This window comes from Thermobia domestica, chromosome 16 (assembly GCF_964235325.1).
Source record: "Thermobia domestica chromosome 16, izTheDome1.hap1.1, whole genome shotgun sequence".
In the NCBI taxonomy this organism is placed as follows: Eukaryota; Metazoa; Arthropoda; class Insecta; order Zygentoma; family Lepismatidae; genus Thermobia; species Thermobia domestica.
The window spans coordinates 34,783,089-35,029,468 of record NC_137469.1 but is presented as its reverse complement, the minus strand read 5'-3'; the positions used below and the strand labels follow the sequence as shown (position 1 = coordinate 35,029,468).

General features: G+C 35.2%; 1 protein-coding gene across 2 annotated transcripts; it reads right to left on the bottom strand.

Annotated features, from left to right (window-relative positions):
• Positions 1 to 29,778: 29,778 nt before the first annotated feature.
• Positions 29,779 to 219,492, bottom strand: ptc (protein patched). 2 transcript variants are annotated; one of them, XM_081742289.1, is made up of 23 exons: positions 219,339 to 219,492; positions 126,488 to 126,680; positions 94,576 to 94,765; positions 90,125 to 90,194; positions 88,370 to 88,467; positions 86,634 to 86,748; positions 84,827 to 84,919; positions 81,216 to 81,337; positions 79,933 to 80,080; positions 77,580 to 77,720; positions 75,495 to 75,653; positions 74,723 to 74,818; positions 70,671 to 70,796; positions 69,411 to 69,686; positions 68,093 to 68,302; positions 66,158 to 66,470; positions 62,579 to 63,315; positions 48,954 to 49,096; positions 41,919 to 42,018; positions 37,588 to 37,830; positions 35,651 to 35,777; positions 33,444 to 33,540; positions 29,779 to 31,718 (listed from the first exon to the last, which is right to left on the bottom strand). In XM_081742289.1, exons 1-22 carry the CDS (start codon positions 219,402 to 219,404, stop codon positions 33,446 to 33,448), a joined length of 3,861 nt encoding a protein of 1,286 aa, XP_081598415.1. In that variant the 5' UTR covers positions 219,405 to 219,492; the 3' UTR covers positions 29,779 to 31,718; positions 33,444 to 33,445. The 2 variants fall into 2 exon arrangements, with proteins under 2 accessions (XP_081598415.1, XP_081598414.1); XM_081742288.1 differs by lacking the exon at positions 219,339 to 219,492 and adding an exon at positions 135,673 to 136,034.
• Positions 219,493 to 246,380: the final 26,888 nt, after the last annotated feature.

The window sequence follows — 246,380 nt, the reverse complement described above, 5'->3', positions numbered from 1 at the left end:
TAACTCTGTTGTGGAGAGATGTTTTGGTAGAAGTTTCACTTGTGGCTACGACTCACTTAGCGTTTGTAAACCTATAGCTATATCACTGTGTGGGGGGCACTAGGGGGCCAAGATTTTGAGCAAGGGGGCCTGGCCTCCCTGACCTTCCCTTGGCTCCGCCACTGGAGCTGTGGAACATTAAAATTCATTTTTTTTTCATGTTTTTGGCAGCGTGTAACTCAGAAAGGAAGCATTTTGTCTTATCTTGGTGTCAGGAATCACCTCCCAATCGTCGGTGTTGTTTTATATATATATATACCCAGGCGTCAATTGTAATATTGGGTGCAACACCCTTATTTCATGTGGCTACGTACGTCAGTAAGTGAGAGCATCAATTATTCCTGTGAGAACAGTAAGCATTACTCTCACTTACTGACTATGTCGCCATAGAAATGAGGGTGTTTCACCCAGTATTAAGACTGACACCACTGTCTTGTCATAGTGTTCCCAACAAAAAGCATATTATCCTCGTTTTATCCCAAAATCTGGACTTGGGTTTTTTCTTCAGTGTATATGCAATTATTCAAAGACTTACAGTTAGTAATATGCATTGTGTTGATTTTTGGGTTAACTTGTTTTAGTTTAACGTCCCACGGTTATGCTAGGGCGGCTAAAGGAGACGTGGAGCTACTGATTATAGTTGAACCACTTTGGTCGTTCAACTGTACCCACACCGGGAATCGAACTTGGAACCACGCGAATTGTAGTTAAGCGTGCTGCTTACGGCTCTGCTGTAGTCTGCTTACGTCTCTGCGTGACATCATTGAAATGAGAGCAAAACATAAATTAAATTAAATAAAAATAAATAAATATACTTCACATAAACTACTGCGAAGAGTAGTACGAAGAGTAAAACAAGATATTTGAAAAAGGAAACAAATTATTGCTTTGTCCTACTTAGATGAGTAACAATAACTCTATGGACCCCCAAAGCTGATTTCGTCGCCACCGAGGGTCGACATTTTCCCTAGCGTACAAAGAGATAGATCTGCAGTATTCATGACAATTTATTTAAATTATAGCACTAAATTCTTCAATTTCTTACGTATTATTCTTTCCATAATTCTCAGAGTAGAAATTTTGTAAGCCTGACTGGGTTTTTCGACGCTCTTATAGGTGAGGACCCCGGGACACTGTCTCAGTTGCTCCTGCCTAGTTACGGCTATGCATAGTAATGCATTACGACCTTACGATCTCGTATAAGAAACAGAATGTACTTAAATTGAGACGCGAACTATGTGAAATATCGGACTTTGAATCTAACTTGTTTGTTGATTTCAACCCAAGACCACACATAACAAAGGTGGATGTCTTAGCTCCCACCACAAGGTTCAGGAAGTCCGTGTTACAAAGTGTAAATTAAATACGTATATATGAAACGCTAATAAAGCATTTGATCAATTAGAAACAAAATATATTGTAGTAATAATTTACCCTATTTGTTAAGATCATGAAAGTTATATTCTGTTTTTAAAATGACAGTCAAAGCAGAATGTATTGGACAATAAATGAGGTATTGTAAAATTTCAATTTCGGTCCGATTTAATACTTTCGAGCTGCTATGTGTTGTGTTATCCGTTAGGAGGTACTGATCAATTCTGATTCAAAGGAAGAAAATAAACTACTGTATAGTACTGGAGTTAATTTAATAGAGTTTAATTGTATAGGCAGTAGTGAGGCTATTTGAGACTAAGTCTATTGCTAGAAAGTGATATATGGGTTACTATTGGGTTTTATCCCAGATATGATATACCAACAGACATGGGCGGCGATTAGGGGGCAAAGGGGGGCAGTTGCCCCCCCCCCCACTTTTTTGAAATTACCCATTAATGTATATAGTTTCATTTGGAAATATAAAGTTTTGTATGTATTATTGGTTCATAGAATAAAAATGGTGCCATAAAATATTTGTCGTTCCATGAGTACGTATTGGTTGTCTTCCCGTGGAATTAAGAAAGCTACAGGAATTGCGTTTGAACTGCTACTAAAAATGGACCAAAAATTAACCTATTGGAGCGCCACAATTAGAGCGTACAGTAGAGCGTCGATTATCCGAAGTAATTGGGGGACATGGGTGTTCGGAAAACTGGTTTGTTCGGATAATCGAACTGTACTGTGCTGTACTGTACTGCACTGTACTGGACTGGACTTCTACAGCCAGTGCCAAACCGACAGAAGTGTGCTGATTGTTGAAACACAGCGACTGGCGGCTTGGCCGGTCAGCAGCGCCTTATGAAGGCCCCATTAGAAGCAATGTTCCGCCAGCGGTGGCTCAGTGCGGCGACTACTGTGGGAAACTTGGTTTGAAAGTGAGGGGGATGATGGACGGTAGGGTGTGAGAGTAACAGGTGCGAGCGAGTACACAGTTCGGTTAAGCGGTCGTTCGGTTGACCGACGTTCGGATAATCGACGCTCTACTGTACTTTAATTTCTTCTTGCAAGTGCTCGACATGTTAGTCAGCTGCTCTGGAACTAATTGAGATAACATTTCGCAAGAAAAGAAGTCCTTCACAAGTTATTCTTTAATTGCACAAAAATCGACAGTTCCTAAAATGTATTTTGTTCTTTCTAATAATAAGGAATATTTTGATTTGATTTTTTTTTTTTAGTTTAACATCCTGTTCAGCAGCGAAGTTATGTGAGACGTGGACTTAATTATCAACGTGGAGTCCGAACCACGTGAGCTCCCCGGGGAATCGAGCCCCGGTCTCCCACGTCAAAGACGTTTACGCTAACCGCTTAGCCACGAAGGAGCTCAGTAAGGAATTTTGCAGTATAATATAGGAGTTTAGGGGTGTACATATACAGTTTTGTATATACAATTCAATTTATTAAATTTAGCATAATTCTAGATTTTAGGATTATTTTGTATAACTGAAATGTAGAGTCACTAAGTATTGCTGAGTTTTGATATATTCCAAGAAAGTGAAAACTGTACTTAATGGCAACGAACATGTTTCGGGAAGGTGCAAAAGTATTTCTTTAAATGTCGTAGCATATGCTTGTAGTATTCACTGTCATTCTAAGAGTAATAACATATATAATAGCATGCGTGGAATTAAAAATAAGTTGTTCATTAATTTCCAGTTTCAATATAACTTTTGCAAAACAAGCCCCATTATTCATTACTATGATTATTTGATTAATATTATCCTTTCTGTTTATTTGTTTTGCAAATTTATTAACCCTTTTAAGTTTTTTCGGTCGTTTTCGACCGATATTGTAGTGTCTTAAAAATTCGATTAAAAGAGTACCAAGAATGCTATTTAGTTCCGTTTTTTTTTTTTTTTAATTTTTCAAGAGAGGAGGCATTCAAGAAAGCCTTGGAAGGGTCTATATGCTTCCGAGCGTCACAACATAGGGGGGTATGACGTCATCAATTTACAAATTCCCTTTTTTTAGGGAGGTATAACTTCAACATTTTTTGGTGAGCTTCTCTTTAATCCTAGAATCCTAATATTTTCCATAAACAATCAGTGGACCCATTAGTTTTTATGAGAATTTTTTCGGATCTCTTCGTCAACATAGAAGGGGGATTCAGAGGAACAAAATGGTAAAAAAGGGTTATTTTTGACCAAAAATCCCACTTTCGCGATTCTTGCTCCACTCGTCTACATGATAGGGACATTTGAGTGGTACTTTCTGAAAGCCTACTCGATTCTGAAGAGAACGACGTATGTATCATCATCCTACGATAATTAGGGACGTGTCAGGAAATTTTTGAAGTTTGTATAGTATCCTTGGGAAATTTCGGAAATATTCGCAGAAGAGGAAAATATTTTTCCCGCCCTTAGTATTGAAGATAGGAGATTGGTATTTGGCACACGTAATTAGTACCATAAGTAACATTTTTGAAGTGATTTCCAGATCTCTATGTTTACCCAGGGCCGCACCAGAGGGCCCCAAAACGGGAAAAAGGGATTTTTAAGCAACAATCCCTATTTTACTCAATTTTTTCCTCCGTAGGGACGTCCGAGGGACATGAGGGTAATTTAATCTGGAAGCCTACTCTATTCTGAAGAGAATGGCGTATGAACCGTGATCCTACGATAATTAGGGACGTGTCAAGAAATTTTTGAAATTTATATAGGGTATTCTGGGACATTCTGGGAATATTCGCAGAAGAGGAAAATATTTTTCCCGTCCTTAGTGTTGAAGATCGGAGATTAGTATTTGGCATAAGCAATTAGTACACTACGTAGTATTTTTGAAAGTGATTTTTGGATCTCTATATTTACCCAGGGCCGCGCCAAAGGGCTCCAAACCGGGGAAAAAGGAATTTTTTCAACAAAAATCCCTATTTTCCTCAATTTTTCCCTCCTTAGGGATGTCCGAGGGACATCGGGTAATACCATCTGAAAGGATACTCTATTCTGAGAAAAACAAGGTATGAACCATGATCCTAGGGTAAATAGGGATAACACTGTCGCTGCTTATCTGAGATTCACGAAAAATACCGAAAAAGGCAAGAATTTAAAAGGGTTAAATATGCCTCTAATCTGATCACACAATTTTCCACACAGATATTCATGAGCAAGGAATCAAATCGCTTCTTACACCTTCGTTGTTTAAGAGTACAAAGGGCTAGTGTCTACTTGCGTTTCTCTTGTCAATTTACTTAATAAAATATGAAATACGATATACGGTATTTTAACTGAAAAAGAGAGTATCCTATTAGTTATACAACCTTTCGTCAAACAAAGCTTTACAAGTAACCAGGAAAACTAACATTGATATCAAATATGCAGATCATGTCTCTCCCCCCACACACACTTTTAACGTCCAACCTCCGCCACTGCCCACAGATGATTGAACCTGGAACACACGCATGGAAAGCATTAGCGCTAGCAAATTAGCTATGAAGAGGTACAGCATACCATAATAGTCAAGAATGAAAGCAAAAAATAAGAAGCGGAAACGACAGACTGTACGATAATAATACTTTCACAATTTTAATTTCACACTATTTATTTCGAGACTTTCGAGACTTTCGAGACGAGACCGAGATTTGGTCCTCGAGACCGAGACCGAGATCGAGACAAGCATCTATTGACCGAGACGAGACCGAGACCGAGACGGCGATTTTTGACTCGAGACGAGACCGAGACCGAGACCGGTATTTATCAACCGAGACGAGACCGAGACTGTACAAAGTCTCGTCTCGTCTCGTCTCGATACCATCCCTACTAACTTACGATATAAAGACTCTGTACACAAAAATCCAGTTTGGTAGGGAGCTGGGATCGAATTTGGTACTTCATGATTTTAGAGTTGAACTAGTCCTTGCATGAAAAAAAGAATTTCAAGGATATAGCACTTCGTTTTCACGACAGAAAGGATCGAATTAACTTAATGCCTTAAAATATTTAATGCTTTCTCACCGAGAATCGAACCCAGACCCCAAGGGTTGCGGTTCTTCGGAAGTGTATGGGACATGTATAAACATTTTCGACTGACTTGCACATCGTCGGAACCGATATCCCCAGAGGAACGAATTAACTTAATGTCTTAAAGTATTGAATGCTTTCTCATCGAGTAATCCAACTTGAGGTGAGCACTCTATCATTGAGCCTCAGTGCCTCGCATATAGATTAGATTTTTATTTAAAAAAAAAAACCTTTTCGTCTTCTTTTTTTCTAGTCGTCTTGTATTTTGGATAGCTAGATTTCCCCCTCAGCCCCCAGACACATCTTGTAATGCTAAGAATAGAAGCCCGTAGATCTCCTGCGAAAGAGTGTGAGGATTTAGCTCTTGTCTTATTCTCACGAAACGCCTGTAGCTTACGACACTTGTGTGAAAATTTTCGTCTGGAATCTTCTCAGGAAACTGAGTTGATAAGACGATTATTGCAGTTCATGGTTGTTTTAAAACGTATTGGTAGCGGAAGCTTCTCCGGACCCCAAAGGATCGTGGTCTTTCGTAAGTGTATGGTACATGTATAAACAAGATGAAACATGATTTCCTCTTCGTCATCCCTTCCTCCATCATGCATGTGTGCACAGATATCTGTATGCATAGTGTCATTAGTCTCTGTTGATCAGCTGCTGAAATAACATGGCTGTGTAAATCATAAGTTACTTTATAATATTGACTTTCATAGATTTCGAACATAATTGAACATAGAAACGTAAGCAAGATTTAATTTAAGCAGACGATTAGAAAAATACGAATAGTGGAAGATTAAGAATGGAACTGCGACCAAATTCTGTATCTGAAAGGATACCATTCCAATAAATGCCAGAATTACCATATAGTAGTGCATACAAATGTTTTGCCCCTCAATATAATCAGTATTGTACAAAGGAATTACGTTTAAGAACATTTGAACATCGGCCTATTTCATCAAAACAATGTCCGGATCAATTAAGTGATGCTGGATTTTTTTACACGAACAAAAGAGACCAAACTATATGCTTCTATTGTGCTGGTGGATTAAAAGATTGGACTGATAACAATGTTCCATGGATAGAACATGCGAAATGGTTTCCTAATTGTCCATTTCTTTACCTTAAGAAGGGATATATGTTTATTAAACGAATACAGGAAAAGTGCTCTGATATGCAAGTATTTCGTAGTGCTCCGAATGATGATATACATAAAAATGGCAGTAAAAGTTGCACTAAGAAACTTACCTTTCAATATGGTACAATTTGAAGTGAAATTTGAATAAAGTTCCATTACATACTTTTTCGTGAACGTCTCTTCATAAAGAAGAAGAAAATTGATTTGTTTTGCTGGTGGATTAAAAGATTGGACTGATAACGATGTTCCATGGATAGAACATGCGAAATGGTTTTCTAATTGTCCATTTCTTCACCTTAAGAAGGGATGTATATGTTTATTAAACGAATACAGGAAAAGTGCTCAGATATGCAAGTATTTCGTAGTGCTCCGAATGATGGTATACATAAAAATGGCAGTAAAAGTTGCAATAAGGAACTTAACTTTCAATATGGTACAATTTGAAGTGAAATTTGAATAAAGTTCCATTACATACTTTTTCTTTGTATATAACTGTAAAATAGTACATGTAGATGTACATATTCTAAAGTTATCAAAACAATATGTATTTATACAAATAATTTACGTATGTGCTATTATGTATAACCTCCAGGGATTTTATTGATAATGATGCATTAGCATCGTATTTGTAAAATGGAAATATATGTTTAATATATAAAGGAATGAAGATTAATTTATCTGGACGTAACATGCACGATCTTGAATTTACTGAACTGATATCATAATCGTAAGTGTATAGGGCATATATAAACAAGACGAAACATGGTTGTTCCTCCTCCTTGTCATATTAAATGTTGCATATGGTCTTAATTCAATGAAAACCAAATTAATTTGTATTGTACTGAAAAGTGGCACATTTGAACAAGTGAATCGTGTTGCTAAAGGCCTTGTATTTGGATTTAAGTGAAATTTTAACAGAATGGGAAAACTTGTACATTTGATTCCACTTGTTTTCAGACTACAAACAAAACAACTCATAGATTCAATTATGACTGATTTATTTGATAGTGTACAAACACAGTCAAGTTTGACGGAAAACAAACTCTACCGTTGATGGGTGTCAATGAAGTTGACTTCTGTTCATAAAGAAGCAGAATATATTTTTCATTTATACTGAGCAGTGTAGTACTAATTCTAGTGCATTTAATAATAATAATAATAATAATAATAATAATAATAATAATAATAATAATAATAATAATAATAATAATAATAATATAGTGAAATTGAAATCTTTTATTATTTTCACATAAAACTTGTATTTTGTGATCGATCAATACGGTAGGATTTTAAAATTAGTATACTAATGTTGTTGTTATTCCGATACTTCTCTTTTAGGAAATAAGAAACTTCATTTAGAATGGTTAATCTGAAAAGAAACCGTACGGACATCTTTTTTTTTTACTAAGGAAACGATGTACACTTATCTTTATTACGACAGTCTTTAGTTCGATCACAGTACAACGTATGTTTACGGTGAACAACATTGTGTTTGTAGATTTTTTGAATTTATCAGAAAGTCCACACGGTGTGAGCTGTGATCGAATCAGGGACCCCAAAAGTACTGGATGTAAATCCTCTATCACTGAGCCACCATACTCGTCAAACCCTAAAATGTAATAGTTTTGTACATCATGTAAAGACCCCACGGAAAATAAAGATCGTATCGGATTTATGATAATCAGTGTTAAAAACAGAAATATTTTCTATCATTTCAATTTGAAAAGAATTAAATAGATGACAGAATTTATTTTGGAACGGTGAATTGTTTTCAAAGAAACCAGTTTCCGATTGAATCAACACTTAACATTTTGAGTGTTGATTCTCGAAGTATTCTCAAAAATGTGAATCAGACGGACAGACATAACCCTTTCGTGTGGCTTTCCGTTGCATTACGTATAGACCTTAGTTGCTAAGGTGAATATCGCATTGCATGATTCGTGAATATCGCATTTTCAAACGTATACAGCATTTGAGATTACATGTATGTTTGTTGTCGTCTTCACATACGAACATACTCACCTGCGACTGAAGATAGTGTAATCTGAATGCGAAAATGCTGAGTTATGTGTAATGTAAAATAAGTTTGTTAATAGATAAGATTTACTAAAGATGCTATTTTAACACACCCATGGGCGGCGATTAGGGGGGGCAAAGGGGGGCAGTTGCCCCCCCACTTTTTTGAAGTAACCCATTAATGTATATAATTTCATTTGGAAGTTAAAGTTTTCGTATGTATTACTGTTTCATAGAAAAAAATGGTGTCATATAATATTTGCCGTTGCGTGAGTACGTATTGGTTTTCTTGCTGTGAAGTTAAGAAAGCTACAAGAATTGTGTTTTAATTGCCACGGAAAATAACCCCAAAATTGACCTATTGGAGCACAATTCCAGCATTCAGGGATATAGAAGCCAGTAGCGGTTCGTGGTCTGTAGAAGTACCGGTTGCAATGTTGCAATATCAAAGGTATGTAGTTACGCGCAAGTGTTTCCCTTCCCCCAGCATTCTTCAGTCTTATCCAAAAAATATTCAGGAAATATGAAGAGGAAAGTCCTTATAAGCTCCATTTGTATATTTATTGATTAAAGTGTATTCTCTAATATTGATTTAATATATGTTATTTTTTTTTTCAAACAACCACTATCAATGTACACGTTTATACACTATTTATATACAAAAACTTCTACGTTCATGTTATTGAACAAGAGATAAATCGAATATATAGCATGTGCTGTAAGCCACGAATGATATCGTTAACCCAAAAAGAAGAAAAAAAGCAAGAAAATTGCATATATTCATGCACACAGTTAAACAAAATTATTTAATTAAGTAAACTATGCATTATTTTAGAATGGAAGGTCTTTCTTCGTTCTTTTCGAGCTTCAAATTCTTCTATGACTTCATTGAAATCTGAAATGCTGCTCGCCAAGCTTTTCTGAATAGAAAGCATCGCTACTGCAAATATTTTCTGCTTTATTTTCTTTAAAGTACAGAAACACCTCTCTCCTCCGACAATATGCATTTTGTTATCATTTCTTTGTATGAATATAAGGGACAAAGAGTTCATTTTCAGTAACTACGTATTTTTGTCTGCTGTTCTATTATAAAGAAGCATGAAATATAAGATTTTTCCTTCAAAAATGAAAAAAAAATAATAATAGTTTAACATTCCAGCAATTTAGGCTAAAGAAGACAGATGAGTATTGAAAGTGAATAATTTGAGATTAATTTTTTATGGTCTCCGCCGGAAATTGAACACGGGATCATGTGCACGAGCGACACACTGCTAGGAATTAGACCAGTGGTAAGACATTCTCTTCTTCGAATCTTGATCGCCCCCTTCCCCCCCCCCCAGAATAGGATATTTTTTATTTTAAAAATAAAATCTATCCCAAGAATATTTACCTTTGTATTATAAATGTAAAATAAAATCTATTGACTTCGAACGACTGCCCTTCCCCAAATATTCAGCTTGGATCCGCCCCTGCTACCACCAGACACGTATTTGCTCTTTGCGAGTTTCTGTTTGGTGACTAACTTCTTTCTTCCAAGCGTCTATATCTCACTCAACCTATCAATTGAGTCAAGCGCTGCCAAACGGAGGAATTCGTAACTACTACAGAAGCTGACTATATAGCCTACCAGTTGCAACGAAATAGCAACTGGAAACGTGTGATACGGGAGGATAGCAGCGATGCAAGAATAAATCCACTTCCTCATGTTAAGAGATAGGAGCTCGCTGCCATATGCTCAATGTTACTGCTTCCAGTGGCAACGCTTGCTGCCACTGGATTTGTATATCACTCTCTTTCTTACAGTTTTTTTAAATTATTTTTTTCAGAAATGCATCAATACTGTTTTGCGCTCAAGAGCAAAGGTTTATTTTTTACTGATACACTACTTTAATACTTAAAAATATCTTTAGTATTAAAGAAATATCCGGTTGCACAACCATGCAACATATAGTACCAGCCGCCACTGATAGAAGCAAAACTTGTTAAATCCATTTTTCAATTTGCTCAGGAAACGAAGTGACGCCCTTTTATTTCAGAATTGTTGAACAGTTTTTTTTATTGGTCACTATTAATACAAATGAGTGAAATCAACCACAAAACAAAACAAAAAACAAGTTGTTCAATAATTCTGAAAACATGAGAGCGTCACTTTTTCTTCGTTCCCAGATAAAATTCGAAAATGGATTTAGCAGGGTTTGCTTCTATACCCCTTTCTTACAAGGGCTCGATATGTTAGTCAGCCGCTTTGAAACTGAGAGAACGTTTCGCAAAGAAAGTATTTCACAAGACATTCTTTAACTGCACATAAAATGACAGTTCCTAAAATGTGTTCTCTCCTTTGTAAAGTAAGGAATATTGATTAAAAAGAGCGTAATAAGAAACAACTTCTACCTTTTTCATTGTTTTGTAGTGTAATATACGAGTGAGTGGTGTTTAGGGGTGCACATGAAATTTAGTGAATTCAACACAATTCTAGGTTTTAGGATTATTTTCTATAACTGAAGTGTGGAGTGATTCTAAGTATTAAAGTGTTTAAATGTGTTCCAAGAAAGTGAAAACTGCACCTAATGGCAACGAACATATTTCGGGAAGCTGCAAAAGCAAATATTGCTTTAAATGTAGCATATGCTTGTAGTATTTACTGTCTTTCATTTTCTAAGAGTGGTGTGGAATTAAAAATTAAGTTGTTCATTAATCCCCAGTTTCAATATAACTTCTACAAAACAAGACTCGTTGTTCATTACTATGTTTAATATTATTCTCTCTATTTATTTGTTTGGTAAATTTGTTATTAAATAATCTGATTACACAAATTTCCAGACAAAATTTTAAGATGTTCATGAGCATGGAATCAAAGTCGCTTATGGCACCTTCGTTGTTTAAGAGTACAAAGGGATAGTACCTACTTGCGTTGCTCTTGTCTATTTACTTAATAAAATATGAAATGCGATATACGGTGTTTTAACCGAAAAAGATAGTATCCTATTAGTTATACAACCTTTCGTCAAACAAAGTGTTAGAAATAACCAGGGAAACTAACAATGATATACAAATATTCAGATCATGTCTTGCCCCCCCACTTTTAACGTCCAATCGCCGCCACTGAACACACCTATCAAATAATGTGTGTGAATAAGGAAATGAAACTTTGTTTTAGATGTGGAACTGAATAAGGATATTAAATGTAGCAGGAGAGAGGTGGGGAGATTTTATTCACTTGGAAAATCTCATATGTTTCTTGAAAACAGTTATCATAATAAGCTTGCTTTATTTTTGACTTCCAATGCTCTCCCATTCGTAAATCGAACTCAGGACCACGTTCATCACATGTCCGTGTTACTTATTAGATCAGCTGGGGTGCTGAAAAGATGAGCAGACGGTACAGCGGCAAAGCGCTTACATTTGGTATATGGGGGTCCCTAGTTCGACTACCGAATATATTAGCTCATGGTGCCTTAGCATAATGGGCATAATCGTAGGACATTAAATAAATTTGTGATGGACAACATCGTGTTCGTTGATTCTCATGTGGTATTTCCGCTTCATCTCATAATATCATTTCATTTACCTTAATCATCCTTTCATCTCAGCCTAAAAGATATATTCGTGGAGCGTTAAACTGAAAGATTTCATCTTTATCGTTGCACACAATTGTTTTCCCGATCAACATTTGTAACATTCTACATTTAGTCGTGTTTCTGTTCTTATGGCTAGCTTTGGAAATTTACATTTTAATAAAAAATAAAAGAAACGAAAAATCGTCTTAGACGTTCCTTAAGTAGAATTACTTTGAACAAGAAATCTTAATTCTGTGGCGAGGGTACGTCCCTCATGATATAGTTCATTCTCGAGACGAGATAGAATACATCGAGAAGCAAGATCAACGATACTTTTACAAAAATTTATGAGGAGATCCAATGTCGGACAGAACTCCTTATAAAAGTCATAGAAAAAGATTCATTCTGTTTTCAATGTAAATTAAGGTTTGAATCGGAAGATATCCGTTAAATCATGTAATATGGCAACTCGACTTGGAAGTACAAGACAAATTTTGCCTTCATGTATTACTAGTCTAGATGCTCAGTATAATAATAATAATAAGGGCGTCAACGCATCTCTCTTTGTTTCAGACCAATCTCAGTTCGTGAAGAAAAATTTATTACTTTTAGATTCATTTAAATATGTTAATTAGTTTAACTAACTTTTCTCGGTATTTCAAATTTTGTTTCCCACATAATCGAGTCGTAGGCCTTTCTCAAGTTAATAAATAATTGATATGCATGTATATAGTATTAGAACTTTTTTAGCTGTAAAATTAGTGTAATAAATCTTTGTACCCATGATAAGCAAATTCTCTCATTACACTATTCGTTAACTTACTTAGTTGCAAATTTCATTATTTATGCAATTCAGCTTATTTCGTTTACGATTTACTTCGTATGTGATCAAAGAAATGATCTTTGTTCGTGGGATTTCTTAAGACATCATGTTCTCACACAATGTTAAGGAAAATCGATGAGCTTGAAAATTTTCAATCCTGTGTGAATGTATTAAGTTTTGTGTCTCACGCTTCTTCATTCTCTTCCTTTCTCCCTTTCACGTGTGCTCAGACAAACATATGTGTGTGTGTGTGTGTGTGTGTGTGTGTGTGTGTGTGTGTGTGTGTGTGTGTGTGTGTGTGTGTGTGTGTGTGTGTGTGTATAGTGACATTATTCTGTACTGTTCAGCTATTGGAGTAACATGTCCATGCGTATTTGTTCAACGACTATGGTGACTAAGAAAGAGTGTTTGCTGTTAAGTGTCCAATATGGACTTAGTTCAATGAAAACAAAATTAATTTGTATTGGTTTGGATAGTGATACATTTGAGCCAGTGATCCGTATTGGTAAAGGAATTATTTTGGGAGTGGAGTTAAATTTGTCGGAGTGGGAAAAACTTGTACATTTGATCCCATTTGTTTCGGATTATTTAAATTCGCAAGTTGAAATTACATCTATAAATTCTCGGACGAAATAATGAACTGCTGATGCGAAACTTGATGGGTGAGAAAATAGTTATAATAGAGAAAAAGGTACACTTCATGCTTCTCGAAACAGTGTATACTTAAATTCAAGCGAATGGTTTCATTTTTTGGAAATATTACCGTGTATGCTGCAAAAAAAGTAAACTTTGCATTGAGGCGGTACGTGAATATTTTCAATTGTGTACAGTGACTATTCGCAATCATGTAGAATCGCAATGTGCATGTACTGGACTTGAGGCAATTCATACGTGTGTAAATGAACAAAATATTATTAGTGAAATGAACAATAGTTTTCCGAATGTATCTCCTGCTTTGAAGAAGGACGGCGATATAAACATTGATGTTGAAAGATTAAAATTGGAAATGAAAGTATTATGTAAACAAAAAATTATAGAAGCAATCAGGGATGAATTATTTGACAGATTTCAAACACAGTCATGGTGGGGGGAAACTAATACTCAACCTTTGGATGATACCGATGAGATGGATATGTATTGATAAAAAAAGAAGAAAAATATTTTTCAGTGTAGTGATTTTAGTGAAAGTGATATATATTTTATGACGTAAATTGAGTGACAAGAGGATATCTAACTGTCTGAAAATAATATGCATTATCAAGTTTACTATACCAATAGTGAAATGAAACACGCAAAGAAAGAAAACATATGTTTGAGTCTAGTGATTTTATTAAAGTGATATATTTTATACATTTCTGAAAAATGTATCATTCATTAGTCAGTAATATTTTACGTTGTATGAAAAAATCGCATTTGAATTCATTAGTATGAAAAGAAAAAAATATTTTTCAGTGTAGTGATTTTAGTGAAAGTGATATATTTTATACATTTCTGATTATGTATCATTCATTAGTTCACTAATATTTTACGTTGTATTAAAAATCGTTTTTGAATTCATTCACCAATAAAAAACTAAAAGAAAGAAAGAAAGAGGGAAAGAAAGAGAGAGAGAGAGAGCTATTAGGTTTAGATTTAATCTTGTACATTTGTTTGGAAGTTTTACATTTTAATAAAAGTAAAAGAAACGAAAAATCATCTCAGACGTTCCTTAGGTAGAATCACTTCGAGCAGGAAATCTTAATTTTGTGAAAAGTTATGTACCAAATTCATCGTTTAAATATTATTATTATTATTATTATTATTATTATTATTATTATTATTATTATTATTAATAATAATAATAATAATAATAATAATAATAATAATAATAATAATAATAATAATAATTTGGGGGAGTAGATTCGTTAACTTATGATATAAAGATTCTGTACACAAAAATCTACTTTAGTTAGGGAGCTGAGACCGAATTTGGTACTTCACGATTTAGGGTTGAACTAATCCTTGCATGAAAAAAAAAAGAATTTTACGTATATATTACTGGGATGGCAACTAAGTCCCTGCCGTTTTGATAATAACATGTCTACATGTCTAAAGCACAACTATTTTTAAACTATCACTTACATAAGCGATAAGCTTCATAATTGATAAAAATAATTGTACGAACGCGATGAATAACATTTATCAAGGTGCTGAAACCTCAAAATACTATTACTTGGGTAAACTAGTATTGCCAACGAATCGATAAACTTTCGGTACGAAAAGAGATAAGTCGCAAATCGACAAGTGCATTTTTCAAATTCGAAATGAAACAGAAACATACGAGACTCATAGGCAATACTAGTTCACTCAAGTTTTAGTCTTCAGACACTGTTTTAATGTTATATGTGGCATATATAAAAACTTTAAATTGATATAGTAATTCCACGAACACGATGTATTTTCAAATTCAAGACAATACAGAAACATCCGAGATTTATGAGCAATACTATTTCACACACATCCGAGACTTATGAGCAATACTAGTTCGCCAAAGTTTTCGATGAGGAAGATGTCCACATTAGACAAAATTTACAGAAAAGTCGGAATATTAAGGAAGGGTGGTGATCTGACCTAGAACACACCTTTTCATTACAGTAAACAAAGAACAGGAATGAACATGAATTGTACCTCAAATGATGTGTACGGGTTAGGTTCAATCACAGTTCCCATGAAGTGAACTTTGTGGTGTATAAACATCGTGTGTGCATGGGTAGCGTTTATGTTTCTATTCCATAGAATTTTTTAACTTCTTATTCAAAGATCCACAAGATAGGTTATTTCTTATTTAAATGCTTCTTTCAACATTCCTACTCCATCTTTGTTTTTAAATCACGTTCACATTTTATGTTTTATCTAATAACTACAGAGATATAAAAGTAGAAACAAAATGTACAAATGAAGGGGGATTGAAAGATTTATTATGAAGATCTAAAGCTGAAACCTCAAAATATTATTACTAGGGTAACTAATATTGCCAACAAAACGAGAGAAACTTCTGGATACAAAAAGAGGCAAGTCTCAAATCGATAAGTACATTTTCAAATTCGAGATGATACAAAAACATCCGAGAATAGTAAGTAACACTGGTTCAGTCAAGTTTATATCCCAAACACTGTTTTAATGTTACATGAGGTATATATATAAAGTAGTTATACGAACACGATGCATTTTCAAATTCAAGACGATATAGAAACATCCGAGTCTTATGAGCAATACTAGTTCATCCAAGTTTTAGATCTCAATCACTGTTTAATGTTACATGAGTCATGTATAAATTGATAAAAGTAATTGTACGAACACGACGAATAGCATTTATTAAGGTTCTTTGAATTCTTTGAGTTTTACGTCCCACAGCTATGCCTGCTTCAGAAACCAGAGGAAATCCACGTACACGGTGTTTGTGCATCACAAAGTTCACTTGTCGTGAACAGGATTTTGAACCTAGGAACTTCCACGTACACGGTGTTTGTCCACCACAAAGGTTCTATCCATGGAGCATCGTTATCAGTCCAATCTTTTAATCCACCAGCACAATAGAAGCATATAGTTTGGTCTCTTTTGTTCGTGTAAAAAAATCCAACATCACTTAATTGATCAGGACATTAGTTTTCCGAATGCATCTCTTGCTACTTGCTGAAAGCAATACATATTCGCGTCCAATCACTTAGTGCACGTACTTTCTGTGTAGGAAACTTGAGTTCGACTCTTGACGGATTCCAAGTTAATCTGTAGATTCATGTTTCATATAGCCTCGAGATATTCTGATTCTTATAGAATAGAATGAAGTTTAATTGTAATATTTACCTGAATATAGTGATTAGCATTGTATTATATATTCCGTAGCTACTTATTTAGTTACTATTACTGCTAGTATATGTAGGGCTTTATTTCTTGCTCTTTAACATTACGGAAAAAAATCATTTTATAAGTATAGTATTTATATAGTTTAATAGTGGTGGTTTTGATTATTATTTCAGTGCTTATTTAATTGATATTTTCGTAACGTAGATAGTATTAGTATTGGAATTAATTATTTCATTGTTTTTCGTGGATGTACGTACCTATATTATAGGAAACCTGAGTTCGACTCTCGATGATAGATAATGTAGTTCGAATTCCACGTTAGGCTGTAGATTTACGTCTTATATAATCAAACCTAGTCCTTCTAGACTAAGTTTTTCAAAGAATTGATAATGAATGGGGAATTTAATCACCTCTAATGTGGTACGTAATTGTTATAGATAGTTATTATTTAAATTCTTATACGTATTATCATTTGACTTACGCTTTTCTTGTTTGTCTTAAAATAGAATTTGAAATGAAGTTCCTCTTACATAACTATTCAGTTCATTTTCCTAAACTACAAACGGATGGAATTCCAGCTACTTTGTTTACAAAATCTAAGTATTACCAAGGGAATTATGGAGCCTTATGTTCCTTTAAAGAGTATGCACCATTATATTCAGAAAAAAACGATATCGAAATTAGAAATTTGTACACGCAAGCTCGTTATCAGCGATGGTTTTTGATTTATATTATCCCTGTTAGCATTGACTTTGAGGAATTGCTAGAGTTAGAAGGGCATTGATATTTTTATTCGTAGTGTCATCACTTATCAAAACTTGTTGACCATTATGTGATGCAACTTTTTTTTCGCATTAAAGGTTCATCTTAAAAATTTCAGATTTGTGCAATTTTTCGAAGTGCAAGTGGTCAGTTACAGTTACAGATTTGATTAACCGGATATAAGTCTAGGTACATCTTTAATATTGTAATTCAAATTGGGGACCTGATGTCAACATGTGCAGAGCTATGTAAAAATGCATCATGTATTATATCACAGAATACTACATTGCTAGATCTATCCGTTTTCTCAGATTTGTTCAAAAAACGTAACACAAGACTAATGTAATTCGTCATCTGAATTACCTTTTCTTGTTTGTCTTTAAAAGCAATACATCTTCGCGGATAATCATTTAGCGCATATACAGCCAGGAAAAGTATTCTTCAGTTGAGAAAATTTATTTTCCTATTACAGTACCGACTTGACATGTTATCAAATTATAACTATTCCAAAGATAACGTGAAAAAGAGATTAATTCATTTGTTCACGAGTTAATGCGAAAAAGAAAATTTGTCAACTGTAGAATACTTTCTTTTTCGTGTGTACAGGAAGATTATATGGCTATACGTAATATTGATGCTACTGTATCTCCAACAAATATAGATCAAGATTTATTGGCCATTACGTGATGCAACCTTTTTTCACTAGTGTAATTCAAATTGCGGACCTGATGTCGACATGCGCAGAGTTATATAAAATGCATCATGTATTATATCGTAGAATATTACATTGCTACTCCTTCTGTATATAGGATAGGTCAGTGTATCTTTAGATATATGCTATCTTTTGTTGTTCAGCATTACGTCAGAATATCACGTTTAACACTTCTCATTTTTGTTGATGAATGTCTTGGTTTAATATTTATCTTCACACGTATGTAGTTCATTCATTTTTTTAAAAAAAAGTAAACTTGCGATGTTTAAAGATGTTGATGATGAACGTGTACAATAGATTTCAATCTTTTAATGGAGTCATTCGATTCATTTTTAATATTAGACTTTCGTTTTGAAAGTAATTAATTTTCTAAGAAATGATTACATGTTACTCTTGTGCAGATCACATCTTTGCAAATACTATCTAATGTAACCCACTAACATTTTGAATCAGGTCCAGTTGGGACAAAATTTTCTAAAAGGGAGCATGGACATGCCAATTTTGGTTGCTAATCATGGGCCCATGTTCGCCAAATATTAGTAATTTTAAGCATTACCTCATTAGCCATACTGTCTACTGTCTCCTTGGTATTATCACAATGGAAAGTTCGCTGACAGTATTCGTAACCTTTTTGTAAATGAGTGATGAGTAATCACAATTTAATTTTTTAATGACCATGATGGATCAATGATTAGTCCCAATGGTAGATTGGCAACAGCCAGTCCCAAAATGTAGGGAGAGGTGAAGTAGAATTTAGGAGAGATCCAATTCAATCATATTTTAGTCAGTGGCGGCCGGTGGATTGTGATTTCGGGTGTTGCAGTACGAGCGATAAGAGACAGAAGATATAAAGTTTACTCATTGACTAATCAGCATAATTTTAGACGCAAATGCTATGTGACATGTTAAATTAAATAAAATTCTGTTTTTTAAAAATAAAAAATGCAGAACATTTTATCCGATTAATCACCTTAATTAATTAGTAAGTTCATTCTCCTCTCTTTGATAGGAGCAAATCTGTCTAATACATGCTGGTTAAACTCTGGTATTCTTATTGTCAGGTCTTTTTCGATGGAAAGCATAACCAATGGTGATAACCTTTCTTGGGACACTCAATTCCTTGAAAGTGTCAATTCTTTTTCATATAGAAAAATACTTTTCGTCTTTTGCTGACGCCATAGGTACAGTTAATATTAATTTCAGAAGCTTTGTAGATTCACTAAATATTTTTTCTAGATTATTGCGAACGATTCATTCTAGCAAACTCAGTCCCTGACAGTGATCCGAATTCCTCTTCAGCGTTGACTGAAGAGAGTTCGTAGCAGAGATTAGTGTTATAAAAAATGTACATTATACAGTACACTTTATTTACAGTTTATCCAGGAAAATTTAAAATAAATTGAGGAAATGTATCTGGTGCAAACAACACTACTGCATAAGATATCCTGTAAATTTAAACTGGATTTTTTTTTTTTTTTTTGAATACTCTCCTGAATTGCCCTTTGCTTATTTTGTCTAAGCCTTAATTGCAAATTTTTTCTCAGTTGAAAGCTGGTCAATGTTTTTTGAAAGTTATTTACAGAAGTCATGGTATACAATTCATTCAGAATTTGTTGGTTATTTACAGAAGTCATGGTATACAATTCATTCAGAATTTGTAGGTTATTTACAGAATTAAAGCACACACAATAAAATTAAACCTAATAATTAAAAACCAAAACAGCTGATACAAAATAGGTACTGGTATATGAATTCCGAATGTCACATATTCATACATCAACACACATACATGTGCGTAAAAGAAAAAACTACATTCCAAATCATCCGTCTTGCTTGTTACGCAATGCACGATGAACACAATATACTTCCACATGAGGCGAAACAATGCCTACCAATATGATATGTTCTGGAAAGGAAACCTCGAAACCCGCCAGATGTAGGATCAGCATGTAACAGAAGCCAAAAAAAATCAAAGAACATCAAAACAGACAGCACTGCCAGTTTTACACCCAGAAATGTTAACTGGGAGGGATCCAAAGTATTTGAGGGAGGTCCAATAAGTCTACATAATATGGAACCTGTCTTATACTGCACCCGAAAAGACGATAAGTAATTCTTACTTACTGTCACCTACATTTTTAGAAGAAAAGAAGAGTGCATGATGAGGCGTAAAATAAAATATTTAGCCTACATCAATCGTTTCTGTGTTAGAAAAGTATAGTTTATTAAGAAAGTCTACAAATGTTAGTCAAGTTTCGAAATTTTTGGGAGGTCCGGACCCGGTGGACCCCCTCGTGGCTACGCCCCTGAGCATTGCTAATTAGTCCCAAATTCAATGTAGCGTTCCCCATCATACAGTTTTATGTGGAAATTACCAAAAGTATAAAATATACTTATTTTATAAAAGAAATATGTTTATACTAAAATACTATCCACAGAGGGGGGGGAGCGATTCTACATACTGACTTATTAATATTTCAATCACAAATTACTGTAGAAGAAGCCTTCATTATCAATATAAGCTAAGTATTAACTTGTAAATGTGGGTTTACTTTCATTTGTTTTCTCTTCTACTAGATATTTTCTTTCTTATTTTGTAATTTTGCTATCACTTTTTTTAATTGTCATTATATTGATTTGCTTCAGTATGGTCCCATAATTTAAAAATATGAATACATAAAAACAAATTCCATTTGTTAATTGCTAGTGAAAGAAAATTCAGAAATCTTATTTAGCGTGAAAAACCTTCTCGTTCACTGGAAATCGTGCTGTGTTGCAGAAGCACTGCAACGACCAGTCACTTTAACTTCTGAGATAGGGGAAAGGAGACTTAACATTTGCTCCAATTCCCGCGCTGAAGGAATCTGGTCGTTGCATGCTCGCTGCAACACAATGTAAATTAGAGGCTCTGTGACGGATTATTTTTCGCTTTTTAAAATGGATTAACGGAACGAACAGTTACAGAAGTAAACAATATGTTATTTAAAGTGTATATATGCAAGTATTAAAAAGTATTTTTTCTGTTCTTTACTACTATTGATAATAATATTTTTTTTCTTGAAATACTTTGGTCGTTGCGCAACGTTGCAACACTAACATTAGCCGCCACTGATTTTAGTTCATTTGCAAGCCTACCGTGAAAATTTTAGGGGCGCTCGTCATCCCTATGGATAAGGGCCTGGGTAGAGTGATTACTTCTGGTGCTTGGGGTTCCTGCCGCAATCCGAGTTCATGTTAATAGGGAATTGTGGTAAACAAAAAAAAAACTGTGAGCATTAGTTCTCCTGTTTACTTCTACTTTGTTCATTCTTGTATTTTTTATTTTATGTTTGTTATTTTTGTAAAGCAATTATGTCAGGTTAGAAGAACATGTATCTTTTTTTAGTACGTGTATTGTTCTTCTACTCACAAATTCAATAGATTTCAGGATGCATGATGACTCACTGATATAACGTTTATTCATATTGTCATTCTATCAACTATTATTTTTTCGTCATTCACTTGTCTTAGTCATGTGTCCTTTTACCGAGAAAGAGCATATTTGTGGGACGTATCTTTATTTCTTCAGGGTCTTTACATAATGTACAAACCTATTACATTTTAGGTTTGAGGAGTGTGGTGTCTCACTGGTAAAGGATTTACAACCAGTACTCCATTTTTCAAATGCTGAAGTTTCTTGGTATGCATCCTGTACAAAGCAAGTGCTCGAACTTAATGACGATCCGTGCCTCAGATTTGTCAATCGTCACACCTTCAGTTACTTACTCTAAAAAAAAGAAAGATAACGAGTTCGGAATTTGCTAGATTCATGTTTCTTCAGGACTGATGATGATGATGGTGATGTTAGGTGTTCATATAATAATAATAAGGGCGTAAACACATCTCTCTTTGTTTCAGTGGGGGCGCGGTGGCTCAGTGGTAGAGCGTTCACCTCCGGTGCTTGGGGTCCCTGGTTCAATCCCAGCTCGCGCCGTGTGGACTTTGTGGTGGACAAACACCGTGCTCGTGGGTTTTCTCGGGGTTCTCCCGTTTCCTCCCACTTTCTTCATTCCACCATTTCACTCATCTCTCATCATCACCGTCTCCTTTAGCCTAACCGGCATAACCGTGGGACGTAAAACTTAAAGATTTCATTTCATTTTTTTCTTGTTTCAGACAATTCTCATAGTTCGTGAAGAAAAAATTATTACTTTTAGATTCATTTGCCAACGAATCGAGAAGCTTTTCGGTACGAAAAGAGATAAGTCGCAAATCGAAAAGTACATTTTTTCAAATTTGAAATGAAACACAAACATCCGAGACTCGTAGTATTAACACTAATGTGCTGCAAACATACTATGATAAAAGAAAATGGCAACGTTGATTTGCACTGAAGAGTGGAAATACGAAGAAATTCTGTTAGGTGGGACGTTAAACTAAAATATTTCATCTATCTCTTTCTCTCTCTCGTACGAAGGGCATGATGTCTCAAATGATTTCGAAAACTATCACTTAACACAATATGATGTTCTTATTCCGTAGCAAATACGAAAACTCAATTTAGAGGTACGTTTAAAAAAGATTGTGATACCTTGATCCAAGATCCAATATATTTTGAATCAAAAAGTTTCTTGTATGTCTTATGTCTGGACAACTACATAAAGTGTAGCCAGATTCAGATTATCACTTAACTCACTATGATAACTTTATTCTCTTAAAAATACGAAAAGTCGATTTAGGAGGGGGCCATTCGAAAAATTTTGTGATCCCTGATTCAAGATTCAATAATTATATTTGATTCAAAAATTATCTTGTACGCCTTATGTCCGGAGAACTACATGTAGTGTACGATGTTATATGGAGGTCGAACTAGGGACCGCATGTCCAGGGTTGCGGAACATTGATGTACTACACTAAGTAGCCATCTGAAAGAATAAGTTTCAGTTTAACGTAACATGATTATGCCCATTATGCTGAGGGAGACGGGTGATTAAGACAAATGAATGAATAAATACTTAGTAGAATGAGAATGTATGACTAGACCATGAAAACTCACGGACACGATGTTCGGAGGTCGAACTAGGGACCGCATGCACTGCCACAGTGCACGACAATTAGTAATAAAAGAACTTCTTTTAGTCTTTCCCGCTGGCCTGCATAACATCGTCGTCCTCTGTGAACGAACACAGATTATTATAATCACACTTCTCAGAAACGAGATATCGCAACCATGACATTGCATTCTTCTTCTTCTTCTTTCACACACACTCACACTCACACACACACCCACATACACTTACACTTTTCTCTCTCTCTTTCTTCATGCAATGTGATAAAACAAGGAATTAACCTACAAACCTCTTCGTAATCTTCCATTGTATGCTTGTCTTGTTTTTTCACACAACAACGCAATGTGAAGATTGACTTCCAGACTACGTAATGCAACGGAAAGCCACATGAAAGGGTTATGTCTGTCCGTCTGATTCACATTTTTGAGAATACTTCGAGAATCAACACTCAAAATGTTAAGTGTTGATTCAATCGGAAACTGGTTTCTTTGAAAACAATTCACCGTTCCAAAATAAATTCTGTCATCTATTTAATTCTTTTCAAATTGAAATGATAGAAAATATTTCCGTTTTTAACACTGATTATCATAAAACCGATCCGATCTTTATTTTCCGTGGGGTCTTTACATGATGTACAAACCTATTACATTTTAGATTTGACGAGTATGGTGGCTCAGTGATAGAGGATTTACATCCAGTACTTTTGGGGTCCCTGATTGGATTACGGCTCACACCGTGTGGACTTTCTGATAAATTCAAAAAACTGCAAATACAATGTTGTTCACCGTAAACGTACGTTGTACTGTGATCGAACTAAAGACTGTCGTAATAAAGATAAGTGTACATCGTTTCCTTAGTAAAAAAAAAAAAAAAAAAAAAAAGATGTCCGTACGGTTTCTTTTCAGATTAACCATTCTAAATGAAGTTTCTTATTTCCTAAAAGAGAAGTATCGGAATAACAACAACATTAGTATACTAATTTTAAAATCCTACCGTATTGATCGATCACAAAATACAAGTTTTATGTGAAAATAATAAAAGATTTCAATTTCACTATATTATTATTATTATTATTATTATTATTATTATTATTATTATTATTAAATGCACTAGAATTAGTACTACACTGCTCAGTATAAATGAAAAATATTTTCTGCTTCTTTATGAACAGAAGTCCACTTCATTGACACCCATCAACGGTAGAGTTTGTTTTCCGTCAAACTTGACTGTGTTTGTACACTATCAAATAAATCAGTCATAATTGAATCTATAAGTTGTTTTGTTTGTAGTCATAAAACAAGTGGAATCAAATGTACAAGTTTTCTCATTCTGTTAAAATTTCACTTAAATCCAAATACAAGTCCTTTAGCAACACGATTCACTTGTTCAAATGTGCCACTTTTCAGTACAATACAAATTAATTTGGTTTTCATTGAATTAAGACCATATGCAACATTTAATATGACAAGGAGGAGGAACAACCATGTTTCTTTTGTTTATATATGCCCTATACACTTACGATTATGATATCAGTTCAGTAAATTCAAGATCGTGCATGTTACGTCCAGATAAATTAATCTTCATTCCTTTATATATTAAACATATATTTCCATTTTACAAATACAATGCTAATGCATCATTATCAATAAAATCCCTGGAGGTTATACATAATAGCACATACGTAAATTATTTGTATAAATACATATTGTTTTGATAACTTTAGAATATGTACATGTACTTTTTTTACAGTTATATACAAAGAAAAAGTATGTAATGGAACTTTATTCAAATTTCACTTCAAATTGTACCATATTGAAAGTTAAGTTCCTTATTGCAACTTTTACTACCATTTTTATGTATACCATCATTCGGAGCACTACGAAATACTTGCATATCTGAGCACTTTTCCTGTATTCGTTTAATAAACATATATATCCCTTCTTAAGGTGAAGAAATGGACAATTAGAAAACCATTTCGCATGTTCTATCCATGGAACATCGTTATCAGTCCAATCTTTTAATCCACCAGCAAAACAAATCAATTTTCTTCTTCTTTATGAAGAGACGTTCACGAAAAAGTATGTAATGGAACTTTATTCAAATTTCACTTCAAATTGTACCATATTGAAAGGTAAGTTCCTTATTGCAACTTTTACTGCCATTTTTATGTATATCATCATTCGGAGCACTACGAAATACTTGCATATCAGAGCACTTTTCCTGTATTCGTTTAATAAACATATATCCCTTCTTAAGGTAAAGAAATGGACAATTAGGAAACCATTTCGCATGTTCTATCCATGGAACATTGTTATCAGTCCAATCTTTTAATCCACCAGCACAATAGAAGCATATAGTTTGGTCTCTTTTGTTCGTGTAAAAAAATCCAGCATCACTTAATTGATCCGGACATTGTTTTGATGAAATAGGCCAATGTTCGACTGTTCTTAAACGTAATTCCTTTGTACAATACTGATTATATTGAGGGGCAAAACATTTGTATGCACTACTATATAGTAATTCTGGCATTTGTTGGAATGGTATCCTTTCAGATACAGAATTTGGTTGCAGTTCCATTCTTAATCTTCCACTATTCGTATTTTTTTAATCGTCTGCTTAAATGAAACCTTGCTTACGTTTCTATGTTCAATTATGTTCGAAATCTATGAAAGTCAATATTATAAAGTAACTTATGATTTACACAGCCATGTTATTTCAGCAGCTGATCAACAGAGACTAATGACACTATGCATACAGATATCTGTGCACACATGCATGATGGAGGAAGGGATGACGAAGAGGAAATCATGTTTCATCTTGTTTATACATGTACCATACACTTACGAAAGACCACGATCCTTTGGGGTCCGGAGAAGCTTCCGCTACCAATACGTTTTAAAACAACAATGAACTGCAATAATCGTCTTATCAACTCAGTTTCCTGAGAAGGTTCCAGACGAAAATTTTCACACAAGTGTCGTAAGCTACAGGCGTTTCGTGAGAATAAGACAAGGGCTAAATCCTCACACTCTTTCGCAGGAGATCTGCGGGCTTCTATTCTTAGCATTACAAGATGTGTCTGGGGGCTGAGGGGGAAATCTAGCTATCCAATACAAGACGACTAGAAAAAAAGAAGACGAAAAGGTTTTTTTAAAATAAAAATCTAATCTATATGCGGGGCACTGAGGCTCAATGATAGAGTGCTCACCTCAAGTTGGATTACTCGATGAGAAAGCATTCAATACTTTAAGCCATTAAGTTAATTCGTTCCTCTGGGGAAATCGGTTCCGACGATGTGCAAGTCAGTCGAAAATGTTTATACATGTCCCATACACTTACGAAGAACCGCAAACCTTGGGGGTCTGGGTTCGATTCTTGGTGAGAAAGCATTAAATATTTTAAGGCATTAAGTTAATTCGATCCTTTCTGTCGTGAAAACGAAGTGCTAGATCCTTGAAATTCTTTTTTTTTTCATGCAAGGACTAGTTCAACTCTAAAATCATGAAGTACCAAATTCGATCCCAGCTCCCTACCAAACTGGATTTTTGTGTACAGAACGTGTATATCGTAAGTTAGCGATGCTACAATCAAGGTTAGTTGTCTGTTTCACTTTTCACTCCCAAAATAATAATAATAATAATAATAATAATAGGGTTCAGGTTCGATTCTCGGTGAGAAAGCATTGAATATTTTAAGACATTAAGTTAATTCATTCCTTTCTGTCGTGAAACGAAGTGCTATATACGCGAAATTCTTTTCTTTTTTTCATACAAGGACTAGTTCAACTCTAAAATCATGAAGTACCAAATTCGATCCCAGCTCCCTACCAAACTGGATTTTTGTGTACAGAGTCTTTATATCGTAAGTTAGCGATGCTACAATCAAGGTTAGTTGTCTGTTTCACTTTCACTCCCAAAATAATAATAATAATAATAATAATAATAATAATAATAATAATAATAATAATAATAATAATAATAATAATAATAATAATGTGATGCTGTATTTTTTAAATTTATTTTTGTTTGTTATTTATGTTTTAATAGCACTTTGGTCCGGATTCGATTCTCGCTGATAGAGAGAGAGAAAGGGAGCATTGAACACTTGAAAGCATTATAGTACTTTGAAATGAAGAGCTTCGAACAATGTATATGATATGCTACGCTAAAATCAATACGTGAAATTCTTTTTTTTCATGCAAGGATTAATTCAACTCTAAATCGTGAAGTACTGGCCTTGCGCGGGGAAAGACGAAGACCAATCAAATTGGAGTGCTTCGATCACTGAATAAAATATAAAATATATAAAGTGAATTATAATATAAAAATTCAAAGTTTTACGTTAATTTTTGGAATATATGTATAGGGGCGCCGTTGTATACTCTCGCCCCGCGCGCTGATTTTTCATGGCACGGCACTGTGCGTGGGAGATATATTTGAATTACATTGGCGTTGGAGTATCACTAGTCATATCGACGCCCGAGATGAAGTGGGTCGTGGGTCAACAGGACGGGACCTACTGCGACCCACCGACCCATTCTGCACAGTGCATTGTAGACATCTTCTAAACATTAATGAATTTGTCTACGATTTACTTTCAAGGCCTTCATTTTTCTTTCTTTTTCATTTGTTTCTGTTTACTTACCTGAGATGAGTATATCAAAGTGGGGAAAAAAAAAATCTTCAGGCACTTTTGGATATTAATATTTGTAATTCTAATAATAGCAATACGACTCACCACTTAGCTTTCGAGATATAGCCTGCGAGTTTTTAGAGGAGCTAACTACTGGATTTTTTTAAATCACTGTAATATATGAATTATTATATAAAATATGAATGTAAGTATGTGCCTGATCATCACGGCCAAATTGCAAAGTCAAATGAAATGACTTTTGGTATGTAGTTAGGCCCCAATCCCAACTGAAATATTATCATGTTGCATTAATTATAATACAAATATTAAGGGGGGAGTAGGAGTTCGAATTTTTGCGAAAAATTTAGTATCTCACAAGCTGTTCAATTAGGGAGCTGAAATCAGTAATTAACTCTATTTAAAATAAACAACGTCTCCTTGCAGTTTTTGAAATTCTCTTATATGGGGAGGAGGACTTTCTATATATGGAAAATTTGTAGTGGGTTGATTTGTAAAAATAATCGAGAACGATCGATATTAATTGAGAAACAAAAATTACAGTGCTTCACTTTATATATATTCACTTCTTTCTATTATAATAATTGTTGAAGCTTGTGTTTACTATGTGGAGCGTTCAGAGCACGAGGCAATCAAGCCATAAAGTTGTGAAAATAATACGGCATTAAATTCGTACTGTAAGCTTAATTACATTGAAATTTTAAGTTTGTACGGTATGCTTAATTATACGGAGATTTTTACACATTTACGTTGGTCTACTATAACTTGATTTGAGACTTTCAAATTTCGTCCTATTTTCTACTGAAAAGTATCTGTAATTCAACAAGAAAATAATTATATATGATAATTAAATTAAAATTCATCGTAATTTGACCCATGACAAACACTTTACCATTTTATATCGCAAAGGTCAGATCCACCGGTACTGTAACAGAGCAGTGCTTGAGCGATTGACCGTAGAAATTCAAACTCTGATAAGTGATAATTTCACAGCCTTGTTTTATTATAAGTGTAAACTCTTTATTCAGTGGAGAAGAGAGTGTGGATCATAGGTCAGAGTTGATGACGATGGGTTTTGGTGAGTCGGAGTGGGTCACTGAGTCAGAGTGGTTCATGGTGGGTAGTGGGTCAGTGGGCCGTAGGTCAAGTTTTCATTGACTCACGCCATTTCTAATCGACGACCTGAAAACTATGGATTGGACACTAATGTTTATCGTTCCCGTTTTCGATTATATTTGCATGTCCCTTGCCACCCATCTGTGTCTACTCCAAGCAGATGAGGATTGAACTTGGAGTAGACACGCCTGAAAACTTTAGATTGGACACTAATATCTGCAATTTTCGAATATTTTAAATGTCATCCCCATGCCGATGGAGGCATGAATTTAGACGTTAACAGCATCGACAATATCATTGTGACATTTAGCTTTCCCGTTCTTGTATATTGTCATACTTACTACTTTTTAGATTTTCTTTTCTTTTTCTATTACTTTTTTCTATATTTATCAGTATTTTTTTGTACTGATCAAATCTTTGCATTATGCACATATAATTAGCTTTGTAAATTGCCGACAAGTCTTGTTGAAGACAGTGGTAATGTTTTTTGTGTCCCGTTTGTGGTGCTTCAAATATTTTATGTTTATAACACCACTTGATTTTAAGTTAATAACAACATTCATTTGTTGCTTAAGGTTGCGAATCCTGTGATGCATATAGAACGTACGTAATTTCTTAAATTTGAAGCTAAGAAGAAACATCTTTTACTCAGCGCAGGAAATGTATATAAACAAAAACAGAACACAAAAATTAAATTTAGTTGTCTTTATTTTTTTAAAAACTACAAATAGCAACAGATAGTTGCTACATTTGTAAAAAGACCATTTTTATAACACATGTGATTTGTTTTTTGTCATTCAGTACAACATATATTTCCACTCAAAATATTATTAAGTCTTTTTTTTTAAAAAAAATACACTTACAATACTTACATTTTGCATAGAATTTACAAAAAAGGAAACAATAATCAGCTCACGGAGGAAAAAACTGTACAATTTTATACAATATTTGTTAACTTAGTTCGACATATTCACCATACATTACATAAATATTGAATCTTTCTTCACAATTTACAAAATACACATATTTCGAAAAAAAAAATCCTACAATATAAATACAGATGTAGCGTTGGGGGGAAAATGTAATTTAATCTTTATTTTTTAAAAAAACAAACATAAATACTAACTTAACAGTTACAAAATACGAGGTCCATAAAAAAATTAATTAAATGCAACTCTTGAGTATTTCTTAATGTAGATGAAGTCTAAATTTAATAAATCTGCATTAATAAATCATATAAATCTGATTTTTTTTCGTATTTTTGTATTATATTTAACATTATTTTAATATGAAACAACAGCAAAAGGGATTTTATTTGTTTATCCGATGCACTCTATTATTTTAGTCCCCTAGGTATCGGCGCAAATCTGTCTTCAACATTGGGGGACGACTGAGACCGTCCCCTTTCTTTTTTAAGCGATGTTCAAAATACTCTGAAGTTGAAAAACAATGCTGTGGAGGATCAGGGGTGCAGAGTTGTCTTCACCATTGGGAGGCAGGCAGATTTGAGGTTTATTCTGGGAGAGGGGAGATGAGACTCATATTACGGTAGATGAATCTGATTTCTAAGGTGAACTTGTTGTATATTATACAGCAAGAAACATCAATTTCATCTTACTTTTCTTTGTGGCAGTCGGACACAAATCATCACGTCCCAGTTCCAAAATTGTGGGGGGCTTGTCCTCTGATCCCCCCGAGATTTGCGCCAGTGCCTCTAGGGATTCTCGGATTACGGATGTTTTATTGTTTAATACCATATTTCACTTAAATTTAATAGCACCATCAAGTGTATAAATAGTTTGTGTTAAGATCAAACGCTAAATGTATAAATGATTTGTGTTACGAATTAAATATTAGATCTATGACTTATTCACAGACGTAACTGTAAACATAAAGTTTTTACTTTTTCATCTTACTGGTGAAATGTACAGGGTGGCCCAAAAGTAGATATACACTCTCGTACTGATCGACTTACGGCATTGTATATAATTACTTATTGTTACTCATACACGTTTAACTTAGGCTAATTTCTTTTCACTTATACGCTAAAGTCGGAATAGACTGAAGCATATACCTTCATTATCTTAATGAACTGTCATACTTAATCAATGTAGGGTTGCATATCTACTTTTGGGCCACCCTGTACTGTATAGTGTACGTAAAACAAACGAGGCTGATAAACCCAAGACCCTATACACTTGATGATACCCAAATATGTATTTAAAAATGTGGTACATACAGTGTCAATGAATGATAGGTACATGTAATAATGCCAAACGATCTACATGAAAGGTAATTTACGTAAATAACAAAAATTAACGGAAAAACAAATGAAACCTATTTTGCTTTGTTTCGTACTGGTTATTTTTATAAAGTTAAGTACCAACAGTAAAAGGCGAGATAGAGAGATTGTACTATCGCTGAATACAGAATTGATGTAAGTGAATGAAAATAAAAATACTAGAGAAACAAAATTGTATGAAAAAAATAACAGGTACATTGCTTGCTCTGTCAATACTGACCACTGTGTATACTGAACAGTATCCATTTTATTTTAAAAAGGTTCCCTTTTTCCGGGACTGGTAACAAGAAATTAGCACCAAAATGCTACTCATAGTAATAAAAGGTACCTGCAAAAAAATTGAGAAGAAAAAATCTATTAGTCCACATTTCATCATACATGCAAGAAAGGAAAATATAAAACTTAGATTTAGATATGCATTATACGTAGAATGAACAATCCTCTCCAAAACTGCATGATTTCATTGTTTTCCTTACTAAAAATTTAAAACCGAACCACGTGGTCTCGGGTTCGATTCCCGGCCGGTGCTTCCCAATTTTCGGAGTCGACCCGGTGTCGGGAAGCAAACTGGGGATTAACGTGAATGAAAGACATGAAGGCCACTAGGCCGTGAGGCTCCTGATACGATGGTCAGTGGCAGGACAACACAGCGCACAGACCACGTGCTCGACGCTAGCCTGGACGTAGTTCAGCCGATCGCTGACAGATGGTGTTGGAGCAGCTCAGGCCCTCACGATGAGGTATTACGTCAAGTGGTTTAACTGTAGTTAATCTTGGATTAGTGTACAAAGAATTAACGTTTCTATATGTCAAAAGAAAAGCTCTGATAAATTGCTCTGTTGTCTTCAAAACCATTGACAAGAAATGACATAAGAGTAAAATATTTACTTTTCCTGCCAAGTGTATCAACAATCTAAAACTCGATTATTCAGAATGGGGGACTGGACCTCTTTCTTGAGTGTTATTTTCCTTCTAATGTCTGCTCTCTCTATACAATCTGTCGACCAAAGTTGGAAGCGTGATTCATCATTTTTATTTATTATTTTAAGTGCATATTTTTCTACAAAGTCATGTAAGTATTTTTGGGGGTTTTGCTTCTGATATTTACATTGTAGTAAAGTTGCACTATATTACAATAAATAAATAAAATAAAGTATATTCTCGAACTGCAGTTTCAAATGGGATTTTGGAACGGTTGAATCAAAGCCAAAAGACTATCTCTATCTTTTTCCATACTGAAAGTTCAATTTATTATATTTAATAGTTCTACCTTCATAAAGATTATTGGATTTAGTTACATATTTCTTTTCTTTTAAAAGAAATAGTTAGAACTAAATTAATTACTGGTTGGTAATAAAATAAATAAAAATGCTGAATTTCTAGCAAGAATGGCACAAGATTCTAAACGAATTCACAAGGATGCTCCAAGTATAAAATGTTAAGAATCCCATTTTTGGTTGAATTATGTCGTGTTCCCCCCTTTCCCTCCCACACATATTACACGTTTGAAAGCTTTCTTCCATAAGAAGAAGAAAAAAGAAAATAGTGTATGCTTTGAAAACAACTTGAGAAAAATCAGCCTAACAATTTAAATTGTAAAAGATCTAGCACAGAGTATTTCTAACATTTTGTACAGTTGATCAGCTACAAGTGTATGCTTAGTATTTCAAAATATTCGAATTTACCCTTTAACACAGGGAAAAGTATTCCGTATCAGATAAATTCATTTAGAAATATCAATAAGAGAAAGTATACCAAGAGGTATATAATGATTGATAAACTGAACTGAAAACGTTTTAAGACATAAAATTTTGCTCACCAGTAGTAACAGAACAATCGCTAAATATATAGAAAGGAAATCGTAATATTACAGTAGCAGTGTTGAATAAAATACCGGCTATCATACCTACATTGTTCCATAGACATGCGGCCAAATTAACTAACATGAAACAGATTTTACTGCAATTTTATTCTTCCTATGTTATAAAATTAGTTTATAATATCTACAATTCGATACTTTCAAATTTTACTTAAACAATCAACGAATAATTACCTTTAAGAAAGTTTCCCTGAAGAATCCGATTCTGCCTCGGTCCCTGAACAAGACTCTCTCTGACGATGAGGTCTGTTAGGTTCTCGATCCACTGCACCTGCAGAAACAAGAATACCTCTTTAGCACTATAAGCAACATAGGACCACTTAGGTAAATAAGGTTTTCTTAATGGAAATACAAGTATGCTACATCTTTACAATTTCAAACCATTTTCCAACTGATAAGATATTTAGCGGAAGTATTTATGCTGTCATGCAGTCTAACGGAACGCATACCACTCTTTTGTCCCTTTTCAATCGTTATATGATCACCGTATTTTCAGTGCTGACTGGGCAATAGATTTTGGACATTATGGTGCAAGTGAGCAGATACTAGAAATGACAAGTAACAACTCTGACCTAGAAACCCGGCAACGCCCACAATTAGAGCCTACGTGTTGATTATTATGATACCACTCAATTGAAGGTCAACTGTCTCACAAAAGTCCTTGGTTGCAGCATTATTAAGTTTTTTCGTTAAACAATGGTTTATGTTTAGATGTGAATTGAAATATTTATTTTAACTTTCAGCTCTAAATTTTTCACGTTACTTTCAGATGTAGAACAGAAATAATACAATGTACTTTAGAATACCATCTATAGGTTTGGCATGAATAAAAGAAAGAGTATTGTAAAACCAAAGCTGGTGCCGGTAATCGATCCCAAATTTCACAATCATAAGTTCTCATAAGACTACCTTTTTTTCTTGAAGAGAGAGAGAGAGAGAGGGGGGGGGAGATCTATTTCAGTGAAACTGAATATGTTTGTTACTAAAAATTAATAAGTACTTCAATGTTTATTAGTATCATAGTCTCTCATTAAAGGTCTTCACTACTGCGAAATTATACTACCGCTAATTTTAGTTTTCTGTAATATCTTTAAAACAAATAATAATATTCGAAAAGCAGAAACGTAGTGACCTAGAAAATACGGTTTTGCATGTGATACCTTTGCCACAATTCACCTATCTGCTTTTGGTATGCCGCTATTTACAGAACCCGCAAAAAATGCTAAATCTATCTACAGTTGCAAATCGAAAGCAGATAGATGAAAAAAAAAAAAAAATGAAATCTTTGAGTTTTACGTCCCACGGTTATGCCAGTTAGGCTAAAGGAGACGGTGATGATGAGAGATGAGTGAAATGGTGGAATGAAGAAAGTGGGAGGAAACGGGAGAACCCCGAGAAAACCCACGAGCACGGTGTTTGTCCACCACAAAATTCACTTGGCGGGGGCTGGGATCGAACCCGGGACCCCAAGCACCAGAGGTGAAAGCAGATAGATGAGTTGTGATAACGGTATCACACGCAAAATCGTATTGTCTAGTTCACTAAGTTTCTTTTTTCGAATATTTTTATTTGTTTTGAATATATTACACAAAAACTCTAAAATTAGCAGTAGTTTAATTTCGCTGTAGTGAAGACCCTTAATAATTCAAATTTTCAATTTGTACACATTTTAAAATAGAATATTTTATAAGTTGTTTTAAGAATACGAATGGGAGACTATTGTAAGGAAAGTGTCCAATTTCCATCATTTTTATTTAACCTTCCAAATTGAATCATGGAAAAGGACAAGAAATTCCATTAACTTAATGAATAAGGCCATCTAATTCAATTACGAAGTAATTATTTACATGCAATATATTTACTTTAAAAAAAAGAAGTACCAATTATTTATTTTCAAAAACACTAGATCTCCAAACACTTGTTTTTTCTAGATAATTAAAAAAGCTCTCTATTTCATCCCAAAACAAATTATTTCACGACTTCAAAAAATAATGACGGATAACGTTCTATTCGAATACCATAACTATTAACTTTGCAGAAAAACATCAAGAATATCTAGAGTTTATTTTTTTTTTTTAATTAAAAAAAGACAAAGGTTTATTTATTCAGCATTGGTCTTAAGGGATTCCTCAAACAATTAACGTACTAAGTAAGAACTCATAGCAAATTTAGTTATTAAATAAACATCTTGCTTTTTTAAATTACGAAATCCAATTTAATTACGAAATAACTATCGAAAGCCAATTTAAATTCTAAGAAAAAAGCACCAGTATCCAATCTACTGCCCAAATAAACACCGGTGTCCAAGTTACTAACTCATTATATCAATAGTTCATTCAGTTTATCACAATGACATATTTTCTTAATATCATCATACTAACCAGGCAGTGGAGTGTGAACTTCCACTTTCACTTTGGCAGTGGCTGTGACCTTCGTAGTGACATGAGGCTGAGAAGGCAAAGGAGTTGAGCTGCGAGATGAGGAACTATCACTATGCTGAGATGAAGTCTATGAAAAAAGAAGAAAAAGATACAAAATTATTAACATATAGTCCATGTAAATTTACAAGGACACACTCTAAAATAACTAGCTTTTGATTAAACAAAGAACATGTCAATAAAAACAAGCCAAGTATGGATTTCCACATACCAATGTTCATATATGTTCATAGTTTCCTTAACCCTCGAGCAGACACAATTGCACATAAAATGAGGAAAAAGCGATACTCAGTATATTCTGTGTTGTCCTTTTTAATGTTAGTTGCAATGTTTCTATGCTAATATTCTGAAGAAATATGTAAAGGATTGAGACTTACTAACAAATGTTCTTTTTCTGTTACATAACTAATTTATACGGTCAATATTATCCTATATCGCACAAAATGCTCAACGCGCCCACTAGTGTTACGGCGTAATGTGCTCCCGCTCGAAGGTTAAAAATCACATCCGTTTGAAAACTTTATTTACTTATTTCTGAAGACAAAGCGAAAAATTAGTTCTGCAGAATGATTATTGTACTCTCGTAATGGAAAATGCTCCACACATGGCAGTGAAACAAGAAATACCAAATAAGCTCGATAAAATACCTGAACTCTTTCGCTACTTTTACGGAAATCTCTACAATGACAATTTTTTATGAAGTGAAACCTGTTTAAGATGGCTACCCTTACTTCCATAGACATATGCAAACAATTAAACATATAGTCAAATCAGAGATGTGTTCAACTTTGCAAGTTTTACTGTATAACACTCTTAAGGTTATGTTACAGTAGTCAGTATTAGAATTTCTTTTAAGTCTAACTCATCTGACTTTTTCATTGTAAGGTAAAGTCGCATAATCCTATTGTTTATAGTTTTATTCTGTTCTTGATTACCAATTTCCTAACTTGTGTTCGTGCTCAGGCCTATTTAACCTACATTTGAACCTTTAGCCACACTAATTGTTATAATTAAGTAATACGTTTAAAGCTATAGAAGTGTTATCATCTAAATCATGTTAGGAAAATAGTTAGAAACATGTAAAATAAATTTATTTCGTTTATTTCAGCAAATCTTTATTATTATTATTATTATTATTATTATTATTATTATTGAATTGTTCACAGAAACTCATCGGAATGAATTTTACCTTTAGACTTACTCTCTGGAAGTGTTTGAACTAACTACTGAAGGCCCAGGACAGAAAGGCCAAAGGTCAACTTTTCTTCATTCTGACAAAATTGAATTTTAAACTTTGAAACCGCAGCGTACTTGGTATAGAGCAGGAAAAAAAATGACCATAAATAACGTGTACACTATTTGTCTATAATATTAGGATAGAAGATTCTACTCCTCAGGCATACACACTGATATCCATGACTCAATTTCAGCTAAGAAGTAACATTTTGCCTTTCTTCTCTGTGGTCTACAATCTACAACTGTAAAGCATCATATATAACATAATTTCATCCGAATTCCCGCATCGATCACAAGTGTTAAACCATACTAACCGAGTAAAAAGAAGGTTTTGGTTGTTGGTATATTTCGACTTTGAGAGATATATGATAATTTCCACATAAATATACCAATCATTTCTGACACCTTGTACTTCTGTTAGCACATTTATTCCTGCCTTAAATTCAGTGACGATTATCGGGGGAGGGGAAGTTACATAGATAAAATTTAAAAACTTTTATCGCTTCAAATTAATGGAAGAATGCTTGTATATAAAAATTAGTACATTAGGTAAATTTTGGAGCGATAAAAGTTTAAATTTTACTAATGTGACTTGCCTCAAGAGTCACCACTACTCAAAGCTCTATTTAAGATTTGATACTTACATGTGTGGGCCTGAAAGTTGTGGTTTCAACGACCAATTCCGGCTGAACGACAATCTCGTGTGCTGAGGTCCAAGATGCACCTTCTTCAGTAATTGTTGTCAACGACGGTTCAGCATGAAGACGATTGCTGGTACGTCTGGGCGGAGCTACTCGTGTCACTCGACACGAACCTGTTCTCACTCGAACAGGCGATGGTTGCGGCGATGGCGTAGAAATACGGTCGGGATGTTCACTAGGTACCACCTACGAAAAGAAACAGTTGAATAAGATTTTTTTAACAGTTGATTTTGGTTGTCTTTCGGAAAAGAAAAATAAATTAATACAATATTGATTTTTAAAAATGTTAACGATTTATGACACTATTTTATTGCCTTTATACATGATCAAACAGTGAGAAAATGGCTTCCAAATTGAGCCTGGAGCAAAGACAGAAGGTTGAACATTAATATAAGTGAATCACCATTCTCCATTTTAAATGCCAATTACATCTCAATAGCGATCCACCATAGACTAGATTTATGTGAAATTTGTAGAGTTGGCTCTGTTGCTGGTTGTTGCGAAACGTCACGCCTATATGAACAAAGCTACTACACAAAATGCTTTCTTGTGTAATCTCAAAAAATAAACTACACTATAAAGACCTATGTATAAGACAATTTAAAAACTCCGAATACTGCTGTCTGGATACTTTCAGCTACATGGTACTCTACTGCATTTTGCTACCGTGCCTACATTAACATAACATTTCTTGGCTAAGGGGTGAAGAGGGTCTCTAATCTGAATACGTTCATCAACTTTTCATCGATTTTTGACAGTGAGGTATGGTCAAAAGCGTCTGTATGCTACTAAGCAATGCGATATTCACTCCAAAAGCGCATTACAGCAATACTACCAGAAATAAAGTTTAGGGTTCTGTAAGCAAGGGCGCCGATCCTGGGGGAGTTGGGTGCGAGGGGGCCCGAGCCCCCCCCCCAAAGCTCAGGTGGGCCCCCTATTGTATTTATGAATATACAATATTTGACATAATTTGACTGCAATTTGTCTTAAAATTTTCATATGTATACCTTGTGCATCTGAATGGGCTCCCCCAAATTTACAGAGAAATCGGCGCTCTTGTCTGTAAGGTAGACACATAAATGCGTTAGAACTGAAAGAAGTAGAGACTGTATGAAGAAGTGTAATGTATAAATAGTATCATATACTGTTAACAGTTTCAAATCACATGTACTTTGTTATAAAATATAGTATCTAAAACATAGTTGAATGTGTTTGAAGCATATTCTCAAAAGGGAACTGCACCATAAACCTAATTAGAAGAATTAAGTTCAAATAAATATAAAATTCACAGACAAATATATCGCAAACATCAATTAAGTAAGCCCTTGCTTCATTTGATTACTAATCTTAGGAGCGGTACTATTACTATTGTCTACATCGACAATTTTTTCAAAGCTGAAATTTCTGTTGAATTATGATTGCTTTAGGTTAAGTTTGTATTGATATTTACTTGTAAATATCTTATGTTCAAATTAAATAGCATTTTCCTCAGTGTCTTGTGAGCATTGGCGGATCCACGGGGAGGGCGGAGGGGGCGGTCGCCCCCTCCAAAGGGTTTTTTGAACTTTCAGCATTTATCATTGGGAAATACTAATATGGTCTTTTTCCCGACCGACCAATCTGTGTGACAAGCATAGCAGAGTCTAATAAAATTGTGTGGTACTTAATAGTACTTAATACAGACATATTTAAATTGTGAATATTTCTCTCCCTAGTTCCTTGGGGCGGTCACCATAAGCCCCAAAGTAGCGAGAATATGATTCATTCGTTGGACGAACAACTGTAATAAGGAGGGTAAGACGGCTCACTCTTTGTACTAAAAATGTGTTATTGTGTCCTAGAAAAAGGATATGAAATGGATTTCGGAATTCCAGATTATAACCTCAATTACTTTTACCTTTAATAAAGAGAAATATAGAATCTTCAGCGCTCCTTACCGAAGAGTTCTCTGAATCTAAGAGGAGACTTTTCGGTTGGTTGATTGATTGATATGTATTTACGTTGTTTGTCAAATGCGATGCTTTACAGAATGAGAACTAGAGTTTAAAGTTGGATCTGACCCACTGTAGTGCGTTCGATGCTCACTTACCGGGAATTAAACCATAGAAACTCATGCATCAAAGATCATAGGTACGTTCGCTATCTACTAGATCAACAAAGAGAGCCGTGACTTTTGGGGTTCAACACGGAAACATTAGGAAGGGACCAGGGATTTATTGTGACTTCAAATGGCATTTCATCTTTTCTTGAGAAATAACTCAAGCTTGTTATTGTAATTCACACATAAAAGTGAGTAACTTCGCACAGGCCAAACCAATTAAGCTAGAAATTTGAAATTAGGACAGTATATAAGTTTGTTACGTAGGGTATCACTAAGGAATGATTTTTTTTTTTTTTTAATTCGAAGAAAGGAAGGGAGAATGGGGTGGAAATTACTTTAATAAGATGTTCGTCTCTTCGAATCAGTTAAGACTAGAGACTTGAAATTTGGCATTTGGATTTCTCATTTAAAATAATTTGGCACGTGTTTCAACTTTTTTTTATATTATAGTAAAACGGAGAAATAAGAAATGGAAAGAAAAAGTGGCGCCGTTTACAAATATTATAATAAGATATCAATATCTAAGAATCTTTAAAGGTTAGAAACATGAAATTTCGTATATGTACTGTCCACTTAAAATAAGTCAATACGTATAGCAGCATTTTTTATATTTTACCTAGAAGGGAAGAAAAGGGGTGGAATTACTACTATTATTATTATTATTATTATTATTATTATTATTATTATTATTATTATTATTATTATTATTATTATTATTATTATTATAAGATGCCATATCTCGGGATCCCTTGCGGTTAGGAACATAAAAGTTGGTAGCTTGATTTTTCATTTAAAATAATTCAACATGTATTTGAACGTTTTTTTCACTTATCGTAGAAGAGAAGGAAAAAAGGTGGGGGTGGTTCATTAAAATGTCTTACGAGGTGTTGGAATTTCGTGACACAGTTTTAGCTCAATCCAATTCTATATGAAAGACAGAAGGAAGAACGCGAAATATTGTGCCACAGTACCACGTACGAGCATTTGCTATATTGTGCAAGGCCGTATGTCGAGCAGATTGGGGATCTGGGGGCGAGCCCCACCTAGACGATGGCTACTATAATATACTTAGGTAATTTTATGGTTGTTGTAAGCATAACTATAGTTATATTATGTTTCATGGACCCCACACAAATATAGAGATAGATTAATTTTATATTAATTTTTGTAACTGCTGTCCCTCAATTGTTACTCAAAATATAAATGATTAGAGCAAATTGTACACTCTTTCGTTAAAAAGAAAGATATCGTCAATACAGTATTTTCTTTTGTGCAAGTACTGTGCCAGACAGTGCATCTCATATGTTGCGGTGACTGTGTGTGAAGTGAATCATGACACCGTCACGCCTCCGAAACGGAAGTACGTATTTAATTTAAATCTACAGAAAAAATACTCCCATTACGAAAAAAAAAAAAAGTTCGAGTCCCAAAGTGGAATCTGGGAATCATTTTTACACCCACCCCCTCCAGCCCCGTATTCATATGAGTCCCATTCTTGTAAATTAAAATTCTGGTCACCTTGAAGCTACGCTCATCTTCGAGAAAGTGAACCGCCCCTCCCAAACGATCCTTCTGGATCCGCTATTGCTTGTGAGTTAGTTGCCTCTTATTCAAAGTATGTAATCCATTTCTGAACAAACAGGATCAATATGATTGTATTTTTTTAGAATATTCACTTTATTTTTATGCAAAAATACTGCGAAACAACATGTCTACAATTGGAAAATCATTTCATATGTGTGCAATTAGGATTAGGGTATTCGGAATTAGGAATCAAAAATAGAAAATCTCGAAAAATCTTTAAAATTTTGAATATCGACATTTTGATATTTAAAAATATTGTTGATCAAAATCATAAAGCCCTGTATAAGATTGAGTCTAACAACTCTGCGTTTTCATCTGTTTTCACTTTCAGTTCTATATTTAAAGTCTAAGTACCACAATAGAGAGCATATGATTGAAAGTATCGGAACTTTCCTAAGATAGACAGGCAGCGAAGAGGACATTTTGAATATGACAGTCCTTGTAATGAGATATTTATTGCAAACTCACAGTAATTTTAATAGCGATTTTTTTTTAACAATGCATACAGCATAATTTATTAATAGATGTGACCTATAATTCTCGTTTAAATATTAGGTTTCACAAGTAAGTATTAAAAACTAATACTAACCTCCGCTGTTGGTCCAACTAAAGACAACAATACTGGGAACAAGACAAGACCATTCAGCAAACCAATCACGACCACGGCAAAGAGAACGTAGAAGAAATATCTGCAAAAGAATTACATTTATATTTGAAAAATAAATAATAGAATACATTTACGATTATATTCCCACTATAGAACAATACCACTAAGTATACCTATTAATATTATTAACACGTATTTCTAACTAGCTGTAAGCACCGTCGTTGTCGGGTCTTAATTCAGAACCTGAGTTTATATATATATATATAACCGTCATTGCCGACTCTTAAGAAGCCTAATCACTCTGAAATTAAAATAGCCTACCGGTACCGCTAATTTTACAGTAATTATGTGATATCTTCAAATAGATAAAAGATAATCGAAATGTGGAACAAAAGCGCGCTAGACAATATTATTTTACATGAGATACCGTTATCATAAGCCACCTAGTAGCTTTCCGTTTACAGCCATTTATAGACGCGAAAATAAATGCCGATTTTCTAAATGGCTGAAAATCGAAAGCAGATAAGTAGAGTCGTGATAACGGTATCTCATGTAAAATAATATTGTCTAGCGAGCTCTTGTTCCACTATATTTTACTCGTTTGAAGATATTACATAGTTACTGTAAAAATAGCAGTATTTTAATTTCGCCGTGATGGGGCCTCTTAATTCAGAACATCGATTTAAAAAGAGGAAAAAGTCCTTATTCCATTCCCCGCCATTTATTCTCTGCCGTTATACAAGCCCGCACAACCATGATGTAATGGGGGTTGCATATACCCACGGCGTTATCAGAAACTGCTAGAAACGTGCATACGTTTTCGCATACATTTTCACCCCCAAATCTGATCCCCCGATCCGAAATCCAGAAAAAGGGCTTCGTACACGAATAGATCTGTTAAAAATGTATGACTGTACAAAATTTAGTGGTGCTAGGTCACTCTATGCGAAAAGCTGATGACAGACAGACAGATAAACAAACACAATTATTTTACTATATTAGTATAGATTGACATTCTCCATAGTTTGGTCCCAGCTCACGCCAAGTGGAATTTGTGATGGGTTTTCTTGAGGCTTTCCCGTTTCCTCTCATTTTTTTTGGTATTTTACCATTTTGTCCATTATCACCATCATTATCACTATTTCCTTTAAGCGATAAGCATAATCTTTCGCATAGTTCAAGTATTCTCTTCTAAGGCAACAATTAACAGTGTTGAAATACCTGTGCTAGCTTTATTTTCTAGTCCATTGATTTATACGGATAATTATTTTTCTATTTTCGTTGAAATAAACTGTCTTCTATAAATCCATTTGTCTCTTACTTCGTCAAAATTAAATTTTGTTATTTATAGATAGTAATTTTCCTATTCAACAATCAAATATTGTTTAAGTAATATTAAATTTAAATATAACGCAAATTTATTTTGAAAAAGGAAGGGACATTTAGATAGATTTGAAGAAGATATCAGTGAAAACGCATCATTTCAATTTCAGTTCATTTCAAAGAAAACAGAAAAATAATTTCCCATACAAAACAAAGATGGTGCTCGTATTCAACACCGTTAAGCTCCTGACTCTTCATTATTAAATTAATGAGCTAAAAAGAAAGATGGCGCACGTATTCAACACTCTTGAGCTCTTGACACTTCATTATTAAATCAATGGGCTAAAACAAAGATGGCGCACGTATTCAACACTGTTAAGCTCTTGACATTTCATTATTAAATCAATGGGCTAAAACAAAGATGGCGCACGTATTCAATACCGTTAAACTCTTGACACTTCTTTATAAGTTCATATCGTTTATATATATATATTGGATATATAGTGTCGTTCACTGTTAAATCGAAATCATTTACACTAAACTTTGGGCCTTCAATTGACATTCCCAGTTTTAAAATAAACAAACAAATAATAGTAAATATTTCGCACGTAAGATTGTATTGTGTTAACTTAAAGCCGAGAATACACATCATTAAGTTACATATTTGTCAAGATTAAAAAAAAAAAAAAAAAAAAAAAAAAAAAAAAAACGGCCATATGGCACAAGTATTGAATTACCTGAATAACTTGATTTAAAAATGATATTCTATACCACCTTAGTGTTATAACCGTTTAATCCAATCAACCGCAACACCACATTTAGGTGACAAACAGTAGCGATACGTTAGACGGTGGCTTCCCTCCATAAAGAACACCAACAGGAAAACGTGTCAAAACTAAAGATTATATTTCTCTCAAGTTGTTGATTTTTTTTTACGAAACTTGTTTCTCCGGAAATATGTCATAGGCTGAACAAAAGAACATGTCAAACAAAGCTCCCTTTTGGTATTCCACATAGCTTAACAGCTCAGTTTGTCATAAACTATCGAGTTACACGCATAATTTACCAAAGTGTACTTCCTCTAAGCGGTGGCATGAGGTATTGAAAATAAGACAAAACGGTAAAGCCACATTCGTTAGGTCATGTAATAGGACATGTTTACATGCAGGAAGACCCTCTCTTATTTCAGCTTCAATGGTAATAGTAGTGGTCAGGAAAACATTTCCCTTATCAAATTTCATTTTCCCTTGACACGATTGTCTTACCCTTTAAGGAAACCAATTCTGCTACTGGAACTGCCTCGCCGCTATGCTGCGAAACATTGAACGATTTTGAATACAGCAGAAAGAATCACATATGCTGTTTCTTTATAAATTTTTGCTTAATAGAAAGAAATTGGATCCTTTATTTTGAGGTGATCCTTGGTTTCATAACGAAATCTGTCGAAATCATTTGTATTAAGTAAGGCGCTGCAAGCTACCAGAAAAATTCTACAATACTGAAGCCATTACTGAAGCCAGGTTTTGTCTTTTAAAAGTCAAGTTTGTTATTCCTAATTTTAGATTATTTCCAACTGTCCCGTAGCTGTAGCTTAACATCACTCGTTAGTGTGTGCGCCAAAGATAAAAAAAGTGAAATATTTGTTTTACGTCCCACGATTAGGCCGGATAGGTTAAAGGAGACGGTGAAGATGAAAAATAAATGCAATGGTGGAATGAATGAAATGGGAGGAAAGGGAAAAACCCCGAGAAAACCCACGCACACGGTGTGTCCACTACAAAGCCCACTTGGCGCGAGCGGGGATCGAACCAGGGACCCCAGTGGTGAACGTTCTACCACTGAACCACCGCAACCCCGTTCTAGGTATGACCCTACACGCTAAGTTGGAAGGAATTTTAGGAAGATCATCAGGTCATGTAATTAAAAGTCATTCTGGCCTAGGAGGGGAGTTACGTAGGAAAGTATTAAGATAATGGTCTGCTACACAATTCAACCCTAAGTCTCCAGATTGCCACGAGAGAAATGTTACCTACACACCTCCCCATGATCACTTGGTAAATCTTTTTGAGCTCAACAAATGAGCGCAAGCACAGTTATCGGTCTTCAGCTTAACAAATGAGCACATGCCCAGTCATTAGGCTAAATGCTCTTGAGTTTAATAAATGAAAGCGGGCCCCGTTATCGGGCTAAATCGGTCTTAAGCTCAGCAAATGGGCGGTAGACCAGTTATTAGGCTAACTCGCTCTTGAGTTTAATAAATGAGCGCGTGCCCAGTTATCGGACTAAATCGCACTTGAGTTCAACAAGTGAGTGCGAGCCCAGTCATCGGGCTAAGTCGGTTTTGAGCTCAATAAATGAGCGCGAGCCCATTAAGCCTCAACAAGTAAGTACAGGCCCAGTCATCGGGCTAAATCCGTTTTGAGTTCAGTGAGTGCGAGCTTGTGAGTGCACGACGCCTGTATAAGTGGATAACGAGCCAGAATCCGTGCGAGTAAGCCATAATGAGGCTATTAAGGTCAAGTTCATTACGAACAGTAAACTCGAGCCCTTAGTAAGTGCGGGTCAAATGAGATTAAAGAGCGCAGGACTCATTGGGGATAGCGAGTCCGACTTCTCTACTGTATGAATCTAAGTTAACGTGAGCATCATTGAAATTAGTGGGCATAAGTGAGCCTGACATTGGACGAGCGAGTCCCGATTGTAAAACGGCCTTTTCTAGTGTAAATAGGACGTGGTCATTTGCTCTACCACCAGGAATCGAACCCGGAATCTCCTACACCAAAGACACAACATCGGGAATGAGGGCAAGAAAAAGGAACATACAATAAACCGTCAATTGTTTAATGATTTAAAACAATCACTATAAAAATTCAGTATTCAGTCATTCTATTCATCACACAGACGAAATTACCTTCTCTCAAAGTTCAGGTTATTTGAAATTAAAAAAGAAAAACGTTGTGCACGTCATGTAAGTGAAGACACCCTCTACAAGGGCAAGAGGATCCTTGTGGTCTGACAACCTAACATTGAGTTCCTATTTTACATGTACAGTATATATATATATTAGACAGAGTTCACCTTGCACCGGAACTTTCAAACATCAATCTTTGTCGACACAGAATTCCCCCTTTCTTTGCGTCTGCAAACAGCCGAGTCTTTGCAACAACTTTTCGTTTCAACCGTCGCATCGCAGCACCTTGTGTGGTCTGACTGCCGTCTCACTGGGGTGAGCCTTTCTTCTGAATAGTTAATTAATGATGTATATATTTTAAAAAAAATCATCAGCGTTCATTTTTGTATGTTAGTGATTTTTTTTCTTTTTATATTCATTTGCTCTTAAAACAAATTTTCCTTGTTACGTCCTTGTTCGTTTGTGACGTTGTTGAGAAGAATTTCTTTTTTGAAACGCAGGGTTGCCAGGCCATTTAGTTCGAATGACGGTACAAGAAGATTGATACAGTACTCCTCGCGTAATCAAACGGAACCTTGCTTCCTTTAATGTGGTCACTTTCGGGTAACATTTCTGATGACGGCGGAACTTCTGTGGTAAGCGTTCATCTCTGGTTGAGAAAAAATCCTAGTGTGAGTTGTTGAAATTAAAGAAAACAACATGGCTCTATACTTCGTTTTAACGTTTTCCCATTATCTTCGTTTTGTCTATTATTTTCATCGTCATTAACTTTACGTTTATCATTCGTTTCTTTAGCATGCTTAAAGTGAAATCCAAATCTTTTACTTCAACCACTAATCAAACCCGAGACCAGCGTATAGGAAGAATCCGTAGGGTGGCCCCAAAGTAGGTATACAGTCCAGTACTGATCTGCTCACTGTATTTCGTATCATTTTTTATTGTTATTAAAATTTCTTTATTATTTGTTCTTAATGTCATTTTACTTATACCGTAAGCCCGGAACAGCCGAAGGAAATAAACCCATAAGATAGAATATTATACTTGATCAGTGCAGGAGCGTATACCTACTTATGGGCCACCCTGTATTCGTCACTCGGTCACGAGTCAGTGTTGATAACGATTTGTGAAATTTTTTCCCAAGCGAAATTTTTAAAAATGTTAATTTCTCTTACATTCAATATGACATCAGGAATGATTTCCTTTTTCTTTCTTGTAACTTAAACAAACAGACAAGTTTACAAAAAAAAATATGTTTCTGGCAACGCTGTAGACGTGAGTATTCATTTGCATGCATAGCGCAGAACGAACCCTGCTGATTCAAGAAACCGACGTGGGTGGCCAACTTCTCGCACCATTGTCACTTCCTCTTCAAGTCTCCAGTTTTACCTTCATTTTTTGTTTCTTTCTTTCTTTTCAAAGCTCTTACCGAAACTCCCCTTCCAAACTCTGCGCTACAACACAAAGAAAAACAAAAACAAGGACGCTATTTATTTTAAAATCCTCTAGTCTGCACTAATTATAAAATACTCTTCATATTAAAAGAATGAACTTCGATTTTAGTCTTTCGACTAATAGTGCCAAAATAATGGAACGAGTAATGGTTTTGACATATACAGATACTTATCAATTTAGTGAAAACACGTCAGATGTCTAGGCTGCCAACGGTCAGGCAGCAACCACAACGCCGGGCTGTTGGTGGGCAATGGTTCCATATTTCAGGATGATAATGCGCCCATTCACACAGCTACAGCTGTTACGGCATGGTTTGAGGAACACTGATATAAAGCTGAACACCTCCCGTAGACCACCCTATCTCTTTACCTAAACATAATTGGACATTTGTAGTCGGCTTTGCAGACAGAAATCCGGCGCAATTTCCGCATCTATCCTCTCTCGCAACCAGAGGGGGCTAGGGGACTTGGCCCCCATAAACTTTTCGTGGCCTCTCCAGACCTCAATACAAAATGCTATTATTAATACAAAAAAATGTAGGAGAACTTTTAATGACTTGGTCCCCCTAACTTATTCATACCCCTCCCAAACCTCTGAGGCTGGTTACTGAGTCTGCTCGCAACTGTGGATGAAGTGCACGCGGAATGCTGTAATGTTCCACTTGCTATCATTCACGACCTCCATGACTTCATTTCATGTCACATCCGTGTTCGTAGGTCTCCTTAAGAAAATTTCCCTCGAGTGACACAAGTTTCCCTTTTCTCATAAAATTTTCCCTACTTTGTTAAGTGTCCAATTCCTATGACACAAGATTAATTTAGCTATATTAAATAAATACCGCATTTATTTTATTAATTTGCTTTTTTGCTTCTATTATTTTTACCCTAAGATACAAATACACCTAGCCAACAACGGATTCAAATTGTTACTTGAATACACACACACACACACATATACATACATACATACATACATAAACGATTGCTATTGTATTGGTTTATTTCTGAAGAACAACGAAAATTTTAAGCATTTGTATTGGTCAATCAGTGAGAGCGAGAATTTCTCTAGATTATCACATGTTATGGAAAAATTCCCTTTTTACATTTTTGCTAAATTTACCTACTAAATTTCCCTCGAACCACGAACACTGCATTGCATCAGAGCTGTTCTGAAGGCGAAAGGTAGTGCAACGCCATATTAATCTAGTACGTTGCACTTTCTTTCTTCCTTTATATATATTCCCTAAGTTTCGTTTTAATGTGGCCCTATTATTTTCTTGCTAAAAACTTTACCGAAGCAGAAGACAACTAAATATACAGTATGTAACTTACCTGATAATAAAATCGAATTCCGAGAAGGCAAGCATCATGACGCCCAACAGCGTGGTTACGGCGCCGTGAATCACTGGAGCAAACATATATTCTAAAGCTAATTGTATTCTTCTGTCTCTGCTGCCGATACTCGTGAGGTAACCCTGAAATTAATATAAATAATAATAATAAAAAATAATAATCACGTAATACGTCTTAGTTTTAAGGTATTGGACGTTCTTACACTATTTAGTACATCCATTTCTTATTAATATATTTGAAACATGAAATAGATATCAATCAGAAGCTATTTTGAAATTTATGATTTGAGAATCATCCTACAATTAAGTCGACATATGCATTCAAAGACATGTTTGAAAAATATACATTCTATGCGGAGCTTAATATAATTGGAAAGGTAGTCTTGGAAATTTCTTCAAATGACACTAGGAGAATTATTTTAATTTCATTCTCCGATGTCCTGAGAAAGTTGCAGCTGTGGGGCTATAAACTGTGAATTACTGTGTGGTTAAGGAAAGCTGGTGTCTGATAATTGAACAGAACACGTGCTGCGTTGCAGGGGTTGTCAAAGTCATTGCAACATAGAGACAGTAGCTCTGGCGACAATTTTAGATTATTTTAACAAGTCTAACTTCAACATCGTATTATGACGAAATGATTTGTAACATTTTTTTTTTTTTCAAATAAGAAAAATCATCATACTTCGAATATTTAAGAGAAGATTCATAATTTAATTACCGGCAACAGCACAGTTAGTGACCTTGGTTGCCTAGAAACAATGTCACAGAATACTGCAGTGATTGGTAACCGAACCTTCTTCTTAGTTTTGTTTACAACTCGTGCAGCAATATCTGTCAAACCCTAGCTTTTCTTAGCAGTACTACAGGTTCCAAAGTAGAAGATACACATGTACAACGTTTGCCCAAAGGTTTGTTTCCTCGAATGGTCCAGAGAAAGAACCTGTTCAGGAATGCAATTCGTAAGTAAATTGACCGAATACACATCACGTCATTCACAAATTTTAATATTTTATTGTGAGGAACAGAAACTTCTATTTTCTGTTAAATTTACTTCCTACACATCATAAAATCACTAATTGCTTCAATTTTTGATTGGCCTCTAATTCAAACAAAGGACATGCCATTAGAAGCACATTGCTATCCCTTTAAGGACTTTATATTAATATTCATAATGAACATTATATCAGTAATATTGATATAAACATTATAAGTAAAATCGTACTATATTACTTTTTTGGGACTTATAGGATGTCCCGACCCCCCCCCCCCTTCGAGACCAGAAATGAAAAAATTAAGGAAGGATAAAACAAAATGAAATGACAAAAAGAAGGATCAGCGTTAAAAATTAAAAAGGAAACTACAGGAAGCTTTTGCTTACTCTTTCTTATGAGGAGATTTGTATTACTTGCAATATGGTGGCGAGGTAAGCGGGTATTCTCGAAGAGTCAGGGAATTTGAAATTTCAAGAAAAGTTATGGAATTCTCAGAATTCCTGCTACTAGTCAGGGAGATTTCAAGCTTTCGAAAGCATAAGCTTCTAACAGCGTGGACATTTTTAATCATAACTTTTCGTCATCGCATCCTTGCAGTATCAAATATGTTTTTTCAAGGACAATTTTCTGTTGTTCCTTTAACCTGTCATTTCGAACCGACAGTAGTTGACGGAATAATAAAAACAAAAAAAAAAAAAAAAAAAAAAAAAAACAAATATGTTGAAAGAAAGTTCTGTTAGCATTTGATTCAACAGAGAAAGGAACGTATATATTGTAAAACTAGTTGAATATACACATGCTTCGCACAGGGGCTGTATTTGGAAGTCAACGCCTGTGGGAGTATCACCATTGATCTCAGGGACAGCGAAAACTATGGATTTAATATTAATATCGGTCATTTTGGGCTATTTTTACATGTCTCGGTATCCACCCCCCGCTGACTCCCGGCCCGCATGCTTGCAAGTCATCGGTCACCATTGATTTCAGCGACCGCGAAAATATGGATTCGACACTAATAGCTCAAGTGGTAGAGCGTTGGCTTCGCATTCGGGAGGTCGTGGCTTCGAATCCCGCTGCCTACCATCCTGACTGAGGTTTTCCTGGGTTTCCCTCAGTCCTACCAGGCAAATGCCGGGATGGCATCTACTAAACAGACTCTGGCCGATACCTTCCAAATCCTTTCCATTGTTAATGTTGTTGGATATCCAATGTAAAATGGCCTCTGAGCTGTATCTGGCGATTGTTAAATAAATAAATATCGGTCATTTTCTACTACTTTTACATGTCTCGGTAAACGCCCCCCTTGAGACTCCCCTGGTTCGAATTTCGACAAAAACGTTTCACTCTGGTCTGGAGCCTGGACCAAGGTATTCGTGACTAAAATTTGGTAACTCTCGGTCAATTTGTCTGGTTCCCAAGCTGGTTCCCGTAAACGCCCCCCTGAGACCCCACTGTTTCGAAATTTGAAAAAAAAAACGCTTCGTCTTGATCTGGGGCCTGGGCCAAGGTACCCCTGACCAAAATTTGGTAACTCTCGGTCCACTCGTCTGGTCCCCAGGCCGCACACAGACAGACAAACACACAAACAAACTCTTTATTTTATTTATATTAGAAGATAGTTTACAAGACAGTATTCAGTATGTACTTTTTATAATAATTGAGGTCATAACGAAAGGAAAATTGTTATATTTGAACAAACAGGAGAAGGACGTAAATATTGCAAAATCTTTCTCAATACTTTTTTTTATCATTATTATGCTCGAAATTTCTTCATAGTTTGTTATTAAAATACTTGCCAACATATCCTCATTTTATTGTCCTAACAAACCAATATATGCTGATAGTAAAGTAGTTTAGATTGATCGAGCTCCTGGGCCTTCACAATTTCATGTCACTCCCCCCCCCCCGTTACGAAATCCTGGCTAAACGAACCAATATATGTTACAGTAAAATAGTTTAGAGTGATCGAGCACCTTTTGTGATGACCACAGTATTTCATGTCACGGACCTCCCCCTTCACGAAATCCTGGCTACGTGCCTGACTGAGTATTCGCTTTATCCATTAGGAATTAGGAATGGATGTTCACTAAGTATCCTTTCGGCATCTATTGCCATGTTAGCAGTCAGGTTTGAAGGATGAAGGTATCGGCAATCACGCTATTCAAGGAATGGGAAGAAAGTTAGCAACCTGGGACCTGTATATTAGAAACCGTCCCGGGATTTGCCTGGTGTGAATGAAGAAAACCTCACTCAGGATTGCTGGTCTCAAAAAGCTTTTACACTTTTTCGACCGAGTGTCCCCACCGGGAATCAAACTTTACCCACTTTATCCAATAACGTGTTCAGAAAAAGGAAAGGGGAATATTAAAAGAAGAATAATTATTACATTTAACTTGAAACTAGAATGGAAAAAAGTAGAAACGCTTTCGAAGTCTTGACTGGAAGACCAATCGGAAAACGACCATTAGGAAGACCTAGGCGCAGATAGGAGGACAATATTAAGATGGATCTCGCAGAGATAGGAATACAAAGTAGAAACTGGATGCAGTTAGCTAAGGATAGAAGTCAGTGGAGAGCTTTTGTGAACGCGGCATTGAACCTCCGGGTTCCATAGGCCATAGAGTTAGTTAGTTAGTTAGTTAGTTTTTAACTTGAAACTGACTTAAAATACCAGTATAAACTTGGTAATTTGGGAACAGGAGGTTCTGAGTTGACATAACTTCCCCTGAACACGGCTTTAACTTTATGCATATCAATGAAAGGTAAATTGAATTAAAATTATCTTAGATTGATCATCACAAACTCAGATGGGCTAGGAACGGACCAAGGATTACTATCGTTTACTGTTGATTCATGTGTCATATAGCTTCGGAACTGGAAAGGAAACTAACTATTTTCTTCATCTTGGTTCAGTCAGCTAAATGCTGGGATGATGCCTTCAGTGGCGTACGCACGGGGAATCTCGAGGTTTAAACCCCTCCTTTGAGCAAAATACGTAAAAATATTAAGATATGTACACAAACATCTGAAATTACATGAACTTGAGAGTTTACACCTTTTCCCCTTGAGAGTTTAAACTTCTGCCTTACTCATCCCCTCCGTACCCATTGAGTGTTTTATTTCACTTCCAATGGTCTCCAGTGTAAATATAACCTCACATACTCGTGCATGTGTCTGAAAATCTATTAAATGAAAATGAATCGCAACCCGAAAAGATGCGAAAACCTTCTCTCATCACGCTAACCCAAAAGCAAGTGAGTGAGGTTAACATACTTATCTATGAGTGGCACGGTAGCACAGTGATATGCCGCTCACGTCTGTGCGAAGGGTCCCTGATTTGATTCCAGGCCATGTGAGTTTGTGGTGGACAACACGTGCGTGGATTCTTCCGTTTCCTCTTACATTTTAATTCTTTCATAAAACTACCCTTCAGGGCATAATCTAAATTGAAGATGAAGGCCGCGGTGGCTCAGTGGTAGAGCGTTCACCCATGGTGCATGGGGTCCTTGGTTCAATCCCAGCTCGAGCCAAGTGAGCTTTATGGTGGAGAAACACCGTGTACGTGAGTTTTCTCGGGATTCTCCCGTTTCCTCCCACTTTATTCATTCCACCATTTAATTCATTTCTCATCATCACCGTCTCCTTTAGCCTACTCGGCATAAGCGTGGGATGTGAAATTTACAGATTTCATTTTCTAAATTGAAGATTTCATTTTTTTCCCTTACTTATTTAGTGACTGGAGACACTAAAAATGAGTGATGGGAATTTTTAAAGGGAAGTCAATGGGAACCTTTGTATTAAATGTATAATCCCAACATTCACCTCATATAACATAAAAAACCGGTGAATATTTGCATATTATATATTCAATCTTCAAGGTTAAAAAATGTACAAGGACAATGTAGTGCAACAAATATTGAGACGGACCTTCGATTCCAACGTCTGTTCTTTGCCCGTAAAAGTGATAGATTTTCATTACGCACTTCTGCGAGTATTTGTTTATTGTTTCCGCTGAGTTTTAAAGTCGTGAGTAGGGTTGCCAACTCTGGAAAATAAAAAAAACGGCAACCCCTCAAAATTCCCTATGATATAGGTCTAAGTGTGAAGTATCTCTGTTCGGATCCATCCATGGGAAGGAAATGTAGTATCGTGAACAAAAGTTCATTAGATCATTTTATTATATTTACCAGTATCTGCCACTTCTTTAAAATCATCGATACAGATGAACAAAAGTATATTAATCTTTACGTGACAATTTTGAATTTGGAAAACGAAATTTATTCTTTAAACTTATAGTTCAACTACAGGAATTTGCTTTAAGAATTCCTTTTTCAGTCTCAATAAATGTATAGAATTCCTTACAAGAAAATTTTAAATTTTCACCATTACACTCCCTTTCATCTCTTTAAAATTATTTAAACAGATGAACAAAATATATTAATCGTTGATCGATGGTGAAAGGTGACAGTTTTGGATTTACAGAATGAAAGTTACTTTTTAAATCTATATTTCGAACTAGATGAAACTGCTTCGAACTTGATATAAATTAAAAAAAAAAAAAAAAAAAAAAAAACAGCCATAAAGGGGCTGGTAAGAAGTTTGTGCCGGTCACCGGCTTTCATCAAAATAACAGCAATATTTCCGGCTAGGCCGGTGAAAAGCCGGCCGGTTGACAACCCTGGTCGTGAGCTACATATGGCACTTAACTGGTCATATTTTGCATTGTCTTCTACATATTATACTGGAAGAGAGGATTGAAATTTTTGCTTAAGTTTTGCTAAAGGGAACTTTAAAGGGCAAATAGGCCAAATGTAAGTTAGGGAGGGAAATATATTTACATGAAAATAACGTAAAACATTTTTCCTCGCTCACTATGCTTTCCCATGCAGATGCATTTTTGGAACCGAAAATGTGAGTTTTAGATCCATGCACTTGAGAGGTTGAGAGGACAAAAATACACTATTAGACAGTAGATTCAATAGTGGGGAACGGTAGGCTATCAACTGCCAACGTTGGCTCTACACCTCGTAGCAATCTCTAGCAGCATAGACAGTAGGTCCAACAGTGGGAAATGGTAAGCTAGCCAGCTGCCATCATTGGCCCTACGTCGTAATTGGTTAAACAAATTATCTGCCAACGTGATTCCCTACGTAAGTAAAATTGAAATTGGGAGTACGATGTCCAACTTGTTGGACGAATGACGGCAAATTGTTGGTTGGCCAACACACACTTCAAAATATATTGGGCCAACCGATTTTCAACTTTATTTTTTTCAAATGCCAATTTCCAACTATATGCCGACCATCAGCCTACATAGCATCTACAAAATGTACGCTACTTTGGAAAACATCGTGCTATAAATAGGCAAAAGTACAGCAGAAGGAGGAAAGGGGCGACCAACACGCATATATGCACCTCGACACAGAAAGACAGTAAAAAAGATGAATATGGGTGTGTGGAACGAAAGCGTGGTGATGAGAAGACAAGAAACGTCTTAGTGCCAACGGAACTTCGACTGACTGACGTATGATCACAGATGCCGATTGCGCTTGTCTTCTTGACTCACTCGCATTCAAAACAACTTCCGGTACAACGCTCTCCAAGTGATGGAGGTTTCATTTACTGTAAATGATGCTTTAAGGAAGGTTACAGTTAAACAAATTTATGTTTCTATCTAAATAGGTTCTTTTAAATCTTAATAGCTTTTAATTTTTATCTACATTTTATCCAAAACAATCTTTTCATCAAATTTAATTTTAGTTTCGTCTTTAGAAATGCTGTTTAACTGAAGAATCTGGAAATCAGTTCCATGTTTCATCACATGAAATTATTATTTTTTTCTTTTTTTTAAAGAAACTATTTAAGCCTATTCTCGCATGTCTATACAGTGAAAACGGTTTAAGTTGGCCCTTTTCTGATATGTAGGAAAAATTTACCTTAACCTACACAAGTGTCCAAGGAGGGAGATCTCGTACTTGAGTTGCACTGGATAAAATGTTACTTGATCATACTTTACAACGGTAAATTGACACATAATGGTATATATCCAAGACTGCAAGGTGTCCACTTGCAGAATAACAATGGCGAAGAACATAGGCACACACAATAGGCTTATACAAGATTCGACACGGTGATGGTTCAGTAGTAGAGTGTTCACTTCTTTGTGGGAAGAGTCCCTGGATGAATTCCGAACCATGTAAGTTTGTGATATACAATGTCGTGCGTATGTTTTTTCTCAGAATCCCTTTACCTGTTTCCTTCCACATTTTCATATCAATTATTTCATGATCATTCACTTTCGTTAATGGTTCGTCTCCCTTAACCTAAAGGAAATAATCGTTAACATTAAAGATTTTATTTCATGTCATACCCACAAAGAAAAGGCATGGTCAAATTACAATGGCGGATGGCCAGTTTACAAAGGCTGCCAAAATTACCGTGTTACTGTCTCTATTACTTTATAAATAAGAAAGCTTTTAGTCTGGAACCAAGAGGAGAACTAAAGCACAGCAGTACGAGCTCCACATGTCCGCCTATTTTCAACACAATTTCTCAAAATATTCCACTGTCTGTTTAAATTCCCTTCAATGTTCGTTCCCCTGCCGGGGGAGAAGAGGTTCGTCTTCCTACAAAAAGGGCGTCTTTCATGTGCCATTGGGTCTGGTAATGCATGTGGCTCCTCTGCCAATAACGAGACCTGGCATTTCAGATCCTTTCTAGTTTCCCAAGTGAGCTGGATTCTGCCAGGTTGTGGTCAAGCAGTAGCATACACTCTAGCAATGTCGGGATCTCCTAGCACCGTAGGACGAATGTGAGGTCGCCTTAGCGCTCGAATGCGGGCTGCAATTGCCGGAAGAGACCTACTCGCTAGAGGAGTTCTCTCCACTAGTAAAAACTGATAGATTTGTTTCAGCCAATGGTCAAATGGATGTATCCCATATCCTTCACAAGTGATGTAGCAACTGCCCTACCACCAGAAGTGGATTGGGTAGCCGGACAACTGAGAAAATGCCCAGAGCACCCTCATAAAAAAATCTATGTAATAACAAAAATAAAGCTATTAATTTCTCTGTATTTAATAACAAAATAAAGCTATTAATTTCTCTAATTGCCAGGACGCCGGAGTCTCTTCTGTAATCAAACATCGAACGAAAACAAGAGATTTTTTTTAAGGTTATCTTTATTTCAAAATTAGTTCACCCCTAACTACCGCCGGGTTCGATTCACCGTGCGGACACTCGGTCAGAAAGGTTTTTCGGACCCTCGACACTTTTCAGGCCAGCTATCTTGAATGAGGTTTTTCCTGGGTTTTTCTCTCTCTCACACACAAAAAGTGCCGGAATGGTGTCTAACATGAAGATCTCAGGTCGTTTCCTTTCTTTCCCTTTCCTCTCTCTTCCCTACTTCCCCTGGTGCTGGTAGTGTGGTCGCCAAGGAACATAAACCCTCATATGTGTCAGACTAAAATGTCATAAATGCCTAAAGGAAAGAAATCTAATTCTAATCCTAATTCTAATGGTTTGCCTTAGTCGATCACATTTTAACATCGTGTCCACTTCATTCTTTTCCGTTACACATCCTGGATGAACAATGGGTTCGGCATCCATGACTCCCATTGTGATTAACTTACAAGATTTCCAAATGTAAGAACAAGGGCGCCCATGTTGTGGTTTCCAGGGGGGAAAGTATAAGCGACGTATCAAAAATAGTTTCAAATTTTGCTGTAACTAATGTAAAAATTCTATTGGATTTTCGATATTCTGAAGTACAATTTTCTCTAGGGGGGCAAGCGCCCCACCTTTCCCCCCTGATGGGCGCCCTTGTGTAAGAATAATTATTGTAAGTAAAACAAGCTATATATCCTTTCAGAGAGCAAGCTTTGTAGTTTTCATAAATGCCTTTAAAAAAAATTCCTACAAATTTTTTAATAACAGAGAACTCTCGTCTGCTGGGAAAAATACGCTCATCCGCAAAGAATGAAATCAGCTGAATTCTAAACGCAATCATGGAAAAGACAGTTTTGGGCAGTATTGCCAACGGACCATAAAAATTTCCCACCAGATCAAATATTAAACCCACCAGAACTCCACTAGATAAAAATTAATCGTAATCCCATTATCAAGAAATTAACACCCTTATTTACTAACTCATTCGGTTTTATTTATTAAGTGTAAATAAAAGTGATAATTAATGAATAATTATTAAAATTTTATAATAGTGTAATTAACCTTCTTAACAATTAATAGAAGTAATTTTAAGAAGAAAACAGTAGCTCAATGGTAAAATTCTCGCCTCCGATTGAACTGGGAGAAGTTCTTAGTTCAAGGACTTACGGGAGTTCTGAATAAGACTATCCCCTAGCTATTAGATTAGATAAAATTTTGCTAATAACCAACAATAACCTCCAGATTTGTGGGAATGTCACATATTGAATACGAATTCTACAGGTAGATACTAAGAGTTGATGTCAGTGGTCAAAGTCAGACGGTATGCGGTGGTATGCCATACCGCCTCTGGTTTTTAAGTTATGAAGACATACCACCTCTAGTTTTTAAGTGATGAAGACCTACCGTCACTGGAGAATAGATGCTAAATTCTTTTAATAAATCCATTTTTATACGCAATAATTGACGAATAGCTGTGCATATGAAAATATTTTATTTCTTATGTAGAAATAATTTCTATGTTAACAACACTGGCATTTTTGTTATCTTTTCCTACCTTTTGTTTTCTAATGAGGTGTCTTCAAAGAAGTTCATCTAGTTTATATTTTGATGTGTCATATTGTGTGAATTGTTTCTTTTTTATATGTGCGTGTGTCATCTTGTCTTAATGCATATAAATGTCATATCTTGAGCATGGGCGGATTTTCGGGTTGTCTGATGTGGGGGACGGATCTTCCAGGGGTTTGGAGTACACCTCAGTCGAGTGGGGGTCCTGGAATTTTTCCGCAAAAAGGCGTTAATATAAATACTCGGTTTTTTAGCATTTTCGTGTAAATTCTTTATAATACAACATAAGAGAATATTTTTTATTTTATTTATTTCTTTTATTTATTTATTTTACTTATTTATATATTTTATTTATTTATTTTATTTATTTATTTTATTTATTTCAGAAAGTTCTTGGCGGAGAATCAAAGTCTCTCCAAGTCTTTCCCCCGTAACTAAAGACAAGCTCTCCAATGATTTTTCAGTCTCTATGTAAATAGAAATGCAACTTCTTTGCCAACATACCCACACTGTATTTCAACATTTAGATAGCCGGTATGTCGAGTCAAAATAGTAATAAAACATAACCTCTCTGCTTTTTTTTTTTTTTCATTTCGAACACTGGTCGATGTAATTCAATAACACAAAATATGCTGGGAAATTCTGTATTGGCAGCCCTGTTCTGAATCTGTACTGTGGGAGCATGGTGGCTCAGTGGTAGAGCGTTTACCTCTAGCTCGTGGAGTCCATGGTTCGATGCTAGAGCAAGTAAGTTTAAAGTAGACAACATCGTGTCCGTGGGTTTTCTTGGGGTATTCCTGTTTCCTACTATATTCTTATTACACATATTGTTCCATCATTATTCACTTCCTTAATCTCCCGTTTTCCCTAGCCTAAAGAGCATAATTGTGAGACGATAAACTGAAATATTTCATTTCATTTCATTTCATTTTTATAACTGGACGAAATAAAGTGAGTGGGGAGAAATATGAGAATTAATTGACACAATGTTGTTCACAATAAACTCACACAGCTTGCGATAGGACCCACGAAACCTCTGCTTAGAGGTATACGCTTCACTATTGAACCATCGTCACCTGCTTGGGTTATTGATGCTCTCAACCTCAATTTTTAGGGGCGCGGTGGCTCAGTGATAGAGCGTTCACCTCCGGTGCTTGGGGTCCCTGGTTCGTTCCCACCTCGCGCCGTGTGGACTTTGTGGTGGAGAAACACCGTGCTCGTGAGTTTTCTCAGGGTTCTCCCGTTTCCACCCACTTTCTTCATTCCACTATTTCATTCATTTCTCATCATCACCGTCTCCTTTAGCCTAACCGGTATAACCGTGGGACGTAAATCTTAAAGATTTCATTTCATTTCAATCTCAATTTTGGTTTTAACAAAACTGAAACGTGAAGAGGTATACGTTTTAATAAAATGTAAGACATTGATCTTTTCTGACAGGTAATTTTGAGTGATTCACGGAGATTCGGTAATTAGCGACTAGTATTCGCTAACAATTGCATGTTGATACTACATAAAAACAACTGATTTTACACTAATATGAAAAGAGCAGGAAAATCTAATTATACTTACGAACAGAGTATTAGCTATATTATGAAAAGATCACTAACTTTATTGTATCACATTACAACCTTAACACCAATGACAACTCTCCAATTAAAACAGCTATTTCTTAAAAAGCCTAGAAGTAATTTTATTGATTGAAAGTTTTTACCTCTAGCATATCTCATTTAGTACATTTTCAAATACTGTCTCCCTACAATACTTCAAACTATTTCATGTCTCATGTTCCAAAATATATCAATTTCCTTAGTAAATATATAGTTTTGGAAATAATTTCTTTCATTTACATGAGACCTTTTTTTCTGTACAGCATAGGCGCCGAAACCTAGAGACCCACAAACTTTTAAGCATCCTTCTCCATATTCAACTAGCTGAGGTTCAAGAAACTATGTTACACAGGTTTCTCAGCACATTTTGTATTACATTTCATAAATTTTCCGTTGCATAAATAGGAGGCTCCTATAATGTACTCGTAACTGATAATGTTATATTCCAGTATAAAAGTTGTAGTTGGGATTTTGTTCAATAAATTAATAAATTACAGTCTTGAAGCCATTTATTGATTGATTTTGCTTGATTTCCGTACGTAATACTGGTATCGAGTGAGAACTAACAACTCTTTGCACCCAAGGAGTTGTATCACTAGAAGCTAATTCCTAACTATAAATAAATATTACTTCATATGCGCTAAATTCAAGGCCATTCTTATAAATTTAAATGTAACTGACTGCGGATCTCAAATAGGCACAAGAACTCTTTATACTTTGAAAAGTTTTGAAAAAAGAAACTGTCGAAACTTGTAAGTGTAACTACGTTCAGTATTCTCTTGTTTTTTTTTTCTTCTTGATCTGATCCTATTACATTCATCTTCGTTCAACATTTACCAGCCCACTCGGTCGATGCCAATAGCGTAGTTTCCGAAATATTAAGAGTAACAACAGAATTAGTAACACAGCTAATTTTCAGAATCATTGTAAGATTTAATGTATTGGCTAGGGATACAATGTTAGAATTTTTAGTGAGTATAAGCTCGTTCTTTTGTAAATTTAAGGTATTCGCTGCACTGTAAAAAATATTAAACTGGTATACGCCCCATTATATCCCTGTATCGGCCTTTACTGTTAAATTTTTGATTAAGGTAAGTGTAAAGACTCGACTTTCACCAACAGATGGCAGCACATGCCACATAATTTTTCCAATCTATTTTGAAGGATGTAACAATATTCAAATAATTCCGACAAAGTCAATAGATGAACCTTCAAACTTTATCCAAAGACATATTAAATAAATCACTAGATAACAAGTCGTGCAGTTATCTAGTCATTGTTGAAAGCACTTAATTTTACTCATCAGAAATATGCTCCCAATAATGGCTCTCTCAACAATAAAAGAAACAAAATATCAAAAAATTGCACGAATTATTGTCTGATTGTTTATTCAAAGTTTGAATGGTCATGCCTTGGATTTGATTGAATTATTTTAAATATGGTCTCTCTCTCTACAAAAATACGTTGGAAAGACAGGGGGCACATGCTGCAATCTATTGGTGATAATCGAGTCTTTACGCTTACATTAAACTAATACTTTATCACATAAAATAGATTGTCTAATTAAAATGAAGTAGTAATTTATGAAGTAGATAAACAACAAAAGCCTTGGTTTGTACACGAAAGACTCCGAACTATATTCTGATCATTAGCTATCTTGATTTAATTTTTTTCGTTGATATCTTTCCTTAGTCGCCCTAGTTAAAGACTTTATTTAATACTAAGACAAGAAATATGTAGAAGAATCCGACATCCTTCTGAGTCAACATTACGAGAGTCACAAATACATGAGTGGCTCGGGTGAACATAATGGTAAGCACCACTTCCGGTGAAATTGAGCTATTAGGTGGAATGGGTTGGGATTGAACCACAGAACAGTATGTAGGTGGTTTAACTTCCGAAATGTGCCTGCAGATGGCTGGAGAAGATTATTTGGTATGTGTCATTGCATTGAATTGCATGGGAATGTTGAACCTTCTTTCCCAGTTTACTCGGAAGTTACAAAATGTGACATACCATTGTTTCCCCGAACCACTCAAATATAAAATTCTAGGAAAAAATTAATACTTCAAAATGTTCCTAGATCATAAATTGATGATTACGTTTGTTCAGTTTGATTAAAGTAAAATTGATGAAAAAAGAAAAAAAGAAACTTTCAAAGTGTAATGCCATTGTAACTCTTCTTAGTTGCTTCATTTCTGTACTTAAGTTCGAACATACATTAAGAACAAAACAAAATTAAATACAAGTAAACAAAATCCAAATACTCACCAAACAGATGTGCACGGTGAACTCGACTCCGATGCCAACAGCTACAATTAACAGCACAGCTGGTACAGCACTCAACTTGATCCCTAGCACACCCATCACTCCAAACAGTTCGAGAACCATCATGGCAAGAATAAGGACCACCAACGACGCGGCCCATACATTGAGCAGCACTACGGACACAGCTATAAACACTGCAGCCAACACACAAACCAAGGCTAACGCTAAAGAGTTCCGGAGTCCAATGTACTGTTCCCAAAATAGGAACGGAATTCCGGAAGGAAAATTTGGAAGTCCACGCTCTTCGAACTTTGAACACACTTCACGTACATCACGAATCAGCTTAGTTATTCGCTCCGTATCACCTAATTGATTTAAATAAAAAGGCAGCTGCGCATACACGATCGGCTGTGACTTTGGAATTTTAAGTTCCACTTCTTGCGCTACATGGTACCAAGTTCGAGGCTCGGGTCGTAAATTCGCCTGCGACGCACTGTACGCCAAAGCATCATTGGACGCCCACGCACTTAAATAGTTGTAAAATGCTTTGGGATTAATTATGCCATTGTTGTCCACAAGACGCACTTGAGTCATTAAAGATTTGTCTATAGGGTTATCCACATGACCCGTCTGCACTAACAGTTTGTACGCAAGGATACCCTCGTCGGAAGCATTTGGGAACCACCGTTCCTGAGTGATGCATCCAGCATTCCAGTCACGGTCAAAGGCCTTCTGAAGCCCTATAAAGGAATAAAACAAAGGTAATTAGTCATCTATCTAAAAGTAATAAATAATCGAGAAACTTTACGCTACATTTCACGAACAGTTTTAAGAATAAATTGACTTAATAAAATCATCTAATTCTTGAATATGAATATAAAAACAATATCGCCTTTTACACGATACAAATGAGTTGCATTCTTTGATACACAAAGAGTGAGAAAATGCACGACTGGACCGCAACTCGACCCTCACTCTTGAAGTCGGTATTAATTCGCTCAGTTGTACATTTATTCACTCTTAGTGTATCACTGAGTTCGCACCTACAGAGGGACTAGTGTGTTAAAAATCGGTTGTTTTCTCCATTCAGCAATATAGAGTTATATTCTTATATTATATTCGCAGAAATCTCTTATATATCTATTAAAAATAATAATAATGTTTGAAAAGAACGGGAAAGAGAGGAAAATATTCAAACTGTATATATGGGTAGCAATCTGTTTTAATTTTATAAATTAAGATCGTAAGCTGGTCGATAAACTCGCAGCAATATCATATGCAGATGTGCAAAAACAGTTTTCAGGAAAACTCAGTGTGAAAACTATACAAACAATCGCAGAATGAGGAAGTTTACACGATATGGAACTTCCACAATATGTATGCACAACTGAATATGTTTTGAATAATAAAATTAACGCACACTTGGTCATGGAGCAGCAATTACAGACACGCCGTTTAACAATTAAAAGAATTGAAAATGAAGATATTCGTAACACTAAAAATTACAATAAAAATGCTAGTATTCATTAATTTTTATGTGTTAATCAGTAAAAATCTAATCTAGTTATTGTCTAAAAGTACAGTAAACTTGTTATTTTAACATGCATTAAGAAATCTCAGTTAATTTCTAAATTACTTAGAAACGCTGGTATTACATGGGCGGAGCTATGGGGGGCATGGGGAGACATTGCCCCCTTCCAACTTTTTGACAAAAAAAATAATAAAAATGCCATAGTAAGAAAATGGTCAAGAATTAGTTATTCATATTAGCTCCACACTCGTGCCCCCTCCCCCAGCAGACAATTCCTAACTTCGCCCATGTGGCATTCGTGTTTGAATAATTTTGATTTCTACACAGAAAAGCCAGAAAACCAGGAGCATCAATTTTATCCTTAAATTCGTTTAATGACACGGTACGAGATGAGGAAAATTTTCAAGACTCAATTCCTTGGATCCAGAATTGATGACATCCTTAGTTTGGGAGGAATGTCATACTAGTTCCATTTGTTGGATTCCAGTATCCGTAGTGCAAAATGAGTGAAAAATTAAGATTTCGAAGTGTCCACTTTTTAACCACATTGAAACTGGTAATAAATTCAAATAAGTAAAAATCGGTGACTCAAAGGTATCATAATTTAAATAAAATAGGGGGAAACTAATAATACAAACTAAAGCAAATCCGATTTAAATTATTACCAGAATCTCTACCTATTGTAACATAACTCTACTACTGAAGAGTAATTGATATGGTAAGACATTGGATTCATTACATTTCTATAGGAACCGTCAATTACTTGCTACATTGCTAAAATGTTTAACTGTCCATTTCAATGATATCATAATGCAAGAGCCCCACAGAGTCATCAAACTGCCCATATCACACATTTGGTGTTACAGGATAAGGTAATACTGTACTTGAATTCAGAGGCACACATATGCTTTGGTACTCGTGAAATATGTTTCATTTCACGGTTAGGGCACGGCATATTCTCGGTGTTGATTTTGTTCAAATATGCCTGGATGTGGATGTTCTTTTCAATCTGACTTTGAAACATCCAGTTTACTTTGTTTTCATAATGAGTATAGTAAAGTTTTTCATATTTGATCACTCAGCAACAACCATCCCGCTATTTTTCTGGTTGCAGCTATGCGGTTAGTATGCGGGCCTTTAGCGTGGGAGATCCAAGTTTGATTCCCGGCGGGAGCTCATATTGTTCGAATTCCACGTTAAGCTGTAGGTCCACGTCTCATATGGCCTCGCTGTTAAAAGGGACACTATAAACTAAAATTCAAATCATATCAAATTCTGGTTCCAATTCAAGTCCAGAAGTTGACCAAATATCGTCAGGTAACGGAGCAGTTACCTCACTGAACATCTTTCTAGAAAGATAAAATCAATGGCGCCTAGAAGCCTATACATCATCATTATTGAATATGTACCATTTGATCACCACACTCACTCGAGGGTTGTGGCACCGGGGAGTTTACATTAGTTTCATTTCATTTAAAGGAGTATTTTGCTTCCTTTCCTTCTTACTATTAAAGTTAGTGTAAAGGGACAAGTTTTGCCAATAGATGTCACTACAGTCTTCGTATATCTCCCATGTATTTTTTACCTTTCACGAAAATTTACAATTTCTTTTATAAATTTCAACACAGAGCCTTCAAATTTTTAGAGAAGGAACTTCATAACCTATTAAAGAGAACAATCCGTGCCGATTTTTTATTTAGAATTTTCTTCATTGTTGAAACAGTTCCATTGTCAAAGGTTTGAATATCCATTTCAACAATCAAGCAATTTCAACAATGAAGAAAATTCAAAATAAAAAAAAATCGGCAGGGATTATTGCCTTCGATAGATTATGAAGTTCCTTTTCTAAAAATTTGAAGTTTGTAGGTTGAAATGTATAAGAGGAATCGTGAATTTTCGTGAAAGATAAAAAAATACATGGGAGAGATACGAAGTCAGTAGTGCCATCTATTGAAAAATCCTGTCCCTTTAAACCAACCTTAAATGCGGAAATTAACCTTTAAGAGATTTTTAAAATATCGAATTTTAATAGAAAGTTAACTAATACTTACCTATTAACCAGTCTCTAAACATACTAAGCCAGAACTCCGGCAACCCTCCGTCATCATTTTTTATAATGTTAGGCACTCGCATAAATGCTTCATGATATTCATACAACAGTTTCTGATTCGTTGGATATTCAAAGTTTCCTTGCGTCACTGCGTACATATTGTAAAATCCAAAATATTTGCCCTGAGCGTTTAAAAATGCATATTCATTAGTGTTCTGCGGAACAATGTCCGTAAGGTCCAACCCATCCCTCACTTTTGTCACACCCCACACACTAGCTGCTAACAATACTAGGAACAGCACTATTGTCACCACCTGAAAAAAAAAAAAGAAAAAAAGAATAATAGTTGGGTAAATTCTAGTCATGAACAGAGGATTTTTAGCTGCCAAATAAATATCTTAACATATATATTGAAGTATATGCTTACAGAAAATAATTTTATGATTGATACACCAGTATGGCCTTCTTAAGACACTGTTCACATATTGAAAGACATAAATAGCTAGTTATTTTCCTTTCAATAGCATCACAGAAATATTGAAATAGGTATTTTTTTTCTTTTTCATTAAAAAAAAATGAATTCAACTCAAACTTAGACCATATATAACTCATAGATAGTATTGTTCAGTGAATTAAGTATCCTTTTAGTGGATTAAATTACAAAAAGTATTTTCTTGTCAATATTTTAGAGTATATTTTAAGTTCTAAATTATGCTCCAATTTTTCTTCATAAATATCTTATTTCAAGACAAGACGAGGGAATTAACTGAAGACCATTATTAATAGATATTTTTCACTTTGCTGATAAAAATATTACATTTATTTATTTATTTTAGTGTCCGATCCTAGGTTGCAATAGAGGCTTTCTATGGTGGAGACTAGACGAATGGATTACCCTATTTTTCAAATGTTTATAAATTTCTATTACTACTATGCGCAAAGATGTCGACAAATATCGCCACCCCTCTCTTTCCCTATTTTGATACACATGGTTCTGTGACCATAATTTCGGCTGGTAATATTGACCCGTGTAGCCATGACAAATAGAAGATTTTGAAATAGATGCATCCTTAATACTCTTTAACGGTAAAATTTTCATTCAACTTTTGTTAAATGCAACCGCGTCCGTCCCCGAAAAAAAAAAATGTCTTATGCGTTTACAATGGAAGGCAAAGGTACGTTGTAAGTTTACAACAAGTAGATGGAGTGACACTCAGTAGTTTCATTCCAGATTTTGTCAGCGGGGGGAAGGGGAAGGGGAGGAGGCAGGATGCTAGACTGTCATGAGAATTTCACGTTTTAATTACTGTTTTTATTACTATATTAGTATACAATTGATTAAAAAGTAAGGATCTCCGAAGCTCAGGTGGGGAGGGGGGATTGTTCCACTGCCCTCCCTAAATGACACTTCTGATGACAACATACCTTGGACGAGAATAATGAAGTAGAATTGCATCTATTAGTGTACAATATTATCATGGTTGCAATCTTGACGGTCCATCTTGAATTCAGGTCCAAAATTTTTAATACGAAGGGCTCATGTGAGATGTTTTGGCGTGCTTTTCACTGAACACACGTTTGACGTTACGTTATTTCCAACTAATATCTAATAATTTAATACTTAGTACCTTCATATCTGCTTATTAACTTTCAACTGCCTTTCCAAACTTACAAGGTATCTTTGACTGATGTATATTGTAAGTAAGTTAGAAACTTGAGGCCGCTTGGAGCATCAAACTCGTGCACAGTAATTTCGTGAACACTCCGTATATAAAGTTGTCTAACATTACGCCTAAGAAGTTACGGCCTGCACAAACATTTAGTTGGTGACATGTGGTCACCACATCAGACCTAACCGTCGGTAATGGATCAATACAATAACAGTAATAGAGATCACATAATTGTAGTTACTAACCCTAAAATATTATAAGCTTACCTTGAAAGGCTTCTTAGTAACAAATGGTGCATAATGATACGCAGCAAGCCGAGTCAACGACCACGCACAACACCCTTGTTGACTCTGTACACAAGCTGCACGTAAAGCTGCAATACTTCTTCCTCTCTCCGGATCCTGTAGGAGGTCACGTGTGGAGGCCGCTCCTAAAGACTCCACTGAGCCCGCCACAGCAGCTGGGACCCAACATTCCTACAGGAAAATACATCCAATTAAAAGAAAACATACTCCTACTAGGTATATTTTTCCAAGCCACTTGCACTAAGTACCAACATAGACAATCTGTCCCAATTTAACTATCAGCGATACGACCAATTTTTCTAGCAGAAATAAAGCACCAGGACATTGAAACACTGAAGATCAGGATTACAGTCCCTACCATTCAGTGGCTAGATTTTATTGTGTTCTTCTATCCAAAATAACATTATTATCAACAGAACACATACACAGTTAAGAAGAAGAAGTTTCGAGAGAGAAAATCTCATTGTTGAAATTCAGAAAAGACAGTCAAAGAATAATTTCGAGAAAAAAAAATATATATATATATATAAATATAAAATAAAACACTAGAATGGGAAGATGACCCGCAGTATATATAACAGATAAAAGGGTAGCAAAATCAAATTTGTCAAAATATGATACGTCACAAATGTAATATAAAAGATAACATTTTGGGTTCTGGTTCTTAATATTTGGTGAATGATCAAAAGAACTTTAAAAAATTCAGGAGAGCCAAAGGAAACTTCAAAATGTGTCCACATAAGCTCTTAATACCGACCAAATGTTAGAAAATATAAATTAAGGCACACTGATCATTGCAACTACATATAAGCCCATAACACCAACCGAAAGATTCTAGTGTTGTCAATGAAATATTGCAAACTAAAAACAGCCAAAAAGTTGTATCAAGTCTCTTTGACTATGCACTAATAAAAAAAAAAAAAAAAAAAAAAAAAAAAAAAAAAAAAAACTACTGCGTAATGAATGTTATATCAAAATAGGAAAATTTACAACAGAAAAGTCCTAATAAATTTTACATACAGATCAAATTATATCATGCCAGAAATTTCATACTTCTCAAATAAATTAATAAAAAGTTTTATTTACACACCGGAGGAAATTTATGCATATGTTAACAGCTGTTATTTAGTATTGATAGTGTGTATTAAGGATGAATGATACATACGAACATGATCGGGTTTTAAATTTGTACTGTAGTGCAAAGAAAGAAGATTCGTATTACCATATCAAAAGATATATTCTGAACTTTTGATCTGAGCTTCTAAATAGTTATACACACCTGCGCTGGCGCTAACACTGTAACAGTCTGCTGGCGATCTGGTGGCAAAGCTTTTGTGATGGTCTGTTTCTTGGGAAGTTCAATAGCTGGAACAACTTGACCCAACTTCTTGGCCACCGGATGTGGATGTGATGATTGGTGTTCTGTAACCCGTTTCCCTGGAATGCAGCAGAGGATATCAACTCGACCCGCTGACCGTCTACGTAAATCCAAACTCACGATAGCTGGGAACACTAGAAGCATACTTGCCAGATTGAACAGCACCAAAACGGCAGCCTGGAATTACAGAAACATTCTTACAGTTGACGTGAACACGGAGCCTATTATTTGGATCAATACTATCCAACAAAGAATAATTCAAATTTATTTCAATTAAATTTATAGTACTGTCTGGCTCCTTAGTGTCAGCAGCAAACACAAAAATTTAATTTCACTTGGTATGCGTGTATTTCTTATAAAATAGTCAAGAATTAAGACTCAGTACTTTGAAAAGAGTAAATCTTTGGAAAAACTACTGAAATAGGTATTTTAAAGATACAAATTAGTCTGAATAGCTCTGATAATTAAATCATACTTGTTTTTGAAACATTAGGACTAAAAGAAATGAATATTTAAAGGAAAAAACTCAACTATTAGTACGATATATAAAACTGTACATATATATATGTACAGTATATAATCTTCGCATGCCAATAGGGCATTCCACAGCATGAGCTCTTAAGTTGCTTGACGAGCAGTTATTCAGTTCTCAATTGACCATAGTAGTAGTAGTAACTGATTGACGTAAATACTGTGTTATGGTGTCGTTTATGACCTAATTTAAACGTATTTTTGTAAAGTGAATTGTGGCTCACCCTGTATATCAAAATAAAGGAACTACAGGCACCACTACATTCTGTGATCTTTTTGTACATTGGAACTATTACTCAACAAAAAAAAACATCATAGGGAGGAGTGGTTAGTACTATTTTTCATATAATTTATGGATTATTTTATCTTCTGTATTAAATGTACAGTCCGCAACAAATAACCTGCAACATGAGCATGTAAGTTTATCGTGAAACTACGCCTAATAGCCCAGGGAATCAACATAATGTCTAAGTGGCACGAATCCCGGCAGGAAAAAACTGGACGTCCTCCCCTGCACACTTATTTTGGAGCAAAAGACTTCGTCGTTTCACAACAAACTTACGTGCTCATGTTGCAGGTTTTTTGCTGCGGACTGTAGAAAGAAAGAATAATGAAAGAAGAGTTTCGTACCTGTAGTGAGAACACACGCAGAGCTGGAATCGGGATAATAGCTGCTGCAAAAAATGCACACATATTGCTGATGGAGGTAAGCAGAACGCTGACTCCAGTTCTCTTCAGCACTACACCAGTCTGCTCCTATTAAAAAATAAATACATAAAAAATCATAAATTATCATGTAATAAAACTTAAATGGACTCTATGCTAGAGTTATAAAAGCAAATTTAAAAAATGAGAATGAAGATAATTACAATTTAGGGATATAGAAGAAAAACTTGCTAAATCCATTTTTCAATTTTGCCAGGAGACGAAACGAAAGTGACTTTTTTTTTTCTGTTTTGCTTTGTTTAGTGGTCACTCTTAATGCAGATGAGTGAAATCTACCACTAAAGAAAAACAATTGTTCAAGAATTCTAAAACATAAGGGAGTTACTTTTGTTTCGTCTCCTGACAAAATTGAAAAATGCGTTTAGCAGGTTTTGCTTCTATACTCCTCAATTGAGCACTGAAGATAGTTAACAATTAAACAGTCTGATGACAAAGCAATGTATTTTAACAGAGGGACAATTACATTGCAAAAAAAAATCCATTCATTTAGAAGATATGATCAACTGAAATGGTGACAGAAAGTACCTGAAGTTATAATTGAATACATCACGTGTCTCTACAATATCTTCTACTCTTTGGAATAACCAAGCATTTCGCCTTTTACGTTAGTGTGAAGCAAATCCCATGCAATGCTTTGCAATTCAGGTTTTTCAGGAATCCCCCAAATTCCTTCGTTTCCAGACAGTGGACGTTTGTTGTGTATATTTTCTTACGAAAATTCACCACACAGATAAAGTAAGTATAAAGTACAATTGTGTACGGGTGAACAGAACATTCAAAGGAAGATACCGATGCATTGATGTCAGAGTGCTGAAAGACCTCGATAGACAGATACTTTAGTAGATGTGACTTAACAGACAACGGAAACGCAAACACTGTCCTTTCTAAACGAAGAAGAGCGCTAGGAATTTTTCTTGTGTGGTGGAATGCCTTTTATCTCTTAGTCACACCACAACAGTGGGTGGTGTTAAACTACAATAAATAAGAGCACTGACTTATCTTCGAGGCCAGTCGATGTGTATCAGACTGATTTTTTTTTTCGTTCTTTCCTTCTTTTACTTGGTTTTGTGTACGTTTCGGGCTGAGGACTGAAATACTGTACTTTGTTGTTATTTAGATCTTATCCTAACCTAGGATCCTAAACTAAAAATTCTTTCTCTATAGATTTGTTTCCCACAAAACAGTTCCTCACAAGTATATCATATTTTATATTTTCATTATTTGGCGAAAGTTATATATTTTCCAATCTATGTTTTAGATCGTAACCCTATCAGCATCCGAATCATATACATTCATGTGCTGCACATATTTGCAAAAATAATGTACAATCCAAATGATATATTTTTAAAAAATGATTCTTTTTAATCAGTCAAAAAAGAACTTAGCGCGACATTAATCGAATAAATTTCCTTGCATGAATTAAAGTATACAGTATACGTTGTACCTTAAATTAAGGAGACGCTGGTGCGTTTTTCTTTGTCTTTTTTCTTTTCTTTAACGTCCCACGTTTATGTCCAAGAGTAAGGGAGACGGTGATGTTAATGAATGAAATGGCGAAATGAAAAGAATGGGAGGAAACGAAAGAATTCCAAGCAAACCTACGTATTCGGTAATTGCTCGCCACAAAGCCCATTTGGAGCGAGCTAGGATCCCACGCACCAGAAGTGAGCGCTCTACCACTAAGCCACCACGGTTCTATATCTCGCTAACAGAGTGGTCAGATTAGTTGCTAATAAGGAATAGCTCCGAAGTTTTTAAACAGAAAGCACATACTGTATTGACCTCAAAATAAAGCTTACTTCGATAAAAATAACATTATGTAGACGTGCACATGAGTGCAGTAATGTAATCAGGAATTAACATAAAAGAGCAGAAAGAAACGAGAACTTCGGCTAGAGGAGTAGTAGTAGTAGTAGTAGGAGGAGGAGGAGGAGGAGGAGGAGGAGTATAATAACATTGAAAAGACGGTAACTAAAGTTGCACTTACGAAAAACAATCACTGCTACACAAACTAAACCACTGTTGATTATCCTTTCCAATATATACAAATTTACGCACTTCCAGCAGTACTTGTTTGGCAAAGTAGCTTAATGCTTTTGGAATAATTTTCGTTAGTGTTTAATATGTGTTCTATTAAATCAGTTAACAATATTGAGTAGTCTTTCCCTTATCATTACTTTCCCCCATTTAAATTATAAATGCAATAAAATCTCTTATCACATTATATTTGATCGAGAATAGTATATTAACAAAATAATCAGCCATCTATTGTAAATCAAATTAAAATTACAAATTCTGACAATAGGCTAATTGATAGCTAGAAATTAAATTCTCACATTATATGCTTTGAAAAAAAAAATCCTTTTGCTGTTAATTAGAGGGTGGGCTTCCACATAGTTTGAAGAAATATTAGTTTTCCTACGGAAGTAAAAGGGACTGCTGAAGCTGACGCCACTGGATGACTGTATAACTAGCACAAAACACCAAGAACTCGTTTTATTTTATGTTCTAAAACCTACAACTCCAAAGGTACTCCAAAAACCTACCACTGAAATATGTTATAATTAAGGCGAATGTTGATCAAGATTAAAGGTCTCAACCATTAAGATTACATCAGAGCAGAGGAAATTGCGACTGAAGATTTATCTCGACGCTTGTTCTGGATGATTTGAGTACATCGGAGAAGATACTTTCTTTCAGTGGAGGAGTAAACTAGCGGAAATGAATATAAAAGAATCCTTGTTGTTACGGTAACTTTTCTTAGTCTACTTCTATAATTTAATTGTTGTTTCTTATTTTTACACAACCGCTTCACTTCAGCACACTGTTACCTTGTTCCACCTGCGCATGCTAATTAACTTCTTTGAATAAAAAAAAAAAAGCACAACTCCTCATCTGTCGCTTATCACTTGCGTTCTTTGGCACGAAAGGCGGAATTCAAATCTTGTCCCGTAAGAAAATAAAACTAAGGAAGATCTAGCTATCAACAGTGTACTCATGCCTCCCGCTCGTCTTGTTTCTTAAAAAAAAAAAAAAAAAAAAAAAATCTTGGTTACTTAAAAATTTTGACGACATAAGAAAACAGAAAAGTAAGGAAAATTTACTGTCGTGAAAACAAGTCGCAAAAAACATAGTTAGTGAGATAGTGGGCATATGAAACAACAAGGCCGTTATCTAAAATAAAATATCAAGTTTTCACGTCTTCAAATATAATGTTTTCCATCTAAAGTGAAGGATTTTTTTAAAAAATAGGATGAGCTGTTTGTGCTGCACACTCTTTATGCGCCCTGTGTTAAATGAAAATGCAACGTTGCCATTTACCTGGACCCACAGCATAAATTGAATGGGAGCATGTTTGAAATTGGGGCTGGCCATCGACACATCTGCGTAAAAGACAGTAACTTCATTCACTTATGTTGTGGGTCCATAATCATATATATTAGTGGTTCTGGTTGTGTATAAAGGAATATTTTTCAAGATAAAAGAGTTAGTGTCTTACTATTTGGGTTTCATATACGAGCATTGGGTTATATACAAAGACTTGTTTTCAATTTAGTTTCTCTAACAAGGCTTAAAAATGATTTAAGACGCTAACAATCGTCAAATTTAGGGTTTCCTGTTTCACCAGGACAGGCGGACGCCGGGATGGTACCTTCAAACATAGTCCCGGCCAACTTTCTTCCACTTCCCTTACCATTATTCTTTTTTCACTTGCTGTTAATTGAAAATGAATCCGCTCTCAATATCCAGTGGCGGATTTTGAGGGAAGTCAAATATATATATATATATATATATATATATATATATGATTTCATGTTATATATATGAATTAGTACATTACCTACGTTTTCTTCTCTTAGCCTGTACCGAAAACAATAATTTTTACCGACTGTGACTTCCCTGGCCGCCTCTGTAGCTATCACAAAGAGAAAAATAAAAAAAAATTGCCAACGTACCTCAATAGGAACATCGCTAGATACTTGTTCTCCGTATGTGTGCGTTAGCAGGAACATATCGTCAACTCCAAGTCCCAGCGCCAGGAACGGTACAATCTGCGGAACGAGAAAAGATACATTATATACGCAAAACTACAGTAAAACATAAATTTGCTAGTTGTTTAGACATCAAAACCTCATTATCTTAAATGTTACACTAAAATGAGACTTGCATGTAATACGTATGTACAAGGATGTAATATTTAATTGGTCCAAAAATATACCTATTCATACAATTTCTCTTATTTATTAATACATTTTAAATAAACTGTCCAATTAGTAAACAAAATAATATTATGTTTATATTTCAGAAAATGTACGTCCCTTGATTTATCCATTTATAAATAAAACGACAAACACCACAAAGGGATTTGTACTATTTAAGCAAATCTCACCACTAATAAGTAAAATTTTAGCTAATTCATGAAAATCTTCACTATTAATAGTGGAATCTTAGCAAATTTCAATATTTTTCTAAAATAGTAGCAAAGAAGAACTAACTGAAAGATATATAATAATTGATATTAATAGCACATAAGCCTTTTATTATAGGAGTTTTATATGTAGTTAGGATTACATAGAGAAATAAGTAAATAAATAAATATAATAATAGAAAAGTCATTACAACATTATATGAATATCAAAAATCACGACATTTCCAAGTAACTTAAGAACTGAAATCAAATTTAGCGATTCTTTTTCTCAACAGTAAACTCAATAGCAGTTCTCTTACCTGCGTGGTGGAAGCATTAAATGCAATGCCAAGCACTGCACATAATCCAAGACCAGCTGCTACTGTTACTGCTACTAACAAAACGCCTGCTATACCCACTCCGCTCTGCGACCTTACAGGATCATTCCATCGCCACAATGATACACCCGCATACAATAACTGAAATTAATAATAATAATAATAATAATAATAATAATAATAATAATAATAATAATAATAATAATAATAATAATAATAATAATAATAATAATAATAATATTAATAATAATAATAATAATAATAATAATAATAATAATAATAATAATAATAATAATAATAATAATAATAATAATAATAATAATAATAATAATAATAGAAATTCAGAACTACTTACAGTAGTTTATTAAGATGTACTGTGAGTGGAAGATACAATAAACTATACATTCAATATAAAGTAAATATATCAGAAAACATATCAGCAAACATTTCAGTAAAATCAACCACATTGATCGATTAAACTAAAGGGTCTGTTTAGTATCTGAAATCAGCGACAAATGTGGATAAAATGAAATGAAATCTTAAAAGTTTTATGTTCCACATTTATGCCGGATAAGCTCAAGGAGACGGTGATGACGAGAAATCAAGGAAATGATGGAATGAAGAAAGTGAGAGGAAACGGGAAAACCCACGCACACGGTGTTTGTTCACCACAAAGTTCACTTGGAGCGAGCTGGGATCGAACCAAGGACCCAATGCACCAGAAGTAAACGCTCTACCACTGAGACACCGCGGCCAAGAAACATGGATAAGCTGATATCCAGCAATGTTATGTTTTCTAGATAACTTCCTTACTAAAATATGGGAAGTAAGAAAAAATGAACCGTAGAAAAATTAAGTTTAAAGGAGGGATGTGAACTCTTAGAGGGCATAAAAACAGGACAAGGACAGTACTAGAACATAAAGTATTAGGTTATTCGGTATTGGTGGTAGGTATTCAGAATATAGTACTGCAGACTCAAGACACTGTTTCATTTCTTTGTCTTTTATTTTCGTTCTTTCTTTCAGAATTTCCTTCCAATTTTTTCGTCTGTATGCTCTAATGACGAATGATTCACAATTGAAAGTATAAGAATGCTTTGAAATGAGCTAAGATTTTCAGTTTAATATCTTGCAGTTATGCCTTGCAGGTTAAAGGGAAAGGGTGATACTTACTAATGCAAGTGAATAACAACAGAAAAATTGATAAAATGAAAAGAGTAAGAGACAATAAAAGAAAATCTGGAAAGAAACCACAGATACAATGGATCGCACAATACTTACACAGTCTGCGATCGAATCAACAACCTTCACACCGATGAGCACTACACTACTCAGCTACAGTGTCTCCTTTATGACCTCTTGTCTTATTAAGTGACGTTTTACACATAAGTACACTCGATTTATTATCATTATTACAGCCCGGATTTATATGCAAAATATGTTTATAGTAGCATGCAGAAACGTATGGAAAATATTTTTTTCTTTCCGACGGACGTGTAAGGATTTGAGACGCATATGATGGCGCATATAAGTGGATGTTCACGCATATTTTTTAAACTATGCAGGATACGAATATTTCCGAATTTTATTGCTGCATACTAGCATATTTCCAAGTATATCACAAGAAAGTAGGTTATATTTAAAGTGAATCACTTTGTATACGCAGATGTAGAGTTATAAAGCGTTGAGTTTGTTGCTCACAATCCTAGTTAAATTCACTTTCGATTGCAACAGAGATTATTAAGGTCAGATATCTTTGTAAGAAACTAAAATTTTATTTTCTTAGCGTATATTTCAGTGTATATGTTAAACTTTTATGGATATTTTAAAGCATATTTTTGATATTTTTCGTGCATATTTGCATGCATATCTCGGGGTTGGTTTGTGCGTGGAAATCCGGGCTCATTATGTTTAGCGAAATATAACACAATGTTGTCTACAATCACTGAAGCACATACTAATAATCGGCACTTTGTAAAGTTGACAAGATAAGAGGATAGATCTAAATAAGTACGTGACAAAATAAACAAAAATAAATAAGAGGAAAAAAGAACACTATAATCATACCATAAAAATGTATCCGACGACAACCTTGGGCACGCTTGTTTCGGAGAACTGCGTCAAGATGTCATTCAACGTGGCCGTTGAAAAGGCATATACGTTGTAATTCATTGTGTCGTTGGAGGCCTCCATATGACGCTTTACCTCCTGCCAAAAAACAAAAAACAAAACAAAACGTTCAAGAAAGAGAGAAAAGAAACAAATAAAAAAAAAAACATACAGATAAATATAGCGGGAAACTAACGAGCCAATTTAGCTGAACAATACAAAAGAAAGTTATGCATACAATGCAATGAAGCTTGCCAAACACATGCCTCATTGCCACATCAGCAGAGAAAAATTATCATGACACAAGTGCCTACAACATAGACGAACCAAATGAATGGTACAGGTTACACTGTTGGGGACTTCTTTTTGACTTCACATGCCCTGTTAGTCTCTGAATGTGTCACTTAATGAGACACATTCTTGCTCAATTATATACACAGCACTAGTAATCTGTCTGTCTGCGGTGATATAAGGGATCGTACATAATAGATGATGCGACCTGATAAAGTACAGCCTAGAAATTATTTAGATCACCCGTTAGGCGTATTCTTGATTAAATTCCAAAATGATATACAGTTCAAGAACATTTTAGACTTCTGGCAATAACATATTCCTGTAAGATTCTAAATAGAAAGATATATTCGTAAATAACGCTTGGCACAAAAGACTGTCACTATTACTTGTCGCTGTGTTATTTCAAACATTTTATACGATAAATCATATGGCAATCTGATAAAGATTTAACTTCGATTTGTTACCATGAGAGCAACTGTTTTCAACTTCAAAAATAGTGGGTTCCTTGGATGAATGGAGGAATTTTATTTTTTATGTCATATTCTCTGTCAGTGTGAATTCAATAAAATTCAACGAGTAAAACTAGACTGGGAGTACAATTCTGATCCATTTGATTTTCCGTTGTCAATCATACTGCTGGTCAGCGCTAGAAGAGTACTCAGATCGACAACCGCCTAAAGTGTGATAGATAAACTTCTGCTTGTTTCAATTACAATCAAAAATTAAATTTCGTCGTTTATGTGTGATATTTTGTTGCAAATGAAAATAATATTAAACTCAGTATATGAATTTCATTCTTTTACAGGTATTCACAAAACTGAACAATAGACGATTCAGACAATGATTGGTATTCTGTAAATTGCGAATGTAATTTCTTAAACTTTCATCTGTACATAATTCTGGTAATTTTTATTACTTATTACATAATTATGTGGTGTACAACTGAAAACCGGCTGAAATACAGTATTATTATTATTAACATTATAATTCGAGATTAAACCAGACTTTCAATTTTCCCCGGTGCTACTATCTGATATTAATGCACCACTGATGTATGTGCCATCAATTATTACAACAGAATATTTTTTAGACATATATATTCATTAAGTTATAACATTTAAAATGGCTGACAGTCACACATAACTGAACCCTCTCTCTTTCTTTGTAATATACTTTTCTCTCCACAATTCATCGATACACTGCTTCAGCTTGAAAGCTAAAGATACCCATTTAGTGTGCTTATAAACAATTATGTAAGTTTTGATTTATTTATTTTTGGTTTTCTATGCTGGAGTTCGCTTCCTTTTGAAAGGACCAGTTACATATGATGCTGGCTTCACATTAAAAATTATGTTCCCACCGAAATCAAACTAGGTACCTCGCGAAGTAAAATTCGGTTGCACGGAGGCACATCTATTTTGTTTTATTTATTTATTAACTTTCATTATCTACTTACATTGGCGTAGGGAAGGAGGGGTTAGAGCCCCCCTCCCCCCAAAAAGGTCCGACAATATACTTTGGTACTTTGATGTTTGTAATTTTTTCTATATTTTTATGTTTATATATTTTATGTTTGTAATTTTTCTATATGTACATATAACAACCAGGGGCGGATCCGGGGGGGGGGGGGCGATCGGGGCGATCGCCCCCCAGAAGAGGAAACTTTCTTATTTTATATATATAAATAAAACCCATCCCAAAGTTTGGAGCCCTTAAAAGTAGCAGTATGACAATCCACCGCCCCCCCTAGAAGTCGGTCCTGGATCCGCCCCTGATAACAGCACTTGCCCCCCCCCCAAATGAACATCCTAGCTACGCTACTGTCTACTTACCTAGTGATGAAGTCATTATGACCATGCTCTACAATACTGAACAATACGCCCTTAAAAACTTTTGCTCCATAGCAAACATTTTGTATTGACATTTCTGACAATATGCTAGTTACTTACTAGTTGCTTACCGGTAATAAACAGCAATTCAATACTAGTCTTCAATTGATCAGAAATCATATACTTACCTCTGAGAATTTTCGCTGCCACGCATCTAAAACCATAGCTGCCTTTTCCTGAGTCCAGTCCATATTATGAACCTTATAATCGTCAGCCCAATATTCATACATCTCCCTTTCACCCATCAGCTGCACAACCGTTTGAAGGGCTTTTGCTCTACAAGAATAAAACATTTATTTCAATCAAAATATTAAATACAGCATTTCGCGCAAAGATTTTTTTTTTTTTTTTTTTTTCGAAAACTCGCTAAGCTATAAACTATATTTTCAGTTTAAAATGCTAACAATCATTCTAACATTTTGAAATAGGAAATACAAAGATGAAGTAAGCGAAACAAGTCTAAATCACAGTGTGCACTCTTACTATCGACAAACGAAAAAATTCAGTTTCAGAAATGGAACACATGCCATTTTTCATGTCCTGTGAACGTTTATTGCATTTGTATATGAAATACAGGCTTTCCAATGCTAATGGAAATCACGACGAAAAAATATATGAGGTTTTGTGAAGCTGTGTGAAAGGAACACTTCAATTATCCAATAGGTAGAAATTTAAAAAAAAAAAAAAAAAAAAAAATGTTATATGAACAAATATTCTACTCTAAATGTAACTAAGTGGATAATTATCTCGTCGCAAAATTTTATACGAGTTTCTTAGTGTTTTCGTATGTAGCTCACCAGTGCTAAGCAACGCCCGTAAGGAAAGTGTAAAAAGGACCTGTATCAGAAAATCAGTGTTTGTAAGTATACGTCTTCAAGATCTAAATGAAATGTAAATTAAATCTAAAATGTAAACATTCTGCAGCTGGCGTTTTTAAGGTAATATTTGACTATGTGTAACATATTCTACAATTATTTGCCTATAATTAGTACACAATTATTGATACATCTAAATAAATTATTTATAAGTCTTTAAAATCACTACTCCATAGAACTTTTTAATGAATATGACGAAACTTAGTTTATTTTTTGTTCTATTTTGTAGCTGTATGAATACTTTTTGCGCTAACTGTATATTGTTTGGTATACTTATCTTTAGACAATAAGCAGGAAAGAACGAAACACAGAAGAGTCTCCATTCAACCACCCTACTGTGGAGACAAAAGGCCCTCCAACCACCCACACTTTATTTCCTTCTGTTATTTGCACAAGTGGAAGTAGAATGCCACAAAAATATAGGAGGATTCGTTAAAAATATAGGAAATATAGAAGCATTGGAAAGTCTGGAAATATGTACAGTATAAATTATTTAGCAATAATTCCTTACAACTGAGAAACTCATCGGAACTTACCTTACGATATGACCAGTCTTGTTTTTCTTTGCACCTCCTACCATTAAGTCTTCCGGCCAATGCATGTATTTCGCTGCAAAGCCATAGCACCCACCCGTAAGTTCGGCACCCACATCGGGAGCCTGAAAATACAATAATGCAAATAATATACAAATACTGTCAATACACCATACACATAAAGGATGATATGAAACAATTACATATTATTATTTACACATTACCAAAATATACTGTAGTTAAGTTCTTTAGTAAAAATAATATTAAGATTAGTGGATGCAATGTTAAAAGTATGACAACAATTTCCATTCTTTATGCTAAATTGATATTTAAAAAGATTTGATACCTGAGAATGTATGACTCATGATAGCACACTAACAAATAATTTAGATATTTCGGAAAAATAAAATATTCCAATAAGGATTTCATTTTTCGTATATTTATTTCGACTTTGTTTTCCGTACTGTAAGCAATAGGAAGGAAGTAATACTGGCTGTTGAAGACATAATCATGACATTTGGAGTGACAAGAAGAAAACCAGGAGAAAAACCGGCACTCAAAATTGCACTAACATAGAAAGGTACCGCTTTATAGAAAGTTACCATCGTAATTAAGAATGCCACAGAAATATCGTGATTCACAAAACAACGAAATTTTTAGCTATTAATTCTTCAATAATAATGTCACCACAACAAAACAGAAAACCCAAAATAACCAAGGTATTAATTCCTTTTCTTTCGGTGTGTGTGTTTCCGGGTTCGACATCCGATAGAGGGATTGGGTCTCAATTATTTTTCAGGCTATACCATACAGAAAAAAAAATGTTCTTATTGCTACGCTGAAAAGACAACAAAAGGATACATAAGGTAATATGTCTACTTTTGAATAACGTATTACGGATACAACTTGCATTTTAACGAACTTTTTATACTCTTTAAAGAAATCTGACTTGGTAAACAAATCTGTTAATAAAGACTTGTTTATACAGTGAATAAGAAACATCATTGTGTATATATATGTATAAGGCTGGGTAATTGGGCAATATATTTTTATAGAAGACAATTGTGTGGACAGAAATGACAGCAAGTAGGCAAGCAACAAATTGGCATTAGAACTGACTGAGACGAAAACGAGAAAGTTATCTTCACGTGTAGGAAATACTCTGCAATTCCTTTAAGAGTCTTCATTCCGGCAAAATTAAAATACCGCTTATTTTACAGTAATTATGTGATATCTTCGAATAGATAAAAGATAATCGAAATGTGGAACAAGAGCGCCCTAAACAATATTATTTTATATGAGAAACCGTTATCACGACTCACTTATCTGCTTTCGATTTCGAGCCATTTTGAAAATCGGCATTTATTTTCGCCTTTCTAAATAGCTGAAAACGGAAAGCCACTAGGTGACTTGTGATAACGGTACCTCACGCAAAATAATATTGTCTAGGGCGCTCTTGTTCCATATTTCAATTATCTTTTATCTATTTGAAGATATCACATAATTACTGTAAAATTAGCGGTAAAATTTCGACGGGTTGAAGACTCTTAAGTTTTCAAACAGATCCAAAAAAGAATTTTTATTGGATTGTGCACGTAGACATTCTTTAACCTTTTGTTAATAAACTCATCGAGATACAACATGGTGGTGGTATACGGTGCATTCGAAGAAAGAAAGGAACGTAGAAATATCATGACAGGGTAATGGTTCTTAATAAAGACACCAAACAGGAACAATTGAACAGCGGTAATTTTCCTTCTAACTATCCCTTTCAGTGTATAGTAGTGACACCTGTGTTCAGAGATTTTTTTAAATAAATAAATAAAAGTCAACAGCCGAACCAGTAGGGGATATAGTATTTAGGACTAGTCTGTAAAACGTGGGTCTTTGGGAACAATAAGAAAAAAGAAAAAAAGAAAGAAAAGAAAGTAATTTGACGGCGCATATATTGTTCGACCAAGACCTGTCTCTATCTATACTGTCACACACCACACGAAGAATAAGAGTCGTACAGGGCGAAAGCAGATTAAAGTGTCAAGAAAAAGTCATCCAATAGGAGACATTTATTTTCACTCTGTCTTTTGACTTGGCAAGCTTCACCTTTTGTACTCGCAAGGTTCTTTCAAAAACGACTCAAGAAACGATGCCAAAAAATCTATAAAGGAGCGGCAGAAAGAGGGATGGATGGAGGCCCTTTTGTACCGCGAAAAAAAAAAAAATGTATAAGACCACACTCGAAGTGACCTGAAGCTAAATGACCTATACACTCCACACACACACACACACAAATACAGGACACACGGGGCTATAAACCGGGGTATGCGCCAGGCCTGTCCTGTCACGGAACCAGGTGGGCGCCAAGGCTAACCACAAGAAAACTATTTAATTTAATCTTTTTTTTTTTTTTCACACCGACAAGGTGACAGGCCAAAGTGACAAAAATTGCTCAACTACAACGTTTCTCGCGCCGATTTCAATTTGCACACAAAATGGGAAACGAAATAAACTAAGATAGATGGCAACACAGAAAAACAGCGTAGGCGCGCGAACAGGAAGCACTACAAAAAAAGATTAAAACAGAACAGGGATTTTTTTTTTTCCAAAACACAAGGTTCTTTACCAACATATTACGGTGCTGTGACAGGACTGACAAGTAACCATAAAGGAGCATCACAGATAATTTTCGAGTTCAATTTATACGTTTATATGGTGAAGGGAACAGTCCAGTTGTTCGAACTTCGTCAATTTAGACTTCTTTCCGTTATATTTTGGTATATATTTATTTGAATTATCAACTAGATACGCCTCTTTTTAGTCATTGTGGCAACGTCCACGTTTTGCTTTTAAAATAGTTATTAGCTATAATGTTGAAACAAATTTTAAAAGAAATAAAAATTATGTACAATTTATGTATATTTTATACCCATGAAAATAATGGTGAATTGACCTATAAATCCATTGCAGCTGTAAGAAAATAAATAAAACATGGAAAATGTTTGTGTGTTACAGACTGATTTTAAAAAATCAAAATGGCAGTTACAGTGTTAACAACAAGGCCACGACACTAACACTTTTTTAAACCTACAGAAAAAAAAAATATTTTTCATGACATTATTAATAGGTATCTCTTATCACTTCTAGATTGGATGTCAGTTATTGTAAGCTTCGTTTATATTGTATACGTAAGGAAAACAATGTTCTCATGACACAGATTTTCGCTCACAGAACAATAAGCAACACCAATTGCTTTATTTTATAGTTCAATTGGCAGAAAAAGAACTTCCCTTATATATATATTCTTTAATCAATAATATTAGAAAGAACTGGCCCATTTGACTACAAATTTCTTCGGTGTAAGGAAGAGTATATAGACAGTTGTTATTGACTACAGAATATTAAAAAAAAAAAAAATCTATATTTCTAGCTACGAAAGAAGAAATATAAGGACTTGTCACAGTAAGAAACCCATTTATATATTGTCAAACCCTTAACTAGAACTTCTTAAATTTTACCTTTGAACTTTACACTTTGCGTAGAGGAAAAGATGTTTATATATTATATTAAGAATCATGCATACTGGGAAACTAAGAATGAAAATAAAATAAAACACTTACCTGTTTTGAAAATTTGTTTGGTGCTGTTTCTGGACATTCCTCATCGATGGGGTCCAGACATGGCTTTTCTTGATAGGCAGTGCTTATTCCTGCCTGTAAAAGAAACCAAAGAAACGTACTCTTTAGGAAAATGTATAAATTCCCTCGTTTTTAACATTTCTGATCTTTCTTCCTATACTGCCGTACATATTTTTTTTTAATTTCATATTTAAGCTTTACGTACAAATAAATACGTACGAGAACATGGCATATACCGTAAAACTTGTCTAATTTAGAAAACTTTGTATTTACACTAAATGTAAGCGACCAAATTACGGAAGGTAGGTCGCAATTTAGCAGGTTTTACTGTATAATTAAAAAAAAAAAGGAACTAAAATGCTATAAACCATAATTTACTGCATTAAAACTTCTTTGATTGGTCATTTGGAAAATTTGGTTCCTTTAATTAAGTAAGGAGATACAAACTTCCTTTACAGTTGGCCATTCTTAGTTTTTTTTATTATACACACCCTGCACGTTCATCTTTTAAAATTTAGAAGCAAATTACTGAATTTTAATTAAGTTTTTCTTGATGTAAAAAGCGTAATTATCTGTACAGTACCGTACCAAAAAACTACATTATAAGTAGTCCATTTATTCGCTAGATAGTGGCAAAAGAAATCTATGGAGTGATGTCGATTTAACTCATAACAGTATTATAGGAACTAAGCTAAGAGTATTGTATTTAAATTTAACCAATTTTTATTTATTTATTTATTTATTTATTTTCATTTTTTAAATGTGAGAACGACATGAAATACTTTCAAAAATTCTTGGGAGTAAAAAGGTTAAAAGCAAACCAGTATAACATTGATTGGTATGTAATCTACATACAGGTTCTTGAACAGAAAGTATATGAGAGATGTAAGGAGAGGAGAAGGAAAAGAAGAAAAAGAGAGCACACACAGCATATAAGCCAAGCAACCATCGTGACAGCAACAAAAACATGAAGTTGTTTGTTTGAGGGAGGATGTCTGTGCGGTGAGATGACGGGAACGGGATTGTGCAGCTGCTAGGCGGGCCACTTGGGTGGTCCGTCGCTCGGCCGGCGAAAAAGACTCGATCGTGGTTTTGCTTCTACGAGCCACAGCTGCTGAGCCGACGAAAAACCGGTCCCTCAGCTCGAACACTTCCGCCACAACAATATAACCGTGCGGCTGTGATTAACATTTTATTCCTTTGCATGACAATCTCTGCTTGCTCTAGTAGTTTCTGATATCTTTGTGTGTGTGTGTGTGTGTTAGTGTATATTCTGCAAAGAAAGAACCACGAAACTGTTCCATCACTTTAGATTAAACTGCGCATTCCAGTTCATTTACACAATGGAATTCTTTTAAACGCGAGTTACAATGAATGAATCAGTGACGGATAATCAACTTCAATCTCCAGTAAGAACTGTTTGTTAAGGTTCCCTGGATGAAATTCTTCGCATATAAAGTTTGTTTTGGGTCAGTTAATAAGGTCAAGATATACATCCTGTTTCAGAACTGAATTTTAGGTTAAAGTAAAAGAAATGGTTGGTAAACCGGCCAATTATGAAGTAGGGCCAACATTGGCCGTTGGCCAGCCAACCATTTTCTACTGTTAGGTTTATTATCTATGCTGCTAGGAATGTCGATGTCAATACATGCCACATTGTTTCCGTCGAAAGCTGAACTTACATAGCAAATGATTGCATAATCCTGTAAATCTTTTATAGGCACATGTACACATTAATTATACAAGGTAATGAGAAATATTATTTTTTAAAAAAGTTATTTTAACTTACCCGTTTCATGACATCTTCGAGCGTATGAAACGGAAACAAGAAGTGAAAACTCTTCATCTCCTCCACCAATTTTTGCGGGTTGAGGTTGGTCCACCGAACGGACGAACCCACGCCTCTACAGAAAAAGAAGGAAAAAGTATTAATTTCTTGATCTAAAAAAAAAAAAAAAAAAATGAATAACCTATTTGAAAGTCCTCGTGGCTGAGTGACTGATATTGTGTTTTTGACATGGAAAATCAGGGATTCAATTCCGCTAGAAAATCAAGTCATTTGGATTTCGGGTTAAGTTTGTACGTACAGTCTTGTTTTAAAATCTTAGTCACGCATCTTGCTTTAGAAGGCGATATTTTGGCAACAGTAGTTAGGAAATTCTAATACTTTCGTTCTAAATAAAGATTTTGAATCGCCCAAAGAACAAAATACATTTAAACTAAAGTTTTATTAGAAAAAACACATTTAATTCGAACTGCAGGTAATAGTGCAGGGCTTTTCAAAGAAAGATGGGTAGTTTTTTTTTCCCCGAATAAAACTGTACATGCCTTACTATACAAAGTCCATCAAAAATATGTATCCATAATTTAACAGGCAGTATATCTGTGTTGTTTCCGAAGCTGAATAAATGAGTCAAGTGATTTCGTCACACTCACTCTCAACCAAAGTGCAAGAATCTAAAACTGACATTTTCGGTTCCAAACAATAGTCTGCTAGGTAAAGAAAGCACAAGCCGGTGTACGTTTCACTTTATTTTCATGTAAATAAGTTTCCCTCTCTTACTTATCGTTAATCTATTTGCTCTTTAAAGTTCCTTCTTTCAGAAACTTAATCAAAAATTGCAATTCTCTATTTCATTATAATATTTATAAGTCAGTGCAAAACATAACCGTTGTCAAGTTTCACATGCAGAGCACTCACGACTTTGGAACCTAGCGAAAACAAATTAATAACAAATATTGATGGAAATATGTCATGTTTAACCTGTACATTATTATTACAATATATAGTAAGGTGTTTCTTCGTAACAGATGTCAGTATTCTCATGACTGTAACATGTGAATATGACTAATTATAGCAAAACATTATGACCGGTGCATGTTTGACATTTGATGAAATTAAATCCATTTTTAAAATTGAATTTCAGGTTTGAAAATGTCGTTGAAGTTTACCATTACTGAAGATGCCAATTTAAAACAGAACCTTCTACGCTAATGACAATAACACGGAGCTTTGTGACCAATTTGGAATACGACAGTACCATTTTTAATATGCACAAGGGAGGATCCGTAAGACCTCGTACTGCTACAAGCCCTGCTTCTTAGGCCATGGTTTTAGATAAGTTTGCAACATAGCCACAAAAGTGTAATGTTCTTTATGGTAAGATGTTTTAAATTCAGAGGCGACCCGTGAGGGAAGTCACACTGGTAAAAACTAAAGTTTTTTTCGCTTGTAACTAAAATAAGAAAACCTAACTTAAATTTCATTTCGCTTCATTTATTAATTAGCCTATTGTTAACATACAAACACTCAAATGTCCAAAAGAACATCTTATTTTGTAAATTTTAAGAAACAAAACTAGAGATAACAACTAACACAAACCTTTCTGTGTGGCATATCTAAAATTATATGACAACTCATGAAAATAGCTTATGAAAAAAAAAAAAAAAGATCACGAGAACCTCTCATGATATTACATGCAAACAAAAATACTAGAAAGAAAGAAAAGTAAAACATCAACTTACGGAATGGTGACTGGATAATCGGGGCCCAGCAACTTCGAACCCTCCCAGAAACAATCTAAGGGAGTTATGATGGCACATGGAAATATACTTTCTAATATCTGAAAAAGCCATCAAAAAACGAAAATGTGCAGTGCATAAATCACGCAGTATAATGAAAGTACCAGCATTGCAGAATAATACACACAAAAATAAATAAATAAATAAATAAATAAATAAAAATCAAAATTAATTGAAAACGAAAAAGCCTAATATATTTTTTAATTGTGAAATTAATACTGTAAAAATAGGTGTTTGAAACAGCTATTAAATTAAAATATGCAAATCAAAGCTGTAGATAGTAACCGTAAATTATATATATATATATATATATATATATATATATATATATATATATATACATTAGAACCAGTGGCATAGCGGATGGTAGTAACAAAAACTTACTATTTTAACTATGGTAACTTGACTATGTCTATGTCCCGAAATATCTATTTTCTATATATTTTAAAATTTGAATTCAGAGCTATTGAGTACAATGAGACACCGATTCTTCACATAAGCAGCGTCAATTATTTGTGTTATCAGCATTACTATTTGAAATTCAAATACTGGATAATAAACAGTTAGTCACATTACATATTTCTTCAAAGTAACTAAGTCTTAAAACTAATCAAAACATCAATTAAGTACAGTCCATCAATATGGTATCAAGATTTTCTCCACGTACCGAAAGTGAAAGAATTATAAAGATCAGAATTAAACAACATACTATAAGATATAGTGAGGTACAACTAATGGCAATTATCGAGAAAAAGAATTTGTGAGTGTATGCACATATCATGAAATGTTATTAATTTTTTATAGTAATGCTAAAGGAATTATTAAATTTGCAAATATAAAGCTTTCTAGATATATTTGAATCGAAAAACAAATAAATAGAACTTGAACCAATGATTATAGGTTTCGATCTAGGTATGCTATTGACAAAGGCGCCGATTTCTCTGTAAATTTTGGGGGGGAGGCATTCAGATGCAGAAGCCATATATGAGGATTTAAGACGAATTGAAATTATGTCAAATATTGTATATTCATAAATAAAATGCGGGGGCCCACATGAGCTTTGGGGGACCCCGGGCCCCTTTGTCCTTCCCCAGGATCGGCGCCCTTGGTTATTGATAGTAAAAAAAATACAAGCATTTGAAATTTTGAAATTTGTTCCAAAATTATAAGAGGAAACTCTAACGAGAATTGTAAACATTTGTGTCCCTTACCCAAAGTATCCAACATAGAAAGAGCATGAGCAGTGGCGTATATAAGGGGGGGGATTCCGGGCTTAAGCCCAGCCCCTCGAAATCTTACTTATTATAGTAAAGTATATGAAATATCTTGCAGAATTTTCACATTTTCAGGCAAAGCCCCACCCCCCGAAAGTTAGCGAAGCCCTCCCCGAAACAAAATCGTACATATGCCACTGACCATGAGTATTATTCGGATTCGTATCAAACATTGTCCCAATTACACGAAAAAAATGCTACATTATTAAAGGTTCAGAATAGATACCGGTATATCACTTACATGTCACAACGTAAATAACGTTCTGTGTCTTTAAACCTCACATGAAATATTTCCGCTTACGCCACTGATTAGAAAAAGCATAAATGATTTTGGTGCTATCACACAATGCACATTTAAAAGAAAAATAATAAAATATATTTGTCCGAGTACAATGATAAAACATTTAAATTTATATATACTTACTTTGTCGATATAATGTATGTCGTAAGTAGGAATACTCGGCGAGTAGCATAAGTCTTTTAATCTCCACGTACTGAAAATGAAAGAATTATAAATGTCAGAAATAAAACGCAATACTGTATAAAGAACTGGTTTACAGAACCTAATCGTAGCGATCAGCACATTGTGGATGCATAGACAAATCATGAATTTCATTTAGGGTTTAAGCATATATGTAGGTATGTATTCGTGTTGTATAAAAGATTTACTTTTTTTCAGTTTACGAATTTTCCATTTCTTCATTGTATTGACAAGCAACAATTAATTACCAAAACAGACTATCTAAACTCCAGGAAGATGTACTACTATGTATCATTTGGTTTTCGGAGGTGGCACATCTTGGCTGGTTGATTTTGTCAACCGGCAGAACTGTTGGATATAGGGATCAGGAATTGAAACTGCTTCAAGTCTTCACCCGAAACGTGTGACTGTGCAGTATGCCCTACCCAAGGTTGAGACCAGTGTGCTTTTGAAGGAAAATGTGTTATACCAGGGGTAGAGCCAGTGTTTAGAACGAGTTCACTCATGCCATTCACGGTTTGTCCAGCATATCATGTGAGAGTCATGCAGACACTCACAAATCATTCATTGGTTTACGCAAGATGGCGCATGTCCCCATTGCACAACTGCCATTGTGGGGCTCATACTCCATCTCTTCCGTTCACATTGATGTTTAATATATATTGGTCTGAGGGTTGAGAATATCACTGTTTATTGTAAAAGTACGGTCCTTCTCTCGGATTCTTAGCAAGGTATTAGGCTCCGTACACTGAAAAGATTAGCGTCCTCACATAGATATATATTTTTTTAGAAAAAAAAAAATCACATCAATACTTATAACTATATTAATATGTTTTGTTTTCATAATATTTCACTACGTTAAACTATTCTAACACACAAATGTACATTTATTTCCACATTCTGTTATACTGTTGAACTTGAGATCACGAATTGACTGGCCTACATAAAGTGTGGAATTTATAATAGTTATGTGAATATTAAACAGCCAGCAACACAAATGTAAATAACATAAGCTAATATTAGAAACTAATAATTACTAGCTTTAAGCCAAGTTTTATCATTCACTCAAATGAAAATATAGTAATAGTACGGTCTGACAGAAAAATTGATATGAAGATCAACGTATACAATCAGCATCAATCTTACAACTGTCGGGCATTTTTCAGTTTAATTCCTAATAATTAAACAACAGAAAGATATCACGATACCGGAACAGAAAATGAGATGTTTCGACTATGAATGATCAGTTTTGGAGCACTTCGTTGGTAATTTATTCCAACAAAAATTAATCAATTTCAAGTTTAAAAAGACGGATGAGGCACAGATACAGAATGACAAGAGTAGAAAAACTACTCATTATTCAAGTTCTGTGCTTAATTGATTAATTATTCAATGCAAAACACAACAGTTTAAAAACCCACCATGCGACGAATTCTTAATTTAAGAGAAAAGAAAGGCTTAGGATTGAAGAAAGAGGAAAAAAAAAGTTGCACAAACTTTTATATTGTACACTTGCAACTGGACAGCTAGATAAGAAAAAAAAATAAAAAGAAAAGAAAAGAAAGAAATATAACCAGAAACCAGTTTCTGAACTATTTCATCGCATCAATCACCAGTAATTTTTTATGCAAATATTTCTAATTTTTTTTTCTTCTCCTACGTCCAATCAGGCAAATGAGTCATTAGTCGTAGACCGATAGCAGCCGCCATGTTTAATTCATAAGGCAAGCGCTTGTTCATAGCTAAGGAACACCCCAAAGTTTTGGACCACACAAGGCCTTTTCGTAACTGCAACTTCAGCATTCGACAACACTTTAATAACAGAGTCTGTGTTTTCAGTTACAGAATTGCCAACTCTAGACGATTAAAAAAAAAGTACGATGAATTGTTACATTTTTGTTTTAGTCGTTTTCACACAACGTTTGTTGACAGTGCTACACGATAACAGGAAACTAATTTCTGTCTGTTTCTTGATATTTGTTTTAAGGCATGATACAACGCCCTATCTGTTATATGTTTTTAATAGTCGTAAACATTAGTGAGTTGCTTTTCTCATTTATATTCAAGCTGATCCATTTGGCCTTGATTTGATGTTATCATCATTTTCAGCATCTTTAATCTTGTACGTTAAAAGGTAGTACCTAGCAGGGTATGTTTACTCTTCTGAATCTGTTTAACGGAAGCCGGAAAATTCTTATACAAATGATAATCACCCTTTCGATAGAGAACTCACTACCGGAGTGGTTGTTCTGCGTCCTTGGATGTTAAAGGGAATTAAAAAAAAAAAAATGGAACATCTCAGGAACTGTATTGAGAATGCTGATGCACATATTGTTCATATCTGGTACGAGAAATTCTTGGTTCGATCCCAGGTCATATAAGTGTAGTAGGCAAGGTAGTATCCGTGGAGTTTCTCGAAGTTCTCCTATTCCTTCTCCATTCTAATTCCACCAGTTTCTTCATACTCATTTACTTTTATTAATAACTCACCTCTTTTGGTTTACAAGGCATAATCATTGGATGTAAAAACTAGAGATTTAATTTCATGTTCTTCCATTTTATGTTCTTCCATAGGGGTTTTAGAGCCATCCTATGACTATACTACTCTTCTCTCAACTTTATCTGGAGATATTAAGAAGGAAAAGAGTCTTGGGCACATTATACTAACAGAACCTTTTAAAATTACTTGATATGATATAAAAGCTGAACAGTGGCCCCACGTTATCGTAGTAGCTAACGCTCTCGCCTTAGAAGTCCCGAGTTCGATTCCCGGTAGGGGCATTCAGTCGAAAAAAAGCTTTTTCAGCCCAGCCATCCTGAATGAGATTCTCCTGAGTTTTTCTCATTCACGCCAGGCAAATAGCGGGGTGGTATCTACCATATAGGTCCCAGACCGCTTCTTTCCCTTCCCAATCCTTTCTTCCTCCCCTTTACTAAGATAGTGTGATCGCCGAGGGACGTCATCCCTCATACGTAACGGGCTAACATGGCCTTAAATACCGAAAGCCCAGAAATCTAATTCCTAAAATACTAATAAAAAAAAAAAACACTTCTTCAAATATGTATGTTTGCAAATCAGTGTATACTATTATTAGTGTTTTTAATATAGTGTATTATTTACTATCATACAGGGGCGTAACTGAGGGGCCTGCAGAGTTTGGGGACCCATCACGATGAAAATGTCTAAAACTTTAACCAACAAAAAATTGAGCTGAATACTGAATAATATTATTTAATTTAGCAAAGGAAAAATATGCTCTGGATGAAAAGTTATCCATTCTAGTAATATCAGTTAAAAAAAAAATCATCTTAGCACTCGAGGATTAAGGAAAAATAATTTTGCTACCGACTGTACAATGTGCTGAAAATTTATTTTTTTGGCGCAAAAAAGTAAGCAAAAGGAATACGTATCCCTATTACTACATTCAGTTCAGAACCTTTATAATTTACATTGTTGCGATTTCAATTTGGTATTACACAATGAAATAAAGTTGAAAAGAACAATTCAGGAACTATGTCCTACTAATAGATAACTATGGCTTCTAGCATTTCCGGTGTATGCACAGCTTTTTTGTTATTTCTCCCCTTACCAATGAGTGTTTCTGCAGCGGAGAGATGTTTTTCAAAATTAAAAACTGATAAAGAACTATTTACGCAGTTCCATATCTCAAGAACGGTTAACCAGTCTCAGTATTTTAAGTGTTGAATGTGCGAGAACAAAAGCAATAGACGTAAGTAATGTAATAGAAATATTTGCAGAAAAGAAATGATATAAGACTACACCGCTTCAAATGAACTACGACATTCAGCAGTTTGTTTGCTTTTTTGGATGAGCATTAATTTTAATTGTAATTTAATTATATTCCATAGTCACTGTGTTAATTATGATTTATGAATTATTATCTTCTACAGGAACATAATATAGTGGGAAGTTAATGTGCAAGGGAAGGGGGGGGGCACAAAAATAATCCTGCGGGGAGGCCCGACATTTTTACGTTACGCTATTGCTATCATAAATAGAGTGTTGAAATAATTAATGAAATAAAATGGAATTTAAAGTTTAACGTCCCACGAACACGCACCAAGGCTAAGGGAGACCATAATGATGATAAATAATGAAATTGTGGAATGAAGACAGTGGTAGGAAGCGGAGAATCCCCAGAAACCCCATGTTCACCACAAAGCCCACCGCTTAGCTTGGCACGAGCTGGGATCAAACCAGAGACCTCACATATCAGAGGTGAACGCTCTACCACTGAGCCATCCTAGCCCCCAAATAATTAATACAGAAATTCTAGTTACAACATATCTACATTGATGCAAATTACTATGTGTTTGATCCTATGAGCAAGTCATTTTATATAGTTGCATTAAAAAAAAATAAAAGTACTTACATATCGAACAAATGAACAGTGACGCGAGTAGCAGCTTGAAGAACGTTAAGATGAGCAAGAAGAGCAGATGGAAGAAGAACCGAACCGTGAGAATTTTTTGGAGTTTGGATCACCAGCTGATGGGTGCTGCCTGCAGCTTCCCCCAATGCAGATTCCGTATACCTTAACTCCTGTTCAAGACGGCCTCCCTCTGAAACACACAATACAAAGAAATACCTTTTAGTATAGATACAACAAAACTTTTGAGATTAAAGTCTACTGGTAATATGACAATATAATCTTGTTCTCGGTGTTGAAGATCTAGACCATCCTTACTTCTTATCTCATTGATTTCTATGAGGATTTATTATTATTATTATTATTATTATTATTATTATTATTATTATTATTATTATTATTAGTAGTAGTAGTAGTAGTAGTAGTAGTAGTAGTAGTAGTAGTAGTAGTAGTAGTAGTAGTAGTAGTAGTAGTAGTAGTAGTAGTAGTAGTAGTAGTTGTTGTTGTTGTTGTTGTTTTAAATGAAACGGTCATTTTAATGGTTTCATTGTACTGATTTCAAATCTATTTAAATAACCTTTACTTAGTGAAAATTAAATTTTGTATTATAAATTTCAATATACAGGGTGTTACAAAAAATTGCCAATGTTTTGGGAATAGATTTCTCTCATCAAAATAAGAAAAAAAAAAGTTCATATGAACCTGTGGTTGGAAGTGCATAGTTTCGTAGTTACAGGGTGCCGAAAACGTAGAAAAATGAACTTTAAAAGTCTTCATCCCGGCGAAATTAAAATACCGCTAATTTTACAGTAATTGTGTGATATCTTCCAATAGATTAAAGATAATCGAAAAGTGGAACAAGACCTCCCTAGACAATATTATGTTACGTGAGATACCGTCATCACGGCTCACTTATCTGCTTTCGATTTCCAACCATTTAGAAAATCGGCATTTTATTTTCGCGTTTCTAAATAACTGCAAACGGGAAGCTACTACGTGACTCGTGATAACGGTAACTCATGCAAAATGACATTGTCTACGGAGGTCTTGTTCCACTTTTCAATTATCTTTTATCTGTTTGAAGATATCACGTAATTACTGTAAAATTAGCGGTATTTTAATTTCGCAGTGATACAGCCTCTTAAAGGTTCATAATTCCACTACTATAGGACCGATCGTAGTTGGATGAAGACATCACTGAGAAACTAGTATATGAACTATCGAAATATCCATCTTTCAGAACTTCTAGTACTTGTACAATCATTTTCAGAGAGGCTGTTTGGGAGTACTTGATTACTCTCCACCTACCTCTCTAAAAAATTGATGTGCAAGTGCAGGAGCATTCTTAAATATGAATATTTGGATAGTTCACATACTAGTTTCTCCGTGATGTCTCGACCCGACTACGATAGGTCCCATAGTAATGGAGCTATGAACTTCTAAAGTTCACTTGTTTCACGTTCTCGGCAACCTATAACTCCGAAACTATTCACTTTTGAGCTCAAGTCGATATGAACTTTTTTTTCTTATTTTGGTGTGAGGAATCTGTTGCCAAAACAGTATGACATATTTTTGTAACGCCCTGTATAAATAATTAAATAATTTAAGAAATATTAAATTTATTCAAAATACAAATTAATTTTCAAAAAGCACATGATATTTGATCAGATTTGAAAAAGAATCGATAATGAAAATTGCAGTTTACGAGGCAATAATAATAATAATAATAATAATAATAATAATAATAATAATAATAATAATAATAATAATAATAATAATAATAATAATAATAATGCTTGCCCAGTTATTCAATACCGTGATATAGATAATGGTCTATTCTATATAATGTATAAATTTACAAGTACTTCAAGACTCGTACCTTTTAACGTTTATTTTACATAGCGAAAGCAATGTTTTCACAAAAACATATCCCAGATGTGCAACAGAGAGTTTTCAATTTCATAAAACTTACAAGTTTACAAGCTCCTTTTTTTTTTTTACAACTTCTCAGATATGAAACGGTAATACTAGTATAGCAGTAAAGATCACTTGTAAATATAAGTGCTATTTCTTGTAATTTCTCGTGTGTCATTGTAAGTTGATGGAAAAACCTATCATAATGAAAATTAATAAATAAATCAAAAATGCTCTTTATAAGCTCCACAATAATGTTAACATATTCCGTGAAGTCAAGAGTTCTTCTCATTTCACAGAAAGTGTTGTCACAGAATAAAAATCGTCGTAAAGACTGAACCGTAGATATGACTGAACTATTTGGTTATCTGAATAATGCATATTATTCTATATTTATTATCAGGGATAAATATTTAGAACCAAGGCGAATTCAGAGGCGGATCTACAACTAAAAACTGGGAGTGGCCAGCCAGAACTTAATCTATGATAGGTATATCATGAGTTTACTATAAACTTTCAAAAATATATAAACAATAGCCTATTTTTGTCACTCAAAATCTGGGGGGCCTACGCCCCTAGCCTTTGACTAGATCTGTCACTGGCGCCAATTCGTTCATTAGTTATTGAAAATAGTAATAGTAGAAAGTTTTGTAATGGATTTCAGCTTTCAAATGTGATTGTACGAGAGAGACTATCCAAAGGGAAGCCACAAAGTATGTTTTCGTTGCTCAAGTTAAAACAGGGCATAGATACGGTGTGTACTGTACTTGATGCACTGAAGTAGTTATATTAATGAGCTGTGTACTTGGATAACTTCGTCCAGTGTCTTTCACTGAGAACATAGATACTTCACTCAGCTTGCTACTCGAACACTGCCACGGACCACAACATAGCCATCAAATTCAACGGACAGAAAAACCAGGAAGGTACAGGTAAAAAAAAAGAAAAAAAAAGGAAAAAATGAAACCTTTGGATGAATGCAGAGTGCGTAACAAATTGTACGAATTCCTCCCGAGGCCAAAGAATACCGTCACACAAAACCGTCATTGTGGTTCTTCGATGTCTTATTTTCTTTTTCTTCTTCTTCTTCTTCTTCCTTTCTCATCCATGTCACATGTTTATTTCTTTCTATTTTCTTCTTGTTTCGCTTTTCAGCACACCTGGGTAACGTGGCAACAAAGCCCAATGTTGGATATCCTGCTTTTTTCCCTTTTTCTTCAATATCGCTGATTGTCTCCAAAGGTTGTCCGTTGAGCAGAGACGGATATTGGATCACTTCATTCGCACGATCATCAGCGATTGCATGTATTTTTTTTTTTTTTTTAAAAAAAAGTCCGTAAATCAGTGCAGACTTTTTGATGGTCCGGAAAGTCATTTACAAATTCATATATGTATCGTTTCGTACATTCTCGTTCCTTTCTTTCGTCCGTTGTTCAGTGTATGTAGTTCCGTTATTAGTGACAACAGATTTCAAGATTAGCATTGCCACAGACTGTGGTGTATTGTCAGTTAATCAATCAATAAAACACTCTAAAACGAGTGAACGGGCCTACAGCGATCTCTACTGCTTCCGGACGCGGGAAAGAGAATAAGCTAGGTCTCCATTTCGGGAAAATTTGTTTCGAAAGAGGCTGCCAATTTTGAAATAGGGCGAATCTATTGCTTTGGGATGCGGAAAAGTGATGTCTTCTTAACATTGGGAAATTTCATTTAGGTACGAATTTAAAATAAGTCACCTAGAGAAAGACTAAAGATTCTTATGAAATGGACTGAATCTTACCATTTTCGAACGGTGTTTCGAAAGTAGTATCGCATTGCAGTTTGTTGTACAAAATGCAAATGAAGAATTTACAGCAAAATACTATAAATTTATGACCATAATTTTGATTACCAAAGTTATCCATTTCTGCGACAAAAATCAGTAGCCAGTATCGTTTTTTTTTTTTTCCTTCATTCTCTTTCAGGAACTAATCTCACATATAGTGAAAGTTTAATAGTAAATTTACTTTCGAAAATCTCACGGTTAAGTACTTTTTTTTTTTTTTTAGGTTCTCAAATAACTCAAAGCAATCCGCTACGGAACAAATACCATATTATTGGAGACTTGTCGTAGAATGGTTAAGAAAGAACCCATGTAAACTTTTTAAAATTTTATTGCGCCTGGAAATAAGACGCTTCAATGCTCTTTCGAGATGCAAGAAGACCCTAGCTTCCTTTCGAAAACTAGATCAATAGAAAAACACGGGATTTCACCAATAAGGCTACCTTCTTCTCTGCCCTTCTATCTTATCACAATTCTTTCAAGTTCTAGTAAGATCAGGATTACCAATCTAGTTCGTTTCCAAGCATTGACCCAGAAATATTCATTTTGTTATGATTTCTTGTTTTATATTGAAGTAATGTTCGGTTTGTGAGCTTTAAAAAAATGAAAACAAGTTGGATCCTAGTAGAACTTGGTTGATTGAACATTTGCGTGTTTTAGTCAGAAAACTGCAGTTCATTTCGTGGGCTCCATAATTTCAATTCCCTATTTCTTGATGGCTCTATGCAAGGGCGTCGATCCTGGGGGACCCCTCTCCCCAAAGCTCATGTGGGCCTCCTTATTGTACTTAAGAATATACAATATTTGGCATAATTTGAATGCAATTTGTCGTAAAATCCTCATATATGCCTTCTACATCTGAATGCCTCCCCCCCAAAAAAAAATTTTTTTAGAGAAATCGGCGCCCCTGACTCCACGTGGACACATGCAAATCAGGGACAGCTTTAGGATTTTAATTTTGGGTAGGCTCGCTTCCTCGCTCATGGATACATAAACACATTTGATTGATTAATGACAGTAGTGGTTGATGCTATTTGTTAAATAATTATCTACCATTACTATAAATATAGTGGAAAATATATTTACCTTTCATTGTATCTTTTAGCGTTTATATATTTTTGAAAAGTTTTGGGTAGACCCGTGCCTACCCACTAAGGCCGCCGCAACAAGCTTAGACGATTTGTAAAATGTCAAAGCAAGTACAGGTACTTGTTTTCAAAAATATATAAATGTCAATATTTTTTCCCTACTGATTTCCATTGTTATGGTTATCTGTGATGCATAAAAGTATGTTATTCCTATTATTTCATGTCTATGTAAAACAATAAAATAATTAATGAATTATTATTATTATTATGACTTTCTTGGTTGCTGAAAGATCTATTCAAAACATAAATCGCAATGCAAATTTGAGTTTGACATGATTTTTTAAAAGTATAATTTAAATGTTTTTAATTTGGGACCAAATAAGCAATCATTGGTGTTTCCATGTACAGACGAACTTTGCAGAAAGAATATATAGAGAACTCTATTTCAACCATTAAATTAACAAGAATTTTAGGGATGATCCAAAAAAATGCACCAAAAGATTACGATCTTCACCACTAATTAGTTTTTTGGATCAGGGGCCACAAAATTTTTGAACGGCTCCTAAATCGAGTTTTCGTATTTTCTACGGAATAAGTACATCATACTGAATTAAGCGATAATCTGGATTTGGCTACACTGTATGTAGTTCTCCAGAGTCCAAATATAAGGCGTACAAGAAAATTTTTGATTGAAATATATTGGATCTTTTGGTCTAAAAACACAATCGTAACTTCAACAAAAATTAAGCTAATAAGCAAGTTTTGCTATTCAAAATTGATGAAATTTTAAGTAAATTCGCTGTTTATTAAGCATTTATACAAAACACATGTGTTTATATTTGAGCCGAATTAAATCGTAAGCCGTCTATTTATGGTATTATAGACAAAATTGTGCTCATTAACTTATAAACTATGATTCACTCTAAATTCTGATACGCTCCCCAAAGTCTCCGTCTTTCAATACTTGTAAAAGGCATAAGTTTTCTTGAAATATTTCCGTTTTCTCCAAGTATTATTTCTGATCACTCCGCAAATGAAATTTCATAATTTAATTGAATTTGGCATCCTCTCCCTTAGCCCACGATGAACTAAAATTTTATTTGGTTTCATGTTGATTGGGAAACAAAATGAAAAAAAAAAATCATAAAACATGAGAACTTCTAAATTTTCGCCGCCAGAAATTTATTTTACAGATCCAACAAATACAAAAACAAAAACTTGAGATAAAATGTTGAGATTTTTCTTTGTGTTGTATTTTTTTTTTTTTTTAATTGTACAGCAACAGAGAAAAGAGCATCCATTAGAACGGCGGCAAGCTGTCGTCATTGCATGACCTGCTTCTATCAAAAAGTCATTAACTTTATTACCGTAGACGCCTAAACACAAAAAACTACACAAACTTCTTTTTCAGGAAACCGAAGAGAAAATGGTAAGAGAGACCTGGAGTGCTTAATAGGTACGAGTACAAAGTCTCAATATCAATTATCCATATTTCACGACAAAGGAAAAAAACTCGTAAATGACTCCAAAATATCACATTGCTTCCTCTTAATTTTGAAATATGAAGTTCTGATGGAGCCGAACTGGATGAAATGACAATGTGTACGCTGCACAAGTAGAGTAATTTCCACAACTAATGGTTTCTAGGAACAGACATGCAAGGCTATCCTTTCCGCACCATTAATCTTCTCTAGTAACTGGCCATCTTCGCTAACTTATACATTCCAAGATGAAACAAACGTTGGTTACGCCATACAGTAGTGGTTCTCAAAGTGATGCTCGTGAGCTCAATCCAGTGGGTCCACAATACATTTTTAGTTTGTTAGATACTGGAATCATTTGTGAAATTCGACTTAATACTACGGTATAACGGGGAAAAAGTCCCCAAAGATGAGACATTAATTGATAAATATTGAATTGAACAAAATTATGTAAGTGCAAATCCTCATGTGTAGTTTTTCATAATCTTCATCATAACAATACGAGTATTTTTTTGTAAACCTACGATAACCACGCCACCTATTAAGATGAGTCTGATACTGAAGTATAACCTAAGCACGCCACCTATTAAGATGAATCTGATACTGAAGTATAACCTAAGCACGCCACCTATTAAGATGAATCTGATACTGAAGTATAACCTAAGCACGCCACCTATTAAGATGAATCTGATACTGAAGTATAACCTAAGCACGCCACCTATTAAGATGAATCTGATACTGAAGTATAAACTCACTAAGCTTCTTCATTATGACACTAGCAAATCAAAGTACACATTATGGTTAATGAGATATAGTTAAAAATATTATTAATCACTAAGCTTTAGTTTTGCCTGAAACTATAATATTTTGCAATGAAGAAACAGGATGACTGTGTTTTATCTTGAAATAATATATATATTGCATACCCGGTGGAAGAGTATTACAACTCCAAAAATGAAAATTTTGAGTTATCATCGCTCAAAAGAGAACACACAGAGAGAAGCGAGCTCTACCTGGTGGTGTTTTCGCAGAAACGTAACTAAACAAATTAACCCCTAGATGGCAGAAATACCAGTATTCCAGGGAACGATTTTGATAGAATAACGAACTTTAATGATATATTTGATTTACTTTTACTATGGAATTAAAGTGCAGGACACTTTAAAAAAGAGGAGTGGCCCGTAAAATATTTTTGAATAGCACTGAACATTAGCCAAGTTTGCTTTTACTAGAGAACTTTCCAATTTAGTTTGAAATTAATTACCTTTGTTTCCCTTTTATATCTTCTAGTACTTGTCGTATTTAATAATAATAACAATATGAGTAGGGCCTATACACTTTCAGACACCAGATTATGTATATTGTTGTTTAATTTCTCTTAACAGCGACACTAATTCCTAACAGTGACAGAATAATCTTAAGAGTGAGACGCACATGCTAATTGTTAAAAAAAAAAAAAAAAGCTAAATTTTTACAATACTTTCTGGTATCTGCAATATCCTAAGTTTTAGTATAGCTAGGTCGGTAACTGGCACTATGTAAACAATACTGTTTTTCAGGGTGGCGATTGGATATGAACACTGGGATGCAAAAATTGGCCATTAGTAAGGGAGCATACGAGGCAATAGTGTGGAGGCAAAAATTAGGCAATTGCCCCCATGCCCTCCTTCATCGCCGCCACTGCTGTTCTTTGCTTGTTGAAGTTTAACGTTTCTTTCCAGCACCTAGGCTATTTGTGATGAGACGTTAAGGCGTTCAATGCTCTCTCACCTGAACTCGAAACCGGAACCACGTGTATCAAAGGTGCGCGGGCACAACCACAAGGCCAGCAGACGAGGGGGAGTACTGTTTCTTCAGTGCATACAGTAGTTCCGCTGATATGTTCAATCATCAAGGTGACTACGTTGGAGAGAAGACCAAGTCAACAGGTGTTACTGACAATAAATAAATGTGGTTTGGAGCAGGATTTTGCTCCTGTACATTGCTACTGTCAGTGAGTGAGATGAGTGTACTTTTGAGAACAAAATGACTAGTATGCAATATATGTCAATGTACTCTTCCCCCCGGATAGTTGCCATTCATTACGGAGAGGTATACTCAGTAGTTTCATTTCAGGTTTTGCAAAGGTCAAGATTGATCACAAACATTAGAATTTCACGGTTTTATTAGCATATTAGTATATAATTAATTAAAAAGCAGGTTTGTCAAACTCAGGAGGGCAATTCCCACTCTTGCCCTCCTCAAATGATGCCACTGGGTACGCTATCTTTAGATGGAAATTTTGTCTTCATTCACTGGTAATTTAACCACTGCATCCATGAATATCAGATTAAACACGCATGTATGCGTGAGAAATGAAAGATTTTTTCTCTTCTATAGATGGAGACACTGACTTTTCCATATGCCTTTTCTACACTGTATTCAGAAGACCCGACCCAGCTGCTCTGGCACAGTTGCCACAGTTCCTTTCCTTCGAGGTCCGGCATTGTTCCACATGGGAGACCACACCGGAATGTACCCAGTGCGGCAACATGGTGCTAGCGAGGATGGTACATCGTGTGTGGTCCACAGGAAGCCGAACAAACTACCTCATTGCTTTGCCCACATTTACTAAAAGCATCGCTGTAATTACGTCACAAAATGTTACATCAAGTTCTAGGTACCATTAATATTGTCTTTTGATTGTGTTCCAATAAACATACATCGTTTGGGGTTATCTATTTTACATGTATAAACTTGGCAGTAACGATTTTCTTCTTTTAATTTTAACTCTTGTCAATTTTAACATTATCAAGAACCTAATCTATCAAAAACCTTTTCTGTGGGGTTGTAGTGCGGTTAAATACTTTTTAGCGCAGAGGATCCTGGGTTTTATCCCTGATGGGGCATTGAATTTTCCATTTTGGTCAAGCATAGCGAGTTGAGTTGATTTTGAGTTTAACGTCTCTTGCAGCAGCGAGGTTGAGACGGGACCTACTGATTAACGTGCAATCCACACCACATGAGGTCCCGCCGGGAATCGAACCCAGGTCTTCCACGCCAAAGGCGCGTACGCTCACCGTTTAGCCACAGAGGAGCTCTCAACCATAGCGAAATAATAAAGAAATTATTCGTATTAGGAGGTACGGACTAGAGACTAGACAACATGAAATAGTTGGTTTGTCATAGCTCTTATTCTGTTGTAGCAATCCATAATCATTTATTCATCCATTCATTTATTTTAACTGTTGGTATTCCAACAACCGTATAGTCCTATTCCCACCCACTTTTTTCCCTAATACTTTTTTAAAGAGAAGATATATATTATATCAAGAACACAGTAATTAAATTTTAAAAATGGAGCAGTTACTTCGTTTGATCAGCTCATCTAGAACAGGGGTTTCCAATCTTCTTTACTTGGCATTCCGCTTCGTAAACCCTGCACTTCAGGCCCCTTTTTACCAGTTTTTTTTTCTTAAGAGACCTCATCCCGGCGAAATAAAAATACCGCTAATTTTACAGTAATTATGTGATATTTTCTAATAGATAAAAGATAATCGAAATGTGGAACAAGAGCGCCCTAGACAATGTTATTTTGCGTGAGGTACCGTTATCACAAGTCACCTATTTAGAAACGCGAAAATAAATGCCGATTTTCAAAAATGCTCGAAATCGAAAACAGATAAGTAAGTCGTGATAACGGTATCTCATGTAAAATGATATTGTCTAGGGCGCTCTTGTTCCACATTTCGATTATCTTTTACCTATTTGAAGATATCACATAATTACTGTAAAATTAGCGGTATTTTAATTTCGCCGAGATGAAGCCTCTTAATGAAACCATAGTTTTTGCTCAATAGTTACTATGTGTTTGTACGTATACTATTTAATTTAACGTTTCTTTGTTACATCATTCGTAATGATTGTAATTGCCAATGTAATTTATTGCTGTCAGTAGCCTACGCCCCTTAGGTTGGGAACCAGTGATCTAGAAGTTATTTACAGATGAAAAAATGCCATTTTGAATGAACTTGAAGCTAGTCTAATATTCTGAATGTGTTCGGATATAGAATGTTTGAATTGATTTGTTTATATTGAAATGAACGCTAATTTTCCAAGTTCAAACCTAGCCTATATGACATGCAGAAATAGTATCATGTGTGGGATCCGAATCACATGCTGATACTTTAATCGAACTCGTGGTTCCTTATATCAAATATAAGAGGGGGGCACTCGGTCGAAAAAGTGTAAAAAGCTTTTTCAGGCCAGCCACCCTGAATGAGGTTTTCCTGGGTTTTCCTCATTCACACCAGGTAAATGCCGGAGTGGTACCAAACATATAGGTTCCGAGCCGCTTCCTTCCTTCCCCAATCCTTTCTTCCTTTTCTTTCCCCGGATCGTGTGTTCGCCGAGGGACGTCATCCCTCAAACGTGAAGGGCTAACATGAGCACAGAATCCGAAAAGCCCAGAAATCTAAATCCTAATCTAATGTAAGAATAGTTACACAGGAAGATGTGCGTGTAATTATTAGAATTTCTAATGGTATTGACGATTTCATGTAAAGAAAATTTATGCCGGGGCCGGTTATGTTGTTCTGTTGTTTTACAGCAAGAAGAAAACGTGTATGTACCGAGACGAATTCTTGACAGTGTATAGGTAGTGAAAGTATTTAAAAATTCACCTCACTTCGTTTTTTCTTTCTTTTTTATTTTAAAAATCTAACGGTGTTTACTTTCACTTGCGGCAGGTCAGACAGTTTATGTTCTTCTTCTCCCTTGCTCCTTAGGAAGTAAAATATGAAAGTACAAAGAGCCGTCTGCTTTAGTTACGTTTAGTCTCCTCTGGAATATGAAATACAAAACATCTATGTATTTACGCCGGTCGTTGTTTAACATGTTTGGCTTGAAGAAATACTTTTTTGATTATTGTTTTCTGTATCCAATATCCTAATCCAGTAGTTTTTAAGCATTTTTTGATTGACGACATAGTTTACTGAACACTGACAGCAGTGGCGTATTTACGATTTTGTTTCGGAGGGCTTTGCTAACTTTCGGGGGGGGGTTGCCTGAAAATGTGAAAATTCTGCAAGATATTTCATATACTTTAGTATAGTAAGATTTCGGAGGGGGCTTAAGTCCGGAAGCCCCCCCCCCCAAATACGCCACTGGCTCACAGTATCGCGACACACTTAAATACTTGAGTCTTGATATAATAATAATAATAATAATAATAATAATAATAATAATAATAATAATAATAATAATAATAATAATAATAATAATAATAATAATAAGTTACAGTACTGTAAGACTATAACGTTCTATTAAGTAGTAACTCTATGCAATACTGAAGATTGTTGCCACTGGAGGTGTTAACTGTTAACAGCCTGTCTCAAATTTGATTTCAATTATTAAACGCTTCATGATTTTTAAATTCTAAAATTTCGCGAGACACCGCTTGATAATCACTGTACTAATTCATTATATGCTCAACTCACATTATTCAATATAGTATACGAATATATATACTATTAAATGAGCTTTCAATTCTGTATCTTTAAGTTACGTCCCACAATTATGTCGTTTACGCTGAGGGAGACGGACGATTAAGGCAAGTGAATGATGACGGAATACATTGGTAGAATGAGAATGTAGAAGGCAACGGGAGTACCCCGAGAAACCCTGTTCACCACAAATTCACGATATGTGTGTAGGTTCACGATCGAACACGGAACAAGCAATGCTACTGGTACTGACTGAATTTAGAGATCGCTTTAACAAGGACCCAACCCGCAACGCAATCCTCCTTGACTGGGAGAACCGGGTGTTTGTCTCAGGATATATCAAAGACAGGCTGCGTGGTATGATGAACCATGTACTGTCGTCCTTTGTTCAATTGCAATGTCTCCAATCAAATCGCTTCGCAAAATAGCAGCTGACCTGAATATACCGCGTTCAACAATGAACGACCATATTTAAAAAGATTTGCTTGCATATGAAACCTATAGGTACGGAGTTTTCTCGGACACCCTGTAGAAAGCATAAAGAACTGAAACAATTTGTGATCCAGAAACAATAATGATATAAATATTAGTCATGAGCTAAGGGAAGGAAGGAGTCGCAACGCGTCAAAAGAAATGGGAGACTATACTCGCACGAAACGACAGTTTTCAATTTCAAGTGCTTGTTACAATCCGCTAGTAATCCTCAGAAACACTTTCCCACGTTTCGTAACATCTCATTGTAGCAATGTGAGAAATATATTGTGCATCTTACAAACACAGTGCTAATTTGGCACGCTATCATAAAGGCGTAAAAAGGTTCAGCAAGACGCTTTGCACATCAGAAACTTTTTATGTAACAACACCTTTTCTTTCGCCTTCCGCTGTCTTGATTAACCCTTTCCAGTGCAGTATGTTTCTTTCATCTCTCCCGGTGCATGACCTCCAAACCATTACGTAATGAAGCACGGATTATCAACATATTCTCTTCTCGCTTTACAGTGTTGCCAGGCAAGGCGCTTTATGCATTGCTAACTTTAACATGAGAAGCTTAAATATCATTTTCCAACGTCAATTCATATATAGCATTAAATTTTAATGAAATTTGTTGGATTTTTTAAAGGTAAAACAATGGATTGATACGCATGTTGAATATATCTTTAAATCTTTAAGTTTTACGTCCTACAGTTATGCCGGCTAGGCTAAAGGAGACGGTGATTACGAGAAATGAATGAAATGGTGAAATGGACAGAGTGGGTGGAAACGGAAGAACTCCGAGAAAACTCATGTATACGGTGTTTGTCCACTACAAAGCTCACTTGGTGGGAGCTGGGATCAAACCAAGGATCCCATGCACCATAGGTGAACGCTCTACCACTGAGCCATCGCGGTCCATATTAAACATAGAAGAATTTTTCTCATTATTAGATGAATAAAGGATATCAATACTATAGTATCAATTCATTTACATAAGGATAAGCTATTAGAATTTTATATAATATGTATCTTATTAAATTCTAAATGGGGCCGCGTTGGCTCAAAAGTAGAGCGCTCATCTCTAGTGCATGAGGTGCCCGGTTCGATCCCAGCTCGTGCCAAAGGTACTTTGTGGTGGACAAACACCGTGTCTGTGGTTTTCTAGTTTTCTTGTCCCCTCCCAATTTCTTCATTCTACCATTTCATTCATTCTCATTGTCACTGTCTCCTTTAGTTTAGCCGGCATAATCCTGGGGCGTAAAACTTAAAAATGTCATTTCATTTTTAAATTAGAATAATCTATTCCTGTTTAAGATTGTCACTAGTTTGTGATAGTGATTCAAATTGATTTCAATCTTTTCAACCTCGAGGAACACTTGGGATCCGTAGACCACAGTTTGAGAAGCGCTGAACTAAGAATCTGTGTTTCAGTTTGGACAATATATCATTGACTTCAGCAGACAGATAGCGTGCAAAGTTAAATTACCGAAACTGTAACACAGATTACTAATAATAAGTGTTTGCTCTGATCAGACTTTATTTTTAATTAAATAAAAAGAAACAATGGTGAAAATACAATAACAAAATATTGGAAGTTAACTTAGTACGAGGGTCTTTCAATAAAATTGGAAAGATGCAAGTGCGCCCATCAGGGGGGCAAGGTGGGGCGCTCGCCCCCTATAGGAAATTGTACTTCAAAATATCGAAAACCCAATAGAATTTTTACATTAGTTACAAAAAAATTTGAAACTATATTTGAAACGTTGCTTATACTTGCCTCCCCTTGGAAACCACAACATGGGCGCCCTTGGAAAGATGATATTGGTACAGTATCGAAAAAAGGTTTGCTTTTAGTAAGCGTCATTCCTCACTAGACTGTTGTTAAAGTTTCAACTATATCCGTCAGTTGATTGCATTGTCACAGTTGATTGAAGAAACAAACTTGTGTTTATTAAGAAAAATGAAAAGAAATTAGTTTTGTGCGGTTATTAAACACTTCTATTTCAAAGGTTTAACTCAGAAAGAGATCAAAGCCAAGTTGGAAGAAGTTAATGTCATATCTAATCTTGTGTTTGTGACTGTTTACAATTGGGAAAATGAGTTTAAATGTGGCCGTGCATCCAGGGTCAGATTAAGGGAGGGGCTGTAGCCCTGGGCCTTCACTCTAATTAAAATCTCAACTGGCTGGCTAAAAAGAATCATACAAGATACAATTATCATAATAAGATAACATATGACAAAAAATATGAAACATATTCCCTTAATTTCCTTCCTGAACTTCCACAGAAATGTTTTAGGCAAAGTCAGTAGGGGCTTTTTTTTTTTTTTAAGTCCCGGGCCTCCAGATGAATTAATCCGATCCTGCGTACATCCATAAATGATGAACATTGCTCGGGACCTCCAGTGGAACTGACTTTCTCCGAAATGATTGACAAAATCCACGATATGGTTTTGAGTGATAGACGAATCAAAGTGCGCGAAATATTTGAGGCCATAAGCGTATCACAGGGTACAGTATTTTCAATTTTGCACGAAAACTTGGGTTTGGAAACAACCTAGGCAAGATATGTGCCGCGTTTGTTCTCAGTGGAGAATAAACGCAATCGTGTGATCGATCTGGTGCTATCTGGTAGAGGCCTTTATATATATATATACGCGAAATCATCTACATCTGAAGTCCTCATTTTGCAAAGAAAAGAATTATCTTCCATCAAGACAAGTTTCGATGTCGAAAATTATGGAATTAAAGTTCGAACTATTACAACATCCACAGTATTAACCAAATTTGACCCCCAGTGACTATTTCATTTCCAAACTTGAAGAAAATTGCTCGGCGGAAAACGATTCACGTCGAACGAAGTTATCACCCAAACAAATGCCTATTTTGAGAACCTTCCGAAATCCTACTTTTTGGACGGTTTTAAAAAGTTGGAGAAACTCTGAGGACAACGAGATTATTTTGAAAAACTGAAAAAAAAAATCTACCCAAAATGATTTGTTTTTAAATCTTTTTCTAAGAACTTATTCAACGACCCTCGTACGAAACTATATAACGTTGAGAGTATAATTCTGGAAATTTAATCTAAGTTACGGATTACTTTATAGAAAACACTTTTTAATTCGTGTTTGAATGTTTTAAGCCAACGTTGGAATAACCTTATATGCCCTGGGATCAAACTATGGACCCTTTACACCAGAATGTGCACTCCAGGGCACTGCATATCCGTGGCTCTCAGATAAAGAAATCTGATTCATTGCTTTAGCCTTATTCTCGACGGCATCAACAGCTGATTAATGACTGTGTTTTACTACCGATGAGTGTCGAACCAAGCGAACGGCATGCGCACAAGAGATCGTATTCTTGAGAAACACCAGTTCGGTTCGTCACGGTCGGTACACGCCAGGAGCCGCTGTGTGTGGTCTTCCCGTCATTCAGTCTTCTAGTATCTTCCGTCCCGCTCCGCGCCTTCCCCTCCAAGACTCCTTGGCAGTTACAATGGGAAAGAAAGCTGGGGCGGGGAGAAAAACACTGAGGACAGCCTCGACTTCTTCCAAGAACAAGAAAACCCTTCTGATAAACAATTCTCGTAAATGAGAAAACGGAACTTTTTTTTCTTTCTTTTTGTAAAGATATATGAAGAGCTGTGCTCTGGTTACAATCAAGTGCTTTTCATTCACTCACTACCGTTACAAGGAACAACAGCAATAACCTCGTCTATGTTTGTTATCATGTTTATGATGACAGAATAACTTCCCAGAACAGCCCTACTTGTTTGATTGGAGCTCTACTTTGGACGACTCTATACGATGTGTTGATGTGGGATCCGTACCACATAAGATCTCACCGGGAAACAAACCAGAGACCATGTGCTTTACTCAGAGATCCCGCTTCATTAACCTTTAATAATAATAAAATACTGTGTATCTGTGTGTGTGTTTGTATCTGTCATTAGCTTTTCACATTGAAAAGAATCACCTACTAACTCTCTACTCCCAAATCTCGTACACATATAAAATCTTTGTCAGATTTGATCTCATACGAAGCCATTATTTCGGTCTCGGCTCGAGGAAAATTATAAGGGATCAAAATGTATGCACAAAAGATTGGAATAAAATACTCTAAATCATAACATAGCTCCAGAATTGTGATCTGATTCTATATTTTAAAAAAATAATAACCAGAGTGTAGCTTTACAAAGGCTAAATAGATTTTCAAAAGTTAATTATATATTCTATAAAATACAAAATTATCATGAAATTGTAAATAAGATTACAATTTAATATTTTACTAATATTGGGTTTAGTTCAATGTTCAAGTGTCAATACATACTTTAATAATTCGTAGCGACCATGGTTCAAGTATGATTAATTTCTAAACAATTTGAACTTCTTCGTGGCTATATGGTTGGCGAACATCTACCGAGTGCTTAGGGAGACCTGAGTTCGATTCTCGGCAGGATATTGTGTGGTTCGGATACAAGTTCACATATAATCACGGTACTGAACGGAACGCTAATCTCCAAATCAATCGACCAATATGTTTATTATTATTATTATTATTATTATTATTATTATTATTATTATTATTATTATTATTATTATTATTAGTTTGAAATAAGTGTTAGTCTCGCCGTCCATGAACAATGTTACCTCAGGATATGCACCTTGATGTAGTTTTCGGACTTCGTGCTTTCCTAAAGAGTATCATCCCTCAAATTATTCCTTTTACGTATTTTTGCAAATGCTTCTAAGTCTTATTGAGTTTTAAAATCTGCCCTATTTTATTTGTCCACGCGAGGGACATTGATGGGCTTCCTAGTTGGTGATGTGTAGTTAATCCATCGGCTTATGTCATTGTTTCGGCCAGGATTCGTTTCATCTTTAATTCTAGTAACTTCTCAAATGTTCCCTGATACTGGGCCAATATTTCTGTGCCCAACGGGAATCGAACTCGGAATAAGAAATATCTAAGGAACATTTTCAACATTATCTTTTATTTACCGAACAAATGTGAGAAAAAATATGATTGCGTATCACCAATAATAAACTTTACCGATTTGTGACTTACTGTAGGGTTTCAACTAGGAATCGATTATACTAGCCTCTCATCATAACGGAGATAATGACAAGTACTGTTATCACTCAATGTTACGTTTGGAAAGGAACCTGAAAATATTTATCTAACGCTACAGTCACGATATAGTAACGTCAAACAGCAACATAAAATTATTAAAATTAATCACAGTAATTAACTAAACAGGAATATAATTATATATTTTAACATTTGGAATGCATGACTGATTTTTCTTCCTATAAATATTTCCAATACCAATAATGTTTATTGTTTCTCCCAGTATTTACGGATCTTTTTTTTTTATTTCATTATTTCGTTGTTTAAAAAAGTGTGCAACTAAATGCAATATTAAGAGTATCACAGCATTTTAATGCCGCAGAGATTTTTCAACACACTTAATTTCTTCTTGTCTGGCAACACTGATTTTCTTTTTAAAACTCACTGCCGTGTTCCGCAGGACCAGAAACAAACATTTTAGGCGACCCCCAACCTGATTTTTGAACCTCCACACGATAGGTCTCAATAGCCAGGTTGTTTTGAAGCGAGATTTCAAAACGAGCTGAGAATTCTTTTGTCGCCCGGCAAAGTGCCCTGTTGGGCCGACCATCAATATACTATACTCGCCATTCGTCTTATGAAAAGCCACACCTTTTGACAGCTAATTAGAAAACGTCACACCGCAAAACGAAAAACGGAAATTCCCAGATGTTTTAGCGATTTTCTTTTACTAATCTTAAAAAAAAGTAATAAAAACAAAATTAAACTTTAGATGTTATATTTGGAAGTATAAAGGTTGTTCAAAGTGAGAGATATATCTTCTGAAGTGAAAGAATACAGTGAATTAAAAACAATTTATATTATACACTATGCCGTCATGTGACTAGCAGGTATAAGCATGTGTTTAAGGCGTTATAAACTGGCATTTACATTATGGTATTCGAATCCTGCCTACGAAATACCTATATTCATTGGTAGGTAAACTAGAAAAGACACAGATAAACCTCTAAGACATTAAAAGGGATCACGCTATATTTCTTTATCTATCAACCACAGACAAACAAAATTGACTGACTGGTTTGTTGAATGAAGCGTCAGACCGGATACCAACCGATCTATTTTGTCTTGCCAATACTTTCTAAGGACTAATTTATATCGGGAATCTTTCCCTCGTGGTATTGCAATCCACCTTGATTAGTTCTGTGGGTTAGCTAACACTAAAACTATTTGGTTATTTGATACTTGATATTGAAACTGTTTGATTGTTTGATATTTGACACTGAAAGTGTTTGATTGTTTGATAGTTGATACTGAAAGTGTTTGATTGTTTGAAATATTTGACACCCAAGCTGTTTGATTGATATTTGACAATGAAATTGTTCGATTGTTTGATATTTGACACTGAAACTATTTGATTGTTCGATATTTGACACTGAAACTGTCTGATTGTTTGATATTTGAAGCTGACACTGTTTGATTGTTTGATATTTGGTACTGAAACTGTTTGATTGATATTTGACACTGAAACTGTTTAATTGTTTAATATTTGAAGCTGACACTGTTTGATTGTTTGATATTTGATGCTGAAAATATTTGATTGTTCGATATTTGACATTGAAGCAGCTTGACTGTTTGGTATTTGACTCTAAAACTGTTTGATTGTTTGATATGTGACAACACTGAAATTGTTTGATTGATTGATATTTGACACTGAAACAGTTTGACTTTGTTATTTGACACTGAAATTGTTTGATTGATATTTGACACTGAAATTGTTTGACTGTTTGATATTTAACACTGAGGATATTTGTTTGATATCTGACACTGAAGCTGTTTGATTGTTTTACATTTGATACTGAGGATGTTTGACTGTTTGATATTTGATACTGAGGATTGTTTGATTGTTCGATATTCGACACTGAAGGTGTTTGATTGTTTGATATTTGACACTAAAACAGTTTGTTTGATACTTGGCACTGGAACAGTTTGTTTGATATCTGGCGTTGAAACTGTGAGATTTTTTGATATTTGATACCGAAACTTTTTGATTGACTGATATTTGATACCAAAACTGTTTGATTGTTTGAACATTAAGTTCTACAATACTTCAGATCCAGTTTTATCCTTAACATAAAAACAGCTTCTTAAAAAACGCACATGAAATAAATTTCGAAGAAAGAAATTGAGCGAGAGAGAAAAAGCAAAAATCGTAAACTACTACCACTGTTATTGACCATGAGAAATCAAGTTCCAAAGCATCCATGTCCTAACAGAGTATACACACACACACACAACAAACTACATTACACAACTATAAATTTACCTGGAAGGGGGGAAGACAAAAGATTTACGACTGTTTCACATAACATGAGCGCGAACGTCAATCCTTCAAGATTTCTTTTTATGAAATTACTGTAGTGGTGGTCTCGTTAAGACAAGAGTAATTTCGTTTTTTTTTTTTTTTAAGCGAACTTAAAATGAATGAAAAGACGATGGTAAATGCAAAAAACGCTAGTACGAGGAGAAAGAGAGTATGATAATATTGCGAAAAAAAAATAAATTATTTTCTCTAAAGATAAAATTTAAAACTTGAAGTACACAGACGCATTAATAACGTGTTTCTCTCCTCCTCCTCTCTTTGTATCCCTTTTCTTTTCCAAAAGGGGAATAGCATTACGATATGCGCTAGCCTAGTATTTTTTTTTTTTTTTTTTTAATTTATTAACATTTTTGAGACTTCCTTCCTTGAATGTATACCACAGCGTTGCCAACACCTTTACCAGAAATTATCTTACCGGTTAATGAAAATTTTATTGTTTTTTATTTCACGAAAAACAGTTTGTCTAAAGTAGCATAACTGGAGTATTAATTTAGTTTAACATTTAAGTGTCACATTTAAAAAAGACATTATCATAACACAGTTTCAATATTTAACTTAATTCCAAGCATTCGGCTAGCTGTAGTTGAACACTACAGGCCAAAATCGTGCTTTCTTATATCTTGAAATAATAAATTCAAACAATGCAGTTAAATTGCAATTAAATCTGTAAGGTGTCCGCATGCTAACGCCATCCATTGGTGTCAGGAGTAAGGGAGGCACACCTAGCAAGTAGAGACATCTATTAAGGCGACTGATTTTTTTTTTTTTTTTAATAAAAAGATCCAAAATATTTCAATCAAAAATTTTCTTGTACGCCTTATATCGAGAACTACATGTAGTGTAGCCAAGCCTGAACCATCACTTAACTCAGCATGATGTGCTTATTCCGTAGAAAATACGAAAACTCGATTTAGGGGCCGTTCAAAAATTTTAAGGTCTCTGACCCAAAAACTAATTCTTCGCCAAAATGGCAATCTTTTGATCTTTTTTTTTTTTTTTTGTATTATAATAATACGTGTTGATTGTTTAGGTTTTAAAGTTCCTTTTAATGTATGATATGAAACTTACTGCTCAAAGTGGGGTCCAAAACGTTCAAGAGGCTACTCGAGTTTGTATTCGTGGTAAGTACCCTCACAACAGGAATCGACGCCATGGACCACGCCTTTTGGCCACTTCGCCATGAAGAAACACTATATACTTAAAATATAGGTAAATTATAAAATCCAATGCATTCGTAGAATTTGAATGACGATAATGTTGAATTCAAACTTAATACCTCGGAGGGTAGGGGGTGTTTTTCTGAGTGTTATGCGTGCAGTCAGGTTGTCTAGCACCACAGAAAATAAATCCAACAGTGGGGAACGGTAGACTTGCCAAGGCCTGATCAACTCTCAACATAGTACTCCCTTACGAAACACCCCTCAACGTTGGCGAACAGTAATGCAAAGTCGAAAACGTTGGATAAATGACGGCTAATTGTTAGTTAACCAACATACACTTATAAACTACGTTTGGCCAACGTTCAAACTTTATTTTCTTACAACTACTGATACGTAAACATGCCGGCTATTAGCCTGTGTGAATTCTACTCAGGGGCGGATCCTACCATTCCTAACCTTGACTGTCTGCACATTCAGTGGATCCTTCCTTGACGAAGACAACGAGAGGTCTATATCTGGTTTGATTTTTAGCGTAGTTTTATAGAAAGTATATCCACCATCTCCTGTAGATGTACCTTTTTAGCCTTAATTTTAAAAATCTGACCAAACCAAATCACTTTTAATAAATTATAAAGTTACAGCTTCGACAAAGTCATTGCCTTCATCAGACATAGTCCTATTCCAATTGATCAGATTTTCTTTTTTCAAAAAATTGAATTTTGTAATCCTTTGTTTAAAATATGGGGGTCGTCTTGGTTTCAGATATATACGGTATATGACAATTCTAGAAAATATGCTCGTTCACACATATAAAGTGCTATTAAACAAACTATTTTTTTTTAATGGCATGCAAAAATCAACGAACGAAGTAATGACCTCAACAAACCGCGCTCTCTGGTTTCTAGATTTTTTCTTTCCTCTGTGGTTCGCGGTGGTTCAGTGGTACAGAGTTCGCCTCAAGTACGTGGGATCCATAGTTCGATCCCAGCTCGCGTCAAGCGTGATGAACAAACACCGTGTGCGTGAATTTTCTCAGAGTTCTATTTTCTCTCACTTTCTTCATTCCACCAGTTCATTTATTTCTTATCGTCGTCTTTTTAGCCTACAAAACATAACCGTGGGCCATAAGTCTGACAAATTTATTTTCGTTCTTTCTTTTAACTTAAAAGAATTAGTTTAGCACTTCAACAAGGATTTTACGAATGATAAAAAAAAATGGATCAAAAGATTGCGATCTTGGGCAATAATTAGCTTTTGGATCAGGGGCCATAAAAGTTTTGAACGGTCCCTAAACCGAGTTTTCGTATTTTCTACGGAATAAGCACATCATACTGAGTTAAGTGATAGTTTGGGTTTGGCTACACTATATGTAGTTCTCCAGATATGAAGCCTACAAGAAAATTTTTGATTAAAATATAATGGATCTTTTGATCAAAAAAGACTACACGATTTTTGTCCTAAATTTTAGATTTCTTATAGGCCTATTTCCGTTATTTTATTTATTTTTAAGTGGGAGAGTATGACGTAAAATATGAGTGATATAAAGAGTCTTCCCGCAAATCCAAATACCCTCTGAGACTCAGATGTCACTGATACATAGATTTATTTCCAAATAAATAGAATAGAACCAGGGGACAGAATTATAGCATTCCAATAAATATTGCATGTGCTGGCAACGCTGAAAACCAACGTGAAATGGAAACAACTCTAGCTTTTGTAAGCACAAGCAGAAAGAATTCTTCCAACAAACCAGCACTACCTCTCACCAGTTTGGTTCCTTTCCTCCCCTCCAATTCCTGCACAGACCTACCGCGCTCTATCCTCAGGGGTACCAACTGCCATTCTCCCTTCCTCCTGTATAAAGGATACTACCATTCACCGTTCCCCCCACTCTAGCCTTAATGAAGACGTAGCCCGTTGGGGCCACGGGGAGCCTTGAATGGCGGCCACCAGGGGCGATCGCTGCCTTGACTGAGAATCGGTAAAAGAAGGTATGCCGAGAGTTGACAGCACCAAACAATATCTTCATCCGGCAGAAGGCTTTTCCTCTTACCTTCTCTTTTTACGGCAAAGGTTGAGTTCCAGCTCTTACGCTACGGGTCAGTGTTACCAAAGAAAAAGAAAAAAATCCCTTCTTGTAGGGAAAATTCGGTAACAAAATTCGCAAAATATAATGTGGACAGTAACAACCCGTCCACTTTCCGTTATTACTTAATTCTTATTAATGAAGCTTCTAGTATGTCCTCTTCGAACCATGAATCTGGATTACTATAGGCCAAATGTTATTCGAAAATACATATTTAAAATACAGTGTGTCCCACAAAGGGGTTTACACTGAATGTTAATAGAGAAGTTATTAAAGATAATCTGATGTAACTGTTATTATTTGACGCTCTTATGATTAGTGTGTGTAGCTATTTATTTGTTTTTCATTTTCTTCCCCATTCATTTTCTCTGTGTTCGTTTTTATTTTCAGTTCAGTTGCCAGTAACGGCAAGTAATTGACAAGATGGTTGGGAATCTTTCCTTTAAGAGTCTTCATCCCGGCGAAATTAAAATACCGCTAATTTTACAGTAATTATGTGATATCTTCAAATAGATAAAAGATAATCGAAATGTGGAACAAGAGCGCCCTAGACAATATTATTTTACATGAGATACTGTTACCACGACTCACTTATGAGTTTTCGATTTCGAGCCATTTTGAAAATCGGCATTTATCTTCGCGTTTCTAAACGGCTGAAAACGGAAAGCCACTAGGTGACTTGTGCATCACGCAAAATAATATTGTCTAGGGCGCTCTTGTTCCATATTTCAATTATCTTTTATCTATTTGAAGATATCACATAATTACTGTAAAATTAGCGGTATTTTAATTTCGCCGGGATGAAGACTCTTAAGCAACGAAAATGGATTTTAAAGTGTTTCTCAAAATATGAGAATATGCGGAGATGGTAGCAGGCAGAATTTGATACTGTGCATCACGTGTAGCAATTACAAAATTACGGGACAAGTTTGAGAGAGAAGGAATTGTGTGTGATCTGAAGAAGGGACGGTGTTGCAGGAAAACATCTGTAGCGGACGAAAGAGAGATGGAAGCAGTGGATTTGGGTGTGTATATACCTTGGATGGAAGCAGTGTTACAAACTTGCTCACAAAATCCTCTTAGAAGTCCATATGGAAAGCTTCGCATAAATCATGTATAACGAAATCAAGCGATCACCGCATTTTAAAGCACGAAAAGTAGAAACCCTACATTTCCAGGTTGCTTCACGCAGTCAATGAGGACGATCTGGATAGGCGCCTCCAATTTTATGAATGTATTTGTGATAATGAACAGTTGACTGCTTTCATTGTTTGGTCAGATCAGGCAACTTTTAAACTGAATGGAAGCATCAATCGCCAGAACTGTGTGTACTGGGCAAAAGACAATCTCTATTTTCTGGGAGAACAAGCTGTTAATCTTCCTGGGTTATCAGTGTGTTGTGCTATGTCTAGATGTAGAGTATCTTAAAATGTTGAAGGAAAAATTGTGCCAGCTGTTCTTCAACTGTATCCAGATAAAAAAAAAAATTCAACAAGACGGTGCACCACTACATTACCATCGAGACATGCGGCAATTCTTGGATAAAACATTTGTTGAGAGATGGATAGGCCGACGAGGAAGTGTCGAGTAGGCACTCAGATCTCCCGATTTAACGCCGACTTCTTTTTGTAGAGGAACTCTACACACTGGACGCGATGACAAGAGACGATTCAGACTGCCTGTGAATCCATTCCAATGGAAACTGTCGGTCTGTTCCACAATGTTGCCGGCGACATATTACTCCCAATGGAGGACATTTTAAACACATTCCACATTACATCATCAGTGATGTTCTGAAGAACTATTATTTAAAAAAAAAAAGTCATGTTTTATTTATTTTGGTTCGAGTTATTGCAGTTCAAACAGTGTAAACCCCTTTGCGGGACACCCTGTATTATAGTACCAACTGATTGATGAGTTACGGCACACAATACAGTTAGAAATATTGTATACCTTGTATATGTGCATATCTTCAATGCAGAACAAAGAGCTATCTCCCATGGTGTTTAGCTACTGAAGCGTAACAATCATAATCCAGCAAAACTTTGTAGCTACTAACTTCTTCAGAAAAATATGTTAATTAAATCCTGGCTCTCGCTATTTTAAAGAAACTAACTTGGCTTCAGTAAATTTCGTGAAGAGAATAGTCCATGTGTCCAAGTGTCAAACACTGAGGAAGGAAAATACATGTGTTAACATGGCTACACTTTAACAGTAAAACGATGTGTCAACTCCTTGATGTATACGTACTAGTCTTGTTATGAACATTTGATATGAACGAATATCAAATACAATGTCTCCAACCTGATTGATCACATTGGTTTTAGTTTGTTATTATTTTTCATATATTTTAAATGTATCATCTAAGATATTGGTTGATCCTTGAGTAAGTCACGTCTCGGCCCTACTACAGACATTGGCATATAACTGCTCTAATATATGAAGTGGTTCGCGGTTGTGAGTTCAATTCATTATCTCGGTGTGAGGGGTCCTTAGTTCAATTCTAGGTCATGTGAATTTTATAGTGGATAACATTCTGTCCATCGGTTTCCTTGAGGATCTCAGTGGCGGCTCTTGAAGGTAAACACGGGGGGGACAGCTAGAATCCAGACTATGATAGGTGCATCATGAGCTTACGATAAACTTTCAAAAATACGTATATAAATAATAGCTTCAATTATTTTTGTGACTCAAAAAACCTGGGGGAGCTTAGGCCCCCGGCCCCGGGCTAGATCCGCCACTGGAGATCCTCTCATTTTCCCCTACATTCTCATCCCACCATTTCTTTCATAGTAATTTACTTCCATTAATCATCCATCTACTTTAGCACAAAGAACATAATCGTGGGACGTGAAACTAAACACATTTCATTTTCACTTTGAATTTCAGTTTGAAAAGTTAGGAATAATGGTAGTGGGAATGACGACGTGCTGACCACACAACACTCAAAACCAAAAACTTTGTCTGTGGCTAGTAATAGCTGTTCACATGAGATATAAAGCCAAAGAGTTCAACGAGGGGGGGAAAAAAGGGATTTTTTTTTCGCACTTTGTAAACATAAATTTGAGCTGCAGTTATTGGCAACATTGCTACAGGTAAGACTCCACAAAGAAAATCAGCAGTCATTTATTCTTCAAAGTAGAAGCGGCTAAACTGATATGTACATTTATACACACGGCATGTGAAGAATCACGAAATATAAAGAAGAGGGAGGTCTAGCTGAGTACGTGGCATTTAGGCCGTTCCTTCTGGCAATAAAAAAAAAAATGGAAAAAAAGAGAGAAAGAAAAGAAAAACAAATGCAGCAAAATATGGAGGCCATTATAGAATATAAGGTATATATACATATAACTGCAAAAAAAAAAACTAGGTTGGTTTTGTGTCGGCACTTACGGCAAATTTCATGGGGGAACAGCTGCTTTCTATACATAATATGCCGTCTGAAAAACTGACGGATACAAACTATGTTCATTATTACTTCATAAGGCCAGTTATGCTTACATTTTATTTTTTCTTTCAAGACCCACACATATCATCAGTATTAAAAAAAAAAAAGGAAAAATAAAGGATAATACTTTATCCTATTCAATTAAACAGGAAGCGTGTTTTATGAAGACACAAGGCATTGTTTCGTTGACTCACTTTCAAGGACATACGTAATTGCTGTAATTTACATCATTGATTCCAATGTATCAGCTCTAGTAAAACAGGGAAGCAAAAAAAAAAAAAGAAGAAGAAGAAGAAGAAGAAGTTTCAATAGCACAGTGTGTAAAAATGCATCAAGAAAGAAGTTAACATTTTAATTTTTTTATTGATATCAACATTACTACATTTAAGTTTGTACTTGAATAGCACCGATGCTCTTCTGTTTCTTTGATGTGAAGGATTCTGCTTCGGATCTAAGCATTATGAAAGTTTATTTAAAACAACATTGTGTTAGTGTTTTTTCAAGCGAATTTTCTCACTTCTTTCATTTTACTTAAATTTATAATTAGTTTCCATAAGCTTATTAAGTGTAATTGAGAGAAGTTAAACTACAGATTTCTTTCTAACTCTGCTACGTATAAGTATGATTAGTCTTATAGAAAACTCTTATAGGAAAAGTATGGGAAGTCTTACAGAAAACTTTTATGGGAAGTATGGGAAGTCTTACAGAAAATTATTATGGGAAGTCTTATAGAAAACTCTTATGGGAAGTCTTATAGAAAACACTTATGAGAAGTATGAGAAGTCTTATAGAAAATTCTTATTGGAAGTATGGGAAGTCTTATAGAAAATTCTCATGAGAAGTCAGAAAATTCTTACGGGAGATATGGAAAGTCTTATAGAAAATTTTTATGGGAAGTCTTATAGAACAGATATCAAGAGCAAAAACACTAAGAAATAGTGGGAGACGATTTACTGGAATTGCATCAGCGTCCACGGAATAGGTTCAATCTCTCTACCAAAACCGGAAGTGGAAGAAACCCATTACAGCTTCTGGTTTCAAGACTGATCACTATAGAGCGATTTCTACTGAAGCAGAAACCAGACTTTGGTTCACGATGAAAACAAACCTTCCTCGTTTGTCCAGTGGTTAGCCCGTGCGTCATTTGGACATACGAGTTCCGGTTTCGATTCCTGGTAGGAGAGCAATGCACGTCTCATGTAGTCTCGGTGCTAAAGAAGAAAAGGGGCGATAAACTCAACCAACCAGTGATGGTAGATGTGGTTTGGAATTCATGTTCAATTTTAGATCCAACTCGAGCCTCAGGAGGCACGGTGGCTTAGTGGTAGTGCTTACCTCTGGTGCGCGGAAAACTTGGTTCGATTCCCGGCCAAGTACGTTTCAGGTGGACAACATCGTGTCCGTGGGTTTTGTCGGGATAGCCCCGTTTCCTTCCACATCCTCATTCCACCATCGTTCCATCATCGTTCACTTGCGTTAATCATTTCATTTTTCATTTTCAAGTCTAGTCTCGAATACTGAGAAAGCTCGAGATGATAAAATTGCAAACAAACACAGAGAAATTAAAAAAAGAGAGAGAGAGAGAGAGAGAGAAGTGCAAGGTAAATTTTCTATCATAAATTTGTTTAATGCAACTACCGCTATTTGTTAATGGAAAAACTGTACAATACAAGACACACAGCAACATAACCTAACACAATCCTTTTAAAATGCGTCACAAACGTTGCAGAAACACACAAATATATCGAGTTAAATATACATATACATATGATATGAGCGGAGACTACAAGAGTTTTCCGTGCTGTGCATAAGCTCATGTATGCATGACGAAAAGAGACGATCCTCTTTGATGTTAAAAAAGACAATTGGCATGCTGTGAGAAACGTCTTGAATACGATAATGGTATGATACGTACGTGCGTGGAAAATAACCTCGTGCACGAGATCGTTTGTCGTGAAAACGTTCCAGAGGTTTGACTGCTCTTCCGACTGTAAACGTGCAGACTTTTCTTTTTTTAACTCTTTTTTTTTTCTTTTTAAGAAATGAGATGACATGTTATTAGAAAACAACATTGTTCTTTTAAAAGAAGAATTGCGACCGCCATTTTCTTCCTTATTTGCACGATGTTGTAATAGCACAAATAAGAAACGATGGAATTAACAACAGAACCGAAAATGAAGAAATTTACTTCGTAATTTCTTCTTTTCCTTTTAACAAAAAATCAATCTCCTAAGAACTCTTACGATGTAATAATTCCATTTAGAATAGTTTACAAGCAGATGTCATTAATGGATGTGTGTCACCGTTAGGAAAATACAAATAATAAAGGATTCAATTAGCTACTTAACAGTATTATGATTATTATTTTATACAGGGTGTCTCAAAAGTCCCCTGACATATGATAACTGTTATTATAAGAGTTTTAAAAAGTGTAAGAGGTAAAACGGTCTCCAAATATGACGTTATCAATCTAAAGTGAAGGAATATTTTAAATCGGATGAGCCGTTTGCGCTGTATACTCTTTATGTGCCTAATGTTAAATGAAAATGCAACGTTGGCATTTACTTGGACCCATAACAAAAGTGAATGAAGTTACTGTCTTTTACGCTAATATGTCAATGGCCAGTCCTCATTTGAAACAGTAACTTCATTCACTTATGTTGTGGGTCCAGGTAAATGGCAACGTTAGATTTCCATTTAACATTGGGCGCATAAAGAGTGTACAGCCCAAACGGTCGTCCGATTTAAAAGAAAAAAAAATCCTTCACTTTAGATTGAAAACATTATATTTGGAGACGGTTTTCTCTCTTACATTATGTTGTAACTCTAATAATAACAGTTACCTTATCTCCGGGGACTTTTGAGACACTCTGTATATGCATAACGTAAGTAAATAAACTATCTGTTTCAGCAGAATAAGAAAAACTATTAATTTATCATCGGCAACGAACGACAAATGGACTTGTTAGCGCCATTAAAACTAGTTTTTCTCAATTTCCCCGAAAACCACGCACGAGAATTCATCCTATCGAATTTTGTTCAGTTTGATGTGATCTGTTCAATATATATATATATGTATATATATCAACACTTGAGCCTAAATGATATAAAAGCATTTTTTTTGTTATATTTCAGGCAAGTTTCAAACATTGCTCAGAAATATATATGACAATACAGGTATTATAAGTAATTTGGAATTTTCTTTATAAAAATATTTGGCCTTGTGTAACGCAGTCAAGTTCTTGATCTGGTAATGTGCTGTTCAGGATAGAATACCTTTGTTATTTTTATTGGGGTCATTCTGATATAATTTAGGTTTTATTTCGTCATTTTTAGGGCATAAATGCATGTATATTTTCGAAGTTTTTATATCATAGAAATCTGATCCCTACGCATAGGACAGTAGGAATGCTACCACCTTTGACTCCCAAATACATTGATGGAAAATATTGGAAGCATATTCCTGCTATGTTTTTTGGCATATAAAAATTAATTTCCCATTTAGCACATAAAAAATCAGTACAAGTCGTTAGCATATACTAATTAAGTTCATTGCCCTTTATCAACACTGAACATTCTGTTTCTAATGTCGTCACTGATGGTTTTAGTTCTTCGGCAAATCAGTAAAGAACGTATTTGCTAAACCCAAGGGGATAAAGGGATTCCTCAATACTATTTTCTCACTCTTTTCTTCACAGCTGTCAGAGGACAGGAAATTAATAATATGGAGCTGCTCTCTTCGCGAGGTACAAGCAAAGCATTTGACGGTGATCAATTTAAAGAACGGTTTGAAGTAATGGTTTGTAGGATGTCGGCGTCGGCACTCGCACAACATGCCTCTTGCCAGCCGGAAATAGCGGACCACCAACGGCGTCGGCCCCGCCTAAATAGCCCCCAACCCTGTTCCACGGCCTGACGTCACACAATGCACCCACATAAATCAACCGCGCCCTCATTATCTCTTTCTACACTACAGCAAAGACGCGTCCATTCAAATGGACCAACCCTTGTTGGTAGCTTCTTCGCCTTCTCAATATAATCTCTTTCACTCAGTCATGGAGGTTCTTGGTCGATGTATTGAAATTTCACATTAATCACTTTTTAAGTCTTGTCAATTTACGTACTCTCTTGCTCATACGAATAAGGATTTCACTAATACAGGTAGCCTATATTCGTGTCTTTCACCTAACTGCTCGTGTTAGCGCACGATATGGAGTTAATAGGAAAGGATATAGTGTCAATATAGGGGAACGTAAATATCTTTATGATAGCATATACAAAACACTATCTGGAAATGAACGGAGATAAGACGAAGTCATAATGACAGGTTGAACTGAGAACTTGTGAATGTGATACATCTGCAACTAGAGAATTCTTATAGATTTACGGCAATGATTTCAACTGCCTATCTTTCTCATTTTAGTACTGAGTTGTATTATATTAACATATCCATAAATTTAAACTGAATCCTACGCGATATTTCTATATATAATAAGAAAAGGATATACATATCATTCATACAGTGAATCTTCAAGGATCCAACCGTGAGGAGGGGAGAGTACGGTGGCTCAGTGGTAAAGCGCTTACCTCTGGTGTATGGGTCCCTAGTTCGATCCCCGGCCAAGCAAATTTGTGGTGGACAACATCGTGTCCGTGGATTTTCTCAGGGTACTCCCGTTTCCTTCCACTTCCTCGTTCCACCAATTCTTTCATCATCATTCACTTTCTTTGATAATCGCTTTCCTTAGCCTATCAGGCATAATCGTGAGACGTTAAACAAAAATATTTCATTTCATTTAGAACAATGCTTCCAAAGCATTCTTATGGGGGGGGGGAGTTTGCCACTCAAATGGAAACATATCGAAAGTCACTTAAAGAGTCTTCATCCCGGCGAAATTAAAATACCGCTAATTTTACAGTAATTATGTGATATCTTCGAATAGATAAAAGATAATCGAAATATGGAACAAGAGCGCCCTAGACAATATTATTTTGCGTGAGGTACCGTTATCACAACTCACCTAGTGGCTTTCCGTTTTCAGCTGTTTAGAAACGCGAAAATAAATGCCAATTTTCAAAATGGCTCGAAATCGAAAGCAGATAAGTGAGTCGTGATAACGGTTTCTCATGTAAAATAATATTGTCTAGGGCTCTCTTGTTCCACATTTCGATTATCTTTTATCTATTCGAAGATATCACATAATTACTGTAAAATTAGCGGTATTTTAATTTCGCCGGGATGAAGACACTTAAATTTAAGCAAAATCTGACCAAAGCGAACATAAAAATTACTAAACTTGAACATAAATTAGTAATAAAGAGTGTTTGTTTCGGTCATATTTCATTCTTGTTTAAGTTATAAGCAGTTCCAAAGGAATAAAACCATAATAAAAATTAAACCAGTCTCCCCTAGCTACCAACAAATTCTATGAACCTTGATTTAGTGAACATATTATGTTAGTTAGTTTTTTGTTACTAAAAGGAGAAGTAGTGAAGTTGAGTACTTACCCTCGACCCACAGTTTGTCCACCTTGGTATGTACAGTAGCTGATTTCAGTCCAACACAGAAGCAGAAAAGAATGAGCAGACCAACGAAAAGAACCTTCCCCGCGTGGTGATGTAAAAAGCAGCCTAGCTGGAACAGATGACCCTGAAGCCAGGCTCGCAGCCACAATGATGATCGCCGTCCCGACGCCTTACCCTGAAATTTAACAAAATAACAACAATTCAATACCTCTTCACTTTACTAATACTGTTACTAATTTATAAGGAAGTGTAGCATACATGTGAATTCAGATAATAGGCATTACAGTAAATAAAGAAATAAGTTGGTGAAATTATTCCAAATTGATGTTTTATTTGTTCAGAATGAGGGGCATTTAACTGCTTAATTATAAACTGAAGTCAAAGATTGATAACAGGTGCTCGTTTGTTTAAATTTGAAGAAAAAAACTTTAGCCCAGAAAATGTGTTCTTTGTGGTAGTATCTAATGGTAGTTGCCTATTAATTAGTCAAATATGCATGCGTTAACAAAAATAATATATATTTATCTACTTTGTACTTCATTATATTTTTAAAAAAATCAATAAAAATGACCAATAAAGTTCTAATAATAACTTCAATTATTGAAAAATGAATACGATGTTATGGCACTGATAAAAGCAGATTGTTGTTTGTATCAAGGGGGTGGCTCAGTGGTAGAATTTGTTCACTTTCAGTGCAAAGTTATCACCAAATTTAAGTCTGAGTCTTTGTTCAATGCCTCTATGCAACACCTAGATTATGAAGGACGGAATCTATTATTAACGTAGACTCCAATACCACGACTGCGATTGAATCAGGTGCAATTGGTGGATACACAGGCCATCGTGCAAGAAGAACCCTCAAGAGTACTGGCCTCCCTCTACTGAAATAGCTCGCCAACAAGAGAGCTAGACAAGAGGCTTGTAAAACCACGCCACTGGCCAAGCTAATGCTAGATCTCTCTAAGAAATGTGAATTTGTGATGAACAACATCATCATCGTGTTCATGGGAGTTCTCGGGGTTCTTCTGTTTCCTCCGACATTTTCATTCCACTTATGCTTCCACAATCATTCACTTACATTAATGACCCGACTGCTTTAGACTAAAGGATATAAGCGTGGAATCTTCAATTAAGGATTTCATTCCATCTCACTATTCGAATCACAAATTAAATTAAAATATTTTGTTTCGTAATTGTAATTGTAATTTGTATCTTTAAGAAAATAGTCTGATTAAAATTTCTTACAAGTATAAATAACTTCCCACCGCTAAGAATTTTCAATGCTACACAAGCTAACATTATGCTTGCATGACCTTGCTGTACAATAGTAGGTCTAATAACACGACATAATAATAAAAGTCAACCGTTGTTGTTTTAGTATATCAACCGTATTTCTTCCTTAAGTGTTATTGCGAGAATTTTACTATATACTGACAATATATTTGCCAGTAGCTCGTTGTACTTTCGCTTGCTGAAAAATCACTCAGTGTAACAATAATAAAACAAGACAGAGAGAGAGAGAGAGAGTGAGAGTGAGAGTGAGTTAGAGAGAGAATAAGGGAATATTACATTTGAGAAAAAAAAATTAAAGCAATTTTCTAATCCGTTCTCCGCAATACTCGTGACCAGAACGACGTCAGAATAACTAAAACACTAGCTTAAAGTAAAAATGGTTTAAAATAATTTGAGATTTTGAATTAGAGTATGCATTTCTTCCTAAAACAACTTCTTTCACTTATAAACACATATACCCAACATAGTGTAATGCATTTATTTTCTTTATTTTTAAGGAAATGATCAATAATTTGTGAAAGAAATGTTCAAAATCATTTTGACAAAAACGTTAATTACTTTTGAAAGAAATTTTCAACATTTTTTGAACACATTTGAAATAAATGTTCAATTTCAACTTTGATAGAATTGTTTAATATTTTTTTTTTAAAAATAAATGTTCAACATATATTGTAAGAAACGTTCAATATTAAAAGATAATGTTGAGTATTTTTGAAGAAATTTTCAATATTTTTAAAGAATTTTCAAAATTATTTTGAAAAAAAAACTTCAATGTTTTGAAAATTTTCAATATTTTTTTAAACGTTCAATAATATTTGAAACAAATGTTCAATAATTTTCGATAGAAATTATAAACATTTCTTTAAAAAATGATGTTTAATATATTTTACAAGAAACGTTCAATAATTTTTCGAAGTTATTGTTGAGCATTTTGGAAGAAATGTTTAATATTTTTTGAAAGAATTTTTTAATGAAAATAATTTTTCATTTGTTTTACTGAGTTTACTTACACCTAAGAATTTATTCGAGAGTTTGTCTGCACTCTGTATATTTTCTTTCTTTAAAAATGCGAGACGAGGGGAAGAAAGAGAGAGAAATAAAGTGGTATGAAAACACTTCCACGAGTACCTAATTAAGAAACATATTTTGTCACATTAACAAAATACTTCACTCCGTTAGCCGTTACAGTAAAATACAACAACCATTTAAACAGCTGTGAAAATGGACTATTGTTTTCTTTGGTGGAAGCTGGCGTTGAAAAAAAAAATCTCCATTCATACATCAGTCCCTATTAAAAACACACAAGTTTTCACGGTCGTGATATTAGGTACTCAATTGGTCACGTCGTAAACACTGGTATGAAACACTTGAAAGAGACGTTACTTTTTTTCTTTTCTCATACTAGAGTCTGCAAGGTCATGTCATAAATTTCCTTCGGAGTCTTTATATAACCCGTGACAGTGGCTGTCAAAGCGGTATTAGCAACGTTTCAGGAGAAGGATTGCAAACAGTAATAAAGGAACTAATATTCCTGGTTATAGAAGTGAAGTATATATTTCTAAAATGTAAAATGTAAAATATAGACTATAGATACTTGACTCAATTGCACAACAGCGTATTTGTACGTTTTACTAAAATAAATAAATAAACAGTAGAAAATACAAAAAAAAAAAAAACTTTGAAACTTTTCCAAACATTACAATCCAGTGATTACAACGGTGTTTTCTATCACTACTAAACTGTTACAGATTCATGGATATGTTACTATTTATCATTATTATTATTTTTATTTGAGGATAATGTGAAAAAAAAATGGCAATTTAGCTATACTTTGTGGGCGTACAGAATTTTTTTGGGTTTGAACTGTAAGGCCATTAGTAAGTTTCTTGAATTAAAAGACAGCAAATTTCGGTCTAAAACAACAACAACAACAACAACAACAAAAAAAAAAAAAACGATTATGGGAGTCCATGTGCTGATCACACATCACTCAACTTAAAAAAAAATCGTCTGGTTGTCTGCTATAGGCCTTTCGTCACCTATAGCATCAGGTAATTAAATTTAGCTTTAGCTACCAACCGAAATACATCCCTTTCCACTCCGCCTCCGCTCCATACACATCATATTTTCTTTTACCAATAACTTCGGAATAAATAAACGAATTTTTAGCACGTTTTGAGAGGTATGTTCTCTCTTCCCCAGTGATCAGCAAGCCGTAGTTTCTGTTATTTCTATTAAAAACGAATGAGAGTTGACAAAAAAAAAAGAACATGAGTGTTAGTTACAACACTGTGTTCTAAATTTTATGTTAACAATAGTCACCAGCAAAAGTGTATACCTGACCTACAATAAACCCTATGGCATTACCCTGAAGATTACTATTTATCAATGATCTATTTTGAAATTGTTTGCCTGGTACTTAGGCAACCACAACTACACGAGTGTAATGTGTGTTTCATACGCAAAAGGCAGTTTTAATGTATTTCACGATGCTCCGGACTAAATTTTGAAAGACTTTATGAATACTTGGAAAAACGAAAGAAAATAATTATTAATTTGCTTAATCAAGCCTAAGAATTTGTTTACTGTATCTAATGCAAATACATATAATAGACATTTTTTTCATGTGTGCTTCTATTTCCATGTAGATCGTGCTGTTTGTTATTTGGATATATGTTCATTTCTTATGTCCAACTATGTTCTTTTTATAGATTTTTTTTACTAAAAAAAATATTCATTAGTGCACCAAATAGAGCTTAATTTCCTGCAAAAACACAATTGTATGTATTTCCATCTAACTTTTAAAAGGCACCCACAGCTGGCGTCCAAATTACAATGTAAAATACAAAATCGCCACCTACTGTGCTGCATTGTATATTATTTTTGTGACCACAATACCTTTAATGAACTTCAAAAACAGTTGCAGTGGCAATTTATCCCTACTGTTTATTGTTAATTTTCACATGCAACCATAATTTTTGTAGAAATAATATACCCCCCAGGTATCGAGGACCAATCACGCCACTGCTATCACCTCAAAATCATACCGTTGGGTTCTGGAAGCATCTGCCACCTGTGAAATTCTTGCTCTTTTGTTTCTTACCGCAACAGTTCGGTCAGGAGCTTCACAGAAGACAAAAGGCTTATACCTATCCAGCACCTGCTCGCATACCGAGAGGGCATACCTATGTGGCAGGGTTTCTCAATCATTTGACGGCGACCTACTAACAGGAAATATCTTACCAAAATGATACGCAAAGCAAACATACATTTCTTCATATGTTCATCTTGCTTTATGTTTTTCTACATACAGTGAAACCTTCCTTAACGAACGTCTCCATAATATGGACAAACGTTTTTTTTGTCTCGCAAATATATATATGTATTATTGGAGAGAACTCTCTTTTAAAACACTCTCAAATACGGACTCAGATCATTTTTATATTTACCACCAACGTTTTAGGAACTCCTTCATAACGAACAGGAATTATTCTCAGTTCATATGTATTTAGTACAAAAATGACTTTGTGCAGTTTATAAATAAATCCTCAGTTGAGCTTTTCAACTCATTCGGCAGTCACAACAGTTACAAGGAAATTTCGACAACAATTTAGCCTGTCTGCAGTATTACACGGCAAACTATTACAGACTTTCCCCCAGGAAATGCATAAATCGTCGTCATTGGTTGGTTGCGTCTAGATTTTCACTATATAATAATAATAATAATAATAATAATAATAATAATAATAATAATAATAATAATAATAATAATAATAATAATAATAATAATAATAATAATAATAATAATAATAATAATAATGTTTGAAGTTCTTATTGAGCTACTTTTAATACAGTTAAGTAAACGAATTAAGGGACTTTTTACAGGAATATGACTTATATTTACGTAAGGATTTAAAATTATCACGTAAGGATTATATTCTGCAGTTCAAGCTAATATAAAGATGTCCCAAAGTGATACTTTTGTTTGTTTACAGAGAGAGAGATTTCCTTCTCATTCTCTCCGGTAATTCGAACACTGAGTATGGTATTTTGATATTAGCCTATATTAACTTTTACAGTTAATCTATTTCGTATATACTGCATACAATACCCCATGAGTTGTGAGTAATCTAAATGTGTGTGTAACCTTTCTGTAAGGGGAAACTTTCTTCTCATATAGCCTCGCTGCTGAAAGAGAACATTTCTTTTACGGACAAATGATAATGTCCATCGGTGTCCGTTACTCAAAGGTTTCACTGTATATTATTTTCGCTTCTGATTGCAAGAAACCAGGTAAGTATCTTAAAATCATTTAAAAATCTTTTAATTTTGAACTTTATATCAGTTTTATTATTATTATTATTATTATTATTATTATTATTATTATTATTATTATTATTATTATTATTATTATTATTATTATTATTATTACAAATTCCATCGATCCAAAGAGTCTGCAACACAAGCATTTTGATCGAATAATAATTTTTCTTGCTCAATGGCAACATTTCTCAAACTTTCTTTCAGTGGGGACCATTTCTTTAGTCAAAATGTTCTACGGACCACCCTATGCTTGTTCCATTTGAAAACAAATATAAAATTTATTTATTTATTTATTCCTTGTTTTGAGAATATACCAGTACACTTATGTTTCTTTCTTTCTTTTTTTCTTTTTTTTTTTAGAAAAAAAGTATTAAGTAAAATTCCCTTCATTTTATCTGAGCATTAATAGGAAATACATGGTAGTTTTTTTTAATGAACAATATTTTATAATACATGTATAAAAGCTACTAGAAATAATACAGTATAAATTTTACCTTATTAAATTGGATAATCTGTCATTGTATTCAATTTAATAAGGTTAATTCATTTTACCTATTGAAGATTCTCAAGTATAGTGCTTTTATAAGCAATTCATTCCAATTTTATTTATTTTTTTTTTTTTTAAATTTTCTTTAGACTAATGAATTAAATCTAACGAGACCATAAGGACAGATCTCATGAATTCCTTGTCATCCGTGGGCCACAGTTTGCGAAACGCTATTCTATGGTATTGTGGAATATTATTCAACGAAAATGTATCTGCTTCCATCAGAAATGATGTCTCGTCTCCAATCTTGTGACGGAAATTCTGTCTTGTCCTCGTGAGCATCCATACAATTAATATTTACTATTTTTTTTTTAATAGGCGAGTGCCGATAAGCGAATAGCGTTGTAAATTTTGCAGCTAGTCCTTAACGGGCTTTTTAACAAATATTATAATTTTGCTTAATTTTTTTCCTAGTTTTATCTAGGAAACTTAAATATGGGCCCTGGCCGAATTTCTTCCAAATATTACTTTCTTATTTTGAAGCTGCATTTATTGCTTGAGATCGAACATCGACTTTGTATCTGAAGGAAATACAACCAGGGACTAGGTCAACAGACAAAATACGCATTAGCCACTTGACATCAACAAAATGGGTGCTCTGTTGTTAATATTTTTGAGTGTTAAAATGTATATAACAATACGTAGAAATAGCTTAAATAAATAAGTAATAACGAACAAAGTATTTCGCTCATTCAAGCTCAGATAGTTCTTCAATTTCCTTAGAATTAAGTATAATACTTTGACTGAGTAGGCTTGAGCCTAGGGCTAAACTTTTGGAACCGTCTCCTCTTCCTTATGTATTACACAACAAATTAATTTATTGTAGGCCTACTAGAAATTTGCCCTGTAGACGTTTCTGCATTACAAATTATATAATATACTTTTCTTTTTTCGAAAACATAAAATCGCTCGATCAAAATATAAAATTGAAAAAGAATGGAGAAAAATAAAGACTGCATTTTCAAGTTTCAAAGCATGAATATTCTTTTAGGAGGGAGCAGAACCGGAAGTATGGACTAGGCTGGGACCGGTGGTTCCCAACCGGTAAGTTGTGACACACTGGTGTATCAGATCCATAAGGTATGCAGCGAAAATTTAGAATTTAAAAATCATGAAGCATTTAAATAATTAGTTAAAGATCAATTTTCAGACAGGACTGTACCAGTCAACAGGCCCGTATCCACGGGGAGCAAAGGGGAGCCGGGCCCCCCTAAATTTTCACTGGCCTAAAATTTTTACGGTTGGCTTGCAAATGAACTATAATATAGTGACGAACTATAGTATGGTTGGGTCGGGTCCCCCCTAATTTCTACCAAGCCCCCCTACATTTTTTGGGTTGGCTACGGGCCTGCCAGTCAACGCTTCCAGTGGCAGCAAATGTTTCGTACTAGGTCACGTTGAGTCAATACCTTCTAGGAACTTATAGGCTTACCATTGTGATAATTTATAATAATAATAAAAAAAATAGCTAAAACAAGTTTATCGTGATGTCGTAAGCGTCAGTAAAATGTATTGTCATATAGAAAAGGTTGGGAACCACTGAGGTAGGGCATCAATGTGTTAATCCGGCTGAGATAATACCCTTCGATTGTAAAAAATAACATATAAAAGTAGCATGCAACAAAATTTAAAGCATTTCTTTATTTCTTTCTTTCTTTATTTTTTGTAGTAGTTTCTAAAGAAAATTGTTTCCTCAAAAACATATTTTCCCATTCTTTGGTCGTTAGGGTAAGGTGTAATTCTTCCATTCCCTCCCCTTCCCAAAAAAAACGACAGATTAAAGATTTCATACAGGAATGTTTGTTTTTATTTTCTTACTTGTACTATCCATGATAAACTCAAAAGTGGGAAATAAATTTACGGGGAATGCTAGCCAAATTAGAAAATATTTCTCAAAACTTTGCAGAAAGGTTTCCGAAAAAATTACATTGAAACTTCGACAAATCTTGTCAGTCTGTCAATGTTAAATTACAGTTTTGTGTAAAAAGGTTATATTACTAAACAATATTATTCTAAATACATAATGATTCATAATAATTATTGATCATCTTCTTAAAGATAAATCATTATTTTAACAAAAAACATTTTCCTGATGTTACAACGGTAGTAATTCAAGCAGGATGAAATAGCAACATATTCCCCAGTATTTAGTTGTAATTTACAGGGGGAAAAAACTATTATACTATGTTTATAGAAAAAAGAAAAAGAAAAGAAAGAAAAAAACTACAAATCTAATTCTTTAACTGAAATGACAATTACAATCTCCGCCCGCGCAATCGCAATGCAATGTGCAAGTGTTCTCAATTACGGAGTACTACCGGCAAATGTTTATACGAGGTCAGCAGCTCCTAGAGGGCGGATGGCGATGAACGGCCTTGTGCAGTACGCACACAGACAGAATATCAGCTGGTTAAAAGACTAGGTAACGTCCTAGAAAGTGTGACACTATCAACATCAATATAACAGAAAACAAAGTTTTTAAATCTTCTGATTGCATTTTACATTCATTGTATTTTGACTATCTTAGTATTAATGTAAGAAGAATGTAATTTGTAGAGTGTGAGTGTGACACTTAAACTAACATAGTAAAAAAAAGCACATGTGTAGTTTTGTCTGTTTATTCTAGAGAATTACAATCATTTAGAAAGTTTTTGTTGACAAGAAGAAAACCTTCAAATGTTCTACTTTATTTTAATCTCATTTGTAGAGTACAAAAAGCTTACAAGTCTACGTGTTTTTGATACCACAAAGTGCCTGCAATAAAAGGTACCAAAAAATCTTCAGACAGATGTTCTTCTACCAGTTCAAACAGACACGTTCTTGGTACGTGAAACAGACCTTGTGTATTTTCTCGGCACTCCCATCAAAGGCATGCTTCTTTCTTTACCTCGCCGAGAGAGAGAGAGACAGGAACAGAAAAGTACCGCGCTAGTCAAAATAAATCCTGAAACAACACAGAAAAGATGCCCCAAAATACTAGAAAAAATGGTAACAAAAATCTTACCTTTTCTAGCTGTGCTAGGGCAGTAAAGGCGTCGATCCAGCTAGTCCTTATAAAAAGATCCAAATCGCGACTCCGCGGTCCTACTTGGTTCCACGGAGTATTGTAAACATTGGAAGCCATGTTGCAAGTGAGCTAAGGAGCCCAGCTTTCCCGCACACAGTATCCACATTTAGACAGATTGTGAATTTCCACCGCACACGAACATTCAGCAAAACACTATGAGATAAATTGGCCAATATTGGCCAAAAGACACAATGATACTTATACTCCAGTTGCCACGGCTACCCACCGCTAAGCGCACCGACATCACACTGACCGATCGTTCTACAGGCAGCCATCGCGTCACAGATCCTAGCACACTGCCGGGAACCGAGCCGTAACGAACCTTGCCGAGTTTTCTGATTGATGGGATGCTAGTGCTGCACGCTGATTGGCCGTTGTCTGCACGCCACTGCTGTGGTTGCCTAGCAACGATCTCCAAAGTTGAAGACCACACACGTGGACTCTGAAATGGGGGTACGGCTCATTTTTTCTGTCTTTCTTTTTCAGTTTTTTTCTCCTTCTCCCTCGTGCACCAAAAGGAAGGTTGCGCCGCGCCGTGAGGCGAAGAAAAAAATAATAAAAAAGTGCGGGGTTAAGAGAGTCTATAGGCAAAGAACATTTCGTGATTGCCTGAAATGGTAGAATCATTAGAGAAGTAAATAGGCAAAACCTAACATCCGAAATTTTACATTCAACTATAGCTATTCCGTTTTGAATTTTTTTTTTTTTATATGCCATATTATACTTTTTCTTGACTGGGTTTTAATTAAGCTGGCATTTGACGCGATAATACTGACTTGAGGGGGAAGAATAATGTTAGTTATAAAATAGATTGGTTAAAATACAACAACCTTTAGCAGCTTTTCATCATGATATTCTTTGATAAGAGCTTCCTGCCTTGTACTACCACATATCTTGACATTTATAGTGTAAAATTTATAGGTATTAAAACGAGTAACTACTGCTTATTTTAATGACGCTGATTTTTATAAGCCTATCTCCTCCTCTTCTCTTCAATGAACATAACATAAGAAAAGATCAAGAAGTTTGGTATTTAAATAAGTATCTAGTTAGCAGCGACATTCCCGTACCGCTGAGAATTTACAATAAAATGCTTACGATATTCAAACTGAGGTTCGTTAAAAATACACTTGTAAGCTATAAATCCTGGGAACATACCTATTTGAATATTAGCATACTTTTTTTAATTTTTAAAAAAGTTTTGTTTTTATGGATGTATCTAACCAGTTGAGTAAATATTTCTCCGAAATAAGACAAGAAGTAACTTTTAAATTCGAGCCGAGACAAGTAATTTCACGCAAATCTTAGATCTCATGATTCATAGTATAAAAAAATAAATTGATATAGTGATTGTACGAACACAATGAAGAGAATTTATCAGCGATTAAAGACATGCAAGTCTTTAAACAATATTATCCAATAATAAGTATGGATTAAAGAGGGGTGCATCCAGGGGGGCGATCGCCCCCCCCAGAAGAGGAAACTTTCTTATTTTTTATATATAAATAAAACCCATCCCAAAGTTTGGAGCCCTTAAAAGTAGCAGTATAACAACCCACCGCCCTCCCTGGGATTAAATATGGTTACATCACACCATTCGTGGACCTATCGTGACGCGGAAGAATTCTGATAACATCTAGATGAAATTAAAGGGGGAAAAAATCAGGGCATAGATTTATAAAGCGAAATTCTCGAGGTGAAACCAGAAAGAATTCTTCCAAAAATCGAGATGAGGCTAGATTTTTACGAGACGAAACGAGAAACCTGATTTCTCGTCTCGTTTTTGAAATGAAATCTTTGAGTTGAATGTCTCACGATTATGCCCTTTCGGCTAAGGGAGACGATGATTAAAGCAAGTGAATGATTAATGGAAAAGTTGATGGAATGAGAAAGTGGGAGGAAACGAGAGTACCCCGAGAAAACCCACGGGCACGATGTTGTCCACCACAAACTTATTTGGCCGGGGATCGAACCAGAGACCCCACGCACCAGAGATAAGCGCTCTACCAGTGACGTCTCGTCTTGTTGTCAACACTACTTACAACGAGATTGTATATCTAATCTATAATTTATTTCCATTTTCTTGTGGTTATTTTGGACAACGGCGCTTAAAAGTGCACAATTTGTTGATAAGAAGAAGAACAACAACAAATGTAGAATATATGTTGATTTTATCAAGGATGTTATAAATAGAGGATCTGCCCATATGTATCTTCATCCTATTAAATCGATAAAGCCAAAAAAACAACCGAGCATCGGCACATCTGATTGGCTACTCTCGTTTCCGACATCATCTGATTGGCTACTTTTGTTTCCGCCATGTTTGTTGGCTCAAAACATTGCGATCCTATTGGGCAGAGTGGGCAGAGTAGGAGTGGCGAAACTGTGACGTATGGCTTCAATATTTTATTGTTAGGGCAGATCCTCTATTTTATAAGATCCTTGGATTTCATATAAATCATCATGTAATGTCAGTTGTTGAAAAGAAGATAGGTATTTGTCTGTTGTTGCTATGGCAACAGAATAATTCATTTCATGAAATAAGAAGAATAAAAGTTAGTTGTGTCAAACATTTATAATATGCTTGGTTTTCAAGATATTTAATAAATATTGCAATTACAGGTAACAATTAAGGTGTTTAATCGTGTTTACCCAATTTTGTGATTCGAACTGTGGACATATATGTAACAAGTTAAAAATATAAACATAACGTTACATACTAACCAATTTAACCTAATCATACGCATGAGTATTGTTAGTACGTGTAATTCAATTCAATTATTAGAGTTCAATTCCTCGTAGTATGACAGAAGTTCCGATGTTGACTCAACCATAAAACAGTTAGGGAACTACTGAACAGGCATCAGGCTCTGTAGTACTGATCACGGATTACCTGCGCTGTCCTCGCTGGTCTTAATGGCTAGTGCGCGCACGCTTTCCGTGAACGGATTTCCGGGTTCGATTCCCTGTGGGAGAGCCTTGAAAAACTTAAAAACGCATTACTGTGATTCGAACTTAAACTGTAGGTCCACGGCTTATATATCTTTGGTACTGAAAAAGGAGGCTAAATACCAAGCAACTTATGTATTGTTCCTGCTGATTCATGGGCGCCGACTACGTGGGTGCTCCGGAGCTATAACACGGCGGTGCACCGATAAGATTTCTAGTTCGATAGAAACAAAATAACAAATATTTCTCAGTTGCCATTATGAAAAAAAGCAATTAAAATAGAGATGAGAGTTAAAATTTCTAACTTCTAAAACATAATTGTTTGTTTGAAATGTGTTTGTATAAAGCAACCAAGCAACACCTTCGCCCCTTCCTTGCCTGTCTCTGACCTAGTCAAAAGCAATCCCCACAATAAAAATGGAACTATATTGTGAACAGAATCGAGTATAGCCCTTTATGACAGTGTTCATAAAAGACTTCAACTAAAACGAAATCAATCAAAAATATTGAGACTCCCCTGTAAACGTATAATACGCCCCGCCATTGATATGCACCCACATAAATTTTGGAAAGTCGGTGCCGTTGATCTGATTGACACTGAATATTACTTCACATGCGGTGTGTAGACATGGACATAGGATTCGCTTTCTTGGCTCTAATCTTGCAACGCTTCAGATAGGATCCTGTACTTCGAATTCTAACTTTGACAATTTCGTTATTCCAAAAGTACAGAAAAACAAAATCATAACAGTTTTGCGTGCAATACATCAGTGTATATTTGATTGCATAACATTTAGAGTTCTTGTTTTTAATATGCTATCAGATTGGTGCAATAATAATTGTGGTTTTTGTTGCTGTAAACTTTGATAATTTATTTTGAAAGAGCAAAATCCGTTCTACTGATTATTGCAATTGGTTTTGTTCTGTTTGTTTTAGACTGTTTAATTAATGACGGTAAGAGAGCAAATTCGACCAATTTTATTGTACGAGTTTAAATTTAGAACGTAAAGCTGCAGACACTGATCGTAACACCAATGAAGCATTTGGCCAGGGAACTAACCATCACTAAACGAGCTCAATTTTGGAACAGATTGCACTAAAAACTGCAAAATTTATGGCCAGCATTAAATAATCAAAAAGGCACAAATTCTTCTCCATTTAAATTTCAAGACTCACAAATGACTGCGCAAAAATTGAAATAACTGGAATACGAAACACAACCTCACCAATTTTACTCACCACATTTTTCTTCCACCGATTACCAGAAGACCATCAAGAACCAATTAGTAGTTCAAGACGTCTTCAAAGAGTTCATTGATTTTAGGACTCAAAATTTTTATGCTACCGGAATCAACAGACTTGATTCTTGCTGACAAAAAATGCATAAATTCTAAAGATTCTTATTTTGATGAATAAATTTAGTTCTAAACTGAGATATACTACTTAACACACAAAATGAATTCTGAGCCTCCTTAAGACTAAGAAAGTTCTGTACAATAAATAAATAAATAAATAAATAAATAAATAAATAAATAAATAATAATAATAATAATAATATAAATTAATAATAATAATAATAATAATAATAATTTATTATTATCTGAAGCTATTTAAGGTGAGCATCCAACCACTTACTATAGTATGTAACGGCCGAGCAGCTATGCCTAGATCTCATAGACTAACTACTTTATTTCATAGTAGAATTTAGTATATAAGCACTCTCACCTGTTTTCTATTCGTTATTTTTATTATTTTAAAAATGAAAAACCAAAAGGTACAGATTTCTTGCTCTTAATGTTGGTAATGAAAACTTTGATATGAAGAAACCTCATTGTGATAAGTGCTAACGCATAGTCGTAAAACAAAGAAAAAAAATCTTTTAATTTTAATTTTACGTATCATAATATTTCATAAGCTTGTATAACAGCTTTAGATTTATTACTATCATGGCCAATTTCATACAGGTCGGATGAGCCCAATTAAATGTTTCCTTGTCACTGATTAGGAGAAAAGCCAAATGAAGGAAAATGTGTGTTATATATGTTACACTGCAACACAGATATGTTATTTGGGTTGTATAACACTCAGGGGAGGGACGTTTCACAGTAAACGGAAAGCCATGTCCTCGAAACTCTCGAACTCGATACAAACTTAGGGTTTTGAATAGTCATGTACTTTTCCTATGCATTCTAAGCGCATATATTTTCCTGTTTTTCTTTTCTAATAAACTCTGCTAGGTATATAGGAAATCGAGCTGATTAATTGAATCAATTAACCTAACAGGCCAAATTCATTGTATTTCTTCAAGCATTCGCAGAATATTTTATGATTTTTTTTAATGGATTTTGGTTGGTTGAATGTAAGTTTAATGTTCCTTTGAGCAAGAGACTATATAAGACATAGACCTACAGCTTAACCTAGGAATCGAACCATATGACGACCTGAGCTCCTACCGAGAATCGAACCCTACAAAGTTTCAGGATTCTATGGCTAACAGTGTCGGATATCTATAGTATTCGCGCCGAGTCGTGATGCTTGACCTAGATCTACCGATTTTACCACCCAATAGAACGCGAGGGTGTGTTCCGATCGTCAACCCCCACCCATCACATTTTGTCAGTGTCGTCTCTCGCGCTACACGGAAAACATCTCCCGAGAGTACAGTGTTGTCGGATTGGCGCCAAGTTCCGTTTTGTTGATTGTTTTTTTTATTGTATTCCCATTGTTACTATTCGTGTTTTTGTTACCCTTTTAGAAATATTATTGTGATTATTGCTGTGCAGTGTTATTATTAGTAATTTTTAAAAGTTTTTTTTTAAATACTCTTTTACACTGTCTTTAAATTTGGCAACATTGTTGGCGAATTTAAGCTGATCTTCACCGAGTGTGCGCTCGGGAAGCGGCTCCACGAATTGTACCGAAGTTTCCCGATGTATCAGAGCTCAAGCAATGATTGGTTTAGAGCTCAAGTTTCACGACTCGGCACGAGTACTATAGTGGAATGAAAAAAAAAAGGTTCCAATCCTCCATTAACCACTTTTTCACAAAATCTCGTCTTATGTGGAGTCTACGTCCCAAGGAGAATATGTATACGAAATTTCAAGGTTCTACTTTTAACAGTTTCAGAGATTCCTTGATGAGAACATACTGTTGTATATTTCGGAACCCTTGAACGACTGACGTGAAAATTGTCAGGATTGTTATTCATCGTACACGTAGAGATCGCTAAGCGAGGATTAAACTTCAATCTCGAAAGACTTACACAGTACATAAATAAAAGAATGTATTCCAACAGGATAAAATTATCAATCATTATTAGTAGACATCAGATTTTTATGCAAATGCATATTTTGTTTGCTTATATACATCTCTGTTAAACTGGGTAGTGGTTTTTAATACAGCTCGAATTTGAAGTTTTGTAGCGTATAGAAATGTGCATTTCAAAGGTTAAAGCATATATTAATGTTTAAGAACATAGTCAGCTTCTGGTGAATTCGGGTACTCTATGGAAAACAAATTGAAGGATGTTCATGTCAGAAACTCTGATTATAAAACTATTGAAGCAATAAGATAATCTCTTCAAGGGTCATATTCCAACTTGCCCTAAACTCGCTCTTCTGCATAAATGTTGTTCCGTAACATCTGTTGAACCTGACAGGTTACTTTCTGGCTATAAACGTCACAAACTGACACCAGAAAATGTAGAAAAAGCATCTTGTGATATATTCTAAGGTTAGTTACGGGAAAGAGTAAATCTTTCAAAACGACAACTAATATTTGTATACTGGAAATATGTAACAAAGTGAGGCTTGTCAAAGTAAACACACTCCTATCAATGTGTTCCTGTGTTCTTATATCAATGTGTTCAGTATAATCTCATATATATATATATATAAATTTAGGCTATATAAACTGTAAATATTACAAAAATAAATTCTCAAGAGAAATCTCTCAGACGTAAACTACACTTTCAACTACAAAACTTCTGTCACAACTTTGCTGCATGTTTGAAAGTGTTTTCTTTTACTGCATTGTTAATGGCATATTTTAACACATTTAACTGCATAGCTGCATGCACATATCATGAATTTTAAGTGTATAAAACCCGATGTCTAATTATTAACAATGTTTTACTTTGGTTTTGGGTTATTAATGACACAAGACAATATATAGAAAGTGGACTGTAATTATTTGAAATAATGTTACACTATTCCTTTAACTACACATTAAAAAAAAAAAAAAAACTCAATGCCCATAAGTCCGCATCCATGGGCTTGCACACCACCATAAAAGCCTCATCACACCTCTTTTTTTTTCAATGTTACCAGGTGTTGTGTTCTAATATAACAAACTTAAACAAGAAAAATACTAAAACTACTTAAAACCTAACAATGAACGACATACCTTTAAAAAAAAAGTATTTTTCGAGTTGCCCGAAAACGATACACGAAAATTCACCTCAAATATCTCCTAATTTGTTTTCCATCTCGGTGTAATATATTGACTGATATACCGTACGTCTTATCTTTGCACAATATACAGTTAAACACAAAGTTGCTAACGCTTTCGCTTTTGGTGCCGGATTCCATTCCTGGTGGGGACACTCCGTCGAAAAAAAAATAATAGCTCTTTTCAGAGCAGCCACTCTGAGTGAGGTTTTCCTAGTTTTCCGTACTCACTACCAGACAAATGCCGGGATGGTACCTAACATAATGGACCATGCCGCTTCCTTCCTTCTTCAATCCTTTCTTCCTCCCCAGTTCTCCGTGGGCCGCGGTGGCTCAGTGGTAGAGCGTTCACCTCTGGTGCATGGGGTCCTGGGTTCAAACCCTGCTCCTGCCAAGTGAACTTTGTGGTGGACAAACACCGTGTGCGTGGGTTTTCTCGGGGTTCTCCCGTTTCCTCCCACTTTCTTCATTCCGCCATTTCATTCATTACTCATCATCACCGTCTCCTTTAGCCTAGCTGGCATAACCGTGGGACGTAAAACTCAAAAATTTCATTTCATTTCCCCAGTTCTTCGCGTAGTGTGATAGCCGAGGAACGTCATCCGTCACAAGCGACAGGTTAACATGGCCAGAAATCTAATACCTAATCGTAACTAAGCAGAAGGTATACTGATATCTTCTTAGTGCAGCGTTTCTCAACCGCTGTGTCGCGATTCTAAGATGTTTCGCGAAGAAATTATCTATAGAAGAAAGTTTTTAAAAAAAAAAATATCGCCAATTGACTTGATTTTACATTTATTTTTCAAGTTTAAAGCTGGAAATTTTGCTTTTAACGCTGTTCATTTTTCTTTGGAAAGAAACACTGGAGATGAGAGTGTGTCTGTCAAGAGTTCGTCCACGCATAGGTATGCTTTCCAGAAATCATCAGGGACAAATATCTCACTAGTTTTAAGTTTGATATCTTCTAATATTTCTGATAATATTTCTTTCTCATATTTCTGCTTAAGAGTCATAAGTTTCTTTATATTAATAGGTATATTTCTATTCAAAAGCCGTACGTAATTTGCTTGTGCGGTTTGCATCTCATAGTGGTTCCATAATTTATATATATATATATATTGAATGTATTTTTGTTTGCTTGTTCGCATCTAGGGAAAAAATCACATTTAAGAGTGTCGCGAAAGTTTGAAATGTACTTTAGCGTGCCCCCCCCCCAAAAAAAAATGTTGAGAAACGCTGTCTTAGTATATTAACAAACAAACAAACAAAAAGGTTTAGTGTCAGTTTCATCTTAATAAGAAACATGGTTAATGTAGTTAATGTACATGGTTAATCAATTTTTATGTTTACAAAAAAAAAAAAAAAAACATTTGTTTTCTAGAGTTTCTTCAAAATTATGAATGAGAATTTATACTTAGGCAAATTATGTTGTTCAGCTTAATGAGATATATAAACTAGTTATCCTTTTCCTTCCCTATATGCAAATTCTACATTACTTTCAGCATTTAACGAAAAATCTCCAAAAATGAGACATCTAGCAATTCATAGATCACATTGAGCTGGTCAAAATTATACATGTAAGTGTAAAACCTTATATACAAGTATGAGTTTTCGAAAAAAAAAGGGGGGGTGAAAAAAGTAATTAATTTGTAAACCCCAAAAATTGAAGCTGTATAAGAACAATACCTCCTATTGAAATGAAAATGATTGTGACACTAGAAAGATGACAGTGCATAGTGGTTTAAAAAAAATTACAGCCTAAAATTATGATTGCCTCTTAAACTTTAATTTCTGTAATTATTGAGAAGAACACACACAGGGAAGGGGATAGACAAAAATATGGCAACACCTGGTATAAAAGAGAGAGCCATTTCAAACACGATTTGCGTCTGAATTGTATGTGTCGCTATAGTTACCGGCACACTCTGTGAGGTATTCAACCTGGCCAATCGAACAGATGGACCAGGCACAGTTCAGCGACCAGTCCTTGCAGGTTATCGTGAATCATGTCTCACCTGACGAAGTTTCGAATAGGGTAAATTTTGGTTGCGTATGGTGGGAGCTTCCGTAACGAAAGTAACGGAAATGTTTGTGTATCAAGAGGTATAGTCTCGAAGATTATGACTGTCTGTGAGTGTTCCGAAAAAACTGCATCAGCGCAGCGTGGACACAAGTGTATGTTTCGTGACAGAGACAGACGCACGTTGGATATGATTGTGACCAAGCAGATCATCATGATGCCAATCACAGCTGTGCTGAATATAGTGCTTACAAACCCTGTTATTGTCAAAACAGACAGAAGAGAACTCCACAAGCATGGTATTTGTGGCAGATCTGCAATTTCCAAACCACTCATGATTGTTGATCATCTTACTATTCGGAGACAGTGTTACAATGCCCATAAAAACTGCACAATGGAGCAGTGGAAGACTGTCATCTGGTCGAATGAATGTTCCTTTACATTGTTTCCAACTGCTGGCCGCGTTTACGTATGGAGAACGCCAAGCACAATCGTACGATACAGACTGTCTGTTACCATGAATGAAGCATGCCGGTGGCTCAGTGATGATTTGGGCAGCCATATCCTAGTATTCTGCCGGACCCATCATCACCCTGCATGAACATGTCACTGCCAAGGACTACGTAGCCATTTTGAATGACCAGCTGCAACCCATGGTGCAAACTTTGTTCCCAGATGGTAATGACGTGTTTCAAGATGACAGAGCCCCTGTTCATACAGCTCACATCATCCAGGACTGGTTTGATGAAGTGTCACATCTGCCATGGCCTCCACAATCATCAGACCTCAATATCATTGAGCCCTTGTGGTCAGTTTTGGACACCAAGGTGCGAGCCCGCTACGCACCATCGACGTCTCTACAACAACTTGCAGTTTCTTTGATAGCAGAATGGTACAACACCCCTTGGACAACTATATGCTATCTGTATTTTTCCATTCCCCGTGGACAACAGGCCGTTCTGCATGTTAAAGGTGGTCCTACTCGCTGTTAGTAAGGGTAATGTGTAATTTTTCATGTTTCCATTCTTTTGTCTACCCTTGTACATACATGAGTCGATAGATCACGAGAAAATCGAAGAAAACGAACTTTCGTGGCGCTAAAAGATATATTATTCGTTGCCAATAATAACTGACAGTTTCTATTTTGCTAAAAGAAATTGTTATTAATATTTATGTACTATATACGTACAAAATACACTAGGATATTGTATTTTTGTCTTTTCTTAATGTTGACATAAGTACTCTTTACACATTTACTACTTATAATACGATTTTATAGAGTTTGATTTTATGACTTTTTGGATGAAATTGGACGAAAGCTGTGCTGAAAAGTAAGTTTATTCTCTTGTAACAGACACGGGTTTAGCAACTACCTCCTAGCAAGAGAATGGAATGGCTACCCCTTAATCAGTGATACTGCTCAATATCATTGCATACACTCAGATATCACATTCCATTCGTTCAAAGTGATTTTTAACAAAATACGCAAGAAAGCAAGAAAGAAAGAAAGAAGAGAAAGCAAAATGAAGAATAATTTTGGCTTTTCATTTTCTTCCTCTTTTTTTTTTTTTCATTAGAATATTTGTGCCAAAACATGTATTATGACTCGAGGAGGAAACACTTCCACACTTTCAGCAAATAACCGATATACACGTTTCCATAACATTTTTTTTCCACAAGGTGAAACTGCCACAATGTTACATATTATAATATATTCATGATGCATACACGACACACAGGGTGGCCACGCCAAGATTTTAATTTCCATGATTATATCACTCACGCACGGTTCAGGCTTACACTGACTTTCCTACTTATCATCATTATTCGATGGGTGTTGCTCAAGAAACACACACACAAAAATGTCTTAATACATTGCGCTGGTCAGGATTGCCATTATCTAATCATTCAAAACCTTAAATTAGTGTCCGTACGCAAACCAAGCTTTTCTCAAAAATTAAAAAACAAGAACCAGTTTTATGTCCTATTTTACTTTTTTCCCCTCGGAAGTTTCAAAATAACAAAGCACAATACAAGACGAATGAATATCCTGTAAAAATGTCTTAAGTGTCACAGAGATCAAAATTTGAATCTTATTTATTTATTTGTAAGATCTATACAGGATGGCTATGAAGTCTGAAACGAATGGCACAGTCTTACTCAGTCACTGATTTTAGAGAAAGAGGTCTCTAAAATGGACACCCCAGTCACCTAAACTCAACCCCTGGATTTCGTCACGGAAACAATGTTAAAATCTGAAGTGAAGCTGTTAAAATCAGGAATCTAGTAGCTACTGCAACTACTACTCTGGATTTTCTTATATTGAAAAAGCTTCAAAGGTTTGACTTTACCCCTATTGAGGAGTGAGTTCTCTTCCTCCTTTCTGCAAAGTTAGCACCATGTTTCACAGTATCTTACGTGTATAATAATAATAATAATAATCCGCAGTCTTGACAGTTTAGGGTTAAAACAAATTTTAAAATGAGGGTAAACTAGCCCGAATTAAAAATGTTCCAATAATATTTTGATAAAAACTATTCAACCTTGGAGTAATGTGACGTATAGTTTTCTTTCTGAGACTCCTCAATCAGCCCACTGCTTGCAATAGAATTGGTCAAAACTGAGAATGTGGATGCCCTGTCTAATTAAACAAGAAATATATCTTCCACGGAATTTTTATTAAAAAATTCTCCAATTTTTTATGAAATATAACGTGTTTTGTTTAAAATTGTAAACTTCGTCCTATTATTTGGACAGAACTTAGCAAAAAAAAAAAAAAAAGTGAAATCATACCATACAATAAAAAGATGATAACGATAATTTCCCTTTAAAGATAAAAATTAGCCAATTTTCATAAAACATTTTTGACGCTGAATCTTTCTTCAAAAACCCGCTTTTCGATATCTCTTAATGTTTTTGTTCTATGTAAATAAATATTGAAACCAGACGTACTAATTTCTTGTTCTGACAAGAGTGCTTCGGGAAATGATATTAAGTTCTCTTGAGACAATAAATCGATTGTTAAAAACTGCATGTCGCTATCCGTTACCGCTTTTGTTCTATGATGATCAACGTTAAAACAGGAAACTGTTTATTTCTACCACTTCCGGTTTGAATAGAGCGTTAGCGGAGGAGTTCGAATGTTATTCTCGGGATACTGAGTCTATTACAAAAAGAAACGCTTTTCAGTATCCAGTGGTGGATCCAAGGGGGGGGGCTATAGGGGCTATAGCCTCCCCTTGACGCTCAGGTATACACTGGATAAAATGGGCTTCAATCCTGCTTTACACTGGATAAAGCGGCAAACTATGGTTTAGCCCCTCCCTTGATCATATCCTGGATCCGCCACTGTCAGTATCTATTACAGTTTTTGTTGGATGGTAATAAAAATAAATCGGAAATAATTCATTTCTATTACTTCCAGTTTGGGTAGAGGGAAGAAAATAAGAAGAAATGCTTTGATTTTATTATGTTTAAAGCTATGAGAAAATTTCGTCTTACGCGTATTAAACTGTCAAAATATGATTTTGTGAGATTAGAGGTGAATTTTGAGGGAAGAATACATTGAAAGTTTTGAAACATTTTTGCAGAAATGAAGAATCGTTAAATTCTGACTTCATGAAATTTTTTTCAGACAATATTTATTACAAATAAATTTTACGGCTAAACAACAATGTAGGAATAAGTGGAGTATGTTTTTATGAATTGGAAAATTTTTCAGAAAATTTTCCGTTTCGAAATTTTCCGGAAAATTTACTTCACTGGTGGTACCGACTGTGAAATACGGCAGAGTCAGCGTTATTGAAGTATACGCTCACCGGTGCAAGAGGTCTCTGATTCGATCCCCGCCCATGCGAGTTTGTGGTAGAAAACATTGTGTTCGTGCTTTTTTCTCAGGTTCTTTCGTTTCGTTCCACATTCACATTTCACTATCATTTCATGTCTAAAGTGCATAATCCAGACCCGTAGCCAGCCCAAAAATGTAAGGGGGAGCGGTAGAAGATAGGGGGGCCGATCCAACCATATTATAGTTCATTTGCAAGCCTACCGTGAAAATTCTTTATGGGATCAGTAAATATTTAGGGGAAGCCTGGTAACCTAGCTCCCCGTGGATACGGGCCTGGCATAATTATGGGACGTAAAACTACAAGCTTCCTTTTATTTCATTTAAAACTTCAAATGCGAGAAGGGAAAAAAAATAAAACTGAATAACCCGCGATGCTATTTCAAGTTCAGTTTTAAAGGCAGCACTACAACATTCATCTAATTTTTATTAAAAGCTAAAAAACTACCATGAATATGTTACTGCATCGTGAAACTTGTGACTTTCGTTTTATACGAGATTACCTACTTTCAGTCTTTAATTGAATATAACACTTCTTAAATAAATTAACACGATATCTTCAAAAAATGTCTTATAGCGTAGTAGCATGTACAAAGTAAAAATTCCAAGTTTTAATTAAGAAAATAGCTTCATGGTTAAGAAAAAGGTTTAAAAAAAAGAAAAAAAGAAAGAAACTATCAATTGATTTTGTTAAGTGAATCCTATGGCCCATTTGACGGTTAATGCACGGATCTATTATAGCAAACACGGATTCCTTGTACACAAGAATTACTATAGAAGAGATTGGTAGCATACGAAAAGAATGTTCGCTCCGGACCACCCACAAATCCTTCCAACGTCTCTCAAAAAAGAAAAGAAAAGAAAAACGAAACAGCTTGGAGCCCCCCGAGCTGTAATTGGTCGGAAAACCTGTTCCCCGATTCGATTCAGTGTTGGCGAACTAAACGCTTGGAATGTTTGGGAAAGCATTACCTCCCTATGATATTGCTACTTGCTGTTCATGTAAACTCATTTTACCAACAGTAACGACGAACATTTGTTTATCTCGTACGCTCTTTTATTATTTTCCTCTTTTATTTTTTAAAAAGAAGCAAATAAAAAAACGTGATTTCTATCACGACAACTAATTCTAGTTTTTTAAATATTTGATCAAAACGAAATATTCTTGTGTAAGGTAAACTTTTCTCAACAGATATTATCAAATGATTAAAAAAAAACAAAAAAAAAAACAATTAATCTTACAACCATTTGGATGTTGATTTGTCGGAAATAATTAGTATACACACTTTGTAATAGGGAAGTTTATCATAAAAGAAACTTCAATCGCTGCTTTATATTACCATAGAAGTCCTCGGATAACCTGCATTTCTTTCAGCCTCTTTCTTTTGAAATTTTCTCCGAACTCCTTAACTAGAGAATTTCCCGATAAAGAAATTGAACCAATGGTAGCTACTCGGCCGGAAAAGGTCGTTCTTCAGTTTTCAAGGTCGATTAAAACCTTTGTCGTATGCAACATGTTATGCTGTTCAGTGAAGCGGGATTGTCTAATATATAGGGGTTGACTTCTCTTCGCCGGGCCGAGTAAAATCATTTCTATTCTTCAGTGAAGCGGGATTATCTAATGTACAGGGGTTATTTTTGTATGAAACCAGTTATACTCTTCAGTGAAGCGAGATTATCTAATACATAGGGGTTAATTTGCTTTTGCCGTATGAAAGCATTCCTATTTTTTAGTAAAGCGGAATTATCTAACATACAGGAATTAAGTTTTAGAAGCTCAAGGAAAATTTCAGACTTCAGAAATTTTGCAAAATAATAATACAATAAATTGTTGCTGTAACGAACGTGAGTATAATAAAACGTCCAGAATTGCGAAAGTATTTTTATGTCGTTCCCTTTTTTCCTATATAATGCATGGTAAAACGTTTCATTTTAGCGAATTTTGAATTTCCAGTATAACTGAAATTCATTATGTTTTATTATACAGTATTTATACGTTTTTGATACATTATTTTATCATTCAGATAATATTGGTAACCATTTGTCAAATGTGTACGCGATCGGACGAGCTGCACAGCGAATGAAAAGTAAAATATGAGTATTACTTCATTAGATTAGATTTGCGCATCTTCCAATGCAAGAAACAAGAAACTAGGTGGAAGCCAAGATAGATTCTGTCTTCTTATAAAATAAAAAGCATTAAAAATGAACTTCAATTATTATAGTCATGTCGATGCATGAACTCCAATCACGTAGCACTACTGTCTTAAGGTTGGTGTAAAGGGACAAGTTTTGCCGATAGACGTCACTACAGTCTTCGTATCTCTCTCTCATGTATTTTTTTACCTTTCACGAAAACTTACGATTTCTCTTACAAATTTCAACCTAGAAACTTCAAATTTTTAGAGAAGGGACATCATAACATATCGAAGACAAGAATCCGTGCCGATTTTTTTATTTAGAATTTTCTTCATTGTTGAAATGGCTTGATTGTTGAAATGGATATCCAAACGTTTAACAATATAACTGCTTCAAAAATGAAGAAAATTCTAAGTAATAAAATCGGCACGGATTGTTGCCTTCGATAAGTTACGAAGTTCCTTCTATAAAAATTTGGGGTCTCTAGGTTGAAATCTGTAAGAGAAATCGTGAATTTTCATGAAAGGTAAAAAATACATGTGAAAGATACGAAGACTGTAGTGACATCTATCAGCAAAACTTGTCCCTTTAAACCATCCTTAAGCAGAAGACAGCGCACTTGTAGTCCTTGAACTGCTGATAACTTCATGAAAGCGTTAGACTGTTGCCACGTCACACCAATAAGCAAAAGCCGTACAGCTGTAACTGTTTGGGGAAGCTCAGGGGATGTGCGTTAAATTGCAACATAGCATTAACTCCACGTGCTTATAGGTCAGAGAAGGTAAACAAAGGGTTGGATCAGGCCGAGAATAACAGCGAAGCGGCGAATGTATAGCACACTTTAATACCTTAATTACGATTATACATTTCATATTTTTTGTTCGTTATTAGCATTTAGGTTGGTGTAATGTAGCTGCTGTAGTGTGGATTGACTAATTTTAGTAAAACAAAATTTCACTGAGGCATTGGATGGCAAAATGACGTAACTCAGTTTTGAGATATTGTGAGATGTTGAAACTTTTATTAGAATAAAATACGTATAGAAAAAGCAGACAAAATCGGTTCCTTGTGCTGCCATCTTTAGGGCTATGGCCTGATATTTTAACACTAAGATACGCAACTTTGCCATCCAACAGGTTATGATTTCAAATTAACGGAAATGACTTAATCTCATTTAAAAAAAAAAAAAATGAGTTACGCCAATTTGCCATACAACGCCTCATATCATTTTTTTTTTTTAAAGTTTCTCAAAATTTTTTTTACACAGTGACGCCTTCCTTGCCAGACGCCCCCATAATACAGACATCCATTTTTGTTCCGGTAAAAAATATACAGTATGTTATTATAGGAAAGAACTTTCCCTTTTATGGACACACTCATTGTCAGTGACGGACACAAACATTCTTCTTTTACCTCCAATAATTTAGTAATCTCTTGAACACGGATAGTAATTATTTTCAGCTCGTACGTATTTAACACAGAAAAATATCTTCTACGACATGAAAATAAATCTTCAACTGATGCAGCAGTTATAACGCAAACTTCGATTAGAAACTAGTGTACGGAGGATTACACGGCAGACATTTGCTGCAGACTTTTACCTAAGAATTCATAAACTGTCATGGTTGGTTACTTCATTACATTTGCAGTATTTAATAGTAATGTTGTATGTTTGGAATTAAATGTCGATTAAAAGCAGGGAATTCGTGTTTTTATTCAGTTCAAAGCCTCTTGTCGTCGCGAAATCTGTTGAGGAATTTGATACTTAAAATATATAAAACAATAACCATACTTGTTGTTCTGTATGGTTGCGAAACATGGTCGATTACTCTGAGGGAAGAACGTAGACTGAAAGTATTTGAGAACAAGAACCTTCGGACTCAAGAGGAACGGGAATGGGGAATGGCGGAAACTTCATAACAAGGAACTACATAATTTATACGGTTTACCAAACATTGTTAGGGTCATCAGGTTTAGGAGGCTTAGGTGGGCAGGTCATGTAGCCAGAATGGAAGAAAGTAACTGGAAGGCTAATAGGAAAACGACCATCAGGAAGACCTAGATGCAGATGGCAGAAATAAGAACACAAAGTAGCAACTGGATCCAGTTGGCTAAGGATATAAGTCAGTGGAGAGCTTTTGTGAACGCGGCATTGAACCTTCGGGTTGCATAGGCCATAGAGTGAGTTAGTTAGTTGCATGTTTAGTTTTACTTATAACACAGTTAGTAAGCAAGTTTAGAAACTTTTATACAGACATGACTTGTACTTGAGAAGAAAGTTATCACACAAGCAGGGTCGGATTTAGAGGGGATGCACTGGTGCATCTGCACCTCCTTCGTAGTAAATATATACTATCTAAAATAAGAAGCTAGCACTGAAAATAACAACATTTTACGAAACTTTCTGCCATCATGTTTCTATTTGGGGTTTAAAAGCAAGCAGGGCTTTGGCTGAAGGTTGAAGGAAAAGGATTCACCAAGAAAAATAATATAACATTTGTCAAGTAGAAAAAAAAATAAAAAACAGAAGCCACGAGGAGAGAAGAAATTTTTTTCCTGCATATCACTTGCGATCCTCTTTAAAATACCCCCCTCAAATTCTATGTATCAACGTTGTCAGGGGAAAAAATATTGTCACATATCACTTTGAAGAGTTTCAGTGCGATTGGTTATTTTGATAGTTGGTGCATCCCCATCACAAAATCCTGGATCCGACCCTGCACACAAGTATTATATTTTGGAGTACACGCCCAAACAACCCCTTCCCCCCAGCGATGCTTTTATTTCTTAACAGAGGAGGATTCTTTACTTTTGTTTCTTATAACCATTGCTTCTCTTCACCAATGTGATTTTGCCGTGAGTTTTGTATGTCAACACACTGTCACGCTCTCACCACGTAACCGAGACAACTATTTGCCCTGTTTGGATCAGAGAGAGAGCCCATTTTACACTATCACCGTCTGTTCAGTTCATTACAAACTTCTGTTCTATTGCTCCTTACGTAGTACGGAGTTTGTCCAAATATACCATCACCAATTCTTATGTGTTTGCTGTTTGCATCAAAACAAAAATGAATTATATCTTCCTTTTCTTCCTTTGTGCTCAGTGGATCATGAGTTCAGTTCCATACTCAATCTCACAGTGAATTCTTACAGAAGATGTAATTGAAGTTTGATGACAGGTTTGAACTTACAGACGATTGTAATATTGAAATGCAACCTAATATTTTTTATCTTTTTTTCTTTCTTCGTTTCTGTCTTGTTGATGTCTTATTGGAAAGTTAACAAGCGAGGAACAGGCATAAACAAGAAAGAAGGCGAGATGAAAGGAAGATAGCATACTTGGATTTTGATTCCCTTAATTAGCGTTCAAACAACAGACAGAAGTCCTCATTTTCTCTGACGGTTCTTAGCTCAAAGATTATGGGGTTAGAAGCAGAGCCTATGTCAAGGAACAACTTTATTCCTGGAATTCCATCAGCACAGAGAAGACATACAATACGTTGTCAATGGAATCGTGATTTTCATCACTTTCTAATAAGATATCTAATCATGAAGATTTATAATAGTGACTGATGGTAGATACAGGAAACAAGTGTTATTGCGAAGTAACACGTGAATGTGGAGACCAACTTTCACGCCATTAAAAAATTTGAGGCAGTATAACTAACACCTAGAGGAACTCCAATTTTAATTACAACTAGGGGTCTATTTCTCAAGGGTACTAGTCTTGTAATGTGTTCTTTACAGATTATGTAATGATGCAGAAACAATAGAATAATAGTGAAAGTTATCTCTAAATACCTATGCTAATACCATTAATTTGTCACGATTTTAGTAGCCCCGCGTAGCGTAGTCGCTAACGCTGTCCCCTTTGGTGCGAGCGGTCCCGCATTCGATTCCCAGTGGTCGAAAAGGTGCGTAACAGTTTCTTCAGGCCAATTATCCTGAATTAGGTTTTTCCCTGGATTTTTCTTCATTCACACCAGGCAAATGCCGGGAGGTGCCTAATATAATAGTGCCAGGTCACTTCCTTCCTTCCTCATTCTTTTCTCCCTCTCCAATTTCCTTGGTAGTGTGACCGCCGAGGGAAGTCAGTCTTCATGTGTGTGACGGGCTAACATGGCCATAGATGCTGAAAGCCCAGAAATCTAAAGCTTAATCGTAATGTTATGATTTTATGGTATGGGTGATTGTAAAATGCTCGATTTTGAACAATTTCAAACTAGTATTAGATGAATAGTAGTTTTGAGAAATAATCTCCAAACCTTGACATCAAATTACCTTTAAAAAAAAGTCAACGTGGCTTTGCTGTTTACGTAATACGAACGACTACGGCAGTGGGTAGTTTAGAAGTAGCTATAAAGGAACCAAGGAAGTTCTGTCGCTTTTTGTGGAGGTCTGTGTTCAATTGGCACTCACACCGTGAGTTCAATGCGAATGGAGATAAGGCGGAGGTCAGTTGTTGGTATGAGTACATCCAACATACTACCTGGTTCTGGCAGTTCAGTTACACCGTGAACTTGCGTAAGGACAGAGTGAACATGGAACCTCCACAGAGCGTCATAAGGGCGTGTATGCTGTACGAGTTCAAACTGGGCGTGGAATCAAACGCCGCTGTAGTGGAGCGGAAGATATGCCAGGTCTTTGGTGAGGGTGTCGTGACTACGTAGACAGTACAGCGGTGGCTTAACAAGTTTAAGGACGGTGACGAAACACTCGAAGACACACCACGTGCCGGAAGACCAACACAGGTACAAAATTAAGATCTTCAGGCAGCAATTGAGGCGAACAGTGGCCAGACATGTGAGGAACTGGGACTACAATTCAGTGTGAGTGGAGAAACCATTCGGCAGCACCTCCATCAACTTGGAAAGCACTACAAGTTGGGTCGTTGGGCCCCACATGATTTGACTCCGGGTAACGCGAGCAGACACCTGTGTTTCTTTGCTGTCTCGTCTGAGGAAGGAGCCATTTCTGGACAGGGTGTTGATATGTGATGAGGAATATGTCCTGTATGAAGCTCCACGGTGCCGTCATCATTGTTAGCATCCTATGAACCGGTTCCAAAACAGCCGAAATCAGCACTGCGCCAGAAGAAGGTCCTCCTATGTGTTTGATAGACTGCTCGTGGCATCGTGCATTGGGAACTGCTTAGAGCTGGTCAGAGCATCAATGCAACTGTGTACTGTCAGCAGTTGGGTGGGCCGTGTTCGAGAAAAACTGAGAACTCTGGAGCCAACACTTCTGAATCGCAAAGAGGTCCTCCTGTTACAGGACAACGCTAAGCCCTATGTAGCTAGGATGACCCGGGACACCATTCTACGCCTTGGATGGGAAACACTATTGCATCCGTTATACTCCCCGGGCATTGCACGGTCAGATTATCACCTGTTCTATTCCTTGGACGATCATCTTAGAGGACGCCAGTTCAAATCCCTAGTAGAGGTGCAAAATTCACTTGATACCTTCTTCGTTTCGCGGTCCACCAAGTTCTACCGCTCCATGGCCTTCCAGAACGTTGGCAGAAGGTAGTCGATGCTGATATTTTTGATTTTCCAGGTACGTCTTAGGTAACATATCGATGTCCGAAGGAGGTGGATAAAAAAGCGACAGAACTTTCTTGGTTACGTTTATAAATATTGTTATCGACAGAATATTGAAATTGTGTCGCAGAACTAAAACGTTAATCTAACGGTCACTTCTAATAATAAACGGCTAACATCTCAGTCCGTGTGTCACGGTCATCTTTTTGTAATAGCAACCAGTCCCGATAATAGATGTCGCTACCAGTGCTATCGAGTGTTAAACTGTACAGGTAATTTGCCGATTTAAACTATTGCTACTACAATTACTACTACTACTACTACTACTACTACTACTACTACTACTACTACTACTAATAGTAATGATAATAATAATAATAATAATAATAATAATAATAATAATAATAATAATAATAATAATAATAATAATAATAATAATAATAATAATAATAATGTTGCTGGTTGTATTCGACGTATAACGAAAGAAAACAAAGAAGAACAATGAAATAAAAAAACTAATGAATTATGGCACATCTACACGAAACGAACAGCCAGTAAACAGTAATATTATTTTAGATACCTTCGTATTTAAAGAGAATAACGTATATTATAGCGGCGATACCTTCCAATACATTTAGTTACTCTAATCATTAAACAAGAAACAATCAGTTTCAAATCAATAAGTAAGTTTGGAGAAAGCACATAATCTTACGGTACACCTGTGTAATCTAGACACTCCTAAGCATAGTAACTATATACACCTGGAAAAAGTTAACCGTCTGTCAAACATTATGCGTCACTTATGCGAAAATGTATAATAACATTACACTGTGCTATAAATTATTAAATAGAGAGTTTCTTTCTTTTCTCTTTTCCTTATGTTTAGAACATTAAATATAAATTGTCAAATGCTTTCTAAATATCAACCAAATGGCCACTTAACGTCCAGCACAGTTGATTGCATGCTACTTCTCTATAATCATCCACTTGAACAATTTGCTAGTGCTGTGATATTATACTGGCGCCTACAACTGAGTCAATGCCACATTCGTATTGACAATTGTTCTATATGTAGAGAGAACGCGATGTGTTAATAAAAGGTGTTCAAATCACTTTGTGTGCGGGCAAGCACGTAATAACAGTGCAAATTTAAGGTATCTTCAATTTATTCCTTGGTTTCTAAATAAGGAAATAATGTACCTTTTAAGGCTTGTCTGAAATAGCTCCTACAGTAGCATTAAATGATAAAAAGAAACCAATTTCCTTGTTTAATGCTTATGGATCCTAGTATAGTAGGCTCTTTTACAGCTTTTAAATTTGGAGGTTTATTTTCTGTGATTTCTCAATTTTCTTTCCTAACTATGTACTACGAAAGAGTTAGTACATCATATTTATGGTATAATGCATATTTATGATGAAACCATTGGACACGAATTGCTCTGTTGTATATGATTAATATATTTTTCCCGTCAAAAGCGTGAACAAAATTTCCAGGAATTTAGACTTGTAAGGATAAGTACCTATGACAGATTCTCGGGGAACTCTTACAAAAATGGTAAGGTAAGTGACCAAAATTAAAGAGAACTCCACCATTGGAGTGAAAATTATGCAGTAGAACACCTCAGCTTCAGGAATTAAAGTCTAAGGTGATGTGTAGCAGGAAGGGAGCTAATCAAATGTAACTTTCGCTCAAAAGGATAGCTTAAATTAAGAGTCTTCATCCCGGCGAAGTTAAAATACCGCTAATTTTACAGTAATTATGTGATATCTTCAAATAGATAAAAGATAATTGAAATATGGAACAAGAGCGCCCTAGACAATATTATTTTGCGTGAGGTACCGTTATCACAAGTCACCTACTGGTTTTCCGTTTTCAGCTGTTTAGAAACGCGAAAATAAATGCCGATTTTCAAAATGACTCGAAATCGAAAGCAGATAAGTGAGTCCTGATAACGGTTTCTCATGTAAAATAATATTGTCTAGGGCCCTCTTGTTCCACATTTCGATTATCTTTTATCTATTTGAAGATATCACATAATTACTGTAAAATTAGCGGTATTTTAATTTCGCCGGGATGAAGACTCTTAAGGATTTATCCTATTAAAGCAGTGGTTCCCAATCGATGTGTCGCGCAGTTTCATAGGATCTGTTACGAAATTTTAGAATTTAAAAATCATGGAGTATTATATATATATATATATATATATATATATATATATATAATGTTAAAATTAATTTTGAGACAGGTACCAGTTCACGCCTCCAACAGAAGAAACTATATACAGAGTCACTAATTCATAGAGACTTAAATGCTTACCTTATACCACTTGGCATAACAGCCCTTTGTGGGCCTGAACTGATCCAACGCCATCTGTTAGCAACCGGATGAACTAAGTCCAGCTTTAGCGACTAACACGTGGTCAGCCTTGCCTCTAACAGGGATATCAGGAGCTATCTAAACCTAGTGGCCATTAGTCTTTTATTCACGTGACTTCCAGTTTATCTTACGAAGCAGAGATAGTGGACGCTTAAAATTGGGAAACTCCGGCCGGGAATCAAACCCGGGACCACGCAAACATCAGTTCAACACACTAACAGTGTTCCTCAGACTTACACTATTATAATTAATAAAAAATAAAACAAGTGTGTCTCGATGACGGTAAGAATTCAGTCAAGTGTGTTGTCAGTCAAAAAAAGAAAAAGTTGGAAACCATTGCTGTAATGGATCATACGAATATATTAACAATGTTGAGTGCTTGCGTCATCTTTGATTTTAGCCTCTGGAAAATTATTCTTCTCTTTCCTTTGAAAAATATCATGATTTTTATGGTTCTACATTTTCCGTATCCGAACTAAACTTTTTTTCTACTCCCAAAAGTAAAGAGTGGTGGGGTGAGTTCAAACCGGGAGGGCGCAGTAGCTCAGTGGTAGAGCGCTTACCTCTGGTGTGTGGGGTCCCTGGTTAGATCCCCGGGAAAGGAAGCCCATGGTAGACAACATAGTGCCCATGGGTTTTCTCGGGGTACTTCTGTATCCTCCCATTTCCTCAATAAAATAATTCTTCTTCCATCATCTTTCACTTGCCTTAATTATCGTCTCCCTTAGCCTAAAGGAATAATCGTGGGGACGTTAAACTGAAATATTTAATTTAATTTAATTTAATTATTTATTTCTTTGAGTTCAACCCCAAATTTGATAGCCAATAACTTGAGAATCAAAGGCTTCCATATTGTGATATTTGATATATGTAGCTATTAATAACGTAAAAATGAAATTTTTGTTTTAACGTCCCACGATTATGCCCCTTTAGGCTGAAGAAGACGATGGTTAAATCAAGTGAATGATGATGGAAGAATTGGTAGAATGAGAAAATAGGAGAAAACAGGAGTACCAACCACGAGCATTATGTTGTCTACTATAAACTTACACACAGAGCCCGAAACGACTCAAAACGACACAAAAATGCATGTCTTCAAATTTGGACATACTTTAATGTGTACAAATGAATTGCCTTCTAATGGTAGACATAAGGAAATATATCGATTTTTTTGACATTACGGATATGCCCGCCATGAACATAAAAAATGTGAGCAACTATATAGCATGTCAAAATGATCTACTGCCTTGTTTTCATTAGTGTTGACGGATTATTATGTTATGTTTTTGATCATTGGGGCAATGTTTGAGATGATATACTTGTACGTCAAAAGTGTATACACATACGTGGAAACGTGAGGCGGTTGTCGTTTGTCTCTTGTTATGAGTGTTACCAGTGTTGTAGCACTTTGTCGCTTGATCTAGAAATTTTTAAGGATATTTCTATCAAAAACAATTGGTTCATTTATCATTGTTAGAATAGAAATTTAGCACCTTTTAAATGTTGTCTAGTGACTAAACTAGCATTATTTCCACTAAAAATTAATATTTCTAGCGTCTTCTTGCAGTGTGTTTAGTGACAGTATTATTCATGTTGTTGGCAGTGTGTTTAGTATCATTACCCACGATGTTATAAATAGAGGATCTGCCCATATGTATCTCCATCCTCTTAAATCGATGGAGCCAAAAAACAACCGAGCATCGGCACGTCTGATTGGCTACTCTCGTTTCTGCCATCGCCTGATTGGTTACTTTCGTTTCCGCCATGATTGATGGCTCAAAACATTGAAATCCTATTGGGTGGAGTGGGCAGAGTAGGGGTGGCGAAACTGTGACGTATGGCTTCAAGATTTTGTTGTAAGGGAAGATCCTCTATTTTATAAGATCCTTATCATTACGACATGTGTGTGTCCTATTACGGACAGGTTTGACATATATTTATATGCCATATCAACATACTTCGGGCTCTGTGTGTACTTGGCCTGGGATCGAAGCAACGAACCCACGCACCAAAAGTAAACGCTCTACCACTGTGCCACCGTACTCTCCTATTAAGAATGTTAAGCTTTTGAAATACATCAAATTTAGACAAGTGGAGATCTTTAGTTCCCGAGTTGTTGGCCATCATTTTTCGGGTTTGGACTTAAACACGTCTTTTAATAGAAGTACATGGAGTGTGTATTTATGATAAGGATTACATGGAGTGTGTAATCAAAATCAACGTAGAACTTTTTTTATATCTGTACTGAAAATATATATGTACTTTGAATATATACACAACAAGAACAACAACCAATGCATCATACACCACTTAGTAAGCTACAATTATTTTTCAAATGAAGCTGAGAACTGAGTTCAAGAACAGTAATGTGCTTAAAATTCTGTATAATGTGTATGCACGTCCCCATAGGCGCAGACTTTGAGGGGGCAGGACACTTTTGGCCCCCCCAATATTTAGAGGTGGGGTCCTCACCCCTCCAATATAATCCGGTCGAGGAAGACTTAACAAAGAGGAGCAAAAATTTCTGTCGTAAACTTCGTCATTCCTTTATTCAACGTTAGGAACAGCCTTCTAGGGATGGGCACGAGTCGAGCTAAAACTCGACTCGACTCGAGTTCCGAGTCGAGTCAAACGTAATTTTCTCGAGTCGAGTTCCGAGCCGAGTCACTGTTTTCTTAGGTCGAGTTTCGAGTCGAGTTTGATAAATGGCTCGCTCGTTCAGCTCGTTTTAACTCGTTTTAAAATCATGGCATGATTAGACTGGAAAGCGAAAGCCATGAGAAATGTAAGCGATAAAGTGGAATACTTTTAGTGTTGCTCACGAAATGAGACACTGTTTGCGATAACGAGACGACAGAGGATTTTATAACGAGGCCTTAAATGTCGTTAGCACCAATTTAAGTATATACTTCAGTTCTTACCATCAAGGTTGAGACCTGCACGGTTGAATTTTTGAGCCCAAACAGAAGCTCAACCCGGATAGTGATGTAAACTTGCTCGGCTCGGTCCAACGGAGCGAAATGCTCGAGCCGGCATGTTTGGGATAAGCCATCGATTCGCCCTAACTGAGGCATCAGTTCTGTTCGGCTCGGTTTGGGTGAGCCATCGGCTTAGATCGGCTCACCCAGGCCGACAACCCTAAGCCCGAGCCGAGCAGTTTTGAACATGTTTGGCCAGCGCCCTATAACTTTTAACAATTTTTGACTCGAGCCAAATCCTTGCTTCTCCGGAACTCAAATCCAGAATCTCGTGAACGTTGTCCATGCCTCCTAGACTTCACGACTACCGAGGTCGGCAGTCAATTAGTTTTTAGTATTCAGATAGAAACCACCTATCTTTCATGTTTATACATGATGTTGTTATAATAATAATAATAATAATAATAATAATAATAATAATAATAATAATAATAATAATAATAATAATAATAATAAAGTTGTAGTAGCAGTAGTATCATTGATAATAATTACACTGTCTATGTAGGATAGTTGAAGAGAGTACTTGAAACTACACAAAATGTAGCTCCATTTGGCTCGTTCTGGCTCGGCTCGACTCGAAACTCGACCTGAATTCGAGTCGAGTTGGAGGAAATTTTTCGAGCCGAGTTCTCGAGTCGAGCTTAAATATTTCAGTTTCGAGTCGAGTCGAGTTTCAAAGAAAACTCACTCGAAGTCACTCGTGGCCATCCCTACAGCCTTCTTATTCGATAGAAAAGGCGGTTTTCATAATGGTGTTGAATAGAGCACTGAAGCTTCAACCAATAATCTGGCAACACTGATCTGACAAGTGAAGATCAATGCAATGTGAATTTTGCAGCGGAGTAGCGGATCGAGATTTGGGGGGGCGGGAAGGGGGCCTTCAAGCAGTTAATTGAAAACTGTTCAATACGATGATAATATATTTATTCATTGTTTGGACCTCCCAATATTTTCTTCAAGTCGGCGCCCATGCACGTCCCATAATGGAATACGCGTTGATAATTTGGAACCTTAATGCACAAAAATATATATACCATTTGCAGTCAATTCAATCCAAATTTGTGAGTTATACAGGAATGTATCATAGCTATGAAAAGATATACTCGTATGTTGCACTTCTATCAAATTACTTATTGTGTTCTCATGAAACAAGGAGAGTTCATTTTCTTTTGTATTTTTTAAACAAAATTGTACATAATGAGATAGATTCTAGGGATGGCCGGAACCGGTTCTAGAAGTTCCAAAACTGGGTTTTCAGATCCAGATCTAGAACCAGTTCCCAAGATCCGATTTTCCGGAACCTGGTTTTCGGATCCAGGTCTGGAGCCGGTTCCAAAGATCGGGTTCCGGAACGGGGTTTTGGATCCATGTCTGGAACCGGTTCCTGAGATCCGGTTCCGGAACTGGTTCTGAATTTATGTACGATGTCATCTCGTAAGGAGGGACGTGTGAACGTAATCGAACAGGATTTTTTTTTGTGTCTAAGCTACAAGTGGTTTTATTTTTCGCAAACGAGTTCTGAAACTAATTGTGAGATATAAATTCACTATTGAATATAAATAGCTCGGACTCATTCCAGCTTTCACTACTCAAGTAACTTTTACTTTTCCTGTGTGTATTTCCGATGAAAAATTACCACAATAATGAATCTAGGGACAATTTCAATTCCCTGTAAATTCTAAATGCATTGCAGTGCAAAGGCAAAATTACAGATACAGAAATAAGACTAGAATTTTTTTTTTTTTCACACTGCACTAAGCTTCAGTATGTGTGCATCCAACAAATGTTATTCACCAACATTACTTAAAAGTTTGTACACATGTTCTCCTTGCACCGTGTAACATGTTTGAGCTATTCACTTGCATTTATTACAGAAGGCGAAGAGGAATGGCGCATATAGAAAGCAAGAGATGAAAATATTGCTCGGAGAAAATACGCAAGTTAAATATGAACTGGCTGTTGTTCAAAACAAGGATTTATTTCTCTGTATTTAAATGGCACATATTCTTTTACCAATTACTTATTCATACGATCTCGCACTGATAATACTTGTTGCTGATACGTCCGTCTGTTCGTTACTTCGCACAATAACATTGAACATACACAAAATTTTAATTTGTTAATAGATTAACGGATAACGGCAAGTTTAGCAGTAGCAATAGTCTATATCCCATAGATATAAGCGAATTTTTTAAATTCTGTTTTTTGAAACAGACAGCTAGAGCGACTATTTTCGACCTAGTTCGTTAATGGAGCCAATCCGTTAAAGTATTAACGGATAATGGTGATTTTAACGGTGGCTATCTTTAGCCCATATCCTATACATATAACCGAATTTTTGAATTATTTGCAACAAATAGGTAGAGCAATTCTCTTGGCCAGGTTTGTAAATGGAGATATTTAGTTAATGGATTAACGGGTAACGGCGATTGTAATGGAAGCTATATGTTGTCCATACTTCATATATATATATATATATATATATATATATATATATATATATATATATATATATATATATATATATATATATAGGGGCTATAGCCCCCCCCCCTTCACGCTTAGGTATACACTGGATAAAATGGATTTCAATCCTGCTTTACACTGAATAAAGCTGCAAACTATGGTTCAGCCCCTCCTTGAATTTATCCTGGATCCTGTTTCTGCAACAGATAGCTAGAGCAAGAATCTCGATCAAGTTCGTTAATGGAATCAATCCGTTAACGTATTAACGTATAACGGCGATTTTAACGATCCCAACCTATAGTTCATATCCCAAGCATATAGGTTTAAGTGAATTTTTAATGCTTTTTTTTTTTGCAACAGATAGAGGATTTATCTCGATCAAGTAGTCAATTTGTTAACATATTAACGGATAACGATTTTTTTAAACGGTAAGTATCCCATATCCCATACATGAAAGTTAATTTTTTAAATTTTTTTCTTGCAACAGATAGCTAGAGCAATTACCTCGAACAAGTTCGGTAATAGAGTCAATCCATCAGCACATTAAAGGCCAACATACACTAGCGTATTTTCAGCGCGCATTTTCGGTCCGTAAAATGATGTCGTAAATTTCGGTCCGTAAGTCGGCCCATACACCTAGCGTAAAAATAGGCGCGTAAAAGAAGAAGAAAAAGAAGCGGTCAGTTTTCGCTCTTCCTTTTGCCTGTTATTTCAGCACGCGGTCGTTTTCCAGTTTGCTCAAGTTGTTTGAACAGGACAGATCTATGTTTTAAATGCAAGTCCTATAAACATTATGCTATTAAGGAAACGAATAAAAAGAAAGAACAAAACAATAGAAACATTTGGACTAGCAAGTGATATTCAATGTAGGAGTACTTTTTATTTCTTTTCATAGTATCGGAATGTGAAAATTCCCATAGAATGTTTTAACAAAGTTAAATCAGACAGATTTTTAAAAAAAGAAAGAAAGAAACAAAAACAAAAGCTAAATCCATGATTTTGCGAAAGCGGTAATTCAATTTAATAAATTTTCTCACTAAATTTGTTAGATTTCTCGAATAAATGAATAAATAAATAAATCTACCCTCTGTGGCGTAACATATCTCATGGATCCAGGGCCTACCATCCAGCTTGTGCCACTCATGCCTTTTTAGGACAGGGTGCGAATCCCGGGGCGGAATTTCCTTCTATTTTGTTTTAATCTCTTCCAAAAGCAACAAATTGAAACATTGGTCCCTCACAAAGCAATCAACTATCTCCTGTTAGAAACTATTGTATCCCCCTTCAAATATACACAACCTAATTCGCGCACTGCTATTGCGTAATATATGCTCAGCACATCTGCTGCTCTTGTAGAATCTAGTCCTTAATGAAAGGGTCAACAAAAAGGAGGAAAGTCAACCGTCTCCAAGTACAAACAAACCAAGTTTTAATTTCGAAGTGTGACTTGAAAAGCTATTTAAAAATTACAAAGAATATCTAGAATAATTAAAATTTTATATTTAGAAAACGAATTAACACTTAATCTGGGATATAACATAACCAAATGAAAACAATATCAATTGTACTGTTGTACTTTACTAATATGAAATGCGGCAACTAATTCACTCTCCTGTTTTCTTTCACAATCTTTGAAGCATAGCATTTGTTCTAACAGTGACGATATTAATGCACCATGCTACATTACATTGGATAGTACATTTGCTCATAATGAGAAGTTTTTGGAAGTTAAAATATCTTTTTAAGATAAAAAATACTTTACCTTAAATACAACTAATTTTTAAATATATAAGTGCTTGTGTTATCCCTTATCCATTTAGCAACTGTAGAATAGATTGCTTTATATTTAGAATAGTTCTCATCAGAGTCGTAACTAAGTTGGGGGGCCAGCGGAGCGGTTGCCCCGGGCGCTGATAGCAAGAGGGTGCCGAAGAAGCAAGAAGAAAGGAAAGTATTGGAAATGAAAATAGATTTGTTAAAAATTTTCTTGTTCGCTACGCCCGCAATCCAAATGTTTCAATAAGAGTTAGAACAAGTTTTTACTTATTACTCTAAAAAAAAAAAAAGCTATTATATATGATTTCTTAATGACGATGTGACATACATGCTGCCAAGTAATGACTTACAATGTAAACAAGAACGTTTTCAAAATCAGAAACGGTCACAGTCTTAAATACGTACGTATTCGGCATTTTGATGATGATGAGTTTGGTTAGTTAATCACGTTTTTCTAACCAATCGTTTTAATCATGACGGTGAGAATAAAGGTATGAAGAATGAAAGGAGTGAAGAGACACACAAGTTGTTGTTTGCGCGGGAATATTAAAAATGAAGGTAAACAAGGAGAATAATAACGTTCTTGAATTTGAAACAGTTGTAGAATAGGGGCTTAATGGGTCAGAACTTTACTCCACGAATTTCGTCTTTTTCAAAGACTGATCGCTACCAGTGTTTTTTTTTTTTATTATTATTATTATTTCATTGACATATGAAATACTTCCAATTTAAAGGAATTTATTGGGACCAACCATTTCTCCATTAACTACTTGTATCGCCAAGATTCTTTTTTGTGCTTACGTATCTAGTTGTGTGATATTTTTTTATTTATCTACATACATACAAAATCCACACACACATATACATACAGGGTTTTCATAAAGTATGGACGGATTTAATTCGCTTATAATTTACATAAAAATGCTCATATTGAAATCAAATAAAGTGCAAACGGTAGCGGAAGGATTAAATTTTTACCTGTAATCTGCACCAGCTCAGTTCATTCACCGCCACACCTCCAACTGGGCGCCATTTACGTCCACACATTCGCGTAGGCGGCGCTGGAATCCACTCACAGCGTTCCGCCGTGTTTGATCCGAAATGCCAGCCACAGACGCCCTGATTTTGTCCTTTAAGTTCTCCAAACCACTTGGCTTCTTTGCATAAACTTCCGTTTTCACATGACCCCAAAGCCAGAAGTCGCGGGGGGTAAGGTCGGGTGATCTTGGCGGCCAAGCGGTCGGGCCACCGCGGCCAATCCATCGGTTACGGAATTTCTCGTCAAGGAACTGTCTCACCTTGATTGCATAGTGAGGGGGTGCCCCGTCCTGTTGGAACACGATGTCGTTCTGGATTCCACGTGCCTCCAGTTCCGGAATGAGGTATTTCTGCAACATATCCAGTACGAATCTCCATTCACGGTCTCCTCTTCAAAAAAGAACTGTCCAATCAGATGATCATAGGACACAGCGCACCAAACGTTCACTTTAGGGCTATCTCTCTTATGTGTCCCAAATTCCTTTGGGTTTTCCGTGCCCCAAACGCGACAGTTGTGTCGGTTAACCTTCCCGGAGACATGGAAGGTTGCCTCATCTGAGAACATGATAGCTGAAAGGAGAACGTCGCCATTTTCCAACTGCTTGAGCATGGCGTCACAGAAGTTGAACCGGATGCCCAAATCTTCATCATGCAGATTCTGGACTATCTTGATTTTGTAACCTTTGGCCTTGATCGTCTTCTTGGCTATCTTAAACACGGTTGTCTGTGGAATTCCGAGTTCCATGGACCGTCTAGGAATCGACTTCTGTGGGCTGTTGATGATGCTTTCCCTTACCCTGCTCACTGTTGCAGGCGATGTTGGCGGCCTCCCACTTCGAGGACGGTCCAGGACGCTTCCTGTCTCCAAGAACTTAGCATGCCACTTTCGGATTGCACTCTCAGTCGGTGCCGGCTTTTTGAATTCTTTGGTGAACTTTCGACATACCAGAATTGGTGATCTTAGCTCTGCGTACCACAGAACACATTGCGCTTTCTCTTTCACCGACGCCATCTTTGATACGGTAAAAAAAATAGTCTTCTCAGAGGAGTTTTTCATTTATTTATTTATTTAAAAGACACACACACCAATACAGCTTACAACTTACTTTTAAAAGTCAACATTGAAACAACAATGAAAACAACAATGGATGGAATTTTGTAAGAAACTGACCCTTGCCCTCCCTTTCCCTCTCTCAACGTGTTCAGAATTGCCGCTTATCTAACAGTGTTGCCAACTAAAAATTTAATCCTTTCGCTTCCGTTTGCACTTTATTTGATTTCATTATGAGCATTTTTATGAAAATTATAAGCAAATTAAATCCGTCCAGACTTTATGAAAACCCTGTATATATATATATATATATATATATATATATATATATGTGTGTGTGTGTGTGTGTGTGTGTAACCTTAAATTCAGAATTTTCAGTCATTAAGAAACTAAGTAAGTACTATAATTTTAAACATACACTATGTGATCAAAAGTATCCGGACACCCGGCTGAAAATGACTTACAAGTTCGTGGCGCCCTCCATCGGTACTGCTGGAATTCAATATGGTGTTGGCCCACCCTTAGCCTTGATAGCAGCTTCCACCCTTGCAGGCATACTTTCAATCAGGTGCTGGAAGGTTTCTTGGGGAATGGTAGCCCATTCTTCACGGAATGCTGAACTGAGGGGAGGTATCACTGTAGGTCGGTGAAGCTTGGCACGAAGTCGGCGTTCCAAAACATTCCAAAGGTGTTCTATAGGATTCAAGTCAGGACTCTGAGCAGGCCAGTCCATCACAGGGATGTTGTAGTCATGTAACCACTCCGCCACAGGCCATGCAGTATGAACAGGTGCTCGATCGTGTTGAAAGATGCAATCGCCATCCTCGAATTGCTCTTCATCAGTGGGAAGCAAGAAGGTGCTTAAAACATCAATGTAGGCCTGCGCTGTGAGAGTGCCACGCTAAACAACAAGGGGTGCAAGCCCCCTCCAAGAAAAACACGACCACACAATAACATCACCACCTCCGAATTTTACTGTTGGCACCACACATGCTGACAGATGACGTTTACCGGGCATTCGCCATACCCACACCCTGCCATCGCATGGCCACGCTGTGTATCGTGATTCGTCACTCCACACAACGTTTTTTCACTGTTCAATCGTCCAATGTTTATGCTCCTTACACCAAGCGAGGTATTTATCTGCGTGATGTGTGGCTTATAAACAGCCACTCGACCATGATATCCAAGTTTTCTCACCTCACGCCTAACTGTCATAGTACTTGGAGTGGATCCTGATGCAGTTTGGAATTCCTGTGTGATGGTCTGGATAGATGTCTGTCTATTACATTTTACGACTCTCTTCAACAGTTGACGGTCTCTGTCAGTCAACAGACGAAGTTGGCCTGTACGCTTTTGTGCTGTGCGTGTCCCTTCACGTTTCTACTTCACTATCACATCAAACACAGTGGACCTAGGGATGTTTAGGAGTGTGGAAATCTCGCGTACAGACTTCTGACACAAGTGACACCCAATCACCTGACCACGTTCGAAGTCCGTGAGTTCCGCGGAGCGCTCCATTCTCCTTTCTCACGATGTTTAATGACTACTGAGGTCGCTGATAATGAGTACCTGGCAGTATGTGGCAGCACAATGTACCTAATATGAAAAACGTATGATTTTTGGGTGTCCGGATACTTTTGATCACGTAGTGTATGTAGTAGCCAAACTACATTTTGGATTTCAAGTACGAACATTAAACATATTCTTTACCTCCATCGATCAATATTAAGAAATTCGCAAATACTGTCTCTTCAGAGTTTCCGTTACATTTCACAAAATATTTTTGACCGTAAAACAATCAAAATTAAAATCTTCTTTATGTGGTCACATACAGAATAAAATTACAAAAGTTTACAATTATTACTGGAAATTGATGCTGTTACCCATTTCGAACATTTTCAAGTCACATAGTTTCTAACGTATTAAAATTTCATTTCTTATATATAGTATGAAACGTAAAAAGTTGTAATTTTTTATAACTTTTCTCAAAGTGGAAGGCAATTTTGTAAGTTTAACAAAAAGTCCAAAATAAGCCTCTTGAAAACAGCTTTGTAAAAGAATAGAGAATGATCACTTTCAGTTGTTGCAATAGTCTGTGCAAGCAGCATGATAAAAATTCAACGTAGCATAACAAGAACAGCTGTTTCTCTTATTTGTAAATAAATAAATAAATAAATAAAGGAAGGAAGGAAGCTTGATAAGGTGAGTGTAGGGGCGCCGAAATCTCTAGCTACTGCTCTGTTTTTCATCCACCTTCTAAACATTTGTATTGTTTACTAACACTTATCGACTGTGATATTCCTCATTATTGTAATATATATATATATAATTCTTCGAACTTTTAATATTCTCATTCACCGGACGCAAATTCTTATTAATTAATACACTGAGAAAAGTCCGTTATCCGGACAGCAGTATATTGTACAATTATACGGAATCATTATGTTTACTACAGAAACCTGCACGGAGCATACGTTATCCATATGCTACAGACTTTCCCCGCTTAGATGTTACATCATGCCGTTGCAGGATGTATGGCATCTAACAGTCTTCCATATATCACATACGTATACGTATGTTACATACGCCAGTTGTATGTTACATGCGTTTATCTGTATGTGAGTTCCTGACCACCTATATACAGTTCTTTCGTTCGTACTAATCGTACAGAAAGTACGTTTATTCGAAACATGTATGCGGAAAGTATGTATAAAATGTACTTTTTTCAGTTATACATTTGCTATACGTTAAGTCCTAAAACTACATGATTTACACATGTAACCTACGTTTTAAAGTACGCCACATACATTTTTTCTGAGTATATAATTTCACAATACGCCCTATGTCCGCCTCTCATGTTAGTGTATAAGATATAAGAAATTTACAGCATTCAATGTAAGGTCTACTGAAAAGCTTTTGACACAGTAAGCAGACACTTTTGATCGATGTAAACCAACTTTTAAATTAAAAAATGATTGATTCTAATGACTGGACCAAACCACATGTTTAAATTAAATATAACAAATTTGGTGTTTTTTTTTAAAAATAATTTAGTTAATTGTAAACAAATTAATTTAAGTTGTTGGCCAGACTATTAGTGAATATTCTACGTTTGAACGCATCGTTGGATGATTAACAGTTAATGAAAATATAATGAAACTAATTATAAATCTGAAGTGAAGTGATTCAAATAAAAGCGTATAGATCTAATTAAATACTACTAAAATTATTCCTCAACAAAGTCTTAAAATTCACTTAAATTAGGAATATTATTAACAAATGTGCTGTCCATCGGCGATTAGGGGCGTGAAGGTAATTGCTGCCCCCACTTTTTTGGCTTTACACTATAAACTAATTACATGCCCCTTACTATTAGTAGTGTTTTGTCCCTCTTTTTAGTGTTCATACCCAATTGCTGTCACTGGTACTTTCCATTTCAAGCGAATAGATCTGTGTTTTTGCGCAACTACAATTGATTACGGAAAGTAAGATAATTTTAACGCTTGATTAAAATTATTATAGTTATTTAGTATACTAAATATTAAATTTGTCTTTAAAAAAAAGGTTTGCACGTGTATGTTATATGGGAACATAAGAAACTGCAAATAATAAAATGTGGAGTTGTTACAAATGATTATAGCTGTTTCATGAATTTGGCGTAGCTATGATATTTGGCATATTATCACAAAGCTTTAGCATAATATAGACCTTAATTTATTTAATTTCGAACTTAGTCAAATTCGGTCCAAACATTAGCTATTCACAACACTTTAATCTCCAATTCACCTCAGATTAGGTTATTTTGAAACAAAGTTAAACTATTCTGAACGACTGGTTTGTTTAAATTTCACTACATGTTGGTACAAACATCCAACTGCTTATTAAAATTAACTCAGCTACCCAATCTTAGTTCAGATTTCTTTTTCAAATGAAGTTTAAACTGTTAACTCATTAAAGACACTTTGAACCAAATCCATTCGTTCGTTTAAATTTATTATTATTATTATTATTATTATTATTATTATTATTATTATTATTATTATTATTATTATTATTATTATTATTATTATTATTATTATTATTATTATTATTATTATTACATTTGTTTCCCAACTTATGAACCAATGATTTGAAGCAATCTATGTCGGAAGAGTTTCCATTTACTGGTTCAGAAAATAAACAGATTTGTTTTATTTTAAATTTTCATTTTTCTCAGTGTAAAGATCCGTCGAATTGTATGTTTTTAATACTCATAGTTCTTGTATTCATTGAATAAGACATATTTCACTGTAAGAAAGCGTAGTTATAAGGAATTAAGCCGAAAGTAAAAAGAAAAATGGAAACAAACTTGTATGTTATACGAAACTGAAAACAATTAAATATCAATTAATTTCGAAGCTCTAGTAGTAAAAATGACACAAAAATAACACTATTAAGTAAGAAGTTGTGTCAATTATTATATAAATTCTCCTAACACTGATGGACATGCTACTTATAAACATAATAAAACGATTGAGTTGATTTTGAATTTGACGTCCCTTTCAGCAGCGAGGCTATATGAGACGAGACCTACTGATTAACATGAAATCCGAACCACATGAGCTCCCACCGGGAAGCGAACCTGGATCTCCCATGCCAAAGACACGCACGCTAACCGTTTAGCCACAGAGGAGCTCAGTAAAATGATTGAGTTGTTCGTGAAAGAAATTATTTAAGTGTCAGATATTCATTGTTATTTAATATTTTGTGGTAATAGACCTTAAGTTAACGTTTATCTGGGAAGAATTGATAGTAACCACACCACAAAAGTTGAGAAATGCTTTAATGGTATACTACAAGTTAACATGAACTATTATGAGTGTAATCCTGTTTCCTGCAAATGAGTGTCATTTCAATTTTGGTGTTAGGTATGTTCTGTTTTGAGTCTACTTAAGCTTTTCAAATAAGTGTTGGTACAGTCCCCATCATGACGAGATATAATAAAATGTTGAAAAATATTCAACATAGCTGGTACCCTGGATTGAACTAGAACTTTTAGGCTGAAAAGCAAGCACACTAAAGCGAGCAGTACAATGATTGTGCTATTTAGACTTAGTATGTGAGCATTAATGGTGAAATAGGATTATTAGGTATATTAAATTTAAATATATGTACAATCTGAGGTTTGAAATAATTCACAAAGAAAGAAACATTAGGCCATGTATTGCGGTTTCTCACATTTTCTTTTTCACGAGTAATGTTAAGATCACGGGGAAAAAATAGTGACTTTCTGAACCTATTTTGTTACAAGTTCTTGTAAAATTGAGAAGGTACTTAAAATAACAAGCAGCAGGTGGTCCAAATAGCAAAAAATTTTCACCGAATTTCGATAGTCAAACGCAATATTTTGCTGTTTTATCAGGCAGATATCGAGGTAATATCTTGTTGAAGGTCAGGATTATTACTTTTTATTCTTAAATATACATAGTAGGTTCCTGTAGCATCTATGCTGGTAGTGATTTCTTTCAAAAATATTGTACGGGTAGCGTGGGACAAAACAAAATATCAGAAAGCTGAATTTGAACATTGTTTGGTGAAGGAGTGTTCTTCATAAGAGTGAAATGTAATTTATCTTTGCTACTGGGGACATTTTTATTCATATTCGACCGGAGAGAACCAAGTGAACGAGAAAGTATGTCTGGAAGTAACTTTTTATGTTGGTTACCAGGGACATACGCAGGGGATAGGTCCTGGGGGTCCGGACCCCCCAAATTTCTACTTTTGTGTAAATTTAGCCTAATTTTAGGGACAATTTTAGGAATTTTAATATAAAATACCCTCAAATTGAGTTTGGACCGCTCCCGAAATAAATTCCTGCGTACTCTACTGTTGGTTGCCCTTACCTTCTTTCCCTTCTCTTGCTTTCTCTCTCTTTTCTAAATAGCATGACATTTTTAGTTTGTCGAGAATTGGTCACATGCTATTAAAAGTCATGTTATACTTCTTTTTTTAATATCAGAATATGAGCAACTCTAAAGTGTGACTTCATTTTTCTGTGTGTATGGGGAGGACTAATTGTCAAATATTAATTTAATGTTAAATTCATAGTCGAAAGACATCATGTCCGATTGGATTGGGCTTGAATTTAGCGACCTCTCAGACAGCGAGGCTATATGAGAAGTGAGATCCAAACTGCGTGAGCTGCCGAGAATCGAACAGGATGTCCTGCGCCGGAGAAGCTTACGCTGACCATATAGCCACGGAGGAGCTCTCATCATTTGCGAATTCTAATTAGAAAGTATTGGATTTAAATACCTTTTCCTCTATGTACTGAAAATTAATTATGAATTTTAATTAGGAAGTAATGTCTCGTTTTGTGCAATAGAAAATATTAATTTAGCCGAAATCATGTACTGTATAGAAAGACTGAAACTAAATTGGAATGAAGATTTCTGGTGAGTCTACCAGCAAACCTCAGCAATGATTCGCGAGGACAACTCAAGAACAGGTTTTCTCTTCTGAAACAATAAGACCAGACCAGGGAGAAGGCCGTGGAAAGGGCAAGAGACCACCTGCTGCTCGAAAACCCTTTCATCTGAGCCGTTTTTACGCGCCGTATTTACGCTCGAAGTTAAAAGCAGCCAGACTTTTCAAGCGTATAAAAATTCGGTACGTAAACGTACGCCAGGTCCCATACACTAACGTATTGACAGCTGCTAACAAGACTAGCGCATGAAATTTTATGGCTACGACTGAAAAATACGTCAGTGTATGGCTGGTGTAATACCAGCCATACACTGACGTATTTTTCAGCCGTAGCCATAAAATTTCATGCGCTAGTCTTGTTAGCAGCTGTCAATACGTTAGTGTATGGGACCTGGCGTACGTTTACGTACCGAATTTTTATACGCTTGAAAAGTCTGGCTGCTTTTAACTTCGAGCGTAAATACGGCGCGTAAAAACGGCTCAGATGAAAGGGTTTTCGAGCAGCAGGTGGTCTCTTGCCCTTTCCACGGCCTTCTCCCTGGTCTGGTCTTATTGTTTTCAGAAGAGAAAACCTGTTCTTGTGTTGTCCTCGCGAATCGTTGCTGAGGTTTGCTGGTAGACTCACCAGAAATCATCATTCCAATCTAGTTTCAGCCTTTCCATAAAAGATACGATTTCGGCTAAACTAATATTTTCTATTGCACAAAACGAGACATTATTTCCTAATTAAAATTCATAATTAATTTTGAGTGCACAAAGAAAAAGGTATTTAAATCCAATACTTCCTAATCTGAATTTGCAAATTATGAGAGCTCCTCCGTGGCTATATAGTCAGCGTACTCGTCCTCGGTGCGGGGCGCCCTGTTCGATTCTAGGCGGGAGCTCATGCGCTTCGGGTTCTACTTCTCATATAGGCTCGCTAAACTTATCGAATCTGATGCCTTTCGTCTAGGAATTTAAGATTTAATTTAATATTTGGACATTAGTTTTTTTCCCCACACAGGTAAAGGCGCATATAAAGATGAAGTCACACCTTCAGAGTTACCCATGTTGTGATACTGAAATGAAATCTTTGAGTTTAACTTCCCACGATTATGCCATTTAGACTAAAGGATACAATAATTAAGGCAAGTGAAAGATGATGAGAGAATTGGTGGAATGAAATGTGGGAGGAAACGAGAGTACCCTGAGAAAACCCACGGACATGATGTTGCCCACACAAACTTATTTGCACGGGGATTGAACCAGGGACCCCACGCACCAGAGATAAGTGCTTTAGCACTGAGCCGCTGTGACCCTCTGTTGTGATATTTTTTTTTTTTTTAAGTATGACTGTGAATAGCATTTGACCAATTCTTGCCGAATTGAAAATTATCTATAAATCATATGTTGCTCCCACTATTGAGAATTGTTCTCCTATCTGGTCTATGGTCTGCCCTACTCATTTAAAAAATTAAATTTCGTAATTAATTTCTTTTTAGCCATTGTATCCTACCGAGTACCTCACCTCCGAACACTTCCAAAAAATAACGTTTTAAAATCCCTCAATATAAATCTCCCCTAGTGAGAAACAAAATTTCTGACCTAATATTTTTGCAAAAAATTGTAAATGGCCACATATCATACGAACAGTTGCTAAGTCAGATCAATTTTCGCGTACCCGCTAGAACAACACGGTCTAGTGATCACTAAGTCATTTAAATAATTTATTTCACGAACAACTCAATCGTTTTACTATGTTCGTAAGTAGTATATGCATCATTATTAGGAGAATTGACATAATTGACGCAATCTGCTACTTAATAGTGTATATTTTTCATAGACATTACATATTGAACATAGTAGAAACTCATCTTCAAGACTGCTTCGTGTGGATGTTTCCATATTTCAAGCTATTAATTAAACATTTATTTATGAAATATGAACTATCACCTAAGGCGTTTTTCAGAAATTCGAAAAAAAAAAATATCTCTCAAGAGTAAACTACCCGTTGTGGATCTTTTCAGGAAAAATTAGTTATGTCATATTGTCTGGTTATTAATAAACCATTTATTCATTAATTACAAACAAAATTAACTGACTCGTGTTTGAGAAACTATCTCGAAAAAACTCACACTCAAGAGTAAACTAACCTTTTTGTATTTTTACCACAGAAATAACTTATACCAGATAATAAAAGTGGTAATGAAATATTGATGTACGAGCAGAATCGTTAGAGTCATTTTCGCTAAAATCGCGTTTGTCTTTTTATTTTCATCTATCAGTGAACTTCCTTTATTTTGGGGGATAGGAAGAAAATTCGAAAACCTTTCCTTGGAAATCTGATAAAAGTATTAAGTTTAGAAACTTATCACTCGAATTTAAAGAAAATTATCCGATGTTAAGTTCGCCCTTACTACTACTCAATTGATTTGTATGTATATGTGGAAACCCTCAAGTTCGGGTGGATTTTACCCTCATGTCACACACCCGACAGCAAGAACGAAGAAAAAAGTCAGTAAGTGTTTAAAACATTTTTTAATACAGTAAATTACTAAAGACTACATTTAAAGAAAACATGAAAATAAACAGTGATAAACTGGCAATAAACGAAAACCAGAGTAGAACTGAATTTAACCTGACCCCGCATGCTAACACCGGGGGGCGGTAATTTTGTCACCGGTAATTTTGTCACCAAAATATTACCATATAGGTAATTTCGTCACCGAAAATAATGTCACGATAATTTCATCAGCAGTGTCTTTTAGAACATAATACAAGTACAATGAATGAACACGAAAACGTTTTTGAAATTATTTTCTTTAATCTTCGACTGAAGCAAAATTATGCAGCATAATCAAAATAGATTATTATTATTAAATAAAGAGTTACATATTTTAGATATCGTATTTGAGACAAGAGATAAAAGTTTCCAGTAATTCTATCACAGAGATATTGTCATATAGGAAATTTTGTCACGGTTATTTCATCACCTTTGTTGAATTAAATAGAGACAAAGCAAACGATCAAACAGCTTACGTTATTTTAATAAAATTTAGAAAACTATTCAGTTGGTGTTGAACTCTGCAAAATTGAAGTTTTTGGTGCTCGACGCAAGAACAAGCACCAGTAGAAGAAAATAATGTCTGCTTGAGCAAATGTTAAAAGCACAGGCAACATGGGGCACTAATGGGTTCATTATTCACTATTTAGAAATATTAAATTTCGCTAATATCAAAATTTCAGAACAGAAAAGAGCAAACAAATATGGGAAGATAACCCAATCTGTTAATTTCCCTGCAGAATAGACGAAAATTTTCATCGTTCTAGTGCCGTTCTCTGAGCCCAAACTGTTGGACCTTCCAAGTTAACAGAGTCATTTGAAAAGAGTGTTTTTTTTTTTTTTTTTTTTTTTTAGGAGCTATTAAAAGAATTATATTTCAACTCTGAGTAAACATTGGCAAATTGTTATTGGATATATGTGAAGAGAACAAATTTCTATAAAGGAAGAAAAACGTATAAATATTTCTGGATGTTTCCTATAAATATAGCCTTATGAAGGTATTAAAAAGTGAAACATGGATGGTGAACGCCAACTTTTCAATGGCTCAAAAAAAAAAAAAAAAAAAAAAGTATGTTACTTGAGGTGAGACTTCCTTTACTAGGTATATGCCCTAATGTAGACCAAGACAAAATTCATATGAAGAACTGTTTCGTGCGGTGGTGCATCAGTGCAGTGAATTTAGTGAATATCCGGACCTGTAGCTTGGTAATGGATTTTGATATAGCGTAAATGCTGGCTGTAAATGCAACTTTTGGAGATTCAACTCGTTTATAGCGTTACTTTTTTCACCTGACTCAGTCAACATGAAGGAAGGTCCATGAGCTTGGACTCTTTTAGAATGGTACAAGAGCAATGAAAATTTTCGTCTATTTTGCGAGAAAATAAACAGATTTGCATTTCTTTCAATAGCAGATGTGCATCGATTAATACAAGTGACTTCGGAGGAAGAGCTGGAACTTCTGGACTATGTTGATAGCACTTACGTGTCAAACACGTATCGCCGTGTTAAAGCTCGGTCTGGGAATATTTGTTTGCATAATGTGCCCCGTCTATATGCCCCAGACAATTGGAATGTTCACCAAGCTACCTTTAAGAGTAATTCTAGGATAAATAATATTTGTGAATTGTGGAACTAGAAGTTTCATCTAGTAGGAATGTCCCACGCAACTATTTGGAAGCTTATTCATGAAATTCAACAAGTTGAAGCAACGATTTCAGCTGTGCTTCATCAAGATGCTGTGAGGCAACCACCCAAACAGCAAACTAGAAGAGTGTTTCAAATTTTTCAGAAACGGCTCTAGTCTTTGTGCTTAACGTATAACACTGGAACTAAATATTTGAAAAAATTTTTGCTTTTTGTTTCCTATAATGTTATGAATAGTAGAAAATGAACATGTAAACCATTTATTGCATTAATACAAGTTATATTTTATTTGCTAATTTTCTGTTCTGAAATTTTAATATTACCAAAACTTAATATTTGTAAATAGTGATAAATAAGTCCATTACTGGCCCCTTTTGCCTGTGCTTTATTTACTGAAACTGACATTATGTTATTTTACTGCTGTTTGTTCTTGCTTCGAGTATCCGAAACTTTGATTTTCCAGAGTCAAACACCAACTGAATTGTTTTTCAACTTTGATTAAGATAAGGTCAGTTGTTTCGGTCGTTTACTTTGTCTCTACTTAGTTCAACAAAAATGAAAAAATGACCATGACAAAATTTCCTGCATGCTAATATTTTGGTGACGAAATTACTATGTCGAAATTTCCGGTGACAAAATAACCTACATGCTAATATTTTGGTGACAAAATTATCGGTGATGAAATTACCTAAGTCCGCTAACACCCAACCTTTCAATAAATAAATATTTAAATGATTTTTAACAACTAGATAAAAACTAAATGGCAAGATAAACTTTGAAATAAAAAAGGAAGGTGGAAGCAGCGGGGAGGATCCCTTCAACTTACAAAAGCCGAGGTAACAAGGATCAAACTATTTCTAAAGAATGGGGCTGGAGATAGTTGTATAAATCTTGTTTTTCCTTTCTGGCCTATTTTTGAGCTGAGGATAAAGTAGTAAAAATTGGTATCCCGTGAAGGGATCGTTTATTCTATTTGTTACTACTATATTCTTCGTTAATTTTGTAAGAAAGAAAAAAAAACGAAAGCTGCAACCATTAATAAATCATATTTTCTTTAAATTGAATTTATCATTCAGTAGCCCACTTTTTAACGACCAAAGTCAACAGTCTAAAACATTGTATAACAACAACAAAAAAAAATCAATCAATTATTCAACTATCGGAACACTCCTTTACTCCTTTATTCTTTGTAAACTGCAGTTTCAAACAATAGGCTTATGTCGGAAGGTAAGAGAAAATCACACTGCAAGTTCGTTCAGATTGTATTAAATCATCATTATGTCTGTTTAGAAATTTAAATGTTTGCAATCTACATGGTAAAAAATTGAATATAACTTTTTTCCCTGTCCTGTGTCCTCCTCCTTCGAAGTACGATTTATATAAAATATTTAGTGATCTCAGATCACTAAGTACAATGATCTAAGATTGTACCAAAAATAGGCCAAATAGATTAAGCTGTTTGGACGTAATATAGATAAATGTGAATTTTTAATCCTCTTCGGCGTGGCTCCCAGTCTGTTTCTTCTATGCTTTATTTTTATTCTTTTACTTAACGACACAATGTTTATAGGACCTGCATTTAAAACATAGATCTGCCCTGTTCAAACAACTTGAGCAAACTGGAAAACCACTGCGTACTGAAACAACAGGCAAAAGGAAGAGCGAAAACTGACCGCTTCCTTTTCTTTTTCTTTTACGCGCCTATTTTTACGCTAGGTGTATGGGCCAACTTACGGACCGAAATTTACGACATCATTTTACGGACCGAAAATGCGCGCTGAAAATACGCTAGTGTATGTTGGCCTTAACAGATAACGACGCTTTTAACGATAAGTATCCCATATCCCATAGATGTAACTGGCTTTTTAAATTCTATTTTTTTTTTTGTAATAAATAGCTACAGTGATTATTTCGTCCTAGTTCTTTTATGGAAACAATCCGTTAAGATCTTAACGGGTAACGGTGACTGACGTTGTCTATTCGTATCCAATACATGAAAATACTTTGTGTGATTCTCTTTACTGTCTTTTCCAGAGATTATTCAAGCTATCCTGTTATAATCGAACATAAACGCTCTCGCCAATGCTTATGAAACACATTTCCAAGCCCTCCCCACTAAAGCATGCGTCTTTGGTGCATATGGTTCCAGGTTCGGCTCCCGATGTAACAACATTAAAATTTGAACGCATTACCATTGTTAGTACTACACCTCAAACGGTTGACGTCTCATATAGCCTCGGTGCTGAAAAGAGATAATAGACTTCAATAAACAAACATGATCCTTAAGATGATGAAGTAATTTGGTCTGTTATGCTGTAGATGCAGATAGTCGTGAATGTTAGCAAAATTCTGATTGATTGAAACTATACTAAGGGGCAGCTCTTATGGCGCTTGTAGGCGTTACTTTTGAGATCCCTTCGAATCCCTTCGAGAATTAGCGAATGAGAGGGCTGCCGCTCTGCCACGTCTTTGTACACATTCACATCAGTTTAAGCACGATAGAAGCAATTCACCATTTACTCGCGACCAGCTTAGCCAACACACCTTTACCATTTGGCAACGATGCGTCAAGTAGCTTTCTTTGATTCGCTTAGACCATATGCCATCAACTTTGTCCCATACTTTAGTAAACAATAAACTAAAACTAGTGCAACAATGCTTCTAACTATACAATATATTATTTTTTTCGTCTCCCATTACACTTAATAGGTGGTTAACATTTCCATCTAAAAGATTTGATAGATAAAACTATAAACGGGGGAGGAGGTAGGTCTACTTAAAACAATTGCCTTCTAAAGTATATTGGAAGCAGTCTAAAATATAAATGAATTATGTATGTATGTATGTTATGATCCAACCGAACCAACCCAAGCGAACTGAAAAGCCAACTCCTTTTTCTCCACTGTTATATAGCCATAACGCCAATGAATGGAAAAAAAAAAAAAAAAACGACGCTGAACGGCTTCGCAACTTGGGTGGTCTCTGATTCATCGCTCTTGTCACGGAGAATTCACTCTGGCCTCGAGCTGCTTCTTTTCTTCTCTTCTTCTTTTTTCTTATATTTCGTTCCTTCTCTTTACCATCTTCAACTGCGAAATATTCTCTCGCTGTTTCGGTTCTTTCAGTTTAGCTTTTCTTCACCATATAAGAAATAAAGACGTTGCATCAGCCATCTACTGGATTCCGGGAGAACTTCCCATATTTTGTAAACTTATGGAAAGATATATATATTGTATACAATCAGGTACCAGCAAAAGTGCTCAGCACTACTCAGAAATGTACTGCCTGGAGCTCTAAAGCTATAGGTGAAGTTAAACTGGAAGGGCACGAAATAACGTAATATTTTTTTTTAGTAGTTTTCCCAGAAGCAAAAGAATCCCGGAACGAGCATATCGCAAATAATACATGAGATATTTTCACATAATAATAATAATTTTTGTGTAGATTGAATCCCACGCTAAACGTCCATGCCTCATACAAACCTAAGTGCTGAAACGAAAGGTTAAAATCAAAATTTACACAAAAGTAGAAAAAAGAAGTTGCATTTTGTTAATTTAAAAAATATTTTGTACTCTATTGTTGTACACAATTTTCACACATGAAGATTCCACTGGGAGAGGAAGATTTTTCTCATTCTACTTTCGTTCCAATTCCTCTGGAGTTCAGCCAGTCTCTATTAAATAGGCACCTAGGCCAATCTAGTGGTTAAAGCTGCCGGCTAAAGTGTGGAGCTTCCCTTCAACCCAGCCCAGCCCTTATACACATTGAGACGATAAAATAGAATGATTGTATCCAAACAGTATCTATTGTCACTGAACTGTCCGTAACCAGAATGCTGTTGTAAGCCATGATAATGTAAAGAAGGCACCAAAAAAGCACAGAATCGGGAAAACTTATTGAAATAGCCAAAACATCAATTTATAAAACTTACTTTCACAGAAAATAGTGCATCTTCTATGGTATTTTACCTGCTAGTAGCCAACAGGTTATGCAACCCGAAAGAAGCTTATGAATAGCGTGTCCCATATACTCTCAGGATATATTTTGTGATCCGTATCCGTATTTAGGACTACTAACAGAGCCGATTTAGGGGGATTGCACGTGCACTCCCCCTTCGTTGTAAATATACACTATCTAAAATGAGAAGCTAGCAGTGAAAATAGCAGCACTTCCCGAAACTTTCTGCCATCATGTTTCGTTTTTGACTTAAAAGAAAGCAGAGCTTTGCAGAAACAATAGTTTAAATGGAATTTCTGAAGGTGTAAGGAAAAGGATTCACCAGGCAAAACAATGTAACATTTGTCAAGTAAGGAAGAAAACAAAAGCCAGAAAGAATAACATTTTGTCCTGCATAGCACTTGCGACTCCATTTAAAATACTTTCCTCCGTTCTATGCGTCAGCGTTGGTCTGGGGTAAAGAATATTGTCACACGTCACTTTGAAGAGTTTCAGTGTGACTGGTTATTTTGGTAGTTATTGGTGCACCTCCCCCCCCCACCTCAGACAATCCTGGATCCGGTTCTGACTACCAACATACATAAAACTAAATATAATGTTATTTACAAAGAAAGAAAACCAGTATATAAAAGTGTCACAATTGGACAGAAAGGATCTGATCTGAAGCACTCAAAAATTTCAATATATTTGTGGGTATGATAATAAATGATTAAAATAACGTGAAAATTACAATTCAAGGAGGAATACAAACAACAAATAAAGTCTTAAAAACCAAACCACTTAGCGTAACAGCCCGATTTGTAGGCTCCACGCCATCTGTTAGCGATTGGTGAAACTACGTCCAAACTAGCAACAAACGCGTGGTCGCCCTATCGCTAACTGGCGTATCGGAATCTTTCAAGACCTAGTGGTCGTCACGTCTATTATCCACGTGACTTCCCAGCTTGCCTCACGACACAGGATGGAGGCCGAAAATTGGGCAAGCACTAGACGGGAATCAAACCCGGGATCACGCGGACATGAATTCAAGGCTCCAACAACTAGACTATGCCACAAATAGAGCATTACTATCCAACTTTACAATTACTAAAAAGTACATACATAAATAGAAGAACGATAGATTAGATTAGATTAGAAATAGATTAGGGTATACAGAACTGACTAGAGTAAGCGAAACCTGGTTCCTAAAGGAAGAGAACATACTAAGAAAATTTGAAAGAAAAATTGTTCGAAAGATATATGGACCATTAAGAAGAAAAGGTAGACAACATACTAGACAGATAAGATTTGTTAAATTGAAGAGGCTAAGATGGTTCGGACACTTAGAAAGAATGGAAGGAAACCGAATCCTGAAGAAGGAACTAATTTTACTGTTAGTAACCCTAAAGTCTTTTGGTCTGTAATTAAATCTAGAACAAAATCTCCGGGCATACCGGCAACAGTTCAAGATGAAAATACTGTAGCGAGTGATGATCAAAGACCAGACCTCTTCAATAACTACTTCTGCAAAACATTTACTTCCCTTCCCTCTACAACCCATCTTCCCCTCTCCACCCCATCTGTTCGGATACCTTATCCATTCTCTCTACCACCCCGGGCGAAGTTCTGACTCTCTTGCTATCGTTATCTCCACATAGATCACTTGGACCCGATAAAATTAGTCCTCTCTTTCTCAACAAAACTGCTTCAGTTATTGCGGTTCCTCTATCTATCTTATTCAATAGATGCTTCAAGGAAGGGTATTATCCCACCAGTTGGAAACTAGCTCACGTGACCCCAATATACAAATCAGGACTTAAATATCATGTATCCTCCTATAGGCCAATATCTCTTCTTTCTGTAATATCAATTATCTGCGAAAAAATAATCAAAGACAGGCTACTTAAATTCACCTCACCTTACATCCATAGTTCTCAGCACGGCTTTCTACCGAAAAGCTCAAGTCTCTCAAACTTAAGTATTCTTCTTTCCTGTGCAGTCAAATGTATGAATAACAATACTCAATTAGATGTTATCTACTTTGGTCTCTCGAAGGCCTTTGATTCTGTCAGTCACATTCATCTTCTTCATAAACTCTCCAATAGATTTAATGTACATGGCAAATTTCTCTCTCTAATCACAAGCTACTTGAAGGACCGTAAACAGAGAGTTGTTCTTTCAGGGGCGACTTCTAACCCCCAACCCGTGATCTCAGGGGTGCCTCAGGGGAGTGTACTTGGGCCTCTGCTGTTTGTCCTGTATATGGATGATCTCTACACGCACTTATCAGCTCAACCTAGCGCTTCTGCTTTTTGCTGACGATTGTAAGTTATACAGAGAAATATCGTGTCTCCATGACACAATTGCTCTACAGGAAGACATAAATTACCTTACAGGCTGGTGTGAAATGTGGCACTTGAAACTCAACAGTAAGAAATGTGACAGTATTACTATTACTTTGAAAAAGTCTCCTGTCCCCTCCACATACCATATCAACAATTCCCCTATCACACATTCTGCTAGTCATAACGACCTTGGTGTCATCTTTGATTCAAAACTCACCTTCTCTGACCACATCTCCTCAATACTAAAGAATTCAATGCGCACGTTGGGACTTCTTTATCGATTCACCGAACTACGCACTGTTTCTTCATTAGCAACTTTTTATAAGACTTTAATAGCGCCCAAGATCGAATACTGCTCTCCCATATGGGCCATGGCAGCACCTACACATCTCTCCAGACTTGATTCTGTTCTCAATTTCTTCATCGCTATAGTCCGTTTTCGTGTTCCTGCACTTCGAATATTATCTAAGAAGGAGCTCTTGCGACATCTTAATATTCAGACTCCTGAAGTACGCAGAATTATCTCTGACCTGAAATATCTACATAAAATAGTTAATGGAAGCTTAAGATCGGAAATATTACTTCAGGAACTATCCTTACGTGTCCCTTCCCGCATCACCCGGAATACCCACCTATTCCATCTTGCCCGTCCTAGGTTGGCTGTTATACAGAGGTCTCTTTTTTATAGAATACCAAACTGTTATAATCAAGTAACAACTGATGTGGACATTTTTTCGAGCTACCCAGTGTTTGAAAGAGCAATTAAACGAGCTTTGACGGAATAGTTTTACTTTTATACTCTTTTTTTCTATGTTGTTGTTATTGTTGTCTTGTTTTTTTTCTTTCTTTTGTTAGCATGTCCCTGTGTAAAATGGCAAAGTTATGCTGTATCTGGGAATTTGTTCAATAAATAAATAAATAAATAAATGACAAAAGATTTATTCTGGTAAAAAACGGGATGCCCCAAAATGAAGTGAGAGGAAAATGTAGAGCAAAATCTGAAGACGATGAGGATAAGAGATTGGAAGGAAATGGTTAGAAATCGTGAAGCTTGAAGGAGTGTGCGAAGGCGACCAAAGGTCACCCACAACTGCAGTGAAAGTTGGTAACGTAAGTTATGAATATCCATCTCTATGTTCATTTAATATACAGGGTAGTCCATAATAATGTATACAATGTTTTAAAGATTGTAGTAAAGGAACTTGGACATAGGTTTGAACATAAACACATTACTCTCATATCTTTCCTCACAAGAATTTTAATCTCTGTCCTCTATGGCACGGTCCACCAATGCACCATCCAAATGGATCCATGCTTGGAGACGAAGAGCAATATTGTCACAAGCAGCTTGATACACCCGTACTGGTATCCTGTGGAACTCTTCTGCGATAGCTTCCCATAGTTTGACTAAATTGCGTACGTAATGTTAATACACTTTTCCATTAAAAACCCAATAAGAAAAAGTCAAATGGTGTTAAATCGGGAGCTCGAGCTGGCCACTCCACAGACCCACGTTGACCGATGCAGCGGTTCGGGAATGTTTCGTTTAGCCACCCTTCCACTGGTATGACGTAGTGTGGCGGTGCTCCGTCTTTACCGTTATCCCCACTCTCAGGCCACACAGTGTTGCCATAACGAAACTTTTTCCTCCAGAATTACAAATATTACAGTCATTCAAACATCAAATACATATTTATGGGCCACCCTGTATATATGCTGGAGAAAATTCGCTTTTTATTGATTTATAAAATGTATTGTGATCTAAATAGCTCTTATATATATGTATGTATTACACATTTTTATTTGATTTATTATTATTTTGCGAAAATTTGACTAATTCAGAACCTCAACTTCGAGTGGGCATAGCAAGTGAACCAAAAGTTTGGACACCATATTTCATATGCTTACTAAATCTCGTTAAGTTCTACCATCATGCTAAGTTTCGTCAATATTGGACGAGTTTTATCGACCTCATATGATATACAGGATGTTAATGAACTCCATGTCACAAATTTAGAAGTTGACTCCTTATATCAAAATGAATGATTAAAATGCTCTAATAAATATGGGTTAGAAAACTCTTCTTCTCAGAGTTATAAACAGCCGAAAATTTTGAAACATCACGTTTTGAAACACTCTAGTTTGAAAATAATCTGAATTCATGCAAACGCTAGCAAGGAATTATATAGAAACTAACACATGCTCTACATAAATATCCATGTTTCATAATTCACCAGTGTCGATGTAACGATTTGTATAAAATAAGTTGGCATACGGAGATACGCGGTGGATCAGTGGTAGAGAGTTTACCTCTGGTGGAGTGGGGTCCCTGGTTCGATCCCAGCTCGCACCAAGTGAACTTTGTGGTAGACAAATAGTATGCGAGTTTTCTCGCGGTTCTCCCGTTTCCTTCCACTCTTCATTCCACCATTTCATTCATTTCTCATCATCACCGTCTCCTTTAGCCTAACCGGCATAACCGTAGGACACTCAAACATTTCATTTCGTTTTGCAAAAGTACGGTATCGTCTAGCACTGATAATGCTTTCCATTTTAACGAACCAAGATGACTTTTCATGAGTTCTTTTGTCACGTGAGATATCTCAAATCATCAGTGGCGTATTTAGGGGGGTGATTTCCAGGATTAAGCCCCTCCCCGAAATTTTATTTACTATATTAAACTAAATGAAATATCTTGCACAATTTTCACATTTCTAGGACTGACGTTTAGCAAAGCCCCCCGAAACAAGATCATAAATACGCCACTGCAAATCATCAATGTTCTAGTTTATATTAACGATGTAGGAAAGGTGCAATTATTCGCATAAAATTATATGGATTTCAAAAGAATTTAAGCTCTTTTGAATAAATCACAATCCTTATTACATATCAATCACGAACTTCATAAAAGATGAAACCACACACACAAAAAAGCAAACTGAAACAATGAATTGAATGAAAAAAAAAAGTTGTATTTTATTCATTGTTTGTTAGCATACATACACAAGAAAAAGTAATAATAATAATAATAAAAAACAAACATGGCAGACATAAAAGAGAACGAAAGACCAGGAAACCAACCGTCTATTAAGTTGCATCTAGATAAGAATTAAGGCAGTGGTTAAAATCCACTTTCCAAGGCTGATCCACTGTCATCAGGACAATAAATTCATGTCGCAATTACCATAATGCGAACTAAATTGATGACTGGGAGAAAACTACAATGCAAATATTTTGTGTCAAGAGTTAGGGGAATGGGGGGGGAGAGAAAGCAAGAATGGTGGGAGATCGACTCACACAAATATTCTCTACACAACCAACACAAAAACGTGAGATGCAACAGCAATTACACAAGATAATTTGCATAAGAAAAAAGCAAAATAATCTAGAATGAAATGCATCCTGAAACTAATATGAAATCTCCATGTCTGCTGTTTTTTTTTTTTTTTTTTTTTTTTTTTAATGTATGTAGTATAAATGTCGCATAGAAATAAAATTACATTAAGATAATGAATTTCTAATTTAATGCATGCGTCTAATACAATTTAGGATTTTTTAAAACGTTTTCTACTCTGACGAATAAGTCATTGACATTCTTGAAGAACGCTTTCAATTTGTTGCATAGACATCGTATCAACAACAAATCAAGAACTAGAAATATTATCTGTGTTGTTACTCCTTATTAATGTAGTTACAGGTTTGCCACTTACACACACGTGTTTCTAAGAAACATGTTTCTTAGACATTACTCTTTGCTTGTGAAGTAATAGATTCTACTTGTAAAATATTCACTTTTAGGTTGACAACACGGGAACTTCATGAGATGCTAATTAGGTACCGAAGAATCAATTACTTTATTAAATATCCCTCACCATACTATCAGATCCAAAAAGCTAAATTTTTCTATCGTTGCGTTTTCGAGAAAATCAACATTAAATTTACTCACAAACGAGCCCAAAATGAACCATTCTGAAGACAAAATATAAATTAGCAATCAGTGCTTAATCAGTCACGAAAGCTGGGCTAATGTTTCAGCAGACCATTTCCGACAAAATCACCTTCAAATTTTTACCACCTTGAACATCAAAATAAAGATGAGTTGTGTAGGTGCTAGGTGCTAGGTGCTAGTGCTAGGTGCTAGTCTTAACACAGGAAAGGCTGTTCGGGTTCGGAATCCACATTGCCCATAAATGATCCTTGGAGGATTTAGCAACTTCAGAAACACAAGTGACATTGCTAGTTGTGCATGAGAAGTGGAAGAAGCCATTAGCAGACACCATTGATGCAGAGGGTTGTCACTTCGAGAAGATTAACGGGAGAAACTCGTGTTATAAAAAGTGAAGTTGGTGATAAAAACAAAATGGTCAGCGGGATTGTACTCCTGTGAAGAACTGTTTGTATGCTGGCATTCGTATTTAAAAACATAAAGAAATATTTAAGATGGCAGACTTCAACATGACGGCCATACTGGTCACTTGTGTTTCTGGCATTTTCAGATCTCCCAAATATCATTTATGGGCCATGTAGACACACAACCCAAAAGCTTTTCCTGTGTTTGAACTGGCATCGGATCTTTGGCTCACCCTGTACACCTCATACTTTTTATGTGGATGTTGCAGGTGGTAAAGTTTGAAGGCGATTTTGCCAGAAGTGGTTTGCTGAAAATCGACCTAAGTTTAATGATCGATTAAGCACTAGTTGTTAATTTATATTTTATGCGCAGAAAGGTTTACTTTGGCCTCATTTGTCAGAAAGTTTAACGTCAATTTTTTCACAAACAATGTTTCTTTCAGACATGTTTTTTTATGAGGCAGTGCCCGCCTGGAGCTCTGAGAGCGCCCCCTCTCCCGAAGGAGACCAAAATAATACGTCTATAAAATAGAAATAATAATAAATAGAATAGTACCAGCAGTGACCCCCCGGAACATTGTTTCTGAAATAAACACTGCTCAGAAACGCACTGATAAAAAGGTGCGTTTTTTATTTTATTTTATTTTTTTTTTTTTTAGATCTAATAGTTAGTATGATTAGGGCTACCTAACCATGTAATTGGATTTTCAGTGTCTCATTGGCATTTCGTGAGGTTTCCGTGTGAGCTAATCTCAACCTGCACCTTAATTTATTTAGAAAGTTAAGCGTTTTCTATGTCAAACAATGTGTATCGATGGCTATGAACCTAATCTTTATAGCTCTCCCTGATGGTTTAGTGGCTAGCGTAAGTGGATTTTGTGCATGTGGTCCCGAGTTCGATTCCCAGTGGGAGAGCACAAAGAATTAATTTCATAATAATTAACTTTCATTAATCATCCTTCTCCTTTACTCTAAAGCAACGTTTCCCAACCGGTGTGCCGCGAGGAAATCGAAACAAATTATTAATTCTATAGGAATCAAATTGCAAGACATAGGGGAAAATGTATATTTGTATTTCACATTACTATAAACCTCTACTATAAATCTACAATTTTAAGTTTCATACTGTGTTACTTTTCTGTACATTTTTAATGTTGGAAAAAGTATTTATCATTGTCATGACCATTATTGCTTCTTTATTGTTGCAGACTATTTCGTAACTTGAATTTTTAACATATCATTCAATAAATTCAACAAAGCAAATATACATACAAATTACCTACATTTGTGTTTTAAAAGCATAGGAGATTTGTTTAGTTATTCGTTATTTAGTGATCTTCCCTTTTAGTTAAAGGTTAAATACAGTTTTCGAAAGAGAAAGTGGAGTTTTAAAATCCGAGTCCTATATTTCATTGCAATTGTTTTCTATTTTAAAATTAGAATAAAAAATAAGCATAATGATTTACCACGGGGGAAAATCAGTGATCGAGCTTTCTTCTCTGTAAGGAGATCAGTAATCACATAAAAATACCACGGTATTTTATATTTACAAATAATAATAGTAATTATATATATAAAATATGGGTGTGCCGCGAGAATTCAGATTACACCTATAGTGTGCCGCAAGTTGAAAAAGGTTGGGAAACGCTGTTCTAAAGAGTATAACCGTCGGACGTGTATGAGACACACATATAGCTGTTTTATTTTATATTTTTAATGTTAATTTCACCCGATATTTTTGCATAATATTAGATTAATTTATATATCTATATGTTAATTAATATATAAGCTAGTTTAGGATAGGAGTATTTTCTTTTCACTTATTTCTGGAATTATGCATAGGATTAGTTTGATAACGTGAGGGATGACTGCATATATATTTATAGTTATATAATTTCATTTTCACCAACGGCGCCGATCCTGCAGGGTAGGCCCCAATACTTATGTGTTCCCCATGTATTTTTATCAATATGTATTTTTATTGTTAGGTCTATATGTATTTCTTTATGAGTATACAATATTTGGTATAATTTGAAATCAATTTGTCTTAAAATCTTCATATATGCCTTCTTAGGTCCTTATCTGCAACCAAACACACATTTGGATGCCCCCCCCCCTCAAAGTTACAGAAAAATCGGCGCCCTTGATTTTCACTCAAGTTTAATAGAGCTCCAAGACTTCAAGTGTGCAATTAAGTTACTTCACATGGCGTAATACTGTACAAAATAACCCCACTTGAATTTATAAAATAACCAAAATTAAATCTTTGCTATACTTTATGCCTCTCTTACTAAAGTCTGTGACAAACATCTTGGCACTTCAGCTAAACGAATAAAACAAGCTCTGATGCGACGTTGCCGAGTGCTAAGGGGTGTGGCTATGGTTAAGCAGATGTACTACAGCGCGATCAGGTGGCAGAGGATAGACGTGGATGTGTACAAAATAAACGTGACCATACCGCTGGCTGCTCATTTGCTAGCAACATTTAAAGGGAATTTGGAGCGCCGCCTTCAAATGCCAAGATGTTTGTCACGCCGTTTAGATCATTAACTAATAAATTCCGCACAACGTCACTTAAATACCCTTGTGCATTTTTTTTTAAAAAAAAGCAAAACAAGTATTGACCCAACATGGTTACTTTTGTACCGGGTTATAAAATCAAATGACAAACTAGTGCCACCTAGAACAAGTTTGCTAAATACAAACTATTAGCGAAAATTCTTTCTTTTCCTTTGTAGGCACAGACAGATGTGTTATCTTCATTACAAATATATGAATTTACTGTCCATACTTCAAGTTGAAGTTTTTGATATGTTTCAGCGTTGTTAAGGTACATAAACGCCGAGAAATATATATATATATATATATATATATATATATATATATATATATATATATATATATATATATATATATATATATATATATATATATATATATATATATATATATAAACAGGACGATTACTTCTTATTAAGATTTGTTGTATTAGTCTAAAAATTCGTTAAAGTTTTTTTCTCATCTCCATGACAGAATATGAAGTTATGAATCTCATCGCGAAAAGAGAATGAACAATTTTCGGCCCACACTTTCGTTGTTTTGAAGACCGGACTGAGTCTATGGAATTTATCTTTCGTAGTTTTTTTTTTAACGTCTTCCTCTTCTTTGTCCTCTTTCGAACATAACACATTTTAAAAAGTAAATCTTTTAACATTTTTACGGTGGCAATATTTTGTTGTCTTCTGTTTTACTGGTTCTCAGTGTTGTCAGGTCCTTCTGGTTTTTATTTATCTTTTATGTCGTTGATTTTTTTTTATTTTTTATTTTCGTTTCCCTTGTAACCCATACACTGTCATCACATCCTATCCCCAAAAGACATAATTTTCTGCCGTGATTAACATAAATATTTTTACTATAAAGAAAAGAAAAAGTAAAAAAAATAAGATTTTAAAAAATACATAAAATAAAATAAAACGTCGTTCATTCACGTTTATTATAGGCTATTATCTCAGATTTTTTAAAAATAAAAACTTCACTTGTTTTCCATGTCAACGAGGAAACATGTTAGTTAGCTGGTTTGGCTTGCTGTTTGATTTTACAATCGTCATAATATTAAATGTTTATGTACAAAACTTGTGTTGCATAATAATATAGTAACACAGCAAGAAAATTACTACAAGATATTAAAACAAAAATGCTGGTAAGAACACACACACACACACACACACACACACACACACACACACACACACACACACACACACACACACACACACACACACACACACACTGCTGGTTTTGAAAATTGCAACATCAAGAAGAAACGTTAGGAATAACATCTCTCAAACGCACAGAATTTGGACGGGAAGATATGTCGTATAAGTGATTATAATTTCAGCAGAATGGCACATGCATTCGAACGACACCGAACAGTTGACCTAGGGAAAGGCTGCTTCTCCTACCGTAGAGGGCATACCATCACGACAGTTATGTGGACTGTGTAATGCAACCACATCACCGTATGACATCTTACTCGCATATCGGTGACGGACCAAATAATATTGCTCATAGTGTTAGCTCGACGCTGGAGGAAAGCAACGATTATCGAGTTGTCTGCTTCGACGTTTCGACGACGTCTACTGCAAGCCAGACTGGCGGAACCCACGTTTTGCACTAACTTAGAACGATATACTCTTACACCTGCTCATCACAGACATTATATTTGGTAATATCTGCATTGCTGCAGTGACGAGGCCAATGGAGGACGATGATATTAACAGATGAACACCGGGAGCTGATTTTATTATCAAATGCTACTCTTGAGTAGGACACGTCCTTTAAGAAATAGTAACCCACTATATTTTGATTTTGCCACCCCGGACAAAATGTTCTTAAAGAAAGCTTGCCTGACGCTCCGGTATGACAGAATAAGCGAGTATGTCGTGCATTCGTTACTTCGTCAATCGTCCTGTAGCTTTACTTGGACACTTTGCAGCTTTTAATCTCCCAGCAAAATAAGGGGTATTCCCAAACCCAGCGCGCAAACCAAGCATACTCTATTCGGTATGCAACGCCTATCCTGGCCTACTGAGTCTTCAGATTTAAACCCGCTCTCCGTCAACGACCATCGTCCTCTAGCCCAAGATCTACAGTGAGTGTCGGATACCATACATACATTCAGCAACTGTACAGTCAGCTACGCCCAAACAGTTGCTTATGATTTCCTCGGGGTGGTTGCGTTTTTTTTTTTTTTTTTTAACATTCTATATAACTTGTTTCAGATGTTCGAGAGGTGTCATGTGGGAGTAATTACCTGCTTCTATCACTTTCTTTTTGTGCACCAACTTTGGGCTAGATCCTAAATTAATATTGAATGTTCTGAACTGCGTGTATGTGTATGTTGAAGTTCAGCGTCTATTTTTCAGCGTCAAGTAGTGTTGCTTACGAGACGAGAAGTAGCTTTTTAATTCGAGACGAGACGGGTAAAACCTTTCAAATTCGAGACGAGACGATAAATAATATCTTCAGCCTTGTAGGTAACTTATTTCACCTAAGTCTTAGATCTCAGACACTGTTTTATTGTTGCATGATTCATAGTATAAAAACAATAAATTGATAAAGTTATATTGCGAACATAATGAAGAGTATTGTGTTCTGATAACTTCGCGGAAGGATTTGATAACTTTTAAGTTAAATTAAGAAAAAAAAAATAGGATATAAATTTACAAAATGAGTCGAAAAGAGAAAAGCTTTCCGAGAATTGAGACGAGACGAGGCTTCTCCAAATTTTCGAACCGCGTCGAAAAAGCTTTATTTCTCCTCTGATGAGTAACACTAGCGCCACCAAGGATATATGAGAAGTGGGGCTGCAGTTAACAGTTGAATCCGAACAATCGTAACGCGTAAAAATTTCAGTCATCTTCCACCTGGAATAGAATCCGGGACTACGTTTATCAAAGGCCAAGGCGCTAGCTTCTGGGCCAGTAGCAGTACTTTAATGCGTTTCCATTTGTGTGAAAATACGAGAATGGGAAGTACATCTAATATGACCATGTATGCTCACTAGCAATACAGTCTACGAAGAGTTATGGTTCGCAAAAGGTAGCGCACATTCAACTGCTTGATGTATGGTTAGCGCATCGGTTTCCAAAATCATTACTTCCGGTTTCCTAGACCAGACTTCTTAATTCAAATAACTCGTTACGCCGAAGCAACTTAAGAAAAAAATTGGAGGTGGCGTACTTAAAAAGATAGGTTACATGCGTAATTCCTGTAGTTTTTGGACTTAACGTACAGCAGACGTATAACTGAAAACGCATGTTTTATAATACTTTCTGTACAAGTGTTCCATCTATACGTACTTTCCGTATGAAACAATGTAGGCGCTCAGGATCTCACATACAAATGGACGCATACAACATATAGCTGACGAAGGTAACATAAGTATGTGCATGTGATATACGGGAAACTGTTAGATGTCAGACATCCTGCAACGGCATGATGTAACATGTATATAAGGGCAGTGTCTATGTAGCATAGGGATAACGTATGTTCCGTACAGATTTCTATAGTAAGCAAGAGGATACCGTATATTTGTACAATATACTGATGTCCGGAGAACGGATTTTTCTCTGTGTACCTATTAAAAATCGAACCTGGAACCACCTCCAGCAATGTACACACACTAACCATTTGACTGCATAAAAGCCTATATGTACACTACGGTATTGTTTTCCTTCTTCCAAGATCACTTTACAATTACATACGGAGTCAGTGCTACCAATAGTGGTGTTAAAAATTGCGGTTGTCTCGTATATATAGCGAGGGAGAGAGGGAGAAAGAGAGAGGGGATATCATTTTTATGAAAGTTCCGGTGGTCACAAAATTGAATCGTCCATCCGGGGCGAAGAATACATGACAACCTTGTCCCATCGAGATATTTCATTAGCTGAATTGCCAAGCGAGGCGGCAAACATCAAAGAAAGCAAGAGATTCGATATGCTTATTTGGAGCGTTGTGTTACTCGTATCGTCTTAAGCGGTTGGCGGCATTACGCGCGTGTAAAGAGAAGATTTTTAATAAGCGAGAGGAAACCCGACGCGGTTGTTATGGAAATGAGGACCTCACAAGTGAGAATAATCGATGATTATCTTCTGGGTGCTACCCTCTTACCTCTCAAACTCTTTTAGGATGATTTGCATAATTATCACTAAGTTCATCGATCATATTCATATATATATATATATATATCCCCTTTTACCCCACTCTCCCATCCACTGATGTACTTTGCATGTGGTGAACGTTAGAGTACTTTTATAAAACATACACATTTAAAAAGAAAAAAAGATAGGAAAATAAGATACGACAATGGACAATACCAGATATGGTAAAGGATTTTTTCCCTTCCCAATGGCGTATTCGTGAAAACAACTTCCTACTTATGTACAAGACTGGTTCTTTTCCCGCCTTGATTGTGATTCGCTGTGAATTATGATGCATCTGTCAAATGTACCTTGCTTCTTGACATTGTTAAGAAGTCAGAATGTCTTTACAGCAAAAGAATATTAATTAGCGTGTATGTATAAGTTAATATTTGTGTAATAAAGCATTAATTACTTCGTTATTGTATGTCTAGTATGGAAGTAACTCCATAGATTACGAAACGCGAATTTTCATTACCGCAGAATGAAAATTCCCCCAATTGGATTTCATCCTGGGTGAATCAGGCCAATCGAACTAAATCCCATCAGGATTGTATGGACTGTATGGACTAGGGATGCCGGAACTGGTTCCTGGTGGTACCGGTTTTCGGCTCTGAACGGATCCGGTTCCGGAACCGGGTTTTCGGATCCACGTCTCGAACCGATTCCTAAGATTCGGTTCCGGAATCGGGTTTCGGATCCAGGTCTGGAACCGGTTCTGAATTTATGTACGATGTCATCTCATAAGGAGGAACGTATGAACGTAATCGAACAGGATTTTTTTGTGTGTAAACTACAACTGATTTTATTTTTCGCAAACGAGTTCTGCAACTAATGGTGGGAGACAAATTCACTACTAAACATAAATAGCTCGGACTCATTCCAACTTTCACTACTCAAGTAACTTTTACTTTTCCTGTGTGTATTTCTGGTTAAAAAAAAAAAGGTACGGTAATAAAGTATCTACGGACAATTTCAATTCCCTGCAAATTCTAAATGCATTGCAATGAAAAGGCAAAATTACAGATACAGAAATAAAACTAGCCATTTTTTGGCGGAACTGGTTTTCGGCTCTGAACGGATCCGGTTATAGAAAACCAGGTTCCGGAACCGGGTTTTCGGATCCAGGTCTGGAACCGGTTCCTCCGGAATCGGAACTTTTGTGGCCACCCTAGTACAAACATCGAATCTTAACGTGAAATTTACAAGTAGTATGTACACTCATGTCCAAAATGATTGTCGCATATCTATAACTGTCTTCTTGTAAGAATATAATTTGATAATGATTTTGCAGGGTGCTTTTAATACTGATACTATGTGTATAATCGGGAAATGTTTATTTGTGGTAAAGCTCATAGGAAAAGATTTATATATATGAAAATTTGAATGAGTAAAACAAAATGTTGCTAAATGGACAAGAAAGTTTTATTTTTGCTTTATTGTTCTTATTTACTGCTCGTTTGACATGAAATTTGCGACATACATGTCTTTGCCGGTTATACACATACTAACATTACAAGAAATAACGGGCGAATTCGTTAACAAATTATATTCCTACAACAACATACTTATATACAGGACAATAATTTTGGATATGAGTGTACGTCAGAGTTAGGAAAAACAAATAACAATCTGCTAACTAGCAGTGTATTTTCTTACATATACACTTTATAAAAATGCAACAATTTCTTCCAGGTAAAATATTATACTATTGCTAACGAACGACATACTTTTTTTTTGGCGCCAAAAAAATTGTTTGCTTTATATTTTACAAAAAACTATATACGAAAAACCAGGTCGTACCTCAGGCGACCTGACCTGGAGCCTGAGATAGGGAATCGAAGAAAAGTGTCAAAATATGAAGTGACAGGGTCCAGTGTCGCCCGGAAAGCATAAAGGAACGAAATGAGAGATCCAGCATCAAGACTGTACTCGTAGTTTTTTTTGACTCCGAGGGTCTCATTCATAAAGAATTCCTTCCTGAGAGCATCACGTTAAATGCCGCTACGTACCAACCAGTCCCCGCTCCACGACAATGCCCGGCCACACTCTGCCTTTCTGGTGCAACAGTTCCTGGCCAATAGGGGAGTTGTATCACTCAATCACCCACCTCTCCCGGACTTTTTATTTTCCCCAAATTGAAATCAGCACTGACAGGCCAAAGGTTTTCGGACATCTAACCTATGTTAAGACCCAGCTGAACACCATCCTTAAAGATGAGTACCTCAAAATGTTTCCAGGGCTTGTACAGCCGTTCCCTAAAGTGTAATACCATCAACGGGGATTACTTCAGGTAAGACATCAATCCATTCGAAATATAGACACATTCACCGAACTTTCTGGAGAGCGGTTGTGTATACATTCGTACATGTCTGACGTTTAATTATGACCAGCAATGCGTATTTTACAAGCATTACATTTTGCCTAAACTACTTATTTTGGCGGGTTGTATTTTTATTTTCTTCGCCTATGTTATAAATTTTATACAAAATTATTTTTAAAAGGCTTATTTTGTAAGAAGAAATTTTCATACTGTTGTTAAGTCTTCTATTCTTCTTCCTTCCTTTTTAGAAAATCTTAATTTAGGAGCTTAATTTACTTTATACAATACACAAATCCGTTGTATAACCATTACCTACCTATCGAAGAATCTCTTTCATATTATTATTATTATTATTATTATTATTATTATTATTATTATTATTATTATTATTATTATTATTATTATTATTATTATTATTATTGAATATTCTTCCTTTTGGCAGATCCTGGGACTAATGAAGTTTTTATTATTATTATTTTAAGTTTGGGCTTAGAAATGTTTCTACCACGTTTCTCGATTTTCAGCTTCCTCTTTCAACTCCCAACATTTTCTTCTATTTTTTTTTTAAATCATCGCTCAGTTGTGTCCTTCTTCCTATTCCTCGCTTTCCTTCAATTTCTCCTTCTATGCCGGTATGAAGAAGATAATTTCTTCGCAAGATGTGTCTAATCCAATTGTCCTTCCTACGAACGGTATTGGCTAAAAGCGTCCTCTTCTCTCCTATCCGTTTTAAAACATCTTCGTTTGTTACTCTTTCTGTTCAATTTATCTTCTCCATCTTCCTCTAAGACCACGTTTCGAAGCTGTATAAATATTTCTTTTTCTTTCATATTATCGTCCCAGATTCTTGGTCCGAGTCTTTCCAATTAGGGATGAGCACGAGACGAATCGAGACAGGATTTGACAAAATTCGAGTCGAGACACTGCTCTTCCAATAGTGAAATATACATTTTTCGAGTCGAGACACCACTTTTACAGCACATTTTCGAGACGAGACAGACACAAATCTTGTCTCGTGTGCATCCCTATTTCCAATCTAAATGAACACTATACTGAGTCATCATCTTCTTCCTCCCCTCTCTGACATAATTTTTCAGGGTGTTTGTTGAGATCACGTTTGTTTATTCTCTTTCTTCCTTTTTATTAAAAACAACAACATATTTTTAGAAGATTACTTAAACATGGTCTACATATAAGTTCTTATAGATAGTGTCAAAACACTTCAAGGATTAGGAAGGGATTCGTGTAGTAAGTCAGTATACAACTGGAGAATGTTTCTCGTCATTGAAGAGCCACAAATTGTTACACGTGCAAAAGTTCTTCTAGCTTCCTTCTGAAAACCAATGCTTAGAGATAAGATATCTCATAATCTTGAGGACAGATATGGAAAACTTGTATGTCATGAAGAATGACCTTAAAGGTTTACGCTATCTGTCACAGTTGACAGACATGAGCACGAAACAAGAGCTGAGACTATCTCTTCTCAAAAATGTATTTTGAAAGTGATGTTTCCTCTCGTAAAATGTATCAGTTTCTATTGGAGTTTGCTCGAAGTTGGGGAATCGTTTTCTTCTATCCTCGAACAGTTCGTTAGTCCAATGAAAATTGTTAAACTTGCAATTAGATTTACCAAAGTCGTACAACCTCTCATTTTTAGAGACACCAACCACTTTCTTAATGAGCACTTCAAAGTAAAAAGAAAAAAAAAATCAATCTGTTCTTATGACATTTTCTGTGTTAGCCAAACTAGAGAAAAATCGTTGTCGGTTATTCTTACTAGTGTCGTTCTTTGCACTTTTAGTTATCCTTGCTGACACACTACTCAACAACGCATGAGACAAGAACGGGTTGCGAACTATTTAAGGATACTAAGAACTAACTTGAGCTACATGCGTTTTCACGTAAGTATTGGGAGAGAAAGTATTGTGAACGTGAAAGAAAAAAAATCGAATAAGAAAAAAATAAAAATGGAATCTTTGAGTTGTACGAGAGCATGGAAATTTCACAGTTTGTTACAATTGACCTACTAATAATGGCAGAATACTTATGATAATGGATAAGAATTTCCCAAACAAATGTGGGTGGCCGTTTTTTTTTTTTTTTTTTTTTTTTTACAAGACTGTATATTCCAAGGTGGGAGCTCCACCCTCTTACCCTTTCAACCAAAACATGTTCATTGAAGAGAATTAAGGCATCCTTCAATATGTTGCTAATGAATCGCTTATGACATGCTTAAATGTATCTACGACTGCGGTTGATTTATGAAACCATTTTGCAGTCAAGTAAAGAGCCCCATAATGACTGAAATCGTTAACACGCTCTTCTATACGACAGACATACATTAGCGATAACGTATGTGACGTCATATCGTCTGAGTTTCATAGGCGGACAGAGGGAAAGGGTTTTATTTTTTCGGAGCTACAATCCTCATTAGCTCACAAGAAATACAAGACGTAAGCACCTACGGCTTCATTTATCACTCCTTCTACGCTTTTATTCTTTTACTGGACTAGACTGGACTTTTGTGTCTTTTTTTATTGTTTTCTTCTTGTTTATTTTATTAATTTTTCTAATGCTACAAGAAAACTTGACAATGTATAACGAAAGAAGAACTGCATTTGAGATAATAATGGTCTTCAGACCATTAACTAAATCATGCTGCACCACCCCTTTGCAACTACGAGATGTAATGTTTATTCAAACTTCACTCAAGCACAACTTCGGCCTCCTACATTTCAGGTCTCTCGAATCATGTCACCTCAGGATTCCTCAACCTCATCCTCACAATACCTCATCTCATTTTAGTCCATCTATTTCACTCAATGTTATTAACAATGAAGTTGAAGTCAGAGCAGAAGCGGTTTCTCAATTCATGACTTAAAATTTATACCATGATTAAAATTATCTCTGTTTGTCTGTCTGTCTTTCTCTCTCTCTCTCTCTCTCTCTGCGTGTGTGTGTGTGTGTGTGTCCCTCTCTCTTTTTTTCTAGTATGAAACATATTCATTTCATTGCTATTGGAAAGGTTCGTTTTGTAATTTATAGAAGAGATTTTGTAAAGATCAACAGTTGAATTTACTCGTATCCCTCCGAAGATCCTAACAAACGCACCCATATTAGAATCAATGGATGTGCATAGGGTTACCCATCAGTAGAGATGAAAAAAGCCTGCTTTTTGAGGGAGGGATTGAGTTTGTTCACATAAAAGAAGCCAGCTTGAAAGAAAAACCAGAGTTTTTTTTTACTTTCTAAGGTTTTTTTTTCTTTTTTTACTTAAATACGACTTTGTTTTCCTGAAGTGGATTCTGGAATTTATAAAGTGCCTTTACAATATGTACAGTATTTGTAAGTCACAGCATAGTCCGGGGCTGACTCTCTTGGTTGGTTTTCAAACTGATATTGCATTGTTGACCAGTAATTGTAAGTTATGCAATTTGGCAAATTACAGGTGTCGTTTCGGTTGCCTAACCACCTTGTCACATGCTTGAGAGTAAACACACACACATACACACACACACACACACACACACACACACATATATATATATATATATATATATATATATATATATATATATATATATATATATATATATATATATATATATATATATATATATATATCAGTTGCCTAAATTTAAACTGGCAAGCGGGACAATAGTACTGAAAACAAAAATCATCTGCAAAACCTTTTGTGTGTTTGTGTGTGTGTTTTCTATATAAAATTTTGGTATAAAACTTCGCTTTCAACTCGTTCTCCACACAAGAAACATTATGTGCTTCAGGCATTCTATTACAATCTAATGTCAGTTTGGTTTACGAAATTAAAGTCATAAACGGAAATGTTAGATATGATGTCAGTCTACCGGGTCCGGACATCCCGAAAAAAAAAAAAAATAACTTCCTAATTAAACATACACTTAGACATTTATTAATAAAACTGTACTTGTTTAACAAGAAGTGATTGATGTAGCATGAATATTTAATCTTAAACTCCATAAGTACTCTTTCTCTTATGAAAACAATATAGTTCTAACATTTTTATTTCTGAAAATAAGGTGGAAATATTTTACGAATACTTATAGTTTTTTGGGGTGCAGAATAATACCCGTTCAATACTACACAGACGTAGTAGCTTGTAGTATTGGACCCCTCCCCAGGCCCATATCCATGGGGGGGGGTCTGGTCTAGGGGCGGGCCCTCCTAAATTTTGGCTGCCCTCTAAAATTTTTACGGTAGGCTTGCAAATTAACTATCATATGGTTGGATCGGCCCCCTAACTTCAGCCGCTCGCCCCTACATTTTTGGGCTGGCTACAGGCCTGCCCCTCCCAACAATAATTTTAGTTAGGGTGCGCGCCTGCACGGCAGTAAAAGTCCATTATTCACATTTTTTTTTCTTTCATTACTGTCATCTTGTAATCTTGTAACCATGTTTGAAATAGGAAACTTCTGGATAGTGATATTAATTTTCTCAGAGTTATAACAACATAAATAATTATACAAATCTAACTATTACACTGTCGGAACAGTTATTGCTAACTACAGTTAATACTTAAAGATGTTTCTCGTTTAAGATTACTGTAATAGCTTTATAAACAATTCAATGGTATTATAAAACTCAATGCGTTAACTGGTTTGCCCTTTTATGTAAATAAATGAAGTATAATATACAAACTGAATGTATTCTTTTTTATGAAGTACGCAGACAATATAATAATGGTAATGTCAAATAAATACAATACTATCGTTGATGCCAAAAATCCAGCATCTAATAAGCATTCTGGCTCTGAAAGTAAGAAAACGATTTTCTTGTTATATATGCAATGTAGTGAGCCTTCGTCGCTCTCCGCTATACGTCTCTAGTCTATTTAAACTCTTCACATCATTGAACCATAACGCAAATAAACACAACCGAAGAAACAGATGTGTTTGTGTGTGTTCTGATGTGTATATATAAGATCGCTTCCATACATATATCTTGAAGCTAGTTATATAAACCCTAAACCCTGTGACAGGATTGCCAACGAATACAAGGTATTTAGTACTATATTAAAAGTACAACAAACCGTTAAAAATTAATTGTGGGAAAAAGTTATTATGATATATTATAATTTAATTTTCTCATTCCGAAATGTTATATTATTCTCACATGTATATTAAATATTAACAAAGTTCCAGATGCAATGCCTTAAGGTGCGCAATGCACTAAAAACAATGAACAAGCCCAAGTCACCTCCAACTGCTCAATTAAGTGTCACAAAAGTGTTTACACTGTTTTCACGAGTCAACATAATAGACATATCTGCTGCTGTTTTATTATGTTGGGAGTCCCTTGATTTCAAGGCTGGTACAGCACATTTGGCAATAGCAGGAGTAAGGAAAGGCCATATACTATCGATTGGTCCATTTTGGTCAATTTTAAAGATAATGAGCAATCTTAATAAGTCCAAGAATCGAACACGAAACTAAAGCATGGAATTACTGCGAAATTTTGATAGTTCATTTGAATGATGGCCTGTAATATTTGGAATATTTCCTCCTGTAACACAATTCCACTCTCCGCCAAAGATGTAAGAAGACATTATGGAAAAATAAACATTTATTATCTATCTATCTATTTATATAAATAAAAATGAAAGTGGCTATGTTTGTGATTAGTAACTCTTGAACCACTCGACTGATCTTGATCAAATTTTCAACGTAGATGATGCTGGGACCTGGGATGGTTTTTATATTTTCACTTTGACGGTGCAACTTAGGGGAGAGGGTATATATATATGATCGAAAATGACCAATATTAGTGTCGAATTCATAGGTTTTGGGCCCAATGTCACGAACAGTGACACTTCCGATTCCGTTTAAATCCAAATTCAGCCACAATTAGTAATCCTTAAAAGGAGGATGATGACATGTAAAAATAATTGAAAATGAATGATTTCATAGTATTTGTGTCGAATTCACAGTTTTTGGTGACCCTAAGTTGATTTGTGACAGTTTTGATGACATTTATGAACAAAATAAAACGTATTTTCCCCGTGCAAAGAACGGGTATTCTGCTAGTATTAAAATGTGTATTTATAAAAATCACACTTATCCAGAAGAATGTGAAACTGTGAGTACTTGAACATCTTTTGATGAAATTCTGCTTTCGCCATGCTCTAAATCTGCACAGAAAAGTGTTTCACATGCCTACTAAGCAAATAAAAGTCTACTTTCGTGCAAAGTTTGATCAAGATCAGATTATGTTTGTAGCTTGTATACGAAATATGTAGCTTGTTCTTTTGATTGGTTTTTACAGAGCTTGGTCTACCAAAAACTCTTTATATTTTTACTATGTGAAGAACTATTCTATGGATCATTATCGATTTTGGCGAACAAAGTCAAAAGTTAGAAACCGAAAAATGAAATCTTTGAGTTTTACGTCCCACGATTATACCGGTTAGGCTAAAAGAGACGGTGATGATGAGAAATGAATGAAATGGTGGAATGAAGAAAGTGGGAGGAAAATGGGAGAACCCAGAGAAAACCCACGAGCACGGTGTTTGTCCACCACAAAGTCCACACGGAGCGAGCTGGGATCGAACCAGGGACCCCAAACACCGGAAGTGAACGCTCTACCACTGAGCCACCTCATTGATAGAGGTGATTCATGTAACGGAAAGTAGCAGAAATAAACAACGTCCGGTTTCAACGTTGGTCACTATAGAGGAAGAATGATAATAGATAGCGAGAAGCGGTGTCCTGCAATCCATTAAGCCACCCAATAATACATTTTATCTCCACCTTTAATCTATTTTAAAACCGGAAGTGATAGAAATCCACTACAACTTCCGGTTTCGATATTGATGCACATAGAGCAAAAACGACAAGAGATGGCGAGAAGAATTTTGTTTGGAATTGATTTAGCGTTCTAAGAATAGGTACACTCATGTCCAAAATTATTGTCGCATGTCTATAAATATGTTGTTGTAGGAATATAATTTAATAACGAATTCGCCCGGTATTTCTTGCAATGTTAGTATGTGTATAATTGGCAAAGACATGTATGTAGCAAATTTCATGTCAAAAGAGCAGTAAATAAGAACAATTAAACGAAAATAAAACTTTATTGTCCATTTAGCAACATTTTGTTTTACTCATTCTAATTTTCGTATTTATAATTCTTTTCCTATGAAATTTACCACAAACATACATTTCCCCATTATACACATAGTATCAGTATTAAAAGTACCCTGCAAAATCATTATCAAATTATATTCTTACAAGAAGACAGTTATAGATATGCGACAATCATTTTGGACATGAGTGTACCTTTTTCTCTCTCAACCGGAAGAGGCAAAAATCAACCACTTTCGATTTTAACAGAGTAAACCCGGTAATAGATAGCGAGAAATCGTTTTCTGCTATCAATTGCGTGTCCCAAGAGGTTGTGGGGTACACTGTGAAAGTGCTAGTTTGATAGTTTTAAAAAGATAATAGTCAAATGAAGGACAAGAACTTTAAACAAGGTCAAAGTCACTAATATAAGTTTACTTACAAGTACGTACTACCGCACTAGCCCAATAAATACTCACTAAATCTAATCCAAAATCACTAAAAGTGGCAACTCTGCTCTGTGATGAATGCATGTTAAAGTTGACTACAAGGCACAAGGGTTAGTTCAATGGATGCAATTCATTTTTCGTTGATGAGAGGGCGCCAAAATATCGAATAACGCCAACAACAGAATGTCATTCACTTCCATCATAAAAATAAACGGTTCATTAGACTTGGATTGTGTTGTATACGCGAGCGCCTCTATTGGTCAATATCAGAAACACACTAGCTTTGTGAAGATTTTTCAAGTACTGAGTAAGGTATTTGGTTGCTTATATATATAATAATACAACAAACAAAACACTCTCGTCACAGACTATTTTACGATTAAAGAGAAACGGGAAAAATCTTTTTTTCTTTCTTTTCTTTTAAACGAAGATGAAGAAAAGAAGAATGAAAGAAGACCACCAACATCGCAAAGAGAAAGTCAAGTCTTCAAACTGCTTTCAAAGTGCATGTGTTAGTGAAACACATACGTCAGATTTATAATGGCACTTGCTTCTCTAATTAGACCACCTGTTTCCATCCTCGGTTATTTACAGGCCGTTTTGAAAACATACACTTGACAGCTCAGTCAGATATGTCCATTCCGGAAATAAGTAACATACACTTTACATTTTAAAAAACGCAATATATATAAGCAATAACCATTAGATCCAAGAAAAAGACTGCTAAAAATCTAAAATTGTAAAAATACGTGCATAATTCAGAAATGTTATTACATTGAATTGGGCATTTATTTATAAAGACAGACTTTCAAGTGCAGTATTTATATTATTTCACTTTTATTTTATTTTTCCATTTGTTGTATTCATGTTACTGACTATAAAGTGTACTTATTATAGTTTGTACAGACAGTGTATTACGAAGTATTGTATCGTATGTGTAATGGGATCATTTCATTGCACGAAAATATGGTAACTGTTTTAATGGTAAAGCCCAAGTCGCCTAATAATAATAATAATAATAATAATAATAATAATAATAATAATAATAATAATAATAATAATAAGAGCAACCAGCATTATGCTTTATTTTTTCCAAATTATGCTTTATTAATCTTTATTGTTAATTCCAATCATTGTTTTACATTAATCGTGTATAATGTATAATATTTACTATATATTAAATATTCTAAATATCTTGATCTATTTATTAATATTTTATGTAACCAATTTCTTTCATACTTAATGAACTTTCTACGTAATGCACTGTAAAGAGATATCTACTTGAGTCAGTTTTTCTTATCACTGGTGTGCACAGAGGTTCGTATATACAGAAAGGGAAAGTAAAAGATACCACCAAAAAGTACAGAAAGTGCTCAAGTTCAAGAGGTACACATAACAATATAGTGTGGATTTCTTGTATACTATTCATTGTTGGTGGAAAGTTTTCTTCTTCTTTTACTTTTTTCTCCACATCAAAGGATTATACCGAAAAGAAGTTTACAGGGATAAAAATAAACTTTTCCTTGTTGCATTGTTATGTTTTCAATGATTTTACATTGTAAATATTGGTTTAAAAAAATATTAATACAGTATGTTACAGTTTCAAGAATTGTGCTATATATTTTAAATTATGCTTTCTGCTTTATTTTCTAAAATTATGCTTTATTATGCTTTTAAAATTAGTTTCTTCTGGACCCTTAGACAACCACAACCATGTTTAAGGTACCAACCATATGTGTAAATCGCTATTATGCTCTTTACGCTTTTTATGCTTTTGGGTTGCTCTAATAATAATAATAATAATAATAATAATAATAATAATAATAATAATAATAATAATAATAATAATAATAATAATAATAATAAATCATTTCTATTGTTTTGGTTTTCTATTTCTTAAATGATTTAACGGTGTTGTGTACTCAGGCTGTCTTTGTAGTCTATCTTACCTCATTGATTTATAGGATAATTTTTAAAGCCTATCTTGCCTCATTGATTTATAAGATAATTTTTAAAGCCTATCTTACCTCATTGATTTATAGGATAATTTTTAAAGCCTATCTTACCTCATTGATTTATAGGATAATTTTTAAAGCCTATCTTACCTCATTGATTTATAGGATAATTTTTAAAGCCTATCTTACCTCATTGATTTATAGGATAATTTTTAAAGCCTATCTTACCTCATTGATTTATAGGATAATTTTTAAAGCCTATCTTGCCTCATTGATTTATAAGATAATTTTTAAAGCCTATCTTACCTCATTGATTTATATGATAATTTTTAACAAACTTAAAAAGTTCGTTACTGATTTCTCTATATCTGTGTGTCTGTCTGTCTGTTATTTGCGATTTTTTTTTCAATTTTGAATTCTTTATTCGATAAAGTCTCAAAAGATACTTGAGAAAGTGATGGAATTTTTCGCGTCACTCTTACCGTTCCCGTGATATTGGCCAAAAAATGTCCGACTTCCGGAGATTTAAGAAGACATATCTCGGGAACCATAAGATAGGGAGATTATATTGGTGTTGATCAATACCTAAGAGGATGGTGAACATTTTGGTACCAAATAGTAACCGGTGGCCAGTGGGCACCAATTAATATTGGTACCAAAACGTTCACCATCCTCTTAGGGATTGATTGACATCAATATAATCTCTCTATGACTTACTGTTCCCGAGATAGTGGCCAAAAATAGTTCCACTTTCGGGAGATTTAAGGAGACATATCTCGGGAACCGTAAGTCATAGAGAGGTGATATTTTGCGAATTTTTGTGAGAAACAGAAGAAGGTGCGGATAAAAAGATTTACTTTTACATGTAGGAACAATCACAGTTATTCCTTGCGCTCAATCTTTCCATTCTTTTTAGGTTCGTTGTTACAATGCTCTTGGAGCATTCTCGACTGCTTTCTTTTTGTTTTCTTTGAAATGAACTGGGATTTTAACGGTTTTATTTTACTGACTTATTCTCCAAGTCTATTGAAATATCCTTAGGTTTCCCAAGAGAATTAGAATGATACATAAATTTGTTAGTACTTAAATGAAATTGGATTTATAAATATTACAATTATATATCACACAATTTAATTTTCATGAAGTAAGAGACACATCTAAAAATCAGGGGTGCACCCATGGGGTCCACCGGGACCGGACCCTACCCTCCAAAAACTTTGAAACTCAAAATACATTTGTACACTTTCACAATGAATGGGATGGTGGTTGAACTGGAACAAAATTTCAGGTATTCTTTGTGATAATAGCCTAAGTGTTAAGATGAAACGAAGAGCCTTCAAGACTGTAGCGAGGAGACGGAGGAGAAACTTGGGAAATTAAGAAGGCGCTACAGAAGCAATTAGGCGTGGCCTAAATGAAAATTCTTAGATGGACATAGATGTGTAATGTTACCAGGTTGGAGCGTTAAAGTGACTGAGATGTCGAAGAAAGTACAAGAAAGAAAATTACAATGGTATGGTAATGTTATGAGAAGAAATTATTGTTACGTCGACAAGAGAGTGGGGAAGATGGAAGAAGGCAAAGAAGGAAAATGAAAACCAAAAAGAAGATAGATAAATTGTGTGACTACGGACTTAGAAGAAAAGAGATAAAATATAGGATGATGTTTGAGAATGAGGAAGATGAAAGCGAATCATCAAAAATATCGACCCCACGTAACCGAAAAAAGTCAAGAGTAAAGAAGAAGTTCAAGTGCAGGCCGATAAGACCTATGGAAGTATAAAAGTCAAAGGGGCGCTTTCGCTTACATTCGTCAATTTCTGTGGTAAATTGAGTTGAACTGGCAAGCAAAACTCTGAATGGCCCGCTAATCGAAAGAGAGAAATTGGCTTTCAACTAAAGTGAGAGTGATTCTACGTAGGTGATTCAGAAAGTAATGTCTCCAAGCCCACTACTTAGCCAATAGTACTGCAAACATTCTGAACTGTTTATCATTAATGCACTGATGTTTAAACTGTAGAATGTCACGTGTTTCACCTTCTTATCTCTTCTTGTTCCAGAGTAATGGAGGAATCCATGGCATCCAGTGGTAACATCCGGTTGAAACAGTGGGCTGTCATTCAATTTCTGACTGAGGAAGGTTGTGTGCCCAGGAACATTCATCACCGGCGACGAGTCGTGGATACACCATTAGGTTCCGAAATGAAGCGTCAGTCTATGGAGTAACACCACACGTCCTCTCCTCCGCCCCAAAATTTGAAGGTTGTCCCATCTGCTGGCAAAGTATTGTTGACATTGTGCCTCATCCTGCCTATAGTCCGGATCTTGCGCCCTGCAACTTTTGGCTCTTCCTCAAATTTAAGGATCACCTTAAGGGCTAATGCTATAGTTATGACGCGGAGGTGAAAGGAGCACTTCAGTAATGGTGTCGCCAGTAGCTACCACAATTCTTCACCGACAGGATGAAAAACTTTGTTTCTCGTTAGCACAAGTGTGTTGCCCGTAATGAGGACTATGCTGAAAAATGATGCCACCATTTGCAGCTGACATTGAAAGCTTTGCACTGATATCTGTACCGGTACTGTCTGTCAAACACAAATAAGGCATTACTTTCTAAATCACCCTCGTACTTTCGGAGATCGATTCGATCTGATCGACTAGCGCAGGAGCTGAAGCTAATGAAAATATCCGTCGCTTGTCACTGGATAAATTTGGTGAGGTACAGGAAAGTAGAGTGCGAATTCCGATCATAAATGTTTTGGAAGAAATGGACCGTTTTAGAAGTATTGATTGCACATAATCTAATTTACATAGTATATTTGTCCATGAAGTTTAATGGATATAACAGATACTTTTAAAACAAATTCCAGTTGTTCGCGACATGTGAGACGCTTTTCATATTTTCTGTGGAATTAAAGGTGGTCAGCTAAGACGTGTTTTGCAATATAGAGGAAGCGTGGTTATTTTATAAAGAAGTTCAGGTTCAAGTAAATATTAGCGTATCAAAGTTCAAAAATTGCACAGCACAGTACCTAATATTATGCACACATCAAAATGCAATGAAGTTCATGTATAGTAGGTGGTATATTACTATCACCACAAACATTAGGGCCACAGTAGTCTTTAACTACATATGGTTGTCCCACTCCAAACCAAACAAATGTTTTATAGACATTATCATGTAGTGAACCTAATAGGTTGTGGCTTTTCTGTTTCTTTTTTTTTTTTAAATATTATTTCTTACAGAACATTACATTAATTTTGTGGCGTCTAGCTTGTGGTTACGAAGCGAAAGATTAACAGCAGTAGATCTGCCGCAAGGTAATCCAAGGTACGAGGGCGAATCTCTGATTGATGTTTTCATAACAAGAATATATATATATATATATATATATATATATATATATATATATATATATATATAGCTATGTACAGGACTTCTTTTGGGCTTAGTGCTACCTAAACATGCTTGCAAATGTACTCCATCATATACACTGGTCTTGCACGCCTTCTTCGTTCGATGCCCATTATGCATCTCGTCGGACGTAGGTGTACAGTAACACTTCATATACATACGTGCTCAAGTAGCAAGAAGTTACGACCTAAGACCACCTACCTAGCATCGCGTTGGCTCTTCTATTTTGTCCATATAGGAGCTGCTACTAATTACGAAAAACGGGATCGAAGTGCGGTACTTCTCTAGAAAAAAGGTGAGAATTTTCTTTAAAATCTCGCTCAACATACATTCACTTCACTCATGATCTCATCCTCAGGAACGTGTTAACGTTTTCAAAAGAAGGAGAGGAGGGTAGGAAGAAAAATGACTTCTTTCTTACGTAGTACTGGCTAAAATGCAAATTCTTCATAGGAACACAAATCGGTTTATGGAAAATATTTGAACCTCCTTTCTCTCTCTCCATTACAATAAGCTTTTCAATCAAAGTATAAAAATTAAAATATGCAAGGAGAAGTCAGAAAGTAAAGGGACTTGAGGAAAGGTACATTTATTCTAATGATAGAAAACTGAAATATATTATTTTTCTACTTAGGCATAATCTCCCTACATTTCAACGAACTTTTCCCAACGTTTCACAAGTTTTTTGATTCCGTTGAAAAAAAAAAAAGTATTTCGGTTGCAGCTGTAATCAATTTTTCAACGCATCAGTGACTTCCGCATCGGTTGCAAATCTTCTTCCCCTGAGCGCTTAATTCAATGTAAGATGGAATACTCTGAACCATGACTGATATGTAAAGAATTGGCGATTTCGTTCACTGTGATTTGTCTGTTTTCCATCACCATGCCCTCAACGATTTTCAAATTGTCCTTAGTGGTTGATGTCGATGGCCTGCCCGATCTTTCCTCGTCACATAAAGAAGTTCTTCACTGTTTGAAACGCTCTATCCATTCGTAGATCTAGCTTCGCGATAAAAAGCTATCACCATACTGCACTTGCATTCGACGAATAATTTACGCAGGTTTAACACCTTCCGCAAACAAAAACCGGATCACTGTCCTCATTTCTTCCTTGGTGCAGATCGACGATGGATCAGCCATGTTTAACGGTCTGCTAAACTTCAACGACTAACGCGGGAATAAGAGTGACACGTTGCATGGAAGTGTTACAGACGACACTAATTCAGCGCTGGATACTAGCAATGTTACCAAACCTTAGTGCGAGAAATTTCAGTTTTTAACTTCTCCTCGTATAAAATACACTACTGAGCCTCCTATCCTCTTTAGGGTACGCCATCTAATCATAGCGATATAAAGAAACCTCAGTTCGAAGTAGATAATAACTATATTTCAAAATTCATAACAAGCGGTTCAGCCATTTTTCCGTTATACAATCCCATACAAGATCAGTTTCATTTTGATACATTAGATTTGAATTATTCTATGGTACTCGGACCACCCTCATCTTTCATCTGAAGCAACTGTTCCTATTACGGATCAAAATCAATCTAAGTTGCTTACGTATGGTTCTTGAATAAGCTTCACCTCCAACAAAAACATAAAAGCTTTGGAGATGAACAATAGTTGTGAGTACTAATCCAATCATCACTGCCGTCTCTGGCATATTTTTTTTTTTTGGGGGGGGGACATCAAAGAAAGTGATTTAAATGGTACTACCTAGCCCAACCTGTTTCTTAACTTCGATTCCATTTGTTACCTTTCTGCTTAGCTTCACGGACCCCCTAAGGTATATCAAGAACTCGATTACAATCGTTTCACAGCCTGAATATTATATTCCAAGTAAATATAATAATTATTATTTATATGATATTCTGTCGTTAGTAAGTAAATTAAATTAGAATAAAATATTGAATATTTTGTACTTCAAAATATTGGGGGGACGCGTCCCCCTCGTCCCCCCGCCAGAGACGCCCGTGCCAATTATATTATTAAAATGCAGTTCTCGTCTATTGTATGAAAAAGCTTTCTGATGTCGCGGACATCTTGTAGCGACTATTAAATGTCCGACCTCCTCTCCCGTGAAATTAAAAATGATGTAATATATATATATATATATATATATATATATATATATATATATATATATATATATTCTAAATTAGCAAAACGATCAAATCAACGAAGGTAACCATATATGCTTATACATAATAAAAAGTACCCATTCATAACAAATGGCCTATTTCATTTCTATATGAAATTAATTCTGCTGTTCCTTGGAGAAGCCAATATGTCATTAACTCTTTAGAAGCCTAGTTTTTACCATTTTTTCCTCTATTGATATTATAGCTAATACACTTAAGAGTCTTCATCTCGGCGAAATTAAAATGCCGCTAATTTTACAGTAATTATGTGATATCTTCAAACAGATAAAAGATAATCGAAATGTAGAACAAGAGCGCCCTAGACAATATTATTTTACATGAGAAACCGTTATCACGACTCACTTATCTGCTTTCGATTTCGAGCCATTTTGAAAATCGGCATTTATTTTCGCGTTTCTAAACAGCTGAAAACGCAAAGCCACTAGGTGACTTGTGATAACGATACTTCACGCAAAATAATATTGTCTAGGGTGCTCTTGTTCCATATTTCAATTATCTTTTATCTACTTGAAGATATCACAAAATTACTGTAAAATTAGCGGCATTTTAATTTCGCCGGGATGAAGACTCTTAAACGATTCTGAAAACGAATACGAGACGAACTGAGAAGCGTCCATACTCCACACCCTTCCGCTAACCTCTTCGTTTTCACGTACGATTTTTTTGTTTTGATATTGTCCATTAATTGTAGTCTCCTTCGGGAATCAAACCCAGGATTACACGGTCCAAATACACACGCTAACCATTGCTGTAAAGAACATTTCTGTTTACAAATATCATTTAAAATACGAACATATCATGTTCAAGATACTCAAATAAGCAAGTGCTTTGCAATAAATTTAATTTTCGGATTAGCATGGGTCTTCCTCTTCCAAACTTTACAAAATATTTATTTATTTAATGATGGAAAGTCGATCAGAGACTGTTTATTATTATTATTATTTTTTTTAATGTAGTATTTCGGCACTCATCTTGTATGGTTCAGGAAACACTGTGGACACAATGATCGCCTTTGGAGTTCGAACTTAAGACATGTTGCTTTCGACGAGAAAACATTCAAGTCGAAACAATCTGCTGTGATTTCTGTTCATTGGTGAACATTGGAGTTAGTGGAGAATGGAAAGAAATTCGTAATGTAACGCTTTTGCCCTATAGGCTAAGGGAGACAGATGAATAAAGAAAGCAAATGTTTATGAAATAATTGATGCAATGACCAGTATTGTCAGGTCTAAAGATCAAAAAGTAGCGAAGTTGTGTTCTAAAAGTAGCGAATTTCAACTATTTGTAGCCCAAACATGAAAATGAATTAGTTTGCAGCTATACAATTTTACTTGTCTTATCATATGTCCTATTGGATGTAATGCAAACACATGAAGTTGGAAATACGTCAAATGTATTGATTGGAAACGGTCAGGTGACGACCGCAGTTTGGTGGTTGTATGTTAGAGCTAACTCCATAATAATAATAATAATAATAATAATAATAATAATAATAATAATAATAATAATAATAATAATAATAATAATAATAATAATAATAATAATAATAATAATAATAATAATAAATTTTATTGCAGAAACATCTGAGAACATCAGATGTGTTAAAATCGTCAGAAATAGATAGAAATTGAAAATTTATTTGGTTACATATATAACATACCATAATATAAACAAAGATCACTGCATAACAGACGCAATTATTTTAACTATCAATTTTGAGTTCAAAAAATTCTTCAATACTATATATACAATTATTAATAAGTAATTTCTCTACTTGCTTTTTAAAAGCCAGAAATGAAAGTTCTCTTAAAAATATAGGAAGAAAATTATAAAATTTAACTGACATATAGTAAAATTGCAGTTTGGAATGAACTGGGTAGATGGTGATAGTACATAATGAGCGACCTTTCCTATTTTCAAGCAGACATGTTTGCTTAAGTCGGTTTTGTACTAAACAACATTTGCGGTATGCGTTTTCACTACTATTTCTCAACAGCTCGGTATAACTATACGGCGTAGTCATTAACTAAGGTATCAACACGGTCCGTGACCCTGAAACAGAACGGATTCAACTAAAGTCTAGTGTTGTCAGATTTGGACATTAAAAGGTATTAAAGCAAGAATTAAACTAGTCAAACATGTTAGTTTTACTAACACTATTTTTTCTTGTCAATAGAATATTCAGCAAACAAACCTTTTACTGCATTATATAAAACTAAGAATTTGTGATTTCATACATGAAAAAAAGAAAATACGTAGCGCGTCCTTACGAGTAAGAGTATGCAGATAACCAAAAGTAGCCCAAAAGTAACGAGGGCACTTAGAAATTTTGGTAGCAAGAGCGCTTAAAAAATCGCCCCATCCGCTACTTGTAGCCCAATCTGGCAACACTGGTAATGAGAATGTGTGAAGAAAAGGGAAAACCTCGAGAAAACCCACGCACCATCCTCTTAACCACGAACTAGCATGGCCTAGGATCAAACCATGAACCCATTACACCAGAGGTGAGGCCTCTACCACTGAACCACCGTGCACCACTTGGTGTCGTGCAACACACCGTGATGTGGATAGTTCTTGAATTATCTAAATGTTAAACTTATCAGCATAGAATAGACAATTTCTTGAGTTCTAAGTGTGGAAAATATTCATTTACTGTATAGTCACAGTGAATATGTTCATACTGATTCACATTATTTTAAATAAAAAGTATCTTAACCGAAATACGAACAGCAAGTTTATAATTTGTCAAACATTTTTCCTTAGTTAAGCATGATTAAACTGTAATTTTAATATTATCGCATCCTAAAGCTACTTCTCAGGTGATACCACAGAGAAAATAACAAGCACTTGTTATTTTCTCTGTGGTGATACTACCATCAAGCAAAGGGATCCGATATGTGAAAGTTGATGATTGAAGTTTTCCGAATCTTTTTCCTTAGTTACCCACACCACAAGGGAAAAGGTTAAGAGAGTGTTGTTTCCTTATTCCTTTCTTTTGAATAGCATCAAAAAAAAAAAAAAAAAAAAGAAAAGAAAGAAAGAAAGAAAAAAGAAAAGAAAAGAAAAAAAGAAAAAAAGAAATAAATTATTATTCTACTAGCGGTATCTATTACCGGCACCTTTTTCTGACTTTTAAATTGGGATTTCTCCTGCAATTTTTTTTTTTTTTTTTTTTTTTTTTTAAGAATTGATGGACAGTAGAGTAGAATTGAAAATCAATAGAGGACAGAATATGCTAATTTTTTGCACTTGTTTAGATTTTGACGCTTCTCTTCACAGCCTGTTAGAATGCGTAGAATAGCATATTCATGGAGAGTAACGGCACTTTATTTTCCAGAAAAAGCGTTGGTACCTTGTTAAAAAAAAACGCACATTCGTTTCTAAAAAAAAGCCTCAGCACTATTTTCCAGAAGGAAAAATAGGAACCTTGTTTTCCAGTGATTATTGTCATTACTAGTAAAATGTGTTCAGTACATGAAGATTCCGCCCGCGTAGCGTAGTCGCCAACGATCTCGCCTTTAGTGCGAGCGGTCCTGGGTTCGATTCCCGGTGGTGACACTCGCTTGATTTTTCAGGCCAGCGATTCTGACTGAAGTTTTCCTCATTCACACTAGGCAAATGCTAGGATGGTACCTACCATACAAGTCCCAGGCCGCTCCCTTCCTTACCCAACCCTTTCTTCCTTCTCTTTCCTCGGATAGTGTGATCACCGAGGGACGTCATCCTTTATACTTTGCGGGCTAACATGGCCATCAATACCGAATGATCAGAAATCTAATCCCTAATGATGGGTTCCGAGGTAATGCTGAAAAATGCAATTTTGAAGCACATAATAGCTACTAAAGCAGAAAAAACTCAACAACGGAGTACCGCACTAAACTTTCTATTTCGGTGCACCAGTATTTTAGGATGCACTTTGAGATAGTTGCACTCTACACCTATTAACAAATCCATTATTTTTTAAAAAGAAAGTCGAAACACGTACTGCGTCACAGTGTACACCACGTGAAAGAATTTGGTTTGTCAAAGTACACAACGTGAAAATTGAAGTTTGAATTCTTGCATCCTCCTTACCCTCTACTTCCCACTCAAAATCTTTAGTAAGATAAACGCATATTTGAAAAAATGAAATAAGGACTAAGAAAAATGGTAAGTGAATATTTGAAAATAGAAAATATCTAAACTAGAGATGACTTTTTCGAAAAATCTGTTTTCCGATTTTCGAAAAAATTCGGCTTTCGATTTTTCTTTTTTTCCTATTTTTTGTTTTTCTAAAAAAATTCGGTTTTCGAAATTATTTTCGTTATTCGTTTTTCGAAAAATCTTCCATTTTTCGTTTTTCGATTTTTTCGTTTTCGAAAAAATCCATTTTTCGATATAGTATTTTATTGAAAAAAAAAAAAAAAGTGGTCGTCCCTAAACTAAACCTCTTGATTTGTCGAGTAGGAAATCGTTTAGTTTCACTCCAGCAGAGTATCACACGGTCAAATTAACATTTTGCATCCTGAGCAGTATACTAACCCTCTAATTTCAACTGCACTGCGGGTAGTCTATCAAGCGAGGATGATATACAGCGAGGATGATATAGGATCACATGGGGAACTAAATTTTGATTGTCCACTTCTTGTGATCAACTGTATGAATCATGTACGATCCATCAACAATTTCGATTCATAAGATTTGACTCTCTACATCGTTGCGGTAACTGAAGGTGATCGTGATCCATTAAGTAGTTCTTGATATTTTGAATCTCCCGATTGGACACACGGACAGGCACAGATTGTGTGTAAACCGAATTCTTTTTTAAAAAGTCACCGATTACGTACTATTTGAATTATAAATATACATTGATGATACAAATGATGTCGTAGGGCAGGCGCGCACCCAGAAATTCTTGTTTGGAAGGTTTCAAAATTTGGAGGCGGGGTGTCCAATACTGCAAACCACTACGTCTATTTAGTATTTAACAAGTATTATTCTGCACTCGAAAAGATGGTAAATATTTGTAAAATACTTCCACTTACATTATCAGAAAAAATGATAGAACTAAATTGTTTTTATAAGAAAAAGAGTACATATGAAGTGTAAGATAAAATTTTCATGCTACGTCAATCATTTTCCTATTAGGCCTAAATAAGTTTAGTGTTATTGAGAAAGTGGACAAATCTATGATGAGTTACGAAGTATTGGGGGTTTCCGAACCCGGTTAACCCCCCGTTGATGCGCCCCTGTCGTGTGATTACTGTACGTAGTACCAGGTTCAGTTATCAGTGACGACAAACAACCTGAATTTTCGGTGTCTGAACCAACATCGTGAGATAATTAGGGGAACTAGAGTTACTTGAATACACGAGAATCCCAGGCTAGAAAATCAGAAATAACGGTGATGCGATCTAATATTCTTCCTGATCACACACATTTCTTCAACTAAAATCCATTCATAACCCTTTCGCAAACTGTGTAAGTTAAAAAAAAAAAAAAAAAAAAAAACTTTTAGCACACATAAATTAAGCTAATGTTTAGTCTATGATATGTTCGTTGAAATTCGGTTGAGTATTTCATCAATATAATATTTGGTACTCACCGATCCTTTGGGGTCTTCAGTACGTCCCGAGTTCTGAATAACACTTTTTGCTCGCTTCCAGATCATGTCACGTGTATGAAGCACTTTCTATCCGGCAGCCATTCTGACAGCACACTGTTTCGCTGACAGTCAGCAGCCTACTGAAATGGACTTCAATGCACATCTTCGCGAGCACCCACAACACTAGACTAGTTGGACTTGTGGCCGCATGATGGCTCTTCAGTCGCCTGCTCGCGGAACTTCTTAATTTAAAAAAAGGTATAAAAAAAAGATTGGGCACATGGCTAAAGTGAAAGTTTTACTATTATTGTTAGAAAATCACTATATGTAGTCGAATAATATCAGGGTAGAGTAAAGATTACATATAATGTTTAAAAAGGCATAAGAGTTGACAAATTCGAGCATTTCTTTACGGTTTCGATTTTCTTTTTCACTGGTAATGGATTCAATTCTTGGTATGTTGTCCCAATAGCATGAAACTATGGGAGGATAGATGAATTGAAATATCATTCTTGTCAGGCGCGCACTAAGAATTTTTTGCTGGGAGCAGTTCAGATTTTGGAGGGACGTGTCCAATATTACAAGCCATTACGTCTATGTAATATTGAACTGGTATTATTCTGCACCAGAAAAGACGATAATTGTAGCTGTAAAATATTCGCCTATATTTACAGAAAAATATAGAACTATATTGTTTTTATAAGAGAAAAAGTACAGATGAAGTGTAAGATCAAATTTTCGATCCAGTTTTACACTGGACTTCAATCCAGTTTTACACTGGATAAAGCAGCAAACTATGGTTTAGCCCCTCCCTTGATCATATCCTGGATCCGCCACTGTGGTTTTATTGAGATAGTGTACAAATGTATGTTCTATTAGGAAGTTTTGAGCGGGAAGCGGACCCGATGGTCAAACCCCGTGGGTACGCACCTGATTCTTGTTGAAAATTCCATAAATAACGGCATTGAGAGCCGTTGGCGCTTTCCTCTCATCACTCAGTTAAAGCTGTCATCTGTGCGACTACAGCTCTTCGTAGAACCTATAGCACAGGAAAATTGGTGTCTATTGTGTTATAGAATCGAATAAGGACTCCATGTGTTACTAACAATTCCGCCCGTAGTTCTTACTTCTTACCTTTGCCGCAACGGCGTCGCAAGTGGTAGCAGATTCCCGCCATCTAATAATACTTCCCCGAGAAGGTGCAGCATAGTCGTCCGCCTCATGCTGTCGCTTCTGTCAATTAACAGCAAACGAAAGCTTCTTCATCAGATTTTGTAACTGTTGCTACGCTTGTAAATTCGTATTCGAAATTAAATAATTGGATGAGTTTAAAGAAAAATATTACATCAGAATAACTCTCTTGATGTAATATTCCCTTCCCTACACCACTGCTTGGGGTCCTTGGTTCGATCCCACCTCGCGCCAAGTGAACTTTGTGGTGAACAAACACCGTGTTTGTGGTTTTTCCCGGGGTTCTCCTGTTTCCTCCCATTTTCTTCATTCCATCATTTGATTCATTTCTCATCATCACCGTCTCCTTTAGGCTAGCCGGTACAATCGTGGGACGTAAAAATTAAAGATTTCATTTAATTTCATTTCCGTGAAACATTAGAGTAAGTAAAAACACAGATGGAATATCAAAAGTCTTATTCATTGAATTACAAAACATCTCCATAAAAATTATGTGGAATATACAGGGTAATCCACAATTACATCCCAATTTTCATTTCACTATTATTCTGTTATTAACAAAGTTATATGATTGCTCCCAATTCTATTATGTACTATGGTCCTTGCCGTTGCTATTTCATTCAACGTAAGCACCAGCATTAGTAGCACAGCACACCGTTGCAGTCGGGACCCAACATTCCTTACAGACCGTTGTAGCATGTTGTTTGGTACCCGCGCACACTCTTCCTTAATGACTGCTTCCAAAGTGTCCAAGCCACGCAGTTTTGTTGCACACAATTTCTCTTTCAAATACCCCAGAGAAAAAAAAAATCAATGGGTCAAGTCTGGACTTCTCGGTGTCCACTCAACATTTCCGCGAAGGCCTGCAAGAGCATTGTCAATCCTTCTCGCGAAATCAACGAAAAATAGGGAGGTTCCCATCAGGTATAAAGTACAAATTGTCCACTCTGTTCCAGGTTGAATCAACGTTTGTTGCGTGTGCACATACCTTTCCACATTCATAGTTTCACGAAGAATGTTAGGACCGATAAGAGTGTCATCACGAATACCACATCATACAGTCACATCATAAAGGACGTGACTGCAATTTTTCAATTGTTGCAGGACTGTTGTTACTAGGAGCCTAGTAATGGTAGTTATGGCGCTTTATGAATCCATCCACATGGAACACTGCTTCGTCTTACGACAGAATGTTACTAAGGATATCTGGCTTTTCTTGCATCCATTGTAATGTGGATTCAGCAAACTCCATTTTAACATCACAGTCTTCCTGCGATAATGCCTGGACAAAATGTGGTTTCTCTGGTCTCCAGTCGATCTCCTTCATTAGCTGTTGGATCGAACCATACGATAAACCAGATTCCCTATGATATTGTCTCAGGGACTTCGTGGGACTGCGCAAACGCCGCAGCAGCGTTGGCTTTAGCCTCTTCAGCGACAACTCTCTTTGGGGGCAGAGCATCCTTTTGGTGAGTAACCGAACCCGTACACAATAAATTTGCATGCAGTCTCTTTATTGTTTTCACGTTCAGAGTTCAGAGTCGCGTGTCTACCCTTCTCCCGTCTCCACCATCTTTGCACAAATACAGGTGACTGCCATACTTCCAACCTCGCTGCAATCTGAGCACTGTTAACAATGTTCGGTCTCTGATCCATCATCATTTAATTACTAATTAGACCTGCAACAAACAATAACGTAACAATTACATAATGACACCTAATGGCATAGAATAGAGCATAATATAACGGTAGAGTTATTTATATCACATCGTTTGTGATAAAATAGCAATAAAATAAAAATAGGGACATAATAGTGGATCACACTCAGTACAGTATACAGCACTGAATTAGTTTTAGACATATTTCATTCAGAAGTCTATTATAATTAAGTTCAAATTGAATGTGTATTGCAATAGCGGGATTTATAGCTTTGAATGCATTCAAGGATTGGATTCAGTAGTTATTAATGTGATTCGCCGATGGCTGTGATAACATTTCGGTTGAGCGCCATGTGAACTTAACTTTAGAAATAATTTTCATGGTTATTATGACATTAATTTGTAACATATATAGTATTTTGCTACTGCATTACATGGCGTACTGTAGCTATCTGCACCGTACAATAAAACACTGCAACAGGAAACATTGAAACATTTCATTCCGCCCCAGTACTGTTTGTTTCATTGTGCCCCTCTTATATTCTTGTAGAGGAACTGTACCAAACCCGGGCCCGGGTCCATAAAGCGGGCCCCCTCAATTGCTGCTCCGGGTATTGGCGTAGAATGCTAGAAATAAGCTGAATTGTAGTTTAACGTTACTGTTGCATGCAGCGCTAGTTCCTGTGTTGATCAGTTAATCCTTTGTTCCGCAATCAACATCTGACGAGTTTTCATGCAGTGGAAAGTTTTGAAGCTCCGACGAGCAAGCATTGTTTTCCATAGTTAGTAAAGAGGTAAGTGCGCCAACTATTTATTTATTTAATCTTAATGGTAAGAGGTATGTTCTATGTAATTAGCTAGTAATTTAGACGTAGGATTGACAATTATTTGCAGCGAAAGTAAAAACATGTATGGTCGTAAAGTGGGCCCCCTGGTCAATCCTAAAGCGAGCCCCTACTATGTTGTGCAAAAGTAAAAGATATGTTTCATACCAAATTCTCATCACTCGTGCAATTTATCTACAATTTTCAAGAGGACCAAAATGCTCAAAACAAAGCTGAAACTAATAACACAATATCGTGGTCGAGGGCATGGCAGTGTTAAGTCATTATCAAGATCCTATGTTCCAGGAAAGTAAAAGACAGCTGAAGGTGAAAGGAAGAGCCAAGGAAGACGATTCTCATTGTGGCTCAATCTCTGATATAAGGAAGCATCAACAATATTCTCAACTTTAAACGTTCCACTAGGGAAAACATCGTCCACGGATGACGATGCCACATGCATGTTCTGCACTGAAAATTTTTCGAGTGATACGAGAGTTGAACTGTGGGTCCATTGTGTCATGTGCTCTTAGTGGGGCCATGTAGATTGTGAGGAGACTGGCAAAGTCATTTATATTTGTGACTTTTGCCAGTATAGGCAATCTTAACTTTGTGAAACATTTCATTTATCACGTTTAATTTGGAAGTTTTGGTTCTGAAGTTTGAGGATTTTTTTAATGCCAAATAAGTAGGTTGGAGAAAGAGACATGTTTAGATTTCTTATTTCTACCAGTAGAATATTGAATATTTCAGTTTTGAAAGTTTCAGTCTTCAAGTTTAGTCTAAATGAAAGATTGTTCTGGAATTTAAAAAATTAAAAAAAAAAGACATTTTGATTTGCTATTTCCGCCAGTAAAATGTGGAATATTTAAGTTTAGACATTTTCAGTTTATAAGTTTAATCTATTTGAAAGGTTGTGCTGGAGTTAAGAAAAATATTTTCGGATTGCATTTTGGCCACTAGAATGTGGAATATTTAAGTTTTAAGTTCAATTTTAATGTGTTCTTTACTTTTCGGAATTTGTTTCAATTTCTTCCAATAAAGTCTTTTAAACATTCATATTTCATTTTATTTCTATCCCCAGTGTTTAGGATGTTGTTTTTAGCTTAAATACGTAACTCATTTAAAGTAATACAGGTTTTTGCTTTGTGTAATTTATCTAAATTTAAAGGGGCCCGGTTTTGGAACAGTTTTTTCGAATGCCGAAAATGCAGTCCATATGAAAATCCATTTTTTCTCAACCCATTTTTTCCTTGATTGTGATGGGAAGAAACAAGCAAAACAATTACATATCATATTATTTTCAGCCTGAATAGCACTTTTTTCTGATTGATACTTTCTTAGATATATGGAAAAAACAAAATGGGGGCCCACTTTTGGTACAGTTCCTCTACTAATAAACACTATGCGCTTCAAAACAAAGTGACTGAAATCATTAATTTTTACTTATCTTGTAAGGTCAAATATCCTCCTTCATAACACACGGGAAATTCTGATGACGAGCTTCGTCCGTTAAATAAAACATGATCACCACCAGTCACCAAGACCAGATAATCAAGACACCACCAACCAGATAATCAAGACACCAAAAAAATTACTTCCAGGTATGAAAATTCTATTTTTCCTTCTTACGTGACTTCCATTAACGACAGCCATTTGCAAACATAAAAATGTCACGTGAGTGAGGTTAAATTTACATTGAAGGTGCACCACCCAAGCCTGACGTAATGTTACGTGGTATTAGTCCAGTTTCCACACACAAGCTTATTGATAATATATATATATATATATATATATATATATATATATATATATATATATATATATATATATATATATATATATATATATATATATATATATATATATATATATATATATATATATTACTTACGTTACGAAACATAATTGAGTGAGCGTCAACGAGCGAAGGGGGTTAGAATCCCCACAGGGCTCCTTTTATTCCACGTTTATCACAATGATATTACCACGTGACATTACGTCACGCTCGGGTAGTTCAACTTTAATGTAAATCTAACGTCACCCATGGAACGTGGCTAAGTGTACAATGTTGCCAACACTGTACACATCTCAATATCTCTCCGCTCTATAATCTTGGCGGAATTTCTTTATTTCACAGTACCCCCATCTCCCCTATTTCCAGCGTCATTTATTCGTATTCCTGGTAGGTTTTGAGGAAATATGCTTCATTAGAAATTGATGGGTCAAGTTTGGCGTATTTCCGCCAGTCTTTCAACACCTTTAACTCATATTTCTGGTGGGTTCTAAAGAGAAGTACTTCATTTGGAATGGTTGGACGAAGCATAACACACTTTCGCCAAAATTTCTGATATCCAAAGACCAGGCCCGTATACAAGGGGGTCTAGGGGAGCCGGGCGTCACTAAAATTTTCACGCTAGGTTTGCAAATGAACTATAATATGGTGATGAAATATAATATGGTTCGATCGGGCTCCCCTAACTTCTACCGGGTCCCCCCTACATTTTTGGGGTGGCTTCCAGCCTGCCAAAGACAGTGGCGGATATAGAAAGTAAAAACTGGTGGAAAGGCAGCCAGAACCCAGACCATGATATATATATATCATGAGTCAACTATAAACTTTTAAAAATATGTAAATAATAGCTTAAGAGTCCTCATCCCGGCGAAATTAAAATACCGCTAATTTTACAGTAATTACGTGATATCTTCAAACAGATAAAAGATAATTGAAATATGGAACAAGAGCGCCCTAGACAATATTATTTTGCGTGAGGTACCGTTATCACAAGTAACTTAGTGGCTTTCCGTTTTCAGCTGTTTAGAAACGCGAAAATAAATGCCGATTTTCAAAATGGCTGAAAATGAAAAGCAGATAAGTGAGTCGTGATAACGGTTTCTTATGTAAAATGATATTGTCTAGGGCACTCTTGTTCCACATTTCGATTATCTTTTATCTATTTGAAGATATCACATGATTACTGTAAAATTAGCGATCTTTTAATTTCGCCGGGATGAAGACTCTTAAATTATTTTTGTCACTCAAAAAACTGGGGGAATAGGTTCCCCCGCACCCAAGCTAAATCTGCCACTGTCCAAAGAATTGTATCTCATTTGGAAGGCAGAAATCTATTCTGTCTTAAGTTACGAAAACAAGAAACTTGAAGGAATTGGATAAAGGAAAAGGAAAATAAAGAAACGGAATTCTAAGAAAAAGAATTATGTCCTTTTCAAATCATTCAAATCAAAGCACTCCATTTAATTTCAAATCCATTTCAGATCAAAACAAAAATCAACAGCTATATTATTTGAAACCGAAAATGCAACGTTTAGAACCTAGAACCTATCCACCTCTAGGATTAAGGGCGCCCATCAAGGGGGGCAAGGTGGGGCGCTCGACCCCCTAGAGGAAATCGTACTTCGGAATATCGAAAACACAATAGAATTTTTACATTAGTTACAGCAAAACTTAAAACTATATTTGTAATGTCGCTTATACTTCCCCCCCCTTGGAAACCCCAACATGGGCGCCCTTGTCTAAGATCACAATAAATTCCTGAAATATTACCATTTAATGATAATTTTTTCAAGTTTCAAAGAGAAATTTAATTCTGATTTCAAAAACTAACAACCTTATAGTTTAATTTTAGAAAATGAAGTATAAAAATATAAGTTCAGTGGAGCCCTCTATGCCCACTCAATGATGTTAACACCAATATTCCAAATTTTATCATAAATTGTATATATTTTTACCTGCAAGCTATGTGGTATGACTGCCAGGTCTAAACATTGAAAATATTGTATCTTGTTCGTTCTTGTTTCCCCAGGACTTTCATGTAACGCGTGCACGACAAACACACAAAGGTAAATTTCACGCTGAACACCACAATTAAGAGAACAACAACAAAAAGCCCTGGATTTTAGGAGAATATCTTTGGAATTTTTGTGAAGATTCTTTTTTTCCTCCAAAATGTTTAAATGTACATACGTCACGCTTCTGGAATTTTGCCATATTATTATTATTATTATTATTATTTTATTTTGGAAGGGAAGGAGAGGGCATACTTTCGAAAATGTAGAGTAAAGCAGGGGAGGTAAAGTATGGAGCAAAAAATAGTATCAAGATATTGATAATAATCTTGATTAACCAATGAATTGTTGATAATTACCCTTATAGCGGGCAGTCGTTCCTTTAAGTGATTCTTAAAAGCCTTTTTGTTTTTGTTTTTTTAAAGCTTTTATTGTAGTTGGAAATTAAAAACAATTATAGGAACTTAAAGTGATTACATAGAAAGATTGTACATCGTCGTCAACAGAAAAGAAAAAGAGTTTTTTTTTTTTTTTAAAAAAAACTTACGCTTAATATGGTGGGATGTTGTAACTGACTCAAATCACCACAGGATATTAAAGTTGAAGGTTTCAACATTTACAGCAACGTGGGTGGTCTAACGAACCATTGAGACCTGCGTGGAAACAAAGTGAGGACTTTAGAATGTGTGTGTGTGTGTTGTATATATATATATATATATATATATGTGTGTGTGTGTGTGTGTGTGTGTAATGCCTAAGTCGTTTATTTGCCTTAATTATAAGATCTTGAGAGTCAGAGTACTTAAAACATATAAAAAACGGAAACAATTTCCAAGAAAAAATATCACTAAAGTTCTGAAAAATGTGTTGCAAGCAGCATATCTTTATATTGAACAAATATATATACCAATAATAGCAATAATAAGATAATACAAGAACACTTATTTTACGCCATAAGTTCAGAAACACGTTTGTTCAAGTGAGTAAGTATTCCCTGACATCATATCAGATTAATTCAGTCCGAATTAAAAATCCTTAAGTAGTGGTTTCTTGTTACAGAAGACTAATTAAATTTATTTCTGGTGAAGATACGCATCTTAGGCAAATCTAATTGGATAATTTATTGTTATATCGCGTTTTTTCTCCCCTTATTGTTAGTTTCATTGTGTTGTTGGTTTAATTAGTTTTTAAAAAAATAAATCTAAAATTATGTTTACATTGCTTCATATACAAGGGTTGTTTAAAATTTAAAGGCTAATAGTAATCATATGAAAATACTATTTTTTTTTTTTTTTGGAACCAATAAAGAGGAGAAAAAGACTCATAAAATGCTCCGTTAGGAGTATTGTACTGTATGGGTCAGAAACATGAACATTACGCAAAAACTGATGAAAATCGGTTGCATGCTTTCGAAATGTTAGTGTGGAGAAGAATGGAGCGAATTAGATGGGTCGAGCGGAAAACGAATGAGAGGGTATTAGGAATAAAGGGGAGAAAAGAACAATCTTAGATATTATTTAAAAAAAAAAGGAAGAGAAACTGGTTGGGGCATTGGATAAGAAGGAACTGAATCATGAAGGACATGCTAGAGGGTATGGTGGCAGGAAAGAGAGGGAGGGGGAGAAGGCGACAATAATTAATGGACGATGTCAAAACAGAAAAATCGCACGTGAAGACGAAGAGGTTAGCAGAAGACCGTGGAGCATGGAGGCTTCTCAGTTCAGCAAGTGACCTGCCAATAATGGCAGAATACCTATGATGATGACTAGTCGTATAATATTTTCATCAATTTAGATTTTATAGTTTGTGACCACATGCATCCTCAAGAAGTTTGCTGTTATGAGGTTAAACCTAAACCAATCACCGTCAGGTTGAAATTAGATGAGGTTTAAAGGTCATGAAGCTGAGACTGAGTAAGGATGAAGGGCAAATGATGGGTTTGAAGTTCAAGGGATAACAAGTTGTTGGCTTAAGGTTAGTGTAAAGGGACAAATTTTGCCGATAGATGTCCCTACAGTCTTCGTACCCCTCCCATGTATTTTTTACCTTTCACGAAAATTAACCATTTCTATTATAAATTTCAACCTAGAGACTTCACATTTTTAGAGAAGGAACTTCATAACCTATTAAAGGGAACAATCCGTGTCGATTTTTTATTTAGAATTTTCTTCACTGTTGAAACAGTTTCATTGTTAAAGGTTTGGGTATCCATTTCAACAATGAAGAAAATTCTAAATAAAAAATCGGCACAGATTGTTCTCTTTAATAGGTTATGAAGTTGCTTTTCTAAAAAATTAAAGTCTCTAGGTTGAAATTTGTAAGAGAAATTGTAAATTTTCGTGAAAGGTAAAAAATACAAGGGAGAGATACGAAGAATGCTATCGGCAAAACTTGTCCCTTTAAACCAACCTTAAGATTCAGGTTGTGATGTTTCGACAATACGCTCATCTTTTGATCAGGGCTTAGCCCCCTGTTTTATCTCGTGATTAAAACGTGTGTAATTGGTTCACGAGATCGCAAGTTCAAGTCCTGGTAAGAGACAGTTGAAGGTACTATAATGGTTTAGATCCCACTTTGAAATATAGGTATTGACCTATATAGCTTCGTTGCTGATAAAGGATATATACACAAAAAGCTCTGGTAAAGACAGTAAATAGGATCACGCGAAATATGTATGAGATACAGATAGCCTCCATTAAAGTTACCGTTATCCGTTAAGATATTAACGAATTAATTCGTCGACCGAGGCAATCCCTTTAGCTATCTATTGAAATAAGGAATTCAAAAATTTGTTTACACGTATGAGATATGAGCTACAGATTGCCAACGTTAAAGTCACCGTTATCCGTTAACGGATTGACTTCATTAACGAATTCGGTCGAGGTAATTATTCTATCCATGTGTCTCAAAAAGAGTTAAAAATTAATTTATATGTATGGAATATGGGCTATAGATAGCCAACGTTAAGATGTTAACGGATTGATTCGTTGACCAAGGCAACTGCTTTAGCTATCTACTGAAAAAAGGAGTTCAAAAATGTGTTTACAAGTATGGTATATGGGCTACAGATAGCCAACGTTAAACTCGCCGTAATCCGTTAACGGATTGACGCCATTAACGAAATCGGTCGAGGCAATTGCTCTATATACGTGTCCCAAAAACAGAGTTAAAACATTTTCTTACATATGACATATGGGCTACAGATAGCCAACGTTAAAGTCGCCGTTATCTGTTAACGGATAGACTCAAAAATCGTAGTTAAACAATTCGCTAACATGTATGGGATATGCTCTATAGATAGCCATCGTTGTTAATGTCTCCGTTATCCGTTAACGGATTGATTCCAATAACGAATTCGATCGAGGCCATTCCTCTAGCTATTTGTCCTAAAAAAAACATTTAAAAAATTCGCTTGCATATATGGGATCTCAGCTACAAATAGCCAACGTTAACATCACCGTTATCTGTTAACGGATCGACTCCATTAACGAATTCGATCGAGGTAATTGCTCTATCTACATGTCTCAAAAACCGTTTAAAAAATTCGCTTACTTGTATGGGATTGGGCTATAGATAGCCAACGTTAAAGTCGCCATTACCCGTTAAGTTGTTAACGGATTGCTCTAGATACCTACTGTCAAAAATAGAATTTAAAACTCGCATATGTTCAAGAGTTATCTTGCGGAGTAACGGACAGACGGACAGAAGTAAGGATGGACTTACCCTAACAACACAATCTTGAAAGTCTCACTGCGCATTCAATCAATAAATCAATCTGATCAGAGTTTGAAGATTAAATTAGTTCGTAGGGTATAAACAATGTTTCCTCCAGATCAGTTGTCCTTGTGTTATTGGCTGAGAGTACAGTCTAAGTTACTTAGATGATATTTACAAGTGTACTAGCAGAAGTCTTCCTTTACTGTACTAACACCGTCTCCGTATATTACATACAGTATACCTGAGTTATTTAGTTTAAATAATTATACCGTTGTAATAACCGTATTTCTAATCTTATATTTAATTTATCTTATAGAATTCTATTTTGATTTAAAGGTAGGGCTATCTCACTAAACTTTCTCTCTCCAATTACTTGAACCACTGTAAATCATGTTGCGCTACAGTTATTGATTTGATTTGATTTTGAGTTTAGCGTCACTTTCAGCAGCGAGGCTATATGAGACTTGGACTTACAGCTTAACTTGAGATCCAAACCACATGAGCTCCAACCGGACTTGAACCCGAGTCTTCTATATCATGATGTTAATAATGAAACATTTTCTTGTGAAATAGAAACTAAATTATAAGATGTTTTTAGAAAACTTCCCACCAAAGAAAACATCCCTAATGTAAACCACTTACAACACAACAATGCTGCACGTCTTGCAAATAACAACAGCAATAAAACACTGAACTGCTGAACAAAACAGTATTATTCATAAAAATAAATACTTTACATGTTACGTTTCGATCTTCTCACAAAGATCCTCATCAGACATACACTAAATCGTATATAATATAATGCAACCATACTAATATATTGCCACAAACACCTATCTGCTTCCTCATTGGTCGGAAACTCAACTTGTTATGGGATTTTAGTTTTTGTAAAGTGAAGAGTGACATATATAGAATTATAGAGTGACATATATAGGGTCTAAGTTAAGTCCTGTGTTATCAGATATTATTATGAATGTATGGGAGAAGAAGATGATGGAGAAGAGAGAAGGGAAGATTAGGTATTTAGGTATAGGTATAGGTGTAGATATCTTGATTACTTCTTTTTGGATTTAGGAAGGGTCTAAAGAAGAGTTGTTGGATTTTGTAAAAAAAAAAAAAAAAAGCATTGAGGATAAGGAAAAAGGCATTGAGTTAGAGCTTGAGATAGAGAAGGGAGATAGTCTTTATTATCTGGATATTTTATATTTTGATGAGTAAAGAAGGGAGAAGAATTAGAACACGATGGTATCAGAAAGAATGCAATGAGACTATTTATTGTAATAAGAAGAGTAATGTGTACAAAAGCACAAAATCTTATTTTATAAGAAATATGATGACAAGAAATACCAACATTAGTAACAAAAATATAGAGAACATTAGAAAGCTTGAAAAACAGTTATATGAGAATGGTTATAGTAGAAGGGATAGTTTTAAAGCTTTTGTAGGTTCCAGGAAAGATGAAGAAGGGGAGGAAGGTAAAGAGGTAATATGGAAAGGTATTATTGGATTTGGGGAGGAGACAGAATTTCTTAAAAAGATGTTAAGGAAGCAGGATGTGAGAGTGTACAGAAAAGGAAGTAGAAAGTTGTTAGAGTTAGTAAGAAGTAAAGGAGGAGATAGAAAGGAAAAGGAGGAAAAAGGTGTTATATATTGTATAAAATGTCTAAATTGTGATATTAAATATATTGGAGAAACGGGTAAATTGTTGAATGAAATAATTGAACAACGTAAGAGTGATGTAAAATAAAGTAGAGAAAGTAATGTTATATTCAAAGGACAACATGTCAAGGAAAAAGGACATAAGGTGGACTGGGAGAAACTTAATGTGTTAAAATATGAAGAAAGTATGTTGCCTAGAAAATGGAAGGAGGTATGTGGATAGCAAAAGGAGATAAGAACATAATGAACTAGAGTAAAGGCTTGAGTATTAATAAAGAATGGAAAACACTTATTGACAAACACAGGGAATTATATGTTAATGCTGCTTCATGATGTTTTTCTTGTTGTTTTGAGATGCTCTCTTATTGGTCGAGTCGTCATAGATTTGGGCGTCTATGATTGGCTTAGGCTATCTTCAACGGGCGTCGTTGATTGGCTGTTCCTACCAATGAGGGAGCAGGTAGGTTTTTGTGGAAATTATATTAGAATGGTTGCATTATATACTGATTTAGTGTATGTCTAATGAAAATCTTGGTTAGAAGATCGAAATGTCACATGTAAAGTACTTATTTTTATGAATAGTACTGTCTTGTTCATCAGTTCAGTGTTTTATTTCTGTAAACTACTTCTTGTGGATTTTAGAGGTATTACACGTCTGGTATACAGATAAATATGTAACTTCATTCAGTTTATAACCCTTTATTTGGCACTGTTGCTTCAAGCAACATCGCATTCTATTGCGTTATCCACATGAATTATAACTTCAGTGATCATTTAATTGGCATTATTGCTTTCATACAATATTCATATACATGATTTACTTGTCGCTTCTTTTTTTCAAATTTAGTATTGTACAAGTTTTATCTCCTACGTTCCGCGATAGTTTTTTTTTTTTTTAAGTTTCTTGCTCTGTAGGAAAATATTTCAACGAAACTGCTGTTAATTTCTAAGAGTATTCTTTATGATATTTGACGATAATAGGGTAATGCTGCTCAGTAGCTACACATAAGACCTATTTTATGGTAATGTTGCTTTGAAATAAACATCCTGTGTTTTGTAACTAAAGTACAAAAATACTTTAAAAATTCCGAAATTACAATCAGGAAGACATGGTAAAACCATAAAAGCAAACTAAATATTTTAATGGTAATTTTATCATTGCTTGCCAGGTAAATGGATAAATCAGAAATTACTGGAGATCAAAGGATGAAACAAGAACTAAGACAGGAAAATGTCATAGGGATGTTGAATTCTGGGTCACTGGGAGTGACTCGAAAATTTTAGATGAGAAAGTATGTCATTTGATATCTCATGCGAAAGATCACAAAAATGAAACAACTTTTATGGAAAAAAAAAATCGTGTAGGGCATCGTCTAGGAACTGACCACCATTTAAATGTAAGTTCTTGCAAAATCACATAAAATGTCTAGTATTTAAAATTCACAAAATGGCTAAAGATAAAAAAAAAAAAAAAAGATTAATCAAAAAGTGAGATATGGAAATGTCACAGGGCACATTGAATAGAGAGCACTGTTTTTCCCACAGGGCTTCCTAGTATGGGACACCAGGCCCTCAACCAGCCACAAAGGTTTGGGGGGGGGGGGGCAAGTAATTAAAAATTCTCTTACACATATCTAAATTATGTTGTTTTTTTTTATTGAGGTCTGGAGGGGTCACGAAAAGTTTAGGGTGGCCAGGTCCCCCTTTGATTGCGGGCATATGGGGCACTGGATGTGGATACTGTTTTTCCCACAGGGTCCCCTATCAAAAGTTTTATCGAGAAGTTATATCATTTGATATCTCATGGAAAAGATCACACAAAGAAGAAGCATATTTTGTAGAGGAAAAAAAATCGTGTAGGGCATCGTTTAGGAAATGACCACCATTTAAATGTAAGTTCTTGCAAAATCACATATATTGTTTAGTGTTTATAAATCACAAGCGGCTAAAGATAAAAACCACTCTATGCTCTTGCATACCCAGTGGCGGCGTAAGACAAACTGGGGCCCGGGGCCAGTGAAGTAGATCGGGACCTCTATTTTAACAATCGTGATTTATACATTTCTATTTTTGACATACATTTACATAATCATTATTTCTGTTTAGTCCTCCTCCTTTCCCGTTGGGCGCATGTTTAGATCATCTTAATCTGGGATATATATATAAAATAAATGGAGGTGATATTCAGCAACACTGTCTATTTTTTAACGCTTAGAACCGCCTTCAGGCTGGTATCTAAAAATAAAATTGGACCATCATTGCATTTTTTCTTTTTTCATTTATTTTAAAACAAAGGACACGATTGAAATGAAATGAAATGAAATTTTGAGTTTTAAGTCCCACGGTTATGCCGGTTAGGCTAAAGGAGACGGTGATAATGAGTAATGAATGAAATGGTGGAATGAAGAAAGTGGGAGGAAACGGGAGAACCCCGAGAAAACCCACGCACACGGTAAAGGACACGATTGAAAAAGGGTAGGGATGCAAGTGTAACGGAAATACAACCCACGACAGAAATAAAATAATCTTAAGAACAAATAAAACGAAACAACAAAGAATCCAGAATTTATCCTATACCTATACTATCCTAGTATCAACGCGTACTGTAATTAGATGGAATAGTGGAAGTAATGTTCCTAGTAATACATTTAGAGACAAATTTACGTACAAAACATAACAATGAGCTGATATTGAAAAAAATTGCAAATAATAATATATCCATGCTATTTCCAAATGTAAGCTCTATGTTTTCTAGAATTTTCTTGTTCGGTTCTCGCATTTTATGTTTCTCCTGTTTCAATTTCTCATATGTTCAAGTTTATTCATAGTTTCTCATCTGTCTGGGTTTACACTACATGTGTTTTATTTGATTAGATTTTTCTCCTATAATTAGCCCCATTCACTTTAACATTCGGGTTGAGTTGATTTTAGTTTATCGCACCTTTCAGCAATGAGGCTATATGAGACGTGGACCTACTGATTAACGTGGAATCCGAATCGCATGAGCTCCCACCGGGAATCCAACCAGGGTCTCCCACGCCAAGAAGCGTACGCTAACCACCTAGCCACGAGGGAGCTCCACTTTAACATTCGGTTTCTCTCCAGTATCATACACGACAGTTAAACATTTTTTTTCCTTGCCGAACTATCAGTAAATTATGGCTAGAGTAGATTTCTCTCCTGCGTGTCTTCACTTATTTCCCAGTGATAATACACAATCTATTTAGTTCCACTGCTTTTGCCGAACTATCAGTGAATAGTTAAGCACTAGAATATTTCTCTTTCCTGTTTTTTTACTATTGTTTCTAAATTTCACACTTGTTTTATATTGTTTTGTATTTAATAATTCAGTCATGCTTTTTTTTTGTCATTTATGACTATTTCCACTACTACTTACTAACATACTTAGTATTAGAATATATTATAACAAAAAGTCCTGAATATATTGAATAATTGGGGATATATTATAGATTAAACATGTGAGCCCAGAATTCTACTACAGGTTATACCATCATACTTTTCATTAACACCTATCACCAGTCAATTGACATATCTTGATGGCTTCTCATTACTCTTTTGGTACTTTTGTATTCTTATTACCTTAATTTGAAACATGAAACTACTTTCTACAGTAGTTCCACTACCATATTAGTCTGTGTTCCACAAACATTCAGAATGATACCTTTCTTGCTTTGGTAGCAGAGAAAGTCTCCACTATATTATCAAAATCCAAAGTGGATGCTATATTTTATTTTCGATAGGAAAACTGGCCAGTTTCGTGAGTTTTTCTTGACTCATTATGGAACTCAAGTTTGATTTTATCAATTTCATTTTGCTGAAAGACCTCTCACATGATGTGATAGATACGGGCAGTGTTATGAAAATCTGAAAAGCGGTTGCCAAACTTTAGTAAACTTCAAGCTCCATTGAAGATACATATTTCAGTATGCATTGTGGAGAAAAGTCAAGTTGTTCTTTAGCTTTTTGAGCACACCTTAGTGAACGGAATTATATCCTTACAATCCTGAAATAATTCTACGTCATCCAGATCATTCGGGTAGAACAAAGCCAAATTAGAGAAACATTCTTTTAGCCTTTCCTTGCTCTCATCGTCTAGCTGCTGCACAAAGTTGCCCATAGAACACAGGAATCCAAATCTGTCGTTCATCTGAGTAAAATTGTCATACATTAGTAGTTAGGATAGGTTACTTCTGGCGCATTTCCCCCACCTAATATTTTTGATCAGCGCAGAAGGAACCAACTAATTATACAAAGTTACACGGCGCAAAGTATTCCCATAACTACAATGTTAAAGTGAGATTGAATATGCTTTTATGACATTTAAAATCATAAAAACTTATATCTAAACCTAAATCTAAAACTAACTTATACCTACTTACATCTACAACTCTTCTAACTTATAATGACCCCATGGTAGAGTATTTATCCCATTCTTTAAAACACATCTCTTATCATCCACACAACTTAAAGCTAACTTATTTACTTCTATACCGTACAAATCGTGCTTATAACTTCTAATCAAATTCATCTTCTTATAATATTCTCTTTGACTAATCAAACAGTCCTTATACTCGTTAAATGTAAGTTCTTTATACACGACACTCTTCTTAACACCTTTAGCTTTCTTACAACACTTTTCTTTATCGAACTTACCTTTAAAGTCTTTATCTGTTAAATCTATTTGAGGTGCTTTTATACTGTACATCTTACTTCTTAAACCCACAAACTCTTCTATGATTGTACCTTTAATTTCATCCTTCATCTTACCAAGTATTTTCTTATTGATTTGTGGTATCCTATATTTGTTATCTTTAGGGTAATCACTCGTGTCGAAGTAATCAATGTAATTTTTCATGTCCTCGTACACATCTTCTGTTTGGATATGGTATATATAACTATCGGTATCTGTATAACATACTTCTATTTTGCCTTGGTATTTTGGTTTTATCACATTGTAATGAAAATCGTACATTAAATATTTTTACAAATCTAAAATTGACATACCAACATAAATCGGTTTGTTGAATTCCACTTTAACCTTGTTCATATGAACTGCTACTAAATTTTCCGTAAATACTGTAGTACTCTTATAATTCGGTTTTGCTACAAGCTTCTCGTATTTTTTCTCATCACTTACAAGTTTGATATTAACTCTCTTTCTAATATTCTCCATTGTCTTTCCAAAAACTGAATTGTTCATGAGCTTATAGAAGTCTTTTTCAAAGTCATTTGTTGCTCTAGTTCTCATCTGCGTGTTTAAATTTATATAGTTCTTTAACCAATCTGATTGTTTGAATTCTATTACTCGATGTATCTTGTTAAGTTTTAATCCAAGTGAAAGACATTGTTTCAGGTTTCGATAGTGAATTACATATTTTTCTTTGTCATATAGGGTTGTTAATAGCTTTGATTGTTTTGAACCAGGCGGACATATGTTTTGAGGAGCTAATGGGTAGTCTTTGTGATAGTCATGTAATTCTTTAGGATATTCAAGATCAACTTCTAATATGTAACCAGTATCAGAATCATCAGGTATATTTGTGAAATCTATTTCTTCAATCTCATCTTCACTTAACCATCTAAATCCCTTATACGGCAGATATTGACTCATTGCCCACCCATACAAGTTATTGGCGTCTAGATACATTAAGTAAGAATCTTCTTTATCCTTATCGTAATCTTCCATATACTTATTGTTTGCTTTCACATATCTTTTTGAACATTGACTAATCCCACCTCTTATACCTTTCTCTACCATTAATACCATATCATAATCCCACAACAATTCTAATTTTATATTTGTCATCTTCAACATTGCATCCCAAGCTAAACCTGGTGCCGTCATATACCAAGCTGGATCAAGATCATAAGCTTTAAGACATGTTTCTCTAAAGTTCTCAAACACATCTGCTAACAATAATACATCTGTTTTCAAATATAAATCATGGTATTGTCCGAGATTCTTAATGTCAAATGTTTCCCATACTTTCTTTGCATGTTCATAATCTTCATCACTTATATGTGTGTTCATAAGCTTGTTGAAGAATGCTTCCTTTATCGGTAATTTTCTTCCTCTAAGCCTATCCCAATTGTTAACATAATCATATGGGTAAACACCTTTTCTTATTACAAGTTGAAACTGTTCTTGATTAGGATAAAAGTGTTGCGTATGTATCATTTGCTCAGGTTTCAAGTTCGATGACAATTTGTCTAGACTAGAAGCCATAAATCTAAATGAATCTACAAATTTCAATTTAATAGTTCCAACCTTTTTACTGAATGATATGTATCTTTCCTCGTTATTGGGTATTAGATCTATTTCTTCTTTATTACATCCAAGCTCTTTTATAAACAAGTGAGAGTCATATCCTGTCAAGTTATGTATGATCACTGGTACAAACTTTGGTACTTTAACTTTTAAATTGCAGTTATTACATAGAGGTGCTACAAACTCTCCTGTTATATGATCGTGATGTTTAACTTTGTGGTTTTCTGGTGTATATTTTACTTTACAGTAAGAACAGGATTCGGATTGGTTGAACTCTTTTATCTGTTTACGTGTTAATGGTAGTTCATTATTTTGACTATATATGTTTGATATTTGTTTGGCTTCTTTCTTTAACATTCTTATGAACTTCTTAGCTGCATCTTTACCTCTATACACAACAGGATTGGTTTTACTTCCATCACTCTTTACTACATAATAACAAAATCCAGATGGCTTATGTTGTTGATATTTTTTCGTATATGGCTCGTTATCCGGATAACATTCTTTACAACCCATAACTTTATGTAACAAACATTCAAAATCAGCATAAATCACAAATGGCATTTTCATTATGTATTGGCAGTTTTTAAATTCAACACATTTACCTTCTTCAGGCATTATTATTTTTACTGGTTCATTTAACGAACAATCTTGCTCATGTTTATTTAAAGCGTTTTGAGAGTAAAAGTATAACAAACATCTGTCACATAAATATTTTCGAGCTCTCTTTTTAGTTAATTGTGTACATACTAGTCTGCTTAAATCCTTAATCCAACAATAGGGTGTTTTAACTTGGTCTTCATTTTGTTCTTTTACATATAATAAATTGACATGATTTTCTTGCTTGTTTTGTGTGTGATGTAGTATATAGATTGAATAGTCTTTATCATATGCATAAACATTTATAGAAATATCAAGTAATTTTTCAGCTCTTGGAATATCGCATAGTTTTACAGGAAAATGAATATTTTTTAATTTCTCTTGTAAGTATTTGACGGCTTGCTTGTACTTGGAAGGTCGTTGTGGATCTTTATTAACTGGGTATAGTGCAGAACAAATTGAATATAAGAAACATTTTTCATCTTCATTCTTTACATTAATTACTGCCTTTTTGTTTTGAATTTGTTTAGGTAATTCTATGTATGTTGATCCTCTATATGGTGTATATTTGACGATTGCTAGTTGTAAAAAGTTAATGTTTATAAGAGCCCAACCAGAACCTCTAGCTTAGAACTCATCCATTCTTGTTCTTAATTTTTGTTTCATCTTAGTTATTTCTTCCTTTAGATTACTTGATCGGTATATTTCTTGGTTTTCAGTGTTAAAATAGAAGTTTTCAGTTTCTTCACCTTTCTTATATGTACAACTTATATAAAGATTAGCTTTCAATGAACTATGTTTACTTAAGCTAATTTGTAATCTGTTTGATATAGCTTTAGATGTTGCAGTAATATATTGTTCAAGTGGATCTTGTGGTTTGTAATCTGTTGTAAATCTCCATGTTTCTAATCTTGATTTTAATGCAATGTTCTGGCGTTTTACATCGATTGGTTGTGGTTCAACTTTGATTCTTGGTTCTTCAAATACTTCTTCTTTAAATGGGAATATATTTCTAATCTGTCTCCTGCTTTGTTCATCGTCATGTTGTTTAAGAAGGTCTATCAGTTCTGCTTTTCTTAATCGGGAATATCTTCTGATTCCCCTCTCTTTACATTGTCGTCTTAACTCTATTACAGTAAACTTGCTATAATTACTCATCTTATTTATACTATAGAAAATCTTTATACTCTTCAATTTTTATCTTCACCGGATTATTTCAGTTCATTTTCATTTGTCCTAACACAACGCTTAACATTGTACACTCCTGCCATTGTTTACATTATTACGCGTTGTATTAGAACAGGACTTTCATGGGAATACCCCATCAAAGTCACATATACACATATTAAAATTAAATCATTTTTGTAAACTTACTCATCATCATCATAATCATCACTACCATATTTATATTCATCGTCACTACTCAAATCAGATGTTTTTTGTTGCATTATTAATAATTCTTTTTCCTTCAACAGTATTTGCTTCTCTAGTAGTGCTGCTAAAAGTTTAAGATCTTCATGAATTAGTTTAAGTCTATCATGTAATAAATCAAATTCTTTCTCCATATTTGTTATATAGAAAACCATAAAAGTTGTTACCTTTACAAATATCTAAACACACAACTTATTGTTAATTGTCTCTTATACTCAAAAACAAATCAACAACAAACTCATCATCGTTTTCTTCTCCTTCAATATCTACGTGACAACCATACGAAACAACACAGCTGTATTTTTCTTTGACTTTGTTTAGGAGGTTGACTGAGTTTGGATCTTTGGTTTCTTATAACACTGACATGCTTGGGTACTTTTCTTCGAGACACTGAAGTCTTGCTTTAACGTTACGCTGTTGAACCCTTCCAACCCAATATTTGTATGACTCGTAACGTCGAACCTGATCATGTTTGTCTGTGTCGTACTTGTCTACTATGTCTTGAAGCTGACCAGCCGTGAGGTTCTTTTTAATAATAACTAGTTTGTGTACTTTCCCTGGATCTTCTGTATGTTCTGCAGCTATATCTCTAAGTCTTGTGTTTTCTATTCTTAAATCGTTCATTTGTTGTTCTACCTCTTCTACTCTTCTTTGCAACTCTTCTTGATCGTCTTGAATCTGTCTAAAACTAGAAACGAAATAGTCTTCGATGATATCATAGCACTTGTCATAGAAGTCTTGTGATATCCAAATGGCAATAGCGAGAAATATTTTCTTATGTACATATGTTCCTGAGATAACTGAGGTCGATTCTCTGTCACCTCCTTTTACTAGATATGTGGAAAAGCAACTCCCAGGAAGCCGGGAGTCGGTTTTCTCATCATAATACCTCATTAGATCTTTTGATTGTTTATTTTGTAACCAGTGATCGAACCTTTTACCTCCATCTTGACACAACTTGGTTGCATTGAAGTACCCAGTGTTCTTATCTATAATCAGCTTGAAGTCACCAAAGACGCCGTACCAATAGTTGTCTTTAATCTGTTCGTAGCAAATATCGTTTAAACTAAGAGAACTATCCATAGTACTCATATTCATTATATAGAAAATGTTGATTTTTAACTTCATTTTCGAAATCGTTACACCCTTACATAACTATTCAACTTTTAACTCTAATCCTTTTAATTTTTCGATTACTTCATCATCTTGAATTTCTTCTATAACTTCTTTGATTGTGTTGAGTTCACACTTGAAAAATTCACCTTTATATTTAAATTCATCTAATTGTTTATGTACAAGTGACTCTAACTTTTTAGCATCATTTGTCTTATACGTTTCTTCATAATGAAATAGCTCGAAGTCAAGTCTAAACTCATTAAACTGACCTAAGCGTTGTTCAAGGTTTTTTGTATAACCCACTTTATATATATTCTTTTCTTGGTGTTGTTTGGTAGTTGCTATATAAATAAAACCTGACTTATCATTATCTTTTTTCAATTGAGACCATCTTTTTATTTCTTGGAACAAGTCTGGATGAACATATGTACCCGTGATTATCCTTGGTCTTCCTCCTAAAATCATGTAATATATTTTTTGAGATTGATGCTCTTCTTCTAATCTTTTTATTAGTTTTTTTGATTCTTTATTTTTCAGCCAATGATCAAACCTCTTACCACCACTCTGACACAACTTAGTAGCATTGAAGTATCCTGTACTCTTATCTATAATCAACTTGAAATCACCAAAGATGCCATACCAATAGTTATCTTTGATCTGTTCATAGCAAATATCATTTAAACTAAGAGGACTATCCATAGTACCCATATTTATTATATAGAAAATCTTTATTTTTAACTTCATTTTCGTGGGGTCCACCAGCACTGGCCCCCTTTCAAACATACAACCTCATACAATTTTCATTAACGAGCCTGCGATGATAGTGGAGCAATATGGTTCCTTTTGACTCAACTATGTAAATTGGGTTTTGGTGGTGCAGATCTGGCCCACCTAATTTCTTGTTATAATATCGCAGGAGATCTTTTGATTTATCTAACCTTGTCCGATGTTTAAATTGTTTTCCCCCATTTTGATCACTGTTTGTACCTTTTTGGCTCTATATAATACGTTGAGTTTTGCTGGCTTGGATGTAGGCCAGCTAATTTTATCATAATATTCAAGTAGTTTCTTACTTCTTACTAATCTTAAAATCATCCCCACGAATCCGTTGCAATTTTATATAATCCTGAGACGATTGATGTTGTTTCTTTATCTCCACCTTTTACTAGATCGCCCTTTAGAGCGTCCGATGGGATTCCAGCTACCGGTTTTTTCATTATAGTATTCTATCAATTCCTTGGATTGTTTATTTTGTAATCAGTGATTGAACCTTTCTCCACCTTTGATTGTGTACATAGAGCGGTTGGTAGAATAGTCCCCATCGTCTTTTTTATTGTTTTGATAATTTCATCGGCCCGTATTCGGGCTCTGGAAATATGTGCTATGAGTTTTTTCAAAGGGGTCCACTAGCACTGGCCCCCTTTCAAACATACAAACTAGATCAACCCAACGACATGTTATGGGGGTATCGTTTCGTTACCCCCTTATCTCATTTAAACCAACCTTTTATGGGATAATAACCATAAAAGACAAACATTTATATTTACACTACAACATTACTCTTATCTATCCAACTATTATGCGAATCATCAAACCCTAGCCATTTAACATATACTTTATCACCTTTCTTTCTCAACACTTTCTCCACCAAGTATTCATCTTTATGTTTCGTCTTTAATAGTTCTGGTTCGTAAAATCTACCTTGCACATCCTCTTCCTCTAAATCTTTAATTCTATATGTAGGCTGATTAGATGGAATAACTTCGCTAATAACAAATACTTCTGTTGACCAATTAGGTGTATATCCTTTCTCAAATAACCCTTTCGATTTACTTATACGAACATGATCACCTAACTTGTATTTGGGCTTAACACGCTTATATTCTTTTTGATACACTTTCTCCAATATTGTTTGCTCATTCTTCTTGTTAACTTCTATAGGTTTTAAACCAATTTTTCTGTGAATTTGATGATTATACTCTTTAAGTAGTGTTGGTAATATCTCTATCCACTTATAATTCCCTTGTGTTGTGAACCTTTTCCACATGTTCTGCTTAAGTGTTCGATTAAATCTCTCAACAACAGAAGCTTTCTTACCACTATAGGTTGAGTAGTGATTAATCTTATTTTCATCCATCAACTTCTTAAACTCTTTATTGTAAAACTCTTTACCTTGATCAGTTTGTAAGTTACTAGGTTTTCTCGTTCTTAATATGGATTCGAATGCTTCTGTAACATTCTTACCACTCTTATCTTTAACAGGAACAGCAAACGCATATTTCGAGAACACATCTATAATCGTTAGCAAATACTTATAACCTTTATTTAATTTGGAAACACCTTTTAATACTCCACTATCCATTTCTACAAGATCAGCTTGCCAAAGATCATCGATACCTTTTATAACTACACTTAATCTGTCAAAGTTTTTTCTAGCTGGTTTGTGAATTTCTTCTATAATGTCTTCTCTAACACCTTTACCTTCTTCTAGTCAATCAGGCTTTTTAACGAATTGAGTTTTAGTAACACCACATACAGAACAAATACCTTTCTTTAGATATCTTCCATTCTTTGTTTGTTCAATTCTAATAGTATCTTTCTTCGTATCTGTCGATTTCTTACACTTAACACAATACATCCTGTTTATTATATAGAAAATCAATAACTATCGCTGTTTAATATTATGCTATCAACATTCTCACCATCATCACTATCTTCGTCTTCTCTTTCTACATGCATAAGAAGCAATAGTAATTTACCATGTTTCAGATCAGAATCTTTAGATGGTCTAACTGTTAATTTATCATTTGTATTAAAGTGCAATGGAAAAGTTTCAACTAGAGAATCATTTAAATATATATCTATATAATACGTATTGTAAGATGATTCTATATGCATTAACCTACCTTTATAAAGAAATTTGTATGCGATAGATAGATTATGTATTAAAAAGAACGGAGTTTCAACATTTTCTGATATCAATCGACTATGAAGCTCTATAACATAACTCCGTTTGATGAAGTTAAGCTCTTCTTTCAACATAGCAATATCTTTTCTCACAACTGTATTATCTAACTCTGATGTCATTTTAACATTACCAAAGATATCCATATTTATTATATAGCAAACGTCTTTAGGAAAGCTCTCTTTCTATGTACATTACAACAAACAATAATTGTCCTTCTTCCATAGCAGAATTTTTATTTGGTTTAATCGTAATTATATCGTTCTTCTTAAAGTCAAAAGGTATCTCTTTAATCAAAGTATCACCCAAATATATATCTAGAAAGTATTTATCCAAACTTAATTCCATGTCCATTATTTTCCCATTATAGAGAAATTTGTAACCATTAGAGAGATTAAATATTCTAAAGATTGGCTCCTTAACGTTTTTAGCTCTTAATCGATATAGTAGAGGCATGGTTTCTTTCTGCATAATCAATTTAGTAGTATCCATCCTAATCTTTTCAATATCTTCTTTCTTTATGTATGTGTCTTGTAACGTTTCTAATGCATCTTCAAATCGTTTTCTATCGTTCTCTAATTGAGCTTGTATCGATCTAAGCTGACTTACGCTAACAACATCATTTAAATTCTCCAACAATTTTAATTTTTCTTCACTAATATCAACATCACCTTTTCTATCTTTAACATTACCAAATACATCCATACTCATTTATTATACAGAAAATGCCCATCCTAGTTTTTCAAAACATTTCTTTAACATCTCTATTTGTCTAGGTGAGTGTTTAAAATCAATATCAACATGAACATCGTGCTTTTTCAACAGATGGTACAATACGCATTTTAGGTTAATAAACAATGCTCTTTCCGGATACAGCTCCCTAAAGACCTCGTGTAAGTTTTCGAACTCATTTATAAGTGTTTCTTCCATATATCGTAAGTTTAATGGTTTTTGATCGGTAAGCTGATAGTGTATTAAATAGACATCATCATAATATTTTGTGTATTAATTTTTTTTTAGTACTTCTAGAACATCTTTTGTTGATATTAAATGTTTTGGCATATCTCCAAATTCATCATTTAACACCTTGAACACCTCTTCGGGAATAATTCTATCCTGTAAAGCTTGCAAACGAGATAACTGTAACTTAAATCTTTTTCTAGTATCGTACCATGGTTTTCTCGCACAAGCAGCTTTCACTTCTTCACAAGTACTGTAAACCCAACCACTCTCTACAGAACAATCGTTACAAATGTAACTACTCATACCTTTTGTTAATGACTTACTACTACAATAACTGCATTGTAATGGCGCAGCGCTATAATTTGACAGCAAGTCCTTTAAGGTAATTATTGGACGTAACTTTTCCAACTCTTCTTCCGTGTACAAAAATTTAGGTATTAGCATTTTCCATAAATCAATAGCTGTATATACGTTGTTTCTATCTTTTAAGTCTATCTCACTAACATACTCAAAATACTGATAAAAATTATATCTAACTAGATCATCGAGTTCATCCTGATGCTTCTGAAAATAATCTAAAAATCTATTGTGTATAGCTTCCATATTTATCTTAAACAAAACTTTTATGGATATAAGCCATAAAAGCACTTAATCATTTTTAATCATATACATAACATCACTAAAAGAATACCCCTGATTTAAAAGATGTAAAACCTTAACACAAAGATGACCGCATATAACTGAATTAAAGTCTTGTATTCGTTCGTCATTGTAAAAGAAGTTTTCGGTACCAAGATATTGTACCAGCTGTTTAGGAGGAACACC

What these genes read in the sequence shown, in the direction of transcription:
- ptc (XM_081742288.1), bottom strand. Translation starts at nt 135,792, where the DNA reads ATGGCTTCCAATGTTTACAATACTCCGTGGAACCAAGTAGGACCGCGG. An exon ending in TCGTCGGATACATTTTTATG is followed by an intron (nt 75,654 to 77,579) that starts GTATGATTATAG and finishes TATTAATTTCAG; the next exon opens with TTATTGTATGCGGGTGTATC. An exon ending in AGTTCACACTCCACTGCCTG is followed by an intron (nt 33,541 to 35,650) that starts GTTAGTATGATG and finishes TTGTTTCTGCAG; the next exon opens with GTGCAGTGGATCGAGAACCT.